This window comes from Talpa europaea, assembly GCF_964194135.1.
Source record: "Talpa europaea genome assembly, chromosome: 9".
NCBI classification, from domain to species: domain Eukaryota; kingdom Metazoa; phylum Chordata; class Mammalia; order Eulipotyphla; family Talpidae; genus Talpa; species Talpa europaea.
The window spans coordinates 34,430,924-34,701,839 of record NC_140076.1 but is presented as its reverse complement, the minus strand read 5'-3'; the positions used below and the strand labels follow the sequence as shown (position 1 = coordinate 34,701,839).

The 270,916-nt window shown below is 47.8% G+C and overlaps 5 protein-coding genes and 2 pseudogenes across 8 annotated transcripts; 3 read left to right on the top strand and 4 right to left on the bottom strand.

The window, feature by feature from the left end:
• Positions 1-27,377: 27,377 nt before the first annotated feature.
• Positions 27,378-134,907, bottom strand: SH3PXD2B (SH3 and PX domains 2B; the record flags this gene model as incomplete). Of its 2 annotated transcripts, XM_084244127.1 has the most annotated exons (14): positions 27,378-27,428; positions 31,550-33,070; positions 43,970-44,095; positions 45,184-45,233; positions 47,843-48,069; positions 50,839-50,956; positions 54,650-54,754; positions 58,647-58,781; positions 65,231-65,256; positions 75,598-75,689; positions 85,980-86,056; positions 92,438-92,513; positions 104,723-104,803; positions 134,833-134,907. In XM_084244127.1, the coding sequence occupies 14 exons, from the start codon at positions 134,905-134,907 to the stop codon at positions 27,378-27,380; spliced, it is 2,760 nt and encodes a 919-aa protein (XP_084100253.1). The 2 variants fall into 2 exon arrangements, with proteins under 2 accessions (XP_084100253.1, XP_084100252.1); XM_084244126.1 differs by lacking the exon at positions 27,378-27,428 and having other exon boundaries at positions 31,484-33,070.
• Positions 41,201-42,979, top strand: LOC311177738 (large ribosomal subunit protein uL4-like; annotated as a pseudogene). The gene is made up of 3 exons: positions 41,201-41,478; positions 41,518-42,459; positions 42,786-42,979. The product of its transcript is annotated as a large ribosomal subunit protein uL4-like (transcript).
• A 16,378-nt stretch (positions 134,908-151,285) lies between the features above and the next one.
• On the bottom strand, positions 151,286-163,104 carry PCSK9 (proprotein convertase subtilisin/kexin type 9; the record flags this gene model as incomplete). Its single annotated transcript, XM_084243749.1, is given in 12 exon segments — positions 151,286-151,581; positions 152,480-152,575; positions 152,578-152,656; positions 153,506-153,639; positions 153,885-154,058; positions 154,872-155,055; positions 156,251-156,447; positions 158,281-158,422; positions 158,617-158,750; positions 160,067-160,190; positions 160,928-161,119; positions 162,886-163,104. Coding segments are annotated over 12 exon segments (1,971 nt in total).
• Positions 163,105-179,437: 16,333 nt separating this feature from the next.
• On the bottom strand, positions 179,438-186,659 carry BSND (barttin CLCNK type accessory subunit beta; the record flags this gene model as incomplete). Its single annotated transcript, XM_084243922.1, has 4 exons — positions 179,438-179,846; positions 180,399-180,668; positions 181,954-182,048; positions 186,483-186,659. The coding sequence occupies 4 exons, from the start codon at positions 186,657-186,659 to the stop codon at positions 179,438-179,440; spliced, it is 951 nt and encodes a 316-aa protein (XP_084100048.1).
• A 7,526-nt stretch (positions 186,660-194,185) lies between these two features.
• TMEM61 (transmembrane protein 61) lies at positions 194,186-199,725 on the bottom strand (the record flags this gene model as incomplete). Its single annotated transcript, XM_084242315.1, has 2 exons — positions 194,186-194,480; positions 199,376-199,725. The coding sequence occupies 2 exons, from the start codon at positions 199,723-199,725 to the stop codon at positions 194,186-194,188; spliced, it is 645 nt and encodes a 214-aa protein (XP_084098441.1).
• Positions 199,726-228,894: 29,169 nt separating this feature from the next.
• Positions 228,895-229,710, top strand: LOC311176662 (proteasome subunit beta type-7-like; annotated as a pseudogene). Its single transcript has one exon. The product of its transcript is annotated as a proteasome subunit beta type-7-like (transcript).
• Positions 229,711-244,162: 14,452 nt separating this feature from the next.
• Positions 244,163-269,817, top strand: DHCR24 (24-dehydrocholesterol reductase; the record flags this gene model as incomplete). Its single annotated transcript, XM_084242625.1, has 9 exons — positions 244,163-244,431; positions 247,550-247,705; positions 251,873-251,978; positions 252,657-252,775; positions 254,404-254,667; positions 260,846-260,989; positions 267,952-268,149; positions 268,500-268,678; positions 269,664-269,817. The coding sequence occupies exons 1-9, from the start codon at positions 244,201-244,203 to the stop codon at positions 269,815-269,817; spliced, it is 1,551 nt and encodes a 516-aa protein (XP_084098751.1). The 5' UTR covers positions 244,163-244,200.
• Between the last annotated feature and the right edge of the window lie 1,099 nt (positions 269,818-270,916).

Genomic DNA, 270,916 nt, shown 5'->3' with positions numbered 1-270,916 from the left:
TATGGCACAGTAGACCTCTCCTGACTTGCCCACTGCTCCCCTCAGCAGTGTATTTCAGTCAATCCACCTGTTCTGCTCCCCATTCTGTCTCTGGTGAATCCTCTCACTCCGCCTTCTACATCTGGCCTGCACCCCAGCTCTTGTATGCATACATAAATAAAACATTAATAAGAAAAATAAAGTCAGAAAGGGTTTCTCCCATTTTCTTCTTGGTGCTTTATTGGGTTTTACATTTAGGTCAGTTATCCTTTTTGGATTAATTTTTATATGTGGTCAGAGGTATGGATAAAAGTTTCTTGTTTTGTTTTTCCTTTTGAATATAGAAATCCATCTATTCAGCAACATTTATTGAAAGACTATGCTTTTACGACTCAACTGCCTTTATGTCTTTGTAAAAAAAAATTGTATAGGTCTGAGTATATTTCTGGACTCTATCCTTTTTAATTGATCCATTTGTCTCCCTTGATGTCAATATCACATTTTCTGATGACCTTAGCTTTATGATAAATCTTGAAATCAGGTTATATTAATCCTCCAACCTTGTTCTTCCTTTTCAAAGTAGTTATAACTATTCTAGATTTTTTGCATTTCTTTATGCATTTGAGAATCACCTTTTCAACTTCTTCTTCTTCTTCTTCTTCTTTAAAGATTTATTTATTTATGCATACAAGAGTAAGGGCACAGGCCAGAGATGCTGGGTGGTGGTGGTGGTGAGAGGATTCACCAGACAGAGTGGGGAATAGAACAGGCAGACTGACTGAAGTACACTGCTGAGGGGAGCAGCAGGTGAGCCAGGAGAGGTCTGCTGCTCCATGTGGGTCACCTCCCTGGCTGGAGATTGAACTTGTGCTACAGTGGCTGTGGATAGCTTCATAGTGCTGTGTCTTAACCATATGCACCACCAGGGAGGCCCCCATTCTTCACTATCAAGTATGATGCTAGCAGTAGATTTGTTTGTTTTTAAACACTGCAGCAAAAAATGCATAACAAAATGTCATCATTTTAACTATTTTAAATATATTTCAGCAGCATTAAGTACTTTTATAATGTTTTGCAATCATCACTATATCTAGTTCCAGTAGTTTTATACCATCTCCAAAGAAAACTTGGTATCCATTATAGTCACTCCCCATTGCTCTTCTTTCAAGTCCCCAGCAATTTCTAATCTGCTTTCTGTCTCTAAGAATTTGCCTATTTTGGATATTTCATATACATCGAATCATACAATAGATGGCCTTTTGTCTAGTTTCTTTCACTTAGCATGTGTCAGTACTTCAATCCTTTTCAAGGCAGGCAATGTTTTATTGTGTAGATATAACACTTTTATTTATTTATTCATCTATTGATGCACATTCATGTACAAATTTGGTTTGTTTTCAATTTTGGGGGATATATACCTAACAATAGAATTGATCTTAAAGAATTCTAATTATCATATGATAATTTTATGTTTAATTTAGTGAGGAATCACCAAACTTTTTTCTATGGCGGCTGCGTCATTTTACCTTCCCACCAGCAATGTTTAAGTGTTCAAATTTCCTCAGTTCAGGGAAGGAGAGGAAGAGGGGCCTAAACAGGGGAGGGAAGAGCACAAGGGACCATGGTGATGGTTCACGTTGCTGTGATGGTCGGAGAATTATGGCGACTACACCTGAAAGGAGAAATCAAATATTGTACAAAAATGAACAATGATATAAGAAAATAAAGAAAAAGGGACTCCCTGGTGGCACAGAGGTTAAAGACAGGGCAATCAAGCTAATGCCAGCCACTGCAGCAGGAGTTTGATCCCAGGCTGGCCAGGAGCAAACCACATGGTGCAGCAGACCTCTCCTGTCTAGTCCATTGCTCCCCTCAGCAGTATATTTCAGTAGATCCTCCTGTTCTGTTTCCCCACTGTCTCTGGTGAATCCTCTCACCCCCTGCACCACTAGTCTACACCCCAGTTCTTGTATGCATAAATAAATAAATCTTAAAAAAAGAAAAGAAAGAAAAAAAACCCAAACAAATTTCCTCACTTCTTAAACAACATTTGCTCTTTTCTGAATAATTGTTACCATCATTGTCATCATCTGCCTTATGGGGTATGCAGTGGCATCTCACTGTGGTATTGATTTGTATTTCTCTTATGACCTTGAGCATCTTTTCATGTACTTGTTGGGCAATCTTCTTTGGAGAAATGTCTATTCAAGCCCCTTTGTCCATTTTTAATTGGCTTTCCTTTTTGTTGTTGTGTTGTTAAGAGTTAATTGTAGGTTTTTGGGCCTCCCTGGTGGCGCAGCAGTTGAGTGCTGGGTTGTGAAGCTGCCCACAGCCTCTGCAGCACGGTTCCATCCCTGGCTGCTACCTGGCCACCGGAGGAGGGTCCCACATGGCACGCAGTTCTGCCTGCTCTGCTCCCCTCTCTGGCTCTGGTGAATTCTCTCACCCTCCCGCACTTCTGACTGTACCCAGTGCTTGTATAAATAAATCTTTAAAAAAAAAAAAAAGAGTTAATTGTAGGTTTTTAATAGATAGCCGTTATTAGATTGAGGAAATTCTCTTCAATTCCTCATTTAGTGAAAGGCCTTTTTTTAAAAAAAAAAAATAAGGGATGTATTTGGATTTCACTAAGTGCTTTTTTTTTTTGCATTTATGGAGATAGTTATATGTTTTTTTAAGTTTGTGATTATGGTAAACTACACTGATTGGTTTTCAAATATTATCCAATTATGGATTCTTTAGAGAAATCTGATTTGATTGTGATATTAGTCCTTTTCATGTACTGATTTATCCAATTGGCTAAAATTTCATTCAGAATTTTTGCATCTATGGAGACTATTTATAGTTTTTTTTTTTAAGTTCTTTATCTTTGGTATCACATATCAGTTTTATGGAAGGGAAAAAGGAACTCTAAAGAACAGAGGAGTGATGGACATAAGAAATGGGAAAGCTCTTAGAGCTGAGTGTGCTAACAGAAGAGGTTGCTGTAAAGCCAAACCTTCTTTAGAGAGGCGATAACAATGGCTTGGTGAATGGAAGAGAGGTAACTATAATGCCACAACAGAGAAGTTGCTGGAAATCCACTTCCCAGTGCTGGCTGTAAATTTGCCTGGTAGGCTGCTGAAAAGATGCACATAGGAAGTATATCAACCTGAGCCATTTTGCTGCCTGAAGTGGAGTGGTGCCTAGATGAACTCCTGCTTGCTAGGTATTGTTGACACCTGTGTATTGCAGAAACTGTGCCTTGAAGAAGCTGTTGACACTGCAAGAGCTAATACTGGGGCAGCCATGTATCCTGAAAGAAATGCAAGGAAGAAGCTGTCTGTACTGAAAAAGCTAGGCTTTCGACAGGTTGCACATATAGCAGGAGCCTGGCCCAGCAGAAGAAGCCACCCATGCTGCTGGTGCCTACTGAGTGAACCAATGGGAATTCTTCCTGCAATGTCTCTCTAATGCCCTCTACTGTCAGAGCTAAACATTGTGCCAAATGGCAAAGGAACAATATTTAAATGGCTCTGTCCATTTTCACAGAGTATGCAATGAAGAGTGAATTTGCATCTGAGATGCCATAATCTGACAAGTGACATAATATTCCACCTGAAAACTTAAAAACCTTTATTTAATAATGCTTGAGAATAAGGGAATTACAGAAATTACACAATCACTATATATCAGAATCTATGATACATATACAAAGCACATATCCCAAGGGAAATGCATGACCCTGAAAGTTATATCAGTAGAAGTTTAACAATGAATTTAAATTAAAATTTGTTAAGTTTCAAATTAAGGTTAGAAAAACAACCAAAGAAACCACAAGGAAGAAAATTATAAAGACAAAAGCAGGAAGTAATGAAGTAGAAAACTGGAAAATACTAGATAACAGAAAATAAAAATTCTGGTTCATTGAAAAAAGTCAAAGAATAGACAAACCACTAGCTAATTTAATTGTAAAAGGGTGTGGGGACAAGAAGACAGAAATATGTAGCATAATAAATGACAAGGGGAAAGTATTAATACAGAGAAAACCAAAAAAATCATAAAAGAATCCATTACACACATAGCCCTATGCAAACAAACATGTAAAGGTAATGAAGTGAACAATATTTTGGGAAAATAAGTTGACCAAAATTGATTCCTCTAACAAATAACAAGTTAAAGAAATCAATTTATTTGTTTATTATTATTTTTAATTTTATATATATTTTTACATCATTTTTCATTTTTGCACAATGAAATCAATTTTAAGGAAGAACTATAGATGTTATCAAAGAGCTATTTCATATCAAAATACCAACCTCAATGTTTTCACAAGGGAATCCTACTTAATTTTTTTGAAAATTCCCATTGCTACAAAAATTGTTCCTTAATAAGGTAAATGAAGGTAAATTTCAATTTTTTGTGAAGCAGATTAACATTGGTACTTCAAGCTATAAAATTACTACATACAACAAGATAAAAGCATAAACCAATGTCATTTACAAATATAGTTTTAAAACCCAAAATAAAATATTAGTTAACGTGCAAATATCACATTAACAACATTATAAACCATGATCAAGTAGGATTTATAACAGGAAAGGATGGTTTGTATAAGGATGGTTCAGTATAAGGAAACCTATTAATATAATTCATGGGATTATCCCCATATGTGCTTTAAAAACTTAAGTTAAAAACTTAACCCCACTACTATTTAATACTGTCCTGGAAGTATAAGCCAATGTAATTAGACAAGAAGTCAAGATAGGCATAGGAATTGGGGAAAAAATAGATAGGTAGATAGATGTCAAGGACTGATAGTATTCCTGGTAAACCCTAGATTATCATAATAATTTTAACTCAAATAGTAAAAGAATTCTACAAGTCTTAGTATATAAATTAAGACAAGTAATTAATCACTTTCACACAGTAATCAGAGGAAGATGTAGGAAAATATTTTTACAATAGCAACATAAGTAAAACCCAGGAATAATTTTAACAAGAAGAAAAAAAGTCTTATAAGGAAAACTTTGACACATTCATGAAAAATATAAAGGTAAACTTAAACAGAAAAATATCCCTAATTCTTTGATAGAGTGATACAACTTTCTCCCTGAATTAGTTTACAAATTAAACCTAGTCCCAATAAAAACACTGACAAACTAGTTTAGCAAGTCAGACAAGTTGACATTAAGTTTCATGTGGAAAAGATAGAATTTTTAATAAATAGTGTTGGGGCCATTGGAAAACTATTTGCAAGAAAATGGTAACATTAGGTTAATTCCTAACCACACAAATAAGAAAAGCCCCAAACATATCAGAGCTTTAAACATAAACGATGAAACCAGATGACTAGATAGATATAGAATAGATGAAAACATGGGTGAATTTTTCTGTACTCTGGGAAAAGCTTTAAAACTATGTCTCAAAACGCAGCTGCAATATAAGATAATGTTTATTCATTTGATTATAAAGATAAAAACTTTTGCATAAACTAAAACTTCACAAGGAGGTTTAAATGACAAATCACCAATATGCCAAAAATATTTGTAATTGACATCACAGATGAAGGGTGGATATCTTTATTTATTATCTTTAATACGCAAAGAACTTCAAACAAACCTGAGGGAAAAAACACCAAAAAAACTTACTATGGAAAATTTGGCAAAAGACATGTCTAGGCAATTCACACAGAAGAAAAGATGTCAAAATAACTTAAATATATGAAAATATGTTTACAAACTCATAATAAAATAAATAAAAATAAAAATCACACTGAGAATTGAATGTCAAGAAATAACCCCTTTTTTTGAGGAATAAGCTCTGTAAGATCAGGAGAAACAGATATAAGTTAATTTACCTGCTCTTAAAGAGGGTTTCAGAAAAGGGGTTAAGTTTTTTTGAAAAGATTTATTTCTTTATGCATACAAGAGCTGGGGTGCAGGGCAGAGGTGTGGGGGGTGAGAGGATTCACCAGAGAGAGTAGCTGTGGATTGCTTCATAGTGCTGACGCTTAACCAACCCTTTGCCACCAGGAAGTCCCAAAGGGTTTCAGTTTTATTATTACCAGAATAGAGTGCCTGGGGCCCAATAAAAATTAGAGAAGAAGAGAGGTAAGATCTAGGTTGTCAAGAATAATCCCTGAGAAGGTGTTCAAAAAGAAAGAAAGAAAGGACCTATTTTTATGGTCAATTGCTTTTCCATAAAGTTACCAAGGTAGTTCTTGTTTCTCATCATATATAAAAATTAACTCAAAATGAATCAAACACCTAACCTAAACATAAAAGGCAAAACTATAATACTCTTAGAAGAAAATGTAGTGTTAAATCTTTATGACTTAGGGCTAGGCAACAATTTCTTAAATACAATACCTAATAAAAGAAAAAAAATAGATTGATTGGATTTCATTAAAACTTTTGTGCTGAAAAAGAACACAAAAATGGGAGAAAGCATTTCTAAATCATATAGCTGATAAATTTCATATCCAGAGTATGTAAAGAATGCCTATAACTCAAGAACAAAAAGACAACACAAATTGTCAACGGATTTAAAAGCCAAAATGATAAAATTAATTCCTAGTCCCAGGAACAAGAATTAACCCCAAATAGATGAGAGCTTTAAACATAAAAGATTGAAATCAGATGACTAGATAAAGATGAGATGAAAATATGGTTGAATATTTTTTTACAATCTAGGGAAAGACTAAAACTATCTAAAATCCAGATGCATTCTCTCGTCCTCAAGGCAGACAACAGCCTCCAGTTCCCCTGGAGCTACAGGAACAGCAGCTGGGAGGAGGACTAGTTGGTCAAGATGCTCCTGACCTAGCAAAGAATATGCAATGGAACACGAACAGTTTGTTCAATAAATGGTGCTGGGAAAACTGGATCATCACATGCAAAAAAATGAAACTAGACTACTACCTTTCACCGTGCACAAAAATCAACTCAAAATGGATAAAAGAACTGGACATAAGACCTGAAACCATAAAATATATAGAAGAAAATATAGGTAAAACACTACAAGACATACATTGCAATAACATCTTTAAATACTCATCACCCAAAGCATAGATAGTCAAGGAAAAGATAAACACCTGGGATTACATCAAACTGAAAAGCTTCTGCACAGTAAGAGAGACATTAACCAAAACAGGGACACACGCCACTGATTGGGAAAAAATCTTTGCACCTCAGTTAACTGATAAGGGACTGATCAAAAAGATATACAAAGAACTCACATGACTCAACAAAAACAAAATAAGCAATCCAGTCAAGAAATGGGCAGAAGAACTTAAAAGACATTTCTCCAAAGAGGAAATGCAAATGGTCAACAGGCATATGAAAAAATGTTCAACATCCCTTATCACCAGGGAAATGCAAATTAAAACCACATTGAGATACCACCTGACACAAGTAAGAATGGCACATATCAAAAAAACAAGCAACAACAAGTGTTGGCGAGGATGTGGTGAAAAAGGAACTCTCCTACATTGCTGGTGGGAGTGCAAACTGGTCCAACCACTGTGGAAAGCTGTCTGGAGTTTACTCAGTCTACTAAAAATGGAGCTACCATATAACCCAGCAATTCCACTCCTAGGGATCTACCCAAAGGACACAAAAACATTGATTCAAAAGAACACCTGCACCCGTATGTTTATTGCAGCACTATTTACAATAGGTAAAACCTGGAGAAAGCCCAAATGCCCAAAAATAGATGACTGGATCAAGAAGATGTGGTATATATACACAACGGAATATTATTCAGCAATCAAAAAAGATAAACTCATGCCATTTGCAGCAATGTGGATGGAGATAGAAGGAATTATGCTCAGTGAAATAAGCCAGAAGGAAAAAGAAAAATATCGGATGGTTTCACTTATAACAGGAAAATAGGGGAACCAAATAAGACATGAGTGTAAAAAAATAATAACAGTACAAAACACAACAAAGCAAAAATGGACAATTATAAATCAGAGATATACTGCAGGGGAGGAGGAGGGAGAGGGATTAGAGGGAGGGAGGGAGGAGCACAGTAGACTGAGGTGATGGTGCATGGGAGCATTGACGAAGGAAAGTGTGGGGACTACACCTGAGGGGGAGGCAAATATTGTTTAAAAATGAACAATGAGGGTCTCCCTGGTGGTGCAAGTGGTTAAGCACTGTACTATGAAGCAATCCAAAGCTTCTGCAGCAAGATTTCGATCCCCAGTCCACCAGGGAGTAACCCACATGGCGCAGCAGACCTCTCCTGTCTCTCCTGCTACTCCCCTCAGCAGTGTATTTCAGTCAGTCTGCCTGTTCTGCTCCCTGCTCTGTCTCTGGTGAATCCTCTCCCCCTCCACCACCACCACACACACCTCTGGCCTGTTCCCCAGCTCTTGTATGCATAAATAAATAAATCTTAATTAAAAAAAATTAGATTATGGTGATAGATATACAACTCTGAAGATACTCTAAAATGTCGAAGTTGGGCCTCCCTGATCGTGCAGGGGTTAAAGTCAGTGCTATCAAGCTATCAGCAGCCACTGCAGTATGAGTTCCATCCCTAGCCAAGGAGCTGACCCACATGGCACAGCAGACCTCTCCTGTCTTGGCCACTGCTCCCCTCAGCAGTGTATTTCAGTAGATCCTCTTGTTCTGCTCCCCACTCTGTCTCTGGTGAATCCTCTCAGCAGCCCATGCCCGCCTCCCCACAATTCTGGCCTACACCCCAATTTTTGTATGCATAAATAATAAAATGTCAAACTTCACATGAAAGTCAGTGATATAATTCAGTCTGAATTTAAAGGCATGAGAATCAGAAGAACTGATGGTGTAAATCCTGGTTCAAGGGCAGAAGAGGAGATAAGATGTACCAACTTAATCAATGAGAAAAATATAGAGGTGAGTTCCTCTTCCACCTTTTGTTCCATTAGGCCTTCAGTGGACTAGATGATGCTCACCCACATTCGGGAGGGTAAAAAAGAAAATCTACTGAGTCTGCTGATGCAAATACTAACTTCACAGAGACATCTAGAAATAATGTTTAATCTGAGCACTTCGTGACGAGTCAAAATGATGTAAAATTAACCATCATATGTACATTCACATGTGTGTGTTCACACACACATATATCTACTTATGTGTTTGTATCACTCCCCCCTCTCCCTTTCTCCTCCTCGCCCCTTCTCCCCCTCTAGCAAATAGATCTTGGTTTCCAATACCCCTCCACAAGAAACCAGGACTCCTTGTAAATATGACATGTTCCAGGGCTGAAGGAGGGAATGAGCTCAAAACATCTTGTTATGCCATAAAATAAAGAAGTACTAAAAAAAGAACGATGGGGACATGTTATAAGAACACAAGAGTCAGCCTGAAGGAACTTTCATTGGCCAAATCTAGGGCAATTTGAGCACCAAAAAAATTAGAGTGGTCAATTATAAATCATTGAAAATAATGGGACTCCATTAGTGTATACAAATCATAATTAGCTAAATAAATAGGACAGAAAAGAGGGTTTTTGCTTACAGAAAAATCTTGCGTGCTGACTGGTAAACATGAAGGAAGTGCTGGAGTTGGGAAATCATCATTTTTCAACTATAGTAGTTGCTATGGTCTGATTGTTGTGCCCCTCGCTTATATGTTGAAGTTCTAAATGTGATGGTATTGGGTTGGGTAATTAGGTCATGAGAGTAGAGCCCCCATGATAAGCTTAGTGGCCTCATAATAAGGAAGAGAGCTAGCTTCGGCCCTCACCCCTGCCCCCAACTTGCTCTGTCATCTGAGGTTGCAAAGAGAAGACAGCCAACTGAAAACCAGGAAGAGAACCTTTACCGGAACCTGGCCTTGCTGGCACCCTGATCTCAGACTTCCAGCCTCCAGAAGCAAATGTTTGTTGCTTAAGCCACCTACCTGGTCTTTGTTATTCTGACACAGTAGCCTGGTCTAAGACAGGAGTAAAGACTAGTTCAGGCAACCATCATCAAAGGATGTAAATACATTAAGGAAATTGTGGTGAGGAACTGGGTATTTGCATCATCTTAAAATACCTCCCAATGGATTGCTTATTTATTGCAAGGAGAAAAAAATAGTAATTCTACAGAAGAAAAAAATGCACAATACCTTGGCCAAATGGACATCATGTGCTTCCAGAGGGATTTCCTGAAATAACTGTTACTTCTATTCTGACTGGTATATAACCTGAAAAGAATCTTGGGGAATATTAAAAAAACCCATATGGAGGGCCTCCCTGGTGGCGCAGCGGTTGAGCGCTGGCTTGCGAAGCTGCCCGCGGCCTCTGTGGCGCTGGTTCGATCCCCGGCTGCTCCCCGGCCACCAGAGGAGGGTCCCACATGGCGCGCAGACCTCTCCTGCCGCCCGCTGCTCCCCTCAGCAGTGTACTTTGGTCCTTCTGCCTGCTCTGCTCCCCGCTCTGGCTCTGGTGAATTCTCTCGCCCTCCCGCGCTTCTGACTGTATCCAGTGCTTGTATAAATAAATAAACAAATAAATAAATAAAAAAAAAAAAAAAAAAAAACCCATATGGAGGACATTGTATTTAAAAAGGGGTAGGGGAGCCTCCCTGGTGGCACAGCTTGTTGAGTGCTGGTTCCATTCCCAGCTGGCCAGGGAGAAACCCACATGGCGCGGCAGACCTCTTCTGTCTCGCCCGCTGCTCCTCTCATCAGTGTCTTCCATCTGTCTGCCTGTTCTGCTCCCCACTCTGTCTCTGGTGAATCCTCTCAGTACCCCGCATCTCTGGCCTGTACCCCAGCCCTCATATGCATAAATAAATAAATCTTTAAAAACAAAAAACATGCCCCAAATAATTCAATCTACCATAGGTGCCAATAGGAATACATGATGATGCCATTTTAAAAAAATACTTGTGAAATTGCAACCAACCAGTAGCTAAGTTTGTAGGGATGAAAAGATTGTTTTTTCCTCTATTTTAGCCCCTGGAAGTATACTACTACAGCTAATAAGTAGCAAAGAGAGATTGCTTCTGTGGGCCTGTCTTATTTAGTAGAGCCTGTCTGTATCTACTTTCTTTTCTTTTCTTTTTTTTTTTTTGTCTCTACTTTCAGAGGCTTTCCAAGTTCAAGTACCTGATTATATCTTTTCATTCAGGGAAATTATACTCTGGGAAAGGACAAGGAGTACATGTATACAATGGACCACCACACTACTCATGGACGCCTGGGAGAGAGCTACCCAGTCCTGGTCATCTGTGCCTGTCTCGCTCCTAGAGGGGCAGGTGGGACCTGTCAAGAGACCATGTTCACAAAGTTGCCCGTTAAGCAAATAATTTGAGCAGATGGAGCTGGATATTCCTAAAGAATATTTTATTATGTTGTGACTACTTTTCTTTCTCTAGTCTGCATATAAAGAGATCAATTTTTTCTGGATAGCTGGAACCAATCCTGAAAATCCGAGTATTCTTTTCATTGGAAAATGTTCAAAAGACCCTAAAAAGTCTTGCCCTCCAGCACAATTTTTCGGATTCCATAAGGGCACACTGTATTATAGCTGGACAATGGATGTATTGCAACAGCAGAATGAAGGTTAGATTTCAGTCTGTGTAGTTTGTGCTTGTCCAGCATCCATTCCTCCTTCCTTTAGTAATAGTGCCCTGAATTCCCTTTGAAAGATCAATTCCTCTGTCCATATGGCTGTGATGGAGTCCACTCCATCCCCTACTCCGGTATGGCCCTGAGACTCACACTTTAGCTGATCGGTACAGTCCAAACCTATAACTGGTTTAGAGTAGGCATGCCACCCAAATTGGGCCAGTGAGAGTCAGATCCAGAACTTAAATTTTTTTTAAATTTATTTATGCATATAAGAGCTGGGGTGCAGGCCAGAGATGTGGGGGGCGGGGTGAGAGGATTCACCAGAAACAGAGTGGGGAGCAGACTAGGCAGACTGACTGAAATACACTGCTAAAGGGAGCAGCTGGTGACACAGGAGAGATCTGCTGCACCATGTGGGTCACTTCCCTGGCCTGGGATTGAACTTGTGCTGCAGTGGTTGCGGACAGCTTCATAGTGCTACATCTTAACTCCTTGTGCCACCAAGAAGCCCCTCCAGAACTTTTTTTTAAAAAAGGAATTATTTTAAAGAAAGAATTTCACTTTTTCTAAACATTTGGGAAGAAGTTGGAGCCATAAAGGGAAAAACCAGAACTGCTTTACAATTAGCAAGAGCCCATCCAAGAGGGATGCCAAAACAGTGGGATGTATTCCTGAGAAAAAGGGAAAAACCAAATCATCTGTGTTGGATCCAGTGATGCCTTCATCTACTTTCTGGAACTTTTAGTTTCGTATGTCCATCAATTTTATTTTATTTTACCTATCTATTTTTGGTGCTGAACCCTGGGGGTGAATTTTAATTTTATTCCATATCAGTTTTGTTCCTTGTAGCTTGTGAATGCAGTCTTCATGCTTGAGGGGATAGAACAGGTTTTACTTACCTTTGTCTCCCAAGTATCTAGAACAATGCCTGGCATACTGAAGAGCTTTCCCTCTGTGCCAAGGTGAAGGGCTCAGAGGTTATCTGGGGTAGGCGAGGAGGAATCCAAGGGCTTTAAGTAGCAGACACATGAGGTATCTTGGTTATTGGGGCTATAGGTAGGTAGCACTTGGTGCATTTACTGCTTTCAAAGCAAGCAAGGGTGCTGTGAGCACAGTGTCCTTACCTTATAGCCCACCTAGCTGAAATTACACATTTTCTGACACAGGCAATCAGAGCCATGACTGACAGTTCCCCCTTTAGGTATTTGAAGAATCAGGGGTTCTGTTTGGTAGTTGTCTCATTTCCTCCGGCTCAGTTTCTGGACTTCTCCTCTTAGGGCACTTCTAGGTGTGGGTGAGGCTGGCAGTCACACATTCAGAATAGTCAGTGAAGCACTTCGCTCTTCATGGAGACTGTAGGCATTAAAGGACTCCTCAGGCTGCAGGTGATTGAAATCCAACTGAAATAGGGAATTGTGTGTATGGCTTCCAGAATCCAGGCAAGACAATGCTGTTAATTGTCTCAAATTATCCCATGGTAAAGCATCTAGACTCCCTTCCTTCCTGGACAATTCTATAGCAAAAATAATCTTCCTGTGGCTCCTATTCCCTCAAACTCCTAGTCTCTCAGTTACAGCATGTGTTACCATGTGAGTGTAGAATTTGCACTGCCCTCTAGAAGTGAACCTTGAGGGCAGTGACAGTCTTTAACCCCTAGTGTCCTTAACACCCACTGTTGAATTGATTTGGTGAAACTGAAGCTCTCAATCAGCCCAATTGAAGATAAACAAACTCTTTGACTCCCTGTGTATATATTAAGGCTCTTCCGTGACCACTGACTCAACTCAAACTGAGTTAAGGAAAAACAGAAAGAAAAAAACAATCATTCACTCACCATCAGGCTTAGCACAATCCAAACAATGACATCAGACTTGACTTTGCTTTGGTTTCATTCTCAGGCAAGCTTTATAGTCAATCAGGCACAAATACCATCACCTACAGGCTAAATTCTGCCAGCTTAATAAGCTGAAGAAAAGAACTCTTCTTCCCCAAAATCGCTATCAAAAGTCCTGAGATCAAATCTCATTGGCTTGGCTGAGGTCATGTGTCTTTTCTGAACCAATTGTAGTCAGGAGACTTGGCTGCCACTGATGGACCATGTCTGGGGTTCGTTTCCATTCTTGGAATCAAGGAGTGACCCAAATCATATGGATTGAGACTAAGGGGGATATGGTTCCCCAAAGGAGAAAGAGGGCGATATTACTTGAAAAAAGGAATTAGATTATGGGTAACTAAAATTCAATTGCAACTCTAGACATTTGATAATTGGGGTGTGTGTGTGTGTGAGAGAGAGAGAGAGAGAGAGAGAGAGAGAGAGAATTAACAATAGTGATAGCTACCATCAATTGGGTGCTTACTCTGTGCTAGTATTTTTCTAACTGCTTTACATCTCCTCATTCATTTAATCCTTACATCAACCCTATGAGGTAGGTGCTATTGTTATTCCTCCTTTTAGAAACAAGGACTTGGGTCTGTCTAAATGGAAATGTATCACCATGTACCTCGGCTCACATTAAGGAAACATAGGTCAGCAGCAAGTAAGAGTATTGGTTTGATTTTTTTCTTCCCCTCCTATCACCTTACTGGAAGGGCCCAGTGACATAGCAAACACTAACATTGTAAGTTTGAGTCTCCTTCCAGATACTCAGGATACAGAAAAGTAACAGGAGGTCCTTGCCTGGAGGGGGCCATGTCTGATGGCAGAACAGGCACATAAGCACAGCATTATAGTGCAATGTGATGTTCATTATAGTGACATTCCCTCCAGAGTCCTCGCTTTTGTTCCCTTCTTCACAAAGTTTTTTTGGTAAAGATTTATTCATGCATACAAGAATTGGGTTATAGGCCAGGGGTTTGGGGGTGTGTGTGAGGATTCACCAGAGACAGAGTGGGGAATAGAACAGGCAGATTGACTGAAATACACTGCTGAGGAGAGCAGTGGGCGAGTGAGGAGAGGTCTGCTGCACCATGTGGGTCACCTCCCTGGCTGGCCAGACATGGAGCTCGTGCTGCAGAGGCTGCAGATAGCTTCATAGGTTGTGTCTTAACCCCTTGCATCACCAGGGAGGCCCCACAAAGAGTTTTTTTTTTTTTAATTTAGTGTAACTCAACAGTGTTATGAAAAGAGCATCAAAGAATTGCAATGAAAATCAAAATTATTTCTACCATGGACCTCACCAGACATTATGAGATCCAGAAAAGTGTGATCAAATGGGTAGTCCTGTTGCCTTCCAGAGTACTATGACCAATCTTTCACATTTCTCTTGTCATGTCTAGACTATGTTCCGGTAAGGTTGTTCCGTGCCCCCTTGACCTAATAAAAGTATTAAAATTAACCCAGTAATTTTTAAAGTATGGGAAGGGAGAATTTGGAGTGGTATTTTTGTATGTATGAAACGACATCGAATTCTACCAAGCTCATTTTTACCACTTTCTGTACTCTAGCAATTCTTCTGTTTTAATGAAGTCTCAAATCACAGTTTGGTGTTAGTTTGTCTTTAACACCTCCTTAACACTTGCTAATGGAGGGGGGGTGGAGAGAGAGAGAGAGAGAGAGAGAGAGAGAGAGAGAGAGAGAGAGAGAGAGAGAGAGAGAGAGAGAAAAGAGAGACACACAAGGGTGAGCAGAACTTTGAATAGATATCTGGACCCAACTGGAGCCCAAAGACCACTTTTCCTCTCACTGTGTTTATTTTTAGTTACCATCTATGTGTGGAAAATAATGACAGATTTTCCAATTATCGTCATGCAATAAAGAAACATTTTTGACTCTTGCCTACATCAACTGAAATTAAAACATTGAGCAAAGGCTAGTACAGGTGAGATGTGGACATAGCAACATTTGGGAAAGTGCCACTCAGTTTGATTTTGGGAGACACTGCTCTCGCCTGTAGGGTCCACTGATTTTGTCCTCTCAGACAGCTTTTCCTAATTCCCACATACAGCCAGGTTCATTCCCACTCCATGCCCCCAAAACAATTTGTGCAGTAACTTTCTCCTAATTGTTGCCAGCATTGCTGGAGTTGTCCGCCAGTCTCTCTGGCTAGAATCCACTTCTCTTATTCATCTCTTCATCCTCAGCTACCAACCAGCATGGAGTCTGGTGAGGTCCAGAACAGGGTCCAGGATTAGGTTGGTTATTGGTGAAGATGAAAGCTTCAGGATTGGCCACCCAGCCTCCCAGTCACCTGGTGCCCAGGTAGTGCTGCCTTGTGGAAATCTGCCTGTCATGGACCTGCTAGTGTCTGTGAGGATGTAGACTCAGTTCGGGCACCTTGGACCCCTAATTGATATTAGTGGCAAAGGGCCCGGGGTGTGTTCTTGGCTGCTGTGACTAGATGGTGAGGACAGACTATCCCTGAAGGGGACATATTGCCTTGAAAGGGGACGCAGGCTCCTTCTGCCACTTGCTAGTCCACTACTGGGCAACCATCTCTTCAGCCCATATAGAAGGGTCACTGCAGTTCATGCTGTAACATCCAGCTTCCAATGAGCGGTCAGCCCAGAAGTGGTCCCTGCACCTACTCCTTGAATTGGAGGGGAGGTAGGGAGGGTGAGAAGGTTTGGGTGGAAGCACCTGAACATTGAATCTTGCTTGGTTTCACCTGAGTCCCTGGTCCAGTTCTGAATACTTGAGGGGCACCAGGAGTTCCCTTTCCTCCCCACCTCAAACTTGCACTCCATAGCTGAAACACTACCGATTTTTTTAAAAAGGTAGTTAAATACAGGCAAAACTTAATAGAGGCATTCTGACATGTGGCCAGAAGAACGAAAAGAATTTGGAAAAGTAGGAGTTTGTCAGAAGAACTCGCTTTTATAAAGAAACCCTTTCTGCTTATACTTAAGGCATAAGCATGGGATGTATTTGGAGGGTTTTGCTCACTCTGAGAATCTCTACAACTCATCCCCCTTGGGGTATCTGGTTTTGATTGATAATAAACCCCAGGAGTAGAATATACCTGGAAGGAGCAAATCTCCTCTTTGGCTATGCCCTACTTACCAGTGGCAGGAATGAAGAATCACTTGCTTTCTTAGACTTTACTTACTCAAGTTTCCTTCAGGCACCTGGGGCCTGAGGCCTGGCCGGGAGCAGCCCATGGAAGCCAACATTTCTTTGAAGTCTGCAGTTTTATCTTAAAAGGTCAGGTGATTTTTCTATCTTACTATACATAACTTAACCCTGTTTGTTTCCACTTAAAAATGTGTATAGGGCCTCCCTGGTGGTGCAAAGGGTTAAGCACAGCACTATGAAGCTCTCCACAGCCTCTGCATCACAAGTTCAAATCCCCACCCACCACCGCCCAGGCCAGGGAGCAATCCACATGGCGCAGCAGACCTCTCCTTCCTCGCCTGCCTGAAATGTGTGTAAAAAAAAGAAAAGAACTTACTGGTTCAATTGCTTAAATCTCTACTCCCAACATTTTTTTCTCTTGCCAGTTTGTAGGTAAAAACAAATTTCCAGAAGCAGCTTTGGATGTCTCTTAACACGCTTCTGCTGTGTGCTCCTGGGGAGGCAGCCCAGTGTGAAAGCAAGTCCTTGGGTGATCCAGCAGTTTCTGAATGCCTTCTGGAGTAAACACAGAGTGTCTGCACACACCCCTCCGGGGTGCATTCAGAAGATGAGAGGCTGGTGGCAAAAAGACTTCCCAGTTGGAGAGCATCTGTCTACTCACCCCCAGGGCTTGGCACAGTTAATAGGAAGGATTAGGTTTAAGGAGACAGTGTTCTTAACTTAGGTATGAGACTTCTCTATAAAAACGCTTAAGTTTTACATTTTCACATTGAAGATTTTTTTAAAGATGGATACACATTAATTCAATGTGTAATCTGAATGTTGGCTTCAATAACTGAGTTCTGCTAGGAGATGAATTAGGACCCCAGGTGAGTACAGTAAGTCCTCGTTGTTGATAGGTTCTTGGGAAACGTGACTTTAAGTGAAATGACCTATAATGAAACCCAGAGAAAACTCATGCAGATGTGGAGAAAATGTGAAAACTCCACACAAAGAGTGGCCCTGGCTGGGGATTGATTTTTTTTTTATATTTATATTGTAACCGAAAAGCACTATTAGAGGGCCTGCTGTGCTTCCCATTTTACAGGTTAATGAGAAAAGAGCCAAGTTTGAGTTCACACATGTTATAGAATGAATGTTTGTGTCTCCCCTGTGGCCTCTCTTCCTCCTAAGGCCTCTGCACCTGTGTGCACATGGCCTCTCTGCACACTTTGTGTGTGTATGAAAGAATTGGGTAAGGCACTCCTGCGTGACTGCCTTGAGACAATACCCACATTACAGGTGGCTGGGGATGCCTAGGTAACTGTTAACTGATTGTGTGGTCAGGGTCCGAGACGGTCTGGGAGTAGCTCGGAAAGTACACCAAGTACCTGCAAGGGGAGTACTCCCTCCAATGTGACCAACGTGTCTCCTCATGTTCCCCATTAATGTTCATTACCCTTTGTCTCCCCTGGATACTGCTCCCACAAAGCTGACTATCCTTTGTGTTCTCCTGGGCCCCATTTCTCCTGCTGTTGTCACATAATCAATCATGCATGTACACTATTACTAAATAAATAGCAAGAGGGCTGTTAACTGGATAGCAGAGTCTTCCCTAGCAAACCTGCTCCCTGATTCCTCTCTTTGCGTGTCCCCGGGGATACACTGGCATTTTCTTGACCGCCAGACTCCCCCAAAAGTCATATGTTGAAATTTAATCCCAATGTGATGATTATCTGGAGGTGGGGCCTTGGGAATTTAGGTGAAGAGGGTGAGGTTCTTGTGAATGAGATTAGTGCCTTTATAAGGGACAAGATAGCTTGCTTGCTCTCCCTGCCCCCTGGCACCTACAATGGTGGAAGTTGGCGGTCTGCAACCCAGAGAGGTTCCAATCAGAGCCTGACCATGCAACCTGGTCTCAGACTTCCAGCCTCCAGAACAGTGAGAAATAAATTTCTGTCATTTATGAGTCTATGGTACTTTGTTATTACAGCATGAAGTGATTAAAACAACACTTAAGTGATGTATATGCATCAAATGAGGGCCACATGTACCACAAGATGCTACTTTAACAAACATTTCCCCGTTAACAGAGAAGGATGAGTCAGCACAAGGCACAGAATATACAGGCAGATCAACTCCAAAACACTGTTCCAATGTGGTTGATTCTGTCACTGAAGGTGGAGATATAGTTTTGGCAGAGCAACATCAGCTCTTATATACATTTTACCATTAAAAAATAGTTTTTTAAAAAGCTGCCTTCATTCTCCTGATAATGTTAAGATGAACTCTTTTGGTTTTGTGGTTGGGTGTTTAATCTCTAAAAGTGTTCATTTTTTATTTGTATAATAGCTACAAAGAGAACACGTTTATGCATGGTTTATGCTAGGTAATATAATAATAAAAGTCCTTTAAGTCTAAACACTGTGAGTCTGTAAAAATTTTATAGTCTTTTTAAAAAAAAAAGACTATTTTATTTATTTATGCATATAAAAACTGTGATACAGGCCAGAGGTGCAGGGGGTGAGAGGATTCACCAGAGACAGAATGGGGAGAACAGCTGATTGACTGAAATACACTGCTAAGGGGAGCAGCAGGCAAGACAGGAGAGGTCTGCTCCGCCACATGGGTTAGCTCCCTGGCCAGGGATCAAACTCCTACTGTAGTGCCTGGCAATTGCTTGATAGTGCTGAGACTTTAACCCCTGCACCACCAGGGAGGCCCCAAATTTTGTTGTCTTTAAGGTAAACAGGTAGAAATAGAAATTTGGAAAATCATTTTTTAAATATATGGAAAATTGTGATTTACATGGTTATTTGCTCTTCCTCCAGCTCCTGGCACAGAACCCCTAAAGTCCCTGGAAATTTATAAGTGTGAGAATAACAAAGGTATCTTTTCTTAAGTTAATGAGGATAGGAGATGGTTTTCTGGAGAATCAAACCTGTGATGAGAAGGTTGGAACTTTCAGTACACATGCTGACCTGGGAGAGTAAGGGCAGGAGGTTGAATCAATCCCAATGGCCAATGGTTTAATCCGTTATCTCTATGTCATGAAACCTCCATAAAGCCCCAAAGACAAGGGCCCGAAGAGCTTCTGGGTTGGTGAAGACAAGGCAGGGAAGCTGTGCACCGTTTCTTTACAGCTTGCCCGGTCATCTCCTCCCCTTGGCAGTTCCTGGACTAGCAATTGAGTAAGTAAAATATTTCTCTGAGTTCTGTGAGTCTCTCAAGCAAATCAGTTGAACCCAAGGAGGGAGTGGTTAGGATCTCCACTCTCTAGCATGTCGGGCAGAGGCTCAGGTGACAACCTGAACTGGCAACTGTTCCTGAAGTGGAGGGAGGGTCAGTCTTGCAGGACTGACTCCTTAACCTGTGGGGTCCTGACAATATCTCTGACAGTATCAAATTGAGTTGAATTATAGGACATCTACCTGGTATTAGAGACTTGCTGGGCGGTATGGGAAATACCACCTTTTTGCCCTCTCATCTCCATTCCTGCCAATGCATTGGAATTGGTAACAGAATATTTAAAGTTCCCCTCAAAAATGGGTCCAGGGCCTCCCCGGTGGCGCAGCGGTTGAGCGCTGGGTTGCAAAGCTGCCCGCAGCCTCTACAGCGCCGGTTTGATCCCCGGCTGCTCCCCGGCCACCGGAGGAGGGTCCCACATGGCGCGCAGACCTCTCCTGCCGCCCGCTGCTCCCCTCAGCAGTGTACTTCGGTCCTTCTGCCTGCTCTGCTCCCCGCTCTGGCTCTGGTGAATTCTCTCATCCTCCTGCACTTCTGACTGTACCCAGTGCTTGTATAAATAAAATGAATGAATGAATGAATAAATAAATAAATATAAATTTAAAAAAAATGGGTCCAGAAATTAACAACAGACACACAGTGTAAGTACCGTTACTATAGAAAATAATATGGTGATTTCTCAAGAAATTAAACCTATGGGCCTCCCCGGTGGCGCAGCGGTTGAGCGCTGGGTTGCGAAGCTGCCTGCGGCCTCTGCGGCGCCGGTTCGATCCCCGGCTGCTCCCCGGCCACCGGAGGAGGGTCCCACATGGCGCGCAGACCTCTCCTGCCGCCCGCTGCTCCCCTCAGCAGTGTACTTCGGTCCTTCTGCCTGCTCTGCTCCCTGCTCTGGCTCTGGTGAATTCTCTCACCCTCCCGTGCTTCTGACTGTACCCAGTGCATGTATAAACAAAACAAACAAACAAATAAATAAATAAAACATGCCTCTATTAAAAAAAAGAAAAGAAATTAAACCTAGAATGACATGTTGTAGAGTAAATGGTTTTCAGGCTTTTCTGCCCTCAGCCGTTAGGATTGCCCCTGCCTGATGGGGCACCTGCATTTTGTTACATTGTTATAAGTTATGTGTACTTCTGTGGGTCATGGCAGCAGTATTGAGATACTCACCAAGAGAAGCAGAGGCGGAAGAAAGATGCCCAGGGTGAAGACTTGCCAGGGGCTTGGAGGCCTACCGGCCTCCTGGTCCTCTCCCCTCCCCCCAGCACCCCTGCCAGCCATGTAACTGGTTCCTGCACCTCATGTAAAAGCTCAGTAAAAGCCCGAGAAAGCCACCGAGGGCTGAAGCACTCTCCCTTACCCATCTGGTCTGCTCAAATTATAGATCTCCTGCTCTGTGGCCTTCCTGCCACTACACATGTAATCCAGCAGTTCCACTTCTGGGTTTGTAAAGAATTGAAAGCAGCATCTCGAACAGATTGTTGTACATTCATGTTCATGGCAGCATTATTTACAACAGCTGAAAGGTGGCACAACTCAAGTGTCCATTGATGGATGGGTGGATGAATAAACAAAATGTAAAATATACGTACCATAGATTATTGTGTAGCCTTAAAAAGGAAGGAAATTCTGATGTGCTACATACAGTAAGATGAACCTCGAGGACAGTATGTTGTCATGAGTCAGTCACAGAAAGGCAAATGTCTATGATTCCACCTACATGAGAGCCTTAGAGCTGTCAAAATCATAGAGACAGGGCCTCCCCGGTGGCACAAGGGTTAAGCACCGCACTCCGAAGCAATCCACAGACTCTGCAGTACGAGTTTGATCCCTGGCCGGCCCAGGAGCAACCCACATATTGCAGCAGACCTCTCCTGATTCACCCGCTGCTCCCTCAGCAGTGTATTTTGGATCTTCCTGTTCTGTTCCCCACTCTGTCTCTGGTGAATCCTCTCACCCCCTGCATCTCTGGCCTGTACCCCAGATCTTGTATGCATAAATAAATAAATCTTTAAAAAAAAAATCATAGACAGAAAATGAATGGTGGTTGCCAGGACTGGGGAGGAGGGAGAGTTAGTATTTAATGGTAAAGCATTTCAGTTGGGGCAAAAAAGAGTTTCAGCTGGGGAACACAAAAAATTTCTGAAGATGAACAGTGATGATGATCGCATAACAATGTGAATATACTCAACACCCCTGAATTGTGCACCTAAAATTAGCTGAAATGGTAAATTTGCTGTTATGTATATTTTATCACAATGAAAATAATATCGTGGAAGTAGTTTGGCAAAACCATCTTCATTGTAACAAAGACGTGGGCTGCTTCTCAGGTCTCCTGAGTGCACAGTGCTGTTATCGGATCTCTTGAGCCTATGAAGAGGGAATTCCTTGCTCTCCAATTGACAGTTCTACGGTCCTGACATAAACACAGACAAACCCAGCAAATGCGCACTTCTTTCAAACTGAAGGCCAAAGTGGCCCGGTAACTCTGCTGAGGATGGTAACTAACACATAACATCCAAGTCATAGCCCTCAAATGTATGCATTGTAATTGAATACAGTGAAATTCATTCTAGAATCTACAGCAGCACTTTTCCAAAGTATATAGTGTGGGATGCTCATTAGGGTTACATGAAAAAGAATTTTGTTGTCAGATGCATTTGGGAACATTGCACTCAGCCGGGTTAAATAGCTTCTCCACCACAGGATTCTCAGACCCTCACTGTGCTAGCGTGTGACCTACATCTCTGAAGAGAGAGGCTGCGAGGCTACATAAAAATGACTGCCAAGTGGATTGAACCACACAGTGCTTTCTCATGATCATGTGAGGGACTGATGTCCCATAAACACACTTTGGAAAAACTTTGATTTAGAGAAAAGCAATAAAGTAGGAGGTGGGGGATGCACAAGGCCAGGGTTTCGTAAACTGTAGCCCTTGGGTCTAAATCCATCCAGCTGCCTGTTTTCTCACAGAGCTGAGCTTGGTTTTTTACATATTCAGATGATTACATTTTAACTACTTATGTAAGTCCTTGCGTAACACTTTGGATTCTACTCTTGGCTCCTCAAGTCCCACATATTAATGCCTGTTTAAGTAAAGTTAATGAATTTTTGTACTGAACCATGAAAATATTGGAAGACTTCATTCTTGGTACTCTTCATAGAAACAGAAATGACTAGGTTGTGCTATTAGAAGTGCCTACTGTAGGCAAGGCCTGCGTTGTTTCCATTAATCCCCACGACAACACTGTGAGAAAGGCAAGATAGCCCATTCTACAGATGAGGATGCTGAGGATCAGAGAGGTGAGGGTCTCAGAGCCAGTGGCAAACTCATGTCTGCCCAATCCCAAAGTTCCTCTGTCAGGGGTTTACAAGGTGAAGTCTATGCATCCCAGGAGGTGGGTAAGACCAACCATCGCAGTGCAGTGAAAAATGAGATCTTTCTCCCTTTCCTCCTCATCCCTTTCTCTCTATATGCATACGTAGGGAGAGAGTTAAGAGAGATAGGTCATCCTTCAGACACTTGGAATTTTGTATATTTGTTTGATTGTAAAATATAATTGTTACAGTAATAAACCAGCTCAAATTGGCCTAATCAGTAGCCAATAGATAATTTTTAAGGAGCCTCATATCTTGTTTTCTTTCCTCCTTTAATTTTTAATGATGCTACATACACCATGAAAACCACTGGAAGACTCCATTCCACACTAGGCTGTGCAAGTGTGTGGCCAAGTTGCAAGTAGTTGAAACAGAATCAGACAACAGAGTATATTGTAGGAGCTGGGACCTGTGGTTCTTAAGAGGATGTTAACCTGGGCTTTATTAACTTGACTTTGAATGCTCTGAACACTGCCATGAATGTACAGGCCTCTAAAGGAAAACTTGATTATAAGGTAGAAAACAAATTCCACTCCTGGCAACTATTTTCTGAAGTTTCCTATGTGCCTTGGTGACCTTACTATGGGGTAACCCATTCTGATAGCTCCAAGTTAGACCAGCAGCAAATAGGAAACCTTGAAGTTCATGAGCAGCTGTCCACTCAACGAAGTTCTTTTCACGATCCTGTGAATGTTAACCTAGAAGATGAAGTTGCAGTAAGGGATGGATTTCCTCCTGGAATTATAAGGCGGCAATCAGCAAAGGATGGGGGAACTGATAGAATTCAAAGTAGAGTTGAAACAAAAAAATTGACCTTTTCCAGAGTTTGTGACATGAAACACTGTTCCTTCTAGATACACTGTGAACTGTTTCAAGGTCAAGTACATTCGAGGAACCCACATGTATTCCTACTATCTGTTATCATAAAAGAAAACTTCAAGAAGAAAAAAATAGACCAAAAAAGTACAATCAAAAAGCTACTTAACTTTATTTCACTCAGCATTTCTCAGGCAGTGTCTGCAGAACACTTACTTCAGGCATTATGTATTGTTGTTTGTTCTGGAAAACACTTTGGAAAATGCTGAATGGAAAGATGAGAGATTTGGGATTTGTGCTGGCCCATGCTTATGAGGGACTTTGGAGTTAGATATCCAAGTTCCTCCTCACTCTGTCTGTGACCACAAGCATACCACCTCTCAGACTATTATTTCCTCATCCACAAAATGGGTATACTAATTCCTACCCAGAAGAATCTTCCAGTGGAGATCAAAGAGACACCATCTCGAAGGAACTCAGTCAATAGCAAGTACTCAACAGAAGTTAGACCTTTTCCCTTAGCTTTTTGAAAGAGGTAGTATTTCTTGAATGAGATCTTGAATCCAGGAAATAATTATATCAGGATGTGAAATGTGCTTTGGTTAGCATTTGGGAGGAGACCTGTGGGGTGAGAGCCAGCTTTGGGGCAAGACATATCATTGTACTGCCTTTGCTGTTCCTGAAACATAGTGCCTTCAGAGCTTCCTGAGGACCAAATAAAGTGTATGTGAAGTCTAGCCCACAGGCCTGGCACACAGTAAAGGTTCAGAAAAATAATGGTGATATTGAAAATATTGTATAAAGCACTGTGTTTGAACAGTTTAAACTATGCCACGCAGACAAGGTGCTGAGTCTGGCCTTTTCTCAAAAGTAGAACACACAGACCATTTCCTCACAGGGCATATGTGTGTGTGTCCTAAATTGTTTATTGGGTAAAAATTTCATAAACATAACTTATCAGTGGTAATAGTGGAGCTAGAGAGTATTGTGCCTTCTCTGAGACTTCCTTTGAAAACCACCAATTGTCTGGTGGAACTTGGGGCCTTTTCCGAGGCCTGTAGATGTCTACACTCCTGTGGCATGTAGATGTCAGTCCTTGCATCTCCCTGTGCTTGTGGACAGTTTGGTGGTCTGCTGGGTGTCAGGATTTCTATTGATAGCTTTGTGGAAGGATCCATGATGATAACCCCCAAGGATATCTATGTGGAATCCTCAGAAACCCAGTGAAAGTTCAGGATACTCAGAGCCACACTGTGGCATCTAGTATCTGGTGTCAGCAACAGAGTGAAGGCTTCCAGCAAACTTGAGCAGGCTAATACTATGATGGAAAGACTGTTGTAGGTTGCACCCTTAGGAGTGGGTGGGATGTTTGTGGTCACCACGGTGCATACAAACCTGATACATGACATGATGTTGCTTAGCTTTTTATCTCAATCTGCGTGATTTACTTATTTTTTTTAAAGATTTATTTTTGCATAGGAGAACTGGGGTGTAGGCCAGAGATGTGGGGGGTGAGAGGATTCAGAGTGGGGAGCAGAACAGGCAGATCTACTGAAATACAGTGCTGAGGGGAGCAGCAGGCGAGACAGGAGAGGTCTGCTGAGCCATATGGGTCAGCTCCCTGGTTGGGGATCAAACTCAAGCCACAGTGGCTGGTGACAGCTTGATAGTGCTGAGACTTTAATTCCTGCACCACCAGGGAGGCCCTCAGTCTGTGTGCTTTATGGGACCAGGTGGGTTGGGGGCGGGGCCCTGGGAGCACTGACAACTAGGGTACTGCCAGTAGCACAATCTGCGAAGAAAGCATATCACATGGGACCGTTTCTTCCTCTAGCGCTCCTGGGTGGACTTGCAAGCACCCATCTTGGCTTACCTGATGACTGCCACCAGATGGAAAGACCCCACATTGAGTTTTGTTTTGTTTTTTTATCTGAAAAAATTAGGTTTATTAGAAGAAAGGTTGCAGACACGGCACAGGTAGGCATTGAGTTTTTTCAGGAAGCAGATTCCTGCTGGTTGCAACTTTTAGGAGGTGAAGTCCAGGGAGGTGCACTTTGATAAGCTAATCTGTAGGGTCACTAAAATTTGGGAGCCATTAATTGGGCAGCGTGGTTTGCACAATGCCACGGAATTCTACCTGGACCGGAATGACATTGAATTGAACAAGGATGGACATTAGAGACCCTAGACTTTAAGTGACTCTATGATGTGAGTCTTAGATGGACAAGTTCACCTTAGGTGCAGGAAAAGCTTGCAGGTGCGAAGCCAGATGTGTCTGGTGTGATATTCTGGAACATAAAGGGAATGGCATATGTGCCAGTCCCAAATGAGACCTGAAGAAAGGTAATGGGTAAGAGGCCCTGAGTGACAAGTCAGGGTTGGCCCCTGACCATGGCCCTTCTCCCTTCCCACCCCATCCCATCAGGCCCGGATGCCCCTCCATGCCCACCCAGGCAAGCCCAGGCCATTGCCAGTTTTATTCTTGTGAAGCAACAGCACTCATGGTTTGGAAGATTTGGGAGGAAATGCTCCCAGGGGAGTCTGGAGACACCTAATCATTTTCCCTTGTTATGGGGACAGAAATTATTACATGAATGACCATTATTTCTAAGCAAGGTCAATGAAAGGTCATTGTATTCTTTAAAATGTTTCCTCCAAGAAAGGATGCCTTGTATGTCATCCTTTGAAGTTCCTATTCAGTGACTCTGCAGTTTCTGATCTTCCCTCTAGGAAGCTGGGGTGGTGGAGTCATTTTATTTAAAGACCTACCCGGGACCAAGGACATTCAACATTGGAGGCTGGTTCTGCCTCATCCCTGCCCTCTGGAAAGTAGTAAAAATGGCAGGCAATGGCCTCCACCTTCCAAGATGTCACCTTCCAACTATGGCCACACCCTTGCCCACTACCTTTTGCTGCCCATCAGGAAATGCCTCCAAGGGCTTCAAGTCTCCCTGGACAGTGGAGTTTTCCACCTTTAAGCTGAGAATGTGGGCGATACCCAAGAACACAATGAAGCATCCCTTGGTTTCTGGACACTGTAGTATAAGAAACAAGCTACGTGAGGCCCTGGTAGTGGAGTCACCCCTATTTCTGGGTAATTCCCAAATATAGTTCACACAGGCTTTCCTGTTCTTTGATCCCCAATCTCCCTCTCAAGAGGCACAAAGCTATGCACCCTTTCTTCAGTCAAATAAGATTCAACAAGACTGCATTTCACCATGAAGCTTGAAACCAGTCAAGCATTTTTTATTAAAAAAAAAAAAAGAAAAATTCTAACGGTATATAGTCGATACGTGCTACAGCTAATTGTCCATCACCCCCCCTCACATTATATATCCTCATGTATTTTTTCATATTAAAAGGAAACAAACACCACCACCAGAATGTGTCAGTTTGCTATGAGGGTATGAACAGTGATGAGAAATCCAGGGACATGTAGGTCATCCAACAGCAGAAATGAGGTGGGGCAATGCTGTCAGTGTCCACTGTTCCTGGAGGGATGCAAATGGACTAGTTAACTTGGTGGCTCCCTGAAGCAGGGAATGAGTTGTAGCTAAGGTGGCCATAGTTTATCATCACCCCTGTAAGAGGGAAAGGGGCACAGCCATCAATTACATGGCACCAAGGCATTGACAGGAGGACATTGGGATACACTGTGGACACCTTAGCTGTGTTAGGATTGCTTATTGCTGTAACAAGCCTGCTGGGGCAGCGCCTTCTGTCCGTTTATAGACCTCAACGTGAAGGCTACTGGCTGTGACACTGGGTTTGGCCTCTTCAAGGACAACAGAGGTTGGACCCCTTGTCCTGACTGGAGCTATGGGATAGATAATAAAAGGGAGAGGAACGTGGAATGCTTAGTAAGATGAGAGGCTCCACAACTTGGCAGGGTAGCCCCAGAAACCAGTCATTACCTCATGGAGCTGGACGTCAAATCTGTGGGGTCCTCAGAAGGTGAAGACTATGGCACCTCCTGGTTTGAACCCTGTGGTTCCACCACTCTGCTGGGGACCCTCAGGGCTATGGTCTGTCTAGACATTAGAACCTCAGCTGAGTTAGGAGCAAGCCTACATGGTGAGGGAGGGCATCCCACACTCTCAGGTGTCAATGCAGTCAATTTCCCATTCAAACAGGCCACACGCTTTGACATTAGGTAATCTTTGGTCTATGGTCTGGTATGGCTGTTTGCCTGGATAGCCAAGCAGGGAGCAAGACCTTCCAGAGGCAGCCTGATCCATCACTTAAGAGGCGAGGCCACAACGAAAGGAGAGAGGACAAGCCAATTATGTTCTTGTTCTCAACCATGTCTGCTGGCAATTATTTTGAGGGCGGGAGCAATTTCTTCTTTCCCCCACTCAGTGCTGGGTACTTGCTGCAGGCTCAATAAATATTTGACTGTCCACACCTCATTCTATTGTCCTGCCAAGACTTGGGGAGATTCAGCACCTGCTCTCCAAGGCGGCAGGTTTGTGTTGCTATGTTAAACCCGAAGAAATCCCCAGTGGGTTCAAAAGTGATTTAAGGCCAAAACTGCCAAAGAGATGGATGACACCGAGGGGCTCTGGAAGCCTGTTGTGGTTTCAGCAACTTTCAGTGGGTCAGGACTTTAAAAATGGCTGGAGCTAGTGCTCAGCTCTCCACAAGTCTCAGCCTGGGACAAGGACATAGACCCAAATGGCAAGGAGATACTGAATTGAACAATCTGAGCAAAGGCCTTTTTTTTTTTTTTTTATCAAGTGGTGCTCCTAAAACTTGGATTTTCCAATGACACAATGGCACATGCTGTAGTTTTGTCCCAGGATATTAGAGTCATCACAAGGAAGCAGGGCTGAGGAAAGGGGAAAAAAAAAATCTACCTTTGCCTGCCTTTAGGGTTGGCATGTGGCCTATGACCCACCAACATGCACGATCATGGGGTGGAGGGGGAGGGGAGCTGAAACCTAAATTCAGAGAGGTTAGCTGCCTCCTTGGAAGCTGCATGGTCATCTCACTGCTGATGGCAGAGGCAAAGTCAAGGGTATTGGGGAGAAAAAACCTGATTCCAATCTCAGCTCAGTCACTATTTAGACAAAGGGGGCATGTAACTTCATCCCCCCTCAATTTTCTCACCACAGATCGGGGCTGATCCTCTGCACCTCACAGCATTGTGAGGATACAGATATATAAAGGAGGGGGTGTATCCAGGCACCGCTGACCTTCCTGGAGCCTGGCAGGGAGTTCTAACATTGGCCTGGGACATTTCCCATGGCTGAAACTCCAAGGGTTTTGCAATATGTTCTGTCAGATTCTCACAGAATAGTGGCCACGGTCCCAGATGCCGTGAACCTGAGTGCCCAGGCAAAGACGGCTGGGGAGGGCCACTGGCCATCAAGACCTTCCAGCTGCCCAGGGATGTGCCCACCACTGTGGTAGGAGCTGGAGAGGTGTCCTCAAAGCCAGAGTGCCCTGAGGAAAGACAGTGAACAGGGAGGGATGTGGCCTCAGTACCTTCAGTTCACATCAGAATATGACAAGGACTACTACTACTACTACTACTACTACTGCTGCTGCTGCTGCTGCTGCTGCTGCTGCTGCTGCTACTACTACTACTACTAAAAAGGCAGTTCTTTCCTTTGCAGGAAAACTTTCTGTCCAGAGAGAGGTGGAAACAGTTCATTCCCACTCAGTCATCGCCCAGGAAGAGGGAATGAGGCCAGAGACAAGCCCATTCAGTGGAATCAGCAAATAAAACTCACAGTTCTCCACAGCCAGGCATGGAGTCCCATGCACCTTGGACTACCTAGCACCTAGCACCTAGTAGGTGCTCACAATGAAAAGGTCAACGAATGCAGAAAGGAAATCAGAAAAAAAGTAAGAATTTTACGTTTTGAAATATAGCAATTCCTGTGGCATAGCTTCACAAAGTCTATTTAAACCAAAGTGGATTAAAAACTCAGAGAAGTGTGTTAGAGGGCTCTCCCCCAGCCTGGCTGTCTTCTCCCTCCAAGGCTCCTGCAAAGGGCCTCGGCAAGTTGGGCGACAAGGGGCACCTGGTGGGTTCCCAAAGCAAAAGCAGCCTGCATACCTCAGCAAACCACATCTGCAAAATGGGTGGAAGGGCTACCCTGGCTTCCTCCTAGTGGCATAACAGAGAGGGAGAGTACATGAGGAAAAAAAAAAAAAGAAAAGAAAGCTACTCTACAGGTGCCATGGAGCAGGATGCCGCTGTGCAGAGGGACAGGTTTGTGTCTGTCCCTACCTCCTTTTGGGGCTACGGATTGCTGTGCTCAGCTTAGAGACGCAGCTGCTTGAGCCACCAGAGCCCCTTGAAGCTGGCACGTGAGGCCATCTTGTCTCTTTTTGCTCTGTGAACCACCCCCTAGGGGGAGCACCAGCTCAGGAGTAGGGAATAGGGCTCTGCACCAACCACCAGGGTCCAGGGCAGCTTTCTGTCTATACAGCAGCGGGTGGGAGAGGTGGTGGTTGTGGGAGTAGCCACAAATGCCACTCACCTGAATCACAAGGAAGCCACGTAGCCACCTGCTCTCATACCCAGCTTCTCAGTTTTCTCTCCCTGGTTCGCCTCTTCCAGGAGGAAGGGCACAAGCATTGATGTCAAAACCTCTTTCCTCCTCTTCTTAGCTAGCATGCCCTGGGCACACTGACCCCAAGTTTCTGCATCAATAAAATGGGTATATTACAAAAGGGTTGTGTAAAGGCCAAGGACAGCAATTGGCACCTACTAGCTACTCAGCAAGGGGAATCTCACAAGGCAAGAGTAGGCTGTGCGAGGCCCCCTTATTTAAGCCAACTTCAAGATTCTTGCTCTAGGTAGACAAAAGTGAAATGCCCCAAGAAGGGGCATGGGTTCTTGTTTCAAAGTCCTGGATGGACAGGAGCCTGCAGAGGAAAGTGACTCAAGCTTGTAGGACCGATCAGGGTCCCAAGACACCAGCTGGAAGGACGATGGCCCAGTGGCCCTCCATGCCCAACTCCCGGGGCAGCTGCATCTGGTCGACCCTGAGAGGCCTGTGAACCTGAGGCCTCATAAAGAGGACACCTCCCTGGATTGGCAAGGGAGCCGGCTTCTACAGGATGTTCTCTCTGGTACCAGGCATTTTGGATACTGAGTGAATAAAGTCACTGAGCTCTAAGAGACATGGGCAAGTGGAGCAGGCCATCGTGGACTGGGTCGGGTAGCAAGGAGAGTTGCTCCTCTTATGCCTGGTCCAAACAATCAGAGACCTCTCCTGTAGTTTGCCCAGATGGTGGCTCCTGTCCTAGAGAATCTGGAGCATCAGGGTCCCACTGCTAGGAGGGCAGGGACACTGATGGCAATGCCTTCGGCCTTAAGGCAGCGATGCTGATGTGGAGAGAGACAAGGGTGTGGCCTCCAGAGGATGATGTGATGGGGGATCACTCTCCACCCCCAGGAGGGAAGAAACCACAGTGCTCCAGAGTCTTCCTTCCTTTGGAGCTGTGTGGAGAATGATAAATTAAGAGGCATATTAAATATAGGGGTAAAGCCAGCAGGGGCGAGTGGGACCTCCAGGCAGGAGGGAGGAGGCTACGGCTTCTTTCTGAGATAGTTGGAAGGAATCCACCCTTCCCAGGAGGGTGCCCCGCTCAGGACCTGGCAGAACCACCAGCCGCTGCTGTTCTTTTCCCGGACCTCAAACACTGTCCCCTCCTGGAAGCTACTGGTATCTTCATCTCCTTCAAAGTTGGCCACTGCCACATACAAAGAGTCCTTTGGGCCATCGATCTGGGGGGAAGGGGCCGCGGTCATCACTTTTTCCCGGTTTTCCCCCATCTTGCTTGTCCCACGTGGCCCTGGCCCACCTCTGCCTCGCATGTCATCTTGGCCCCCAGAAGAGTTGGAGAGAAAAGGTTTGGCTTTTGGAGGGATAAGCAGTGCCCGGCCTGGGGCAGGAGCTGCCTTGCCTTCATGGGCCTCACGCTGAGGCCCTCTGACATCTGGGAGGGGCCCTCTGACATCTGGGAGGGGCCCTCTGACGTCTGGAAGCGGCCTGGATGATGAGGAGGTTTTCTTGGGGGGTGGTGGCCTCCGGGGTGGGACCACAGGCCGCTGCTGGAGAGCCTCTTGGAGAGGACTGGGAGCATTCTTAGGCACGAGGTCTGCAGTCTTGGCTGGCCTGGGTGGGGCTCTGCAGGCCACCTCCCTTGAGCCAAGCCCATCCTGCTTGCCTGTCCGGTCCTGGGCACGGCCAGGTCCCTCTGCAAGGAGGAGGTTGCGGCCGAAGGCCACATCTTGGCCCCCAACAGCCTGGTGGCTGCTCTCCCCATCCAAGAAGGGTTTCTCTTGGGACCTGGCAGGCCTGAGCTTGCTCCTGAGGTTACAGATGTCCACTTGGTCTTCACCCTGAGGTGGCTCTGTCCTGGGGGAAGGAGCTGGCTTGGGCCTAACCTGAGGTTTGGATTTCAAGAAGGGATTCTGTGTAATGGCTTCTGGCTTCTCCTCTGGGGGGTCAGCTTTGCATTTGGAGATAGGCCGGAGGTTGGGCTTCTTCACTTCTTTGACCAATACTTTGTGGCCACACTCCAGCCCCATCTCATTTTTTAGCTGGAACAACTTGCTTTTATCAGGTTTGGGCTCTGGTCTCCTGCTGTCCCGGGAGAGGGGGATGTGTTTAGCTGGAATCATTGGCAAAATCATGCCAGGAGGCTTAGGCGAAGAGCCCCTGAGCTGCTCCATCCTCTGCCGTTCCCGCTCCTGCAGCTCCCCCTCTGACTTGATGATGGATTCTTTCCGGGGAGGGAGGCTGGGTTTCTCCTCCAGGTCCGGGTCTGAGATCTCCTCATACCCTGCACACGAGGACATGTCCAAAGACACCTTCCTTAGGCTCTCCTTCCCACCCTTCCAGTCTTTGGACCATGACATCCCAGGGTCCACAGCACCATGGGGAGCATCAGGCAGGGGCCGGGAGGGGCCCATGGCTTCACTGCCTGTGTTGTCTATTGCTGCTGCATCCCCCAGCCGGAGCTGGGTCACCTCATTGGGCAACGGAGCCAGAAAGTTGGGTCTTGAGGCATTGCTGGTCTTCTTATATTTGTCAATGAAAGTTGCTGGGGCCCATCCTTCCTTATCTTCAATCTGAATGTACCACCAGCCACTCAAGTTCTTCTCGATTACCTGGAAGGACAGAGGATAGCACTTAGTAGGTCTGGCTCAAGGGTTGGCAGACCCAGGGTTGGCAGGATTCACCTCGATGAGAATTCTACAAGTGGGGTTTTACACTCAGCAGATTCCCAGAGAACATGAATGGCAGACCATCTGTGGAGACTTCACTGTGCTGCAGGAATCTCTTAGGTGGGGTAGATTCCTGTCTAACTTTGGATTTCCCAAAAGTACTCTGAGACTCGGACTTAGGTCCATCTAGTTAACTTGAGAGATGGTTTCCGGAAGCACAAGTGAGGAGGTTGGGAACTTGAGAGCCAAGGAGAGCAGGGGCCACTGGGGCTTACTCTACCAGGGTCCATGGACGGAACATGGAGAATAAGACTCGGTCCACTGCAGGTGGGGACCTTTGTCTCTCAACTCCTAGTCTCTCCCCTTAGGAAGGGGAAACTGTCAGCTTCAGAGACTTGTGTGTAGCTGCAGTCCACTCAGGTGGGTCTGGACGCAGGGTAGGGCTGTCAGCACCGTCTGCTATAACTAAAGAAGTTCAAGGCAAAACCCACATTCAGCTCTAATTAGCCTTGATCACTGCTGCTCTCACCAGAGCACCGGATAAAGGAGTTGGCTGGTGTCTAGGCCATGCTGAATGAGAAATACATATCCCTGAATGTGAGAATCACACTGGGCTCATGTTTAGATACAGTGGAACTGCTGCTGATGGAGGCAAGACAAACGCTCGCGTCATCTTCTCCCACTGGGAGACACACCCATTGAAAGGAATGGTGGGCAGACTCACCCAGGTTATTTAAGGTCTTATGTGTCCTGCCTCCTTTTTGTTCATAAGATATAGCTGAATTCACACAGGGGAACATACTTTGTGTTATGGGCTGAACAGCACCCCCCGCTCTGCCACCCATATACACATTTAAGTCCTAACCCCTATACTTTAGAATGTGACTATCTTGGAAAAGAGAGCACTTTAAAAGGTAATTAAGCTAAAATGCAGTTGTTAGGGTGGGCCCTAATTCAATATGACTGGTGTCCTTATAAGAAGAGGAGATTAGGATACATAGGACAGACAGAATGAGGGGTGACCACAATGGACATAGCGAGAAGGTGGCTGTCTGAATGCCCAGGTGAAATCAACTCTGCTGACACCCTGATCTCAGACCTCCGGCCTCCAGAACTGTGAGAACATAAATCTCTGTTGTTTTAAGCACCCAGTTTGTGGTATTTGCAGAGCTAATGAATACACTGCAATTCCCCAGCAGGCTCCGTGCATAGGGGATGCGATGCTTAAAACTGCCTATAAGGTGGGGCTTATCATGTTCTTTTACAGGTGTAGAGCTGAGCTTCAGCTGAGCTGAGGTAGTCACAGAGGGTCAAGCAGAAAGCCAATGGTGGAGGTAGGAATCAGAGGCAGGGTAGGGGGCTCTAGAGCGCCAGCCTTTACCACCACATCTTACCTCGGAAAGAGGACCAAGTATGGGGAGGAGCCATGCCTGAGGTGAGGAAGTACTGGGGGCAAAGGCTGCTGCCCAGCTTAGAGAGGAATGGCAGCCACAGACTCATTTCTGGGAGCAGGGGTTAGGCCCTGGGCTGAAATTCTGGGTTATAGTCCTGCCTTCACCACTTGCTGCCTGAATGGCTCTGCCCAAGCTCCATGCTCAGATTCCACACCATAGAATGTAGCGATAGCAAGAATAATAACTCCCACTTGCAGGATCTGTGGAATGCCGTGTAAGCTAATGCATGCCATAGCACTTGGCAAGTGCTGAAAGGTAAATGTTACTTATTAAATTATAAGGGTGGGCCTCCCCCGTGGCGCAGTGGTTGAGCGCTGGGTTGCGAAGCTGTCTGCAGCCTCTGCACAGCTGGTTCGATTCCCCGGCTGCTCCCTGGCCACCGGAGGAGGGTCCCACATGGCGCACAGACCTCTCCTGCCGCCCGCTCCCACATGGCGCACAGACCTCTCCTGCCGCCCGCTGCTCCCCTCAGCAGTGTACTTCGGTCCTTCTGCCTGCTCTGCTCCCTGCTCTGGCTCTGGTGAATTCTCTCACCCTCCCACGCTTCTGAATGTACCCAGTGCTTATATAAATAAATAAATAAATCTTTAATAAATAAATAAATAAGTAGATTATAAGGGTGATCACTGAGAAAGCAGGGTGCGTAAGACAGGCATACACATAACAATCTCACTGGATTCTCTCCAGGAAAGGGTACAGATAAATGCGAGTCCTTCACATTGAGGGTGACCAGCGTCTTATCAATCTGGCAGCTCTAATAACAATTAAAGGTAATTCTGAGCATGAGAGTCATGGTTGGCACATCCAGGTAGCACTAAGACAGTCTGTGAGCAAGTGAGTACAGGTCAATAATCAAAGTGAAATGTACCAATGAGGATTTGCTAAGCTTATATTCTATGCAAAGTACTATGGCAGAAATGCTAAACATGTATTCTCTCTCTCTCTCTCTCTCTTTTAACACTTATTTATTTATTTACCTATCTATCTATCTATTTATTTATTTATACAAGCACTGGGTACAGTCGGAAGCGTGGGAGGGTGAGAGAATTCACCAGAGCCAGAGCGGGGAGCAGAGCAGGCAGTAGGACTGAAGCACACTGCTGAGGGGAGCAGCAGGCGGCAGGAGAGGTCTGCATGCCATGTGGGACCCTCCTCCGGTGGCTGGGGAGGAGCCGGGGATCGAACCGGCGCTGTAGAGGCTGCGGGCAGCTTCGCAACCCGGTGCTCAACCGCTGTGCCACCGGGGAGGCCCTTTATTCTCTCTTTTGTTTTAAAAGATTTATTTATTTATGCATACAAGAGTTGGGGTACAGGCCAGAGATGCGGGGGTGAGAGGATTTACCAGATACAGAGTGGGGAACAGAATAGATGTACTGACTGCAATACAATGCTGAGGGGAGCAGCAGGCAAGTCAGGAGAGGTCTGCTGCACCATGTGGGTAGCTCCCTGGCCAGCCAGGGATTGAACTCACACTGCAGTGTCTGCGGACAGCTTCATAGGTTGTGTGTTAACCCCTTGCGCCACCGGGGAGGCCCTAAACATTGTGTTCTTTTTTTTTTTCCCTTAAACTTTCTTTCTTTCTTTTTTTTTTTTTTTTAAAGATTTGTTTATTTATACAAGCACTGGGTAAGGTCAGAAGCAGGCGAGGGTGAGAGAATTCACCAGAGTCACAGAGGGGAGCAGAACAGGCAAAAGGACTGAAGTACACTGCTGAGGGGAGCAGCGGGCGGCAGGAGAGGTCTGAGCGCCATGTGGGACCATCGCCAGTGGCTGGGGATCAAACCAGCACTGCAGAGGCTGTGGGCAGCTTGGCAGCCCAGTGCTCAACTGCTGCGCCACCAGGGGAGGCCCTAAACATTGTGTTCTTTTTTTTTTTTTAAAGAGGCATGTATTTTTATTTATTTATGATTTATTTGTTTGTTTTGTTTATACATGCACTGGGTACAGTCAGAAGCGCGGGAGGGTGAGAGAATTCACCAGAGCCAGAGCGGGGAGCAGAGCAGGCAGAAGGACCTAAGTACACTGCTGAGGGGAGCAGCGGGCGGCAGGAGAGGTCTGCGCGCCATGTGGGACCCTCCTCCGGTGGCCGGGGAGGTGCCGGGGATCGAATGGGCGCTGCAGAGGCTGCAGGCAGCTTCGCAACCCAGCGCTCAACCGCTGCGCCACCAGGGAAGCCCAACGTTGTGTTCTTAATCATGATTTTTGGAGTTTCCATTTATTAGAGAGAAGCTAAGAGCTACTATAAATAAAAGCAAATGCAAAATCACAAGAATGAGGGGGAAAGAAAAGAGAGGAAGGTTTAAGACCTGGGTTCAAGTCACTGTCCCACCACTTATTAGCTATGTAACATTGAGCAATTTACCTAACCTTTCTTTGTCTCCTGTAGATCTGTAAAATCTGAAGATATAGACCTCTTAGAATCCTAGTGAAGATTAGTATCAAGTACTTAAGATACCTGGCACAGAAGAAGTGCCTATATCATTATCATCGTCATCACCATCAAAACATGTGATGACATTCCAAGTAGCTGGAATGTTGATGTTCCACTAAGGAATTCTGAAGGCGAAGATGACATGGAACCAGGAAGCAAAATCAAAGGAAGATATATAATTTATCACAAGGAAAGACCAGTTGGTTAAACCAAAAGCTATTTCTCACTTGAATCTCTCAATGCCCTTAAAGAACCTATGTAGAGGGCCTCCCCAGTGGTGCAGTGGCTGAGCGTTGGGTTGCGAAGCTGCCCGCAGCTTCTGCAGCGCCGGTTCGATCCCCGGCTGCTCCTGGGCACGCAGACCTCTCCTGCCGCCTGATGCTCCCCTCAGCAGTGTACTTTGGTCCTTCTGCCTGCTCTGCTCCCCGCTCTGGCTCTGGCGAGTTCTCGCACCCTCCCGCGCTTCTGACTGTACCCAGTGCTTGTATAAATAAATAAATCTTAAAAAAAAAAAGAACCTATGTAGACACCATGGAATAAGAAAGCAGAGAAGTCTTAAGGGAAGGTGACAGTGTGCTTCCTGGAAAAGAATGCTGGACAGGTGGATAATTAGCAAAAATAGACAAGAAAAAGGCCAAAAAAAAAAAAAGGGGGGGGGGAGGTCACAGTTCTGGCTGAAATGGGGGTTGAAGTCTCTCTGGAGGAAGAATCCTTAAGACCTCCAGAAAACCCCAGAGATCCATTAACTGCCTATTACATGCTGGCCCGCCCTCAGCTTCAGTGCATTTCCCATGACATCCTGAGCTGCACTTGGCAGATTTTGGGATATTCTGAGCTGGGGAGTGGTGCTGCTTTATCAGCAAATGTTCAATGGTGTGTATTTGTACAAAATGCTAGAAACTCTTTGTCTTAAAGGAGAAGAAGTTTTAATTTTTTTTTTCAACTCTCTAGGGGATAAAAAAACCAACTGTATCTTGACTTAAATGATTAAGCCCGGTTTCTGGTTTCAAGGTGGAAGATGGAGTGAACAACAATTTCCCCTGTATGCAACAAATCTAGGGACTAAACAAAGGAATACAAAGGCCAGCTCAGAAGGAGAAGGGGGAAAAGTCAATAAAAATTGTGGGGAATCACACTGGTGGGTAGATGTTGTAGCCCAGGATGCCTCAGAGGTTTGGCTGCAAAACTTGGGGACAATGCTGACATTGCCAGACTTCAAGGTGGTAGAGTATGAGGACGGGGAGGCTCAGTGCAGTGATATGGCAGAAGCAGCCAGGCAGGCTAACTCCTCATTAAGCCCCTTACCCCATACTTGTAGGGCAGATGAAAAAAGATGGTGATTGACCACAGTGGGAACAATGAATGTGGGAGCTTTGGTCTGAAAGATCTAACATTGTTCAGTGTTTGGTTCAGAATCCCTGATATGGCACTGAAACCAGTGGAAGCTGATCAGTATCTTGAGTACACTCCTCAACTGGGCCATGTGACTGTCTGCATTCTTTTCTTAAGATAGTCCAAGAATTGCCCTAACACCATAAACAGAACTGAAATAAATACCATTGCCACTGCAAAGGATTTACAACTGTGGAAAGAAAATAAACAGTAATGATAGGACCTTAAATTAAATATTTAATAGCCTTCAGAGATACAGAGGGCATCAACTTTGGAAAAGAACAGGATATTATGAAACAAGAACAGGTAACTATGAAATAGAATCCAGAACAATTCTTAGAAATGAAAATTGTAGCTGTTAAAGTTATAGAAGCAACAGATTGAACTGTTAAAGATCAAATTAATAAGCTAAAAGATGGAGCAGAATGTGGCAGTGGGATGAAGGTGAAAAACAGGAAAGGAAACTTAATAGACATGAAAATAGGAGCAGAACTTCCCATGTCTATTTAATAATGGTATGAAAAGAAAAGAACAAAAGGAGAGAAAGAAGTCAATATTTAAAGAAGTAAATGTGGGGAATTTTCTAGGAAGACTTCCTGAGTTTTAGATTGAAAAGGCCTATAACATGCTAAGCAGGATAAAAATGAGAAAGCAAACAAACAAACAAAAAAAACAAAAAAACCCCCAAAACTCACACCTAAATACACTTTAATGAAAATGCCAGCATTTTGGGCCTCCCTGGTGGCACAAGGGAATAAGCACAGCACTGTGAAGCTATCCGCAGCCAGTGCAGCATGAGTTCGATCCCCGGCTGGCCAGGAAGCTACCCACATGGTGCATCAGACCTCTCCTGTCTTGCCTGCTGCTCCCCTCATCAGTGTATTTCAGTCGGTCTGCCTGTTCTGTTCCCCACTCTGTCTCTGGTGAATCCTCTCACTCCCTGCACCTCTGGCCTGTACCCTGGTTCTTATATGTATAAATAAATAAATCTAAAAAAAAAAGAAGAAAATTCCAGCATTTTAAAGATAACAAGGAACTCCTGATTCAGAGAAATGGCCAATAATGAACAAAAGAACAAGAACTGGCAGATAGTAGATGTTTACTAGCAACAATGAATGCACGAAGGGAACAGATGATGGACTCAAAGTGCTGAGGGAAGATGACTTTAAAACCGCAATTCAAGATACAATTACTGAAGAATGAGGGGAAAATACCACTGAACAGTAATATGTGAAGAAAGCATTAGGTACAGAGGTAAGGGGCTGCCTTAGCTAAGGGCTGTGATACAGGGCAAAGAAGCTGACACAGGGCAGGGAGGGAAACCTATGTGAACTTGAGAAGGCAGGATTATGGTGAATGAGTTGGATTTGATGTGGCAAGTTCAGTTTAAAAATGGCACTGAGTACCTTCTATGAAGGCAGGTAGAAGGCTAAGGAGCTGGGTTAAAGGAAGCTCATTGGGTAGGGGAGGTGGGGAAAGGTCAGCCTGAGCTGTGGGGTTCAGAGGAAAACAATGGAAATGAGCGTGTTCATATCAGAACAGGACATATATACTTCACAAGAGCAAAATGAGGGAATCACTCAGGGAATTATCCTGTAGTACAAGCAAGATGTCTTTTGAGTTCTCTCTGTAGATTTGAAGTTGGGAAGACCAGAATGGCAAAATCAAAAAACCAAAAACCAACCCTCCTGTCATAACCTTGGGGTATTTCTGTTTCTCCTTGATTTCTCTGTGTGGATTTAAAGTTATAAATGTTAGTTTGAGCAGCTTCAGCTCAGGTTCTTTAAATACTCCTGTGGACAGCCCTCCTGTAGTGGGTTGAAAAGTGTCTGGAGGCCTGGGCAGAATCAAGGGTGGTGAGGTCCAGGATGCCACCCTGCAGCTCCCTGGGCAGCTGTCCTGGGAATGGAGGCAAAGAGAAAGAGGCAGGAAGTATGACACTGGAGGGAAAACAGAGGGTGCTTTGGAGGCTGAGAGTAAGTAGAGACCCCAGGGAAATGTGCTGCACCTCTGTATTGACTCAACAACCATTCACTATGGTCCAGTCCCGATTTTAGGATTTTGGGTAGGAATGAAGAAAACACTCCCTGACCTTCTAAGTGTTAAGCAGGAAGTTAGTAGGGAGACAAATTTTTATTTTTTCAACATTTATTGGAAACTTACCATGTGCAAGCTATGGGGATATTGCGTGAAAACAGTTATGGTCGCTGTCCTCCTGAACTTTCTAATTGTCGGGCAGATAAAAAAGACCAGCTGTCCAACTGCCTGGTTTGGAGCATTTCTGCTTTTCCCTCAATTTCTGTGTGGATTCGGACTTGCACTTCAAATTGAGACAAGACACATGTTCAAATCCTGGCTCTGCCACCTGTGAACTGTGACTTTGGACAGCACCTTTTTTTTTTAATGATTTATTTATTTATTTATACAAGCACTGGGTACAGTCAGAAGAGCAGGAGGGTGAGAGAATTCACCAGAGCCAGAGCAGGGAACAGAACAGGCAGACTGACGAAACACACTGCTGGGGGGGCAGCAGGCGGCAGGAGAGGTCTGTGCGCCATGTGGGACCCTCACCTGCCAGCCAGGGATCAAACCAATGCTGCAGAGGCTGCTGGCAGCTTCGCAGCCCAGCGCTCAACCGCTGCGCCACCGGGGAGACCCTGGACAGTACCTTTTTAAGAGCCAAGACTTCTTCACCTGGGAAATAGGAATTGAATAGTCCTACTTCCTAAGAGAAAATGACACTAAACTGTCTGGCACCTTATTGCTATCTCCTAACTTAAAAATTTTCCTAAAAATATGGGAAAAAGTTTTTCCTGTGGTAGCTGCCAGGTCGAGGCCCGCCTGCTGATATCTGTGTACTCCAAAAAGTGAGGTCATCTGGCAAAAATGTCACTTTGCCTGCTGTGTTCAAGGCTCCCATTTTATCAGATTCATCAACACCAACTTTCGCAAAAGTAACAGACAGCCCTGTGCTGTCAGTGAAAGAGCAGGTCATCAAACTAGTGCTGAGTCTTGGGGTACTGGTGGAGCTGTCTCCCCACTAACCTCCTGCTTAACACTTAGAAGGTCAGGGAGTGTTTTCTCCAGGGAGTGTTGAATTCCTAAAGTCTGAGCCAGTGGGACTCGCTGTTCTGGCCAGCGTGCTTTTGGAAATATGTGCTGTGGGGGCCACACGTTTGCACCAACCAAAACCTGGCACTGTTGGCACCACAGAGTAAACATAACACAGAAGTGATATGCCATCCGCTCTGCCCTGGCTGCCTGGGCCTTACCAGCATTGACCATTTGTAAAGGTCAGCACATTGAGGAAGTTCCTGAATACTCTGGTGGTTAGAGATAAAGCTGAAGGTTACAAGGAGACCAAGGAGGCTGTTTTTGCTGCTTAAGAAACTTAAGGTCTAGAATGTTATCAAAAAGGCCTACACCACTCAGTGGACGAGCGCTGGCAACGGCAAAACGAGAAACTGTTGTTGCACCCAGTGCAGGGACCCTGTAGCACCTCTAGAGAGGAGAATGGGGTCACCAAGACCTTCAGAAACACCCCTGGAATTACTTTGCTTAATGTAAGCAAACTGAACATTCTGAAACTTGCTCCTGGTGGCCATGTGGGATGTTTCTGCATTTGGACTGAAAATATTTCCACAAGTTAGATGATCTGTATGGCACTTGGCAGAAAGCTGCCTCCCTCAACAGTAACTACCACCTGCCCATGCACAAGATGCTCAGTACAGATCTTAGCAGAATTTTGCAAACTCTAGAGATCCAAAGAGCCCTCTGAGCACCACATAAGATTCACTACAGAGTACTGAAGCAGAATCTACTGACGAACCTGAGAACCGTGTTGAAGTTTAACTCATGTGCAAAGACCATGTGACAGAACACCATTTTTTGTCACACTAAGAATCACAAACACCAGAGAGATAAAGCAGCAGCAGCAGCACGAGAAGTCAAATCAGAAGAGAAGGGGGTTCCAGGCAAGAAGCTTGTGGGGTAGAAGAAAGGAAAGAAGTCTGTTGGTGTGAAGAAACCAAAAAAGCCTTTGGTGGGACAAAAAGGTTGCAACCACCAGGGCCTACCCTGGTGGCGCAGGCAGTTGAGCGCCACCCTGTGAGGTTGTCCGCAGCCTCTGCAGCGCTGGTTCAATGCCAGCCAGCTGGCAAGGGTCCCACATGGCACAGCAGAACTCTCCTGTCTCGCCCGGTGATCCCCTCAGCAGTGTGTTTCGTCAGTCTGCCTGGTCTGTTCCCCACTCTGTCTCTGGTGAATCCTCTCACCCTCCCGCACATCTGGTCTGTGCCCCGGTTCTTGCATAAATAAATAAATAAATAAATAAATAAATAAATAAATAAATAAATAAATCTTTAAAAAAAAAAAAAAAAAGGTTGCAACTACCAAGAAACCAGCAGCTGAAAAGAAGCCCACAGGAAAGAAATCACCAGAGAAAAAGCCTGCTGCATGATATTAAATTTGTTTATTTTATAAAGGGCAAATCATTTTGGATAGTTAAATTTGAATAAAGACCTGATCAAAGAGGCAATGAGGCAAAACAAAACATGGGAAACACCTTTAAGCTCTAACTCCACAAAGAAAGAAAAGAGAAATGGAAGCAAGAAAATATTTACATTGGCTTTTATCCAGGGAACAGAATAAACTAAGGTGTGGAAAGAAAAGGAGAAAAACAAGAAGCAAAGTAGGGAACAGTAAAACCAGATCTGCCTCCTTAGCGCAGTAGGCAGCGCGTCAGTCTCATAATCTGAAGGTCCTGAGTTCGAACCTCAGAGGGGGCAGTTTGTGTTTTGCCCTCTTTATCCAATTAAAAAAAAAAGAAAAGGGAAAAAAGGACACAAGCCAGTAATGAAAGACCAGAGTGTATGACTCACTTTGTAAAATTTGGAAAGTAAGCACATCTACAGACAGTAAGTACATCAGCACTTGCCTTAGGCTGGGGCAGGGTTACTGAGAGGAACTGTGGGGAATGGGGGGGAAGGGACGGCTAATGTGTTCAGTTTCTTTTCTTTTTTTTTTTAAAGATTTATTTATTTATGCATACAAGAGCTGGTGTACAGGCCAGAGATGGGGAGTGTGAGAGGGTCCAGCAGAGACAGAGTGGGGAACAGAACAGGCAGACTGACCAAAATACACTGCTGAGGGGAGCAGCGGGCAAGACAGGTGAGGTCCGCCTCTCCATGTGGGTTTCTCCTTGGCCGGCAGGGGATCAAACTCGTGCTGCAGAGGCTGTGGATTGTCCCATAGTGCGGTGCAACCCCTTGCACCACTAGGGAAGCCCCAGTTTCTTTTTTGGGTAAGGAAAATATTTTAAGATTGATTAGATGATAGCTGCACAAATGTAAATAGACTACAAACCACTGGATTTTATACTTTAAATCAGTGACTTGTATCTCAACAAAGATACAAAATCAGTGAAGTGTATCTCAACAAAGCTGCTACTAATACATATACACAAAGAGTTGGGAGGTGAGAGAAAGAAGTGAGAGACAGAGGAGGCAATGCCTCAGATCAAGAATCACAAATAGGCAAAGAAGGGACACCGGGCCCCCCACTCACCTCAACCTTTAGGCCGGCCTGGAAGCTGATGCCATCAGGGATGGTGGTCTGGAACTCAGCAATGGTGTAATACTCCTCCTCCACTTGGGGTGGGATGGGCGGCTTGGGCAGGTTGAGACCTCGAGGCTGGTATGATTAAACATAGTGCTCACTCCCATGTGAGTTTGTTATTGCGGCGCTGAGGTGGGGGCCGGGGATGGGTGCGTGGCCCTAAGGGACTGGGACACACATTCACCCTCAAGGGTGCCCTCATGGACCCATTGGGATTCTTAGGGGCAAAACGAAGAGGCTCTCTCAAACCATTATCTTCTAGAAGGGTCCCTGGCCCTCTAGTCTTAGTGATGAGAAGAAACATGGGACACTTGCCTGCACCTGGGGCAAGACAGTGTTAACTGAACTTAAAGAGGCATCGAGGGCTGCAGACAGACAGGAGTCACCTAAAGACATTTTGGTCAATGACAAACTGCATCTATGATGGTTCCAATAGGTCAGAACACACAGCCTAGGTGTGCTGTAGGCGAGACCATCCAGGGTTGTGTGATTACACTCCATGACATCTGCACAATGCTGGAACTGCTTAAAGACACCTTTCTCAAAACGTGTCCCTGTCATTAAGCATCACATGACTGTACTATGTGTGTGATGCTGGGTGAACCATTCCCCTGTGGAGGCTCAGTTTCCTCTCCTGTATGTACAATAGGGATAGCTACAGAATCCACCTGGTGGGGTGCCTGTCAGCACTCATTAAGTTCCTGTAATGAACCACCCGGCGCACCTTGGTGTGACATTCAACAAATGCCCAATTACACAGCACGCATTAAAAAAAGGCTTGTTTTTCAAAAAACTGATTAGAAAGGTACCTAAAAGAATTGCAAATGGATCATGAAAGTAAAATATGAGAATGGCACTACAAATGATACTTGTGTCTCATTCCAGTTTTAGTTTCAAGTTACTTTATATGAAAAGACTGACCTAAGGCAAAGCTAAGTGGGCTCACGCAGCAGTGCGCACCTCCAGAGGGCACACTGTCGCAAAGCCATGGGCAAACGGCTTCACTTCTGGGCCCTCAGTCTTTCTACTTGTGAATGGGTACAGCCTGCTTCACAAGGCTGCTGAGTGGATCAGAAAGGCAGCATCTTCTGAAAGAGTGAGATGAGTGTGAGGGGCCAATCTTAGGTTAGAATTGCCTCCCCAGTAGCAAGGGGTCCACTTACTATTGTCAGATCGCGGCGAGGTGGGGGTCTCTGTCTCATCTTGGGTGATCCTATAGAGAAACAAGACTGTTTCACTCACATGCAGAATATGACAAATGAGATTCCTGAGACCACCAGGAAAGATCTAGTCTTTCCTGCAGCAAGTAGCCATAGCGTTCTACCAGGCATTAGTGTCTGGGACCTTCCCCTGAGAAGAGCAGCTGACAAGGCAGGAGCTGCTCAGACTTGGCTTGGGACTGTCAATATGCTAGTTCCTGGAGCAATGAAAAGCCGACTTCAGAGGTAATGCAAAGGTGGGATATAACAAGTTCAGTGACTCCTTGGGCACAAAGTCCTCATCTGTAGAAGGGAGATAAGCATTGCTTCCCAGGGGCAGTGGTGGAGATGAACTAAACAATACTTAAGTGAACTCTTGGCCTGTGGCAGGCACACAATGTTATCATTCCTGACTTTGTGCTCTAGAGCAAACCCAAATTAAACAATATAAAGTTGTTCTTTGAACAACACAGATTTGAACTGTTTGTGTTTGAAAAGTCACACTTATAGGTGGATTTTTCATTAAGTCAGTTGACCCTTGAACCCAGTGCAGTTGAAAATACTGCAAATGTATCTTCTCATGATTTTTCTTTTTTTAAAATTCATACAAGAACCTGGGTACAATTCATACAAGAACCAGATACGCGGGACGGTGAGAGGATTCACCAGAGACAGAGTGGGGAATAGAACAGGCAGACTGATGAAATACATTGCTGAGGGGAGCACCGGGCGAGACAGGAGAGCTCTGCTTGCCATGTGGGACCCTCACCAGCTGGCATCGAACTGGCGCTACAGAGGCTGCGGACAGCTTCACAGTGCTGTGCTCAACCACCTGCACCACCAGGGGAGGCCCTCTTATGATTTTTCTTAACATTTTCTTTTATTTTAGTGTAACAATATCGTATACAATACATACAACATACAAAATATGCATTAATTGCCTATGCTATTGGTAATGCTTCCAGTCAATAACAGGCTATAGTAAAGTTTTTGGGGCATCAATTGTTATAATGTAGATTTGCAACTGCATGGGGGATTGGTACCTCTAAGTCCCTTGTTCAAGGGTCAACTCTATAAACAAACAGAACCAAACCAACGTGGGCTGATGATCTCAGGGGCTTTAGCTCTGGAACTGGGTCTCCACATCAGGAGGGTGACAGCAATAGCCCAAGTTTCCTGGCTAAAAGTAGATCATTGAGGAAGTTACCCTAGGTGTTGCCAGAACTGATTCAGTATGTATCCACCGGGGTAGTTTGACAGTTGGGATGTGGAGAAGGTTGCTCATCTTTTAATTATCCTGTTTCCTCTATATTCTATTAGAATAAATAGCAAAGAATTTATCCACTTGGCTGCCTACATAAAGATTACATTTCCTAGAACCCCTTGCAGCTAGGTATGGCCATGTGAAAAAGTTCTGGCCAATGGGATATGAGAGATTGGAAAGAGTACTGCTTTTGAGTGGAGTCCTCCATTTCTCTCTGCCTCCTTTCACTGGCTTGAATACTGGAGAACAAAGCTGGACCATGTAGATGAGGACAAGACAGATGCAGAAAAACAAGACTCATGGTTGCATAGAGCTGCCACACCAGCCCTGAATATACACCTACTTTGTATGAAAGAAATGGATGTTTAAATTATTTGAGTCACTTTGTGTGGTGGGGAGTCTTTGCTTGAGAATCTGAACCTATATCCTAACAAAGACAGAGGGTCTCAAATTTTCATTTGCTTCTATAGTGTTAATGCAAATCCTGTGCTTTTGGCCATGATAGATTAGAATCACTAGGGATTGGCCAGAATCCCTGCCATTGGACATCGGAGAATTGAAAGCTCATTGACTCTGTTACTCTAAATAGCTGGGAGAAGCCCAGCCAGGGGTCAGTGACTTTATCTGGGTGGTGATTTGGAAGTTCTTTCCCAACAAATAAATTCCTTCTGCCCTATGTGAGCAGGACAGGGTGACAAGCCTGAGGCTGGAGTCCTGCATATGCAATAGACAACCATGAACCCTATTCTCAGGTGCCTTGGTATCATTAATAATAAAAGTAAATGGGGAAGCCTTGAAAAGCAAGATGGCTAAAGAACTGTCATTGGTGTAAACCTGCCAGAGGGGCAACTTTTTCTTCTTCTGGTTCAGAAATGAGGCCATGCAGAGAGTGTACAGGTGTGGGAGTCAGACAGCTTGGGTTCAGGTCCCCATCCCACCATTTATTATCTGGGTGCTCTTGGAAAAGTCACCCCATTTCTATTTCCTCATCTGTAAAACAAAAGCAGTTACTCCCTCCAAGTCTGTCACAAGGAGTCAGTGAGAATAATTATAAGATTCTTGGAACACAGTAGGGACTTGGGGAAAAGAAGCTGTCATGATCATTATGAAATAGAGGGAAAAACATGGTCTGTGGGAGGAAAGCAATGTCTCTGGACTCAGGTTTTGCTGGTTAAACGATCTGGAATAAGTTACCAGGGTTTTCTGAGCCTTTGCTTTCTTATCTACAGGATGGTGGGCAGCAGGGCTGTTGTGAGGAAGATGAACAATAGGGAAGGAACTCTGAGTGCACAGCGCTCACACAAAAGCTGGCCCACAGTAGGCCCTCAGCCGCTGGGAGTTTGGGTGGGTGTCACTCACTCTGCTTGATGTCACCATCGGGCAGTGGGCGGCCTTCAAAACGGCTGTCCCGCTGGTTGTTCAGCAGCTCCTTCTCCCTGCCCACGGAGTTCTGCTGGCGGGAAACTCCATCCAGGTCAAGGACGCCTGAGTGGGTGGGTGAGCCAGGGCCCAGCTTGGGGGGTAAGGGCTCCCCACTGCTCTTCTTTAAGTAGGAGGCTGGGGCCCAGCCCTCTTTGCCCTGGTATCTGGGAGGAGGAAAGATGCTGGTCATGTGGGTCCACGAGGCCACCCAGTTCTTACGGTAAATCACACTTTGGATCCCAGATGGCAGGAACACAACTGGCCAGGGCAGGGGCTGGCACACTATTCACTGCCCTGATGAAGCCCAGATACTCAGCTTGGCATTCAAGGCCTTTCCAGATTGGTCTCCATAGGCTCATTTCTCACAACACCCCCACATCCCACCCACCCCACTAGGCTGTCTCCAAATCTTTCCACCCACCTGGCCTTGCTCTAGGAAACCCTCTGTCCAGAAAGCCCCAACCCCCTCTCCATCCTGCTCCCTCTTTCCCGCCTCTGCTGAATACCACTTCCTCTCTTACATCTTTCCTGAGCCTTGCAGAGAACAAGTCCTCCCTCCACGGTGCACCATGTCTCCTGCACACCATACCCCCAGCACCTTTAACACACAGTGGCTGTGGCTGTTCTTTTTTTTTTTCTCAAAAAGATTTATTTTTATTTATTTATGCATACAAGGAATAGAGTATAGGAATGAAGTATAGGTGGTGGGTGTGAGAGGATTTACCAGAGACAGAGTGGGGAGCAGAACAGGTGGATCCACTGAAATACACTGCTAAGGGGAGCAGAGAGTGAGACAGGAGAGGTCTGCTGTGCCATATGTGGGTTAGGTCCTTGGCAGGGTATCAAACTAAGGCTGCAGCGGTGACGGCAGTGCTGACAGGCATGTGGCCAGCACCCACTGTGTGTGGGTCCCCTTCTAAGTGCTGGAGAGCAATGATGGATTTCAACCACTCAGTACTGGGAGGTGGCAGGTGTGGATTCAGACCATGGCAGCCGGCACCCATCTGTGTTCCTAACCTCTGTGCTTTGTGCCTCTTCCTGGACGCCCAGCTACTGGCACAAAGCCTGGTGTAGACAGGGAAGATTTTATTCATGCTGGTGAACGTGTAGATTAAACACGCATTCAGGTATGTACAAAGCAGGTTGGAGGTGGTTCCAGGGCTTAACGAGAGCTAACTAGGTGACACTGAACAGAGTGACCAAGATCCTGACACACAGTTCACTAAAGAGCAAAGGGAATTCTGGGAGTGCAAAGGTCACTTAATTCTCAGCACGAGAGAACCTGGTTGAGTAGCAAGGACTCGAGGTGTAGGCACCTCAAACCAGCTGAGCGCCCCCTCCTACAGCTTGCTCCAACTCCATGACCAGTGACAGCCTATTTGGAGCTGGCAATTGGCCACGTTGTGAGTATTTACATCATGACAGGCAGACATCCAACTCAAGGGTGTTTTTCCTTAGCTGATTCGTCTGCCAGCACCCCACTGATTTGGCCTGTAAAACAGGTGCCCCCACCACTGACTGACCTAGTTGACTGAATACAATACATGGAAGGACCACTTCTCTTGTCAAGAGTCACTTTAAGAACTAAAGAGCATATGTTTCAATAAAAAAAAAAAGTCTGTTAAACTGGAAATTTCTAAGGGGACAGAAATCTATAGTTTTGTGTCTATCGATTTTAAAATAACTTCTGAGGGAATAACTGTCTAAAATGGAAAATGTCAGGCTATGTACAATCCACACCCTCAACATGAGACATTTCTTCCTTTGGGGGCACAGAGCCATAAGCAAAGAGGCAGCACATGTGGTGGGAGGTGAGTGGGGTTTAGTGGCCTGGTTTGAATGCTGGTTGTCACCTACTAGCTCCGGTCAAACCTTCAGGTGACTGTAACCCTGGCTGAAACCCTGCTGTAATCCCAGGAAGAACCCGGAGCCCAGTGAAGCCACTCCTGAATTCCAGCATCACTAAATTTTGGGATAATTTGTTATTGAAGCAAGATAACACACTCAATGTATATTAGGTATTGACATTACTCATGCTTCAAATCTGTTCTGAAGCCTCTTTATAAGGAAGTTTCCTTGACTCCTGGGATAAGGGCCCCCTCCTGTGTTCCAAAGTCCCTTGTGCATATCCTCTAAGACACAGCTCACTGCCCTACCCTGTAATTGTGGGTGTCTGTCTTCTGTGCCTGTTGGTGTGAACTACTTTGTCTTTCTCACTGCTGACTCCCCAAATCCCAGAACAGGTTCATGCTGAGGGTTTATTGATTGACTGACTGACGAAATGAGTGAATACATGAATGAATGAACAGCCACATGTTTAGCCCCACATGAGTGAGGCTAACCCTGCCTGACATAACACAGACACCAGGTTGCAGGTATCTCAGGTTCCTCTTTTGTTCAAATTTCCTGTGGTCTGTCTTCCTTAGTCATGTGACTAAGGAAGGGGAATCCCAGGACCTTCTAAAAACTAGGTAAGTACCAGGATAACTGGGAAGAGCCAGCTACCTTACCTGAAGTCTGATTTCATCTAAGAGAGGGTGTATGAAAGGCAGGTCTCCTGCTTTTACTACTGGACTCTGAGGGATGAAGGCAAATTTCAGACCACCTGGTACTCATGCATGGTTGGTCACAGAGTGGGGCAGGAGAGGGAAGCACTCCCACAGGGCTGCTCAACCTCTAGATGCTTGACACAAGAAGCATCTGGAGGTTAAGAGAAACTCAGCTCAAAAAGTCACTGCTATCTGTGGTTCTGTGCATGTGAAGAGGTTTTACTTGTGATGGATAATTAGAAAGGGATCTGGGTAGGGAGGGGAAGCTGGACAGCACAGAGGAGAAGTCCTTCTATGGCTTAGGTAGAAACCTCACTCCATCTGCAACCACTTTGAGTAGCTAGAGCCCACATGACCTGCAACCTACCCAGTGGCAGCCAGTACCTGATTTTCCACCAGCCTTCCAGGTTTTTCTGGATGACCTCCACCATGGCCCCTCTCTCCAGGTTGATTTCATCCTGGTCACGAGCCGTATACGGGTAGATGACTGTGTACTTCTCCTCTGTGGGGATAAAAGGATGCTGGGATAAGTAGAGTACATTGACGGCCCCAGGAGGCTGACGGGCAAGGCTATAATCTTTGAGTTGCCCTTGCCCAATGGAGGGAAGGATTTCTCCAGAGATTTCTGTATACTCCCAGGCCCTCACAAAGTCCTGATGGCCCTGTGCAAGCAGCAACAAGGCACACGACAAAAGGCAGGACCGGCCCCTTGCTAGTCCCTCAGCGATACACATTTGTCCTCAGTCTCCTCAAATCTGTGTTTCAAGGTCTCCTTTCTTGACCTTGCCTTATGCAATACAGTGACCCATGGCTTCCTTATTCCCCTCATCTGGGTTTGTTTCCCTAAATCAAGAATTACATTCCAACATATATACACTTTAGTTATTTATGGGACTTCATGTCTGTTTGTGTCTGTCTCATTCTTTCCTCTATCGCCAGCACTGGGCATGGTGGTGGAAATATTTAGTAACTGTAAATTCAGTTTTTAGTAAATGAACAAGTTCTGAAAGCCTGGTGGAAGCCGCCTTGCTCATACCAGAGGGATAAAGCCCTCTGAGGCTCCTCTGTGGTTCTTGTTGGAGAAGGGGGATCAGGGATGAGGTAGTGATTTCATTATCTAGTTGGTAATGGATCTTCATTTTTTATTACTTATGTTGAAGTCCTTGGATCCAACCAGGCCTGATGCCTCACTCTTCATTAATGGGAGTTAAATTCACCAAATTTCATTATGTGATCTCTTACGCCCTCTCTGTGCTTCCTTGCTCCTTAACCCCAAAGCCATGGGACCATCCTTATAGCCACCCCTGCTGGGAGAGTTGCTCATTGTCGCACTCAGACACGGCTGTCCAGAGAGCAAGAGAATAGCTCCCCCTGCAACAGTGTCAGCTCTGGTCACTGAGACAGGGGAAAGCAGATGAGAATCCCAGGACAGGGCTTTCCTGTTTGGGTTACAGTCCAGCCCCAGGGAGTGACCGAGCCAGCTGTGGGCTGGTGTGATGGTTCATGTGGTGGGGCTGACTCTCTCTGTGGGAAAACACCATGGCCTTCTGTGGCTTGCCCAGCTGGCGCAGAGGCAGAAAACACACAGGGCATTTATTTATTGATTGATTTAGCCCACTGACCTGCTGAGAGGGCTGAGCCGACTCAGGTTGCACAAATACTGTGCACAGAAGAGTCGGTGGATCCCTAGCTCAGAGTGGGGTGTAGGTGTTGTGAGGGGTACAGGGTATTTCAACCTGGGGGATGCACAGAAGTTCTGTTTGGTCAGGTGAGGAGTGGGCTGGAGTCCAATACTTATGGAACCTGGATTCCTGGAGCCCACACCCTTTTGTTGATCACACAGGAAGATTTTCCGAGTACCTGGAGGCCCCCTCTGGGCTCTGTACGATGCCAGGTGTGCCCTAAGGAAGCTAAAGGTATGAGACCTTGCAGACTGTATGGCGGGAAACAGCTGACACTGCCTGATAAGGAGCTGTCTGCCCTTTGTCTGGTGGTACAACCAACCTCTGTTCATATGGTTTGGATAAAGTTGCTCTGACCACCACCTGAAGGGAGGAGGTGGGCTCGTGACCATGGCCTAGCCAAAGTGCCATTGTGGTTGGTTCAGGGATTGCATATATCCAAGCGGACCAGTTGGAGCTAATGCTGGGACTGCTACTGAAGGAGAAGCACATTCCTTCATGGATGCCCAAACTATTGTCACCACAAGGCAAGGTGCCAGCAAGGTAGGAAGCAGAGCAGCGAGGTGGCCACAGTGAGTCCCTGGTCCTAATGCTTTCCAGCCCCTGGATCCAGCCATACTTGAAGCCGATGCACTTTCCAGGCACTTTAACATGGTTTTTCTTTCCCTTGCAACTCAAATATGCCTGATGAAAGGAACAGTCATAGCTCAACATGACACAGGACTCCAGGCATCACTTTTTAACTGGGAAACTCTAGAGCCCCAGGCAAGAGACATCCCAGACTCCCTTCTCCCAAAACTACAAGCCAGAACACACGGGGACAGACATGACCACTGCTTCTCACATGCAACAGGCACGAGCAGTCCCACAGCAGGCAGGGCATGCAGATGCGGACACCAGGCCCCAAACACAGAACCAGGGAGAAAACTCTGAGATGGGCACCTTGACGCCAGCTGATGGCATACAAGTCGCCCAGAGTCCGGCGGCGGCTCGCGGGCCGGGGCAAAGACCAGTACCTCCATGAGACTGGACAGGCGGCATGTGGAGGCGAACAGCAGAAGACAGAGGTGAGAACGTGCTTTCTGTATCTCCAGGCAAAGGGGCAGCAAGTGTGTGTTCTCATTTAGAAGTCATTATTTCTGTGTCTATGTCAAACCCCAGGTACCTTAGAAGGACCAGCTTCCTGAGTATTAACCTTGAACTTGAGAGAAGAGGACTGTAGTAGACAAAATTCTATGCCTAGCACAATTATAAAGAGGCCCTTGTGGCTAAGGGGGAAGAAAAATGTACAAAGCCTCAGGAAAATGTGGCCCCATACACTGTGTGACCGGGGCAAGTGTCTACCTTTCTGAATTCAAAATGGGAAGAATAATCCGTCTCTCACAGAATGCCCATGTGGCCACCATTATAGTCCAAGGGAGCCACAGTTTCCACAAAGCACATCACTATCCCTTACACTGGGTTGATTCTTAAGCAGCCAGCCGCTAGTGCAGGAGCTGGGGGTGGGGGTGCGGGGAGGGGATTCCCAGACATTTTATGCTGAGGGGAGCTGGCTCTAAAAAAACTAGATGCAAAGCCACATATACTTTTTTTTTTTGCTAAGCTTTGAGCACAGAAATATCCCCCTTCTTTTCACCCACTTTTCTGATAGTCACTTTATGCTTTCTCAAAACAGTGAACTAAAAGCCCCAAATATTCAACCCTAGGTAAGGTATGGTTACATAGTAACTATCTCTGGTTATTGTTTTTATTGTTTACTTATTTATTATTTTGTCTTTGCTAAGTGCTTTGTTCTTAGCAATCTCATATAATTAAAAGAAAAAAGAAACTCCATGAGATAGATATCCTCTTTTCCATTTTTAAAGGCAGCGGCTGAGGTATAGAAAGGTTAAGTTACTGACCCAAGATCAGCAGTAAATGGTACAGCAGAAATTTAGATTTGAGTCTGACTCCAATTTATTAATTGAGGTGCATTTATACTCTAGTTTTGGGAATGCTTCTAGGAGGAAAGAGTTGGCTGGGCCTTAGTATTTTTGGCATGGCAGGAGTGTGTTGGGAAAGTTCCCTGGGAAATGGAAGTGTGTGGGTGATCCAGGGGTCAGCCCTGATCTTGATGCCTGGTCAGGGCCACTAAACTAACAGAGAAAGCAGAGATATTTCCAGATGGATACAGATGTCTCACACATGAGCTAGAAGCAGCCCCAGCATCCTGGGTATCAGATAATCAGGGCAGGGAGGAGCGAGGTGACAGCAATCAGGCTGGGTCTCTCCTGAGAGTCATGGAGGTCTCAGGACCCCAGCTCCAGCCAGGCTCTCCCAGTTGGTTCCCAAAGAAGGGTGGGGTTGCCATTAGCTCAACCCTGAGGCCAGGCTTCAGGTTCATGGGTTACAGAGCCTGAGGCATGATGTCACTGAATTTGGAGGCAGAGGCCAAAGGGAAGGGACTGGGTAGAAGACCCCAGGGGGAAATGACTGGCACAGGTCTCCCCAGTGAGCTGGAGGCCCTTGCCTACCTTCTTCAGGCTGTAGGGAAAACTCATCTTGCACACCATCCTGCCCTTCCAGGCAGGTGGCAGGGACCCAGCCTTGCTCTTCGGCGGTGCTAACGAACCACCAACCTGGGAAAAGGGGAGTGAAGGCATGTTAGTTGGATCACAATATAATGATATATTCAGTCACTACACCAGTCAAAGCTCAGGATAATGTTGAAAAATCACCATTTCATTGGTGGAACACAACTACCCAAGTTAGCTACCTGCAGGCTAGCAAGAACCCTGCTCCCAAGTGGGGGGTGAGGGGTGGGGACCAGGGAGAGAAGGTCCTGCTAAATGATGAGTAAAGGATGTAGCTGCCTTTACTAAGATGTGTGATGCATGAATCATTTTATTTTTTTCATCATTTCCTTGATTTTTTTTTTTTTGAATCTCAAGTTTTAAAATCTACTTTTCCTACCACGATCTTAAATCTGTATCTATTTCTCCTTCCCGTCCCTCTTAACCTCAGCACTCTCACTGCATTGATTAATATCCACTCATTTTTGTATTTTACTTTGCCAAACTGTCTGTTATGTCAATGTCTAGTATCGTTTATCATTATCACTTGCTCTATTCCATTTCTCTTGAACTCCCTCTGTTTTGCTGTAAATGACTGCATTTCATCTTTCCTTATGGCTGAACAGTACTCACTAATAATTTTATACTCATGCACCCCTTAATGACAGGGATATGTTCTGAGAAATTGTCACTGGATTGTTTCATTGTTGTGTGAATGTCGCAGGTTGTAATTACACATGTCCAGGTGGTTTTGCCTCCCACAGACCCAGGCTGTGTGGTCCAGCCTACCAGGACTGCTGTTGAAAGCATTGTTAAACAAGATATGGCTGTATTTGTATTATCTTATATAATCTTGTCCCGACTGCACAGATGAGGAAACTGGGCTCCCAGAGGCAGACTTGTCCAAGGTCAGCTTCAGCAGAGCTACGATTTGCACTCAGGCTGTCTGATACTGAAGCCACAGCCCTGATCACTTATCTGAGACCCACGATGCTATTGGATCTGTGCATCTCAGGTAAATCTGACTCAGGTTGAACAGCTTGAGAGGCCTCCCACCCAGATTCCGCACATTCCTCTTTGAGGAAAGCCTTGCATGGAGCTTATGGTAGAAAGGATAATGACCCACAAAGATGTCCACATCCCTACCTCTGGAATAGGGAATAGGTTAAACTACATGCAAAGAGGAACGGAGGGATTAAGGTTATGTATTAGCTGCCCCGACCTACAAATAGGGAGATTATCCTGGATCACCTGGGTGGGTGCAAAGTAAACACAAGGATCTGCAAATATGCAAGGGAGAGGCAGAAGAGCCAGGGGCTGTGGTTACAGAAGAAAGGCAGAGACAGATGGTGGTTTTGAAGAGGGAGGAAGAGGCCATGAGCCAAGGGAGGTGGGCGGGCACTACAGGCTGGAAAAGGCCAAAACACAGATGCTATCCCAAGCCTGCAGAAGGTAATGGGCTAACTGCCTGGATATTAGCCCATTTTAGGACTTCTGACCCATTGAACCGTGGGATAACAAATCTGTTTTGTTTAAAGCCACTGAGTTTGGGATAGTTCACTATAGCATCAAGAGGAAATTATCATAAGGGCCAAACAGCTTAGTTATTTGGATCTGCTCCCCAAGGTCACACACCTCCAAGACTTGGTGACCCCAAAGAAAAAAGAAGGGACAGACTCTTGAGCAAGCTTTCTGGTCTTACAGGGAGTCCTTTGCTCCTGACCTTCCTGAAGTGGAAGGAAGTTGCCTTCTGCTTTATTCAACTGGATGTGCCTTTTAAAGTACATGTTATGGTGCCTGGGAACTCTCTGTGAGAATGAATGGGGCAGATGAATCTGACAAGCCATAAATTAGAAGATACGTCATATGCCGTCTTAGAACTCATTATCTGTAGGTATGTATGGGCGGGGGTGGGGGGAGGGGAGGAAGGATAAGGAATCTGTCATAATAGCCCTGGCATGCAGTGACAGCAAAGATGCACCTGCTGTCTGAGAGCTTCACATCTACGCACTGCTGATCAGCTGGCTCCTCCTAACAGCCGTAGGGAGTATGTATTATTCCTGCCCCTATTTTACAGGTGAGACTTGGAGAAGGCCAGTGACGTGTCTGAGGTCATGAAGACAGAAAGTGATGGAGCCAGAACTTGAACCCAGGCTGTCCAGCTTCATAGTCTGATCTTGACCATCTGTTAACAACTTATGCATGGCCCGAGGGACAGTAAATCTATTATAGATGGTGACTATTTGCAAACAGGCGATTGGGCTGCATCTTAATGTTTGAAATGTGCTTATCTCATAGTCCAGCAGTTCTACCTCTCAGTATGTGGTTTGATGAAACACTTACCAGCGTGTGCACAGAAACGCTATTCATGTTAGAGAAAAACATGGCTTATTTGGGTCTAATAGTATACAGCTAAGAGAATAAGAGCTAAATGTTGACTGAAAGCAGCATGTCTCAGATCAAAATGAGTTGACACCAATGGGTTTAAAACTCCCCTGACCCAATTATATGCACATACACGCAAATAAGATCTACATATGTGTACGTGCATACATGTATAGACACAAATATAACATCCATACACACACAGATTACATATACATGAATAAATATCTCTGTGTAAATATGTGAGTAACTGATCTAGAAGGATTTGTACCAAACCATTAAAGGTAGTAGAAAAAAAAGATTTTAAATTTATCATTGAGTTTCAAGTTTTAAGTAGATTGCATTACTTGGATAAGTAAAATATAACTAACAATAAATGTTGCCTGCTTCTTAGCCCCTTGAAGATGTGACTATTTCTATCTGCCTTCCCACCTACTCCCTGACTTTGGACATTCTGGGTTGTCCCCAACACCGGCTCCCGGCTCCCCCTTCTTTTGTCCCCACAGTCATCTGAGCCATATTGCATAATCTGCATGTACTCATTTTCAGGAATCAGAAAGTCATGTGGTCTTGGGGCTGGCTGGCTGGGCTGGAATTTTAGCTCCACAACCTCTCATGAGATGCTGAGTGAGTGACTGAATGACGTGGAAGCTGGGTGTCCTTGCTGTGCAGCAGGGGTAACAATGGCTACAGTGAGAAATCAAGGGACCTGGGTTGGCTAATGTTAATCTTCTGACTAACTGGTGACATGATCTAGATGCTTCTAGAAATAGACTTTCCCCTAGTTGTTTAACTTTAGTCACGGGGGCATCACACAGATTGAGTTGCTAATAGTATTAGCATTTAGCCACAACAGAGGCAGTGGGTTTATGTCACCTTTCTCTGTAGAGGGGCCCGCCCACCCCTGCCTCTTGCTCTTTGCCTTCAATGGTTCTCAATGGCTACTATGTGGCAAAAAGGAAGGAAACCCACAATTTTGAGTACCTACTGTTTGCCAAATACAGGATTACATACTTTGTATGTATTAGCTCATTTAATCCTTGTAACAGCTCTATGGAGCACAACTTTTAAAAAAATTTTGCAGATAAGAAATTAAAGGTCAGAGGCTAAGTCTTTATCATACCACATTCTGTCAGCCACCTGCCAGTATACATGATTAGTGGTCCTTGGGATGGGCAGGTATGCTGAGGTAACAGGAGGTATGTCTGTCTCACCAGAGCCCACATCTGACTCAGCTGTTGTGGATTAGAGGCATGGTAATCAGAGGCAAATCAACAGAGACTTTCTGAGGAATGCTGGGCTTTGTGTCTCCACGTACTCTGAAACCAGAGGGAATGTTCATCATTTGGTTCAGAAATGAGTATTGGAACAAATTGGTAACATCTGAACCAGCAGGATGCTGGTGAGTTGTAACCAAGTTGGATGTTCAAGCACTGGGATCAAACGGGGACAGCTTTCTAGGAGGCAATCTGCTGGAGCTATAGGAACTGACCATGATTGCATTTTCTGTGTTTTCTGTTGTGGGGGCTTGGTGACAGTATAGGTGGGGAAGGAGATGATCTAGGTCCCCTACCTGACTCGTTCTTCTCGATGATGTCCACTACTTGCCCCACACTGAGGCTAATCTCCGAGCTCTCTTGCTTCTGGTAGTCTGCCACCACCACATACTGCTCCAGGACCATGGGGTCCACTGAGGTCAAGTCACCTCCTGTAGATACAAAACCCTATCAGTTGTCACATCTGGCCACCATTCATGCAGGATCCAGAAGCAGGACCCAGGGAAACAGACATTTCAGGTCAGGAGGACATTCCAAAAAGAAAAAGGAGTTGTTTAAGAATTGGTCTCAAGGGTGACACCATTGTTTCATTCATTTGCTCACTCAACTCTCAAAATTTACCAAGTGCCTAATCTGTGTAGGCATTGTTCTGGGAACTAGGGGTTCAGTTATTAAGATATGATACTTGCCCTGAGGAAGCTGACAGTCTAGTAGAAAAATTCATTCATTCATTCCCATCCATCCATCCATCCATCCATCCATCCATCCATCCATCCATCCATCCATCTCTTCATCAACCATTATTCATCTACTTGTCATCTATTTGAACAAACATCCATCCATCCAGATTTTATCACCCACCCAACTATATATACATCCATGATCATGATCCATCTAAACAAACATCATCCATCATCCATCCAACCAAGCATCCACTCATCTACCCAACTAAACATCTATCCATCATCCAATCAATTAAACATCCACCTATTCACCATTCATTCAACCATCTATCCATTTGTCATCCACCCAACTCAATATCCATCCATCCATTTATCCTATTAATTCATGAAGTCACCAATGATGTTCCAGACACTATTAGGTGCTGGAGTACTAAATTTAGTGAGACAGAAATATTTCTAGCCTCAAGTAACTCACTCTTGTTGGGGAGACAGACACATAAAGAAGTATATGTGTTCAATAACTGTATCAGATAATGTAAACATGAGTTATTGACAGATGCTGGAAACAGTCATAATGCTGGGCCAAGAAGGAATAGGAAAGGGGACGTTACATTAAATGGGGTGGTCAGCCAGCCCTCCCGAAGGAAGTGACATAAAGCAGAGACCTGAGGGAAAAGGAATCACAAGGAGATAGGAAAGAGTGGTGCCTGCAGTCTCTGGGATGGGAAAGGGCTTGGAACCTTCTAGGAACTGGAAGGAGGCCAGGGTGGCTGCAGTCCAGTGAGTGAGGGCAGGGTCCTAACTGAGGTCACCCCAGGAGGTGAGGTAAAGCAAGATGTTTGGATTCTTTTAAAAATCCTGAAGTAGAAAGCCACTTAAGGGAGAACAACAAGTTAAGATTCACATCTTTAAAAGAATTCTGACAGCATGCAGAGAGTGGATGAAAGGCAGGCAGGAACAAAAGCAGGAGGACAAATGTAGGTCACAGAGATGTTAGCCAAAAGATGACGGTGGCTGTGGACTGGGGCAGAGCAGCAGGGGGTAGGGGTTCTGGGAGAGGCTGTTCCACAGCTGGTGCTCTCTGCAATTGTGCAGCCCTGGTTAAGTACCAAGACCTAGCTGATAAAGAAATGACAAGCTGTTGCAGAATGAAGGTTATATAAGGGACATCTGAGTTCAGAGACTTGAAAGGGAAGGGGACAGCACTCCAGAGCAGCAGAATATATGTGGGGACCACAGGACGCTGGTTTTCTTAATATTCTGATTTAAAGAATTCGCTCCTGTTTCCATCAACATCTGAAACAGTCAGGCAATCCCTATTTCTAAATACACCCGGTGGTAGAGTGGCATGTGAGAGCTGACTTATACTGAGTTGATTTTGTACATCTCTTGCCAACTCTATTGCCTGATTTGTACTTCCTAGCACACCATGCTCTAGCCTCAGTCATGAGCAGCAGCACAAAGGCCCTTTGTGAGAACCATGCATGCTGACATTTGGTGAAAACCCCAACAGGGCACTGGAGCAAGGTGAAGGGTCACAGTTTCTTGGCTCTGTGGGCACATTCTGGTCATTCATGCTCTCAGTGACCTTGCCACTTGCACCATGGGTGGAGAAAGCAGGAGGAGAAAAGAGACACACACAAATAGAGAGAGAGAGAGAGAAAGAGAGAGAAGGAGACAGAAGATGGAGGATGTAGGTTCAGAAGGGAAGGGTTGGGAGGGAAGCAGCCTGTGAATGCCTACACACAGGCTACACACCTTACACAAATGATGCCAACACAACCACCCTGGATAGTGGGTACTGAACCCCCATCTTACAGACAAAAAGACAGGCTCACAGATATCAAGTGACTTGTCTTGGATCCCACAGCTAGTTGGTGACACCTGGGCCAGGTGGCAGTGGTTGTTAAGAGAGTATGATAGAGAAGGAAGGATGGCTTGCGGCCTGCTTCTCCATCGGTCCCCATGGCCGCCCTGGGGACCATTAGGCAGACTCTTATGTCTTTGTGTCTATTCAAGGCTTATCTTGCTGTTGGCAAATGGAATTCCTATGTAATCTCCTCGGAGGTCAGGCTGCAGGGCTGGCCTCTTCCCAGCCTCAGGCACAAGAGCCCACCCAAGCCAGCTGTCTTTCAGTGGCCTGAGAGCAGACTGGTCTGCCTCCTCTCTGCTGCCCACATTAGAGCATGAAATTGTAGGGCAGCGTTTTGGCTGTCTCAACACACTGGCACTGTGCTCCTAAAAGGAACCATCACATGAGCGAGTAAATAATACAGATGCTGGATTCCTGGGGGCCTTTGGCTCCCTGTCCTGGTCATTTCTAGGTGGGGCTCCCCAGGGAATGCAGTAAGTAGAGATCTGAGTCTACAGTGTATGGCTGAGATATAGCCTACCTGGGGCTCGGTTTTGGCCCTATTTGGGCTTCCTCCAGGTAACTACTGTGCTTCCCCGTGCCTGAACTGGAGAAGGAGCTGGAGAGGAGGAAAAGCACCCTCTTCCCAGCCTGGCTAGAGGCTGTGCCTGGGCCCACATTCATGCTCAGAGACAAATACAGGTCTTCCAGGCAGGCAGTCAGTGGGCTAGTGGGGACACAGCAGAGGCTGTGTGCAGGTGTGGGGGCTCTCTGCTGTCACCTGCAGTGGTTGCAGGACTTTCTCACAGTACAGGTTTTGTGTAGGCAGACTTCCTCCCTAGCACTCCATGACCCACTCATGCACAATCTCACTGAGTGACATCCTCTACACTAGAGTCTGAAGAGCTCTCTTGGATGCTGGGGAACGAAGAGGGGATTCCCGTCACTGGTGTCTATCATGCTTGGAACTTCCAGTCTGTCCTCCATACTGCAGCCATGGTGTTTACACTCAAATGCTATTCTGATCACGCCACTCACTGCTCAGAGCCTGATATGGCCCCCTGGTGCTCACAGGTACCCCACAATCTGGACTTTGCTTGTCCTTCTGGCTTTGCCTTTTAACGACCTCAACCCTGGTTCACCCATAAAACTGGAACTTACAACTGATGGTGACACAGCTGTAACTGTATACAATTTTCAGGACTCTGATTAATGGAATGATCTATTCAATTCTACACCAACTCTCCTATCCAGACTGCCCGGGGATTTGGGTTAACTATGAACAGTGACAGAGTCAGGGCATCATGAACTCACTGTGAACAAGACAGGAGACCAGAAAATTGGGAGGGAGCAGGGTTTCAGACTCTGGGCTGGCATGCGTGGATCAGCTACTAGCACAGGGCTTAGGTATTGCCTTCAAGGCTTGTTCAGGGACCAGGTCCTAGTCTTACATCTCCTTGTTTTACTATGACAGTAGCTTTGAGACTGATGTTAGTGTCTGAAGAGAGTACTTTAAGTTGCTTTTCCAGCACCAGTTCTTCCAGAGCAGGTTGACTTCCGGAGGATTCAACCTATCAAAATGTCATTTATTTGACCAACCAGAAGTCTCAAACTAGGCTTTAGGTCATTTAGGTGTTAGGTGGTGACACCTACTAGTGGACAGCGATATTGTGGCCAAGCTCTACAATGCACAGTAATTGCAGTACACAAAAGTTGCTGCAGGTGGCTAATTTTTAGGAGCTGCAATGTGCAATCAAAGAAATCCCAAGGAACACCCTTTGGGTGGGTTATTAGGAGATAAGAGAGAAGGAGGTCAGCAGAAGGGAGGAGACTGGGCAGTAGAAGGGTGTTTTTAACACTGAGGAAGTGTTGTAAAATAGTGGAATAGTGTCAAGAGGAATAGTGTCTAATCTACCAATGAGTTTTCTATTTAGGTATGTTTTTATTCATAGTGACATGTTTTTAATTTTTAAAATGATAAGTGCTGTGGATATACTTAACTGTGCCCCCCTCAATTCATATGTTAAAACACCTCATGATATACTTGAGGATAGGGCCTCTGGGAGCTTATTACGGTTAAATGAGGTGGGGGGGGGCCCACCATGAGGATTACTGTCCTTAAATGAAGAGGCACTGAGAGCTTGCTCTCTCTACCATATAAGTACACAGTGAGAAGACAGCCATGTGCAAACCCAGAGGATTTAATTTCAGACTTCTAGCCTCCATACCTGTGAGCAAAAAAGTTTCTTTTGTTTAGCTCACTCAGTGTATAGTACTTTGTTATGGCAGCCTGAGAACACATGCAATGAGGAATAATGGTAAAGTGGATTTTTTTCTAAATGTTCACTATACTGCCAGTTTTGGTGAAAAAGCCAGTAAATAAAAGACTACTTTAATAAGGGTAGAAAAATCAAGAAGCAAGATGCTCCTTAGACAACTAGACAGCCTGTAAAATCTGAGTGGGAGGATTTTTCCTGCAAAAGAATTTGAGAATACATTAACCGAAGGCTGCAGGAGCCGGCCAGCCAGCCAACCCTGACAGGGAAAGACTGCCTTCTCCAATTGAGTTTTCTGGCCCAGAAATCCAGCGCTTGGGCAGTCAGCCATAACTCCATTTCAAGTTCAATCAAGAAGGTAGGTTATAACATAAAGGAAGTGTTCAAAGGTCAGATGAAAAATAAGGCTAATTCCAGCATGGGTTCCTAGACTGAATGAGGAAAGACTTTATTTCTACCCAACTGAACTAGAAATAAATCTGTCCCCCATCATTGCAAGTGAATGATGTCACACTGGTCACCACAAAATTAGAGCTCTTCTGTCTTTTCCAGATCTGTCCCCTCATGAAGCCTGTTCTGACCGGACACTTCTGTTTTCACAAACCAGAGCTGTCTTTCCTCTCTCCTTCCCACCCACTCTCTCCAGGAAAGTCTCTGCACATGCAGAGCCAGAAATGCTATGACCAGCTGCTCCTCCTCTCCTTTCTGCTCTTTTCTAAGAAACATACTATTATCTTCAGGACTCAAAGACTATTTGCAGTTTTTGCAGGATACCACAGGTTGGCCAGTACCAATTTAACCAGAAAGCAGACTGGTCAGGAAGAGGCCAGAGTTCATTCCAGACGCCACACCCAGAGGCACAGAAATCCAGTTCATCTCCACAATTCTTTGCAAAAATGGCCTTGGAGTCTATAAAGCTGACCATAGGCCTTGTACCCAGGGACCCAAAGATGAATTTGGATTTTATTCTGACGCCTTAAAGGGAAACTGTAGCAAACATATATCACTTATAACATGCCAGGCACTGGTCTAGGTGTTCTATACATATTACTATAAATCCTCTAATAATCCTACAGGGTAGATCACTAATCCCATTTCAAAGATGAAACTGAAAGCATCTTCTTTTCCATACTTATCAACCCCCTCAAAATTCCTAGAGACCTAAATAAAGAACTCAGAATTCTGGAAGGGTTGAAGACCACACTAGCTCCAGGTATGGCTCTGGTTTTTGCAAATGTGGGACATGATCTTGGGTCACAGGAAGAAGAATTGGGCTGTTGTGAATGTAAATTTATCACCCCCTGGCCTGTGAGAAAGCAATCGATCCTCTCTGTACACCCAATTTCCCACCAACTCTTTTTCAATGAATGCTCTTGATAGGATAGTTGTGCCATCCAGGGAATGAAAGGCATTATGAAGGAGGAGAGTTGACTTTGAGGAGAGTGGAAGTGAGTATAGGAACTGTTTGAAATAGCAGTTGCCACTGTCCGGAAGAGTAGCTGGCAGAGGAAGTACAGAGGCTGGGCATGGGGTTCAGGATGTCAGTGGGATGAAACTTAAATCTGGGCACTGTCCTCTGTCCCAGCATGCCCTTCACTGTGTGGAAGTACTGGCTCCTCTTCAAGATCCCGGGTCTTCCTTTTTTACCCCTTTACAATACCCAAAAGGAATGCTCAGAGTTCCACATTCCTTTATCTAAAGTAGAACAAAGCATTAACATACTACAGCATAGTCAGAAGTCTGTCTGTTTCCCATTCCCCACTGAGGCAATCGGGAAAGATAGGATGATTCATCCACTTTGTAATTTCTAGGTATAGGATGAAACAATCTCTAATCCAATCAACAGGGTGGGGTATCAGTCAATTAACCATGCATGCAGGCATCCATCCATCCAACCACCCACCCACCCACCCACCCACCCAGCCTATACACCTTCCCTCCCCACCCATCCCTCTACCCATCTATCCATCCCATTCCCAATGTAGTGTCCAAGGCCTAGAGCATCATAGGTGCTCAGCAAGGATATGTTTAACATTGAACAAATAGTAGAAAATGAAAAATATTCTTACCAGATTTCTTTTTCCCAACATGTTCCCTGTATAAGAAAGAAAGGGGTTGGGGAAAAAGTAAAAAGTGAGTACATTTAGTGTATTGGCATGAGCTATTCCATTAGGAATTCTGAGTTTCTCCATCCCATAACATCTCTGTCAATCAATAAAATATAAGCCAGCCCCAGAGACCCAGACTATTTAAAAAAGAATTCCTTTTATTTTTCTGTTTGCCTGATAAGTGTCCTGGTGCCCTGGGTACCAGCATCTCTACTCTGTTTGTAAAGCAAGGGACCCTGTGTTGGAGTCGCCGGGTGGGGGGTACATAGTTTGAAAATAGGGCTAGGCCTCCACATTGCACTGAGCCTGATGCCCACCTGGCCAGGCACAGCAGAGTTCCTTCTTAAAGCTCCCAGATCTTTAGACATGGAGCAGAAAGGGTTTTGTGGTACGCAGAACACACTCAACTTGAGTAGAAATGTGAATAGCAGTGAACACAGCACATGTCCCCATGGTGACATGGGGAACATGGCTATAGGCTAGAATTCATATGGAATAATGAGTAACGATTCCTTTACATCTGTCAACCACATCAGGGTTTATATATACAACTGCACTGCAAATAAAATACTATAAATCAGTGTCTACAAAAGACTTTCCAGTAAGTATAATACAAGGTTTCCGTATTATAAAGGGAAAAGGGTGACAACAGGATGGTTGGTTGAAACGTTTGCTATAATTACTGAACATGCCAGAACCTGCTAGGTACTTTTAGCTCACTTGTTGAATATGCATACTAACTTTAGGAAAGAAGTATTCTTTTTTTGCCCATTTTACAAATGAAGAAAATGAGGCACAGAGAGGTTAAGTTACTTGTCCCAAGTCACACAGTTAGCAAGTGCTACAGGCAGGATCTGAACCCAGTTCTAGCTAATTTTTAAAAATTGAGATGCAATTTACATACCATAAAATTCATCCTTGTAAAAGTGTACAGTTCACTTTTTAGTACAGTCACAAGGTTGTATACCCATCACTACTATCTAATTCCGGAAAATTTTTATCACTCTAAAAAGAAACCCTATAGCCAACAGCAGTCACTTTTCATTACCAGCCCCTGGCAACCACTGATTGGCTTAATGTCTCTTGTTATTTTTCTACTGCGGACACTATATGAATAGAGTCATAGAAAAGGTGGCATCTTCTGCCTGGCTTCTTTCATATAATATCATGTTTTCAAGGTTCATCCATATTGTAGTATGTATTGTAGTAAGTATAGTGTTACTTTTGTAGTAAGTATAGCATTACTTTTCATGGCTGTATAATATCTCATTGTTTGGGTAAAGTACACTTTGACTATGTTCATCAGCTAATGGGCATCTGGGTTATTTCCACTCTAAGGCTATTATGAATATTGCTTCTATAAAAACATTTGTGCACATGTTTTTGTGAGGATACGTATTTTTCTTTTCTTGGTTATGTATTTTTCTTTTCTTGGTTACATACAAAGGAATGGAATTACTGGGTGATATGGTAACTCTAGGTTTAAGTTTTTGAGAAATTGCTAAGCTGTCTTCCAGCAGCTGCACACTTTTACATTCCCACTAGCAACATATGAAGGTTCCACTTTCTCCACATCCTTGCCAACACTTGTTGCTATCTGTCTTTTTGATTCTAGCCATCCTTGTGGGTGTGAAGTGGTATCTCACTGTGGTTTAGATTTGTATTTCCTGGTAGCCAATGATGCTGAACATCCCCATATGGATACTGGCCATCTGTGTCTCTTCTTCAGAGAAATATCAATTCCATGTCTGATCCTAAGTCTAGGTTTTTAACCACCACGTAATAGTGTTTTCAGTGTAGCCTCAGGAAAGTGGGGGGGGGTTGACCTGGGAGGAGCTTGGGCTACTTTCCCACGTGTCTGGGAAGAGCAGCAGGGCCTGGCCAAGCAACTGGCTAAGGACAGTGGGTCCCAGGCCTGGTGCTACCCAGTGAGGTTAAACTTTATCATCCCCTTCAGGGGAGCACGAGGATAACAGCACAATATCTGAGCTCACATATCCTGGTATGTGCTGTGTGCAGTGGTCAGAGAACCGTTCCTGGGCCAACCCACTGAATGCTCTCACCCAACTGTTCAGGTTTGTTTCACAGATGGAGACAAGGAGGACCAGAGAGGGGAAGCACCTCACCCAAGACTGGAGCCCAGGGAGACTGGCAGACTTTTCTTGGACAGCCCAGAAGGTCAAGTCCCCCCTTAGTTGCCAGCTATAAGACACACCAAAAGGCTTCCAAGGCTGCTTCCATGCAAAGCACCTTCTCCCCCAGGGGCCATCCAACCCTGCAACCTGAGGCATCTCTGGGTAACTTGAAGCCCAGGCTGCTGCCCTGCCACTTGACCAGTGTCCCAACCCAGCAGGGGGCTGGGGCAGTAGGGGTGGTTGGGAGGTAGCAGAAGTAGCCGGTGTGGGCTCAGCAGGTATGTTATTTCCTTTGTGTGACCAGTATGGGGTAGTGCCCAGTTTTCTTAAGCATGGCAGCAAAAGCTTCCTCTAAAAACTCCTGGGAAAGACCCCTAACTTGGGATTAGTTTTGTTAGGGGGAAAAGGATGTCCTAAAGCTAATTCCATACAGGTTTTGTGGACTCCACCCCCACCCCAGGCCAAAGCCAAAGACACTGGGAACTCCAAATCCCATCACCACCAAAGGGAAGGTGGCTGGGACCTTGAGGGTGGGGTTAAGCAGCCAGGCTGGTATAAAGCCAGACACGTGGGCTTTGGAGGGGAGCCCCCCATTTTTGGCTCTCCGCCAGCTTGCAGCGTCCGGCCAGCTCTGAGAGTGCTTTTTTGGGTTTCCAGGTTGTCGGATAGCATAGGACGCATTAAAGACTTTATTTCCCTATTTTCTCCCTGAGTTGTACATTTTCCTTATTTCCTTTTCCCTTGTAAATAAACCTTTTATTAACCTTTTGTGTGTGTCTGTAGTGGAGTATTAATAAGTCCCTTTTAAGCGCGCGGGTGAGGACCCACAGCCAGGCAACCCGTTCAATATTGGGGATGCCCTATACCAGTTTGAGGATTCTAATCTGGAAAAACTTCCCCTCACTGTGCATCACTCGCAAACCCAAGAACTAGGGTGCAGCATAGACTGCCTGTTACGGTTCCATAGACTGTCTGTTACGGTTCCTCTGGCCCTCAGCAACATCTCTCCTTCCTTCCCTCTTCCCCTTCCAAGTCTGGTTTAAAGACTTGAAGGCATCACTAGGACCTGTCTAGTACCAGACACTATCCTTCATGGGCAGGATGGTTGGTCTGTGTGAGTAGTAAGTCTCTGAAAGGACTGGGGACCACAAGAAGGTATACATTCTCATGGGAAGAGCAGTTTTCCCTCTCAGGCCTTCCAGATGGCTCTGCTTCCCCTGAGTCTCCCAGCAAAAACAGCAACCAAGATGTCAGCAAGGTTAGCCCTGTCCATTTCTACTGATGAGGAAATAGGAGCTCAGAGAAGTCAAGTCACTTGTCCAAGGATACACAGCAGGGAAGAGACAGAGATCAGAAACTTTTTTTTTCCTTCCAAGAAGCCTCTGAGAACCAGATACAAATACTGCAGCAGGATGCTGGTTAGCTTATCCCAGCTGTTATTTTGTGCTTTCTTTGGTACAGTCTAGGCTGTTAGTATTTCCAGTAGATGTTCTAATTGTGTGTCTGTCTCCACAAGTTTTCACAGCCTGAGGGCTGAGGGTGGGAGCTATTTTCCCCTTGTATTCTTCCTGAAGAAGAATGGCAAGTGCTCATTAACACTATAGGGAGTGGTCTTTTTTGTTTTGCTTTTTAAATGAATGGAGCAATTAGATTTCTTCTAGCTGTAGAAAGGTTCTTAAACATTTTTGAGATTCTTACCACATGCCATACAGGGAAATAAATTCTAACTAATTTAACGAGAAAAGGTTAGAAGAAAACCCAAACTACAAATCATCTAGAAAAAAATTATGGTGGATTTCTTCTATTCAATGTTGCCTGCCCCTCAGAGCCTGCAAGTAATGGGAGCAGTCAGCAGAAAAATGGTCACCAGGGCCTTCCCTGGTGGCACAGTGGTTGAGCGCTGGGCTGTGAGGCTGCCCGCAGCCTCTGCAGCGCCGGTTCATTCCCCGGCCGCCGGTGAGGGTCCCACAAAAAAAAAAAAAAAAGAAAAGAAAGAAAGAAAGAAAAATGGTCACCAGATTTGACTTCACAAAAACCTAAAATGTGCATACATCACCAAAATCACAAAGAAAATATAATGCACAATAAACGGGGCAAATATTTACAAGGATGGTGAAGACCAATATTAATATATGAAGAGCTTATAAAAATCAATAATCGAAACAGCAAAACCAACAGAAAAATGAACAAAGAAGATTTTCCTTTTCAACTTTGATTATTATAGAATCCAGATCCTCTGACTCTGTAATTTCAATGCCAACCTGGCTTGAAGTATTTTCTGGCTGAAGAAATTCTCACCAGCCCTCCAGCCACCTAAAGGCAGGATTTGGGTGTGTTTTTCTTACTTTCAGCTTGTGTGGTGGTTGTGGAAAATGTTTGGGGAATGGGGCCTCCCTGGTTGTGCAAGGGGTTAAGATGCAACCTATGAAGTTATCCGCAGCCACTGCAGCATGAGTTCGATCCCTCAGCTGACCAGGGAGCAACCCAGATGGCGCAGCACACCTCTCCTGACTTGCCTGCTGCTCCTCTCAGCAGTGTGTTTCAGTCAATCTGCCTGTTCTGTTCCCCACTCTGTCTCTGGTGAATCCTCTCACCATCCACACCTCTGGCCTGTACCCCAGTACTTGTATGCATGAATAAAAAAATCTTAAAAAAAGAAAATGTTTGTGGGTCGCTACATGCAAAAGAATGAAGCTTGACCACTACCTCACACCATACACAAAAATCAACTCAAAATGGATTAAAGAACTAGACATAAGACCTGAAACCATAAAATACATAGAAGGAAATATAGGCGAAACACTACGTGATTTGCATATCAAAGACATCTTTACAGACACATCACCCAAAGCAGTGATAGTGAAGGCAAAGATCAACAGCTGGGACTACATCAAATTAAAGAGCTTCTGCACAGCAAAAGAGACAATAACAAAAACAAAGAGAAACCCCACCAACTGGGAGAAAATTTTTGCACACAACACTAATGATAAAGGACTGATCACAAAAATCTGCAAAGAGCTGATGAGACTCAACAACAACAAAGAAAATAATCCAGTCAAAAAATGGGCAGAAGAGCTAAAAAGAAACTTCTCTGAAGAGGAAATGCGAATGGCCAACAGGCATATGAAAAAATGTTCAACATCACTTGCAATCAGGGAAATGCAAATCAAAACTACCATGAGATACCATCTTACACCAGTGAGAATGGCACATATTAAAAAAAATAGCAACAACAAATGTTGGCGAGGTTGTGGAGAAAAAGGAACTCTTCTGCACTGTTGGTGGGAGTGCAAACTGGTCCAACCACTATGGAGAGCTGTGTGGAGATTTCTGGACCTACTAAACATAGAGCTTCCACAGGATCCAGCAATTCCACTCCTAGGTATTTACCCAAAGAACACAGAAACATCAATTCCAAAGAACACCTGCACCCCTATGTTTATAGCAGCACTGTTTACAATAGCTAAGCTTTGGAAACAGCCCAAATGCCCAAAAATAGATGACTGGATCAAGAAGATGTGGTACATATACACCATGGAATATTACTCAGCATTCAAAAAAGATAAACACATGCAATTTGCAGCAACATGGATGACGCTGGAAGGGATCATGCTCAGTGAAATAAGCCAAAAAGAAAAAGAAAAATACCGGATGGTCTCACTCATAGCAGGGATCTAGAAAACTTAAATAAGGGACCAGGAAAATGAATAACTATAAGAAAGTGAAAATCAAAATCAACAAAAACTATGAACCAGAGACACTTTTTGGGGGGTGGGGGGCGGGAGGGGAGGGATTGGGGTCAGAATGGGGGGATTGCAATTGTATGAGGAATATAAAAATAAAATTTATTAATTTAAAAAAAAAAAAAGAAAATGTTTGGGGAATGAAGGCATTTATATGAGGTGCCCGTGTCTTGCTGTTTTTGCTGGGATACTCAGGGGAAGCAGAGCCATCTGGAAGGCCTGAGAGGGAAGACTGCTCTTCCCACGAGAATGTGTATCTCCTTGTGGTCCCCAGTCCTTTCAGAGACTTACTACTCACACAGACCAATTAACGTCTCTGTTACTATCTCACAAGAGAGAGCGAAATTCAAGCATCTTGGCCCTAAAATGCTACAGAGCTACAGAGCTGTGAAAACGGACTCTTCCTACTATGTGCTCGGCACTTCACACACATAGTATACCCAAGTCTCCCATCACTCGCAAAGTACTATTATTATTATTATTATTATTCCCATTTAAGAAGTCAGTGTAGGACTAGCCTCCCTAAAATGTTCAGAGGCTTTTTCCTAGAAGTGTCACCTTGATATATGGAGCTAAGGTCAAAAGAGGCCTATGGCAGAAACTACTATCAATAAATAATGTAGATCACTTACATTTAGGGGCATCTCCAGAAAACCTGTGTCAGAGAAAACTTTCTTACGGCAGGGAAAACTCCAGAAGCAAGGTCTAGTCCCATGAAGTTTATTTCCCTCCTTGACATGTGAGATCTGCTCCCCCTCTTCTTGATGCCCCAGGCCATTTAGCACAGAATATAAACCCTATTTACTCTAGAACACACAGCCATATATATAAAGCTTCTATACACGTTATTAAACTTTTCTCCTACTAATCTGTTGTTAATTTGTCCAGTCTCAGAAGAGCCCCCTGGTGGGTGGGGGATTTCCCCCTCCACGCTGACCTAATGGAATGGACTCCCCTTAAAAGTATCAGAGCAAAATTCTAACTACAGGAAACTGGGGAAAGGTTTATCCTTTGAATTATTACATTATTAATTAATACCCACAGGTCACCATGACTTCAGAGCCCCAAACTCAAAAAATTCATTGTTGACCAAGCCTTCATTTTCCTAATCCCCATTACATTTCAGCCTCTTAATAAACCTGTAATATAAGCAACTGAGGCAGAAAAGGGGGAGGGGTGATCTATTTGCCCAGGTAGAACAGCTGGCTGCCTGGCTGGCAGATGGTCTCTGTCATATCGGCCCTATCCACACACCCCTCCAGACCCTGCATCTGCCCTCTTGTGCCTAGGACTCTGGCCGGCCCTCAATACCCATAAGCTGATAAAAGAATGCCAGCACCCATAGCTGAGAATAGCATGGGTCTAGAATGTCCTTTCTAGCAAATGGGGAAATGTGCTGCCTCGACTACCAGAGAGTGACAACACCCCCATGTCCCAGCTCCCCTACAGCGCTGACTCTGCCCTGTACCCTATCCTGTGTCCTTCCTTTGTGAGCAAAGGTACCCAGACTCTTCTCAAGCACAGCAGGCTGCCCCTGGGCTGGCTTTCTCCTGTTTGTGTCCAAAAATTGGTCAGATGCCTGTTCAGAAGCTGGGGACCCACTTCTCCCACCCTCTCTAGGCGGGAGGCCAAGGACATCCTAGAATTAACATTCAGAAGTGGCACCAGGGCAGTGGTTCTTAACCAAAATGTGGGCTTTGGCATAATCAAGGGGCCTCCTAAAACTGAGAGAAACCACCTTTGGGGTGAAAGAAGAAAGCTTTTACTGGATTCTCCATGTGGTCTGTGATCTCCCCAAAAGTTAAATTTTCTGGAACTCTGAGATGAAGTAGGAGAGAACCTAGATATTGCTGAATCCTGCAACCCAAGGAACCCACATCCGGCCAATTTTCACCCTCAGGGGGCTGGTGTTCCTCCTTCTTGTTGCCCACAGGCACCAAGCCAGGTGTGTAGCACACCTGCCAAAAGCTTCCCAGCAGGTTCCCAAGCAACACTACAAGAGGTCTTGCAGTCCATCTCACAAAAAAGGAAAGTGAAGCACAGGGCTGGGAAGCAATCTGCCAAGCTCACCAGTCTGAAAGTGGTCAAGCAATTCTCCCTGTTGAGGGTCCATCAGCTGGACATCCTGATCAACTCCTGGAGTAAAAGCAGCTGTGGTTGGGTGTTCAGAGAAAAGATGTCATGGGCCACCACTTTTTGAGCACTTGGAAAGTCAGTGAAATTTTTACTTAACAGTCATTCAATTTCCACTGTATACCTAAGGTGGGCTGCTATTTCCATTTTGCAAGGGAGGCCCAGGGTTATGTACCTCAAGTCAGGTGGAGGTGGGATTTGAACTCGGGTGTCACCCACTGCAAATCCAGGCTCTTTCTCTTAAGCCTGGTGGCCCCTGGCATGGGAAGTGCATGTGCGCACACGCACATATACGTCGTGTACACACACATGTGCACATACACACACAAAGGCTGCACTGGGCTTAGGTTAAGATTCATGCAGAGCTGGGAAAAATTCACTTCCAACTCTTTCCAACTGTGTGAACTTGGGCAAGTGTCTTTTGTCATTCTGAGCCTCAGCTTTCTCATCCGTAAAATGGGAATAACAGCTCCTACCGTAGTTTGCTGAGAATGAGGTGGAAACTGAACACTTTAAGCTCCATTGTCTCTGATTCATCTCACTATAGAAATTAGAACTGAGGCTTGAGGTTGGCAACTTAACCGTGAAACCCTGGGAGGACTGCAGACAAAGTTTTGAGACTCTTTCACCATATCTTGTTATTTCAATAAAAATTATGCAAGGGGGGGCCTCCCCTGGTGGCGCAGGTGGTTGAGGACCACGCTGTGAAACTGTCCACAGCCTCTGCAGCGACAGTTTGATCCCGGCCAGCCGGTGACGGTCCCACATGGCGCAGCAGACCTCTCCTATCGCTTCTGCTGCTCCCCTCAGCAGTATATTTCGTCAGTCTGCCTGTTCTGTTCCCCGCTCTGTCTCTGGTGAATCCTCTCACCCTACCACGGATCTGGCCTGTACCCTGGTTCTTGTATAAATAAATAAATCTTTAAAAAAAAATTGTGCAAGGGGGTCTCCCGGCGGTGCAAGGGGTTAAGTCTCAGCACTGAAGCTATTAGCAGCCACTGCAGCGCAAGTTTGATCCCCAGCCAGGGAGCTGACCCACATGGCACAACAGACCTCTCCTGTCTCGTCTGCTGCTCCCCTTAGCAGTGTATTTCAGTCAGTCTGCCTGTTCTGCTCCCCACTGTCTCTGGTGAATCCTCTCACCTCTCTGGTACCGCTGGCCGACACACCAGCTCTTGTATGCATAAATAAATAAAATAAATCTTAAAAAAAAATTGTGCAAGGTTTACCAGACACAAATGCTAAAGGCACCAAGAGCAGAAACAGCCAGGATAGGCTGAAGGTTCATTATCGGACCTACATTAACTCTGTATCATTAAAAAAAATGCATGTGTTATTAAGACATTTCCATTGAAAGGTTCACTGTGGCCACTTATGAAGTGTTCCGCTTGCTTAATTTCAAAGCCTATGTGCTAGCTCTCATCAGCTGCATTCGCTCACTGTTCTTATCCTAAGAACTGGTATTTACTGGAATGTTTATTGCAGGGAGTTAAGTTTACTCATCTGTGTGGCCATTAAACCACTAGACCTGAGTGATCAACTCACTGTCTTTGACTTCTGAACTTGGTTCTGCAGTTGGGCATATAAATATAAATGGGCCTGGCTTCACTGTTAAAACTCTCTGCTGCTTTGTCTTTACAGGTCGATTTAAAAAATAAGCTTCATGGTTTCAACAGATTTATTTCCGAAAAGCCATGTAGCTCTTTCAACTTGACATACGCATAGCACTTAGCACATGGCAATGTTGACAAACACAAGCCTGGCTCATTACTGCTGTTGGAGCAAGAAATGCAGCTCAGAGCTGAGGGGTCATTCACACAGTCCACTGCAGGGAGAAGCTGGGGAGGCAGAGACTGCAGTGACATGGACTGCTCTGGTGCCTGGCTGATCACAGGTGCAAATCCTGGCCTCCCACTCGCTAGTGATGGGCACTTGAGCAGGTAGATCTCAGTCACTCACTCATTCATTCACATCCCAAATAGCCCTGAGTGCTTCTACATCCAAATCTATCTCAGTCCCTGTCTGGTGTGCTCATGGTCACTTCAGTTCCAGTGCTCTCTGATGAATGCTGTGGGCACACCTGGGGTGTTAGGGGACTACAGGAGGAAAGCTCAGCCAGCTCCTTCATCTGAAAGCACCACGGTCACTGCCCACTCTCAGCAACTCTGGAAGCATGTGAAGCCGGCTTGCAGGGGCTCAGCATTAGGACCCAGTTTAACTTGTGCTTGGCTTTCCTGCAGATGCTGTTGGGGCTGGCTGACCCAGTGGGAAGGAGGGCTGTGAGGGCATGCTCTGGGGAGGCCAAAAACCAACTTACTCTTTGGGGGGATTCAGGTCCTCAGGTCTCGTCTCAAAGAACTGCAGCACCTCATCACACTGAGAGATATAGGGCGGCAGCTGGATCAGGGCCTGGGAGAGACAGACACAAGTGAGCCAGAGGAAGGAAAGGAGCACCAGGGCTTCTCAAACTTGGGCCAGCATCAGTCACCTGGGGGACATGTGAAAACACAGGGTGTTGGCCTCCGAGTATGTCCTAACTCATGGATCTGAAATGTTGAAGGGACTTTTTTATGATCTGGGTAGAGGCTATAATACCCTGGGATCTCCCCACCCAATTCCAGGTTAATCTGCCACCCAGCTCATCAGCAGCGCTTCAACTGTCTGTGCCAATGGGCTGAGTAAGGAGGTGGGAAGAGGGCAGAGTGGCACTGGTATTTGTGGTGCTGCCTTATCTACCCACAGATTCATCCAGTGATCCAATGGACATTCTCTTTGTGCCGTCTCGTACTGTGCCAAATGAGAGAGAGGTATAGGGTGATCCTGTTCATGCCAGTGTCTGAAACCAAGACAAGGCTCTGTAATGAATACACAGCTAAGCTTAACAATACTTACACCCCGCTAGGGCCCAGACAGATACAGATGTGACTGTAACAGATTTCATGCACACATTTTATTAAGCCTGTGCTGTGCTGGGGTGTACAGGGCACTGCCTTTCTTTCCACCCTCGTGTGCCCTGAAAGGGGATGGACTCTGCTCCTCTGCCCAGGCCTCAGTGCCCCAGTGTGTCTCATGCTTTTTTGTCACACAGTGTGACTCTAGGTGGGAAAGACATGTCTTGTATTTTCCTACAAAATGTCTAAAAGTTTATCCCTTCTAAGTGATGTTCTATCCCTAATTCTGGGCTGTGAGGGATTAATGGGGAGATGAATGGGGGTCTTCAACATGGTATCTTCTCCAGGGTTTTCAGGGTATTTTAATCTTAGTGATTTATTTTTCAAAAGATTTAATTAATTGTGGTAAAAGACATAAAATTTGCCATCTTAACCATTGTTAAGTGTACATTTCAGTGGTTTTAAGCACATTCACATTGTTGTGTTACCGTCCTGACCATATATCTTCAGAACTCTTTTAATCTTGTAAAACTCTTTTAATCCTGTACCATTAAATAACAACTCCCTATCTCCCCAACCCCTGGCAACTACTATTCTACTTTCTGTCTTTAGAAATTTGACTGCTCTAGGTACCTCATGTAACTGGCATCATATAGTATTTGTTATTTTGTAACTATCTGATTTCATACTTATTATAATGTCCTCAAGGTTCATCCAGGTGGTAGCACATGTTGAAAATTCCCCTCCTTTTCATGGCTGAATAATATTCCATTGTATATACAAAACATTTTGTTTATCCATGTATCTATCAATGGACATTTGGGTTGCTGACCCTATGTAACCTTTGAGTTAGGATGTGACTTTAAGACAAAGCCTTCAGATATAAGCTACTCTAGACCTAAGGTGGAAACACGTGGGATGGATTAATCTGTTTTAGTAGGGTAACTTATCTGGTCACTGTCTAGTCTCTATTCTTTTGCAGGAAAGAATGCTTTAAAAGGGCTTGGCATTTGTGGTTCATTGATTTTTTTTTTTAACTAGCCTTGAAGTATTTCCTTCACTGCAGCAAATCCACAGGGGCTGACCTTTTTCTAGGTCAGGGACTGAGAGCCTGAGGGGAGAGAACAGGAACTTCCCAACTCCCATTCTGACCCCCTTTTCCTTCTGTTTTGGAGCAGCAAGCATTCATTCTTCTGCTGTCCTGGGGCTCCCTGTGGGTCTCTGTTTCCTCTGAAATCCTGCAGCTCTTGCAGTTGGAACCACATAATGAAGAGCTGATTATATGCTGGACTGTGGTGTGTCCTGGCTGCTTCATGTGCAGATATCTTGTGGCTGGCCCCAGACTGTAATAACAACATTCCCTATGTTGGCTCAGTGCTCAATGGCTCGCAAAATGCATCTGTCTGTGTCACATCATGTAATAATCCTGGGAGGTCTGGCCCATTTTAGAGATGGGGCAACAGAGGCTCTGCTGATTTGAGATCTAGCTCCTTTACCCCAAATCCAGAGAGCAGTGCAGGGGTATGGGCTGTTCCGACCCCACCTTCCTGTGTGCCTAGACAGTGTGGGGAAGATCTTGGTAACTGGTTGGAAGTATTCACTGGATAAATAACATGAGGAAGAGGCCTGAAGCTGATCATGCGGCCCTGTTTGGGGAGAGCTAGGTGGGCCTTGAGTGGCCACATTCTCTGCCTGGAAGGGGTCTCCCAAGGTTGCTCCTTGCTGAAATGGGCAGGCACCAAATGGACCAGTGAAGAAAGGACAAGGATACCTCCCGACAATGCCAAGTTCACTTTTGGTTTTGAACAATTCCTAGGAAGTAAAAGCCAAACCAAACCCCCAAACCATAAAATAAAGCTAAGTTACTAATAAAAGGGGACAGTGAATGCTTTGATACTTGCGCTTGCATTTTGAAAGGACAGGCTAACAGTAAAAAACAAAAACAAACAAACAAAAAAACCCACCACTATCAACAAAAACGACCTGGGGCTGAGAAATGATTTGGCTTCTGAAATACTCCAGGATTATGTTTGGTCAATAATGACAAAGAACCACAGTTCCAGGAAAACTCTGTTCCAGAAGGAATCCTGGCCCTTTGGACAGATGTGGGTGGTCTACCGAGGGCTGAAGAGAGAACAGAGGGGGTTCAGCTTGCTGAGGATAATGAGGAAAGGTCAGACATTTCCAACTCTCAGTTCTGCTTGGTTATTTCCTACTCATGTGATTCTGGCCAAATGTCATCCTCTCTCTGAATCTCAGTTTGCTGAGCTGTAAAATGGACATACCATCTCTCTTGGAGGGTTGTGCTGTAGAGCAAGTGAGGAAGAAGCGGTAAGGTTTCCATTGTATATTCGGTGCTTGAAAGACGTTAAGTGCACCCTTCACCTCTCTGTCCTGCACCAAGCACAACAGCATGATGGCGACCTTAGAGTCAGCAGATGATCATGTCAAACAACCACGCCTCGGTGAGGGGGAAAGGGTGTGTTGTCTCAGTTCTCTTGCAATTCTCTTTGGCTTCAAAAAGAATACCCCAGAGAGTGAACAATTCCCTCAACTTTTTTTACATTTCATTTTATTGTGGTAAGAACACTTAATAGCAATTCTCTGGAGTTTATTCTTCCTGTTTAACCAAAACTTTGTGCCTGTTGATTAGCAACCCCTTATTTCCCGTCTTCCTGACAACTACTGTTTCACTCTTTGATGCCAGAATTTGGTGGTGGCTTTCCATACCTTACATAAGTGGAATCAGGCACTATTTCTTTTCCTGTGACTGGCTTATTTCACTTAGTATAATGTATAATGTCCTCAAGGTTCACCTGTGCTATTTCATACAACAAAACTTCCTTCTTTTATAAGACTGAATAATATTCCATTGTGGGCACACAATTGTCACTTAATGGCTTTTTTTGGTCAATGGTGGTTCCAACAGGCTAGATCCCATGGCCTTGGGGTGCAGCAGGCCAGGCCACCTAGGTTTGTGCAATTACACTCTGTGATGTTGGCAGGATGACGAAATCACCCAACGACATGCTGTGCACCACAGTGAGGCTGTTTCCACATCTTAGCTATGAACCTGGCAGTGCTACTATTGCTTCAATGTCCTGATTTCATTTCTTTTGGATAAATACCAGATGTCGAATTTCTGGATTGTATGGTAGTTCTATTTTTAATTTTTTGCGGAGCCTTCATGCTGTTTTCCATAGCAGCTGTACCATTTTGCATTTCCATCAACAATGTGCATGGGTTCATGTCTCTGTAACCTCAACCACACGTGGAATTTTTTTTTTTATAACAGCCATCCACACAGGTGTGAGGTTATATCTCATTGAGGTTTCAATTTGTATTTCACCGATGACTAGTGACACTGAACATTTTTATGTTCAGGTATACATATCTGTTGGTTGTGTAACTTCTTTAGGGAAATGATATTCAACTCTTTAGTCCACTTTTAAATTGAGTTATTAGTTTTGGGCTGTTGAGATGTAGGAATTACTTATCTATTTTACAGAGATTAACCCCTCATCAGATACTTGGTTTGAAATATTTTTCTCCCATTTCTGTAGACTGCTTTTTCATCCTCTTGATTTTTCCCTTTGCTATGCAAAGCTTTTTCAGTTTGATGTAGCCCCACTTGTTTATTTTTATTTTTGTTGCCTGTGTTTTTGGTATTATATTCATGAAACCACTGCCAAGAGTCCTGAAACTCATGTATATGGTCAGCTGATCTTCAACAAAGGTGCCAAGAATACACAATGGGGAAAGGACTGTCTCTTCTACAAACAGTGCTGGGAAAAATTGGATATTCACATGCAAAGCAGCGAGACTGGGTTCTTATCTTGTACCATAAACAAAAATCAACTCAAAATACATTAAAGTTTTTTTTTTAAGATTTATTTATTTTTATACAAGAGCTGGGGTTCACCAGAGACAGAGTGGGGAACAGAACAGGCAGACGGACTGAAGTACACTGCTGAGGGGAGCAGGAGGTCTGTCCCACCATGTGGGTTTCTCCCTGGCCAGCCGGGAATTGAACTCATGATGCAGTGGTTGTGGATTGCTTCATAGGTTGTGTCTTAACCCCTGCACCACCAGGGAGGCCTACATTAAAGATTTAAACCTGAAACTAAAGAGCTAGAAGAAAATACTTCTCTAAATTGCTTCCTGAGAGCAGGACCAGGCTCTGCAGACCTCAGGTAGGCAGGCCATAGCAGAGGCAAGATTTAAAATCATGTTTTGTTGTCATTGCTTCAATTTTTACTTTGATGTCATGTGAAGCCAGTTTTATATCATGGTTATGATCTAAAATTTCTTATGAAATGTATCTTTTTAATAAGTGAATTTAGGGAAAAAAAATAATACAGATTATATAGTAAAAATCTTGAAGGGACCTTGGTCTCAAGTGACTGGAGTCTGGCAAACACTCCTATTATATTAAAATATTATATGTGGTGTATGTGTATGTGTGTGTTACACAGGCACACATGCTAAATTTAAGCTATACCCTAATGAAGTTAATATCCAAAGTACCTCACGGGGAACAAACTCTTTATCAAGCAAAAGACTAAGTACAAGCCCTCATTTCAGAAATGGTTATTGCAGGTAATCAGCTGACTTCACCTGTGATCAACATCACAGTCTTTATTCACTTGCATAACCATTGTACGAAATGATTTTCTTTACTGATGGAATGAAGAATGATCTAGAAATATTCTCAGATACTCTGGCCCTTGCCTGAACAGAACTTTCCAGCTGGGCCTCCCTGGTGGGACAAGGGATTCAGACGCAACATATGAAGCTATCCGCAGCCACTGCAGCATAAGTTCGATCCACACATGGCGCAGCAGACCTCTCCTGACTCACCCACTGCTCCCTTCAGCAGTGTATTTCAGTCGATCCGCCTGTTCTGTTTTCCCACTCTGTCTCTGGTGAATCCTCTCACTCCCCCCCACCCCCACCACGCCCAACACCTCTGGCCTTTACCGCAGTTCTTCTATGTATAAATAAATCTTAAAAAAAAAAAAAAAAAGAACTTGCCAAGCCCAGCAGTGTAAACCCTTCATAATGGTCAGAATCTCAAATTCTGACTCCTCTGAGTCCTGCCTTTTCTAAAGAGTTTTCCTGTTAGACCATTTTGAGGATTAGCTGATCTTGCCAATAGGATTATCATTGCATCTGTCCCAAGGAAAGTTTTATGCAAAGTGGTGTCAGGGAGACAGCTGGTATTTCAATAAGCTTACAAAACAACTTGAGAGGTTGTTTGGGAAGCTTATTGATAATAAATGCCTGTATGTGTGGCATGACTTGGCTGAGTCTTGCTTGAATTGTGCCTTTCAATGAGCAGAAGTTCTTAAATTAACATAGCCAAATAAATTAATCTTTTTGTGGTTGGTAACATGTATTTTTGGAAGTTCCTCTATACCTAAAGATTATGGAGATAGCTTTCTATTTTTAATTTTTAAGACCTCTTAAACCATTGCCTCTCACATTTAGGTCTTTAATTTCCTTGAAAATGATTACATATGCGGCATGAGGTAGGGATTAGTTCTTTGGTTATTTTTCCTCCACAAGGATACCCATGTAGTGAGGAATTCAACCTTTCCTCAATGACCTGCAAGACTTTGTCAGTATCAAAATACACATGGATTTCTTTCTGGTGTGTGTGTGTTGGGGGGGGCAGGGGGGGAGGTATCTCTGTTTTATTTCAATAGTTTATCTATTCTTGTGTCATAATAACCATAATATGTTAATTGTTTTAACTTTATAGCATATCTGGTAAAGCAAAAATGTTTCTTTTGTTGTTAATATACACCTGGTAGCTAGGTTTGGAGATATCTACAGTCTTCATCTATCTTAATTTATTGGCAACTACCAATTTCTACTAAAATAAAGCTAACTGTGATTGATCAAATTGGCTTAAAACAGCTTGCAATGATGACAATACAGATATCCAAATTTTATGTAAAAGCCTACCCAGTCTGGGAAAGACTTTATAGACCTTGTTGTAAAAGGGAGGTTCATCTCCTTCCAGGAGGGCAGGTCCCTTGAAACTAAGTATGAGGAAGTTGGCCAATGCCTTCCCCCGCCACTCCCCAATATCTACTCTACTTTTTATACTTCATAGCAAAGGGCTGTATCTTGCACAGGGTTCATATAACACAAGCAGATCTTTCCTGGTTAATGCAAGAAAATTCAAAACCTTTGTAACATTTCAAATATCAGTCAGACGTAGGTAGGATATCACTTCAGGATTTAAAATGTCCACTTCCTAATCAAGTGTCCAGGGGTTCATGAAGCCCTGGATGTAAGGAAAAGTTGGAAACTCTGGAAAGAAATTGGTGGGCTGGGAAGAAACTGGATGGCGTAATCTGGGCTGAGGGACAATAGCTTTTGGGGAAAGTACCAGTAGGAACCACTAACTCAGACAAAGTGGACCCAAAGCTCTTGCTAGTAAGGGCTGGACAATGGAAGGTCATCTCTACAATGGGAATTTCAGGCTCAAAGAGAAGGTCTAATTTTTCCTCTGAGAGCTATAGGTAACAGCGGTGTCTTTGTGTCTGTCTGACAGATGGTATCCTTAGGGCAGAGGGGAGTCTGAATGGTTGAGCTTTTTGAAATGTTACATTTTTAGAAAGCCCATAAGAGGTATGTGAGTGCAGAGGCCAAATTCCATATCCTCCGATACTGGTATTGTGAGTAACTGCTGGGTCTCTACAGCTTCATCTACACAATGGGGAAATAACAACCTACTTTTCAAATTTATTGGATGGATGAAACGAGGTCACACCTGGCAAAGTCAGGAGCTGATTTTCTGCCCTTCCACGGTGTCTTATGCCAAGAGGGGCCATCTATCCCTGTGCGTCCCCCCTTTAAAGGTTTTTACAGACTTAGTGAAGCATATACTTTACATACCATAAAATTCACCCATTATAAGTACACTGTACAGTGATGTTTAGTAAATTATAGTTTGTGCAATTACCACAATCTGGTCTTAGAACTTTCCCATCACCTCAAAAATTTCCCCCAACCTAATTTGCAGTTTGTCTCTATGTCCACCACCCCTGAGGCCCAGGAAACCACTATCTGCTTTCTGTTTCTATAAATCTGCCTTTTCCTCAAATTTCACAAAGATGGAATCATATAATATGTAATATGTAGTCTTCTGTATCTGGCTTCTTTCACTTAGTGTCCTGCTTTGGAGATTCAGCCCTATTAGCATCTACTAGTATTTCACTGCACTTTGTTATTAAATAATATTCAACTGGGTGGACACTGCACAATTTCTTTATTCACAAGATGACATATCTGGACTGCTTCCAATTTGGGACTATTATTTATTAATGCTACAGTGAACATTTTTATTCAAGTCTTGGTATAGACATAAATTTTCAATTTCATGAGTACATCCCTAAGGCTAATCACATGGTAAATTTAACTTCCAAAGTGTTTTCCAAAGTGGCTTCCCATCATATGGTGCCACCAGCACAAGGGCTTCAGTTTCTCCACATTCTCACCAACTCTTGGTCTTGCTGACTATAGCCATTCTCGTTGCTGCGGGAGTATCTCAGAGTTTTATTTTGTACTGCCCTAATGATTAAAGATAATTGAACACCATTTCATGTGTTTATTAGCTAGCATGTCTTCCTGGCTGAAAGTTCTATTTAAACCTTTTTCTATTTTAAACTAGGTTGACTTGTTATGATTGAGTTTTAAGAGTTCATAATATATTTTCAATGAAGTCCCTTATCAAATATATTAACAATTATCTCCTAATCTGCAGTGCATCTTTGCATTTTCTTCAAGTTATCTTTTGAAGTATAGAAATTTGTAAGTTTAATAAGGTCCAATTTATCAATTTTTCTCTTGGTGTTGGTATCTAAGAATTCTGACTAAACGAGTTCATGAAGATTTTCTGTTTTCTTTCAGAATTTTTGTAGTTTTTGCTCTTATATTTAGGTCTGTGATCCATGTTATGTTGATTTTTTGGGCATGGTGTGAAGTAAGGGTGCAAATACCAATAATTATTTTTTACATATGGATAGCCCTTGATCCCAGCTTGTTAAAGATGAGCATATTCCCATTGAATTTGGTGGCACCTTTGCTTAAAATGTCTAAGTTTACTTTTAGATCTCAATTCTGTTCACTGATCCATCTACACACCTATCCTGATGCTACTATTTTGATGACCATAACTTTGTAGAAAGTTTTGAAAATGGCAGTACAAGCTCTATCCTTTAAAAGCGTCTATCCTTTAAAAAAATTGTTTTGGCTATTCTATGTCCTTTGATTTTCTTTATATATTTTAGCACCAGCTTTTAATTTCTATAAGCCTATTAGGATTTTTTTACAAAAACTTTTTAAAGATTTATTTTACTTAGTTATGCATACAAGAACTGGGGTGCAGGCCAAGGGAACGGGGGTATAACAGGACTCACCAGAGACAGAGTGGGGAACAGAACAGGCAGACTGACTGAAATACACTGCTGAGGGGAGCAGTGGGCAAGACAGGAAAGGCCTGCTGTACCATGTGGGTTAGTTCCCTGGCTGGGGATTCAACTCATGCTGCAGTGGCTGCGGATAGCTTCATGGTGCTGGGACTCAACCCCTTGCGTCACCAGGGAGGCCCTCTACTAGGATTTTGATAGAGACTGTAGTGAATCTGTAGATTAACTGGGGGGGAGGGGGTAGAATGAGATGGGGGACTGCCATTTTAACACTTTTAATCCATGATTATGGAATGTCTTTCTATTAAATTAGTTTCTCAAATTTCTTTCAGCAATATTTTGCAGTTTCAGTACACACGTTGTGCTTCTTTTATTAAATTTATTCCCAAGTTTTCTTTTTGATGCCATTGTGAGAATTATTTTCTTAATTTCATTTTGGGGTTCACTGCTAGTGTACAGAAATAGAATTGATTTTGGTATACTGATCTTGTAACCTGTGATTTTTTTTTAACTGTTATTGAAATACCATTATTTTACATCCTTGCTAGTATTTTGACAGTACAGCATTTCCCCCTGCAGGTGTAGTCACTATAACATACTGCTATCACCAAAGAACCCATAGTCCTCCACCATAGTCCACTGTGGTCCCTGCCTCCATCCCCTTGTTTTTGCCTCTCTCCCTCTTTTTTCTCCTCCAAAAGTTGAAGGTCTATGGTCAGTTTTCAAAGGTTGGCCTTAAAGTTTATCTTCATCTGAACCTTTGGTTTTTCTATGTTCCACATGTATGTGATACCATTTGGCATTTATTTTTCTCTTTCTGGCTTATTTCACTTCACAAAAGCCCTTTCAGCTCCATCTATGTTGCTGTAAAAGGCATGAGTTAATCTTTTTTATTGCTGAGTAGTATTCCAGTGTGTGTGTGTGTGTGTGTGTGTGTGTGAGATACATCTTGATCCCCTCACCTGTTTTTAAGTACTTAGGTTGTTTTATATTCTGTGCTCTTACTAAACTTGCTTATTAGCTCTAGTTGTTTTTTTATGGCTTCCTTAGGATTTTCTATAATGGAATCATGTCACCTATGAATCAAGGCAGTTTTCTTGCTTTCCAATTGGTACAACTTTTATTTTTTTTTTTTCTTGCTCGTTCACCCAGCTAGAACTTCCAGTAAAATGTAGAACAGAAGTGGTGAAAGCAACTTGGTTCCGATCTTTTTGTGAGTTGAGGAGTTAAAAAAAGTGCTAATTTCTTTAACTACACAGATTTTTCACAATGAACACTTTGTAGCCAGAAAAGGAAAGGAAGGAAAACAAAACTACCCAGAGAGAAGATCTGAGTCACAGGGAGGTGTTGGCATTTCCTGGACTTACCTTACAGTATTCATCAATTGGTATCAGTCGTTTGACAGCCACATCCCGAATATGACTTCTTCGGAAGAGAATTTTGCCTGCAGAAGATGAGTGGGCACAGAGTTGGAAGGGAGCAGTGACAGGCTCTCAGCAACCTATGAAGGCGTGGATATGGCTGCCTCTTACAAGCCTGAGTGGTACCCGAACTCCTAGCTGCAGCAGTACCCAGGCTGGATGTTCTCACGGCTTGGGTGACCTCCAAAGTCTGGTTCATTGCTCCAGAGCAAATTTGAGTGAGTGGAACCCAGTGGGTAAACTTCGGTTAGTTAAGAGAGGCTGGAACCAACCCATGGAAAGATGGGACCCTTAGTGAAAAAGGATGCTGAGAAGACCTGCTACCTGAGGTTCCCTATCCAACTCTCAGCTTCTCAAACTAGTTTGAGTGGGACAGCAGACACTCAGATATGCCCTTACTTTATAGTTCATTCTCCTTTTCTCCTCCTACCTCATGCATCTTCTGTTTTAGTCTTATGTTCCTGAAATAGTCTTATACTCATGCTTCTGTGCCTTCCTGGCTGCCCGGAATACCGTCATCCACCATCTCTGCTGGGAAACTCCTCCCTACCTGAAATGGGTCAGGAGTTTCTGTCTCTTTCTGATAGCACACATCACTGTTGATTTATAGCAACAGTGCCATAGATCCTTCCTACCAGCCATGGGACTTATACAAAGATGGGCTGAGACTCAATCAACTCTGTGTCCTTGCCATGTGGCATTCACATTTGATGAATGCATAAAGGTGGATTCCACCTGCCAAGATGACACATTCCTCCCATTCCTTCCCCAGTTGGTGTTTGTCACAGAAGGGTTCCAAGTCTCCTGATTTGACCAAATACTAATGGGAGTCCATCCACTATTTGTTGGTGACATCCTGAGCACAGTGCTGAGGTACCAGAGCCTCCCATGCAACATATTGGCAATGGCACACAGATAAATGATACACCCTATCCAACTCTCAGGGTCTCTGGAACAGACACTGAAATGTCACGGGTAAGTTTGCTTAAAGCATATTAGTGGGTTCCCAAGATTTTGACATGTGATCCTAGCATGGGGAGATGGTGGCAAAGTCCATGCACTGAAGGGTAAGGCAGCCTGGGCTCACTGTCACTTAGACATGGGGTAGACAGCATCAGAAAGAGACATCAAGGAGTGTCAATGAGGTGGGGGATGAGAGGAGCACTCTTGTCAAGCATGGGCAGATCGCTGGGTTAAGGGAAGGTCAAAGAGGAAAGCCACGACCCCCATGCAGCAGAGCATGGAGCTCCAAAGAGCTTCATCTGCTTCTGGCCTAAGGAGGTGGATCATAGAGAGGAGTATGGACAACCAGCCTACCACGCTAAGGAGAGATTAATCACTGTTAGATGGTTCTGGACAAACTGCAGTCTCTACAGACCAAGTTTAGGTGAGTAGGAACAGGACAGTGGGAAAGGGTCAGTGAGAGTTTTTCTAATACAACAGATGGGATCCTGGGAAGTAACTCATTGATTTTAAAGATTTGCACTGTACGATGACAGGGAGATTTGCATCCAAAAATACTATTCAGTTAATCTGACATTGAAAATAATTGGATAACTTGCTCTTGGGCAAAAGAGCACTCTTAGGAAATTGGTAGACATGGTCAGTTTAATGGGGAGCTCTCTTTTTACTTAATTCCATCAATTAAAAAAAAAAAAAACCCAGTGAAATGAAGTACATATTCTTCATACTCCCTGAGCTGGGCTCTCCTTTATTGACAATGGTCATGGTTTTAATGCTGCCAGGAGTCAAACTTCTGAAATGACATGTTTGTTAGAAGAAAAATAACAAACAGGGCCTCCCTGGTGGTATAAGGGGTTAAGAGGTAACCTATGAAGCTATCCGCAGCCACTGCAGCACGAGTTCAATCCATACATGGCGCAGCAGACCTCTCCTGACTTGCCCGCTGCTCCTCTCAGCAGTGTATTTCAGTCTGCCTGTTCTGTTCCCCACTCCGTCTCTGGTGAATCCTCTCTCCACCCACACCTCTGGCCTGTACCCCACTTATTGTATGCATAAATAAATCTTTTTTTTTTTTTTTAAAAGTAACAAACAGAAGAAAATGCATCCCAGGATTCAAGGCGAGGAAATTTAGAGGCCTTTTGTTTTCCTTTTTATGCTTTCCCCAAAGTTCCTACCATAAATATTTATGGCTTCTGGAGTCAGGATAACTTCATGATATTTAGAATAAAAAAGCCAATGATGCAGCAAAACAGGAGGAGGTTCACAACCTGGCATCCCTGGAAGTGAGGATCCTGTTCCTTCATTCCCTGAAGTGTGCTGGCTCCGGGTGAGCCCTCACTGTTCCTGCGTTGGGGGCTGCCTCCTAGAGCTGACATTGTGGAGCAGGCCTTCCTTGGGTGGGGGTGTCCCCTGCCTTGCTGGGTGGCTACTGTCCCTGTTCCAAATCCTCAGAAAGCCCAGAGTTTTCTTCCCACTCGTCACTGTGAAACCAAGTTAGGATTTCACCAGCTCTGGTAGATGAAGGGACCCACATCTTAGAACTCTGAGGAGCATCCTAAGTCTTCTGGAAAAGTAAGGAATGCATACCTGTGAAGAGAAACCCCAAGCAGCAAATACTTCTTGCCCTCTAACCTATTTTTCAAAATGAGAGAAAAGTCCCTACCAAAGCATTTTGGTATAATTTCAGCAGAAAGGCGGTCAGTGGGGTGTAGAAATTTCTCACTGAGAAGGCAGGAAGGCAGCTTAAAGGACAAGAAAAGGGATGGTACTGGCACTGGCCCAGGGAGCAGACAGACCCAGGTTGGTCCTGGAGCACCACCACCCAAAGGCCTGAGAGTGACAGGTCACCGGAGGTCCCAGTGCCTCTGGGGGTTGTAACACAGGACAAAGTGTCACTCCTATTCCTCTGCAGCCTCAGTGGGACTGGAAGCCCCCTGTACAGTGGCTGTCTGTGGGCAAGACTACAGGTTGAACCCGCCTGAGGGTTGCCTCTGACCAACTGGGCTGCCTTGGGAAATTCACTTTCCTCTTATAGTCTGTCTCCTCACCTGCAAAATGGGAGAGCAGCCCCACCTCTTTGCAGGTAGAAAAACTCCATGACACTCCCAGCATAGGGCTCAGCGCCCTCCACAAAAAAAAACAGGAACTTTTTAAAAAAAAAACAAAAACTGTTAGAAGATACCACATTACATGCTGCGATAAGCGCAGGTTCTTCCCTATACTTCCCTATATATGTTCCTTAGATAATCATACAGTGTTGGAAACCCGCATCACCCTGATAAAAAAAAAAAGATACAATTAAAAAAATAACCAAGGACATGTTCTTTCCTTAATGACCAGCAGAGAGGGAGTCACAGGGCAGAACTGTGTGGCCAGCACCTCCTTGGGTGGCCAGTGCCTCCGGGGTGAAATGCTGATGGGACAGCCGCCCCCATCCCCACCTGGTGTGAACTGTTTCTGTGGCAGCCATGGGGAAGGAGGGCAAGCAAGCCTCCCCAGGCCTCACCTTCCTGTAGAGGAAAGAGGACTCAGTGGAGGGAACAGTCTGTGGAGGGAATCAGCAGGCTTTTGTTTTCCATAGTGGAGGAAAGCCAAACTGTAATTCTTATTTTTCAAGCAGCATCCTCTGCCAAGTTGCTCCCCCCCACCACCCCCAACACTGGGGTGGAAAATCACACAGGGCCCCTCCTGCTGCCTGCCTCTGTGCTCACATGAGACTTGCTTTTGTTCTGCTGATGAGGCAGTCTTGGCAGAAAACTGACCCCTAAGAGAGGGGACACTTCTCCCAGGCGCCCTGACCTTGGCCTCCAAGAAAAGCTAAGAGGTGGGTTGTGAAAGATGCCCCAAGCATCCTAGGGTGCAGCAGGACCTCACCAAGCTACAAGTGGGCGCCCCGACCAGGGCAAAGGGGCCAAGTTCTTGAGAAAAGCATTTTTATGAATTCTTGGGTGGAAAAGGATGATGTAACCACAAAGGCTTTCAGGGGCTTGGGAGAGGGTCGACTTAATCTTCCCTGTTTTGGGAAGTTTTTCCAAGAGCTGGAGAGCTGGTTTTTGTCTTTTCTCCAGAAGAGTTAGATCTTAAGTACTCTGCTTTCCTCCCTTGAAGAAACACCTACATTTAGAGCTCAGTTCAGCTTGAATATCCAGATTTTTTTTTTTTTTTTTTGCGTGGAGGAACTGGGTGTAGGCCAGAGGTGTGGGGGATGAGAAGATTCACCAGAGACAGAGTGGGGGGCAGATTTACTGAAATACACTGCTGAGCAGTGGGCAAGAGAGGAGAGGTCTGCTGTGCCACATGTGGGTTAGCTCTCTGGAGGAGATCAAACTCAGGCCGTAGCAGTACCAGCAGGTGAGACTTAACCCCTAGGCCACCAGGGAGGCCCTGAATACCAGATTGACTATTAAATGGGACCCCAAGATATGAACTGCCAAAAAACTTCAAAGGAAGGTCCCAGGACCTCTTTTCTGCCTTTACTGAGGACCTACTAGTGACAGGGAAAGAAGCTGGTGAAGCACAGGTGATTGTCCCATTCTGTAGATGTGGCTACTAAGGATTGGAGGGGGGAGGAGATGTTGTCTGCTTGAGATCTCAGGACTGGGTGTGTCTGACTCTAAAGCACATGCCTTGGAGCACTGACATCTGGCTGTCGTAGCTGGCACACTGGGTTTTCTCCAGTAGGAAAAAAAAAAAAGAAATTCCAGTGCAATTGCACACTTTTCCCGTGGAAGAACTAAAAAGTTTAGCTTGTTTAGGCAAATGGTTCTCCCAGTAAATGGGGGTCTGGCAAATACAACCACCCTGCTCTAAACTACTCAAGGGAACATCTAGAAGAATCCACTGATGGTAGAATCCTGGAGTGAGAGAGCGAAGACTGAGCTCTTACACGAGTCTCTCCTAGAGTCTCTCCTATCACCGAGCCCCGCTCCCGTGTCTGTTACATGAAAAAGATCTAAAGGGCCCTTCCAGCTTTATTTAGTTGTAATTTAGAGGGATTGTCAACTTGCTAATTATTCATACATGAAAATAATAGTAAGTACTTGATGCCTGCTAATTATGTGCTAGGAGCTTACCTAATCCTCACCCAATCCTATCATTTAAATACCAGGATTATCTCCAATTTGCAAGTGAAGAAAGGAAACCTGGTGTGCTTAGGTGATTTACCCAAGGCAATAGTGGATGATGGGGTGTCCTACAATGTGCACCTGGGGAATCTGGCATGGATTTTGCAGTCAGCCAGCCATACCTGTATTTGAATCCCAGCTTTGCCATGTGTGCAAGTGATTATAATTCCTTTGAGGCTCAATTTTCCCATCTGTGAAATGGGCACAGTCATGGAGAGTTGTTCTGAAGCCTGAATGAGGTTATGAATGTAAAGCACTTAGCCCAGCGTCTGGCCCACGGCAGATATCCCACACAAGTTAGCTAGTATTACTTGATGCAATAACACTGGTTTGAGTAAGCCAAATTTTCTTGAGCTGAAGCCTTGCTGCTGTTCTTTTAGTAAGGAATTTGGGGGGGGAAAGGAATACTAAATGCACTGAAAGCAAGGACTAGCTACTTTTGTATTAATTCTACTATATCCCGAGTGGAACCTGGCACTTAGAAAGTGCTTGGTAGCTGCAGGCAAGCAGGATTTCTAAAATGGCCCCCCAAAGATACCCCACCCCAAACCTCCTGTCAATATGGTGAGATCTCATTCCTGGAATTTTGTTACTTTATACTCCACAGTTGACTATAAAAGAGGGAGGCCATCCTGGATCAGGAGACCTAGCTGGGCATAATGTAATCACATGAACCCTGAAATGCAGATAATTTTCTCTTACTGGTGGCAGAGGGGATATCAGAGAGCCTAGAAGCACAAGAAAGATTCCACCGCCCACTCGAAGATGGATGTGACTGCAGCAACTGTGGGAGCCGAGGGACCTCCCGACTGACAGCCAGCAAGGAAACAGCACCTTGGTTCATAGCTGCAGGGAATCGAACTCTGCCAACAACCTGAGACCAAAAGTGGATCCTTCCCCCAATTCTCCAGGTAAGAGTCCAGTCCAGCCAAGACCCTGACTTCAGCCTCCACAGCCTGGACTTCTGACCAATGGAACTGTGAGATAACAAATGGGTATTGTTTTAAGCTGCTAAACAGGCGGTAGTTTGTTATATAGTGGTAGGATACTAATACAGCAGCCATGATAACAGATGGCACTCATGACAAAAGCTTTCTGAACTCTTATTATTATTTAGAGGTAAGAGACCCTGAGGACCCAGGGGTGAAGTGTGTTGCCTAAGGTCATACAGGACATCTGAGCCCAATGTTCACATTCTTAGCCTAAGCATGACTGAGACTCTGGTTGTTGGGGTAACCCCTGAAAGAAGATGAGCAGAGTGATCTGGGAGCTATATCAGATTCCCCAAGGCCCGATGGACAGCTGTGTCTCACTTACCTGGCAGAAAGGGAATGATCCGCTGTTTGGGGTCCTTCTGTCCTCCCTCCATGGGAAATTTGTCCAACATCTGCATCTAAAAGGGGGAGGGGCGATACCAATGACTATGATCAATGCATCTTTAACATTTAAAAGGACTCTGTGAAAAATGTGTTTTGATGTATAAAGGCTCACTTTGTTCAGCTTTTCACAAACCCCAAGTAGCAATGGGGAGGGCAATGCCAGTTAGGCCTAGGAGCTCCAATGAAGAGTTGTCTGTGTCCACGGCTGTCATACTGGTGAAGCCGAAGAGCTGGGTGGGACCATTCTCAGTTTTCTGGGGGTCACCAGCCACAAGACTTGAAATGTGAGTGACATTCCCAGGGTCTGTCTCCTAAGAATTACAGGTGATGGTGGTAGGTTAAGGGAGGCGTATATATATGTAGCATTGAAGATGTACCCTTGAAATTTATGTGGTATCATAGACTGATGGTAAATCAATAAAATTTTATTTTAAAAAAAGTAGCAAATTTCTAAGTAAAAGATTTGCAAGTTGATGCTAAGGAAAAAACCACTGAGGTTCCATTAATCTGGTTAGGTCTCTGTCTACCAGATCATTCTACTTCCCTGCCCACTGAGAATTGTCCAGGTTGGCTCCACAGTCAGCTCTGTGGATCTGGGCTAGGTACATGGGGTATAGCGACGAAGAGACTCCATCCACAGAGGAGAATGAAAAGTAAATCGATGATTTACAGGACAAGCTTAGGCTGCTGTGGGGGTAGAAGGAGGAACTGGGACAGACTAACCAAAATGAAAACCTTTAATAGTGCTATCAACGCCTTTCTGATATTTTAGGAAGTTAACGTGGAATATTTTTGATACACAGAATCACAAGGATTAGTAACTTGGGGGAAGCGACCATAAATGTGGGCCTCATCTTAAATTGGCCATACCCATGTTTTAGATTCAAGTTGGGTTGGGGTAGTCATTCACACTGTCTCCAAATATTCTGGTTCTTTGTTGAGCCCATAGTATGTGTGTGCTTCCCCACCCTCTTGAAATGAGATGTGGCCAATTACTTGTGAGCAGGAAAGACATATGTCACTTTTGGATGGAAGCATCAAATGTGATTCACTGCTCCCAATTTCCCTCTGCTATGGTGTCTGGCCACACTCCAGACAGTGCCTTCTCTGCTAGCCAGGGTCCTGGAGTGAGGGTGCATACCCCTCTCTTCTGATGGAGTGAGAAATTAACCCTTGCTGTCTAGTAAGGTTATCTGTCATAGCAGCACATTCTAACCCATCCTGACAAGGATTCCAGCAGAGGGGTAGGGAGCCCTGAGCTTCCTAAAGCCTCCCATCTCCTTTTACCTCAAGGAGAAAGTAAGCCTGGCACTGTAGATCTAAACTTCTGAGAAAAATGAAGAAAGCTTTGACTAGCTGGAGAGAAATAAGTAAAGCTATAGTATAGGCATTTGGGGAGGGCGGAGGGAGTCTGAAGGGAAGAAAAGAGGAACATGTAGAGACACCAAGCATGGACTTGATTCTTTGGAAATATTCTCACAAGAAATCTTCAGAAGACTTTTTCAGGATGGATATTATTATCCAGGAAATAGGCCCAGAGAAGTGGGGGACATCTGCCGTGGGTCTGCAGCCGGCAAGTGGTGGGGCAAGGGAATGAAGACCGTGTAATCTTTGCCCTCATAGCACCCCACTCTGAGATGCTAGAAGACAGTTTAAAAGGACTGCGACACAGTGCCACAGAACAGCATTCCCAGCCCCCTCTGTTGTTTTTGGTGACACCTCTGGGTAGGGAGGTTCACTTCAGCTTGGCTGGCACCCTGAAGGGCTGCTGAGATGCATGGGTGTGCTCCAGAAGCCTGGGCTTGAGATCGTATCTCTGTTCATGGAGGCTGTGGTTTCCAACCTGGCCCTGCTCTGTGCTGTATTCTGGTGGGGAAATGCTTGGTCCACCATCCTATAGCAATTGATGTGTTCACATTCGACCTTGCTGGAAAAGGCAGGCTTCCCTTTTTGAATCATGAGCGCTTCAATGCTGGCAATAGGCACTCAATGGAAATTGGCTAAACCAACGAATGCAACTGAGTGAAAATTTTGGGGGAGGAGGTGTTTGTCAAGTATGTTTGATTAATACTGTTCATATTATTAATATTAAAGAATAGTAACCACTATTAACATTTGTTTGGGAGTGCACAATGAACCAGTCTTGTCAGATACCTAATTTTAGCAGAGTTGCATAAATAGCCTGTGAGATGAATGCATAATCCCCATGTCACAGAGGAGGAAAGGAGGGAACAGAGAGAGATAGGGAACAGCCTGGGGTCACACAGTTAAGTGATGGTCCCACTAGGTTAAGTATCTTAATCTGAATCCCATTCTCTTTCCCATGAGATCACTTCTGAGGTGGCTTCATGAAAAATCAGGCTGAGCGGACGTAAGTTTAATATTTCATGCACAGGTGAACAGCTTTGCTTTCTTTTTTTATAACAGAGTAATTTAATCAGTCTCAACTTCAGAGTGTTTTAGAGATCTACAGGCTTTGCCTAATGCGATCTTCTTTTTCCTTTTTAATGTGTGTGTTATGCTGAAGCACCATCAAAGGAAACTTAAAAAAACGAGGAAAGTGCCACAAATACACCCACCTTACCGTGCCCACTTCTACTCTGATTCTGATGAATGCTGTCTGGATGTACACACTGTCTAGAGAGGTTCAACCCAGCACAGTCTATCAGTCCTCCCTGGGGTTGTCAAGGCTCCATCTTAGGAAGTTACTCTTTCACTCTTTGTCCTGACTTGCTTTTTTTCAGATAAGGGTGGTCCAAAGAGCACAGTGTCTCCCCTAGTGTTATTAAGCTGAGACAACAAACCTGGGTTTGAACACCACAAAGTCAAAACACATTCAGGCAGCCCCTGATTTTTTAAAGGTCATGTTATGCCACTTTGCTTTTAGGAAAGACCTACATTAGAACCCATTTGCATGAACTAAAGGAAATCCAAAGAGGATTTTCATTTTTATTACAAAAGACGAAAAGCAAAAAGTGTTCCATGTTGGTTTTGCTTTCCTAGAGGCACAGCACCCCAGCAGTGAGTGTGGACCCACCAAGCTCCTTCCCAGGGCTTTCTACAGGCTGTGTAATTATCATATCATTCCTTTTTTTTTTAAATTAACCATTAATGTTATTTTAGGTTTTATGTGTTATTTAGTATGATCTGGGAAGTTATTTTTCAAGTCTGGGAATGTTCAAAAATTTTCCATCTAAATTACTGGTAAGTGCTTCTTTGCTTTACACCACTTTAGCTTATGGGGAGGGCTTTGCGGAAATTCTCCACTACCAGATAGTGAGGGGCACTTGTATGCCCCTGCTGAGCAGACAAACTTGAGTTTTGAAATCTCATGCTCTCTCATGCCAGCTGTGTGTCCTTGGCCAGACACTTGCCCATCAGGTCTAATTTACCTGCAGAATGAGCACTGCCTGCTGGGGGACTGTGTAAAAAAGTGCTGAACATAAACTCTCCAGAGACATACTAGGTGATAAACAAGAAACCCCCCTCTTTGTACTCTGTCCTAAGGTATACATTATTCTGAGAGTTACTTGGGAGTAACTTTTAATAGTTTGTGAGACAGTTTATTTTTTTATTAAGTATATATAACATAAAATTTATCATTGTAACTATTATAAAGTGTACAAATAAGTGGCATTGAGTACATTCACACTGTTGTACAACTATTGCTTCTAACCATCTCCAGAACCTCTTTACCAAACTAAAACTCTATGTTCATTAAACACTTAACTCCATTTCCCTTCCTTAGTCCTTGACACCTACTATTCAACTTTCTAGCTGTAGAAATCTATACTAGGCACTGCCTATAAATGGAATCTTACAATCTTTGTTTCTCTGCGACTATGTTATTTCACTTAGCACAAGGTCCTCAGGATTCACTCCTTGTTGTATGTGTCAGAATTTTCTTCCTTTTCAGGGCCAAATAATATTCCACTGTGAGGCTGTATTTCAAGATTGACAAAACTCAAGCTATCCAAGTGTCCCCAGTGACCAGGGCTGAGGTGTCCAACAGAATTTTCTGCAAAGGTGGAAATCCATATTTCCATTGTTCCACATGGTAGTTAAAAGCTACTGGGCACTTAAAATGGGGCTCTGTGCCTGCAGAATGGAACTTTTAATTTTATTTAATTCTAATTAATTTAAATCTAAATTTAAGTAGTATCATGTGACTAATGACCACCATGTGGGACAAGGCAAGGCTGAATTAGAGAAATCACCCTCCTTTTTTCAGTCTCTTCCTGATCTTCCTATCAATGGTAACTGCGGTCCATAAGATCACTGTTTGCAAGGATTGGAGGAAAAAAGCCTTTTGATCTTAGTGTATCTGAGTTCATTGGCCACGACTACTTTTATGAGAGAACTATCATACTTGGCATCCACAGACAATAATCTGGACACCCCATAGGGACCCCTGACCCAGAGGCAGGCCGAGAAAGTCCAGTCTCTGGGAGATGTTATCTTTGGAAACTAGAAATCATCCACCACCCTTTCCCCCAGATAATAAAAGGAAGTGGAGCTGGGCTGAGGAGGACTGAAACCCAGGAAGCAAGTGAGTCAGCTGCGGAGTGGGCAGGAAGGGAGAGGGAGCCACGTCAAGCTGCCACATCACAAGCATGCAGGGGAAGGAGAGAACACTCCATCAGCAATTTTCAAGACATCAGCTTGTGGTCGAGGAAAAGCAGACACGCTGTCCAAGGAAAACACTGAGGAGAAGCACACGTGGTTCGTGTTAGTGGCAGACTAGACTTGGAGGGGTTTACTCTCTTAGTATCACACAAGTATCTAAGCCGCATCCGAGAAGAGCAGGAGCAGGAAGTAGAGAGGGCCATGGTGTATCGGTCATAGCAGCAGACCGACAGGAAGCCACACCATGCCTGGGCCACTCAGAGGCCACCATCTCTCTCCCATCTGCATCCTTCTGTCCATCCTTACTGCCACTCCCCAGTCCAGGTCTGCATCAGCTATCAGGCTGCACCCCTTTCCACTCCACCACCTCCTGAATGAATCAATGAACAAATGAATGAAAAAAAAAAAGTGGTGAACTGGCTGGGTCAGCCATTGTCTAGGAGAGAGGAAATTCTGTTCCAGGCAGCAGCACTGGACTTGGATTTGGTGCAACCGACCAACAAATCTTGCTGCTTTCTATTTTAGAAATAGAGACTTGTTATGTGGAAAATGGCAACTACCACCATGTATTTTCTCAGCTACACACCATTGACACGACTACAGCTACAGCATTTCAAAGCAAATGGGAAAAAATGTTGCATTAACCCTGGGGGAGGCTTGCCATAATTTCAGAAGATGTCTGGGGAAAATGGGGAAAAGAGAGTGTCTAAGGGACCCAGCAAAGGTGGTATTTGGATAAATAGGGTTGGTGGTACTCTGGGCTAGATGCTGGCTCCAGGATCTTGCTGGACAAGGCTGCCTTGGGAGTGAGAACTCATTAGTTCTGCCCCCCTCCACACACATAATTGTCCCCCAAAAAAGAGGGGAGAAGATACTCCCTTCCCTTGGGTATCTCGGGTAAAGTGTGGGGTCTTTTGGGCAGACTGTTGCTTATTAATGCACTCGGGGCTGTCAAACCCTCAGAAGGGGGACAGGTCAGTAGTGTCTCAATCGAAAAATGGAAATGGCTTTTTCCTGTACAACCTGGGATAGCCGCTCCTGACTCCAGATCTCAGTTCCCTTCCCCATGGAGAAACAAAGGCACAGAAAACTCCCAGCATTCCTTCAGCTCTGTGATTGTACCTCGGAAGCAACTCCAACTCAGCCACAACTCCATGAGAATCCCCATGCCTGCGAGCAGCCCAGGGTCCCTAGAGCACAGTGTCCCAGCCTACACAATAGCTTCTCCTGAGAGCTGCTTGCTGGGCGGACTGACCCCGTTGGCTTCATGCCCTGCACCATCAGAAATCTGCAAGACACTCAGCTAAATAAAGGTGCTACTCCTCAGGTCTCTGCACTTTTGCACCCATGGTTTCCCCTATGTGTTATGTTCTTCATCCAGTTGGTGGGTGAGCACCTTATTCATTGTGAACAAATGTCATAATGTCACCTCCTCAAAGTCACCTCCTCCAGGAAGCAAGCCCTGCCTGACTTGGATAAATATCTGCTGGCTTAACCATGCCTTCTGTGAGGGAAGCCTTGTGGCCTCCAGGACACAATGAACCAGTGGGGAAACTGAAGGGGCAGGTCACATGGCACAGCATAAAGGGGGCCCCTCCCACATCTGAGGACTGTAGATGAAGGGCTCCAGCCCTCTGCAGGAGAGACTGCCCACCTCTCATAGGGAGGAGCCAATGGGCTTTCGAAGCTTGGCTGCAGGCAGACCTCTGGGAGGCAAACCTCTCTTTGAAGAGACAGATGTGAAGGCAATCGGGTATCAAAGAGGCAGAGGTGGGGCACAGATTTCAGACTCAATTACAGGTGAGTGCGAATCCCAGTCACACTACTTTCTGGGCACATGACTGCCTCTCTGGGCCTCAGCCTCCCCCTCTGTGAAATGGAAACAATATTGACTTTGTGCTTGTGAGGACTAAATGAGAAGGCACATAAAACAGGCACCTGTTGCATTTCAATAAATGGCCACCGATATTGTTACTACATGGCTCAACCAAACCACATTTCCTCTGGGCTCTGCCCTCACTCTATGGCCAGTGTGGTCATCTCCATTGCCCGGTTCAGATGTCAGCTCCCTCTGCCAGTCTGATGAACTCTCAAGCCTAGATCCAGGCTATTGCAGAAAGGGAGGCTCAGAGAGGGTGAGTGGCCTGTCCAAGGTCACACAGCTGGTAAGGCAGGGGTCTGGGACCTGATAGCAGGCCTTCCCATGCTATTCCCAGGATCCTGTTGCCTATACCCGCATGTGAACAAGATAGTGGCCAGATGTCAACTAGTCTTGTCTGACATGACTTTTAGGGTCCATGTCTTAGTTTTGCAAAGACAAGAGTTAGGAAACTACACTAGAACCACATTGCAGGATGAACTGTCATAGAGAAGATCTTCTCTCTGGAGACATCAAATTTCTTCCCACAAAGGAGCCTGAGGGATGTGCCTTTCTTTTGTCCCAGGCAGCCTCTGACTATAGACTATTTCTCCTATTAGAATGTCCTGCCCCCACCAGAGTGGACACTTACTGTCTTCTGTCATCTGAAGCAGGTCCTGCCTCTTCTTTGGTAGCAGTTCTCTGATTTCTCTTGTTGATCCACATGTTGGATCCACATGCACTGGTGTGACAAGGATTCTACCCCATCCTTGGGCTGGCCCTTAACAGCCCGACCATTGACCCCCAAATAAACAAGAGACTTTTGGAGTGTCCTCTTTTCCCCTGAAATCACTGAGCTGACTTGTTGGCGACAGCTTGGAGATGTGGTCACCACTGTCGCAGACACCACCCTGCCTGGAAGTGGAGAAAGACAGGTCCTTGTAGACATGTTGGCCTCTTGATCCAGCCATACCTGAGCCAATGCCCTTAGTCTTCTCAGTAACATTTAGCTAATTTATGTTCTTTTTAAATAATTCATCTTGACTGGATTTCTGTCATCTGCAACTATAGCAGTTCTGACTAAAACAAGATCTCACAGCCAGTTAGTGGCAGGATTTGGATCAAAGCCCAGGATCTTAACCACTCTATTAAACTGGCATCATCCCCTGTTCTAGTCTTTATGCCAATTTCTAGCAGCAACCCACGCCCATCAATAATACCAACAGGTGGTATTTGCTCAGGGTTCGACAGCCCAGAAACTGCTCTCACACACATCGTCACTTAAAAGGAAATTGCGATACACATCACATAGCACAAAATACACCCCTTAAAAAGTATATGATTCAGCGGGGTTTTAAATATATGCAACCATGACCACTATGGAATTTCGAAACTTCATCTTCACCCCCAAGAGACACCTAGTAACCACGAGCAGTCTCTCTCACTTCCCCTGACCCCAGCTACTAGCAACAACTAATCTGTTTTTTATCTCTGTGGCTTTGCCTCTTCTGGTCAAATTATCACTTTTAACTCCATGGGAACCTATGAAGTAGCCACTAGAGGGAGGAGCTTTGGGCAGCGGAGTGGCCTAGGTCATAGAATCTGCGAAATGGCTTCAAATTAAAGTTTTGACACTTCCAAGCTGTGTAACTTTGGGTAAATGACTTCACTTTTCTGAGCCTGGGTTTCTACATCTGCATGATTTGATAAGCTTGATGAGGATTACATGAGTCACTGCAAAATGCTTAGCAGTCAGTGCTCCAGAAATGTCAGCTGTTCCTTGATCATCAGTTCATGGTACTGATGATGATGAGCAGGCACAGAGGGGTTAAGGCATGTGCCCAAGGCCACACAGCACAGATGGCTGGGCCCCAAGTCTCCTGACTGAGTCCTCTGCATTTTCCATTACGCCACACTGGCTGAGCTGTTTCTCCACGAAAGCTCGGCCCTCCCCATACTTTTTGAGCCAAGTTACTTCTGAAAACACACACACACACACACACACACACAAAAAAAAAAAACCCAAGGCTACTTGCCAGACAGGAGGGAGGGGAGGGTGGAACCATGAAATCATCTAACTTTAGGGTGTGCGGGCCCCACAGGGTTGGCCTCCTTGTTTGTTCCTTGGGAACAGCTGACTTTGGTGGGTGGGGGTCTAGCCCTAGTCTCTTCCAGCTTCCTCTGCTGAAGAATGGGGGTGGGGGTGGAGAAGGCTGTTTCCGGGATGAGAGGGACCCTCTGGAATTCCACGACTTTCCCACTCCAGCCGCCCATCTGGGACTCTTTAAAGTCGGCTGAAACCTTGCTTTCAGAAGATTTTGTTATGGACGGGCGTCTGAGGCAGCTCTTTATGTTATAGCAAACTCCCAATTATTACCAATTATGCTGAGCAGGAGGAAAAGCTCACTTTTAAGTTATGTTAGAAACACAAAAGTTAAATCAGAACTGGAGGATGAAGGGAGTATGGGTTTTGTCCAGGGAATCTTGTGATCCAAATCTGGTACAAGCACTCCAGATGATGTCACCTTGGCAAGTCCCATCTGAGAGTGGGGGAGCAGGTGACAGCTAATGTGTTGACTGACTGAGACACGTCTCATTGACCAGTCACAAGAGAGACAAAGGAAAAGTGCTTTTCTTTTTCGTAAGTGCACAAGGAAACTCAGGCTCAGAAACAGAGGGAACAGCAAGCTGAGTCCTGAAAAGACCAAGCTGAGATTTGAACCCAAGCCAATTCAACCTCAGAAGCCAAGGTCTTCAACTCTGAGTTCTGCTGAGATAGGGGATGCCATAACCTGGTCAAGCTGCTCACACACTACCTGGTCCATGTGCTTCAGAATGACAGCAAGTGACCTTTCCTTATGAGCTTCTAGGGCATCTTCCCCACGCCCCTTCTCAAGGAACCTAGTCCTCCACATGCTGCTGGCCTCTGGCTAAGGCAGACAGATTCTGACCCAGGGTCCTTGGATGATTCTCTCTCCTGGAATCTGGAGCCGGTGCTCAACCTCCAGCTTGTTGACTATGGTGAAAGACACTTTACCTTTGAGGGCTGAAGGTGCTGCTGGGGATCCTTTGGGAGACAAGGATGAATGACAAGCTTTCTCCAGGGCTGGTCAGGAGAGACCGGCAGAAAAAAGAGCAAGCGAGACAGGAGAGCCATGGGCACCATATCATATGCCAAGGGAGCTGCCAAGTCCCTGGAGGGTCATTCTGTTGCTGGGTCCAGCCACTGTGAGGCTGCCTGCATTTCCCTTCTCTAGTCCATGGTGCACACCATAAATGCATCCCCATTCCTCTCTGCCAGCCTCAGCTAGTTTAGTGGGTGTTTGCTCCATGGATGGTACTATCCCCAGGAAGCAACCATGTCTGGTTGCTCTCTGCTCTCCTGTGGATGTATCAGGCAGGCCAGAGGCCTCTGAAAGCAAAATGCAGGTAGTCTTCCCTACATAGACCCTAGACCCTTGGTGCTTGAAAAGTCAGTCTAGCAAGTTGCCAAATATTTGCAATGTTCATCCTCTGAACCGAAGTCCTGCCGTATGGATCTGTGTGAGTCGCCTGGGCATCTGGGTCTGTGGGTGAGGGTCTCGGGCATTCTCACACAGGGCTGTGCTCATGGCATTCAGAAGAGGTGGGCAGTATTACTGTCACCTCCCGTCTATCCCAGGCCTCAGCCTGCTCCTGGCCCTCCTGTTTGTTCCTGTTAAGTCCTTTCTGGATGGTATCTTAACTTCTTTAACATACAACCTCTTTGCGTACTTACTTTCAGGACATGTTTGCTGCACACCAGAAGAAAAATATAATGTTATGATATTGTTTGATTTTGTTGCATACTAGACACAAACCGCCACTAAGGGGTTCAGTACATTTGAAAAATTAGGTAACTCATGTCAACTTCTTTCCATTAGGCAATGATTCCTGGAAGTTTGTTATGTAGGCGTTAGAGATTATTTTAGTGATACTGGGGAAATGGGTTAAGCTCAAATCATTACCTCCCCCTACCCTTAAAATAAAGGAATACAGGCTCTGCAAATTCTGTTTGGCATTTTTAGGAACTGATTAGGTCTGTGTAAATCAAGGATGTCTGTGGCTAAAATCAGCCAATCTTCAGACAAAATCTGTGAGGCCAACAGATGAATGGTGTGGGAGGATGGAATGGTGCTGGATGGTATGGGGGACCAGATGGTGTGGAGGGCAGGGCTATCATCTGTCCCAGCAACGCCTACCACTTTACATCTGTCATAGCTGTTCTGACTGCAGGGGCAGAGCAGGGACCCAGATAAGCCCATCACATTCCACGATTCTATCGACTGGCGAGGGAGAAGTCTATGAAACACAACACTATGTTTGCTGGGACCTCTGGGAAGTGACAAGAAACTCTTGTTGAGAGTGAGCCCAGACAGGACCTAAGGATAAAGCCAACACCATGGGAACAGGAATGCAGAACAAGAAGCTAGGCAAGGTGACACTGTGAAAACTCTGGATCAAGCTGTGCCTGAAGCCCACAAGGTTCCTTTTCCTAGAATATTCAGTTACACCAGCCTTTCCCACCACCATACCCATTTACTTAAGTCAGTCTGAGTTGGTTTTCTATCACCTGTCACTGAAGTGTCCTAGCTGGTATGCAGAGGAAGGATGAAGCCTTGTATTGGCGTGAGAGGTGACATGAGTCCCTCACCACAAGGCAGGGAGGACTCACAGGTTCAGAAAACTCTCATCTCCTATTGAGAGCCATGTTTTCTAAAGAGTTTGGTCACATCATGAGGCACTGTGCCTTCTCATATGGACATACTTGCTTTGAGTTGTTTGCTTTTGGTGACATTGAGATGAAGCTGACCCATCTTTTACCCTAGTGGACATGGGCTTACACCGGGCTGTGCCTTCTCCCTGGTACTCATGGTGATCATTCATTCATGCATTCATTCATCAAACATTGACTGGTCACATGCCATGTGAGGGGGAAACAGACAGACAGACAATCTCAATACAGGGTCAGGACAGAGGGGTGAACTAACTATAAGGGTACAGAAAAGGAGGCCCTAACTGTCTGGGGAAAGAGTCAGGCTAGGTTTCCCAGAGGATAAGCATTCTAAAGGGTAGAGGAGTTACCTACGCCAACGAGTGTGTTAGGAGGGACAGAGTGTGTTCTAGGTGAGTCACAGCAAAGGCCCTAGCAGGAGGCAGCGTGGGGCCTTCAGGGCATGCCATGCACTTCAGGAGCCTGACAAGGAGAGGAGGCCAGGTGAGCAAGAGAGGTGAATGTGTCTGCAGAATAGAACATCCACTTGAGATCTGACCATACAAACTGAACTCACCAGCAAACACAATTATGGTTCACAACACAAGTTCAAATCTGTACTCCAAAGACAGAAACGATTTCCAGGTTACCCTCCAATCTGGAGCAGTCACAAGTAGCTTTTTTTAATTTGAAAAATCCCAAATACCGAAGCATAAAATCAACAAAGCACATTACATCTTTCCCCAAAGCAACAGACATATATATTTTTAAAATATGGAATGCTCCACAAATTTGCATGTCATCCATGTGCTCATCTTCTTTAACTTGTTCCAATTTTAGATTATGTGTTGCTCAAGTGAGCTCATGATGTCATTTTGAAGTCTAGGAAATAGAACACCAAGTGTCCACTGTGGGTGGGGTCTGGACTCTGAAGCAGGAATGGAGTGTAAGTCCAATTCACAGTCCTGCCCACCCTGCAGAGCTCACTGGAGACCCCAAGTCCTTACCTGGAGGTCAAAGAACTTGCTGTAGCGCCGGTAAATGGCCTCGGTGGCGCCGCTGGACCACGTGACTCGGATGATGTAGACCTGCAGGAGGGAAGAAGAAATGGGATTAACACCACAGGGGCCTTTCCAGGAGAGAGTGAGGATCCGGATGAGGCTAAAGACGACAGCTACTTTATTAACCACAGGGCCACCTTTGTAACCTTTGTCACAAGTCACAGTCCACACAGAAAATAATACATTGATGACAACTGGGCAAACCTCAGTGGCAGCAGGAGGGCAGAGGCCCCTGGCAGGGGACTCAGGTGGTCCTGGACTTGACCAAAGGCTAAGGGATCAGCATACTTATAACCCATTCTTGGCTTGCACAGTTTATCTGTTGTTAGAGGGTAGTATGACAGTTAAAAAATATACAGTTGACCTTTGAACAGCATAGGTTTGAGCTGTGGGATCCACTTCTATGCAGAGAGACACCACAGAGAGGAAAGAACAGAAGATGATGGAATGCAGATGGAAGGTGCCCTTGAACGCCAAGCTATGTAGTTAGAAATGGCATCTCCACATCCAAGGTGGGTTTTATGTCAAAGGAAAAAGGCAGAGAGGAAGGAAATTGGGTTCTAGTGCCAAGAAGCTCTAGACGTAAGCAATTTCTTACTTCTTGGGGCCTTGGTTTTCTTATCTGTAAAATGGGTCATCGAGCCTGCTGACCCCACTCCTTGTGGTAATTCACGAGGCTAAGTTCTGAGTTCCTTGCCTGGCTGGTTCAAGAAATCTTAGTGCCTTGTACTCTGATTCCTCCATGTGTATGCACCCCTCTCATAAGAACATGCTATTCTAACTCTGGGGATCTGGGCATCTGGGCCCACTCTTCTCCCTTGTCTACGTCTCAGAGCCAAGGCATCCTTTAGGACGGAGAATCAGCTATCATCCCAGAAAGATGATTTTTTTCCAACAAAGAGCTGGGTTGCCAAAGTCACCCAAAGACTTACTGATTTTATTTTATTTTTTTAAAGATTTATTTATTTATTTGTACAAGCACTGGGTACAGTCAGAAGTGCGGGAGGGTGAGAATTCACCAGAGCCAGAGTGGGGAACAGAACAGGCAGACTGATGAAATACACTGCTGAGGAGAGCAGTGGGCACGGCAGGCGAGGTCTGTCACGCCATGTGAGACCCTCGCTGGAGGCCAGGGATGGAACTGGTGCTGCAGAGGCTGCAGGCAGCTTCCCAGCACTCAACCGCTGCGCCACCAGGGGAGGCCCAAGACTCATTGATTATATTTTGAAAAAACTTCAATTCTGCTTCATCAAGACTCTAGCATGTTCTATGTGATCAAGTTATCCCACTTCTGGGTATCCACTGGAAGAATACAAAAACACTAATTCCAAGAGATATCTGCACCCCCATGTTCACTGCAGCATTATTCACAATAGCTGTTGTTTCCAACAAGCACTGGAAACAACCTTAGTGCTCACCAATGCATGCATGAATGGAGAGAGGTGTCGTACAGATATACAAGGGGGCGGTACTGGTATAAAAAAACAGATGAAATCCTAACATTTGCAACAACGTAGGGGGGACCTAGAGGTACTGTGCTATGTGAAATAAGTCAGGTGGAGAAAGACAAACACTGCATGTTTTCATTTAAATATGGTACATGAAGAAAGAAAACAATCAAACTAAATAAACCAAAAATAAGTGTTTAGATTATAAGACCAAATTAGTGGTCATCGGATGGGAAGGGGGCAGAGGGGTAGGTAAGTTGGGTAAAAGCGATGAGCTATATGAAGGACAGAACTGAATCTTTAGGGGTAAACTTATAGTAGTATAGACAGATGTTGATTTATAATGATGCACAACTGACACTTACTGTTATAATGCAATGTGGCTTCAATTAAAAAAAAAGATTCCAGAGTCTCCCTGGTGGTGCAAGGGGTTAAAACACAACCTATGAAGCCATCCGCAGCCACTGCAGCACGAGTTCGATCTCTGGCCAGGGAGCAACCTACATGGCGCAGCAGACCTCTCCTGACTTGCCCACTGCTCCTCTCAGCAGTGTATTTCAGTCAGTCTGCCTGTTCTGTTCCCCACTCTGTCTCCGGTGAATCCTCTCACCCCCCACTCCTCTGGCCTGTACCACAGTTCTTGTATGCATAAATAAATACATCCTTTAAAAAAGAAAAGATTCCAAAGTGGAGATTTTGAATAGCTCCCATTCATTTTCATTTGGTCTATAGCACTTAGTAAGTACAAATGTGCCAGGCCCTCTGCCTGGTACTGGGGTACACTGGGGAGCAACACAGATGCAGACTCTCCATTTGGAGAGCAAGAAGACAGGCCACAAACCAGCAAATAGGTATATAATTATCAAATGACAGTGAAAGCTAATAGTCCCGAAGTCTGCTATGATAGTGCTTGCGGTGGGGAGCTGTTGGACACTTTACGGTGGCCTTGGAAGGGGAGGCATATCTGAGAAAGCAACTTTTGAACTGAGACCTAAAGACTGAAGAGTTGGCCATGAGAAGAGCTGAGGAAAGGGGCCCAGGCAGAGCAGAACAAGGAAGGGCAATGCTCACGTCTGAGGAACAGGAGAGCATTTTGACAGGACAGAGCTGGGGGAGGAAGGGATAAGGCCATGAGAGACCAGCAAATGCATGACAAAGGCCGCAGGCCACAAAGAGGAATGTTCTACTCTATTACAGAGCTTTAAGGGCAATACGGCGTGCCATGTGCTCCAACCTATGATTTTAAAAATATCCACATGTATTCCTCTGGCTGTTGTGTAGAAGACAGTTTGAAGATGGACAGAACACCAGTAAGGGGCCTTTCTGTCACTGAAAGCATTAGACAACTCAGCCAATCCAATGGCCATACCTCCCAGATCTGTAAACCTTGACCCAGAACCTACCAGATCCCGGTCACCGAAGGAGGGGTGTTATATAAGCAAAGTTTGAATGACTATCTGTCAATGACAATGCCAAAATGGATGAAAACACAAAGGGGGGGGGGAAGAAGAAAAATCACCAAGATTTTATTTTATCCTAAAACCAACAAAAAGCATATTTCCATAAATGGAAACAAAATTCTGCTTACCCAATTCATTCTTGAGCTCTTGTTTATAGTTTTTAAAGTTCTGTATGTACGGTACAAAGGACTCCATAGCCGGCCTAATTGGTTTATTGGAATCAACCTCTGAACACAATTTGATGTCTGCATTTTTAGGCACAGATTTAACTTTTTAATGAGAATTGTCCCAAGGCAGGGCTTTGGCATTGCCCAGGGTTTGAGGCTGGCGCACTGGGTTCTAATGCCAGCTCAGCTGCTGGGTGAGACTCATGAGGCACCAATCTCTCTGGCAGCGGTGCTTTCTCTCTAAAACAGGGGCATGCCCAATGCCTGGCACTCATGGGCAGGACAAAGTTTCACTTTCCTCTTAGAGTAGCTGTCCCCATAGTCCTGTCTGGTTCCACCTCCTTTCCCCTTATTTTGGTAGCAACACTCAATTCCCTTGGAAGATCATCCCACTTGCCCTTTGTGATAGGGAGTGGCATGTGTCCCATGCCTGGCTGACCAGCAAAGTGTCTGTCCCTGGACATAAGGAGGGGTCAGCAACAGGCACATGACCCCAAGCCAGGCCCATGAGACTCAATTCTGGGACTTCCACTGTGAAGGCTAGCAGGGAGAACTCTCCACCAAGAGTTATGATGTGGTATGCCCTGTCCCACAAAGGCAAGCAGAGATAAGAGGGACAGAGGAGCTGAGTCCTGCGGCATCACTGCCACACCTGGACATTTCAGTGACACAAGCCCAAAGCTCCCCTTTGATGTTTAAGTTGGTGTGAGTTAGTTTCTGTGGCAAGCACATCAGACCATAAACATCATCAGACCTGGACTTTAGGTCACATCCCCCACTCACATAATACCCAGTAGCTTGGCGTCAAGGAAGTCAAAACAGACTTCTTCACAGCAGCATTATTCACAAGAGCCAAGAAATGAAAATAGCCCTCATGTCCACAGATGGACAGAGGGCTAAGTGACATGTGGCATATCCATGCATGGAACATTATTCAGCCCATACAACAATTAATCTGGAGGACATGATACTAAGGGAAAGAAGCCGATCCAAGAGGACAAAATCTCTGTAATCCCACCTCTGTGACGTGCGTAGAGCAGTCAGAATCAGAGACAGAAAGAAGGATGTTAGTTGCCATGATCTGGGGGAAGGGTGAGATGGGGGCTTATTATTTAATGGGTACAGAATTTCAGTTTTAGAAGGTGAAAAGGGTCCCAGAGAGGAATGGTGGTGGTGGGCGCCCACAGACTGAGTGGGAAGCTGCTGAGGGGCACACTGCGAAATAGTCAAAATTTTATGTATATTTTACCCCAATTAAAAAAAATAAATTTTGGGAATGAAAATTTTTCCTGTAAAGATTTATATACTTCATGTCATGTTCCCTGGAAATGACACTCCCTCCATAGTACAGCCCTCAAACCATGTGCTACATGAGAAAAAAATTCTCAAACTCAACAGTAAGAAAATAAGCAACCCCAACACAAGAGGGACAAAAGACTTGCACAGACACCTCATCTGAGAGGACATACATGTGAGCAAACAAGTGAGGAGATATCCCACCAACTAGCCAATTAGGGAAAGGCAAATTAAAACCACCATGAGATAGGACCACACATCCATTAGAATGGTAAGATAAAACATGCTGACAATAACAAGTGCTGACAAAAATGTGGGGCCACCGACTGGTGGCAGCAAGATGGCAGGTCACCCTGGAAAGATCCTTGAAGTATGCTAGACTAGAGTGTAGAAGTTATAACTGAAACCAGGTGATCAAACTTAGTAACAGAGATAATTACTGCATGGCCCCGAAGTGAATTAATATGAGGCATATAAATTCTTTTATCAAATATCATCACCAAAATGTTTATTAACTTGAATCTCAAGTCTCTTACCCAAGTTCCAATTTATAGCAGGTAAGAAGAAGTAGGGGAATAAGCTAACTGATAGCATAAGGAAACAATCAGACAAATGTGGGTTCTTCTACAAGTCTAATAGGGCATAATTCAAATGCAGCTTCCTACGGGAAGCCCTCCCTGACTTCTCCCTCTCTACTAGCATTAACTTGGGTCTTCCAAATATATTTATCTGTCCTTGGCACCAACCACAAAGTCAGTTACACTTTGCTGCATTGCCTAAGTGTCTGCTTTCCACAAGGTTCTAAGTTTTGTGAGCACAGGAACCATGTTCATCTTTCTCAGCACCTAGAATAATGGTTTATGCTTCCAAATAAACAAGGAAGAACTCAAAGATAGGGAAGCCTGTCCTAGGCAGGCCTGAGGTTTGTGGGAAGGGACCCTGGCTGTGCCTGATATCTGCTCCTGTCCTGCTTCACCACAATCCCGCCCCTCAACCCCCTAGCAGGGAGTCTCTGAGAGCAGCTGGGACGCCTTCCTCTGGGAATGAGGAATCACACACACCACACTGATGTTTGAGGGCTGAGGAGGGTTTCCTCCTGCTCCCCAACATGAATGGGAATTAGCCACCATCAAAGTCCCTTCTTGCACAACCTCAGCAGCAGGGCCTGTGTGATTTATAAGTTCCAGATTCCCCAAGCCCAGGTTTCCCACTGGGGCTCAGGGTCATCAGGGCCTGAAGTCCCGTGTTTCTTCACTTCCCCTAAGTCACGAGGAGATGAGCTGCTAGAGGGGAGGGTTGTGGTAGGGCTGAGCCATGCCAGGGTGCTCGGGGTAGCAGGGATAGGCAGTTGGGCCTTGTTCTCTCCCAAATCCCCATGAGCATGGAGGGCCTGAGTGCAGTAACAGACATCACACAGTTTCCCAGTGCAGAGCGAGGACTCTGACCCAGTTACCTCTAATCCAGATGGTGTTTCTGCATCAGGATATCATGCCCCCACCCAGCAGCTGGGCCACAGCTGGATATGGCCTAGTAGGGAGATGCCTGTTCCTTTTTTCTAAATGTTCCTGAGTGCCTGCCAGGAGGATGCAGAGTTCAGGGATTCAGAAGCCTTGGGTTCACCCTCTGTGTCCTCTCAATTAGCTCTGTGTCTTGGGAAGTAGCTTAACACATCTCTGACTCAGTTTCCTCTTCCATGAAAAATGGGGATAGTGATGTATCCATTCACTTCAGCATTGGGGTGAGAATTAAAAAGAGCAGGCACACAGCGTGCCCAGCACGGCATGTGGCTGGGGCTAAGTGTTCCGTGAAGTCAGTATGATCACTGCCATCATTGCATGCTGAGGAAGGCCTCATCCCTGCTCGCTGCCACTGCATGACTCCCTCCCTCCACAGCCTACCTATCCGCCTACAGGGGGCCTGTGCCCCCATGGTCCTGAGACACAGGTTTCCAAGTTACTGGATGAGTCCAGACTCCGTTCCCTTCCCAGGGGTGTCTGTGGAGAAGCCCTGACACCACCCCCCCCCACACACTCCCGGGCCTCAGTCTGAACTGACGGGAGCCAGGTGTCAGGCCCAAATGCCAAATGCTACACACCATAAGCCTGCCTTGGCTATTTTCTTTTCTGCTTAGGGTTGAGGACAGTCCCAGGGAGGCCAGGTTGGTCCCAGTTGGCTAGGAGCTGTCACAGAGAGGACGAAGAACCCTATCTGCTCAGGGTGGCATTTAATGTCTTTCAGTCTGGCCCACAGGGGCCCCTATCCCCTGACGACCACCCTGTCCTAGGGTCTGCAGAAACAACTTTTCTTAAATTCAGACTGTTTTCAGAAGGTAGAAAAGAAATTAAAAACCCTCCAGCAGATGCGGAGAGTCTATCTATGGATCCCCGCTTGAAAAGTACCACCTGACCTTCCTGTCCATGTCCATGGATGAACTGGTCCTGGGTCAATTCTGACCCAGGCCCAGCCTATCATGTTCTCACAGGAATTTGTAACCAGGCTTGAGCACATGGACTCCACCCCAGCCACCTCCACATACTGGTACAGACACTGGTCTGCAGAGAGGGATAAATGAAGGAGAGACAGGGAGCTCTCAGTTCCTATTTCCAGGACTGTTAGCCCACCCAAGGCACCTGGGACACATGACTGGGGCCTGGGCTTTTCAGTTAATTCCCTTTTGGTATGAAAGCAATGCAAAGGTGTTTACGCAATGCAAAGAATTCTATGATCTACAGGGGAAAGTTCAGGCATTCACTTATATTAAAAGTATAGGCTAAAACAATGTTATCTCAAGCTCAAAAAAAGCTCCACCTGCTGCATATAAATGTACGTGTGCATGTAAATATGATGCATGGCAGTTACATTCTACAAAGTCACCTTGAGCACTAATTAAGAGTTTTGTTTTGTTTTTAAGATTTATTTATGCAGAGAAGAACTGGGGTGTTCTCTTGTGGGGCGGGGGGAGGAGGGTAAAAGGATTCATCAGAGACAGAGTAGGAAGCAGAACAGGTGGATCTACTGAAAAACACTGCTAAGGGGAGCAGTAGGTGAGTCAGGAGAGGTCTGCTGCGCTACGTGGGTAGCTCCCTGGCCGGGGATCAAACTCAGGCTGCAGTGGTGATAGCTTGATAGCACTGAGACTTTAACTCCTGTGCCATTAGGGAGGCCCTGATGAAGTGAGTTAACCATGGCTCCTTGGGGAAGCAGGAGGGCAGGGTCCTGACAGCCTCTGGTTGCCTGGTTGTGTTTGTTTAAAGATGCTTTACTGAATATACACTGTTGATTCATGGCCATGGTGCTGTAACTTGGGCCTCAGTGAAGCTTAGCTAACACATGTATTTTCTCAGTAAGGACATCCCAACCCTTCCTGTGCTTGGGAATGCTGGGCAGTGCTTCAGCACTATGCTAGGGGTCCACTTTCAACAGCAAAATTACCAACAAAAAAGGGGGGAAAGTGACACTAAACAGACCATGAAAAAGACACTTGTTTAGTGAACCAATGTGTTGGGAGTGATAAAATTTTTTTGCGATTATGCACATACCCATGTCTGCAAATGAGCATGAAAGCACTGTGGGTATTGATTTATTGGGTTACAAGTAAGTTTTTGTAAGCTGGAAAACCTGCAAATACAGAATAGCAAATACAGAACCACAAACGATGAGGAATGACTGTTCTGTACATACATATGTGCCTATTGTATATAAACCACTAACACACACACAGGGGTTGCTCTAGGTTTGAAGAAATATATAGCACTTAAATAATTCTGTTCTTGAAGTTTCCTGGTATTTTCCAGATTTTCTACAGTGTGTTTTCTTTTATGATCAGAAAAAAAAAAATGCCACTTTCCCAGAAAAGGCAAAAAAGGTGTCTGTGGAGCATGTTTTTGTCTTGAACCCGCAGCCAGCACCTTCTCTGGATACTCTGGCTCCATCCTAGCCACTCCTCTGGAACATCCTTCGAAATCATGGAGCCCCTACTCCGTATGGGTGGAGCACACAGCCCAGCACTCCGGCCCTGGGGGTGTGAGGGAGCCTGGGCCTTAGCCCTGATCTAGTGAGGCCTATCTTTGTCTCTTTGAACCTCTGTATTCTCTGAAAATTGAGGATAAGAATGTTTATACTTCCTACCTCTTGGGCTATCATAAAGATCTTATCATATATTTTTAAAGCCCCAGAAACGGAATTTACTTTGATTAGAGTCTCTGGTTATGACTGCGAGTTGAGGGAGAACGTTCACTGAATGCTCCCTTCCCCCTCACCTCCCTTGGCAGGTCCGACCCAGACCAGTGGGGCAGCCTTATCCCTGCAGCCCCACTGGCCCAGACTTCTGCCCTTGGAAAGGCCCCAAAACTCCATCGATACCCCTCCCCAGGGCAGGATGATATGAAACAGCTGCCGCGCTGCCTCGGGAGCCCTGTGATCACATATGCTTTCATCATATGAACTTGAAAATATGAGAAGGTGTTTTTGTCCCGTGAATAAAGTCTCTGAGGCACAGGGGAATGTCCTCCAATCCCACTTTGCTTTGCAAATCTATTTAGTGGGATTTTAGGGTTGACAAAGAACCTGACTAGAATCCCCACTGGTATTAATTAGAAGGGGTGGGGCTGATGGCACTGGTCACGTGAGACAAAGTGCTTACAGTCTGCTCCGGGTTGCAGGGGCCAGGTTTGATTTTGGGGGAGGGATGGGTGAGGTGGGGGTGGGGGTAGGGTCTGGTCCCAGGGCTTTTCAAAGTGATCATCTTTCTTGGATTGCCATTTCTCAAGGCATGCAGGAGCTGAGGTACAGATATGGGTTTAGGTGATTTGGGGACTCAGCACAAACTGCAGGGACTCCCACTGCCAGTAGCTAGTCTCTGCTATTCTCTTCCCATGTTGACTGGCTGAAAAAGGAGGCAGGAAGGGTCCATAACACCCCTCCAAGGCTGCGAGTCTCCCTTCTAAAAGGGACCCAGGACCTCACAGCAGGCCGCACTAGCCAAGAACTTAACACATTGATTTTCTTTTTCCTTTGTGTTTAATTTCTTTCTGTTTTTAGTAAGTGCTACTGGTTTTCTATTTATGGCAGACAACTAAAGTTTCCCTTTAAAAATTAATTTAAGCAAAAGAGTAAATTTAAAGAATAACCCTGAATTAAGAAAAAAAACATATATGTAGTGGGCATAAGTATGTATCTCTCCAGCACAAATAGAAAATACATAGTATGGGGACTGTGTATTATCACAAACATGGTGGTGTGCAGAGGACGATTGGCAATGAGGGCAAGTACTGTTTTAGTGGAACTCCTAGCAGTGGGGTGGAAGAGCCTGAGCTGTTTCCCTTTAGAGATTGTGAAAAAGGGGCATCAGCAGGCCAGAGCTCCAAGATCCATTAGCCATGTCTGCCAGGGCACTGGGCCTGGGAGCCTGTGTGCCACTGACTTGGCACGCTGGATCTTGATTACCCCTCCACTTTACAAATGGGGATGTGGAGGGGTCCAGAGGTGTAGGATTTGCTTAGTGTCACACTCCTATTTACACTCTGAGCTGTTAACTCTGCCAATTCCATGACAGTGTCCAAATTTCCTTGTAAGTTTCATATCCCTCTGGGCCTCTTGCACAATGACTTATCCAGAGAACTATAATTCTGGGTCTCTTAGAAGTGATTAAGCCAGCAGTGAACTTGGCTTGCAAGAAGCGCCAGGCTCCTGATGAGGTGGGTGGGTCTCTGGGCTCTCCACCCAGGTTTCTGCAGCCACTTTTAGCTTTTCTATATATGGTAGAGGGTGTAATCAAATCATCAGACCATATGGGTCCGCTCTGCCACAAGGCAACTGTCAGTGGAGACATTAGATGGGGCCTGGGCTCCGCCACGCCCTACAGTCCTCCTTCACCTGCTTCAGGCAGCAGCAGGGGGTTCCAAGACTTTAAAATATCCCCAGACCATTATAGTTGGGGTTTAAGGTCAGAGAGGCGAAGGGACTTGCCAAAGTCACATAGTGAGTAGGGAGGAGAGCTGGAACCAAACCCAGGGCTCCTCTTGGGAGGTGATGAGGATGGATGCAGGGGTTCCAGGTATGAGAAACAGCAGAGCCCATTTTATTTTATTTATTTTTAATTTTTTTAAAGAATTATTCCTTGATTGGGGCCTCCCTGGTGGCGCAAGGAGCTAAGCACTGTACTATGAAGCAATCTGAAGCCTCTGCAGCACGAGTTCGATTCCTGGCCCACCAGGAAGCAACCCACATGGCGCAGCAGACCTCTCCTGTCTCGTCCGCTGCTCCCCTCAGCAGTGTATTTCAGTCAGTCTGCCTGTTCTGTTCCCCACTCTGTCTCTGGTGAATCCTCTCATCCCCAGCATCTTTGGCCTGTGCCCCAGCTCTTGTATGCATAAATAAATAAATCTTTAAAAAAATAAGAATTATTCCTTTATTGTAAGATTTTTATTTATTTATGCATACAAGAACTGGGGTGTAGGCCAGAGGTGTGTGTGTGGGGGGTAAGGGGATTCACCAGAGACAGAGTAGGGAGCAGAACAGGCAGATCTACTGAAATACACTACCGAGGTGGGCAGCAGGAGAGACAGGAGAGGTCTGCTGTACCATGTGGGTTACCTCCCTGGCCGGGGATCGAACTCACGCTGATTTGCTTTTGCCGTGGGAAGGCTTTCATACAGATGGGCCTTCACGGTGGTAGAGCTGAGACTTAACCCTTAGGCCACCAGAGAGGCCCAGCAGAGCCTATTTTGGAAAGAGGGAAGACAAACTGTCTTATAGGTAGCATACTGAGGGGGCTAAAGCTTTTGTTCACAGGCCACACAGATAGTGCAGGGTAACTAAAGCTGTTCTGCTCTGTAGCCAAGGTAAACTTAAATGCAAATGTGGGGCCTCCCAGATGGTGCAAGGGGTTAAGATGCAACCTATGAAGCTGTTCGCAGCCACTGCAGCAGGAGTTCTATCCCGGCCAGGGAGCAACCCACGTGGTGGCCAGGGAGCAACCTACATGGCGCAGCAAACCTCTCCTGACTTGCCCGCTGCTCCCCTCAGCAGTGTACTTCAGTCAGTCTGCCTGTTCTGTTCCCCACTCTGTCTCTGGTGAATCCTGTCACCCTCCACACCACTGGCCTGTACCCCAGCTCTTATATGCATAGATAAATCATTTTAAAAAATTAAATAAATGCAAATGTGCCTTCAGGCCCGAAATCAAGCACAGCGTTAGGCTCAAGGTCCAGATGAACCCATTTTCTGTAGGGAAGGCTCCCAGGAATATGTCTCAGGGTGCCCAAGGAGTCTATGGACCCTGGGTGAAGAAATCAACTTTAAAAGGGGCGTAGTTCCCCTTCTGCATCTGGGTTGGGGTTCCAGGCTGGAGGATCCTGGGAATAGCCTGGTTATGGCCAGCTACGTTCCAGATCCACTCCTCTGGCAATATAATGCCCCACAATAAGGCCCAAGGTGGATGAGCACAGCCTGCAGGGGGACAGAATTGGGAGGGAGGGAAAGAGAGAAGGAAGGAGGGGAGAGGGAGAGAGCGAGGAGAGCAGAGGCAGCTGGACAGGCTCCAGGGCTTAACTAATGGCAAACATGATTCTGCTGCTCCCCATGGAGACCACGAGTTCCCTTTGGTTCCAATCTGTCGGCTCTAACCAGCTGTCTGCCCAACATCTGGTCTATGTAGGTCAGCGCTCCCAACCTCTTTTTGGAATTGCAACACCCCACAGTTTGATTTCCCCAAACCTCCAAACATTGCAAGTGCTGAAGAGCGCAAATTTGGCTTTTTCAGGAAAATACATGAAGCTTATTCCTAGAGAAAGGCTGTCAGGTGTTCCACTGCCTGGCAGAAGTATGAGGGACTCTTGGGACCTCACATTGAGGCAGGACCAAAGTGAGGTGAGGGAGCAGGATAAAACCAGTGGCCATGGTGGGGACCAGTAGGTGCTGGCCCCGCGCCAGGCACTTTAGGACCATTGTGTGCCATCCTCACTAAACTCCACCAGGGAGGGGGGTGCCAACCCTGAGGTCATGCAGCTGTGAAGTGGGCAAGGTCGGTCAATCCCAACCCTTTCTGCTGGCTCCTCAAGGCCAGACTCGGCTCTCTTGGCTCCAGGCCAGAGCTTTCCTGTCCCAAGTCAGCGTCAGGAATCACTAAGTTCAGGCGCCAGAGCAAGTGACACACACTGTGGGGTGGCAGGCTGCCAATTCTTTTTTTCCCTTCAATCTTTTCAATTAAGTGAATGCTTGGAATGAGGCCCAAACACAAGTGCTTGTGGTGTTAGTGGCAGATAAGATGCTCTGGTTTAGGGCTGTGTTCTGACCACTCCTTGTCCACAGGGGCACGAAGTGAATGCTGGGGGAGGGATGGTGTGGGGGGATGGGTGAGGGTCTCTGCCTGTATTTGTGTGCTGGTGGGAGGGGGAGGTGAGGGGGGCTTGACTGTGGGTGAGAGGAGAGGCCTCCCAAAGTGAAAATTGGATCATGTCTTACTTCTCTGCTTTAAACACTTCATGCATTCATTCATTCATTCATTCATTCGTTCGTTCGTTCGTTCAGCAAATACAGACAGAAGCCTACTGTGTAACAGGCTGCCTTCCAAGAGCTAGGGAAGTCCATGACTGAGAAAGACAGAAGCCTCTGACAATAAAGACACATCATGGGGTTTAGGTCTTCAATCTCTCTCCTCCTTCAGCTCCCACCTGGTCAGGCTCCCTCCTGCCTCCTAGCCCCTGCACATGCCATTGCCTCTGATGGGAATGTCTTCTCTCCCTTAGCCTGATAAGCAACTCTTCATTTCTCAGGTGTCAGCTTAGAGGCTGCCTCCTCTCAGAAGTCTTTCTGGGGACCTCAGATTTGGGTCTGGTCCCCATTCTCTGGTTCCCACAGCTCTTAGGGCCACCCTCTCTTCTCAGCATCTGTTACGGTGGGTATGTTGGTCTGTCTGAGTGACTGAGTGACTGTCAACCCCACACCCTTGGAAGTCCTTCAAGGGGCAAGGCCAGGACTACCTGGTTTACTACAGGCCTTCCAGTACTGGGGGACAGTGTCTTGGTTCTCAGGGAAAGTCTGGTCGAAGACAAGCAGGCAGAAAGATAGGCAAACAAAAAGACAGGACCACACGAAGATCAAGGTGTCCTCACCCGAGGCTCTCTGTGAGTAACAAAGCTCTTGAAAGGGGTTGAATGAATAGCTCAGCTACCAAGGGGTTCAGAAATAGAGCTGCCTTTGTTACACAGAACACAGGTGCGCCCCACCCAGAAGAGAGGTCCACGTGTCCCCCCAAAGCTTCTCTGAACAGGCCGAATAGAAAATGAGCATACCACAGGAGCCAGCCAACTCCGTCCCACTGCACTGAAGAGACAGGCCTGCCCCAGGGGATTCTTGGCAGTGATGGAATTGCTGTGCCCTGTCTTTGACAGTGGCTACAGGAACCCACAGGATGTGAAAACTCATATGATGCAATACCAAAAAAGGGAATTTTTCTGCATACATGTAAATGAAAAATAACAATCACTCTTTAGTGCCATTAAAACAACAACAACAAAATACCACCAGGCACTGGCTTAGGAGACCTGGGCATGGCTCCAAGTGTAAAGCAGCTGCGTGACTTTGCCAGCCACCTCACAGCCCCACCTGCATCTCCTCATCTGTAAAATGGAGAGAATAATACTCTACTTGATAAGGTGGGCTGAGCTAGCCATGAGAGGCACTTGGCACACAGACTAACTAGAGCTAGCCTGCAGCCCAATCCCCAGAGAGTGCGCTACAGAGAGCATTGTTACAGGAATGGATGGCTGGTTACAAAAAGCAGGAATGTGAGCTTTCTGGAGTTTTTCCATTGTCCTGGATTTCTCTTTACAAACCTCTAAAACCTTAGGCCCTGGTCATCTGTGTTAAATCCATTATGCGAATGGTATTTCAGGTTGTGTTATAATTGCAACCTCCACTGATTATTCAATACTGTAACCAGCAAAGAATTTGCTTATTTTTATACTTACATCCTCTAAAATCTGGTGCTCTAGTCAGTAAAATGATACAATAAGAAAATGAAACACGGCTGCCATTACAGAGATGATACCCAGGGGGTCACACCAAGCCTGTCTCCCAGGCCTGCTCACATCTTTCGAGGTTAAGTTGTGTTCAAAGCTGGGGCGCTGACTCTTGGGCACCATCTTTGCCTCAATGTGGAGTCTGATCCAGTTAGGATAGCAGAGCCATTGCAGGCTAGCTAGAAAACCCCCTCTGTCCCTGCCTGAGACAGGGAGCTGGTAGACATGCCCACTGGTCTGGGGATGCAGCTCCAACCTGGGCTACTGGCTGCCAACACCATCCTCATGCACATCTGGCGCGTAGCGGCACAGGGAACTTTCCAATGGCAAGCGGAGGTGCTGGCAGCTGGAGTCCAGACTTAAGCTGAAACCAACCTGAAGGCTGGCTTTCTAGGAAAACCTCCAGGGCAGGCACTTAGGTGGAGATTTCCAAGGCTTCCAGACCTGAAAGGAGTCCAGACAATGCAAGAAGAGGAGCTGGGCAAAAAGATTTCAAGTCAGGGGTCTCTCCTGTGCTGACAGGGCTGCCAACAAGCACATCTACTATGTGCAAGGTGTACAGGCAGGAGGGGGAAAACTAAAAAGAACCAAAATGGGTACATGTATTGGGCTGATAACGCACCATGACAACACAGTCATGCACTGCTTTATGACATTATGGTCAGTGATGAAGCACATGGTCCCAACAGGCTGTGCTGTCTAGGCCCGGTATGTGGGAGGCTATCCTATCGAGGTTTGTTCAATTACACTCTGTGAGGTTTGCATTATGACAAAATGGCCTAATGACACATTTCTCAGAACGTATCCCTGTTGTAAAGTGACACACAGTTGTACTTCATTTATGTTGTGTCATGGGATCTGGAGATGCAGAAGGGTAACTGGCTTACCAAAGGTCACAGAGCCAGCATGTGACACAGCAGAATCTGAACTGAGGTTCTATGACATGGCAGGAAAAGTCCAGGATATGTGGGTCTGATGGGTCTTGGGTCACATCTCAAGTACCTGGCACACAGTGGGTGCTCACGAGCCATCTAAGAAGCACTTAATAGCTGCTGGGGGAGCACTGAGAGGATGATGACTGATTCTGCCAGTGGAGCTTGGAGAAGCTTTCAAATGGAAACCACACTGTTCCTGATCTTGAGGGACGAGGAAGAGTTCTCCAGCTGGGGGCCAGCACCTGATGGGCACTTGCTAAATCTTAGCAATCCATTACACAGCAGAGAAAAGTGATTTTCAGAGGTCAGGACACTTGTCCAAAGCCACACAGCTGGTTAGGGAGGTGTCAGGGTCTGGTGGGAGAGGGGAGAGTCAAGGGGCGACTAAACCAGGGCCTCCCTGGTGGCGCAGGGGGTTGAGAGCCACGCTATATGGCAGTCTGAAGCCTCTGCAGCATGAGTTCGGTCCCCGGCCTGCCAGAGAGCAACCCACATGGCGTGGTGAAACTCTTCTGTCTCATCTGCTGTTCCCCTCAGTGTATTTCAGTCAGTCTGTCTGTTCTGCTCCTCACTCTGTCTCTGGTGAATCCTCTCACCCCCTGCATCTCTGGCCTTGTATGCATAAATAAATAAATCTTTAAAAAAAAAAAGAAAGAGACCACTAAACCAATATGTGTGTGCCATGGTGGGGAGGATCAGCTTCAAAGCTGGGTGCCCTGGTGAGGTGACAGGCAGGACTACCCAGAAAGAGATTAATGAAATTGGACTAAGATACTCCCTAGCCCACATGCTCCTCCTAATCCAGCCTCATCTCTGTGTGGCACTGGGCTTGAGGACATGAAAGAGGGAAAAAGAACCAGACAAGAACTGGAGAGAGAAAGCTCTCAGGTCATGGGCACCTATTCAGGGTGTCATGAGTGGGGCACAGATTCCTGCAGCTAAAGGAGGGGGTTCTGTGGGTTCCAAACTTTGTACAACCAAGGAGTCCCTGTTCCTGCATGAAATCATCCATTTTTTTTGTTTGTTTGTTTTTTTAAAAGTCACTATTTATTTATTTATTTATTTTATTTATAGAAGAACCGGGATACAGTCAGAAGCGTGGGAGGATGAGAGAATTCACCAGAGCCAGAGTGGGGAACAGAACAGGCAGACTGACAAAATACACTGCTGAGGGGAGCAGTGGGCACAGCAGGAGAGGTCTGTGAGCCATGTGGGACCCTCGCCGGCGGCCGGGGATCGAACCAGCGCTGCAGAGGCTGTGGACAGCTTCGCAGCCCAGCACTCAACCACTGCGCCACCAGGGGAGGCCCCATCCATGGTTTTTAATGGTCAGGCTGTTGGGTCCTCCTAGCCACCCCTGATCTACCCTTCTGGGCCACTCATCTGGCAAAGACTACTCCCCTCAGCCCCACATCAAACCCTATGTAGTCTTTTCTGCCAGGTTCTCGGGCTTCGTACGTGAGCATGTGAAAAGCAAATAGGAGAAACAGGGGCCCCTCTTTCTCCCTCCCTCCAGGATGCTTTCCTGACTCCGCCGTCCTACACTGTCCACCCATTTCCAAAGAAACCCGGGATACATAAAAACATAACATGATATACAATAGAATGTAATTGCTCACAATAACCAAGGTCCAGCGTGTGTTTCCTATAATGCTGCACCCTGTTTCCATTCTGCAGTGGAGGAAAGTAACGCCCAGGGAGGTCAAGTAACTTGTTCAATCCAACTGGCAATCAGCAGCTGGCAGCTGAGTCCAAGTTCTTAACAATAGACCCCACCAGAGACCACACAGTAGGCATATTTCTTCCCAGACACTCTCCTCGGCGTAGTAAGATCACATTGTTTATATGATTTGTCTTTTTTACTTGTGTTATAGGATGAGATTTCCCCCATTTCATCAAAAATCCTTTGAACACACCATTTTTAAAGGTCCTTACTAGTCACTGTATGATGATATATCATTATTTAATCATGCCTCCCCTATTAAGCATTTAGGCTATTTTCAACATTGTTTTAATTATCACACTGCTGAATATCCAAATATGTCAATCTTTGGGAAAACTGCTTTATATCTTTTGGGGGGGTATGGACAGGGATATCCTGGGTAGTTCATTGAGAGCCTATTTTTCAATATGTGGTCATTCCAGATTGCCTATGTCATATTATTTGGGGGCTGAGGGGATGGGGGCTTATTATCATGGGCCTCCCCGGTGGCGCAGTGGTTGAGCGCTGGGTTGCGAAACTGCCCGCAGCCTCTGCAGTGTCGGTTCTATCCCCGGCTGCCGGCGAGGGTCCCATAGGGTGCGCAGACCTCTCCTGCCGCCCGCTGCTCCCCTCAGCAGTGTACTCCTCAGTCTGCCTGCTCTGCTCTCCCCTCTGGCTCTGGTGAATTCTCTCACCCTCCCGTGCTTCTGACTGTACCCAGTGCTTCTATAAATAAATAAATAAATCTTTAAAAAAATTAAAAAATGTACATCATGCAATAATGAGAATGGTGATAATGCCTAATGATAGGCTCTAAGCCTTTTATGTACCCCCAGCAGGTACTATCCTTACCCTCACTTTACAGATGAAGAAACTGAGGTACAGAGAAGTTAAGGGACTTGTCCAAGGTCGCACAGCGGGCGTGAGAGCCAGGTCAAACCCATGCCATCTGGTCTCCAAGCCCAAATTCTGAAACTTCTACCAAGAAGTCTTTCATCTTTATTGTGGTATGGACCTCTTTGAAGCCTGTGGACTCCTTCTCAGAGTTATTTAAAATCAATAAAATGAAACATGGAGAACATCAAATGAAAGTAATTACACTGGATTGTAATTAAAAATGTTTCAAAAGGCAAAATTGTGAATAAAGGTACCCCTCTATGAATGCAATAAACACAAAATCGAGTGGGGGGTTGAATACTACCACAATGCTGAAGGAGCACTCAGTGCAAATAAATTCTTCGATTCAAGCAACAACTGAAAGTAACAGGAACCGACCAGTGAACTTCTACTGGTGACTACCATGGGTACCCCTAATATCACTCAGGGTCACTGCCTGCATTCATAATGGAAGGCAATGCTCAATTACTACTAAACGTTAGCGGAACTAAAGATGTACTTTCCTCCCCTCCAAGTTCAAGGACCTCTTGAATTCTAGCACATTAAGAACCTCTCTGCTAATTGGCCTTTCCTGCCTCAGAACACCCATCTCCTTTAACCCCGCTCAGAGGCACCTCTCTGTCCCAGCAGGGAATGGACAGCCCAAACGTCAGAACCCTTCTCTGTCCACAAAGTCCCAAGTCAGGATCCAGTCACAGCCCTTATGACGTGGAGAAGCCTTTCAAGCAGATGGTGACCTCTGTGAGGACACAGGCTGCATGGTCATCCCAGCCTCTCTGCGGCTCGGGGCCAGCCTTGGCCCAGGATAGACAATAAACCCACATCTGTGCAACTGACTGGCAGCCAAGGGTGGCCCAAAGCCACAGGCTGCTGATTCACACCTTGGCTGGGGAGGAGGAAATGGTGACGCCACCACACGGGTTTCTAGCTTTCTTTGCCAGTACAGTGGGCAGGGGGGGAGTCCAAGCAATTCTGCTTAATTAAGCAAAATAGAAAATATTATCCTTATGTGCTTAAAGGCACCATTTCCCTTCTAGTCTGGGGTGGGGTGTGGGTGAGTTGACTGAAGCCTATTTATAGTCAACATTAGGCAGGAGAGACATCTGTGATCCTGGGCAAAGTACATCTTTCCAAGCCTCAGTTTCCATATTAGTGAACTGGGCTAATACCTAGGAACAGACATTGATGGTCCTCACTGCCCAGGCTCTGTGCCCTTTTCTCTCAGCAAGAGCACCCTGAGCATCCGAGAACAAAGGTCTCTCCCACTACTTGCAATTCCAGTTGGACTGTCCAGGCCTGGTCAAAGGATGGTCAGGTGACCTGGATGGGGAACTGGGCTCTTGAGGGGCCCAAAGGACCAAGGGATGGGCAGCTGCTTGCCTCTGGCTGTGCCCTGATGCCCTCCTGCTGTATGGTTCCAGCTGTCCAGGTCCTTTCCATGACTGAGTGTGGCACTTTCCCCTTTGTTCTGCTAGAGCCATCTTTCTGATCCATTCTTGGGGGCTTAATTTAGCCAGGGTGGTTTCTCTCACTTGCAACCCAAGAATCCTGACCAACACTCCTCAGCTCACAAAGCTGCTGAATCTCTCCCAAATTTTAGAAATACTACTGGCTTACGGTCCCTCGAATACTACCCCCCTCCCTAACTTCATCTTCCCTGGTCCCACAGAACCCTTCTTGTGGACAGGGGTCTCCCCCAGTCTCTCACGTTAGTCTATGTTCTGTGCACTCCATTTGCCTGGAAAGGCCTTCCTACCACCACCATGCCAGGGGCGTGCCCTTGAATACAGGCTCCTCCTAACTGCAATGGTGACTGCCACCCTGGACACCCCTGCCCCAGAAGCCTGGGGCTTTGACCTTCCTGAGTATGGGATACATGACTTTTTTTTTTAATAGTTAAGTTCTTTTTTTTTTTTTTTTAAGATTTATTTATTTATACAAGCACTGGGTACAGTCAGAAGCGCGGGAGGGTGAGAGAATTCACCAGAGCCGGAGCCGGGAGCAGAGCAGGCAGAAGGACCGAAGTACACTGCTGAGGGGAGCAGCGGGCGGCAGGAAAGGTCTGCGCGCCACGTGGGACCCTCCTCCGGTGGCCGGGGAGCAGCCGGGGATGGAACCGGCGCTGCAGACACTGCGGGCAGTTTCGCAACCCAGCGCTCAACCGCTGCATCACCAGGGAGGCCCGGGACACATGACTTCTATTCACTTGTGGTTCCTGGCCCAGGCAGGAGCCCCCAAATCATCTGGGCCCTACCTATCTGCCAAGCTTCATCTCCATCACTCAAATCTTTCCTGCTTTTTTCAGATAAGCCACATGCCAGAGTTTCCACTTCCCTGCCCTCCTGTTCCCTTTGCCTAAAATCCCTTTACCCATCTCCACTTGGCAATATCCCTCCCATGCTTTGTGATCGGCCTGGGGGTCACCTCCACTGTGCTATCTTCTCTAAGTCCAACTTCCCCAGAACCTAAGGGCACAGCCTCTGGCCACCTCTCAACTTCCAGACTAGTCCAAAATGGCCCTGTCTACCTGTCTCTCTTGGGACACCGAGCTCTCTGAGGTCTGAAATCCTGGTGTGCTGTATATTATCCCTGCCCTTAAAAGTGCCTGGCCTCTGGAAGGACCTAGATTTGTTCATTGAATTCTCAAGAAACACTGTCAATATTACAAAGTAGGAAGGCTCTGTGGTTGTCACTTTTTTTGAAAGCGGTGGTTCTGGCATTTTCTCCAGACATAACCAGTAAAATTTGAATTTCAAATAAACAATGAGTAACTTCTTAGTCTAGGTAGGCCCCAAATATTACGTGTTTATCTGAAATTCAGACTTAACTGGGTACCCTATATTTTCAGTTGCTAACTCTGGCAACCAACCCAGCCCTGGGATGGTCTGCAGATGGGCCTACAAAACGGGCGGTAGTGTCCTGCCTGCTCACTTACCCATGACAGAAGTACCCCTAGTCCCTTCTCTCTTTGCCACTTGGAGAAGGTCTAGGGCTTGCATAGGGGCCAGCAAGTACAGGGAGAGAAAGCCCTATAGTCTGAAGAACTGGGTGGCAGAATGATGGCAAAGCTGGGCTCCTGGGAGGACAGTGTTTCCGAGGAGTGAGCCACACCAGTCCCTGACTCCTGGTCCACTGTGGGAGATGCCGAGCCTCCTGAGTCTATCTTATTGGCTAGTCAGCAGGGACGCCTGCTCCACCTGGAGTCCAGCTGACCCCACTGACAAGGAATCTGGGAAAGAGACCACGAGGCCCAGTGTGTGGGCAGCACCCCAGGCCAGGAAGCTCCCAGGACAAATGTCCCAGCAGCCACCCTTCTCTGGCTTTCTGCACAAAAGCTCATTTATTCTCTTCTCCAAAGTCACCTACTTTCCAGTAGGGGAAGGCTCATGGCCAACAACGAGCGAATGGAAGAACCAGACCGGAACCCATCTCTGACTGCAGAAGCCATGTGCTCACCCCTCTAGTGACGCCAGCTCCTTAATAAGCGCTGTCCTTTCCTTTAGCCAAGGGTGGGGGCCTGCAACTTGCTATGTGCACCCACTGAGCTGATAAAACGCTCACACATGGACTCCCTTCCCATGGCTGCAGCGACCCACAGCTGGCCTTCAGCTCCAATGGGGAGAAGATAACTGAGTCATGCGCACCAAGCCCATTCTCCCTCTTGCAGATGCTTCTCCAAGGAGAGAGCATGCACCCTAGCAATCAGGCAGAGCATGCTAGAAGAGGAGCGTGAGGAATGCTGTGGTCCCACTTGTCCTTCCTTGGCAGTGCCTTCCCAGGTACCTCTGAGTGGGTGCCAAGCAGATACATAAGATAAGCAGGGAAGGGAGGGGGTACATCTCTGACCTGAACAACCTTTCTGGTGCCCCTGTGACCTTGGGCCAGACCATCAAACTCTGGCCCACAATTCTTTCCACCCTGCCTGGCTGCCAGCACTCTGGGAAGGCCTGGCCCTGCTGAGTGAGGAGCATTTTAAATAGAAAAGCATCTGCTCAGGCCTCCCCACACAGTATTTTAAACTCATCTTTTTCCACTGCTTGGGCTTGCAGACTGCAAAGCCACATCTAGAGACCTCCTGCTGGGATGTGAGCCTGGAAAGCGTCCTGGAGGTTGGCGTCCACCTGGGGTGGGGAGGACAGGCCCTCAGAGAGGGTGAGGAATCTCAGGGTGGCAGGATGTGGGGACCTAGCTGGAGCTGCCACAGCTTGGCACTGCTTCTTTATAAAAATGAGCATTTGCTGTTTTTTATTTTTACTAAAAATAGGAATGTGTGTTCGCTGCAGAATATTTGGAAAACAGAAAAAAGCACACATGAGCAAAAAGAAAAAAGTGGCATCTATTTGCTCAGCTACATTTCTGTGCTTACATACACATTTTCACCCTTCATTTGTAATCAGGTGGGAATCAGCCTGAGCACGTTGTTTTGCAATCAGCATTACTAATTAATATTCCCAGGACAGAAGACCCTCTTGATTTGAGCTGTCTTGATGATGTTCTATCCTGTGGATGTAGGACGATTTAGTCTCACAACTGGTGGGTGTTAAGCCTGACCAACTTTTTACAGTTGTAAATGATATCACAAGGCAGGCAGTAGCGTCCTGCCTGTTTGCTTCCCCATGGTGAAAGCACACCTAGTCCCTTCTCCTTTCACCACTTGGAGAAGGCCAAGGACTTCTCCAGAACCACTCCATGTAGGAGCACATGTGCACTCCTACTATAACTCACAGTGCCAAGACCTTAGGACAGGGGAGGCCCACTGACTCTTCACTTTACCGTGTGAAGGTGGATCTCTCATTATCCCCATTTGACAGATGAGTAAACTGAGGAGCAGAGAGGGTAAGTAATTTGTCTAAGTCTCATAGCTGGTAGAATGCAGGGCAGGGATTTGAACCCAGGTTGTCTGTTTTTCTTTCTCTGCTTCCTAGAAGCACAGAAGGGTATACAGATTCAATGACTGAGATAAAGTGACATTTCAATAATCTGAAGATAAGGCAGTCTGCCTCTGTGCTGTCCAGACAACTGCAGCAGCCCATGTGTAAGGGAAGCAGACAATGATTTCTCTGAGTGTGGATGTGCCAGCAGGTGAGGCTCCTGGCATCGTGGGCCATAGGGAACAGGGGGCCCATCACTGCTGGTGAGGTCCAATGTTCTTCAATCAGAAGAAAGCAACAGTCTTTTTCTAAAAATCCGCCTAAGGGGCCTATGTGGTGGGGGGCAGGCCGCTACCTCTGTGTGACACAGATAGGGTGCAGGCCAAGAACCTATGTGGATCCCAGCAACATGGTTCCAGTTGGGGCAGGCACCCCATTAAAAGCTGGAGTGACACGAACGGAAAACACATCGCCTGACCTCAGGGTGGCAGGAAAGAGCCAGAAATTTGGCTGTTATCACTGTTCATGTTGCTTTTCATGACTCCCGTAGAGTGGGACTGCCTTTTACCAGGAACACCAGGCTAGGTCTTATGGGACACAAATCTACCTTCACAATCACCCTCTACTTATAGGTAGGAATGGTAACAATCCCAGTTTACTCAGACCCTCAGCAAGCTTGTCTACCAGGCCAGGAGTGAGGGAAGAGGAGAGGGCTCAAACCCAGTCTCTTCATTCTGAAGGCAACAGTGGGTCTGCAAGGACTGCCCTAGATGCTGGATTTATCCCCCTAGCAGGAAGGAGGAAGTGAGGGGAGAGTAAATTTTATTAAAAGGCACAAGAAGGAAGACATTTTGGGTAAGTTCTCACTTAACATCTTGGGCAGGATTTTGGGAACCTCAACTTATAAGTGAAACATCCTGTGATGAAGCAGATCCTTCAACAACAACATTTCCTTCAAGGTTTTTCTCATCCAAGCTATAAGGAAAGTATGTTACTAGGGGACTGGTGTGCTCATTTTGTAGATGTAGAAACGAAGACTGGGACTGAGAAAGTCACCCAAGGCCACGCAGGACTTGACCCTACATATGTTTGTCTCTGACACACCAAGTTCTTTCCACGAATTCAAGTTCGCGGTTTGCTCCAGAGCACTGAGCTCACCAGCCAGAAGCCTCCTAGAGACTGAAACAAGACAGCAGTAACACCAAATCTGCTCTGCAAAACTCAGCTGCTCGGAACAGTGATGCCTGGGCTCTTGAGTATGGCAGAAGGAGGAACACAGGGTGTGTGGCTCATCACTCCAGGGTTTTCCTGCAACAGATGACTAAAGGGTTGGGGGTGGGCTGTGTGTCATCCATCTAGGCTGAGTAAAGGTAAGATAAAGGATAGAGAAACAGGCACCCAGAAACCTAAGTGAACCCACCTGAGGTCACTTGGCTCATGGGTGGGAATCCCAAGGCTGCCACCTCTCCCAGATACACAAACATCTAGCTCAATTCCCAGGCCACCACTCCTGCTGTGTGACGTCAGGCACATGTCTCCACCTCTCTGAGCCTCCAGTTTCAAGGGTAAAATGGGAATGCTAATGTAACCACCTGAAGGATTAGGATCCTGAGTATAATTAAATCATTCACATTAGAAGACAGCTCAATCCCGAAAAGAGGGCAAAGGATAAAACAGGCAATTCACAGAAGAGGAAACTCAAATGACTGGTAAGATGTAAAAAGATGCTCCACCTCAGTAGTGAGCAGGGAAATGCAAATACACACCACCATGAGATACTATCTTACACCCACTTGACTGGGAAAAACTAAAAAGTCTGACAATTCAGAGTATGAGCAAGAACATGGAGCAAAGGGACCCTCAGACATGGCTCTCGGGAATGTAAATAACAAGGTGTGTTACACAAATCCCCAGAACCAGCAGTCCTACCTCTGGAATATGTGCAAGGAGCAGCTATGCAGTTGTCTTGCTGGCAACATCCTAAAGGCCCTTCTAGGAGCTCAATTCAACAGGGGTATATTCATAAATGGAATATAAAACAGCAGTTAAAATGAATTGGAGTTTTATCAGCAGAGATCTCACATGAGTGATGTTTTTATATAGTTTTAAAACATTCCATACAAGATTTTGGGGGACTGTTAAAAAGTTAAAACATTAAAAGGCGTTTGGGGCTGGGGTGGGAAGGAAACTAATTGTAAACAGGGGCAAGGGGTCTTTGGCGGGGATTAAAGGACATGTTATAAAACTGTATTGTGGGGCCTCCCCGGTGGCACAGCGGTTGAGTGCTGGGTTGTGAAACTGCCGGCAGCCTCTGCAGCGACAGTTCGATCCCCGGCTGTTCCCCGGCCACCGGAGGAGGGTCCCACATGGCGCGCAGACCTCTCCTGCCGCCCGCTGCTCCCCTCAGCAGTGTGCTTCGGTCCTTCTGCCTGCTCTGCTCCCTGCTCTGGCTCTGGTGAATTCTCTCACCCTCCGGCGCTTCTGACTGTACCCAGTGCTTGTATAAACAAACAAATAAATCTTAAAAAAAAACAAAAACCAAAAAAAAAAAAACCAAAAAAAAAACCAAAAAAAAAATGTATTGTGGGCCTCCCCGGTGGCGCAGCGGTTGAGCGCTGGGTTGCGAAGCTGCCCGCGGCCTCTGCAGCGCCGGTTCGATTCCCGGCTGCTCCCCGGCCAGGCTGCTCCCCGGCCACGGGAGGAGGGTCCCACATGGTGCGCAGACCTCTCCTGCCGCCCGCTGCTCCCCTCAGCAGTGTACTTCGGTCCTTCTGCCTGCTCTGCTCCCCGCTCTGGCTCTGGTGAATTCTCTCACCCTCCCGCGCTTCTGACTGTACCCAGTGCATGTATAAACAAAACAAACAAATAAATAAATAAAAACATGCCTCTATTTAAAAAAAAAAAAAAATTGCAAGAAAAAAAAAAAAGTATTGTGATGATGGTTACACAACTGAATACATTTACTAAAATGGTCAGCAAATCATATACTTAACAAGGGGTGAACTTTACGGCACATGTATTACATTTCAATAAAGCTGTTAAAGAAGAAAACATCTACTAGTGTGTTTTTAAAATGTGCATGGGAGGGCCTCTCTGGTGGCACAAAGGGTTAAGACGCAACCTATGAAGCAATCTGCTGCCTCTGCAGCACAAGTTTGATCCCTGGCCATGCAGGGAGCAACCTACATGGTGCAGCAGACCTCTCCTGACTCGTTCACTGCTCCCTTCAGCAGTGTACTTTGGTCAATCTGCCTGTTCTGTTCCCCCACTCTATCTCGGGTGAATCCTCTCACCCCCCACACTTCTGGCCTGTACCCCAGCTCTGGTATACATAAATAAATAAATCTTAAAAAAAAAAAAGTGCATGGGAATGATAAATATCAAATGCATGCTGTTTCTTTGAAGGGTACGTATTAGGAGGGCATAGAAGAGGCTTTGCATATGCGATATCTTATTTCTAAAAAAAAAAGATTTAAATGAATGTGGTAAAATGGAAACATCTGGCAGAGCTGGGTGGTAGATAGGTTTTTTATTATAATACATATCTGTATAATGATTTTATACAGGGTTATTTTTAGGGTTGCTGTGATGACTAATACAAAGGCCTTAATCAGTGCCTGGCCCACAACTGATCAAATATCAGCTATTAGGATTACTGCTGCTCTAACTATTACCACCACCATTTTGTTCCCTTAGTATCCAAAGATCTCAAGAGCAAGCCAGTATCTCCTGGATCCTGCTAACAGAATCGCAGTCCCAAGCCCAAAGCGTTTGCACATCTCTGTCCAGTGCAGGAAATGGAATAATCCAAATAAAACCCCCAGAATCTATAGAGAGCACTTCTTCCTCTCTTCAGCTCTGAGGATAACATAGCTGGAAAGGGTCTCCCCGGGGGTGGGGGAGTCACACATGAGTTCTAACCTTGCTATTCATCCAGAAAGCCCTGGCATAGGCAGAGAAAGGTTGCAGCCTCCGAAGACTTCACTTTCCTACCTCTAACAGAAGGTGGTGGGTCCCTCTCCAAGTTATAATATGGTTGATATTATCACCAATGATAATCTCAATCCACCTTGGGGATTTCAGAAGCTCTGGGGGCTTTTGCCCCTGCATTCTCCAGACTGGCCTGTGGCTCTGTCCCTGGGCCCACAGAGGATATCTGCCCACAGGTGAAGGAGGCTGGGGTAGTACCTGAAAGGCTGCTTCCCTGATCATGGAAAAGATGCCACTGCAGGTAGAACAGGTGGCCCAGCCCTAAAGTTCCAGATGCAATTCTCCAATGACATCTGAAGTACTTGTGACCTGTTCCCTCCAAGGCAACTGAGAGATGAGCTGGTGGTGGTCCAGGTGGGGAGCAGGGTGGGGAGGGTGGTGGAGAATGAGGGGCATGGTGACCAGAACACCCCATAACATGTGCACATTCTAATATACTGGGTGGGCTCAGGGTTTGGGGAAAGAGCCATTTTGCCCCTCCATGGTTGGTTGTCATAATTGGGGATTCCACTAGCATCTAGTGGACAGAGGCCAGAGATGCTGCTAAACATTCTATAATGTGCAGGACAACCCCTCCGCCCAATAAAGAATGATCTGCCCAAATGTCAACAGTTAAATTCTACTTTAGAGGGAAGCAGCAGGGTTTAAAATGTACAGATTATAGATGGTGGAGCTCAGAGTTCAGAGAGGTAAATCAACTGGTCCAAGGTCACACAGCAGATCGTGGCAGAACCAGGAACCGTACAACTCTGTTCATGTTATCCTCCCAGGGTGGCTGGATTTGGTTCAGAAAGGATGATGCCCAATGAGATGAAATCCAGGCCCATGCTAACAGCTGTTTCCATGCCCATTCCTTCCAGAGTGGCAAGGGTGAGTATGGCTTATGAACAGGAATGGGGTGTGGGTGGCTGCCATTCTGGCACTAACTTTACTCGGTACCTATAGATTTCAGTTCAACAGGCTTCAGTTCAAACCACAGTCTTTCTTCATCTGATAAAACCACGTGGCTGGTTACAGGGAGGGGGGCCCCTTGAATCATAAAAGTGACTAAATTATAAAGTACAAAAACAAGTTGTTGGTGAAATCCCTCCTCATGTTCCCAATCAGAGTGACGTGGACACCACGGGGCAGGGAGGCAGGCATGGAAGGTTATGGAACACCAAGTCTCCTCCAGGAAGTGGGAACCTCTATTCTCACATTACAGAAGAGAAAATGCAGGTTCGGAAGGTGACACATGCAGCAAGTGGGAAGCTCAAGATCTGCATCCAAACCAGTGTTGTAACATTTAGAATCAAGTCAAGGGGCTCCCAAATTGGGGGTGGAAAGAGTAACATGCCCCTCAAAGATGCAGAATCACTAGAGTTGGCAGGGAGGCATCTAAGTGAGCAAAGAATGAAAAGTCTCAGATCACAAATGGCAGATTTCTCATTTTTTTAAAGGGACCCTTGCTTAGGAAAAATGAAGGGTGTGGCCTTTGGGAAGGTGTTTGGTTTGGGATACACCACTTCCTGGGCTCCAACAGACTTGGATTTATATCCCTGCTCTGCCCTTGACTGTGACCTCAGGTGCACCGCCTCACCTTCCTGAGCTTTAGTTTTCTCATCTGTCAAATGGATTTAAGAACTTCTTCCTGAAATGCTGTGATGGGAGAGAAAGGAGAGAGCACTTGGACGATGATGCCCAGGTTAGACAGCGGTGTCCAGCCTGGTTCTGCCAGCTCACAGGTCTGGTAGGAGAGAGCCTGGGGAATTTCACACTTCCTCCCATTGCCATGTTGATGAAAACTGTCTTCATAGCAAAGAGGCTACTCAGGTTCACCCTCAACAGGCTCAAACAAGAAGCCAAGATTTGGCAGCATTTGAAACAGTTGGCAGAAAAAAGGGGGGGAAGAAAAAAAGACAATTTAGCTCAGCCCTGGAATCAAGGGAAACTTCACTCTATTTAAAGATGCCACAGGTCCAGGAAATAGCTTCCCACCTCCTGGCAAAGGGCTGAATAACTGGCTGCCCAGCCAATAACAATACAGACTCACACAGCACACCCTTTTTCTCTGAGTGCAGACTGGATGCCCAGCTATCTCCTTTCAGAATTTTAGAGGTTACTCATGGAGGGCATAGAGATCTGCTTTAGAAGAATGTGGCTCTTGTGAAAAAAGATCCAAAGATGACTTTTGCAGGGAGGCCAAGGAGCCGAATTTAGCCAGCCAACGCCCTTTGCTATTCATTGTTCTGCACTTCTTTGTTAGGATTTTCTCCCTCCCTCTTGCTCTTTTTTCCCTTCCTGGTTAACTTCTCCCGCAGCAGCTCACAGCTGCCACTGCCCCCTTCTCACCACCAGAGACACCATAGCCCCTTCCCTGGTAGCCAGGCCTCCCCAAGGCCTCACCTGGGCCCAGCCTCCCACCGCCCCAATATCTCTCCACCAGAACCTCTGAGGTGGTCCTAGGGCCCCTGGAACCTGCAGATTTGGCGCCCAAGCTGCTGCGGAAACCACTCCCCACCGACGGGTCCCTTGGCGCCCCAACACCTTCCAGAGGCCCGAAAGCCTGAAAGCGCCTCCCCATTCTATAGCTTGCAGCCTTGCTGAGCCTCAGCCTTCCCATCTTTGACGCTACTGGCCCATTTCTCAAGTCCTCGCCAACTGGAAACCAGATCACTAGTTTACAGAGAGAGACACCTGGAGAAAACTTCGGTACATTCTGACGCAGAAGTTACTGGGGTGAGGGGGAGCAGGGGCTATTTTAACCCTTTTAAGGGGCAGGGGCGATTTTTAACCCTTTCAAGGCACAGGTATACTCAAAGCATCGGTGCTGGGAGAGCTCCCCTAACGCTCAGGCCGGTTTCTCCAGGAGGACGAGGCGGAGCTCGGCGATCCCTCCAGGGGGCTACCTGTGGCTGGGCACCGAGGCCGAGCGCCCTGGACGGCAGGGCAGGACCGGACGGGGCGGGCGGCCTGCGGGCGCTGCTTTCCCTCCCTCCTCCTGTCCCTGTCACCCACACCGGCTGGGGACAGGCTTGTCCACGGATGGGCAGGACGAGAGTGGGGGGCAGCAGCGGCCGCGAGGACTGGAGGAGGAGCAGAGGGGGCCGGGAGGGGGGAGGGGAGAGGGGAGGAGCCGGGAGACCCGCGCCGCGCAGCAGCCAGGCCGAGGGCCGAGAGGAGGGGGTGGGGGCAGCGAGCGCCGAGGGCAGAAGTTTTCCGAGCCTGGGGGCTGCGGGTCGCCCCCGGCCGGGCCCGGCGCGAGGGGGCGTGGGCCGCGCGCACTCACATAATGCTTGTTGGGCACCCGCCGCTTCTGCACGTCCAGCACCTTCACCTCCACGATGCTGCGCCGCGGCGGCATGGCCGCTCCTCCGCGGGGCCGAGCGCGGGTCCGGGGGGCGCGCCGCGCGGGCCGGCAGCCGGGGACACAGCGGATCCGGAGCCCGGGCCGAGCACGAGCCGTCAGCGCCGCCGCCCTTCGCTCCGCGCGCCCTCCAGCCCGGCCCGCGCCGCCGCCCGCCCCCGGCCCGCCCCCCGCGCCGCCGCCCCGCCCCGGCCCGCCCCTGGCCCGCCCCCCGCGTCTCCGCCCCGCCCCCGGCCCGCCCCCCGCCCCGCCGCCCCGCCCCCGCCCCGCCCGCCGCCGCCCCGCTCCCGCCCCCGCGCGGAACCCGCTGGCCACGTCCGGCCTCCGCCGCCGAGGGCCTTTGTCCCCGCGCGCAGCCGTCGCGGCCCAGGCAACGGTGGGCGCTGATTGACCCGCTGCTTCGTTCCCGCTCCCACTCGCTCAGTGAGCGGCGGTTTGAGGCCCACGTTTGAGGTCTGGGCTCCAGAGTTGCAAAGCTGGCTTTGTGGCTTGTCCACTGTAGGGGCAGGAATGGACACAGTGCAGGTTTTCTAATATCCAGCAGGCCGGGTAAAGGAGGAGGAATCGGAGTCCTCAGTGGCTTTTGCAAGTTTTTTTATTTTGATTACCAGGTACACGGCAGGCAGGGGTGCTGGGGGGCCGGGAGGCTGGCAGGCCTCCCAGCCCCCAGCAGGGCTTCACTCTGGGCTCTCCGGCCTTCTCTCAGATTCTGCTTCTACTGCTACTGCTTCTCGTCTCTGCTTCTGCTGGCGTCCCCGGGACACTGCCCTTAAAAGTTCAGTTTCAGACCAGGTGAATCCCATCTACCTATGCCCACACCCTACTCCAGGTGCCCGCCATCAGGCATGCATTCAGAACCGCAAGGATCCATCATCTGTCCTGATGGCAGGAGGGCAGAAAAGCCTGACATTTTCCTTACCCTACATCCACTCTGTGACCTTGGGCGAGTTGCTCAACCTCTCTGGGCTTGCTTGCTTATAAGGTGGACCGAATGCTGCTGTTGCCCAACCAGAGTTGTCTGTCCTCAAAAGTCAGTGCATGTGAAGCCGTTGGCAACGTCTGGTCACAACAGAAATGTTGGCCTTGTAAACCCAGCCCCAAGATATGGGGACTCAGTGGTCAGTGGTTTCTTCTCTTGGACTTGCAGTCTGACTTGGAGAAGGGGAGCCAACCGCAACTACACCCTAAGTGCAATGCTAGCAGTAACATAGGATGATAGGGAGGTGGTGGCTGAGAGGGGAGGCAGGTGTTTGTTGTCAATGTAATTGATTTACTCCTTGCCAGCACAGTGTCTTCTGCTTTTTGAAAATGTTCTCTTTATATCTTTGTGGCAACTCTGGAGGAAAAATTGGTTGATCCATTTTACATAGGCAGTGACTGAGAGCAATCTCCAGAACTGGTGGAGGAAAAGCATCACTATCTCAGCATATTTTGCTGGGCTGGCCGAATCCACTCCGTAATTCCTCGTGTGCCTCCTAGGCCTGGCTTGGCAACAAATATCTGAATGAATGTATCTGTCAATGCCTGCATAGGAGGCTTAGGCCCCTGGCCAGCTTCCCACATTAGCAAGTAGGGCTCTTCCAACAAACCATACAGCTTCCCTCCAGGCCTGAAAGAGCCCAAGGCTCTTGGGTCCAAGGTCAGCTTGTGTGGGGGTGGAGGTGGTGGTGGGGGCGGGGGTCATCCATCCAGGGAAGCACAATTCTCAGCAGCCCTGCACTGGAGGCCACTGTGTATAGTAGGTTGCTGATTCACTTTGGATCTGCCCCCCTGATTTCCTTGCTGGGTTTTAGTACCCTGCTTGGACCTGGAGACTGACCCGTATAGATTTCGCTACTGGGCAACCTGTCCCCTGGTTTCCTGTTGAATGGCCAGAGGGAGCCCTGGCAGGAAACTGAAGGTAGGAGGAGAGAGTGCTCCCTTCCTGCAGAGTCGTTCTTACCCAGGGCACTGTCGCCGGACTGTTTCAGGGTTCCAGAACCACTTTGCATGAAGGGTGAAAAGAGTCCTCCCATCACACATTGGAGGACTTCACCAGCCTATCTGGTTACCTAAGCCCTGCCTACACCTTTGTAGAAGAACTGTTTGGTAAACTTTCCTGTAGACCCCATTTGGTCACCAGGACCCTCGTGATACAGCACCTATAATAAGGCACATTCTTCTCAAGCACAACTGCAAGTCAAAGGACTTGGAATTGTCCAGGATGGTGAAGGTCTGGCTTGCTGTGCCTCTTACCTCATCCTCTGCAGTAGCCAGGCCTTCCTAATAAGGCAGAACCACAGAACAGATTAGATAGAGGAAATCTGTGATTCAGCCAGCTTACTGGATTTTCCCAGAAAGGCGATGAGAACCGACCCTGTCGCACCACACGCTGCGTGCAAAGCTGAGTCCTTCCTCTTCTGGGTGCTCACTTCCCCTTTGGGGCATGTCTGGCCTTGGAAGGCGAACTTTCTTCCCCGCCTGTTCTTAGCAGAGGTGGAATACCTGTTTCCATGCCCATCCTTTGCCTGCCTGCCTTTCTTTCCCTCATCCTTTCCCTTCCCTCCCTCCGTCCCTCCCTTGTAGCAAAATACATATGATATAACTTGTACCATTTATAAATGTTCAGTTCTGGGCCTCCCTGGTGGCCGAAGGGGTTAAGACGCAACCTATGAAGCTATCAGCAGCCTCTGCAGCACGAGTTCGATCCCCAGTCAGGGAGCTACCCACACGGTGCAGCAGACCTCTCCTGACTCGCCCGCTGTTCCCCTCAGCAGTGTATTTCAGTCAATCTGCCTGTTCTGCTCCCCACTCTGTCTCTGGTAAATCCTCTCATCCCCCACACCTCTGGCCTGTACCCCAGCTCTTGTATGCATAAATAAATAAATCTTTTTAAAAAATGTTCAGTGCTGTGGCATTAATCAATCTCACTTAATTGTACTATCATCCCTACCATCCATCTCCAGGACTTTTTTGATCTTCCCAAACCAAAACTCTGTCCCCATTAAACCAGGCTTCCCTCATTGTTCATGCCTCAGCCTCCGCATCCACCACATACCAAGTGTGTGACCTTGTGCAATCCACCGACCCTTGTACCTCTGTCTTCCTGTCTGTAAGATGAAGTATGAAGAGCCACTCACAGGCTTGTTCCAAGGTCTGAGTGAGACAGTACATGTAAAGCATATGCATTTTTAGCCAATCAGATACGGCTAACTATCTCTATTTAGCTGCATCCAAATACCAAACTTATTTATTTATTTATTTATTTTAAATAATAAATTTTATTTTTATATTCCCCATACAATTGCAGCCCTCCCATTCTGGCCCCAATCCCTCCCCTCCCGCCCCCGCCCCCCTAAAAGTGTCTCTGGTTCATAGTTTTTTGTTGATTTTGATTTTCACTTTCTTATAGTTATTCATTTTCCTGGTCCCTTATTTAAGTTTTCTAGATTCCTGCTATGAGTGAGACCATCCGGTATTTTTCTTTTTCTTTTTGGCTTATTTCGCTGAGCATGATCCCTTCCAGCGCCATCCATGTTGCTGCAAATTGCATGTGTTTATCTTTTTTGAATGCTGAGTAATATTCCATGGTATATATGTACCACATCTTCTTGATCCAGTCATCTATTTTTGGGCATTTGGGTTGTTTCCAAAGCTTAGCTATTGTAAACAGTGCTGCTATAAACATAGGGGTGCAGGTGTTCTTTGGAATTGATGTTTCTGTGTCCTTTGGGTAAATACCTAGGAGTGGAATTGCTGGATCATATGGAAGCTCTATGTTTAGTAGGTCCAGTAAATCTCCACACAGCTCTCCACAGTGGTTGGACCAGTTTGCACTCCCACCAACAGTGCAGAAGAGTTCCTTTTTCTCCACACCCTCGCCAACATTTGTTGTTGCTAGTTTTTTTAATATGTGCCATTCTCACTGGTGTAAGATGCTATCTCATGGTAGTTTTGATTTGCATTTCCCTGATGACAAGTGATGTTGAACATTTTTTCATATGCCTGTTGGCCATTTGCATTTCCTCTTCAGAGAAGTTTCTTTTTAGCTCTTCTGCCCATTTTTTGACCAGATAATTTTCTTTGTTGTTGTTGAGTCTCATCAGCTCTTTGCAGATTTTTGTGATCAGTCCTTTATCATTAGTGTTGGGTGCAAAAATGTTCTCCCAGTTGGTGGGGTTTCTCTTTGTTTTTGTTATTGTCTCTTTTGCTGTGCAGAAGCTCTTTAATTTGATGTAGTCCCAGCTGTTTATCTTTGCCTTCACTATCACTGCTTTGGGTGATGTGTCTGTAAAGATGTCTTTGATGTGCAAATCACGTAGTGTTTCGCCTATATTTCCTTCTATGTATTTTATGGTTTCAGGTCTTATGTCTAGTTCTTTAATCCATTTTGAGTTGATTTTTGTGTATGGTGTGAGGTAGTGGTCAAGCTTCATTCTTTTGCATGTAGCGACCCAGTTTTCCCAGCACCATTTATTGAACAAACTTTCTTTGCTCCAATGCATAGTCTTTGCTCCTTTGTCAAAGATTAGTTGACCATAAATCTGTGGGTTTATTTCTGGATTTTCTATTCGATTCCATTGGTCTGTATGTCTGTTCTTGTTCCAATACCATGCAGTTTTGATGATTATGGCTTTGTAGTATAGTTTGAAGTCTGGGAGTGTGATGCCTCCATTCCCTTCTTTTTTTTTCAGGAGAGCTTTGGCTATTCGGGGTTTTTTGTGATTCCATATGAATTTCATCAATAATTGTTCTATTTCTTTGAAGAATGACATTGAAATTTTGATTGGAATAGCATTGAATCTGTATATTGCTTTTGGAAGGATGGCCATTTTAATAATGTTTATTCTTCCAATCCATGAGCAGGGGATGTCTTTCCATTTCTTTGTGTCTTCTTCTATTTCTTTTAACAGTGATTTATAGTTTTCTTTGTATAGGTCCTTTACCTCTTTTGTTAGATTTATTCCCAAATATTTGATTTTTTTTGTTTCAATAAAAAAAGGGATGGTTTTTTTGATTTCTTCTTCTTCAGATTTATTGTTTGTCAAATACCAAACTTATTTAATGCCAACTCTACCATGAATGGCAATTACTCTTTCCTAGTCCTGATCCTCTTTTTAGCTCCCGATTACATGTCCAATCTCATCTCCGACCAATTGCCTCCCTTTCCCTCTTGTCCTAACCATCAAGATGATTTATCGTTTCCAGAAGAAAATAAATTCTGTTTTTCCCCCACTGACTTGCCTTGATGTGAGCTAGTCATTTCCTCACCTTGTCTGCTGTGACCTCTTATTTAGTCTTCAAAGCCCAGTGGGGATGTCACTTCCTCCAGGAAGCCCTGCTTCCCTGATATATAATTGTTTCCTCCCCTGGCTGCCATGGTGCCTGGGCACAGCCATCATTCTGGGCTATAATTGCCCTCATTCTTAGATCTGACTCCTGGCTCCAAGGTGCTGGGATAAAGCTTATTCCTCTGAAATTCCCCAGCATGCGGCACGACTCGCACAGAGGGGTTCACACAGAGGGGTTCCGCCAAAATGCTCTGAAATGAATGACCCAGCTCCGTTTCCTTAACTCTAAGCTAAGTCCTCACATATATTGATGTTCTCTCCCCTGTCCTCACTGCTCCTAGAACACTGGCCATTTCCCCAATTAGGGTGTGGAGATGATAGGTTAGAAAAGGGGAATCTTTGCTGAATTTATTTATTCTTCTTAAGTTCTGTTCTAGAGGTTTGTTTTGCAGGCTTGAAAACTGTAGACCGTAGAAAATCAATATGGGAGCTAACGGACCACAGAATTCCATATGGTAGGCTCACTGGGGACAAGTTTGACATGTTCAGAGAGGCCTTGAGTCCATCAAGTTGATTGAGGTTCCGGTCTTTGAATTTAGACTGGCAAGCTGCACTTCTCTCAAATCACAAGGCCCCTGGATGGACAGCCAGGTCAAGAAGTGAGGCCTGCTTTTTTTTTGTTTTTTTCCTAGCCACTGCTTCTGAGAAACAATCAGACCTCTTTTCAGAGCAAACTCAGGCACTTGAAAAGAGATTCAGTCCCTTCAAGACTGCTATCTGGTTAGCTGGTACAGCAAGATGCTTATAATGACCACAGGCTGACCTAAAATAGTAGCCAGGCATAAATGGGCCTGTGAACTAAACCATGGATTGGAAGAAGCAGGCCTTAAAGCAAAGTTCCAGATGCCCAGGCTGCTGGGCTAAGCCCCAGGGGGTGAGTTGGATGGTGAGTGAAGATATCTCTCAGGGGCAGGAAGGAGACCTCCATTTCCTTCCTTCCATCTTTTTTTTTTTTTTTTAAAGATTTATTTTTATACAAGAGCTGGGGTACAGGCCAGAGGCGCGGGAGGGTGAGAGGATTCACCAGAGACAGAGCGGGGAGTAGAATAGGCAGACTGACGAAATACACTGCTGAGGGGATGTAGAGGCAGGACTGGAGCACAGTGCAGGTTTTCTGACCCCATGCAGATCAGGTAAAGGAGGAGTCAGAGTCCTCAGTAGTTTTGCAGGTTTTTTATTGGGGTTCACCAGGCATATGGCAGGCAGGGGTGCTGGCTGGGAGGCTGGCAGGCCTCCCAGCCCCCAGCAAGTCTTCACTCTATCTGGGCTCTCTAGCGTTCGTTCTGCTGCTTCTCGGCTTCTCTTTCGCCTTCGGCTTCTACTGCTGCTACTGGTGCTGCTGGCGTCCCCCCGTGACGCCGCCCTTAAAAAGCACAGTCTTAGCTCAGCTGAATCCCATCTACCTATGCCCACACCCTATTCCAGGTGCCCGCCATCAGGCATGCATTCAGGACAAGGATCCATCATCTATCCTGATGGCGGAAGGGCAGAAAAGCCTGACATTTTCTTTACCCTACAGGGGAGCAGTGGGCTCAAGAGCAGAGGTCTGCCACGCCACGTGGGAATCTCCCTGGCTGGCCGGGAATTGAACCCGTGCTGCAGAGGCTGCGGATATTCACAGTGCTGTGCTCAACCTGCTGTGCCACCGGGGAAGCCCCATCCTTCCATCTTCTCTCTCTTTTCTGGCTGCCAAAATTATCTTCCTGCTGAAAGAAAACTGTTCATGATCTTCCCTTGCTCAGTAACCCTCACTGGTTCCCCTTGTTCACAGGTGTTCATCAGCTCTGGATTGGCGTTTGAAGCCTCCTTGATCTGGTTCCTTCTGTACTGCTTTCATCTCTGCCTACTTTGTATTCATACATTGTGTATTTGTCTGTCTTTCTCCTACTTTCTAGATGGATGTGTGTGTGTTAATGTAACTTTTGGGATAAGTACAGCAGCAGACATTTTGTATTAACTTCTCTATCTAATTCTTCTAATGCATATGCAGTATGAGTGTTCATTTTCCCCCTTTTCAAGTGAGAAAACCAAAGCTTGGAGTAGTTGTCCAGAATCATAGCTCGGGAAAGTGGTGAAACTAGAATTTGAACTCAGATCTCCTGGGTTGCTCGACCCATGTTCTTTCCTTTGAAGTTACAGCCCCCTTGTGCACTGGTCTTCTTAATATTTTTATCTACTCCCTTCCATTAAGTAGATCCCCCTCTGCTATAGACTGAATGTTGGTGCTCCTCCCCAAATTTCATGTCAAAATTCTTTGGCAATTTGGTGGCATTTGGAGGAAGGAGTCTTTGGGAGGGGATGAAGTCATGAGGGTGGAGTCCTAAGGAATGGGATTTAGTGCCCTTATAAGGGAGGTCCTCACCCTTCTGCCATGTGAGCACACAATGAAAAGACAGTTGTTTATGAACCAAGAAGTGGGCTCTCTCTCCTACCAGACTCCAGGCATACCAGTGCCTTGATCTTGGATTTCTTAGCCTCCAAGTGTAAGAAATCAGTTTTGACCATCTATAAGCTATCAATCTATAACATTCTGCCATAGCAGCCCAAATGGACTAAAACACCCTATAAAGTCATTCTCTAGTTCTAGCACTGTGCCAGCAGACTCTGAGTAAGCAGTTGTTGGTTATATGAATAAGTCTCCTCTTCCCCACAGTGTCTTACCCCTGATAACTATACAGCAGATGTTTGTTGAATGAATGGATGAGCTAATGGATGTTTTAATATGTAAAAAAGCATGTGGATCACAAAAAAAAATTGGGTTACCTTTCAGACAAGTGGGCACATGCTTCACAGGACTCTGAGAGAGCCACGTCTGTGGCTCCCATCTTTGTCAAAGAAACCTGGAGGGACTTGCGGAGACACCAAGAGTGTTAAAAGGTGGAAGTCAGTATGGGTGCGATTCAGTTTTAATCCACAAGGTGGCAGCCTATCAAGGCCTCCAATGCCGTCATATCTCCATTCTCCCAACCCCAGCAACAATTACTGCTTAATTATCCCTAGGACTTTTTACTTCCCACAGGCTACTAACTGCTTTGCTACCCTATAAGTCTGTTCTATTGGTTGTGAAGTTTATGGTTCAGCCATGCCTACTGAGATAAAGTGTAATGGAACATGATTCCCAAATTCAGGTAGCTCGGGGAACCCCTTTATGCACTCACTAGTATGTATTTCTATGAGTACTATTACTTGTACAAATAGGTATTTAAAGAAAGCCTAATATGTGTCAGGCGCTGTCCGGGCTGCCTGAGATACACCAGTGAACCAAAAAGGTAAAGATCCGTTTGTTTGTGGTTCTCACTTCCTACCAGGGAAGACAGGCAGTAAGCAACAAACGTGCAAAGTAAGGACAAAAGCATCTCAGGCTAATGGGGACTGGAAGACTCCGGGTGGAGGGAGCTGAAGGTAATTTGAAACAGGGTGGCCTGCCCATAACCTGCTTTTCAGCTAATGAAATCTAACTCCTTGGGCCTCCCCGGTGGCGCAGCGGTTGAGCGCTGGGTTGCGAAGCTGCCTGCGGCCTCTGCGGCGCCGGTTCGATCCCCGGCTGCTCCCCGGCCACCGGAGGAGGGTCCCACATGGCGCGCAGACCTCTCCTGCCGCCCGCTGCTCCCCTCAGCAGTGTACTTCGGTCCTTCTGCCTGCTCTGCTCCCCGCTCTGGCTCTGGTGAATTCTCTCACCCTCCCGCGCTTCTGACTGTACCCAGTGCATGTATAAACAAAACAAACAAACAAACCAGCAAACAAATAAATAAAAGCATGCCGCTATCAAAAAATAAATAAATAAATAAAAATAAAATCTAACTCCTTTATTCTCAACCCCAGTACTCAAAACTTTTCTTTCTTTTTTTTTTTTTTTATAGAGGCATTTTTTTTTTTATTTGTTTTGTTTATACATGCACTGGGTACAGTCAGAAGCTTGGGAGGGTGAGAGAATTCACCAGAGCCAGAGTGGGGAGCAGAGCAGGCAGAAGGACCGAAGTACACTGCTGAGGGGAGCAGCGGGCGGCAGGAGAGGTCTGCGCGCCATGTGGGACCCTCCTCCGGTGGCCGGGGAGCAGCCGGGGATCGAACCGGCGCTGCAGAGGCTGCGGGCAGCTTCGCAACCCAGCGCTCAACCGCTGAGCCACCGGGGAGGCCCTCAAAACTTTTCTTAATTGAAAGACAGGTTTAAATTTTATCTCCAGTTTCTTAGCCAATTGACTCCCAATAAAACTTTTTTCTTTTCTCAAAATTTGGTGTTACAGTATATTGGCTTCTAAGCACACTGGGTAGAGAGCCCATTGGTTGGTAACACTATTAGATACCTTTGGGAAAGATTTTAAAATATTTCCCAGCTTTAAGCTTTTTTTTTTACAATATAATCCACCATTAATGTCACTTCTGTATTTTTCTTTCTTTACACAAATATTAGATTGCCCTTTACCTGGACATTTTTTGCAGGATCCCGTAGGATTAAATGAGAAAATTCTTGAACAGGGCTCAGCCCACGGTGGTACATGGCAAGTAAGTCCTCCAACATGGTGGCCCTCAGTATGGTCCCCACTAACACTGCAGGGTAGAGTTCTTGGACACACTCTGGACATGAACTTTGAAAAAAAGAATGTGCCTTCTTTATGGTGCCTGTGGACCAAATACAAAAATGGGCCTACCCAAAGCCACTGAAAACAGTTAAATAGAAAAGACAGAGAATGTGCTGGCATATTCTTGAACCACAATGCAATAAAACCAAGACCCGAAGGACACAAGTTTAAACTAAAAGAAAATCCCAAACTACTTAGAAATGGAAAAGAACATCAACAACAAAAAACCAATTCATTCCCCTAAGTAGATCCTGGACGCAGGAGGAAATCAATAAATGTGCTCTTATGTAATTAAGAAACTGTTGGCAGTTCTGTCTGTGTCCTGAGAGCTGGGGCTCCTTTGCTTCCTGGTGTCTGGCCCCCAGGACAATCTTCCTTTCTCAGCAGAGTTGGGGGCAGTTTCCTGCAGGCATTGGGAGGTGTGGGGTGTGGGGGAAGGAAGGTCAGGAGAGAAGGGCCACATGGGAGCGGAACAAAGACCATGGTGACCTTGACTGTGGCCACAGGCCCTGGTGGTAAGAAAAAGGCTTCACAAATGGATGCATTAAGAGGAAAGTGGGACAACTGGGAAGTACTAAACAGAAACAGAGATCAATATTTTGTTGCTTTGAATTGAACAGGTCAGGAAGCCAGACAGTAGGATGGAGCCTAGAACATCAAGATTCTGAATGAAAAGCAAGTTGAAATAAAATGGGGAATTGGGGGGAAACAATGTTATGGCGTAATAAGGGGAGAAAAATCAATTCAATCAGAGGGAGATGAATAGTGGTGCTGTATTCCCCAGTCAGTTAACGTGGGAAGGGCCTGGAATAAGAGGAAGGAAGAGTGGAGGGATGGAGGGCTACGCCTTGAGAGGCCACAGGTGATGAGGGAGGCAGGTCTGCCCACATTCCTCAGATTTTTGCTCTGACAGAAATGAACAATGGAAGAAAGCTTTTGTAAATGTCCATCGTGAATTATTTGCCTGGATGTGAAGTGAAGGGAAGTAATGGAGGCAATGGTGACAGGAAGCTGAGATGCATTTGTAAATTTGCAGGGAGGGCCCTGGAGCCTGGGCAAGGTCGCTTGCTGTGATCACTGGCAAAGAAGAGTGGAGTTTAGCAAACTGCTGAGATGGGCAGAGGGGGTTGCATTTCATGCTTCCTGAAAGAACAGTGAGATCAAGTTGGGAGCCAGTCAGTGCAGTGCAGGGAGATGCAGTGGGTGCATTGCCTCGTGCAGAGAATGATGGATTCTCCCAGCATGCAGGTTGTAAGAGGTGCAGGATTCAAGATGGCATTGCCATGGCCATCACACTGTTCATTTATTAACCACCATGGGGACCAGGTGCTTGCTCCCCCTATACTCTCCATGTACCTAGCTGATAGTGAACACTCCCCTAACACTTGCTGATCTGAAGTTCTGTGCATACATTAGCTTCTTTAGTCCTCACCCAGCACTGGGTGGGAGGTGCTATATGGTTTCCTATTTTGCAAGTGAGGAAACTGCAGTACAAAGGATTCAATAATTGCACAAAACTGAGGGAGGCAGTTGCTTCAGATGCAAAGTTTAAAGGGAGTGCCCAAAACCCTGCCCTTAGTAATGAAGATAAATACTATGTTAAAGCAATATGTGAAAAATCCAAATTTTCAGCAAAAGAAATCTATGATGACAAAGCACCAGAATTTAAAATAAAGATGGAATCAGCAAGGTCGCATGGCTCATAAGTGGAGGGAAAGGATCCAAACCCAGGCAGCTGCCTGCCAAATCCATGCTGTTAGCCACGACTTACACTGAATTCAAAACTGACCCGTGGGCCACATCTGCCTTTTGCCTCCACCCTATGTCCAGTGCCCAGTCCAGGTCCAGTATGCAGTAGGCATGTAGTTAATGTTTGTTGAAAGAATGTTGAATGAAGACATGGGCTTGCTCTCAGGAGCTGTCAGATTCACCTAGTGTATACCTGCCCAGGATCCAGTTAAGGACTTGACATGCGTCATTTTATTCCTAGGACACATTTTTGTACATCTTAATCAACCAATCATCAATTAATTAATACAGCAGGAGAAAGGCTACAGAGGAGGCAAAGGGAGTACAGGAGTAGAAAGGATAACTTTGGTTTGCGATGCTGTGGCCAACTTCAAGAGGATGGGTGAATTTGAGATGGGCCCTCGGGAGGTAGACAATTTCTTCAGGTAGGAAAGAGGGCGCCACCTAGCGACAAGGTTTATTCTGCGCACATTGACTAAAGAAAGCTGGTTTTTTAGAAAGATGCTTAAAAGATGACACCATCAGTGTTAAGAAACCTTTTCCAAGTATGTGGATACATACATGCATGGGAAGAGGTCTGGGGGGATGAACTTCATGAGGATGTGGAAGACCAGAGCGGACCAATCCTTAATGCAAGGTTCAGCTTTTAAAAAACAGGGAGCAGACTATGCATTGCTTGTGTCATGAAAATGAAATTTTTCTTTTAACAGAATACGGGAGAGTAGATCCACTGTTATCTACAGGGTTTTCGATAGGTTTAAATCCTTGAAGGTACAGCATCACATAGTTTCGGTGTCCTACCACCTTAGCCTTAGATGGTGTCAGCATTTGGTGTGAACCATGGGACTGGGTCACCTTTCTTTCCCCAGATGCCCTGGTTTTATTTAGTGTGCCTCCAGGAGCCGCTGTGTTGTTCTTTGCTTTGTATGTATAAACACATCTCTTGCCTTGATAGAATTTTGTTTCATCTCAAACATATACACCTCCAATTGTAAGAAGAGCTGTGTGCTCCCTCCCTCTGGTTCCAGAGACCCTGCTTGTAGCTAGCAAGGATGGCCTTGCCTGCGGCCCTCCAGCATTCATGTGGAAGTCCTGCTCCCAGGAGGCCTCCACCGGCTCCAAGATGGAGAACAGAAAAAGGAGGAAATTTAATTTTTCAAACTGATTGAGGAGGAACACCGGGAACTGGTATGGAGTAGTTTCCAAGGTGTACTTTTAAGTGGAAAAAAAAAAAAAAAGCAAACTAGTACTTAGAGTTTGTGATCTTTTTTGGAAGGAAGAAAGAGAAATAAGAATACATGGCCATGGGGCCTCCCCGGTGGCGCAGCGGTTGAGTGCTGGGTTGCGAAGCTGCCCGCGGCCTCTGCAGCGCCGGTTCTAATCCCCGGCTGCTCCCCGGCCACCGGAGGAGGGTCCCACATGGCGCGCAGACCTCTCCTGCCGCCCGCTGCTCCCCTCAGCAGTGTACTTTGGTCCTTCTGCCTGCTCTGCTCCCCGCTCTGGCTCTGGTGAATTCTCTCACCCTCCCGTGCTTCTGACTGTACCCAGTGCATGTATAAACAAAACAAACAAACAAGCAAATAAATAAATAAATAAAATATGCCTCTATAGGAAAAAAAAAAAAAAAACAGTGTTAAAAAAAAAAAAGAATACGTGACCATGGCTATGTATTCTTCTTAAAAAAAAAAAAAAGGAAGCTGGGAAGAATAAAGCAGAGCAATGACAATTCTTACCAAATGGAGCAGTAAATGCAGCAGGAAGGGTACGTGAGGGGAAGAATCACTCTTTCAGTTTTTGACTTTTGAGACATGTAGTTTGCCTCATCAAAAAAACATTAAACAAAAATGATGGGAGGAGAAACCCTAAAATTCAATACAGAGGGAAACAAATGAAAATGTCACATTGGTAACAACCACACATTTGGAAGAACTTTTCAAACACAGTATTTTTTCTTACATTGTTGTTGATTTTGGGGCAATATATTGGAAATCATGTATTGATTTCTCCCCTCAGGTGTGATCACTGTAGCTCTCCCACCATTAATCCTACGACATAGTAGGATTTTGCTGTTGCTGGAGGATTTGGTGCTGTGATCTGTGCATACTGTGCAATGGAGTTAATATATATATTGATGTTATTTTGAGCCAGACTTCTCTGTGGAAGAAGGGAGATGAATTATGCGATGGGAGAAAGGAAGGAAGAAAATTGGTGTGAAGATAGAATGAGAACAATCATTATAAGTGTAATAACCCAAACCAAGTTAAAATAGCAGTGAGTACGTCCTGCTTGGTTTCTAAATGCCATTTAGCTCTTGGTTTCAAAATACCATTCCCTACCAAAAGGAACTCTTTGATCAAATGGCTGATTCTAGGCTTGGGACTTGTATCAGGGGAGTCTGGAGCTTACAGACCCATGAGGACAAGATGAAAGGACAGAAAGGACACAGGTATCTGCATGAAGGATCCCCCTTCTGGCCCACTTGGGGGTGGTTTAAATAGCAAAAGCAGTGCTGGGTCACCTCCAATATGTTGAATTTCAACATTCATGAATTTACAATGATACCAAAGAGGCTCTCATTTACAGTAGCGTGCAAACTGCTACATTTAGAGGAGGTGAAAGAAGTAGAACATCGCCATTTAATGTAGGACATCATTATTTTGCAACCAGTAATTGACTCAGGCAAAGATCATGAGGAAATGCTAAAAGCAACAGGTGAAAGGTCGTTGGAAAACAGAGTACCTACACCATCTTAAAGAACTGCTTCCCCCTGCCTCCCACCCTGCCCCACGTATCAATTACAGCAGGAGCAGGGAACAATGGAGCAGTCCAGCAGGTACCCCCTCCCCCAGTGTGACCATCACCACACATCCACTCAGGCCACACTTAGCCCTGGTCAGGAGTGGAACACAGACAGTGCTCAGTGAATGTTATTTTCTGGGCACAAGATCTAGACAGGCATGTTTCATCAAAGAAGACATACTGATGGGCAACTCTGACAAATGGCCATCATCGCTTATCATTAGGGACATGCAAATCAAAACCACGGTGAGGGATCACCTCCCTCCTGTGAGAATGGTGATGATCATAAAGCCAAGACAGGAGAAGTCTGGTGAGGGTGTGGAGGAAAAGGAACCTTCATACCCTGTTGGTGGGAATGTGAACCAGTGTAGGCACTGTGGAAAACAGGATGGAGGTTCCTCAAACAATTGAAAATTGAAATAGCATGTGATCCAACCATCCTATTTCTGGGTATTTACCCAAGAATATGAAAATGCTAATTTGAAAAGGTAGATGTGTCTCTGTTCATTGCAGCACTGTTCACAGTAGCCAAGCTGGAAATAGCCCAAGTGGCAGATGATGGATGAGCGGGTAAGGAAGACATGGTGTAGACACAAAGAGAACACTATTTGGCCATGGTGACAATGAGGGTGGGGCTTGGAGGGGTTATGCTATATGAAATAAATCAGAAGGAGAAAGATAAATACCAAGTGATTTCACCTATTGGTGGAAGATAAAGAAAAAACCAACAACCAAAAAATGCAAGCAAACAAACAAAACCCACAAACTCTGACAACTGAGTGGTAGTTACCAGAGGGGAGAGTAGAGAGGGAAAACAGGTAGAGGGGTTGATTAGAGGGTGGTGATTGAATCTCGTGGTGGTGTGGTGTGATATATACAGTAGCTGAAGTGAGAAATTGTGAAATCTACAATGTTGCAAACTAAACTGATCTAAAAACTGTTATTTTCATCTTTTCTCCTCTCCTTTCCTCTATGGTTTAAAGACTGGCCTCTGGGACTCTTGGGGTTGGGTTTGACCCTGACTGTCTACTGAATAACTGAGTGACCTTGACCAGAGCAGCAAACCATTTTGGAGCCTCAGTTTTCTCTTCTGTAGAGTGGGACCTCACAAAGTTATTATGAGGATTAAATGAGATGGCTTATGAAAAATGCTTGGCATACAATAGGTGCTCATTAAAAAGTAGCTTCTAAAAAAAGGTAGATTTTACTGGCTGCTGTGCCGGAGGTCTGGGGCCTTCCCAGCTACTGGCTGTTGAGTCAAGTGCTTTCCGGCGTTTGTCAGATGGGGGCAGTCTCCACTTTCTTATTCCCCAAGTATTCTGAGAGGCCAGTGATGGCGCATCTGTCCAGGTGCTCAGCAAACACCTGGAGTCGCCCTCCACTCTGCCCACCCACATTCCAGTCTGTCAGATCTGCGGGCCTCCCTTCTGTGACCAGGGCCCTCCACGCCCCCAGCTGGCTGAGTCCCCACCATCCAGGCCTGGACAGTCACAGCAAATGTCCATCTAGTCTCCCTATCTCTGCAGTCTCTCCTCAGCACAAGGGCTGGGACGAACCTCATCAAACCCAGGTCAGACACCTGCTTCCCCCATCCCCCACCCCCACCCCCAGCTCAGAACCCTGCTTGGCTCCAAGTTAACTGGAGCATAAGTCCTTCCGGTGGCACTCAGACCCCACCTGACCTGGCCCGGCCCCTCTCGGCCCCCAGCCCTGGCTCACTGTCCCCTCCTTACTGGCCTCCTGTCTGTTTGAGTGCTCTCCAGGCATGTTCTGCCCACCTCAGGGTCTTCATCCTGACTGTTCCCTCTGCCCAAAACACCCACCACCCTCCAATATTGTGGGTAAGCAGATAGCAAACTCACAAATCTGAACACACACACATTTGCACAGTTGCAAATGCTGCCAACAGCATCTACTTCACAAACCACCTCCCAGACACAGAAGAGTAAGCACAAACACCAGACAGAAAAGCTGCAAGGACAGACACAAGCCACCCAAGGCTGCCAGGCTCCCATCTGCCCCAACATGCCTCTTCACCTTCTGGGTGGGGCCCATGACCCCATGTTCCCTGACTTTGCACTCCAGACCCGGGGCTTGGCAGTAGGAAGCGTGGACACTGGCCTCCTGGTGGCCCTCACATTGGTCAGGCTGTGGCCTCGGCCCAGGCAGCCTGGGGGTGCCAAGGTCATCCACCTCCCAGTGGGAGCTGCAGCCTAGAGGAGAGGAGAGTCGCCTGAGATGCAGCTTCAGGGAAATGCTTGGGCTCAACTCCCACCCCGACCAGATAGGGTCTGAAGCAGAAGATAGGGGCCCAGAAACAAGCTAAGGTGGGAAAGAGACACTAGCCTGGATCCTGGGTGCTCAACTCTGCCTTGAACCTGCTGTGTGACCCTGGGAAAGCCAGTTAGCCTCTGTGAGCCTTGGTTTCTCACAGGGGACATCATTTCTCCATCCAGAGATGGGGAGCAAGAGGGAAGGGTGGCTAGAACAGAACAGACTTCCCACCAAGCCAGTGCTTGATGTGGCACCATTCCTGGATCCCCCACAGGTTTCTCTCTGTGACTTCCTGCTTTCGACCTATATCAAGGAATAGATTTCAAAGGATTGGGTGATAATGATTATGACGATAATGGTAACAATAACTAGTATTAATATTGTACCAGCACCAAGTGAAGTGCTTAACATCCGTCACCTCCATTTTCAGATGAAGAAAATAAGGCACAGAGAGGTTAAGTAACTTGCCTGGGTCACACAGCTGTTGACTGGCACAAAGCCAGGATTAAACCATGGTCAGCTCCACTTTCAAAGCCTGTCTCCGAGCTACTCCCCAAGCTGCCACTCACACACTGCACTGCCGTTCAGAGCGTGCCCTGGAGCACACTCCCAGGTCTGGAGCTCTGAACATGACTCATTCCCTGAATCCAAGGAGGCAGGCACTAGGGTCTCTCTTAGCAGGGAGGAAGCTGAGGCTGAGAGAAGCACAGTCACTGCCCAGGGTCATGGGGGTGGAACTGCACGGGGCAGTAGGGCTACAGCAGAGGACCAGCCAGGTTGGGGGTACATAGAAAGATGGGAATGCCACCTCACCCCAGGGTGGGCCCAGCCTCCTACCTGTGAGGACGTGGCCCTGCTGGAGGCAGTGGACATGTGTCTCCGTGCCAGTCCCCGTGGGTGGAGCTGTGTGGACACTGCAGCTGGCCTGGGGAGCAGGCAGCACCTCGCAACGGCGAAGACATCCTCACCCCCAAATGCACCATGGGCCAGGCAGACCCACTTGCCCCCTTGTGACTGAGAGCCAAAGATAGAAACAAAAATGTGCTTTAGAAAGGGCTTCACCACACGGGGTGAGGGGGTGGAGAGCTCAGGTGCCTGATCCAAGCCTCAGACTCTTCGATGTCCCTGCCAGGGGCCAGCCCGTGCCTTCCCGGGACAAGGAGTGCACTTCTGTCCCAGGCCAACCTCTGCAGATGGGCAGCTCTGTGTATCATATAATGTTCTCCTGGGCACTGAGAACAGAGAATTCTAAGATGGCAGAGCAGGAACTCAGAGCAGGAACTCAGCCTGCTCAGTCCAACCAGCTCTTGGCCCCTCTCAAGCAGGCTCATTTGCACAGCCATGGTGGAGTGCACTCGCAGGCCCCAGCCCCAGGTCCCAGCCCCAGGCAGAGTGCCTGCCTGCCTCACCCTCCCAGCTTGGGCACTGTCTTCCCACCAAGATACCATGACGACACAGCATACAGGCACCGCCCTGTGACCTTAACATTAATTCCTGCTTTTGCTGGTTTGAGAAGATTTCTCAACCATGGGAACTATGAACCAGCTGAGTGAAAAGGGCTGTGGAGACCACTGAGTCCAGAGACAGTAAGGCTGTACTCCCTGCCCCCACTCTCTGTCCCACTTGGACGGGCCCTGGACTCCATCCAGCAGTACTGCCCACACTTCCTGGAAACCCTCAGCCTGGACCATCTCAGCACCCAACCCCATGTCACGCGAGGTGCCCAGCCCATCTCTGAGCTCACAGAGAGGCACTGGGCTCCCAATGGAAGATGGGCTTGTGAGGGGTCACTGAGGAGACAGGGGTGCTCTGGGCCTTGCAGCAGGATGGACACACACAGATGACTGGCGGGGAGCAGCTCACCTTCATGCACTTCCCCCGCCGCCGGCCACTCCTGGAGAAACTGGAGCAGCCCAGCAGCTCCTCATCTGCAGAGCAGTGGGCGAGGGCAGCAGATGAGCGCGCCGACCACACAGTCCTGCAGAGCAGCTGCCCACCTGCAAGGAGACACTGGGCTTGAGGAGCGGACATGTGTGGGCAGGACATCTCCATCAGGGACTGCAGAGCAGGCATTGGTTTGTCATAGAGGAGGAGCCATTTGTTCTTTGAAACCTGTTTTCAGACCTTTCCCATTCTCTCCACCCCACCGTCGTCTCAGAAGAGGGAGGTGCTAAGAGTGCCAAGGTCACACAGGCCTCCCAAGTCCCAATCTGGACACTGCCCACCCTGCCATCCTGCTGACCTGCTCTGTGGGTGCTGGGGGGCAGAGTGACCACCAGGTTGGGGGTCAGCCTCCGCTGGTCCTCAGGGAACCAGGCCTCATTGATGACACCTTTGGCAGAGAAGAGGATCAGTCTCTGCCTCAGATCCATTAGGGTGAGCTCTGGCTCAGCAGTCAGCATCCTGGTCACAATGCCTAGTGGTGGATGGGCGGTGAGATGGTGGTAGCCATGCATTCCTCCCTGCATTGGGTCTCCCTTCCTAGCACACACGCGCCACCCACAGGTACACAAACATGCATGCACCCAGGCACTCCAAGCTGTTTTTCCAGAAATGAAATCACCTACAAGCCCATGCTAAGTGAAAACTAAATGGTAAGACCACATTACAGGGCCTCCCTGGTGGTGCAAGGGGTGAAGATGCAACCTATGAAGTTATCTGCAGACTCTGCAGCATGAGTTCGATCCCCAGCCAGGGAGAACCCACATGGTGCAGCAGACCTCTCCTGACTCGCCTGCTGCTCCCCTCAGCAGTGTACTTCAGTCAGTCTGCCTGTTCTTTTCCCCGCTCTGTCTCTGGTGAATCCTCTCACCCTCCCGCACATTTGGCCTGTACCCCACCTCTTGTATGTATAAATAAATAAATCTTAAAAAAAAAAAAAGACCACCTTACAATATTCTCTCATGCCTCTGAACTATGGCTATTGCTCTTACCAGGTAAACTCCTATTCATCCACCAAACCCTAGATCAAATGCCCCTCCTCCAGAAAACCCTCCCTGACCATCAGGCTGGGCAAGTGCCATCTCTGGGCTCCTTTGTACAAAATCCTGACTACTCTGTGTAGCTGTCACCCCATCAAACTGGGTGTCCTTGGGGTCATCATCTGTCTCATTCATTTTGGTCCCACATACCCAGCACTGAGCCTGGCACATGGGGTCCTGGGACACACCCTGTCTGCCAAAGAAGCTGTTAGAATCATGGTGACTGAGGTCCCGGGGTGGTGACTCACCAGCCACATGGGCAGCAGCCTGGGACGTCCCGCTCTGGGATGTGAAGCAGGTGCTGCAGTCACTGGAGGCACCTATGATGTCATCCCCTGGAGCAAAGAGGTCCACACAGCGGCCAAAGTTGGTCCCCAGAACTCCCAGGGTCACCGGCTGGTCCCGGGCATTTGTGGCTCCAACTGTAATGACCTGGAGATATGAGGGGGTAGATGATAGGTAGTTAGATAGGTAGATAGGTAAATAAATAGATAGAACCAAGAGCAGGGGCAGCAGGGACAGAATGGGACTTGCTGGCTGACTGGCCAACTTCTACATGTATGTTTGGGTCCCATTCAAATGTCCCCTTCTGAGGGAAATCTGATTCCCCAGGCAGAACCTGGTGCCCTACCCCACCCAGGCTAGGTGCTGCCCTCTGTCCCTACCATGTGTCAGACACATTCCCCATGTCCCTCTAGTGGGGAGACAGGCAATAAACAAATACAGGGACCTATTCAGTGTCTTGGGCAGTGATAGGGGCAATGGAGAAGAAATGAGCTGGCAAGGCAGAGCAGATGTGGTGAGTTTTCTTTGCTTTCTATTATAGTAAACTCAGCATCCAGGAAAGCTTATCACAGTCAGACTCACACCCCCACTGCCCCAACACACACACATACCCAGACTGTGAAGCCCTTGAAGCAGAATGAGATTCCTTCCTCTTGCAACCCTCATGCCCAAACTGCCCAACACACATTGGCCAGAGGAATGGGCCACCATGGGCCCTGCCAATCTGTCGGCCCCTCCAGGCCTGTCTATATGTTGGCGCAGCCCAACTACCTGGGCCACACCTGGACAGTGCCAGGCACACACCTGAGGGACTCTGGGCCCTCAGGGGCTCCCGATCTCATTAGCCTCGCTCAGGTGGGGCCTGCTGGCTGAGGCTGGTCATGTGGATCCCGGGGTGACCTGAGTGGGTAGTTGTGCTATAGGAAGACCCCGGGGGTCCTAGGTAGGAGTAATATGGACAGGTTTGTGTTATGGGGGCCAAGGAGAGAGAAATGGGGTGGCAGAGAAACTGCTGAGGATACCATGGTGTCAGCCCAGGGGAGAGTAAATGGAGTTCAGACATGGGCCAAGGTCATGGGGATAGAAGGGTTGGGGGCGCTGAGGAGACTTTCTGAGGGAGAGTGGCTGTGTGGCAGGGGGACTAGAGCTGCGCACAGTGCTGGTCACAGGCTACGCTGTGGAGCTTCAAGCCTCCTATCCAGGCTCCTGCACTGAGGGTCTCTGACAACTCCTTCCAGAGCGAGGCTCCTTCAGCCTCCAGGAACTCACCACATGAAGCAGATATGAAGGCCCCCCTGCCTGCCTTCCCTCCATGCTGGAGGGTGTCAGCCTCCGCACTCACCTCGGGAGCCGAGGCTGGGGAGTAGAGGCAGGCGTCATCCCAGAAGTTGCCAGCAGCGGCCACAAGCACTGCCCCAGTCCTCGCCAGACGCTGGCAGGCGGCATTGAGGGCTGGGCTGTACCCGCCTGCCAGGGGCAGCAGCACCACCAAGCGCCCCGAGGGCTGGGCCAGCTGGCTTTTCTGAATAAACTCCAGACCTAAGAGGACAAAGCCAAGGTCACCCCAGGGACATGTGCTCCCCCTCTCCCAGTCCATTCCTTGAGGGAGAACGTGGGCACTAATTTTATGTGTCACTTGGCTAGGCTAGACTATGGTGCCCAGATGTTTGGTCCAACAACAATTTCAAACTGCATGGTTAACATTGAAGTCAGTAGACTCTGCATAAAGCAGATGACCCTCCATAATGGGTGAGGGCTTCATCCTATCAGTTGAAAACCTTAAAAGAAGGGCCTCCCCTGGTGGCGCAGGCGGTTGAGTGCAGTGCTGTGAAGTGGTCTGCAGCCTCTGCAGCGTGGGTGTGATCCCGGCCGGCAAGAATTCCACATGGTGCGGCAGACCTCTCCTATCTCCCCTGCTGCTCCCCTCAGCAGTATATTTCAGTCAGTCTGCCTGCTCTGCTTCCCACTCTGTCTCTGGTGAATCCTCTCACCCTCCCGTACATCTGGCCTGTACTCCGGTTCTTGTATGCATGAATAAATAAATCTTTAAAAAAAAAAAGAAAAAGAAAACCTTAAAAGAAAACTGAGGTCTCCCCAAGGAAGAAGGAATTCTGTGTCCAGACTGCCTTCAGACTCAAGACTGCAACATCAACTCCTACCAGAATTTCCATACTGCTAGGCTCCCCTGCAGGTATGCCAACCCCACAATCATACGAGCCAGTTCCTTGAAATAAATCTATATAGAAATATATATGGTTGACCCTCAAACAACAGGGGTGGAGCTGCATGGGTCCACTTACATGCAGATTTTTCAATTAATACAGTTAGCCCTCCACATTTGAGGGTTCCATATTCAACACACCTCAGTAAGTTGGTCCATGGGTTCAACAAGCCATAGATCAGTTAGTTGAATCTGGAGATATAAAAACCTGCAGATATGGAGGCTTGAGCATTCACAGATTTTGGTATCCTTGGGAGTGGGGGTTAAGGGGGATGAAATCAATCACCCTGGGTTACCAAGGGACACAGTTAAGTTTTAGAACAGTCAAAAGTTATCTGAAAATCCATAGGAGAGCTGCCCCCCCAACCCCCATGTTATTCAAGGGTCAACTGTATGCACACACATCCTATTGGCTCTGCTTCTCTGGGGAACCGTGACACACACTCAGGAACGTGGGAAGCATGTTAACCACAGCCAAGGCAATAAAGCCAGCAGACTTCCAGCACTCCATGTGCCAGGCTTTCTATGTGCCTGGATATAGGTGCCCACAAGACCTCACAATCAACCTGCAGGACTGAGCACAAGAGGAAAGTGGTGTGAGCTCCAGTCCCTTCTCTGTCCACAGCCCTCCACCCCAGGGTCCCAGCCCTCAGCTCAACCTCACCTGAGGCTCACCAAGTAAACTAGGTGGAGAAACCTTCAAGAGTCTAGAAAAAATCCTGCCAGTTCCTCCACCCAGTCCACCTAGCTGGGGTGACCTACTGAGCCTGGTCAGCCATGCAAACAAGTACGTGCCCCAGTGTTAGAGGTCAGCCAGCAGAAATAAAGCATCAGAATCTAAAATAACGTGGCAACAGATATAAGTACTTGAAAGATTGGAAAAGAGAGCAACGTGAGATTGCAAAGAGCCCACTGACCCGGGTCAGAGCTGCATGACCGTCCTGGACTGAGCACCTGCCCCAGTCTGAACCTCAGTTTCCCCATCTGCACTGTGCCCTCTGTGGGCCCTGCCAGCTCTGGCTCTCTGGGACTCTCACTCTGGGGCCGAGGCTGCCTGGGCCTCTTGGTCAGGGTGAGTTCTCTCTGGGCTGAAGCCCCTCCCACACCAGGTCCCCACTCCAATGCCAGTGCCACCCAGAGCCGCCACTCACCTCTGAGGGTGCCGCTCACCGTGCCCTTCCCTTGGCAGTTGAGAACACGCAGGCTGTGCAGGCTGGCGCCCTTGGCCACACCAGCATCTCGGCCGCTGACCACCCCAGCCACATGGGTGCCGTGGCTGTCACACTTGTTCGCCTGATTGATCAACACAAAGCCGGTGTGAGACAGTTAGTCCACCCCACAGTATATGGGCAAGTGGCTGGACGGGCCCCACCCACAACTGATGGCAGAGAGGATAGTAATGGCTAGGGGGCGGGGCCAACCCTGTAGCTACCACCCTCCTAGGCGGTCCTATCAGCCACCTGGAAGCAGGTGAGGAGCGTGCTTACCTGTCTGTGGACGCTTGTCCTGTCTTCCTCAGGCACGTTCGCAAAGTCAGTGACTCTCACCCTGCCCTCAATTTCCCGGTGACCACTTTGGATACTGGTATCTAAGAGATACACCTTTACCTGGCTGCCTGCACCTGTGTAAGATGAGGCTTGTAGAGAGGAAAGAAAAGACCTAAGCTTAATGCAACAGTTAACACATAAATGATTTACTCTGCTCCCAACACTTTAAACATATTGACTTAATAATTTTCAAAACATCCACATGCAGTACATACTATAGTATCTTTCTTTTACAGGCAAGAAAAGTGAGGCACAGAGAGGGTAAGTAACTCTCCCAGGTCACACAGCAGGCAATGGCAGAACCAGGGAGAAAAACAAATTGTCTGGGGGCCTCCCTGGTGGCACAAGGTGTTAAGCACTGCACTGTGAAGCAATCCGCAGCCTCTGCAGCACGAGTTCGATCCCTGGCTGGCCAGGGAGCAACCCACATGGCGAGGCAGACCTCTCCTGACTCGCCCGCTGCTCCCCTCAGCAGTGTATTTCAGTCAGTCTGCCCGTTCTGCTCCACACTCTGTCTCTGGTGAGTCCTCTCACCGCCTGCATCTCTGGCCTGTACCCCTGCTCTTGTATGCATAAATAAATAAATCTCAAAAAAATAAACAAATTGGCTCCATAATATTAATATTAATATGAAATAACATATGAACATTCAAAACCAAAATAGACCTATTTATAATTTATAAAATTATAAATAGCTCACAGTTCACCCAACCTGAGAGGGAGACAATAGGATTTGAAGAACAAACTGAGAAGCTGTAACTGAGAAGCTCAGACTCAACATGGTCCCCTAAAACCCCTGATCTTCTCTCAAACCAGGTGGCTTTCCAACCTTCCCCTACTCAATAAGTGGCACTGGCACCCACCTATTGGACCTGCTAGAACCCAGGCCATTTTCCTAGGCCTCTCCCCATCTTCCTGTCCTTAGCCTGGCCACACAGGCAATGAAGCCTGCTGGTGCTGGAGCACGGTGCAGCAGGGCAAGGCAGGAAGCCAGGATCGAGGCTGGGTGGAAGCAGGGCCTTGCCTCTCCCATTAAAGGGTCCTTTGGGAGGGCCCTACAGGGGCTTTGGGAGATCAGGGGACCTAGAGGGGAGTCAAGGTCAGATTTACTCTCTCCTCACAGTAAGTGCAGCCTGCTGGGCCTTCCGAAAGGAGAGACGAGGCAAACAAGAACCTATAGAAGGTAGAAGAGAAGTTCATTTCAAGAGAGACTGCTGCATTTTATCTAAGCAGTAGGAAGGCAAGGGTGGGGGCTTAATGAGACAGAAAAGGGGGCTCAGTGGGATACACTGAGTTCCAAAGCCAATGAGAGGTGAGGACCTTGTCAGGGAGGAGGTAGGGTCGGTGGGTTCAGTGGGCTGGAGACAGCAGCACATGGCTGGGGCCTTACAGGAAGGTCGAGGTTCAGCTGTCTGGCTCCAGGCAGGGATGATCCGCTGCAGGTTCCACGGGACACTCTGGGCAAAGACAGTGGCATCCTCCTCAATGCACCTCACGCGGGGCAACCTCAGGGCCTGCAGAAAGCGGGGAGGCCAGTGCTTCTGCTTCAAAAGTCACTTCACCAAAGAACAACACAACCACAGCCTTGTGCCAGCTCATCCAACGTGAGTTCAAGTAACACCCCAGTACCCTCTCACCTGGTCCTGGTAGACTCCCTCCTGGTGCAGGCTTTCCTCACTCCTTCATAAGCCCCAACATCTTGGCAACTGAGCTTAATACCATGTGGCCCAGAGGGTTCATTTTAGGGAGGATTCTGAATTTGGTGTGTCATCTGGGGAGCCAGGCAGTTTCCAGATGCTGGGCAGGCTGACCTGACCTCCATGCCCACATCATGGTGATGGCACTGGCCATTCTGTTCCCTGCCCTTCTCCACCCTGTCTGGTGCCCAGGAAGCTGCCCCTGTGCCAGGCCCCCTTGCAGCAGCTTCCCACTGTGCTCAGCACTTCCCCATCTATGTGGTCCCTTCTGAACCTCAGTCTCATCTTTCAAATGAAGATGTACATTTGATGTACAAATGTTCATCTTTCAAATGAAGATGTGCAAATGAAGATGTACACTGGAGAATGGTCAGACTTAAAGGGCATCTATACATAAAACCAGGAGCCTCCATGCTTGGTACCCAGTAAGTGCTCAATAAAAGCATGCTGTCTCCTGATTTTCAGCGAGGGCACACCAAGCACTGCCCCTACCCCTTCTGTGTTGGGTGGTCTCTCCCCGTTGGGGAGTGCAGTGCCCAGAGAGGGTGGCTCACCAGATCCAGCAGGTCTCCGCTCATCTTCACCAGGAAGCCAGGAAAAAGGTTGTGGAAGATGTGCAGGATCTCGGCGGGGTAGCCCCGGCTGGCAGCTCGGGCTTGCAGGATGTGGGCAGCACGCTCTGTCTGCAGGCGGTGGGTGTTCTCCATCAGCACCACCATGTAGGTGCCTGGTAACCTCCAGGCTTCCTGGCCCCAAGAAACAAGGAGTGACACATGGCATTAAAAATAATAATGAATCTAGTTCTCTATGGGCCCAACGTTTAAGGCCCTGTCCCAGACCACCCCCTAGCTACACCTACCTTCTCGATCCCCCAGTCAGAATAAACCACTTCCCCCATAGTCTAGTACCTCTAGGCCCTTTCTGAGGGCAGCAAAAATGTGGATCCCAGTTCCTATATTGTCTGTGTGTCCATGGGCAAATTATTCAACCTCTCTGAGCCTCAGCTGTCTCCTCTGTATTGTAGGGATCATAATACCATAAGACCTGCTGGGAAGGCCAAGAGAGTGAGCTGTGTAGAGCTCATAGTCTGGGGTTCTGTAACTGCAGATGAAGGGATGATTAAGTAAGCAAAGGCAACACTTCTCAAGTGCAGAGGAAAAGACCCAGCATGGTCTATAGTAGCAGATTTTTTGGTCTTAGTTAGCTCTTACCTATTCCTCAAACTTACCTATTTCTCAAATAGATGCACCTGCTCAAGAAACTTCCTTCTTAGTCCTTACCTGAACCCACCTCTGCAGCCTCATCTTTCACTTCTGCATATTGCACCTTAGAGTCCCCGCTCCATGAGATGGAGTAGAATGGAGTCCATCCTCCTTTATCCAAAGTCTTAGGGCCACATAGCCTTCCAGACTCATAATTTATTTGGATTTTAGAAAGGCACTGATGGGCAATCAGGGTGCTCAGAGGTGGCTGAAACAGCAAACTGTGCTATATACAGTACAACAGAGGAAATACTCCCTCTTCCAGTATCTTCTTCCCCGGCTTACATCATGAGGTCCCTCAATGTCAACAGAACTCCTTTCCCTTTTTCTTGAGTCTGCAGCACTGAATCTTCACAAAACCCCCCTGTCCTCAAGAATTGTCACCTTTCTTTAAAGAAAAGGAAATGGAGGCTCAGAGATTAGATGGCTTGGCAAGCACCAGTCCAGCTAACGAGTGATGGAGCCAGGATTCAACACCCAGGTCTGACTCTAAGCCTGTGCAATAGACTTCAGACCAGCCCCTGGGACATTTATAATTGGAGGGAACCAAAGATCCCCAACCTGGATGGAGTCCCCACAGACCTAGCTGCAGGTGCTGGCATTTATCTCAGGTGACATGATCCAGCCTGGGCTATGACCTCCCAGTGGGCCTCCAGGCACACTAGCCAGGTAAGCATGGAGAATAACTCAGTCCCTTCCCCTTCAATTCTGTTCTTTCCTTCAGTTGAAAAGGATACAATGCAGAATAAGAGACTTGTGGCATGAAGAAATTGCCTCCCACCCGTCATTTGCCATCTCTGTCCCGCGGCACCCTGTCAAGGCAGTGCCATCACTCTCCAAGACCCCATCCCACCCCCACCCCACCCGCACCACACATCCTCCTCTGCCCAGATTTCCCCTGACCAAGTTGGGACGCATATTAACAGCAGATCTATTTCCTCTATGCCCAGTTCGATTCTAAGTGCTTTCCAATCTTTTAACTCCCTTGCACATCCCAGCCACGCAAACGCAGCTCATCTGGAATCTAGACAGGAGATCCTGGACTGCTCGCCCTACCTGCTTATTGCCATGAGCAGCCCCAAGAGCAGTCCTTTCATTTCCCCTGCTCCCCCCAGTTCTGGAGATCTGCAGCCCGCCTGTCGCCCCTCGGAGACCTTCCTGCTCCCTCCCTTACACAGCAGAAACATACATTTATGAGCCAGGAAGGGACGCGTTTTGTTAGTCCCTGCCTTCCACCTGGGTGCTCGCACCTTGGCACAGCGGTGGAAGGTGGCTGTGGCTAAATGCTCGACCGTGTTAGCCCGGCCATCCTCCTCCGACGACGACGCGAGGGCGAACACCGACTTCTTGTAGTGGCCGACCTCGTCTACTTGCGGGCCAGCGCCCGCGAGGCCCAAGAGCAGCAGCAGCAGTAGCAGCAGCAGCCGCGACAGCGCCCACGACGACCTCCTGTAACTGCCGGTGCCCATTACCGAGAGAAGAGAGCTTTGCTCCCTATCGGGGAGACCCCGGGTTTGTTGAGAGGTCCAAGCTAGCCTCGTCTGGTACCTTTCGATGGGTGCCCAGAGCATTCGCGGGAGCTCTGGACCTCCGCGGGGAAACGCGCGCCACCGTGCTCTGTGCCTCAGGTGTGGCCACCGTGCGCTGACAGGGCGCTCGCCGCCGGTGGCCTTCTCTGCCCGGCTAGCTCCTCCTGGCTGGTGCCGGGACCTGAACTTAGAGCACTCTCCTCCAGCCGCGCGCCCTTCGCCGACTCCGTGGCTGAAGTCTTCTGGGGTTGTGGAGGGTGCGCGGCTCCCAGAGTTGGGCAGATCACACCACCTGAGTCCCATCGGAGGATCCTGCCTGATTAAACATTAAGGAAATCCGAAACCTGCTGCTCCTGCTGCGACCACCACCACCACCACCACCAGCTGAACTGCAGGATCAGATTTCAGCCTAGCCCACCCCAAATAATGTGCTCAAATAGAGGGAAAGAATCTCAAATCCTAACAGGGCAGGAAGGCAAAGCCCACCCTCCGGAGGCACCTTTTATCCACTGCTTTCTTTGAGCCTTGCGTGAAGCTCTTGATACTGGGGTCAGCCCACCTTGCCAGTAATCTGGGGTTTGCCACACCCCTAGCCTCCTGCCCAAAGGATGTCAAACCACCCCCTCTGGGATACCACTGACTCCTCACTGCCTCCAGCCCTCACCCCGAATTCTTTCCAGGGTCTTAGGTTGGCATCCTTCTAAAATCAGCAGGCCCCCTTTGGCCTCTGCCCCTTATGCACCTGGCATAACGACTTCACCAACTAGCCACTGAAGAGGCTGCTTGCTTTTGATTTCCAGCCAGCATTAATCTCCTACATGTGCTTCAAAGAATCTATTCTATAAAGATTATGTTTTAAATCTATGAGGATACCAGTAGGAACATGGAAAAATTCCACTGTAAAGATTTATTTATTTACTTATTTGTACAAGCACTGGGTACAGTCAGAAGCGCGGGAGGGTGAGAGAATTCACCAGAGCCAGAGCGGGGAGCAGAGCAGGCAGAAGGACCGAAGTACACTGCTGAGGGGAGCAGCGGGCGGCAGGAGAGGTCTGCGCGCCATGCGGGAACCTCCTTCCGTGGCCGGGGAGCAGCCGGGGATCAAACCGGCACTGCAGAGGCTGCGGGCAGCTTCGCAACCCAGCGCTCAACCGCTGCGCCACCGGGGAGGCCTGAAAAATTCCATTGTAGGTACAAACTTGGTGTTCCAATCAATTTGTTTTTCAGCTCCTTTTGCACACACGTCCAAGAACATAAATGGATCTGTGCTGGGTAAACAGACCTGCTGTGTGCCAGGCAGGAGGGTGCTTCCGGAATGGGCAGCCTGAGGGTGCAGACTGTATGTGCACATTAAGTCCGGGTGCTCTTCCCAGAAAGGCCAAAGTGGGAAGAAACATAGGCGAGCTTGTGACCCCCCACTTTGCCTGTGAGCAGTGGCTTCTGGTGAAATGACTGGCTCTGAACCTGGCCTCCATGATGGGTGCCTCTCCCACAATGTTTGCAAACACCTCCTTCCAGAGGCTGATTTAACAAAGATTTGCAGCCAGTGCATTGACAGTGACCTCTGCAGGATCGGCCTAGCCACCCTGCTCTCCCACAGAATACCCCACCATCCCTCGTGCAAACAAGGAGGTAACTGATGTTCTGCTGCTCATGGCTTTCCACAGGCAGTGTGGGCTCTCCTTCCTGTCTCCTGTAAAGGGAATTGCATTTCAGACAAGTTTTGGCAGCTTGCTGGTCAAAGGCTTTCAAAGAATAGCCCTTGGGAGGTGAGAGTAAATTTGTCCTGACGTTTCTCTTCTGTACGCTGGACTTCTCACTTACCAGGGGTTCTTAAAGTGGACCCAGAGGCTGAGTAAGCATGTGCAGAGAGGAGCACGTGATCCCAGACTGTGCAGTGGGGAGCTTGGATAAGACGGTAGGGGGGCAAGGTTGTCCTGCAGGCGCCTTGAGCTCTGCAACAGATGGAACCAGACGGACAGTCACTTCTCATCCCACATCCTCCACTGGGCTCTTCAAGGGGCCGACCCCAGCTGGGCCTCCTACCTCTTGGCAGGGCTTCTGTCTCTCCATAATTACAGCCACCACCAGCAAACACACACACAGGCAACTGGCCAGACGTAGTGCTGTCAACTGCTTCCTCTTCTCAGAATTGTCCCCCACGCCCTGGCCAGCTGATTACTAGCCTGCTCCCCAGAGTTCAGCGGTCAGGGTAAAACAGAAGATCTATCTATCTAGAGATAGATCCTCCCCTCCCCACAAGTGCTTTCTGAGCCAATATCATCCTTCTTCCTTCTCTCCTCTTTCAGGGCGGAGAACACCACCCTCTGCCTCTCGTCCATGCCTGACCCGCCTCTGCCCAGCCTGACCTTCTCGGGGACCTCCTCCATCTGCTCCGAAGTCCTCATCTCCTATTATTCTTCCCTTCACTCCAAAGCACCCAGTCTGCCCCCATGTAAAAATGCCCTACCTCAAAACAGCCTCCCGCCTCGACTTTCACTCAGAGCCTGAACCAGTAGACAAAACTCACTATCTACACTCCACATTCCCTAGCCTCAGAAACCTGAACTGCTGCAGTCACCCCTGCATGTAAATTAAGGTAATTTAGGAATGTCGGTATTTTGAGCATGCGCTCTTTTTTAGGGAGAGAGCCGCCCATTGTGTATGTGAGTTCAATTTTTAAAAATTACAGAAAAATTTCTGTATATTCAAAAGAATATACAGTGAGAAGTTCATATCTCTTCCACTCCTGATCCCCCACCTTCCCGCAGGTCCCCCCTACTCTCCCCTATTACAGTGGGATGAATAGCATTCCTTCAGAAGATGCATCCTAACCCGTGGTACCTGGGACTGTGACCTTATTTGGAGGTAGGGTCTCTGTAGATGTAATTAAGAATCTTGTGATGAATTCCTCATAACTTTAAGATGACGTCAGTCCAGGGACTTGTATAAGAGAAAGGAGTGGGGGGGCCTCCCTGGTGGTGCAAGGAGTTAAGCGTCAGAACTATGAAGCAGTCTGCAGCTACTGCAGCATGAGTTCGATCCCTAGCCAGGGAGGTGACTCACATGGCGCAACAGACCTCTACTGTCTTGCCCCGCTGCACCCCACTGGACCCCAGAACTGTAAGAGAATAGGTTCAGTTGTTTCAAGTCACCAAATGGTGGTAATTTGTTACAGTAACTAGGCAACAGTTACTGTACTGGATAACAGTAACTGGGTTATCAGCCTGGGTAACTGATATACCCATTTACTGGTTATCTTTAAAGATAGTATATTTTTATAAAAATAGTTTAATAGACTTAAGCATTTGTTTTATGATTGATTGTAACTTTTTGTTTATATTGGGTGAGGAGGGACAGCTTTATTTTTTCCTCCCGTGGCTCTAGCCTCTTTCTCTAGTAAGAGGTTCAGACTACAATGCACTCTTGGGGTTCAGTCTATATGCGTGAGTTGGCTTCATTATCTTTCTGGTTATAACTTATTCTATTCTGTGATGTTCCAACCTCCTCTTGCTGGATGTGTGGGTTGTTTTGTCTTTGATTATTATAAACAGAACTGCAGTGCCCATCCTTGTCTGCCTCTGCACATGTGCATGTCTGTCTCTTAAGTGCTTAGAAAGGGCATTTCCCCACAAAAGGTTTGCCAATATCTTCTGTTGATACAAATGCTTGCAATGCTTAGGGAGTCCGTCAGAAAAGACTACACGCTGTTTCAGTCACAAACAACCCCCAAATCTCAGGGGCTTAAAATGACAAAGGCTTATTTCTCTTTCACATGTGTCCATTGAGGCTTCGCTCCTCCCTGGCACTGCCTCACCCCTAACCAGAGTGAAGAAGCCAGCTCCATTTGGAACGTTGCCCGATACCCAGGAGAAGGAAAGTGAAAGTGGTGACTCAAAAACAGCCTATGTGCAGAAATGCCGCGTGCCTTCCTCTCCCATTTCCTCCTCCAAAGTCACACAGTCACACCTAAGCCCGACAGTGGGAGTGCACACTCTCACCAAGTACCCAGAAGGAGGAACCGGGAATTTTTGCAAATACCACTCCCAACTACCACTCACAGTCACACAGAGATTTGTCAAACATTGTGTCTGTTCTGTGTGTAAGAAATGGTGTCCAGGGCCTCCTTGGTGGCGCCGGGGGTTGAACAGCACTGTGAAGCTATCAGCAGCCTCTGCATCGTGCGTTACATCCCAGCCAGCCAGGGAGATAAATACATGGCGCAGCAGACCTCTCCTGCTCGCCCGCTGCTCCCCTCAGCAGTGTATTTCAGTCAGTCTGCCTGTTCTGTTCCCCGCTCTGTCTCTGGTGAATCCGCTCAACCCCATGCCTCTGGCCTGTACCCCAGTTTTGTATACATAAATGAATCTTAAAAAAAAATAGTTTGAGAAACCTTCACAATATTAAAAAAAAAAAGAAATGGTCTCCATTGTCTTTGAACTGGACCTTCCTGTCCTTTGCCCATGCTTTCAATTTGGCTGTTGGTCTTTTGTTTCATGATTTGTGATCACTTTCTCTATGCACAACATAGCATAGAGGGGTGCAGGGAAAGGAGCTGACACCCAGTGCCGCGGAGCAGTGCTCTTATAAAATTAAAATAAGTTGATGATAGCTCAGAAAATGCATGGGTTTGTAGGATGATTGATATTTAAGTGGAATCAGAAAGCAGCAGAGCTGGTGGAAGGTGGGTTTAAGCAGGGCTGGCTTCTCGCCAGGTGAACACAATAGGGTGGGACAAGGGAGGGGAGGGAGTGAGCACGGAGTACAATAAGAGGGGGCCTGGGAAGTCTCAGCTGTGCAGAGGTGAGATGAGGAGGTGAGACCCTGAGGGGAAAAGTCAAGGGGTAGAGGATGTGGTGGAAGTCGATGAAGAAAGTAGGTACTGGGAGTGGGCGGGACAAGGGCTGAACAGAGGGCGAGGTGTTTGGAATTGAGATCGGGAGACAGGAGATTTCACTGGGAGATCTAAGCACAGATAGCAACAGGTGGCTGAGAAAAAGTGGAGGCAAGGTTTTTTTGCGCGTGGCTGAGAAAAAGTGGAGGCAAGGTCTTTGGAGGCAGAGGAACTGAGAATCAGCAGGAGAAGAAAACAATAGGAGAGGGTGTTTAGGGAGAGCAGGGAAGGGAAGGAATGATCTAAGAGGTGTTGGAGAGCTAGAGAGTTGCTGGTGGTGATGCACCAGTTTTCAGGAAGGGAGAAAGGAAGGAACTAGAGAGGGAAGAGCGGCGCTGTAGGGTAAGGCTTTTCTGCCCTCCCGCCATCAGGATAGATGATGGATCCTTGTCCTGAATGCATGCCTGATGGCGGGCACCTGGAGTAGGGTGTGGGCATAGGTAGATGGGATTCACCTGGGCTAAGACTGGGCTTTTAAGGGCGGCGTCACGGGGATGCCAGCAGGAGCCAAGAGAGAAGTAAGAGCAGCAGAAGCTGAGAAGGCCGGAGAGCCCAGAGTGAAGACCCGCTGGGGGCTGGGAGGCCTGCCAGCCTCCCAGCCCCCCAGCACCCCTGCCTGCCATGTACCTGGTAATCCCAATAAAAACCTGCAAAACCACTGGGCTCCAGAACTCCTCCTTTACCCCGGCTGCTGAATTAGATAACCTGCTCAGTGGTCAGTCCTGCCCCCCTACATGGAGTCTTTCTGGTCAAGAGCTCACCAGTAATTCTGCTTCAAGAAAACCCATTACCCAAAAAGAGATTGTACAAATGCTTGCTACTTTTTCCTTTTTTTTTTTTTTTTTCTTAATTGTAGGGTAAGGTAAAAAGTATCAGGCTTTCCTGCCCTCCCGCCGTTAGGATAGATGACGGAACCCTGCGGTCCTGAATGCATGCCTGATGGCGGGCACCTGGAATAGGGTTTGGGCATAGGTAGATGGGATTCACCTGGGCTAAGACTGGGCTTTTAAGGGCGGCGTCACGGGGACACCAGCAGAAGCCGGAAGAGAAGCAGAGAGAACTCCAGAGAGCCCAGATAGTGAAGATTTGCTGGGGTCTGGGAGGCCTGCCAGCCTCCCGGCCCCCCAGCACCCCTGCCTGCCGTGTACCTGGTAATTCCAATAAAGACCTGCAAAAAAAGCCACTAAGGACTCTGACTCCTCCTTCACCCGGTCTGCACGGGATCAGAAAACCTGCTCAGTGTCACTTCCTGCCTCTACAGGCGCCCAGGGAACAAATCATCTCCCAGAAGTTTCTGGCTGCTGAGGAGCAGAGGCCATGCCCAGTTTTTCCAGCAGAGGGCACCCAGCACCCAGTTTAAGAACACACAGCCTATCCGCCCAGGTCAGCAAAGCCCAAGGATGACCCTAGCCCCTGAGAAGAATCAGATCCTGCCCTACCCTGCCCTCCCAAAGCCCACAGGAAGGCAGGTGGGAACACAGGTTGCTGTGTGTAGGGTAAGGAAAAAGTATCAGGCTTTTCTGCCCTCCCCCATTAGGATAGATGAGGAAACCCTGTGGTCCTGAATGCATGCCTGATGGCGGGCACCTGAAGTGGGTACATCTGGGCTGAAGGACTGAGTTTATAAGGGTGACGTCATGGGGACGCCAGCAGAAGCAGAACGAGAAGCAGAGGAGAAGCTAAGAGAAGAGAAGCAGGGAGAATGCCAGAGAGCCCAGATAGAGTGAGGATTTGCTGGGGGCTGGGAGGACTGCCAGCCTCAGGGCCCCCCAGCACCCCTGCCTGCCATGTGCCTGATAAATCTAAATAAAAGACCTGCAAAAGCCACTGAGGACTCTGACTCCTCCTTTACCCGGTCTGCTGGATCAGAAAAGCTGCTCGGTGGTCCTTCCTGCCCCTACAGTGTGATTAGAGGCAGGAGGAGACAAGTTGCCAGGAAGAGACAGTAGCGAGGTACTAGATCTGAGCAGGCTTCCTGGAGGAGGCACTTGGGGATTTGTCCAGTTGTAATGGGGTGCTATATCCAGCAAGTAGTATTAGGCCCATTTGGGAATCCTGGGGCAGGAGCCTGGTTTTTAATGTCTCTTGAGGCTGTGGAAAGGCAGGGGTGGGATGGGTGTTCAGGGAAGTTTTAAACAAGAGGGTCGTGACCAGTGCTGGCTCAACAATGCTTTCACCTGCTCCCATAGGCACTCCTCAGGAACGACTCCAGGTTCACCATGCTCCACGAGCCTCACCCACCCTCCCTCCTCTCTTCCGCTCTGAACCTTTGCCTGCCACTTGATGGAGAAAATGGAAGCCAAGGACATCTGTGCCACACACTGATTCCACCAGACACTCGTTCTTTTAAAGGAGATTTAGGGCTGAACGGAATGACGGGTCTGAAAATGGTTTGTGTTCTTAGAACACAATCAAAGGGGAGAAACTCATCACATTAGACAGCCCAGAGGGAGGGGGCAGCAGCTGGAAATGGTCAGAGGGCAGCCCTGACCCTCCACACAAGCACCCAATTGAATCAGGACTGGAAATTTGGATCCCAAGGGCAGACACCTGATTTCTCTCAAGTCCCGAGGTTAAGGATGAAAAGAAAGAATTCCCAACAGCCCCAGGGTGAGTGGGAGTGGGACTTGGAGGAATGTACCTTTGGCAATTTCTGGGCCACTGGTCCTTACCCCCAGGCCAAAATATTTGCATCACCTCCCAGTAAGGGCGTTAATGACATGGAAAGGCAGCCATCTGAGCCTGGTATGAGGGCCAGAGCCCAAAGCCCAGAACTGCAGTAACCACATTACACCCCCACCCCTCCCCAGGCCTGGCTTCACCCCCGTGAGGCAGGTAGAGGTCCCATTACAGGGGTGAGGAAACCTAGACCCAGAAAGATCCCACAGGGTTAAGGAGCATGGGCATCTGGATCCCCCAGCCAAGGTGAGAAGATCAAAGATGCTCCCTGGAGAGAGGTAGGGCAGCATTGACTGGCACCACATTATTCCAGCAGGAAAACTGAGGCTCAGGCAGATGGTGTGAGCATCATAATTTAGAGGGTGAAGGAAACAGAAGAAAGAAGGAAGTAGTAGGAAAGGTAGAGAAATAAGAAAGCCGGTGTTGGAGAGAGAAAGCTGGTCTACCCCGATCTAAAGAACAGGAAAAAGGTCCAGATTCCTCGCAGGTGTGAACAAGTATCAGCCATTCTAGTGGTCCCCACCCAACCCACCCCAGAAACAAATCCCTCTGACCTCAGTGGTCCTTGGCCCAGACACTCTCTCCTGCTCCCCCAGGACACTTTTCTCTGAGCCACCTGACTGCACTACCTCTGAGATGAAGATCAAAGCAGCCAGCAGGGGTTCTGGGCTGAGAACAGCACCACTGGGCACACAGAAGAATGCTCTGTCATTATGAGGGCCTGTGTCCCCCAGGGGCACAGCAGTTACCTAGGAGAGGTTAGCAAAATAGAGAATTGTGGATTTTTCCTTTCGCTCTCTCCTGGCCTGGCATTCTTCTTTCCTCTGCTTTTCTCCAGGGTCACTTTCACAGAGATAATCCCAGGTTTGTTGAGGGAAGAGATGACAAAGCTGATTGATGCAAACCTGTGTTTGTAGCCAATACAGGTGCTGCCTGCCTGTCAGCCCCACCTGCAGACCCGCAGCTGCCTCTCTCCTGGGCTCACTCCTCCTAGTCATGCCGTCATCTGCCCTGGAGCTGGTTGACAATCCATGTGGCAGGCCTGGGGCCTAGTCTCCAGGAAGTATGGACATGTCCTGAGGGAGCTAAGGGAATATCAGGTCTGGCCTCAGAGTCCAGAGGGAGAGGTGGGGACCTCAGGGCTGCAGGAGGGGTAGGAATGGAGGCCAGAAGGGCCCTGAAGAGTGAGAACCAGCTCCTCAAGGCCAAGCTGGAGACCTTGCTGCACTCACCTCTCCTCTTCACAGGCCTCAGTTTTCAGGTTTCCCTTCACACCATCTGCCCCACCCCTCTTAGGAAAGGCTGGACTCACACTATTTGGAGGGAGCTTTTCTAGGTCAAGTCCAACCTCCCACTCTGTGCTTGAATGTATTCTCCAGGTGATCGTCCAACTCCCCTCAAATTCATTGGTCAGATGGGAGGGAACTCCTTCCTGGAAGCCCAATATTTTGTTTGTTTTTTAAAAAATAGAACTAGTGTCACTATTTCCTGAATGCAAAAATGTTCTTTTCTGATCCATATTTACAATCTCATGATAAAAATTTCACAGAGAATCCCTTCGCCCAGAGATAATGACTTGAGTAACTTACTAATTGTGTTTGCACATAACTACACGTGGAATCAGGTTCTTTTTCTGTTGGGAATGAGTTCAGCTGCAAGTAGAGTAGTGTAAACAAACAAGGGTTTTCTCATGTAGCTAGAAGACCTGTGGCCACGGGGTTGATTCACCGGTTCATAGGGCCGAGGTCTCTGATCCCCCAGCACTGCCTCTGGATTACTAGACGGCCACTGCGGCTCTAGTCACCGCCTCTGTATTCAAGACCAGCAAGGTTGATCACATCTGCCTTTTTCTTTTTCTTTTTGTTTTCTTCTTTTCTTTATGTGTTTGTTTCATACCTGCTTTTTCAGTCAAGAAAGCAAAAAGTTTTTCAAAAAGTAACCCCAAAAGGGCCTCCCTTAGTGGCGCAGCGGGTGAGCGCTGGCCTGCAAAGCTGCCCTCAGCCTCTGCAGTGCTGGTTTGGTCCCCGGCCACTGGTGAGGGTCCCACATGGCGCGCAGACCTCTCCTGCCGCCCGCTGCTCCCTTCAGCAGTGTACTTCGTCAGTCTGTCTGTTCTGTTCCCCGCTCTGGCTCTGGTGAATTCTCTCACCCTCCCATGCTTCTGACTGTGCCCAGTGCTTGTATAAATAAATAAATAAATCTTAAAAAAAAAAAAAAAGTAACCCCAACAAATTTTTTTCTAGGTCTCTGGGACCAGATGATGTGGTGGTCATAATCAATCATAATTGATTACCTGGGAGTGCGCATGGATCCCGCCAAAGAAAATCAAGGAAGGGAGAATTAACAGTGCTCAGTACATTCTACTTTATAATGTCCCTTTTTATTTATCACTTAATGTGAACGTCTTTCCACGTCAAGGACTATAGACTCAGGAGCACGGGGTGGGGAGGGTGAGCAGGGTGGTGTGGATTTAAAAAAGCAGGTACAGTGCTGGTTGCCAGGACAGGGGGCAAGGTGACTTTGGGCTACTGTTTAGTGAGTACCAAGGTTCAGGCCAGGAATATGGGCAGCGGTGGTGGCTACACAATGTGAATGAACTTAGGATCCCTGAACTGGTCTTTTTTTTTTTTTTAAAAAAAAAAAGGTTTATTTATTTATTTATGCATATAAGAACTGGGGTACAGGCCAAAGATTTGGGGGGTGGCGGGGAGGGGGTGGTGGGCAAGGCGGTTGAGAGAATTCACCAGAGACAGAGTGGGGAACAGGGGGAACAGAACAGGCAGACTGACAGAAATACACTGCTGAGGGGAGCAGCGAGCAAGACAGGAGAGGTCTGCCGCGCCATGTGGGTTGCTCCCTGGCCAGCTGGGGATTGAACTCATGCTGCAGAGGCTGCAGATTGCTTCATAGTGTGGTGCTTAAGCCCTTGCACCACCAGGGAGGCCCTGAACTGGACTCTTAAAAAAATCATTAAGAGACTACAGTTTGTTACGTATATTTGACCACCATAAAATGCATATAGAGAGACACAGTCATTCACTTAACAACTCTTTGTTGAGGGTCTCCTGTGTTGTAGGAACATAGTTAGGTGCTGAGAATGTAATGAACTCTCGTAGACAGAGTTCTTGCCATCACAGTCCTTTGTGCGTGGTGCGGAACACAAAGTCCTCAGGGAAACTTGGAAGTTGGTGTGGCTCCAGAGGAGAGCTGGGGGCCCAGGAACCCGGGTCCACCAGGGGAGCAGCCTCCACAGCTGACACGTTACTTCTCCAGATCTCCTGCCGCTGGAGGTTTAGCTCTTTGAACATCTGAGCTCTGGGAAACAGTGCCCCCCCGACTTCCTGGTCTAGCTGCATCTTGGTGGTCCTGAGTATTTCCCTGGGATAAGTTCCAGACCTGAAAGTAGGGCTCTAAGGGCAGCCTGATGCAGGCACATGATACAAAACCCCCTCAGAAAATAAAAAAGCTTGTCTTATTTCCATTCCCACCAGCAATGTAAGAAACACCCCTGTTCTTCCATATTCTGCTAACACCACCTGCTGTGATCCTCTTTACCAAATATCAGCGGTGTTATGGGTGAAACAGAGGTTCTTGTTTTAATTTGCGTTCCTTTCATTATTCCTGAGGTTGAATATGTTTTCGTTTTTTCTTTACGTGGTCACAGATTCTCTGTAGGTGAACTTCTCTTTTCCTGTCTTCTCTTTCTCTCTCTATCCAGCACTGACCACGCCCTCCTGTCACTGATTATCTTGCAGTTACCCCAGGGGGCTCGGGGAGACCTGACCTCAGACAGACATGGGTCACTCAGATCTCTGTCCCCAGTGCCTGGCACAGAGGTTGGCATCAAGCTAGTGCTTGGAGAGTATTTGTAGCCAGAATAAATAAATGAATGTGTGAAGAAATGAATAAACGAATGAAATCTACCCTTCCTGACCCCAGGCTGGCTGATCGGGCATCCAAAGCCTGCTACTGCTCACCTCCCAGCCTCCCCAGGTTTGCTCTTGGCTGGGTCAAAAGAGGAGAATGCACAGGTGACTCAGCGAATTACCACACCTGCAGGACCACTGTGGGGTTGTTATCTGAACTGGGCACGTCCTGGGTCTCTTGGGCCCTCTCTGGCCCTGCCCTGGGCAATCTGTGAACCAGGTATGGACTTGACCAGGGCTCTGGTGAAAGGCCGAACCTCTGCCCCAGGTGCCCTGTTCTGCTGGGCTGGGCTTGTGGTCAGCGATGAGGAGTCTGGGGCTCTAGCTCCAGCAGGGCTCAGCTCTGACACCTACCTTCGTGGGTGGACAAACCTTCTACAGATCAGGGTGGAAAATGGAACCCTGCCATAGGCCATGAGCCACATTTCTTGCCACTGACTTGTTCCCCACATTCTCTTTGCACCTACTAACCAAAAAATGTCCTCGCAAGTCCTTTCTTCATGTCACTCCTCTGCTCAGGAATCATCATCTTGCCCATGCGATCAAGTTTGTGTTTCATGGTAGGAATTCAAGAAGCCCTGTGGCTAAGCACTAGCCTCACTCTCTGACTTCGTCCACCCACTCCAGTCAGGCTGGTGTCCTCTAGCTGGTTAGCAACACCTTGCCCCGTGCTGCCTCTGGGCTTTGCTGATATAGTGTTCTCAACCTGAGATGCTCTGGCCCCTTCATTCTACCTGTTTAGATCCTGGCTTGCAAGCCCCACTTTTCTAGGTCATCTTCCAGTCACTGAAGCCCCATTCAAAAACAGAAGATGGTTTGCTCTAGACCATTCCAGGCTCTTGGGGGTTGTGCTAGGACTCTGGACTTTTAAAGCTTCATGGAAGAGTCCAATCCTATCAGCCTAGCCAGGTCCATCAGGCTGCATTTGGCAAGTGTTGGTCATACCGTGCGGGATAGGCTACTAACCCCACATCTACGCTGGCCCCTGACGTCTACACACAGTGCCCTTGACATGCATGATCCACGTCTTCTCATGTAATCTTCACAACATGCTAGTAGGTAGATAATATTAACCTCCTTTTATTAAGAAAGAAATTGAGGACAAAGTCCAGTCTCAAGCCCAGGGATGATCACTACAAAGCTGGAGCTTCTCACCCTGTGGGTTCCTGAGTCAGTGAGCCTTCACCGTGCTACCTGGTTCGGTTCAATCCGGGTCATTTTTATCCAGTTGCACCAGCACTGCTGATACTTGTTTTTGCTAAGTCCTGGGGATAGAAATGGGGGCAGGCATCCAGAGGGGAGCCTGGCACACGCACACAGGGAGCGCTGGGAGCAGAGCAGTGCACAAGAGGGAAGAGCAGGGTCAAGCTCCAGAGAACAGGTGAAATTTGAGCTAGGCCCTGAGGGACAACGGACACATCCAAGGTCATAACAATTGTCACAGAGCCCAAACTCACTGCCCCCAGGGTACTCCCTACCCCAGTGAAGGGCAGGGGCATTCCTACAGAGCCTTTTCCTCCCCAGAGAGTGGAAACTTCCAAAGTCTCTCTGACCTGGCAGGAGGGTGAAAAGAGCAGAAATTTCTGCCCTGGCACACAAACCTGGAGCCTGGGGCTGAAAGCTGGAATCCCAGCAGTGCCTCCAGGGCCTACAGCACCTCTCTGGCTCTGGGGACTGGCATGTAGACTGAGCCCATTCCAGCCCACTGGGTGGATCATCCCAGAGGCCCAATGGTGAGCTTCAGAGGAGATTGCAGCTTGGCAAGGCCAAGGGAACAGAGCCCAATGGTGAGCTTCAGATAGGTCTGAAGTTGGTGAAGCAGATGGGTGGTCAGAACATTCCCCCCCCCCACCCCAATGCTGCACCCTACTCTTCAAACTTTTAAAAACCTGCAGATCCTTTTGTTCAAACAAAATATAAGTATATTCTGCTCCTCACCCTCTACCGCCCACAGTCACCAGTTGGCTGCAGAGGAGGAGCCTCTAAGCAGTGAGATCTGGGAAGGAACAGCAGCTGGGAGCAGGCCTGGCCCCCACGGGGCCCTGGTGTGCCACGGACAGACGTGAACAGCTCTCAGAACCTGGCATCAAGCGAGGCGCTCTGTGACCATGTGGGTTAACATCAGTCAGAGCGCACGGGAGCCAAGGCTGAGCCCCTCCAGGGTGCACTAGTCCAGCAGCTAAAGTGAACCAGGGGACCTCTCTCCTGGCTGGAGGACAACTGCTGCCTCTTTGTCAAGAACCGCTTTAGCTTGGGTCTATCCCTTTCTCACTTCTAGAAAAGAGTGATTGAGGGGCCAGTGGCCAATCACAGACTTAGCTCCACTTTCCAACAGGAACCACTGTATAGCAGCACCCCTCCTCAAGGCCTCCCCCAAGACACTGGCCCAAACCCAAATCCCCAAACCCAAATCCCCTCAGTCCTCTCACATCCTTTTACAGACTCCACTGCTCTCTCACCTCAGTAAGTGATAAAACCAACTGTGAACTCCCGGTGAACACTGAGTGGTCTTACCTGCAGGGCATTGGCAGATGGAGTCCATCAAATCCCTACCACCCACCCGCTGCAAATGTCAAAGACAAAGGCCTATCATCTCCCTTTTGCACAGGAGGAGACTGAGTCACACAGGCCATCGGGCTTGCCCGAGACCACAGAGTAAAGTGAATATGTAATTCATCATCCAAATGGGATACTTTTGAGAGTGAAGGGGCACACTCCGGACCCCTGAAGCAGGGTTAGCTCTTCTCCCCTGGAGGCCTGGCACCCTGGGTTCTCTGGTGAGGCCTGGGGAATGCGTGAGTTAGGAGTCAGGGATGTGGGGCTGCACATCACACAGCTGCCCCCAAGGTCACGCCTGCTGTGTCTGGTGTTCACTTTCCAGAGAGTGCCTGCAGGCCGGCCAGGCAGGATGCCTCATTTATCCTGCCCAGAGGCGGAATGAGTGGTTTTGCATAGAAGAATTTGCAAGTGAATGAAAGTGACCCCTTCAAACTTTGCAAATTCTTTTTTTTTTTTTTTTTTTAGAGGCATGCTTTATTTATTTGTTTGCTGGTTTGTTGTTTGTTTGTTTTTTTTTTTTTGTTTATACATGCACTGGGTACAGTCAGAAGCGCGTTAGGGTGAGAGAATTCACCAGAGCCAGAGCGGGGAGCAGAGCAGGCAGAAGGACCTACGAAGTACACTGCTGAGGGGAGCAGCGGGCGGCAGGAGAGGTCTGCGCACCATGTGGGACCCTCCTCCGGTGGCCTGGGAGCAGCTGGGGATCGAACCGGCGCCGCAGAGGCCGCGGGCAGCTTCGCAACCCAGCGCTCAACCGCTGCGCCACCGGGGAGGCCCGCAAATTCTTTTTTTATTTTAGCCTTTTCATACTGGTGCTCTCTCTGACCGCAAGTCATCTTCTCCCCCCCCCCACCCCCCCCCGCCTTAGTAAACAGAGCACAGGGCACACTGCCCCTCACCCCATGACACTTGGGGCCACGTACAGGGGCACCTGTACACAGAGGGATCTGCCCATGGTCCAGAAAGTGGGAGTATGTCCCAGTGCATGCCCTTGCCTCAGCCAGGAACCCCAACTCCAGTTGAGAGGCCCAGCCCAGGGGAAGGTCTCCCTCATCCAGGGGGCCGAGGGTATAAGCTCTCAGTAGTCACTAGATGATGATCCCTTTGAGGACAAGAACTTGTATCCATTCAAGTCTGTTTGTCCCTAAAGATCCTGGCTGAGTGTCTAGCACATAATAGATGCTCAGTGAATCAGTGGATGCCACCTGAATCAAAGTGAGTAAAGGCAGGAAGGTTAATTTCACCTATAATCCTAAGTCAATAGAGATCTGCAGGGATGGGGGCGGGTGTTGTTCTGGGGACATTTTGCCTCACTTTCCATCTCCTACACAGGCCTTGTGGAGGTTTAAATGCTGAGAGACTAGGAGCTAGGGAAGTGGGGAGGGGAATATTAGCTGGCCAGTTGTGTAAACCCTCAGTGACCACCAACTCCAGGCCAAGTCCCAGGCTGGGAACAGATGATACCCAGTGAGCCAGCAGTGATAAAGTCCATGGCCGAGAGGGGGCACAGAGGAGCAGGACTAGCTCATTCCGGGAGGCAGCCACAGGAGGACAAGCTTTCAGAGGACATCTGAGCAGGGGCTTGAAGGAGGGACAGGCAAGGGAGCAGAGGGCATGCTGGCAGAAGGGACCGCCTGGGAAGGGCATGGAGCAGCGGGTGAGTGTGTGGTGGGGCATGGCTTTGAGGTTGGAGGAGAAGAGAGCATGGTGCGGGGCTGACCAGGGAGACAGTCTGGAGGCCAGCAGAGGTCAGTCACGGCAGGTGTGGGTCAAGGCAGTGGGATGGGGTGGGGAGACATGGTTAGTTCTGAGGGAAGACCGATCACACCGTTCTCCAGGGGTTTGAACAGACTTAGCAGGAACAGGAAGCCTGAATGCCCTTCACAGAGAATCAGGGACCTGCGGGTAGCACCAAGGAGGGAGCCATTCAGGGGCCAGCTTCATAAGGAGGCAGAAAGGGCTCTGGAGGGCCCTGGCTGTTGTAATTCTTCTCAGTAAATCATTTTGCCTTCAGAGCTTCACCAAAGAGGATGACCAGTTGGAATGGCCATGACCCCTCGACAGCAGTCAGCCCCTCCCTGTGCATTTCTTTGCAGTTCTCAAAATGTTCTGGGGTTCATTTGAACGCCATATAGCTCCCTTTCCCAGAAAGGGCTACGAGGTCACATGGGTGTCAGCAATAGGGCCGGACTAGAACCCAGGAGGCAGAGCTGTCTCAGCCCTGGGCATCAGGCTCAAATTCCAGTTCCTTGTCCGGGAGGGGGTCCCCGGGGCCATCCGGAAGCCCATAGTACAAGTCTTCCTCTTCCTGCTCTGGCTCTCCCTCGCCTGAGTCTGAAGCCTCCTCTTCCTGCTTCTCCTTTGTCCTCGGGGACCGCTGCCAGTAGCTGGGCAGGGCTGCCTCCTGCCGCTGCCCCTCTAAAGGCTCATTCTCCAACACAGGGGCATCAATCAGGGCAAAGTCCTGGTAGCGGTCCAGCCGGCACCTGCAGACCCAGGATTCCCCAGGTTGGGGGTGGGATTCAGGTGGAGATGTGTTGGGGCTGCTGCTCTCACTGGAGTCCATGTCCAGGTCATCTTGGAAGGAAGCCAAGGGTGCAAGATCCTGGGGACAGGCCAGAGAGCTGCAGGGGTAAAGACAGAAAGAATGAGGTGAGCACTGAGTCAGACTGCCTGGCTCCAAATCCCGACCACTGGCCACAAGGCCTGAGGCAGGTGAGTTAATGTGTCTGAGCCTCAGTTCCCCATCTGGGAACACTCCTCCCTCAGGGACTATCATGAGCACCGAGAGAGCTCAATGCTCCTAAGTGGCAGATACGATGAGGCCTGGACTCTCTGAAAGCATTTTGTGAATCTCTGGGGCCTGGATTCAAATCCAGGCTCTGCTGATGTGCTCTGTGGCCTCGGGCAGGTCACTCCCACCCTGTGCCATTCCCAGCTGTCCCATGTGTTCACTCATTCTGCCAATAGCACAGGGGACCCACTTCCTGCCAGCACCTGACTTGCCCAGGTTACACGGCAAAGGAGCTGGGTCAGGAACCAAGCACATGTGTCTGCTACACCTGCTTCCCCTCCAGCCCCTCTCATTACCAAATGTCCCCAGCCACCCCACAGTGGCTCACACCCCGTCCCCCTGGAAGTGAGCAGCACCCCCTCTCCTGTGCTCTGTGCCTTACCTGGGCCTGTTCTGAGTTGGGTTTCTTTCTCTCGCGTCTTCATCCAAGCCCCTGTGGACCACCACTGCAGCCTCCACGCAGGCCTGAGCGTCTGGAGGGCCACCTTCCCCTTCCTCACTGACTCCTGGCTGCAAGCTCCCGGGTTCGGGGGCCAGCAGGGGGTGGGGGTCCTCACTGTAGGCCATGACCTTCATCCGGATGTGGCTGAAGTCGGGCAGGCTCTGATCATAGGCAGCGTCCTCCCAGAGCCTGACGTAGGGGGGCTGGGGGCTGGGGGGGCACAGCACAGCGGGAGAAAGAACAGGCAGGTGGGCAAAGATTCACTCAACAGATATCAATGTGGTCCTCCGCCCTGCCTGCTCTGGGCCTCTGGGTCCCTGATCTCCAAGAAGCCTTTGGGGCCATTACTGTACCCTAGTCATGGATGAGGAGGCTGGGGCTCAGCGAGGTGAGCTAAGTGGTACCAGTCACTCTCAGTCCAGTGTTCCTGTCATTCTGTCTCTCCAAAGTGAACCCCTAGGGTGCAATCATGCAAGGAAGCCCAGTTCACATGCTGAGTTTGTTGGGTTCTAAATTCTATGTCCTTGGGGACCAGTAGGTTAATATTTGTAATCCTGTTTATTTTTAATAAGTCCTTGAAGCAGAGTGAGGGTCCCTATTTTGCAGGGAGACACATCAGCAGGGAAAGCCCAGCTACTGAGCGCTCCCTGCGGTCCAGGCTGTCAGTAAGCTCCTCTAGACCTCTCCATAACTCTGGGAGATATTGGGAGGAAACTGAGGCATGGAGACTTTGCTGGCTGTCCAGGGTGTGGTGATGCTAGGACCCCAGCCAACGGGTTCTCTCTTGCTCCCACAGTCCCTCTGTAAAGTGGCTTCCCTGCCTGGGACAGAGGAACAACAGGGAGGAGTCCAGGTGAGGGGCAGCCTGAGCCCCAACTCTGTCATGGGGCTCTCTCCATGTGACCAGTCCTGACACCCACTCAGGGTCTATCTGTCATTCGCCCCTCAGACATCTGGTCACCCATATCCCAGGAACAGAAATACCATCACCACCTCCTCCCCCAAGCAAAGTAGAGCGAACCTCAGAGCCCCTGCCAGACTCTGGACCTGCAGCCCAGCCTTCTGACCATAGAGTCCCAACCTGAGAGACAACAGTCCCATGGCCTCTCCAGGACTCGAGTCCTCGGCCCTGTTCTGCTGAGTAGGGCTTGGCACCTCCAGGGAGAAAGGCAGATCTGCTCTGATGCATCATTGATTCCTATAAGGTTTGGAGCTTATGAATGCACTTCTGGACACTCAGTTTCCATGTCTGCATCAGGGTCTGACATGCCCCCCTACCCCAACACACATGCAAGGTTCCTATGAGGACTAATGGAGAAAATGGGTGCAAAACTCCTGAGATGATCTCTGGTGCATCTCACGCTCTTAGTGATGACGATGCACACCTGCAGAAGGCCCGCTGTGCACTAGGCTCTGTTCTTGGCACTTGGCTTCTATTACCTGACTCAATGCTCCCTGAAGCCCTCCCTCCTGCCCCACTGGGCCTGGCACCTACCTCTTCATCTCTGCAGCAAGCCCGTTCTCCAGCAGGCCCATCGCCTTCGGGGACAGGATGCCTTGGAAGTCGGAATCAGCAGGTATGAAGGTGATCTGCAGGACGAAGGGGAAGCTGTTCTGTGGCTGCTGGCACACGCCCTTGGCCGCTCTTCCCACCTCCTTTCCTGAGCATCGGCTGAACCCTGGGAGAGAACCAACCAGAGGGGGTCTCCAACAGGAGGGGACTGCTGGGGGCCCAGTGACAGAGGATGGTTGGATCTCAGGGGTCCTGCTCTCCTGACTCTTCATTCACCCATCTTCACTGAGCATCTGCTATACACCTGGCACTCTTCTAGGCACTAGGGGGCAACAGTGAGTGGAAGAGTCAAACCTTCCCTGAAGGTGCTGACATTTTGTTAATTCCCTTCCTCACCCAGAGTCCAACCATGCCGGGTGCAGAGCAGGAACTTAATCACGTCTAGAGAATGAGTGGAAAGTAGCTCCTTGTCATGTGCTTCTTGGCATGGAGGCTGCAATGCAGGATAGAGAATTGCATGTCTGGGTTGCCCCAGGCTCTCTGGGGTCAAGAGGTCCCTGAAAGTGCAACACTATGGGGTGGGCACCTGGTGTGTGTGTGTGTGGGGGAATCATAAAGGAGACAGTGGGGTGAGGTAGGAACCCTGCACTGGGGTCCCGGAGACTGGGTGGGAATCCCTCCTTCGGCAAATCATCTCTCTTCCCAGATCCTCTGTGCTCTGTACAAAGGGGTTAGCCTTAAAGAGATATTTGCAGCACTGGTCACGATGGACAAGTAGAAGCAACCCAAGTGTGTGCATTTTATCACATTTTTTAAAAAATTGGGTTAGTGATGCCTGGGGTTGATATGAGGTGATATATAAGGAGTCCCCAGTACAGTAGCTGCTGGCACATAGTAGCTGCTCAGTAAGTTACAACTCGATACTATTGAGAATGAAGTTACCTGACATCTCTGAGTCATCTCTCCACTGCAAATTTATTCAACAAATATTGTACTATGCCACTTTCAAAGAGAAAATCCTCCTTTTAGCCTTCCGATAGAGTACAGAGAGTAAAAGACACTTGTTCCTCCAGAAAAGCTGCCATGCTTACAAGAAGGGGATGATGGATGGAGACATTCTTAGAACTCATGTGGGGGGCAAGCTTCCCCCAAATATCTGTAAATAAGGCAGGGCCTGGACATCTTCTACGGTCATTAAGGATGTTTTGCAATTGTTTGCTGGAACTCTGGGCTTCCTGAAAGCTGTCTCTTCCTCTGCTCATTATCTCATGGTCCAGTCACCATCCACCTTCTCCCCCTCATCATGATCATTATTACCGTCACCACCACCACCTATATCACTATCACCACTATCACCACCAATATCGCTGTATCACTATCACCATGTTCACTGTATCACCACTGTATTCACTGTGTCATTACCACCATCATCATCATTACCACCATCATCATCGTCATCACCATTAACATCATCATTCCATCACCATCACCATCGTCACCATCGTTATAGGCAATGTGAAAAGTCAGGAGGAGAGCCTGGGGTATCTTAGAACAAGTCCTTCAAAGAGAGAAGGACAGGAAGAATTGAAGGGAGGGAGGGGAGAGCAAACCATAAAGATGCCAGAATGCTGGACTCAGGAGTTCAAACTTCATCCAGAAGCAATGGAAGCCCTAGGAGAATTAGCAGGCCCAGGTGGCCACTAAATCTGATCAAGTCTACTTCAAAGATTCAATGAGATAGGCTGGGAGGACGTGCCAGGGCCATGTCCAGCACAGCACAGGTCATCATATGTCTGATGAACTGGAAATGTCTTCTCAGTTCCTACAGTCTTGGGTTCAAATTGTGCCTTAGCCCAGGAGACCACCTTCTTTCACCTGGACCAGGGAAGGGCTTCCCCTGCCAGGCTGGCACTTCCCTCCTCCCTGATGTCAGCTTTCTTGAACTTTCCTGAATAGTAAAGACAGTCACATCCCCCTCTGGTCCCATCAACTAAAGGATAAGGCCCAAATTCCTCAGCCTGGTATCCCAGGCCCCCAGAGCTGAGTCCCGCTCCCTCTCCACTCTCTTCCTCCCCCACCTTCCAGCTACCATCTGACCCACCTGCCTTGCTCCTGCACCTCAGGCCTTTGGTCATGCTATTCCTCCTGTCTGGAATGTCTTCCCATTCTTCTCTGTCTGGTGAACTTCTACTTAGCCTACACATCCCAGCTCATCTCCTCTGTGATGCCTACTCCCTCCCTGTCAAGCAGAAAATTGTTTCCCCCATGAGACACCAGCCCCTCAAAAACAGGCAGGATGTGACTCATGTTGGTATTGCTACCAGGGCTGGCTGGTATCCGTTAGCCCCACATCTTAATGGCTAATTCCATTCCCTTCTATTTCTTTTCTTTTTTGGTGCAGGTGCTAGAGAATGAACCTGGGGGCTTATATTTATATTTCTTTCCATCCAGATAACTCCCATTTGTCAGGCACCGGGAGGCGCTAAGAGCCAGGGGAGGACCCAGAGAGGGGAGAGGGGGACTTACCCTGTAGCGCACTCCTGGCCTATGACACACTTTCCTCAGTATACCCATTCATGAAGCCCCTGACCCTGAAACACTCTCGCCTGCACAGACCCGCACAAACCCCCCATGCCACAGCCACCAACCCCTGAGCAGTGCCCTCCAGCGGGCTCCTTGTCAGACACCACACCAGGTCCCCACAAACAGACCCTACTGGCCCCTCCTACTCAGCCATGAGTCTCCCTCTGAGAGGCAGGGGGCTCCCTCAGCCAAGGTCACAGAAGTGGGGCATGAGGGAGAAGGGATAGAGATCTGGGTCTGGTGGACATTAAAGTGTATGTGGTTTCCACCCTGCCGTGCCGCCACAGCACTGAACACGTGGATCTATCAACAGTTACTCATTAATGCCCAGCAGTACCCCTGTGCACGCTCTCCCTCATCTCCCTGCCACCCAGTCATTCTGCCCACCACCCCAGAGCCACTGCTGGGAAAGAGGGAGGGGCAGCAAGGACACTCCCTCACGTCCTCCCTGCTGTGGCCCCCTTGCTGGCCCCCAGGGCCCAGCCAGCTCCTGCAAAGAGGATGTCAATGGTGTTTGTGATGGGTGACTCGGCCCCTCTTCACCCAGTGACCTCCACTCAGGGCACTGTACAGACAGAAGCAAGTTGACTGTAAACTGCTCAGTAAATGGCCACAAACCAGCCTAGACCGCCTCAGCACCGAAAGCGCCCAGAGCCTGGAGCTGCCCACTGAGGGGGCAGGGCTGGGAAGGCAGGCCCAGGCCCCAGGAACCTCCTCCCTCCTCCCTGAACCCCCAACACAGCTACTCAGGCTAGAGGTGAAGAGGGGTCTGCAGACCACTAGACGTCAGGACCAGCAGGCCCTTATAGTACCCCCTCTGCCACCCCCGTTTCTGACTCACACTGTACAAATGTAGAAATTAGTGCTCAGAGAAGGAAGTAGTTTGACCAAAGTCTCCCAGGCAGAGGCAGAGCCCAACCTAGAACCCACACCTCTCTCCTTGTCTCCCTGGTTCAGCCTCTCACCTGCTGCGTGACCATGAAAAAGTCACTCAACCTCTCTGGGCATAGAAGGATTACAACTCCTGACATGCCCATCCCACAGAGTAGTTCAGAGGATCAATCTAGGTAAGGGCGCAACCCCTCACCTAAATAGAGCCCTCTACAGTTTACAAAGCATGCCAATATCCATTTCTTCTCTAACTTCACAATAACTACGTGAGGCTGGGAGAAACAGGGGCTTGGAGCGCCGTTTTGCAGATGAAAGAAACTGAGACTCAGAAAGACAAGGACCACACAGGGAGTTTAAGAGAGAACCAACACTAGAACTCCGGGCTCCCAAACTAGTGCTCTTCCCATCACTAGCAAGGCTGGGAGGCATCAACACTACGACAGACAGAGCCCAGGCAGGCCAACAAGCTTACAGCCAGCCCCGGCCCTCCCACATGCTCCTCAGCAGCCCTTCCGAGGAGGGTTGTGAGCTCCGGCCCAGCGCTGGCACATTAGAGCTGGGAGACCTCAGCTTCCCGAGCCTCCAGCTTCCCCACCACAAAATGGACCTCCAGGAGGTACCAAAAGGTTCAGGCAGGGGCTGGGCTGCGCCAGGAGTTGCAGGCTCCAAACACTCAGGAACTTGGCATGTGGACTATGGGTTGGGTTTCACCATGCCTTCCCCATGGTGCCCAGTTCAGGGCTTCAACTCCTTCAGGGGCTTCAGATCAATCCTTATGATAAGGGAGAGAGGGAAGGAGGGAGGGAAGGAAGGAGGAGGGAGCGAAGGATGGAGAGGTGGAGGGTGGAGGGGTGGAGGGTGGAGGTTGGAGGGGTGGACAATCAGGAGACAGAAGAAACATGGGCATGAGAAGGCAAGGACGAGAAGGAGAGGATGAAAAGCTGAATGATTGGGTGAGGGCACTGATGTCTGGAACGGGGGCACGGCCCCAGGTGCTTCTGAAGCCGGGCCCCCCAGCGACCCCCACCACTACCTACCTTGGGGTAGCACTGGCACATGCTCCAGATGATGCCCCCGATCACCATGACACTGCCCATGGCGTAGAAGGTGCCGTAGACCTGGGGCCGGTCGTGGCTCATGAGGAAGGTGCCCAGGGCCAGCAGGAAGAGTCCCAGCACGATGAAGCCGATGCGGAAGGTCTTCTCGTCAGCCATGGCTGCCGGGCCAGGTCCCCTGTGTGCACTGCCCGCAGAGGGGGCGCCAGCGAACCAGGCAGATACCTGCACACACTCACAGCTGTCCGGGTGATGCTCAGAGTCACAGCTGAGCAGGGCTTAGGGTCCAAGGGGGGCAGGCTGCCCCGAGCCCTGGCTGCAGTCCCTGGGTGCACCAGCTCACCAGTGCTGGAGGAGTTCCGCTCGGATGGCCAGTGCCCCCGTCCACTCACTTTCACTCCCTCTCACCTTCCCTCTGGGCCCTCCGGGAGTGTGTATGTGTGTGTGTGTGTGGGTGTGTGTGTGAATCTGAGGGAGGGAGCAAGAGGGAGGGAGAGGGGGCGGTTACGGGGCTGGGCCCCAGCCAGGGCTTTGACATCATTCACTGCCTGTGTGGGGCTGAGCTGAATGGACAGGCGGGTCAACACCTTCCGGCCACGAGAAGCAGCGTGCAAGGCTGCAGCCCAGGACATCAGAGGAGGAGTCCAGATCCCTTAGGCTGGCACTTTAGAATCCCAAAGAATTCTAGACTCTTTAAGGCCAAGTGCCCACCTGGGTTCAGGAATGATGTGTACTGGACAGTGGCTGCACTCACGGCAGTGTTCGAAACATGCTGTGGGGGTTGACTCATTAAAGAGAACCCCACGAGGCAGGCCGTTCAACCCCCACTTTACAGGTGAGAAGGCCGGCAAGCAGCATGATGGGTCCCACAGCTAGAAACGGGAGAGCAGCTGGGATTGGGCCCCGGTGCCCGGCGGCCCGAGCGTCCCACGAGGGTTAAAAGCGCAGGCTCTGGGGGCCACAGGCGGCCTGGGCTTGGGTTCTGGCTCCCCTCCTGGGGGGCAGTGTGGTCTCAATCAAGTTCTCTTCTGTGATGCGGTTTTCCCCCTCTGTGCAATGGGAATCCTAGAAGCAACTCCCAGAACCAGAGCTGCCCCCAGGCCTGGCCCCCCGAGTTTCTCAGTCCCCTTCGCCCTCCGCTGCATGCAGGCAGCTGACCCTGCGCCAAGGTGTCCCTGTAGGGTGGGACGCTTTCCTGGCCTCCCGACCTTTGAATGACAGGCTAATGGTGGGATTTCAGTCCTGGGCAGAGGGAAAGAATCAGATTCCCTTACAGGATTATAAAGATACGAGGGCCATCTCTAAAAGAAAACGTGAGCTTGTGGTTGGCAAAGTTTTCATCTGGCACACTGACTTTGTAGGCTCGGAGAGTCACCGTCTCCCTGTCCCCCAACACAAGCTGTGCTTGTTGGGGATACCATACCTCTGCTCACACCACCCCTTCTGCCTGGCGTTCCCGCCCACCACACGGCGTTTAGCAGATGGGTCCGGTCTGTACCTTACGGTTTGCAGGGGAGGCTCCCTGAGCAGATCTCAGTGGCCCCTTATAGCGAGAGGTTGCTGAGCATCTGAGAAGGGCTGGGGGTGGCCAGGGGGAGTCAGACCCAGGGCATCATGGGCTGGTGGTTCCACTCTGGACTTGAGGGAGGTATCAGGCCACCTCCAGGGGTTATAGGAGAAAGTGATTTTATAGAGGTGGAAATGCTTTGAATCTATGTCTATTAACAGGGCAGGACCCTCCAGGGACACACGACATTATCATCTGATAGAGGCTGAGAGCAGGGAAGCAATGAGTGCCCCTCCCAGAAAAGGAGACCCGGGGGCCTCCCTGGTGGCGCAAGGGGTTAAGTACAGCACTATGAAGCAATCTGCAGCCTCTGCAGCATGAGTTCGATCCCCAGCCGCCAGGGAGCTACCCACATGGCGTGGCAGACCTCTCCTAACTTGCCTGCTGCTCCCCTCAGCCTTGTGTTTCAGTCAATCTGCCTTTTCTGTTCCCCGCTCTGTCTCTGGTGAGACCTCCCACCCCCCGCATCTCTGGCCTGTGCCCCAGCTCTTGTATGCATAAATATATATATATATATTTTAAAAAAAAAAAGGAAACCCAGGCCCACAGGGGCCCCAGCCTGCCGCAGCTGGCCCCTGGGTCCACTCTGGTCTAGTCCAACAAGAGCCTCTGGCGCCCTCTGGTGGCTCCACAGGCACCTTCAGGCCCTTTAGCGATCGTACCCATTTTCTAGGTGAGGAAACTGAGCCCGGGCAGGACTTCCCCAAACTGAGGTTGATGGTTGGGCGGGGCCCAGGACCCACGCAAGCCCAGCCCCAGTGAAGACGAATTTGATCCTTATCCTGCCTGGGAGACCTCGGCATCTCCCAAGCACTCTCCGCTTCCTCTTTTCTTTCCTCTTCACGACCCCAACACTCCAGCCCCCTCACCGTCCTTTTCTCCTCCCGCAGGTCCACAGCGAAGGTTGCGTGGGAACAAGTGTGTTGGGTGCATCGCCAAGTGCCGGGTCATCCGCCTTCCTGCTCCCCTGCCTCAGACTTTCTTTCCTCTCTTGCCAAGAGGGAGCCCGCCAAGGAGCGCGTCAGGAATCTATCGTCTTCCAGCAGAGGGCGCGCCAACCACCGTTTCTTCTCCTCGGAAGGCATTTGGGATCCTGGCAAGATGCTCCAGAGGTCCAGTGGGGAAGGGTCACACCCAACTGATAGATGCAGAAAAGGAGGTTCATGGGGGCAAGGTGAGCGGCCCAAGGTCACAGAATCTGTAAATAGCAGAGCTGAATCCAGACCAGATCCCCAGGGAGTCTCTTGTTGAGCACCTACTATGTGCAGGGCACTGAGCGCTCTGATAAACACAGGATTGCAGAGTGATGGTGTTACAGGGCAGGGAGAGGGGCACCCCAGACCCCGCAAACCTGCGCGCTCTAAATAGGTTCTGCCATCTGCCGCATCAACACAAAACATATGAGACTTTAATGGGAAGGAACTTTTAATACAATTAGGAAACAATACAGGAAAGGCAAAGAATAGTTTCTAAATCAAGCACCCAAAGTTACCCGTCCCCTCGTGGGTAAAAGTCCATCCAAATGGGATTGGCCCAGAGCAAGGCCCCAAAGCCTGCCACAAGTCTAAAGCGTCTTCCAGTGGGGACCCACAGCAAAGGATCAGAAACCACCAGACAAGTCTGGAAGGAAAAGAGCAAAATCAAAATCAAGACAAAAACCGCCATTGTCACCTCCTCACAGGTCTCTCACCCACATCTGTATCAACCAGTCCACGACCAAAAGGCAAGCGCAGTTTCTTCACATGTCTCTCCATTCCATGTGCCTCCTCCAGGTCTCCTCCTGGCTCTCCATCCTGCTTCCTTCCTTCCTCAGTCTCCTCTGCAGCTTCTTCTCTCCCTGCTCAGCTCCACCCTCCCTTGAGTGGGGCAGAAAACCTGGAACCTTCCCCTTTCCTGGGGACCACCCTGTTATAATAGCAGTTGGTTCTACCTTCTGGGGCACAATTTGGTAAAGGCTCTGAGCTATGCCTGAGTTTCAGCATGTGCACAAGCAGGAGAGGGCTCGCCTGGCATGGGGGAATGGGTGAAGGAACAGAGGGACAGATTCACGGAAGGGATTCTTGAGAAGTCAGGTGGACTTCTGTCAGGGCAGGAAAAGCAGTTCAGGCAGAGACCATCATATGCAAAGGCCCAGGGGCAAGTAAATACTGACATATGACTGGAGATAAAATTCTAAATGCTGTGCATGTGCATGTCACTCTTCTGGAGTAAAAGTCAAAGACCTTAAAATGACCTACAAGGCCTTCAATAATTTACTCATCCCATCAACCCCACCCCAATCTCATCTCCTGCCCTGCCTCCCCTAACTCACACCACACCAGCCCCCATAGCTCCATGTTCTTCTTGGAACATATTGGTACCCCAGGGCCTTTGCACCAGCGCTTCCTTCTGCCTGGAAAAGTCTTCCTTCAGATATCTGTTTGTCTCCATCCCTTACCTCTTTCAAGTATTTGTCTAAATGTCAAATTCAGTGAAGCCTTCCCTGGTGTGATACCTAAAATTGCAGAACCCTCTCCCTGCCCCCCAAGGTAGTCACTGTCCTTCTTTCCTGGTTTATTTTTCTCCATAGTTCTCATCACTATCTATCAAACAATATGCATTGGTAATTTATCTCCTTTCTTGTCTGTCTCCTCCCCTTGGAACTCAAGCAGCCGTAGGGCAGGGACTTTGTTTTGTTCCCTGTTGTATCCCTAGGGGCTAGAACCAGGTAGGCTTCCATTCCTATTTGGGAATGAGGGTGAGTGTAAGTTCCAGAGGAAAGGGAGGCAAGAGAGGGGAAGGCAGGAAGCGTGGAGCCCCTTAGTGTGGGGCCGTGTTAAGGTAACCAGCCCCTTTTGGGTCAGAGGCCAGCAGGGAGCCTCTCAGGGGCACATGCAGGAGTGACACGTCAGATTTTAATTTTACAACAATCCCCTGGTTCCAAGATCAGACTGGAAGCAGCAGCAGGAGATAGCGGAGGGGAGGAGAAAGGTCTAGCAGAAGCCTAAGGAGAAAAAGATTTATGTGAACACTTTAGGAGTAATTCATTGCAGGGAGGGAATTTCCAGTTGGGAAATTTCCAGCTGACTTAAGGTGGGAAACTCTAGGGGGTGGAGTCTCCAGCCTGCCCAGAGGGTAACAGGAGGGCGCAGGGAAAGCACTGGAGAGGACTGGCCTCCTGAGCCTGAGCCCCTGACATCCCACACCTGGTGGTAGGCCCAAGATACCGCTCTGATGGTGGGTGAAGAAACCAGACAGCCCAGACAGGAGGAAAGAGAGCAGGAAGCAAGCCAGTGGCTGTGGGAGGCTTCTGAGCAGCAGCCCAGCCTCTGCTGTCGGGCTCCTGTGTCCCCAGTTCACAGCGAGGCCATTGCAGCTCAGAAGGGGTCTGTGGCTTGCCAAGCAGGAGATTGCTGGCTCCGCCTCTTGTGATGGTGACCTTGAGCAATTTACTGCCCCTCCCAGGGCTTTCAGTGGGGACTGGAGGAGCTGGCTTGGAGAGAAAAACAAAAGTTTCTCCAGTCCGCCTGCCCTCCCCACTGTACACCCCTCCAGGCGACTGCCTGGCAAAAATGGTAACTTCAAGTCGCACCTGCCACTCATTAACTCACCTTCCTGGGGCAACTTGAGGTGGGAGTGGGGGGCTGGGCTCTGCTTCCAGTCTGGGGCCAAGTTAACCCTTTTGGAATTGCAGAGGAAACTTGATAAATCCTGGGCCCCTCCCCTAACCAAATAAATCCCTGTGACACATATAGGAAACTTGTGTCAGGTGGGGGTGGGGGGGGCAACTCAAGGTCACACTGGGAGGTCAGGGCTAAGGCAGGATTCAGACCTCCATCCCCAGAATATAGGAAGAGCTAGGAACAGGAGGGGAGAGAGGGAAGGAAGCAAGGCATGGAGGAACCAGGGTTTGGATGGGGGACCCAGGGTTGGTGATGAGGGAAAGGCTGGGGTTTACAGAAGATCCACACAGTCTGGCTTGGTGGCTAAAGGCGGGATTGACATTTATTGATTCACTCAGTTGGTCAACAAATATCTACAGAGATCTTCCTGATGCCCAGTATCTTTTCTAGGCTTTCCTGAAGCTTGCTGGTGGGATTGTTAGGGGGAAAAGGATGTCCCAAGGCTATTTCCATATAGGCTTTGTGGACTCCACCCCCACCCCAGGTCAAAGCCAAAGACACTGGGAACTCCAAATCCCATCACCACCAAAGGGAAGGTGGCTGGGACCTGAGGGTGGGGTTAAGCAGCCAGGTGGATAGAAAAGGCAGACACGTGGGCTTTGGGGGACCCCATTTTGGCTCTCTGCCAGCTCGCAGCGTCCATCCGGCCAGCTCTGAGAGTGACTTTGGGTTTCCAGGTCATCGGATCGGGTAGGACGCATTAAAGACTTTATTTCCCTATTTTCTCCCTGAGTTGTACATTTTCCTTATTTCCTTTCCTCTTGTAAATAAACCTTTTATTAACCTTTTTGTGTGTGTCTGTAGTAGAGTATTCGTAAGTCCCTTTAAAGCGCGCGGGTGAGGACCCACAGCCAGGAACCCGTTTAATTTCAGGGTTGCTCTATAATAGGATGAAACATACAACAAACAAGCAAAGGACAAATTTTTAAAAGTAAAATGTTAAATGGTGACAGGTGTTAAAAAAACAAATGAGCAGGAAAGAGGCTGGCGTGCAGGAGGCCAGGTGGGATTCAGTTTTTTAACAGGGTCAAGGACGGCCTCGTGGAGAGAAGGTGAGGAGGTGACCCTGGGGGGAGTGTCTGGGAAGACAGTACCAGTGCCCAGGCCCACAGAAGGGTGTGGGTGGCAGAGAGTAAGTGGGGAGGGTAGACCCACTTACTTATTACAGGGCACTGGCCCTGTCTGCACACTGAATTAACGGTTTTGGGGCTCAAGTGAGCAGGGAGCCACTCAAGGTTCTGTGCTCCTGCTAGATCTGGGTTTGATCAGGCTGAGAGACACCACAGTGGAGACCACACTGAGAACAGACTACAGGAGCATTGGCAGGACTGGGATATTGGATGCGATTACAGGCCTGGAGCCCACCAGGCCTGAATGAAATATTGGCTCTGCTTTTCTGCTCTCTGATTTTACCTCTCTGAAACTCAGTTTCCACACGTGTTACATGGACATACCACCTTTAGCAGCCTTGATGGTGTGAAACAATGGCAGAGAGCCTGGCCCAATATGCCGGAAGCCCTCAGGGAATGCCACTTTTAGCCAGCTAACTAAACCTAGGACTTTGAGTCCTTGCTTGCTGTGTGACTGTGGAAAGGTTACTTCTCTGAGCTGGTTTTCTCATCTGTGAAATGGGGTGGAGATGTAGGGATGCAGAATGTGGCTGGACAGAAAGCAGACATTTCTGCCATTACCTGCAAACTAGAAGTAGTGAGCTCCCTGTTCTAGGAGGTATGGGAGCAGGAGCCAAATTTGACTTGATGGAGAAAGTGTTACCTCTATTAACAAAATCTGGCAATCTATCTACTTAATAGACAGCTGCCTCTGGGCTAAGAAACCTGTATGTATTATCTGATACACTTGCGTGAGCTGGCAAGTCAAGGTGCGCTCACAGTGTCAGCTGCTGTCATCTCATTTAATCCCCACAATTTAGTTCTCTGAGGCAGGAGCTGGTGCTACTGCTGTTCCCAATTCCCATTTTACAGATGAGGAAATGGAGGCAGAGAGAGGTCAAGTCACTTGTCCAAGGTCACTCAGCTGGGATGTGGTAGAACCTATGCACAGGGTGATTTGAATTCGGAGTCCATGTTCTTTTGGCTATAAACATGATACGACTTTAGGCCAGTCTTGGCTCTGTTTCTGGGCCCCGGTTTTGTCACTGCACAACAAAATCTCCCAGCTGACAGCCAGCACTAACTGCCAGCCACGAGCATGCTATGTTGGACATTCTGATGCAGCAGGGACCCTGATAGTTGCAGCCCCCAGCCCCCAACATCATGTGTGGTAAAAGAACTATCCAGCTGGGCCCAGGCTGCCCACAGAATCATGAGAGATAATAAAATGCATTTATTTGAAGCCATTTGTTAACAGCAATAGATAACTAAACCAGCACTCCACAACAAACACTGGTTGGGCACCTACTGTGTGCCAGGCATTGTGCTAGACACTAGAAGAGCTTGTCACTTATACTGACTTTGAATCACACTGGGCTCCTCCCCTGCAGTCTGAACCGGGCCTGGGTAGTAGTAGCATGCAGCTCCAGGTGTTGTCTCTCCAGAGGTGCCATCAACACCAAGGATGATGCTCTCATAGCTAGGGGGAGGCAGGGGGTGCTGGGTCCCAAGAAGGGGGTCTCCATAGATGTTGCATTTTAGGCCTTCCTCCATCGGGTATGCAGGTGGTGGCGGGGAAACCTCAGTCAGGGGATAGTGCACAGCTTCCTCATAGGTGGGGATGACACCCAGCTCTGGGGTCCTGTAGGAACAGGGGAAGAGACTGTTAGCAGGGGCTAGGGCAAACCCACATGCATACTAGAGAGTGAGGAAGGCTGGGTGCAGGGAAGGCTTCATGCCCCAGTCCAAACTTTTTGTGGGGTCCTGTATACCCTGTATACACAGTTAAAGCTTAGCATGAGCTGGCACCTGCCAGCCTCAGCTCTCCCACTCCACTCTCCCTACCCTGGAGATTGAGTGCCCCACGTGAGCTACCCAGCTTCAGTTCTATGCCTCTTCAGTTCTCTCTGCAGGGAAAGTCCTCACTTCTCTCACCTCCTGGCTGCTGGTGAGTCCCCACTTGTGCTTTGAGAGTCTTCTGGGAAGCTTTCCTGATTAGATCCCCCTCACCCAATAAAGCCCCACTACCTATTCTGGGCTCCCAGAGTATTCTCCTCTCTGTCACTGCATTGACCCCAATGGGTTGTGCCCCAGGGAAGGGACTGACTTTCAAGTGTCCAGGAGTTAAAGGCAGATATTTGAGGATGTTTGTTGAAAGACTGAGTAATGGTCCATGGGGAGAAAGACTTCCAACTTATTGTAATATCCATTACAAGATCGGGAGTTGTAGACATTCAGGACAGGATGAGAGACCTCAATTTTCCTGCCCATCTGAATGCTTGAGGCCCTGCTTCTCACACGCCTCAGAGAGGGAGGGCTCACCACCTACCAAGTTAACCACTTCTATCTTTGGACAGCTCAGCTGACTTGTGACTTGCCCCAACTTCACCGAAGTGAACCGCCCTGCAGGGACTTAAGGAAGAGACCTGGTCCTCCGAGGCAGCTCTGACCAGGCTCCCCAGGCTGGATTCCAAGTCCAGGTTACCAGAATCCAAGCCACACCAGTGCCTGGGAACAAGGCTGTCCCTCAGTCTTCTCAGTGTCCTGGTGGGTCACCTGTGGGGACCCACAGTCATTGCCCCATCTCCTCCCAGGACACTGGGGGTGGGAGTGTCACTGGCCCTAGGCCTGGGCTGCTCTACTGCAGGGGTGATATTGCCAGATAGGAGGTTCAGGGTAGGTAGGGGAAGTGACCATGAAGATCCCATCCCACACCAAGTGACCCAAGGGCCAGGTATGAGTCAACCCTGGCTGGTTCAACTCTCTGCTCTACCATGCCTCTTGATCTCTTGGTGGAAGATCATTGACCAGTAAGTCCATTGACCTGGGCCTCAATTTCCCTACCTGTAAAATGTGGACAATAACCAAGCAGCACCTACCTCACAGGACAGTGTGAAGATTAAGTGAGATGATGCAGGGGGCACTCAGTACACTTAGTAAATAGGAGTGGAAACAAAATCTCAAAGGTCTCCGTGAGAAAGGGTTGTAGGGACAGACTCTTGACAGGTCTCCTGCATGGCAAGCCCCACACAGGCTCTGGGAAGCTGTTACCTCCCCAAGGCCATCAGTTTGGAGCCTATGAGGGAACAATTGCATCCGTACCAGTGGGCCTGATTTTCTAGGTCAGTGCAGGAGGCTGGCTGGAAAGACAGAGGCTCTGGCAGGGGTGGGAACTTCACTCCAGAGGCCAGGGGAGGGAGCCCCTTCCTCTCCCCACTTCTCCAAGTCCTGGAGACGGGAGCCAGGCTTTGGGTATGCCTGGGGCCACCCAGCAGGTGACAGCTGGCAGGGCAGGGCACTGGTGCCAGGTGAGCTCAGCCTGCAGCAGGAAGTTTGCTTAGAGGGCAGATGTGGAATGGCCCTCCCACTGCTGTTACCTTAGTAGCCAGGAGGCCCACCCAGCCCTAAGTCTCCACAGTCACGGCCAGATGGCTGGGAACTTGGGAACACGAAGCCCTAGGCAGGGTGGCTATATTGCACACTCTAGGGAGGGGACCCACTTGTGTTGTTTTCTGGATGTGGCCTGCAGTGTGGCACCAGCTGCCACCATGGTCTCAGGTATAGGATGCTCAATGGAGGTTGGGAGCTCCCCTACTCTCGGGAACCTGGTGGGGACAGGAGACCTGGGCCTGGCACTAGCTCCTCTGCCCTTCAGCTGAGTCAAGTAAACACAGTAGGAAAAAGGGAAAGAGAGAAGGGATGAAATACTTTTCATGTTCCTGGCACCCTGGGGCTAGCAACTCTCCGTCATCTTATACATGCATGAAAGTGACCATCAGCTAAGGGACAAAGGCCCCGCTGTCTGATTGCAAAGCTCAAGATACTCCACCTGTCATACTCCTCATCCCCAATCACCTAAATCCCTCTACATCTCAGCTTTCTCTTCTGTAAAATGGGTCTAACCCTTGCACTTAGACCAGTCTCTGAGCAGTTAGTTACTAGAGCGTGTTGCAAACTGTAAAATACAGTAAGAGCAGTGGAAGTTAAAGTGTACATGAACTTCGCAGTGTATGTACTTCCCAATCTAGCACTCTTCTGTGCCCACCTGCTGTTCTAAGGGGGAAATTATGTCCCCGATGGCTCACAGATGAGGACTTAATGAGACATGGCTCAGATAATCTAAGTAACATTGTCAAGGACACACAGCTTATAAAAGAAAGAGCAGAGACTGATGCTGGTGTCTGAATAAATCCAGGCTCTCTCTGCTATACTCTCCGAGGGTGGGGGCCCAGGGACATCTCCCATCCAGCCACCTTATTTTAGGGCTCATACTTAAGATAGGAGCTCTCTGAGGCAAGGATTTTTTGTCCACTACTGCATTGTCAGTGCCCTACATAGGATTTAGTGCATAGTAGGTGCTCAGTAAACAGTGGTTAAATGCATGAAAGAATAAGTTGATGAATAAATGGGGAAACAGAGGTCCCATGAGGGGACTGGACAACCTCAAGCCATCGGCCTAGAAGGAAGGCCTTTGTCTCTCATCTAAATTCACCCCCAGAGGGCAGGACACCTACAGGTGGGAACAGCAAACAGCAGAGTGGCCTCCCCATGGGGGCCGGCTGCTGGATTCACAAATAGCAGGTTAGGTTGGGGACAAGAAACAGCCATTAGCAGAAACAACCTCCCTGACATCCAGGTCTGAATCTAAGACTCCAGCCTCTGAAACCACTGGACCATGAGCACCCTGCAGCATCCTGGGTAGGCTTCCTCCCTGGCCTGACTGGGCATGGTGACCACACCCCACTGCCACCATCATGGCCTGGATCCTGTTGGGTCAACATGGCTGTTTATACAGACAATAACCACCCTTGGATGAAGACCCAGCTGGGCAGGGAAGGCACAAGCTCTAGTCCAGAGAACCCTGAGGCCTGGCCTGGTTCCAAATGACCATTAACATACCATGTGACCAGAAAGGTCATTGGTCTCCCTGAGAACTAGGCTTCCCATCTGGGAAGTGAAGGATTTGACTGCAGAGTCCCCCAGGTCCTGCTCTTCTCTCTAACACTAGGTCAGACCAAGGCCTGACCATTTAGATGAAGCAGCCTCTGTTGAATGCTCTATTGTCTCTGGTCCTGGGAGTTATAGGCCAGAAGCAGCTACATTCTGGAACTCTGAATGCATTTCCCTCTAACTTGGGGAAGACAGGTGCCCAGGTCCCAACTCAGCTCAGGGATAGCTGGCTCAGCCCCCAACCCACCTAAATCCAGGGCCTACAGATAGGGTTGGGAGAAGGCCAGTTTTGCAGCCCTCAGACCCTGCCATTTTCTAGCTGCGTGACCCTCACCTTCTTCCACAAATGACAACAGTCTTACTTTACTTGCAGACAGTGTCGCCTTACATGGGTGGACAGAGGGGCTGGAGGAGAGGCATGCAGGCCTCTGATAGGTAAGCACCCCTGACACGCGTGAGTGAATATATTTTACATGGGCCATGCATGCAGTCTCAGCAGGGTAAAAACTGGTTCTTGGAATCTTGGTGATACTCTGTCTATAAAGCACAGGTATACATACAGGCCATGAACAAATATACAGTGTATCTGTGGTATTAAAGTTCCAAGGGGGGCGGGGAGGTTAAGGGGAGAAATGCCTTAAAAGGTCTCTTAGAAGTAGCCATGATACAAATAAGTTGAGAAATACTATCTCAACACAAACTTTTGCCTCCACCCCCACCTCACCCCTGAGCCTTAGCACGTGCTCTTCCGCCTGCCTAAACAGCCTCTCTCCGCCTGTCCACTTGAGAAAATGTTGACATTTACTGTGCACCTACCCGGTGCCAGGCACTGGGCTAAGTCTTACATGCACAGAGTCTCATTCCATTCTCCCCATGGCTCCTCAGGTAGGAAGTGGGTGAGAGCACAGACTCTGGGACACACCTGCTGGGTGATCTTGGGCAAGTTGTTTAACATCATGGTGCCTCAGTTGCCCATCTATAAGTGGAGTTAATAACTCCGTTTATACCTACTTCATGGGCTGCTGTAAAGACTGAGTGAATAAATGAAAAACAAATAGAACAGAGTCAGGTACATGGTATTAGCAAGTATCACCCAAGTGTTTACTATTATGGTGGCTTTTATCCCCATTTTATTCAAATGAGAAAGCTGAGGCTCAGTGGGGTTGCACAAACTACTTGAAGTCCTACAGCTAGTTAGTGATAGAACCAGGGGAAAACCCCAGTAGTCTAACTTCTGTGCCTGGGCTCTCAATCTCTCTACTACTCTTAGTACTACTATGTTTAGTTCATTTGTGACCTCTTCCAAGAAGCCTTCCTATATTTCTCCATATCTCCACAGGACCGTGTCTACCCCTCTCTCACAATTCTACTACTGTTTTGTCCACATCTGCCTCTGTGATGGGGCTTTAAACTCTTCCTCAACTGTATTGATCAGACTTCAAGTCCCCAGGGCCATAGGTTAGGTCTGGTCCAGAAGAGGACTCCCAAGAGAGTTTGCTTAGCAAATGCCTGATGGCATGATGATGCCCCAGCTATGCTCTCCTCCCTGCCACCCCCCACCATACACACACACCCTGCCCTGCTGACCTGCAGCTCTCCTTCTCCAAGGGCTCCACAGTGAGGTAGTACAGGTCTCTGGAAAGGTAGTATGGGTCCCATCCAGGTGGACCCCAGGTGCTGACTTTGACAGACCATAGCAGGCCCAAGAGCAACAGCAGGCCACCTGCGCCACAGCAGAAGAAGCTAACCGACCTGAGCAGAGTACTGGGTGCCTTGGGAGTGAGGTGCCCAGTGGGTGGGGTTGACTGGTTTGGCTGGGCACCCATATCCCCCTCACTCCACCAAGCGAAGCACAGCGTCCCGGCCACCAGAACCACCATGCCGCTGACCGTCAGGCAGTAGCGCAGGGTGGAGGCCATGCGGCCCCTGTCACACATCTGGACATGAAGGAAAGAGAAAAGGAAATGGGTCATGTGAGCAACCGGCTGGGTTCAGGAGATCTGGGTGGTAATCTTCTGCCTAAGCTTCATGGTACAATCTAAGAGAGCTCATTTTTCTCCACCTCTGTGCCTCAGTTTCCCCATCTGTGAGATGGAGACGAGGCTCCCAACTTTGAAGGGCATTTTTGAAGGTGACAGATAATGTCTCTCAAATTTCTAGTACCATATTTGGGAACCATTAAGGCTGGCCAGCTTCACATCTGGCCTCTTTCCAGGCTCAGAGACCTCATCTGCCTGGTGGGTAGAAGATACCCCCGATCCACAGTGTCTCCCACCAGCTGAGAGGGAAGAGAGTGAACATTTGAGGGGTCCAGGATCAGGGCTTGCTGGTTGCCACTGCCTCATTCCCCTGTCACAACCCCATGACGTCAACACTGTCATCGCCATTTGACAGAGGAAGACACCGAAACCCAGGACCAGAAAAGGAGCAAGTGTGAGAGAGGGCATTGAGAAGCCTGAAGCTGCAATTCATGTCAGAAGCAAAACTTTGTGCAAAAAGATGTTCTCAGTGGCCTCCTTTTATAATGGTACTAATATGGAAAAAGACTAAATGGCCAGTTATAGGGACATGGTGAGTAAACCAGGGCATAGTTTTTAGGTGGAATATTAAAGATCATTTGTAAAAAGCAAGTTCATCACAAATGCGTTACAACACAGAGGAAATACTGCCATTTTACTTTTTTCAGTGTAGTGTACGGAACCATGCAGACAGTGTTATCTCAGTTAGATAAAGAAAAAACCACAGGAAAAGGAAAGAACCTGGGAATAGACTAGCCCCACATCTTACAGGCAGGAAGGACTGAGACCACAAGCACATCACCCCCAAAGCCAGCCTCTGGTCCATCCACCTGGGATCTTGCCATTATCTTCCCGTAAGACTCAGCTTGGCTCTCACCCAAGGAGGCTTTGCTGGTGACACTTCAAATACCCAAGTGCCCTGGGCCTTCTTGGACCACAGCCCTTATCAACCTGTGTCTCATTTCTGTTTTGCTCTTCCCACCAGTGTGCTCGCTCAGGCCAGGCTCCATATTGGCCCTGTCCAGTGCTATCTTCCCCATGCCAGGCACAGTAGTAACTGCTCAATAAACGCCTCTTAAGGAAACTTTCTTAAATGAGACTTCTTGTACAAAAAAGCCTCCCCGCAGCCAGGAAGGACCTGGAGAGGAGATTAACTTCTCAACTGCCTGGGCTGCTTACTTAGCCCTATAAAGGGCAGGCTCCCTAGCAGGCTGCTATGAGGATTAATGGGGGCCAGCCTGCTCTTCTAAAAGCTGAGCCAGTGGAGCGGGGGCTGGGGAATTCCAGGCCTGGGAGAGAGTCCATGCCTCAGTACCCTCCTCTGTAAAATGGATGCAACACCACCTATTGTCCATACTACCACGGAAAGAACTCAGGGGCCACTTTTCTGTAAAGAACTAAACCATCTCAACAAGAAGGGGTTCAAACCATCCCATGTAAAAACACTGGGTAAACTGAAACCCAGGGCCAGCCAACCAGTCAGAGCATTTAGGAGGATACCTGGGTGTCCCCGCTCTGCCTGTTGTAGAGCAACCCCGATACAAAACGGGGTGCCTGACTGTGGGTCCTCACCCGCGCGTTTAAAAGGACTTATCAGTGCTCTACTGCAGGCACACGCGAAAGGTTAATAAAAGGTTTATTTACAAGGGAAGGGGAAATGAGGAAATGTACAGCTCAGGGAGAAAAGTGGGAGACAAAGTTTTAAATGAGTCTTACCCTATCTGCTGATTAGGAATTCCAAATGGCTCTGAGAGCTGGCAGCCAGCCAGGAGCCCTGAAGTCAGGAGGGGAGCGACAGAGCGAGAGACCCCAAGGCCCACGTGTTTGGTTTTTATATCCACCTGGCTGCTTAACCCCACCCTCAGGTCCCAGCCACCTTCCCTTTGGTGGTGATGGGATTTGTCTTTCCCAATGTCTTGATGGCTTTAGTCTGGAGTGGGGGTGGGGTCCACAAAGCCTGTATGGGATTAGCTCAGGACATCATTTCCCCCTCACATGCCCACCAAGTCACTGGTTAAGCTGAAGGAAAAGATTCCAGGTGGGACGGGCGTTAGCAGAAACCAAGACGCTCCCGAAGGCGGGAGAAAAGGAAGCTTACCCCTACCTCGGGCGCAGTCATCACCCGGCCAGCTGTCAGACGTGGTGCAGGCGCGCAAGCATGGTGACAGTCAGACGGGAGCCTGGAGCGAGCCTGGACACCCCGGCTGGGTCTGCAGGCCACCGCCCCAGGGGCAGCCCCTAACCCTCCTCTCTGCGCGCGGCAAAAATGCTAAAGTCCTGCTCCAGGTCTCGTCCAGGGGTCTCGCTCTACGCCGACCCCCAGCCCGGGTCTGTTCTTACTCCAGCCGCCCCTCACTGGGTACTGAGACTGGCTTCACCCGAAGGGCATCCGCCGAGGGGCTGCGCGCTGCCCCACTAGGCTTGGCAAGCCCGGGGTGGCACTACGCCCCTCCACCCCCACGCTGCCGCCCCGAGATCGCGCGGGGCCGGGCCTCGCCCTGGACTGCGGAGGTGACCAGCCCCCGTCCCGCCCCGCCCCGCCCCGCCCCGCCCCGCCCCGCCCCGCCCCGCCGGAGCTCCGACGCCTGCGGCCAGGCCCCCGGGCGCGCGCTGGGGCTCCGGGCGCCGCCCGCCCCACCTTTCTGGGATCCGCGTGCTGGCAGCTCCCGGGCGGGCGGGCGGAGCCTCCAGGTGGCCGCCGCCCTCCGCCTCCCCGCCCGGCCTTAAAGCGGCCGCGCCACCGGGGCTGGGGGGGTTGGGGTTTTCTAGCGCGGGGGGCGGCCCCACCCGGGAACTGGCGGGATCGTCTGACCTCGGGGCTGTCCCGCCCCCACTAGCCCAGCCGGGGCGCTAGAAGTCCTGAACCCACACCGCCCCACTCCATCTTGAGCCAGGGAAACTGAGGCCAACGGAGGGACGGGCTCTTTCCTAAATGTCCAGCGAATGCCCGCTTGACATAACTGTCTTTTTCTTCTCTTAGTGGCCAAGCCGTGCAAGCCCTCCTGGGGCCTCCAGGTCCTCACATCCTGAGGAGGAAGACATTCTCAGAAATAATGGGCGGCTGTGCTTCCCCCAGCCTGACAGGAGGTCACTGCCCCAGGAGCAGGCTGCCGGCCTGCTGGGTGACCTGCCTGGCCTGCACCCTCTTACTGCATGGCTCAACCCACCTGAGGAGTGTTGGGCATGGCCCCTGAACAAGTGTCACTTTGTGGACATTGGATTTGGGAGCCTGGAGTGTTGTTTGGGCATGGGGGGGGGGGTATGAGGGGTGATTCCTGGAGAATTCCTCACCTTTCTTAAGTTGCTAGGGAGTCCTCCTAGGAAGGTGGGAGCCGGCAGCAGGGTGGGTGGTACCCTGGCAGAAGGAACAGCATGTACTAAGGCTAGGCAGGTCACAGACTGCTGAAACCTCCACAGACTCATGTGGGTCAAAGGAAACTGACTCTGAATCAGTCTGGGCCTGGGTTTTGTTTTTGTCTTTTCCTGCTGCTCCAACCAGCCAAAGGATAGGGCCAGATTCCCCTCAGCGGTAGTCGGTAGTCGGGATGCCCCACCCAGCTGGTGGTGACTAACTGCTCCCAGCCCAGCAATGCAGAAGGTCTGAGCTGTGTGAGTCCAGTGGAAGTTGAAGCTCAGAGAGGGGAAGCCTCAGAGTCATGGAGCAGGTGGCAGGCCCCAGGCCCCAAGTCCTAAATTCATTTCCCAGGAGAGATGCCATCCAAGAGCATTAGCTTTCTCTGAGCAGTCTGCTTCTGACCTGAGGCCTTTCACATGGTCTCTCTTTCCACCTTCACTGTGTGTGGTCTGTATAAATGCTCCCATTTTACAGACAGGAAGCTGAGCATCAGAGAGGAGCAAAAGCTTGCCAAGTCTACAGAGATCAGGAGCCACTGAGCTGAGACAGGAACCAGGCAGACTTCAAAACAGGACATCCTTCAGCTTGCTCTTCTCAATGTGGAACTGGGGACCAGCTGCCCAGAGACCCATCACCCCAGCTCTTGGAGCCCTTGGGGCTTGCTCAAGGGCGATGTGAGGATGCCATGAAGCTATCAGCCCTACTCTTTTTTTTGCTGGGGCAGGCAGCTTTTGGGGTGGTTATACCCCTCACTGATTAATACTTACCTTCCCCTCCTGCCTGTAGGTCCAGGACTGGGTCACAGGTTGGGGACGTTGAGGTCCAGCCTAGGCACACCCCTGACCCTGCTTAAACTTGTGTCCCCTGACTCAGAATGGATCCTCAGGCCCAGAATGGGAGAGGTCATTACTTCTGTTCTTCGTCACTTCCAGGTTAGGAGAAGCTTATCATATCCTTCTCTTTGAACCTCTGTGTCCTTTATATGTGGAGACAATGGTACCTCCTTCCCAGGGTAGTAAGTGTGTTAAAGATCTCATCCATGAGGAGTGGGCAGGGAGCATTATCATGTGATAGAGTGACTCTATTGGTGACTCTCCCCCAATCACTGGTGACCTCCCTGAGTCAGGGATCCGATATGTAGTGGCTCAGGGCCCAGCAGAGCCAGCAGGGCTGGGACTAGAGGAGGCTGGGACTGGGTGCTGATCAGAATCAGGGGTCTGGGTTCCTCAGGGTTCTGCCTCTGTATTCCTCTTCCCCACCTTTTGGAGTTCTGGTCCCAGCGCCCAGGTCCACCATAATGTCCAGTACCGTGTAAGTACATCCCACAGCTTGGATGTACTTACAAACCTTTTCAGAACCTGCAGCTTCAGGTTCTCCCTGGCACCTGCTGGGTGACTCCTAAGAGAAAGTCAGTCACCGACTTCTGCCTCAAGGACATGGAAGAAGGGGCAACTTCTTGTACCCAGTTACTCTATGTCACATTTCTTGTTTGTTACCCGTCATCCAGACTGAGAGAAGGGTCTTGCCCAGGTCACATAGCGATTTGGAGGGGGAGAGGGTGGAAGGTGCTAAAATCTCCATGATTCTCAATCTTTCAGTCCATCTGCATTTTCCCATATTGTTTGCTACCATATTGTTTGCTACCACCTCTCAAAGGCTTCTCTGCCAGCTCAAGTTTCCAATCAGCACCCCAATCAGTCCCTCGCCTGCCTAAACCTGTCAGTGCTCCTCCTGTCCCCATCCTCAGATAAGGACGCCAGCTCCCAAGTATCCATGCTCTGTCTCTTTTTTGAGCTCCCCCCACTGACTCCTGAACTCATCAGCCCTCTGTCCCCATACCACACCATTGCCCAGAAGGCCCTCCCTCCCCACCAGCTTCACCTGGTGAGCTCATATACGTCCCCCAAGGCTGGGTCACAGGTCTCCTCTGGGTGACTTCTCAGAGTCCCAAAGCAGCACTGTCTGGTCCTGTTCTCCCCGGTGCCCACAGTGCCCACAGCTTTATCCCTCATGTCACAGCCCCAAGCATACCAGAAAAATAAAGCCATGGGCCCTCCTTTCTTTCCCAATAAGAAGAAATCACTGGACGTGGCAGAAAATTTAGAACATATCAGTGTTAAAAGAAATCAGAATATCTCCCTTCACAGATAAAGAACAGCCTCCCACCCTGTAAGGGAAGACAAACATTTCTCTAAATGCAGCCTTCTCGGCGCAGGTCCCACTTACCCTCTCACCCCTACCTTCTTGGGCAGGTGATCCTGGGGTCCGTGGGCTCAGGCCACATTTAGAAAAGCAGCAAGAAATAAGCACTGGAACCAGATAGAACTCTCAGCTTTGTTACGAGAATTGAATGAGTTATTATATAATGTGCATTATTATATAATGTGACTCATACTAAGTGCTTAATAAATTGGCTGCTATTATTATTATATCTGTAAAGAAGCAATGAGAGAATACATGCTCTTAGAAAAGCATCCTCCCTCTCTCCCTTACTCCTGCCTCCAGGACTGGAGTCAGTGTCCTTTGCAGAGCCATTACCGAGAGACAACCCACCATTGTAACATTTTGATCTAATTATTTCCAAATGTGCACATTTTCAAAAATCTGATCACGCATTGTGTGCCATTTTAATGGGCTTTCATTTTCCTTCAGCACAATCCATCTGAACATCTTTCCATACCCCGCCCATTCTAAGTAGAGTTTAGCTATCTGCTCTTCTACTGATAGCATCCTCAGGCAGGTACAGCCAGCTCATGCCCTGGCCCCACCCCACACCCTTGTGCCACCTCAAAGCCTGTACACAGTAAGCCCACCACGGATATGTGCTGACAGTAGCAGAGCATGTGCAGTGGAGGGTTGCACGGCCCGCCACGTAGGAGCACAGAGCGTTTCTATAGAGAGGGAGGACAGCTCAAGGGTGAGGGGCAGCCCAGGGACCTCAAGCCATGCAGCCAAGGCCAGTCAGGCCCGGGAGAGGGAATATCATAAAGAATCTCTGCATATTCTCACAAGCCCAATAGCAGTAGGTTCTGACCTTCGAGGTCATGAAAGAGGGGTTTTAGATCCGTGTTCTCAATCAGGGGTGATTTTCTCACCCCCACCAACCCCAGAGGACATTTGGTAATGTATGGAGATATTTTGTTGTCACCTGGGGGCTGGGGGCTGGGTGAAGAAAAGGTTTGAAAACTACTGATCTGTTTTGATCTCTGTTTTATGGGCTCAGAAAAGGAATATGAGTTGCCTGAGGACACACAGTGAATTGAAGTATGGCAGGGACCCAGATGGGCTCCTAAGGCCCTGAGCCCTTTTCTGGTTTCTCAGTCACTGTTTAGAATCCCTGATGCCTTGGGCTAGCAGTCAGGCCCCTGGAGGGCAGAGGGGAGAGAAGGAGGGAAAGCGGAGTTGGCAGGACCAACTGTGCCCAGGACCCAATCTGGCCCACTGCCTGTTTTTATATAAAGTCAACAAACTGACAATGGTTTTTACATCTTTTAATGAATAAAGAAAATCAAAGGAAGAATATTTCATGATACATGAAAATTTTATGAAATTCAAATTTTAATGCCCGTAAATAAAGTTTTGTTGGAACATAACCATGATCAATCTTCACCTATTACTTGTGTGCTATAATACTAGAATGAAGTAGATGTGACAGAAACCATCTGGCCCCTAAAACCTAAAATACATACTGTCTGGGCCTTTACAGAAAACGTTTGCCAGCCCTTGCCCTAGTTGCTCTGGCTCAGCCCTGCCTCTAATATGCTCTGCCATCCTAGGCAAGTAACCACACCTCTCTGGGCCTCCTCACTTAAGGATAAACCATCTCTGCACAGATCGGGTTCTGTATTAGTTTTCTATTGTTACATAACAAATTACATGAACTTAGAGATTTAATATGACACCTACTATCTCAGTTCTGTAGGTCAGAAGTCCACATGGGTTCTGGAACTCACCTAAGTTCTCTGTTCATGGTTTCTCACATGGTAAAAGGTCAAGGTGGGAGCTGGACTTGTTAGGGGGAAAAGGATGTCCCAAAGCTATTTCCATATAGGCTTTGTGGACTCCACCCCCACCCCAGGTCAAAGCCAAAGACACTGGGAACTCCAAATCCCATCACCACCAAAGGGAACGTGGCTGGGACCTGAAGGTGGGGTTAATCAGGTGGATAGAAAAGGCAGACACGTGGGCTTTGGGGGACCCCATTTTGGCTCTCCACCAGCTCGCAGCGTCCGGCCAGCTCTGAGAGTGACTTTGGGTTTCCAGGTCGTCGGATCGGGTAGGACGCATTAAAGACTTTATTTCCCTATTTTCTCCCTGAGTTGTACATTTTCCTTATTTCCTTTCCTCTTGTAAATAAACCTTTTATTAACCTTTTTGTGTGTGTCTGTAGTAGAGTATTCGTAAGTCCCTTTAAAGCGCACGGGTAAGGACCCACAGCCAGGAACCCGTTTAATATCGGGGTTGCTCTATAACAGACTGAGATTTGTCTGGAGGCTCTGGGGAAGAATCCTGCTACCAGTCTCATGTAGGTTATTGGCAGAATCCTGTTCCTTGTGACTATAGGACAGAGGCTCTGTTTTCTCTCTGTTCTCTCCAGTTGTCAGCTAGGACCTGCTCTCATCACCCAGGGGCCATGCTCAACCCCTGCCCCATGGACCCTCCTTCTCAGCAATGGAGAAACCCTCCACCCCATCATATCTGCCTCCTGCTCTGTGGTGTTTTGCCACATACCCAGAAAGCAAAGGTCACCAGAGCCATCTGAAAATGCTGTCCATAGCTGGTGCTGTGTGTGTCCAGGGAGTATGTGTGTTGTAACACTTTTGCTATAGGATCATGTCCCCTGGGCAGGGTGGTGGGCCCAGAGAACAGTGTTCAGAAAGAATTTGGGAATCAACCAGATGGTGACAAGAGCTTGCCTCTGAATACTCCCTGATGGGGACACTATAGTGAGTGCCCCAGGATTTCTAGGTGAGTTAACAGGGAGGCTTCCCAGAGGTGACATCTGAACTGGTTGTGATATATATAGGTCGAACTTAACAGGCAAAGAAAGGACTGGATTGGAACAGCTCAAGACACAACACTCATTACCAAGGTTACACCATTCTTGTGTTGTCAATGAACATATGGTTAGGTTTTTGTATAAACGAGCTATTAAGATTTCTCAACAAAACAAAAGTTAGCCTCAGCTGACGATCTTCCTAATGTCAGACACTATGCTAGGTACACTGTATTCTTAGGTGATTTAATCCTCAAAGGCATGTAGGCATGGTAGTATTATAGACATACCTCCATGAAAGAGAGGTCCCATCTCCCCGACCCCTACCTACATGCAGTGCCTTGGATTTCAGATCCCGGTGCACCATGAACTGAACTTCTTCAGCAGGGGGAGCTACTGGGAACTAAGGGCAGAACTGAATGGCCAAATGAAGCTATGAGACACAGAAGGCAGGTGGGTTCTTGGGCTCTTGCTTCTCTGGCTTTGACTTGCATGCTGGGAAGAACACTTAGAGGAAACAGGTGGAAGAGACACGTGGAGAAACTTGGAAGAGACACACAGAGAGATACTTGAGGAGGTTGACAATGGCAGCTATTATCTTGAGTTGTATTTTTGCATCTTTCTTTCTGTCCCAAACTTCAGCCTGGTCCCTTTTGCCTCTTTCCTGTGGTTCCCTGCCAAAAGATACATTAGACTTGTGGCAAGGTTTTGGCCCTGCTTTAGGCTAACCTGTTAGGCCATGAGGGGATGGATAATTTGGGAAGTTTTTTTGGGAAACGATTATTTATTAGGACTATTCTTTCATCTCTCTCTATGCACACTAATTCTATTAAAGGCCTTTCACAAGAAGAGTTTATTTCTTTTACCTTTGTGTGCATGGCTCACTGGATCCCTTTAGAGCATGCACCCCTTACCATTTGGTATTCTTCAGTTGCACACTAACAGTAATATTTTGTTTTGTTACAGTTTTATTAAGATATAATTGACTTAACATAAACCTCACCCATCTAAAGTATACTACTCAGTGGCTTTTAGTGTGTTTGTCTTCAGCCTGATAACAATAAGTTCTTCATGCATGCCCTATTCATTATTGCTCTGCTCCTATTTTTTATTGCAGACAAACCATAAAACCAGGCAAAACTGTCTAAAACCAAGATGGCGGTAGAAGCAAGACAAAGCAAGCGGTAGAAGCAAGCAAGGGCTAAACCACAGCCTCACTACTATGGCAAAAATCATGCCCACCAGCGCCATGACATACCCGGCCAAGACCAAACTTGGGGAGAAAAAGGAGCTTGAATATAATTCCTGGAAAACCCTACCGATTTCTCCGAAAACCTTCTGTCAAAGACCCATTAACCTCTCCCCTTCCTTAGCACTCTCCCATCAAGTCCCTGCTTCTACCCAGTTTTGGGGAGATGACCTTTGAGACAGTAAAAGACCATTTCCTCAGGATGCTGGCTCCTGATTAAACCTGATTTCCTTCCATCAACGCTTGCCTCTCGAGCTTTGGCTCATAAGAGGGAAGTAGCCAGACCCCAAATTCCTGTAACGTATTCACTGAGTTGGGCACATATCCCCACAATCAAGTTGAGAACATTTTCATTGCACCAAAAAGAAGCCCCCCCCAATTAAACATCATACTCTAATTGCTCCATTCCGCTCAGCTGTAGGCAGCTCCACTAATCTACTTGCCATCTGCAGGGATTTGCTTACCCTGGACATTTCATGTAGATGGAAACACATATGATCTTTCATGTCTGGTTCTTTACTTGCATAATGTCTTCAAGGTTCGCCATGTGTAACATATGACAGTACTTCACTCCTCTTTATTGCCAAATAACAGCCCATTTTGTGAACAGATCACATTTTGTTTACCCTAAGTTAATTTTGAGTTGTTTCTACCTTTGGACTGTTGTGAACACTGCTTCTGTGAACATTCAGGTAAACGTTGTTATGTGGACATATGTTTTTATTTCCCTCGGTTGTACAACCTAGGAGTAGGTTTGCAAGATCATATGGTAACTAGGGCCTCCCCTGGTGGCGCAGCGGTTGAGCACTGGGCTGCGAGGCTGCCCGCAGCCTCTGCAGCGCTGGTTCGTTCCCCAGCCGCTGGTGAGGGTCCCACAAAAAAAAAAAAAAAAAAAAAAAGATCATATAGTAACTATATTTAACTGATTGAGGATAAGGTAGGAATTTTTATCTCCACTTTAGTACTGAGGAAACTAAGGCTCAGAGAAGTTAAAACCACCAATCCCCCAAATCAAAGAGCAGAGCAAGTTTAAAATGAGGTCAAGATTATGCTAAGTGAAATAAGGCAGAAGGAGAAAGGCAAATATCAGATGGCTTCACTCACATGGGGAATATAAAGAAACAAAGGACAGACAAAACTAAACCAAAATAATAAACCCCAGAAATCTGACTATAGAGTTGAGGTTACTACAGGGGAAGTGTGGAGGGTGGGGAGTAAAGTGAGGCAGGAACCCAATAGTCTATGGTGAAGGAACTTGGGTGCTTTCGTGGAGGGACGGGTGCTGACACATATCTGAGAAGGTGTGACCTATGCCTCTAAATCATTCATACTTTTGTAAGCCAACATTACTGCAATCAAAAATAGTGCAATTAAAAATTAATAAACACACAAAAATAAAATGAGTTCCATCCAACATTGAAGCCCTCTACCTCCTACCTCTTGGTATAAAATAATACAAGGTCTCTTATAACCATCTCCCTCTTAAAATATTAATTTCTTAAGAGCGAGGGTCTTTGTTTTAGCTGATATAGTCAAAAAGTCTAGTGCCAGAAGAGGCTTGGCACATAGTAGGCACTCAATAAATACTCATTAAATGAAGGAGAGATTGAGTCAATATGGTTGATATGCATGTGGGTGAATGAGGTTGTGGGAAATCTCCCAAATTCCTTTTGGATCCAAAGCTGCAGTTTTGGTGCCGGGGTGAATTTCTCAGGCCTTGCAGCTGGCTCCAGCAGCCCTGCCAGGGACCCACCCTGCAAGGGACGTGCTCTTCCCTGTAGTCAGCCTTGAAAGACCTGTGACCCGTGGTCTCTAGCGGCCCGCGGGTTCCTGGAATTCTGTGCCTGGGGGACAGTCTATTCATGGACAGGCAAGGAACTGTGTGCTCTGAGCTCATGTTCTAAAAAGGGAAACTGCCGTCTGTGGTAAGAAAAGGTTTAGAACCTCAGGGCCTCGGCTTCCTTGGAAGGCATTTTCTGCCCAAGTGAGCTGTGCCTGGGCTATTCTGGGGCTTCTCCTGGGGGAGCCTGGGCTGCCAGAGTAGGGGGATGGGGGAGATGCATGCCAGTCCAGCCAGAGGAAATCTGGGAGCCAAAACAAAGGCTGTGAGCCAAGAGGGTCTGTGCATGGAGGGCTGACGGCAGCCTTGACTCCAAGGGTGACCTCCAGGAGTGGAACAGACCCATAAAAAGTCTCAGATCCTGGGAAAGAGCCAGCTGCTCCCTCAAAATCTAGAGTCTGAGAGGGGTGCAGCCAGCCTGCCTGTCAGTCTGGAGAGCTGTTCTCTCAACAGGCGAGAAGAGGAGGGGAGAGAAGAGAGCCTCTAGCAGGCAGGGGATGCTGGTTAGGTCCTGACTGGGACTTGAGCCTTGGTCAAGTCTCTGCCTCCTCTCAGCCTCAGTTTCCCTATCTGTAAAAAGTGTGTGTGTGGTGGTGGGTGGAAGGGGAGGAGGGGCTTTCAAGTTCCAGACTCTATTTTGGGCCTTAATTTTTCTCTCCATCCCCCTCTTCTGAATGTGACTCCCTAGTGTACAAGTTCCCAATCAAGTCTCAGGAATCCTGGACTCTGAGGGGTCCCAGGGTGGACACACTAAAGGTATATGGAGTTGTTTCTGGAATGACCTACCTCTACTCTAGGACTTTTGAGGACCCCTATTGCCTGCCTCAGCTCCTGCCTCCAATGCCCATCCACTCCCAACCCCGGTCCTACTCACTCAATGACTGATGTCCCATAAGAACCTCCGATGTACCTAAATTTCATTTAATCTAATAATGCAAGGGTCAATTGTGAAAAAAATGACAGCAATTTTAATAAAACATACCTACTAATGGCCCATTCAAACCAAATAACTATTCCCCAACCCACCTCCCATGCCCCCACACCCAAGATGTTCTGTTTCCCATGGTCAATACAAAGGGCACCTACACTTACCCAGGAGAGCACACGAGCAGCAGCAAAGGCAGATTCTGGGAGAAATTCAATCACATGCTCCCCTTCTTGGCCATGGTTCCTTCACGTTAAATGAGGGGTTGGACTGGATGGTCTCTGAGGCTGCTGACAGGTCTGGGTGCTATAATTTTTCTCCCAATGTTGCCATTAGGCTACATAGTGACCCTGGTCAAGTCATTCTCTGCGGCCTCAGTTTCCCTACCAGTAATTGAGATGGTTGGACCAGATGAGTTTTGAACCAGAAGTAGGAAAAACACTAACATTGGAGGTAGGACACCTGGACACACTTAATTATCTACTCACTTGGGGCTCTGGATCATTTCCTTCCCAGGTCAAGACACAGATCCCCCGGTCCTCATATCAGATGGGAAGGCTGGTCTCCCAGTCCCCAAGGACCGCCTTTTCACTGCCCTGACATTCTGGGACTCAGTCCCTTATGCCATTTATCTAATAACACCAGGATATATTACCTCCTCTCATCGTTCTGGAAGCTTGGGGACTGTTCTTCAGAACAATCGAAGATCCCTTAATCGCTGTGGCTCCCCAGGCAGAGAGAAAAGTTGGCCACCAGGTATTTATATTCCATTATTTGAATAGAGAATTCATATATTGTTCATAGCTTACCTAAAAATACTGACCAATTAAGACCTCATGAAAACACTCGTAAACATCTATTTAATAAATCAGTAAGAACTGCTACAAATATGAAGTAGATAACCTTTCCGTAAGATGAAGGATTGACTAGCTGTTATTAACACAAAATGATACTATATGTGATCAGATACACGTATTTTATCTTTCAATGAACTATATTGAAAGATAAACTATATTGAAAGATAAATAGTATTGTAAACTACAATGAAATGCTATATTAAATATGTATCAAATACAAGAACCCCTTAGTATCATAAAATACATAAGTTAATTTGAATAATAGGGGGGTTGCCTGAGTATGACGGCTTCAAGGAGGCAACATCAGCTGCAGATGGTGGGTGCAGCCACTTGAGGCTGCTCTGTGCCCACATCCCAGGAACCAGAGGATGATACCCTTCTCCTCTTGACACTTGAGGCCCAGGGAGTATCTGGTTGCCATCCAGCACCTGAAGCTGTAGATGAGTCATTGGGATGGAGTCATCCAAGTAGGTATCTGTTTCCTTTTCCTTTGTTTACAAGCAGCTCTGGGGGCCCCTGTTACCCTCCTGCATTTTTAAATGTGCTCCATCTGGCCAGGTTGTGACCACATTCTCTAGTGATCACAGTCAGTTTTCTTCTCCAGTGCAGGCTTAAGTGATAGGCTTAAGGCCACAGCCAAGCTCATCCTGTTTGTGTCCCTACTCAACACTTTGTCTCTGCTAATGAGGGGCCTTTAGGCCTATCTGCCTTCATCACAGGTTTTTCCATCTCCTGGCAGGAATTTTCACTTAATGTGAGGATGATGCCAGCAATAATGCCCAACACATTTGAACAATGCAACAGAAGGATGTGACTGGTGGAGAAAAGACCAAAACTGACTTTCAGTGCACACCACATACTTTCTCTGGGGCTCTCCTGTAACTGAAATGTTTTATTGGCACACAGGTGAACACACTAGGCAGGTGTTCAATTAGGGCAGTGGCTCTTGGATAATAGTTTTACAAGTTAGCATGATGAGTACTCAGATAACAAGAGTTCAGCCTATTAGCCAGGGGTATCTGCATTTTGTTTGTAATTCCTACAACTGTTCTGCAAAGAAAGGAATTGCTGGGCCTGTTCCATAGGTGGGAGACAAAGGGCTGTATGAACCAGAAGGCAATCAGGACCTTGATCCAACCAGCCCCTGATCTTTCCATCCCCAGCATGGCCCCAGGCATTCCCATGACCACATAAAACGTCAAGGTAAATCACCTGACCAAGCGAGCAAGAGGCAGAGCTGGGATTTGAACCCATACAGTGCAGCTCCAGGGTCTGTGCTCATATCCACTATGCTCTGCTTCCAAGTGAGCATAGCCTGTTGAAAGGGGCAGAAAGAGCTGCTGATGGCAGGTACCTGCTGAGAGTTGGTGACATCCATTCATTCCCTGACTAAGCAGACATCAAGGAAGTGCCAGGTTTACTTGTTCTCTCTCCCTTAAGAAAGAAAACAGGTCAAACCATCTGCACACAGGGGAACATTTCCTGGAAACTTTATTCCAGGAGAAGTGTGTCCTGTGGCCCACTGCCCATAAAGCCAAGTCACCCTGTAGACAATGGCTCTTATTATGGCTTAGCAAAGGCCCAGACCTGCAAGAAATCCTGTCATTTCTGGAAGCAATCTGACTCTATGTCCTTGTAAATCCCTCCATGTGAGTGCAGACTGGAGCCTCACTCATCAGAACCAGCCAACCTAATGCCAAGGTGTTAACAGACCTTGAGCAGGTATAAGAGGGAATCTTGTTCTAGCCAGAGAGCTGAAGTCACTTTTCTGAATTCCTGTCACCTTGGGCAGGCGATGAGGACACTCAGGGTCCAGCACCCAATGGGTGACATAGGAGCTATGACACTTCAGTCATATCATTCACAATCCTGGGCCCCAGAGGACCCAACTTCATGGGAGACTCTCCCAGGCTGAGGGGGCCAGAAGGCAGCTGCTCCCCTGCATTCGTCTTTGGCCCCCAGCACCCTGCATAGGGCCAGGTTAGGAATGGGGGGGGGGGCTGTAAATTTTGGTTGGAAGAGCCCGGCTGAGGTGGTAGTGCAGGGCAGACTGAGAGGCTCTGATTAAATATACGTGTTCATGCATATCAGCCACCACTGATTCCACACACCTTACAGAGGCAGTGTCAGACCCAGACTCTGTGCCAAGCACAGGCTTCTTGTCCCCAAAGCCTGACATACATATACATATATATTTAATCAGCATTGCTTCCATATGTCCTTACTTCCCCAATAACTGTATGAGAAAGGAATGATTCTTGTCCCCATGCTTCATTTTATGAAGGTCTCGAGGAGTTCAGCGACATGCCCCCGATCACACAGTTGGCTGCATGCCGAGCCACTGGTGACCATCACCCACCTGAGCTGTTGAATGAGGACCTTCACTTTGGCCTTGGACCCCTAGCCTGTATTTCCCAGGCTGGGGATAGCTGCAACATGTTGAGTAGGAAATTCTACAGCACTCAAAGTCAGCCTCTTGACTGTGAAGATTAAGTCGGGGTTCTGTCTCTTGGACAACAAAGAGTCCCACATTTGTCAAGAAGGGAAATTAAAAATAAAGAAAACCAGTGAGCGCCACCTTGTGATGAGCTCTGCCCTCACACGTCAAAGGAGTGAAGGTGTTTTGACAATTAAGATCACACTGGTGGGCCACCAGTGGTTCGATCCCCGGCTGCTCCCGGTTCGATCCCCGGCTGCTCCCGGTTCGATCCCCGGCTGCTCCCCGGCCACCGGAGGAGGGTCCCACATGGCGCTCGGGCCTCTCCTGCTGCCCGGAGGGTCCCACATGGCGCGCGGGCCTCTCCTGCTGCCCGCTGCTCCCCTCAGCAGTGTGCGAGCAGCGTGCTTCGGTCCTTCTGCCTGCTCTGCTCCCTGCTCTGGCTCTGGTGAGTTCTCTCACCCTCCCGCGCTTCTGACTGTGCCCAGTGCATGTATAAAACAAAACAAAACAAACAAACAAATAAATAAAACATGCCTCTATTAAAAAAAAAAAAAAAAGATCACACTGGTTCCCTGGCGGTGGGCCTTAGGGAAAGTAAGACTTACAGTGCCCTCCACACAGCCATCCACCCAGGACCAGAAGCCTGGTTTTCAAGGCCCAGAGGGTTCACAAATAGTCATTAATGACCCGGAGTCGAGACCCCAGTCACTAGTGCTCAGGCACAGTGGGGTCCATTGCCCACCTAGTGGTCCCTGTGTGGTCCCTGCTACACCATCTCGGACCCAGAGCTTCAGCCACCACTAAGTCCACACACATTTACAGAGATGCAGTGTCAGACCCACACTTTTGGACACTTCTTGTGCCCAAAGCCTGATCCCCCACAGGGCGTACCTGTGTCTTGTCCTGCCAGAGCCACTTCTCCCCTCTCTGCCCCAATACCCACCTTCCAGTGCCACACACCCATTAGTGGCACCTACTTCCACACTTGGGGTCCTCCCAGTATCCCCTCCTTTCCAGTGCTACCCCCAATCACCACACAAAATATCATGGTCACCCCTCCATTTCTTTCCCTTCCGACTACTATCCAAATCATCACCATCTCTGCTTGGACAATTGCTAAGGCCTGTGATTGGAGCCCCTGCCTCTATTCTTGACCCCTGAACTTTCCTCTCTGCACTATAACCTTTAATGACCTTCCAGAAGGGAAATCTGACCAATGAGAATTTCTCTGTAGAAACCCTCCTGGACAAGTTCCCTCTAATTCCTAAAAGCATTAGAGAGCTGGGGGATGAGAGTGATGGGGAGCAACCAAAGTAGGGGGAAATGTATAAAATTGATCTATAAAGGCAATGCAAAAATTAATATGCAAAGAGGTTATTTTTTAAGTGCCCAGAGCTTGGCACCAACCTTTTTGGTACATACGCACTCAATCCTTGGCCCTCAGAGTGTGTCCAGGGCCAGCAGTGACCTATCCCTGGGAGCTTGTTAGAAACGTGGTTTCTTGGCCCCACTCAGACCCTGAGTCAGGATGGGCATTTGAACCCCTTCCAGGCACTTCCTGTGCAGTGGCCATCTCAGATGCCCACAGCAGAAGGCGAGCCTGAGTGAAGCCCCTGCTTTAGACACCCTGTCTCCCCATTGCCAACATTCAGCCACGTGGCGGAGGCCCAGCCCAGCGCGATGCTAGGAAGACCCCCTGCTGCTCTCAATGTCGCAGGACCTGCCTGGTGATGAGGGTCAGCTGTTGGATGTGATCATCTTGACAGCCCCAGCGTGTGGGGCCAAAGGGCAGGTGGCGGCAGCTGCAGACACACCGAGAAACCGCCAGTTTGTTTAGAACGCTTTCTCATCAGGAAGGCAAGAATAAAGAGCACCATCATGTCTTCTTTCCAGAAACCAGGGAAATGGTCACCCCCCTATCCCCACAGATCCCTACCAAGACCTCCAAGTCCCCCTCTTTGCCCTCCAGGGTCTTCTCTCTGCTTTATTGTGGCTGGGATGGGGGGCAGGCTCTTTCCACACCTAACTGCACAGAAAGTTCTTAATGGTGACTGCCTTTAAAACTAGGAGATTGTGGCATTTGAATCAGGGGCATGTGGAGATCAGGATGAGAAACTGGACTTAGCTTGCTAAGACTACTTGCCCTCTCTGAGCATTGGGGAACTTTATGATAAAACAAGGCAGGTCACAAGGGGTGTGGACTCCTCTGGCTCTTAGGGGTCCTGAGGCTGAGCAGCCAGGCCCTGTGTTCTGTTCTGTGGCTATGGGATGGGGGGGGGGGGGCGGAGCACGGAAGAAGCAGAGGCGCAGGGTCAGACAGACAGGTGTATGTTTCCACGGTGACCCCACCACTCACCAGTGGGCCCCCTTGCCAGCCACGTGCCTTCACCTCTCTGCACCTTGATTTCCTCTTCTAATTGGGCTTTTAACAGGGCCCCTTTCTTAGGGCTGTGAGAGGGCCGTACGGGTCCAGTTACTGCAGTGCCTGCCTCACAGGAACCTGGAGTCTGTCTCTTTTCCTCTTCTTTTTCCTAAAATGAACACAGAGATAGCTTTGAAAATAACCCCCCTTGGGGTTTGTGGTTGGGGTACAGAGTCCAGTCCCAGGCAGATGGGAGGTCAGATTTCCAAGGAACATCACAGAACTCCAAACCCATCACAGCCCAGTGAGGGGTGGGGCGGTGTGCCAACCGACTGGTATACAAGGAGATGTGGGTCCTTTTGGATATCACCCCTCTAAGCCGCTTGTACTTCACCTGCAGACTCCCTGAATCCCCACTTCTTTGGCTGCCTGCAGCACTGCCATGATGGGGGTGAGGCTGAATAAAGCAGTGAAAGGGACAGGGAAGGACCCTTATTTAGGTATCTACTGACACACATCATCCCTGTGTTTTGCAGAAGAGGAAACTGAAGCTCAGAGATTCCTAATTTGTTCAAGATGGAGTTGGGATCAGACTCAGGTCTGACCCCAAGGCTTGGCTTCTTTGCTATCTTAGCACAGTGGCCTATCTCCCAGGATTCCAGGCTGTGAACCTCATTCACCCCATTTTTCAAGTCTGGGGCAGCTCGGATGAGCAACAGAGGAAGTGTTTTGCTCTGCTCTGCCATTCTCTAGGTAGGACTGGGGCCGTGCAATGGCTGCTAGAAGAAGAATGGAGTCACCCCAAAATTCATGCCCACAAGTGAATGCACACACACAGCAGTCACCATTTGAGGCTGCCCAGGTAGCCTCTATGCTGAAGGGACCTCCCAGGAGGGTTCTAGATTCTAAAACTTTTGCTTGTCCTGCACCTAGCTTCTTAGCCTGCAATCAACAGCATAGTGATTTCATTGCCTTCTCGCTGGTCTCCCTGCTGATATTGGAGGCTATGACCCCCCCCCCCCTGCTATGAGCCCCCTCCTGCTATTTCCCCTCACAAAGTCCTCCTTATCGCTCAGAATCCTGCCACAGGAAACACTCCAGGAGCCGGCCCCTGCCCCTCTCCAGCACCTCCCATCACCCTCTCACCTAGAGTTGCAACCACCAGGAACCCCCAGGCCTCTCTCCCTCTTGCCTGCTTGCACAGACCATCTCTACCCCACCTGGCCTCTGTGGCACCCCAGATTGCACCCATCCCCCTCCACACACACCCAGGCACACTGTCTTCCCTGCTGTGTGCCCTGGGGAAGGTATTATCCAAGCTCCCTCACCCTGCGTGAGGGCAGGCTTGGGGTCCAGGTTGGGGTCCCCGGAATTGACTCCAAGAATGAAAGACAAAGTAATAGATTGAATCCCACTTTCAAGGAGGTTAAATGAGGACCCAAGGCAGCTAAGTGTCTGTCTCCTGGCATCCTGGCTAAAGCCAGAGGTGGTAGAGCCCAGACTTTCCAGTTTAAGGTCCCCCGCTGTGACTCAGGCCACTTGTCGGGCTCCTCTCCAGGGAAGAGGGAGGAAACCTTGGCCCCTGCTTGGACTGCTGCCTCGTGCTGCCACCTTGTGGCCTCAGCGAGAGTTTTTATTATTTTTCACCCCAAGAGCTTAGTGACATAAAAAAAAAAGCCCAAACTGATTTGATCATCGTGTTCTTTCTCCTTCCTGCCCCACTAATAAAAGAGGCTCAAGCACTAAATAGCAGGACACCATGAGTATGTCCAGGCCAAGCTGGAACCCCCACCAGTGTCACAGTTTGTGATGCTTTCCAGAGTTTATGATCCCTCCTGTGGGTCCGTTATGATTTATATTCGATCTTTTACAATGTTGAGAATTATCCACTGGGGTGGGGGAGAGTGGCTTGACTAGCCCAGGAGCTCCAGACTACTGGCTCCGTGCCAGGCACAGTCCTTGGACAGGGCCCCTGGAACGGAGAGCACAGAGCCGGTCCTCACCCTCACGGAGCTTAGAGGGAGCAGAAACAGGTTTTAATCAGAGAATCATATAAATATATCATATTTCTTTTGTTTCTATAGAGGAGGAGTGACTTCTGAGCTGGGGAGGACTTAGAGAAGGAAATGCATACAGGGTTCTCTATTTTTTCTGAATGACCTGTCCTTGGCATATTCATGTTGTCCTGGAGTGACATTATTGAAGACAGGGGCTCAGGTCTCCAGGAAGCATCCAGGCAGTGATGCCAGGATCGTCCCTCCTAAGCAGACACTTCAGCAGCAGCAACTTGGAGGTATAGGTCTCCCCCATTTCCTTTCAAAATCATGCTCTCAAGCCATTCCATCAAGCTGGGGCTGTCCTGACACACAATAGATTTCTTCTTAGATTAGCTAGACCTGTTTCTGAGTTTGGGGGAAAAAAGATCTGACTGACAAGGCTGAATTTAACTTGCTGTTGAATGCCTATTGTTAAAATCTCAAGCCAGCAATATGGTTAAATGTTTGCAGGGTTGCAATCTCTCTCTCTCTCTCTCTCTCTCTCTCCCCTCCCACCTTTCTTTTCCCCTATCCCTCCTCTCCCTTCCCCTCCCAGTCCCAAAGTGGAGATAAACCACAGAACCAGCCTTGGGAACATCCTGGTCTCTAGCCAACAACTTTCTAGAATGCCCAAATATGTCATCTGATAGTGGGTGGCATTTTCTCTATTTTCAGTAGCAAACTATATTTATGGCTGCAGGACATCAAGACTCCACTGGCCCACATTAATACCATCATCCACAGTTGCCCAGGGAAGAGCGCTGAAACCTATTATTTGGGTCAAGATCTTCAGTGCCCTCTCTTCATCAATCTGGAGAGCTCACCAACACTCAGTTCTATAACTGCTGCACCTCTGCTTAGGTGGGGCTGTCTGAGAGCCTCTCCCTCTCTGCCTATATGGAATTATGCCCACCTACAAGGTCAAGATAACTCTGAAACATCACCCACTCCCAACTCCAGAATTAACATTTATCCCTTAGTCTTTCTGAATTGTATCTCAGTGCTTTCAACCTAGGTATGCATAAAACTAATTCTACACTTCCTGATAACTTTGTTCAACTAAAGTTTACTGAATCCTTAGCTACTACACCCTGCCAGTCAGCTAATGTTTTTCCGTAAATGTTGGATGATTAAATAAATGAGTGGATTCAGTTTGGCCTTCCCATTAGACAGATAACGAAATTGGGACTCAAAGAAAAAAAGTAATTATTTGCTCCAGTAGTAAAGCAAGTGAGTGGTGGAGCTGGGATCTGTTTCTTTTTTTAATTTAAATTTTATTTTTATATTCCCCGTACAATTACAACCCCCTTATTTTTTTTTTTTTAATTTTAGTATGGTATACTTTTTTTTTTTTTAAGATTTATTTTTATTTATTTATTTATTTATTTATTTTTTAATAGAGGCATGTTTTTTTTTTCTTTATTTGTTTGCTTGTTTTGTTTGTTTTTTGTTTGAACATGCACTGGGTACAGTCAGAAGCGCGGGAGGGTGAGAGAATTCACCAGAGCCAGAGCAGGGAGCAGAGCAGGCAGAAGGACCGAAGTACACTGCTGAGGGGAGCAGCGGGCGGCAGGAGAGGTCTGCGTGCCATGTGGGACCCTCCTCCGGTGGCCGGGGAGCAGCCGGGGATTGAACCGGCGCCGCAGAGGCCGCGGGCAGCTTCGCAACCCAGCGCTCTACCGCTGCGCACCGGGGAGGCCCTATTTATTTATTTATACAAGCACTGGGCACAGTCAGAAGCACGGGAGGGCGAGAGAATCCACCAGAGCCAGAGCGGGGAGCAGAGCAGGCAGAAGGACTGAAGTACACTGCTGAGGGGAGCAGCGGGCGGCAGGAGAGGTCTGCGCGCCATGTGGGACCCTCCTCCGGTGGCCGGGGAGCAGCCGGGGATCGAACCGGCGCTGCGGAGGCTGCAGGCAGCTTCGCAACCCAGCGCTCAACCGCTGCGCCACCGGGGAGGCCCTACAACCCCCTTATTTTGACCCCAATCCCTCCTTTCCCCGCCCCCCACCCCCCATAGAGTGTCTCTGGTTCATAGTTTTTTGTTGATTTTGATTTTCACTTTCTTATAGTTATTCTTTTTCCTGGTCCCTTATTTAAGTTTTCTAGATTCCTGCTATGAGTGAGACCATCCGGTATTTTTCTTTTTCTTTCTGGCTTATTTCACTGAGCATGATCCCTTCCAGTGGAGCTGGGATCTGAACTCAGTCTGAATCCTGAGTTCTGAGATCCTTCCATGTCTATGCTGTCACCATGGTCATTGTCATCATGACGGTCACTGTGGACATTATCAGCACCTCTGCTACCACCACCACACTACAGTCATACAGCCATCATAACTACTATCATCACCACCACGGCCAGAACCACCATCACAATCACCACCACCACCACAACTACTGCCATTAGCACCATCACCACCCCTGTCACCACCACCGTCACTGCCACTGCTGCCAATACCAACACTACTAGCTGCACCACCACCACCATCACCGCTGCCGTTAGTCCTACTGTTAGGGGGAAGTGATGTCCTGAGTTAATCCTATACAGGCTTTGTGGACTCCACCCCCACTCCAGACTAAAGCCATCAAGACTCTGGGAAAGACAAATCCCATCACCACCAAGGGAGGGTGGAGCTGAGCAGGAACAGGAGAAGCTGAAGAAGAGACTAATGCTCAGCTCCACCCTCCCTTGGTGGTGATGGGATTTGTCTTTCCCAGAGTCTTGATGGCTTTAGTCTGGAGTGGGGGTGGAGTCCACAAAGCCTGTATAGGATTAACTCAGGACATCACTTCCCCCTAACACTACCATCACTTCCCCCACCCCATTAATGTCATTCTATTTCAAGTTCATTCAAAGACTTAGAAAGTCCTTAATGTTCTAGACTTTCGTTCAATTGTTAAAGAAACCAGCTTTCCAGTGCAGTGAGTCCCCAGATGTGTCCATGTCAATCTTTCCCCAGTGGGCATTCCTGCAGTGTTGGTGGGTTTTAGAGGGACTTTATAGTTGTAGCAGTAAGACAGCACACAGCGACATGGATGATAAACGGGGGGCTTTGAATCTATGAAGAGCATTTGAACAGCCGGGAACATCACAAGCATCACATGCAGAGTAAACAGCTAACGTGACTCTTCAACTTTTTGTGTGATGCAGTGGGTTCCAAAGTCAGAGTGACCTGGTCTCAAATTTTGACTCTGCCTTTAAATGGCTCATCTATAAAATTAGATTAACAGCACCTATTCATAGAATTGTTGAGCAAAGAACTGAGATCACGGCTGTGACGTGGCTGACTCATCACTGGCATGAATCGAGCATTTGCCGTTATTTCTGTCCACGCAGAGTGCAGCTTGGCCCATCAGTCCTCTCCATGACTGTTCCCTAGACCCATCCACCAGGACGCATGATAAATTTCTTACAAACACATAAAAACAAGCAGGGTTTAAGAGAGAGAGCGACAAAATTCAGCTGGAGGTGGGCTGGGAGACTGATCACCAATAATTGAGCTCACTTTGAGGAAATGGCAGGGTTTCCTTTGACCCAGTGAATGGCACAAAAAGTGTCCCTTCTCCGCCTGATTTTTAACCTCAGCCTTTGTACAGTTTATGCTACTGGGTGCCGAGCACAGAAGTGACTTGCAAAAATTGAGTTGAATGAAAATATAAGGTGACTCTGTTTACATGTTGCCCCCCACCACCACTAACTGGGTGTCCCCAAGAGCAAAAACCCAGCTTTCCCACGTCTCCATCCCCAGCACCCCACACTACACCATCACTTTGGCAGGCAGCTTAGTGTATAGGCAGGGCAACTCAACTCTAAATATTTGAACAGAAAGGGGATGCCTTGACAGGTGTTGGGTCTCTCAGTGTATCTCCAGGACAGGAGAACTGGCCTAGGAGATGCCACAGCCTCCTACAGGCCACTGGAAGCCCCTGCAGCTGCCACTGGGCCGTGACACTGCAGTTTGCGTGGTCAATGCCATGTTCCTGGCCCCCATGCTGTGATGAGGGCCCCGGAGCTGCCTCAGGAAACCAGAGGGAGTTGCTGGCACTGCTGCCACCGCGCTAACCACGCCAGGGTCCACATGACCCTGCTGCTTCTGTGTCTCGCTGCTGAGTCACACTGGGCCAGAGACCTCAATTGCAAAGCCCCAGCTGCAAGGGAAGTGGAAAAGGCAAGAAAGTGGCCCTCTTTTGCTTCTATTCACCGCACTTGCCTCCCTCCAAGACTCAGCGGTTGGGGGTTTCCCCAGAGGTGGGAAATGATTCAGCAGTGGGGGCTCAGGAAATTTTTGTTTTAAGGAAACAGGCCGTGTACCATCACAGTAGGAAAGGGGTCAGAAAACATGTCACCCCCACACTGGCCCTGGGCTCCTGGGGAGTGTTGTGGAGCAAATGTGAAGGCCAGAAAAGTAGACTCAGCCCCCTAGGAGTCTTTGAATGCCAGAATGAGGGGTGGCTACTTTATTCTGTGGGCCACAGGGCTTGAAGGTCTTTGAGGGCAGTGTGACATGAGCGGCAGCCTGGAGTAGTGACAGCGGTGCAGTGTTGGGGGATGGAGAGAACTGAGATTTGAGTGGACAGCCTGGATGTGCCGAGGACAGGTCTTTCCAGGAAAAAGAGAGGACCCTGCATGCACTTCCTTCTAAGTCCTCCCCAGCCGAGGAGTCACTCCTCCTTGATAGAAATGAGAGATCATCACCCTTCCCAAAAGGGTAGAATTCCCACCTGGCAGGATCACCTGAATGTTAAATGACTCTCTGATCAATGAGGTAAAGCAGGGCCTCCCCGGTGGCGCAGCGGTTGAGCGCTGGGTTGCGAAGCTGCCCTCAGCCTCTGCAGCGCTGGTTCGATCCCCGGCTGCTCCCCGGCCACCTGAGGAGGGTCCCACATGGCGCGCAGACCTCTCCTGCCGCCCGCTGCTCCCCTCAGCAGTGTACTTCGGTCCTTCTGCCTGCTCTGCTCCCTGCTCGGGCTCTGGTGAGTTCTCTCACCCTCCCGCGCTTCTGTACCCAGCGCTTGTATAAATAAATAAAAAAGTCTTTAAAAAAAAAAAATGAGGTAAAGCACCTAAAGCACTCATCAGCGACTGCCAGGAGTCAAAGGTACCTGGTCAAACCTAGCATTAATTGAGCATGTGTTATGTGTGGGCAGCGCGCCGAGCAATTCCCATGCATTGTGTTTTCACCCTCGCTGGTTCCCTGTGGGGTCATGAATTGCCCCATTTTACACATGGGATAGACTCACCATGGGCATGTAGTTAGCAAGTAGAGGAACTGGGATTTGAACCCAGCCTTCCCAGCTGATATACTCTTATTCAGGGCAGAGCTGAGCTTCGGGGATATGAATGCAATGGCAATGAGTTAGCAGGATGGGTGCAGAGGAAGAGAGGGGGCGGGAGCAGCAATACCATTTAAATACCAAGATGTCCTCTAAGCTTTAAGTAGCTGTTATCCCTATGGTCACGCTCCTGCCTTACTAAATTCCAAATTCTTGAGGTCAAAGCCTACTTTATTTACCGTTGCAGACCCAGTGTCTGGCCCAGGGCCAGGCACCCAGTAGTCCCTCAGTGATGCCAGCTGAGTGACTTGATTGCATGCCTGTGTGCTTCCAGGACAACCACCCCAGCCCATCTGTCTCTACACCCTAGTACCCGCCTGGGCCTAGTACCTGGAGGGTCCTGTGTTTGTGGTCGCCAGGCTCCACATCAGTCCAAAAACTGCTCATAACCCCAAAAAATTCCACTGAAGCCTTTAGACTTCAACTCCCTCTCTATCTTTACTCCATCAGAAAATTACCTCCCATTTAGCTCATCTTCATGGACAATTTAACTTTCCTAGTTCACCATGTGCTTCCTGTCCTTCTCTGCTGGAACCTGATTAAAACAGCACTTAATCCCCTTTGAACATGGTGTGCCCTGGCAGCTCTCCAAGTGTGCTCCAACCACAGCGGCGGCCCTCACCTCCTTACTTCTGATGCCAGCAGCCCACAGGCAGGCCTGTGATCTCCATCTTCCAGAGGAGGAAGTGGGAGGAGTGTCAGCAATTTGCCTACAAAGTGAAAGAACCACGATTAGAAGCTCAAGTCCTGTTGATTCTTAAATCTGGACTTTTTCTCATTCCTCACCACCTCTAGGGAGCCAAAATTTAATTTTCAATTCAACCAATGTGTATTTAATAACAAGGCCCTCCATGGTCTAACATTTAAGAGAAACACTTGTAACAGCACCATCCAGGGTCTGTGTGCACCCGGGCATGGGTGCTCCTGCTACTATGCACAGCACTCACTCCCATGGGTGCTGCTGGTCACCATGACCCAGGGGCTGCTCTCCAGGAATTCAGTCTGGTGGGGATGTTTTGTTTAATTTTAAAAGAATATGTCATAGAGTATGTGAGTCAAGGTACAGTTATTTTAACAGAAAGCAGTTATTTTGCAGAAATGTAAACAAGATTAAAGTTGTTGGCTCAGTAACTGGAAAGTCAGGAAAACATTTGGCTGTTGTGGAGGAGCGAGAGCAAGAAGCTGCCCCCACTCCTGGAGTGAAGGCGGGGTGGGTGGGCAGAGGGAAGAGGATGGAATCATTCAATGTAAACACTCGCAGGAGGGCCCGGGGACCTGAGCCCCAATACCAGGGAAGGGATGCTTATCGCTGGTGCTGGTGTCTATGAAGCATATGAGGGTGTGCTGTCAGTCCCGGGGAAACTGCAAACTGGACCCCACTGCCTCTACTCACTACTGAAAGGAACTGCTGCTGCCGTGGGAGAATGGGGGTGGGAGTACTCACAGGAAGAGGAGAACGGACAGAAGTCCTCAGGAAGGAATAAGCCCACTCCCTCCAGTTGGTGGCTAAGTCTCTGGCTCTTGCTCTCTCTGCTTCTTGCTCAGATATATAGATCCTAACATGGGGGCAGTGGACAAAGCAGAATAATGGGCTTTGTTAAGTTCTGGTTCCAGCATTCAAAACCCAGTGCAGAAAGGTAGTGTTGGCACTGAAAGGCCTGAACTAATCTCTTCCTTTTCTGAGCCTCAGTTTCCTCTTCTGCAGAAAGAGGGGTGACCTAAGCTCGTGCTTCTCAAACTGGGCTGCTCAGACAGAAACCTGCCTATCACTGGGGAGCTCTTTAAAAGGCAGAGTCCCAGGCCCCACTCTGACACCCAGAATCAGACTCTGCATGCAACAAGATTTACAGGGCACACAGTTGAGAAGCACAGCTCTGGGCGCCCGTGGTGATCTGGCCCAGGGAGGCCAGTTTAGCAAACTCCGTGAAACTCACAGAATCCTGACAAGGATGAAACGAAGTGAAGTAGACAAATGCCCCCAATGCCAGCAGGGGTCAAGAAGATTTTACAGGACCTGTTACAGCATCTGTGTGGATCAGGACTCAGGGCAATATGCCTGGAAGCCAGACTGAAACTGGACCCAATGAATTCACAGGATGTGAACAGACAAACCACCCCTCAGAGAGATTAAAATCTGGAGACATTTGTAAGGACCCAGAAATGCCAGACAGGGGTTCTCTTCTCTGGAACTGAGAGTAGGAAGGGGGTGAACATCAGAAGCTCTGTATTGGCCATGTGACTTGGAGGTCATCATGACTTTTGGTGGCTTCAGTCCCCACATCTGTAAAATGGGATTGTTTTGTAATTCTCCCACAGTGGGCATTACTTATACAGTGAAAAAATACATGGGTAGTGGTTTGGTTTGGGTAGTGTTTTTCTAAAGAATGATTTCAGTGCTTCCAGCTGGGTGACAGTATGGGTTGTGCGGTCATCCAGGTTATGGGCGGCCTGTGGGAAGAAGAATTTGCCTGGAGACAGAGTTCGCGCCATGCTGAGCTGAGTGTCCCATTGGCTTCCAAGAGGAGGTGCCCGCTAGCATTGGCCACACCAGGACGGGAGCAGGCGTGTTTGTTTACGTGTGTCCTTTTAGGCTCTGTCACCGGCTCAGTGTACCAATGTGGTGACACCTTTGTTTTTCAAATTAACTGCTCAAAACTTCACCTGTCCTTCTCAACAGAAAGTCCAATATTTCTCTTTTAAGAATCCTGCCTCTTCCCCAGCTGAGAACTGGCTCAGAGGAGGGAAGCCATCTTCGCTGTTGCGATGACTCCCTGCTGTCAGAAGGTGTCACTGTTCAACACCACTCCATAAAGGCCGCCCCTTTCCTTCATTTCTCAGAACAGAACTGCAGAGCTGGGCTCTGCCTAAGAACCAACACTCCAGTCTCCACCAAACCCCTGTGGTGTACTGTCCTTCGAGGCTTTTGATGCCCATTCTACCAGCTCCAGAGACAGGGACAAGATTATGGGGTCCACCTGCTGGGTGTCTCTACCTTCAGATCTCAGGGAGAAGAGGTTGGGGGAGGGGGTGGTGTCTCTTGCCCTTCTCTCCCTGGGGGTGTAAACTGGCCCATGCTCTCCTCAGATTCTCTACTTATCAAGGGGGCAGCAGCTTTGCCTAATATCCTCTTCTTCCAAAACAATGTGACCATGGCTGAGTCCAAGTCCAGAGACCCTGCAGAGAACCAAGAAATTTGGCACCAAGCATCTCCACTTGCCAGACTTGTGCTGTCTAGAATGGTTTGGAAGCCTCCGCATGTGATGAGGAGTGAGGTCACACTGGGGTGGGGCTGGGGGGTGTTGAGCACTAGAAGGGCAGTGGACCGAGGAGGAGGTTCTGAGCCTCAGTAAGGCTGGGAGGGAGAGGTAGGGGGCAGAGCCAGGCATGAGGCTGCGCAGTCAGACTGATGGAAGGAGAGCACCGGGGTGCCAAGTTACACAGGCCAGGGAGGACCAAGGAGGAGAGGAGGCCTCAAGAGCCAGAGAAGGGCTGAATGGGCAACCAGGTGAGGCAGTTCCAAAGTCCTTAGTAGCCTCGGCAGGAGCCCAGGTGAGGCTCCAATGGGAGTCTAGTTGGAAGTGGGGGCAGAAGCATGGGAACTCATCCTAGGCGTACATCTGGAAAGAAAAGTAAGAGTTGGGATGGGAAGGGAGGCAGGATCAAGGGAAGGCTAGTACTTTCTTGGGGAGATGATGGCTGTTTCACCATCCGAGAAAGCAGCTGGAGGTTTCTCTTTGATAACTCACAGAAATGCCATCTTGGAAGCTGATTTCGCAAAGAAAGGTTACAAGCTCCCAACGGTCTAGAAAACTTGGACAACCACGAGCGGGTGGTCTATAAGGATGGCATAGTCCTTGAGAAGATACAAAGGCAGCTGAAGGGATGGTTATTGCTGATGAGAATTGTTCAAAAATGCATTTCAGATCTCCTAACATTTATCGATGTGGTACTGGGACAGCTGCAAATGCAGACATGACAACCCAGCTCACTCCTTCTAACTTGGAACTCCATTCCCTCTCCACTGGCTGCCTTCCCAGAGCGGGGATGGCCAATCGCATGTGGAAACAGATGCTTTTCAGGTATCAAGCTTACATTGGTGGAGTCCTAGTTTTAGGGGGAGTAGATGTCACCAGGCCTCACCTCTGCAGCACCTACCCTCAAGGACCACATATATATTGCCTTATGTCACCAGGGGTTCTGGCTCCTTTGCAGCACAGGCTATGTTTGAAGAGAACCTTAGGCCAGATATGGTGGAGGAGAAAGCCAAAAAACTGGTGAGTGAAGCCATTGCAATTGCATCTTTAATGACCCTGGGGAGGGAAGTAACAGTGATCTCTGTGTCATCAGCAAGACTGAGCTGGACTCTCTCCATCCATACTCAGTCCCCAACAAGAAGGGGAACAGGTTTGGTTGGTACATGTTTGATAAAGGGACCACCAGCCTCCTCACCGAGAAACCACTACCCTGAGGTGCTGGAAGAGACAGTCCAAGCCATGGATGCCTCCTGAGCGGTGGAGTGAGGACAGCTGCTGCTGTAGGCGCCGGCAGGCACTGGAGGCTTCCCTGTCAGACATTCATTTGGCCAGTGTTTGCTAAATGAAACTCAATAAAAAATGAGAGGAGAGAGAGAGAGAGAGAGAGAGAGAGAGAGAGAGAGAGAGAGAGAGAATTTGCTATTACAAGAGCCCCTTTGAAGACAGGACTAAGAAGGGGTCATGCCTTGAATGGGGAGAAGAGTAGGCCTGGGTATACTCGGGGGCATGATGGGAGGAGAGGGGGATAAACAGGAAGGGCAGGTCGGGCCCACCTTAGGTCATCTTGTGAATGTGACTGTGTGTTGTGCTTACTCAGAGGGCAGGGAGCCCAGAGCTGGTGAGCAGGGGGCTGCCGGGGATCCAGCCACACTTGTAGAAGAGCATGTACCCGAGCTGGGGTTCTCTGGGGTTAACAATATGTCTTAGCTCAATTTACCAAATGACAATCCATGATCTAATTAAGATATACTTCCACGCTGATTTCTGAGCCCTGTCCTCTCCCCAACCATCTAGCAATATCACCGTGCTGATAAAGAAAGCCTGGCCTACCTTATGAAGATAAACACGCCAGTTTGGGTAATCACACTATTCTAAATTATCTGTGGGATGGTTGCACAACTCTGTAAATATACTAAAAGAAGTTGAATGGTGACACTTTAACCAGGAGACTTTTATGATACGTAAATTTGATCTCAATAAAGCTATTAAGAAATATTAATCTGACACTCAACTAAGCGTGCTATGGGACACCAAGTCAAGGGAGGAAATTGATTTTCCTACCTCTGATGAAAGAGGCTCTGACTCTGCCAAGCTGCCCACATACCCTGTCCTCTAACAACAGCAGCTGCAGAAGGGCCTGCTGACCCATACCCCAGGCCAGGCCTGGGCGGGGCTGTCACTGCTGTAGAGCAAGCTTCCACTTCTAGAACAACTGACACCGTGGCCTCCGCACCACCCAGCAGATCATCTAACAGATGGTTGGTGCTCAGTGGATATTTGTTGAACGGATAAAAGAATGACCTAGCTGAAGGAACAGAGATTTATTTTTAATATCACTAACTTTAAGAACAAGGATACTGGTGCTCAGAAAGGTTAAATGAACTGAGACCCTTTAGCAATTGTATTTCAATTCAACATGAGCACATTAACATGGTGAGTGATACCAACATGATGGAGATGAGGTGCTATAAATAGGTGCTATAAATCATGTGATATGTGTCGCAGACAAGGGAACAGACCACAGAAACTTAGTTGAGTGGACCGAGGCCTTACATTTCCGAATCCCCTTCTGTCTTCAGAGACACTTCCATAAGATAGAGGTGTTTATTATCCCCAGTTTAAAGATAAGGAAATTTAATCTCAGGAACATGATACACTAATCAAAGGAAGAGTCAGTCTTTGTACTCGAAGTTCTTTTCCTAAAGCTACTATAATTCAAGAAAGCAAGGCCAAATGAGTTCAAAGAAATAATTATTCAAGAAATAAAAGCCAAGTGCGTTCTAAGGAAGAAGTTGTCCAAATCTCTTTGGGAGTGGTAGAAAAAAATGTGAAGAGACAAGTAGAACTGGATCATTGAAGGCCATAAACAAGGGGTAAGGTGGAAGTGAATGGCCATGGGATAGAGAAAATGTGGGAGGAAGTTTGAGTGTGTAGAAAGGGCCATAATTCAGTTCAGCTGGAACCAGAGTCCATGGAGTCAAAGGTGAGGACATAGTGCGGGAGTAGGGACTGAGGGCCTTGTCATATACAGACTCTTGAGAATCAGGACCCGAAATCTGAACTTAATCCGAAGAAGATATTTCAGCAGGGAGATAATACATATAATCAGACTTGCGCTTTGAGAACATTAACTCGTCAGCATGTGTAGACTGACTTGCAAAAGAAACTGGAAGCAGGGAATCAGTTAGGAAGTTGCTGAAGAGTGCAGAGCCAGAAATAAATGGGTGTTTAGTGGAGTTAGAAAGGAAGCAGCCATTTATATTGCTATACTATACCTGTGTCTGGATAAGACCCATCTATTATAATTACATAATTGTTGAGTGCATCTATTCAGTAATAATAACAGAGATATTGCTGAATAGTATGAACCGGGCACTTTGCTAAGTGCTTTGTAAGCACTAATTCATTTACTACTCAGAGCAGTCTTATGAGGTAAATGCTATTATTATCCCCATTGTGCAGGTGAGAAAATTGAGGCTTAGAATAGGAAACACACCCCAGGTCATATAATTAGTAGCTGCAGAGACAGGAACTCAACCCAGATTTGTTTGACTCCAGAGAGTATGCTGTTAAGCACATTACATACTCAGCGCTCATGGCCATCTCTTCCTGGCTCAGCTCCCCCTAAATCACAAGATTTTAATGGGAATGGAAGGGCAGCCTGATGTGGAAATGGCATGAGGCCTGGAATGCCATAGACCTGAGCATGGAGTCCTGGCACAGCCCCTTACCGGCTGAGAGGGGTTGGGAATGTTCCTTGACCTCTCAGCTTATTTCCCCCCAGTCAAAGGGAGACAGCAGAGCAACCTCTCTGGGCTGTTGAGATTAAAAATGGGAAGGTACGGAATGCCCCAAGGCAGTGTGTGACACACAATAATAAGCTTCAATAAATGACAGTTGTTGATAATAAAAATGAAAGGATTTTCAGATGAGGGTGACCAGGCTGACTAGAGGACTGGAGATCAAATCACATGAGGACCAGGTGAGAGCAGGGTTGTGCTTCCCTGGAGACCAGAGCTGTAAGTCACCTTGAAATGTATAGAGTTGTCAAGTGGGAGGAGACAGGGAAGACGGTTCCGTGTGGCTCAAGAGGGCAGAACTGGATGGTCTAGGAATTTCGCATCAACTGGTGACTCACATTAGAATAGACTTCTTTGTGAGGTGGTAGTGTTATAGGACAGGGAGAGGGGCAGCCCAAACCCCCGCAAACCTGCCTATTCTAAATGGGTTCTGCCATCCGCCGCATCAACACAAAACATAGGAAACTTTAATGGGAAGGAACATTAATAAAACTAGGAAACAATACAGGTAAGGCAAAGAGTCTAGTTTCTAAATGAAGCATCCAGAGTTACCCGTCCCCTCGTGGGTAAAAGTCCATCCAAATGGGATTGGCCCAGAACAAGGCCCCAAAGCCTGCTACAAGTCTAAAGCATCTTCCAGTGGGGACCCACAGAAAAGGGTCACAAACAACCGGACAAGCCCGGAAGGAAAAGAGCAAAATCAACATCAAGATAAAAGCTGCCATTGTTACCTCCCCACGGATCTCACCCACATCTGTGTTACCCAGTCCACGACCAAAAGACAAGCACAGTTTCTTCACGTGTCTCTAGGCTCCATGCGCCTCCTCCAGGTCTCCTTGCCCCATCCTGCTTCCTTCCTCAGTCTCTTCTGCAGCTTCTCCTCTCCCTGCTCAGCTCCACCCTCCCTTGGGTGGGGCAGGGAACCTGGAACCTCCCCCTTTCCTGGGGACCACCCTGTTACAGTAGGATCCAGTTACTGGAGATTGTCCAGGAAAGGCCTGAGCAATCTAACAGAAGGGATGATTTACAGCTGTGGTTCTCAAACCTGGGTGTGTCAGAATCTCTCTGTGTCTTGTTAAAACATACATTGCTGGGCCCACTTCCAGATTTTTTGCTTCATTAGGGCTAGGGTGTGGCCTGAGAATTTGTGTGTCTAACCAGTTCCCAGGTGATGCCCATTCTGCCTCTCTGGCCTGCACATTGAGAACCACTGCTGTGGAGAGCAGCAGTCTCCGAATTCAAGGCCCATTTGTTTGGTCCATAGCAGTATTTCTAGAAGTTACAACAAAGTCCAAAACAATTATGAAATGCATCAAAGGTTTCACAATGTTAAATGTGGTCAGTTTGAAGGACTATGCTTTATTCTGATGCTATGACCTTCGAAGTTTTTCTGACATTAACATTCCCTTTCTTTGTAGAAAGTAGGCTGTGGGGCATTCCTCTGATTCGTGGTTTCTTAACATGGCAAAACAAGGTAGCAACCCTGTAACGGTCCTCAATTAAAAAAAAATCCCTTTGGCCCATGTACTTCAAAAATCCAGGACACACAACTCATGGGCATGTAAGTGTTTAGACTAAATGATTTCTCTTAGAGATCCTTCCAAAGTTAAGCTCAGGTGTCTGTTAAAAAGTCATTATGAGGGCCTCCCTGGGCAGCGGTTGAGCGCTGGGCTGCAAAGCTGCCCGCAAACTCTGCAGCACCGGTTTGTTCCCCAGCTACCGGCGAGGGTCCCACATAGTGTGCAGTCCTCTCCTGCCGCCCGCTGCTCCCCTCAGCAGTGTGCCTCCATCCTTTTGCCTGTTCTGCTCCCCACTTTGGCTCTGGTGAATTCTCTCACCCTCCCGTGCTTCTGACTGTACCCAGTGCTTGTATAAACAAATAAATAAATAAATAGATAGATAAATAAATAAATAAATATTTAAAAAAAAAAGTCATTATGAACCTCTTTGCCTGTCTGAACAGCTTACTGGGAACATGTCTGACCTTTTGTTGATGCTTCAAGTTATCATCATGCAGATCAATTACTGCAAAGACCCGTCAAATTCACACACATACCCTCAGGGAGGCCACTAGAAATCACGATTTGTCCCTTATTAGGCCATGCAAGCTGTTTTTCTGTTTTTGAGTAGCAATCCTTCTGCCTCTGCCCTATACCCTCACCCCAATCAGCTAATCCTTCTTAGGTTATCTTATTCGTCCACAAAATGCGAGGCCATCAAGATATTAAATCAGAGGTTTCATTTTACACGTCACTTTAAGTCAATAGACTGTGACTTCCAGACCGTTTATCTCTGCCAGGGAACAAGGACATAGGCTCAGTAAATGATAAGAGATTTGCCCCTTTCATCTGAGCAATGATAATGACATATAATATTCAGGGAACTTAACACATGCAAGAACTTATCTAGAGCAGTTAAATGACTCTTCCAAGGTTAATATGTGCATGAGTCATGGTTCAAACCAAGACTATCAGAATGAAATTGGCACCGCTAACCTTTCCCTGGCTTTGCTAGTGTTCTCAATGGTGAGCCACTGCAAGTTTGACCACTAAATAAATGAAGATATATAGTTGTTATTGGCTATCTGTAATGCTTATTTGCTAATAGCCTACTTTTAAGGGATCGTCTGACTTTGTTAGAAGAAACTGAAATTATTCTGATTCAAGAAACCATTGGGGACCAGTTGACTTTGGGATACATGGAGATAGAAGACACCCCCTCACCCCTACACACATATCCAGGAGCTCACACCCAGGGAAACCAGCTGCAAGAGAGAAAAGCATGGTGGGGACTGGGAAAGGAGAAGCAAGAGACGTTGTTTCTGTTAAGAAACACCTGACTGTACCCAGCCTGTTGAATTATGTGCTGTATCCTTTGCCAAAGCTGAACAAAGCCCAGACCCATATTCTGTGCCTGTTTCATGATATTTTTCTAAAGGTGTCAAATGTCCCTCACCTCATTCTCTTGTCCAGCTGTCTAACCTGTCCAAACACTGACACATCAAGTGCATGCCAGGTCCACTTTATAGAGTTGTTTTTAATTGTTTTTAGGATAGTGGGTGTGATGTGCCTAGTACAACAGGTACTTATTATTATTATTAAGCCAGGAGATTGTCCCCTCCTTCTTGAGTATGCTGCTTTGTTGTTGTTTTTTTAAAAGATTTATTTATTTATGCATACAAGAACTGGGGTACAGGCCAGAGGTGTGGAGGGGTGAGAGGATTCACTAGAGACAGAATGGGAAACAGAACAGACAGATCTACTGAAATACACTGCTGAGAGGAGCAGCGGGCGAGTCAGGAGAGGTCTGCTGTGCCATGTGGGTAGCTCCCTGGCCGGGGATAGAACTCATGCTACAGTGGTGGCAGATTGCTTCATAGGTTGTGTCTTAACCCCTTGCGCCACCAGGGAGGACCAAGTATGCTGCCTTTGGACCGTTTCTGAGGCATTTACCATATCCTCCTCGGTACAGGTATATTGAATCTAATTGTATTGTATTTAGAAGTAAAGCATGAAGACTTATGCTTAACAAATAATACATGTTCAAAAAATATTAACTGTGACCATAATTATGATTGACATTGCTTCCTCACCCACATATCTTACCCACTAAACCATGACCCACAGCATAGATAGATGGACAGATCCATAATTCCTCTCCCAACCTGTGCCCAGCACATTCAGTATTTATGGAATGGGTGATTCCTGTCTTAAGAATTATTAATATGCATATGATATCCCCAGCATTTTAAATAACAATTCTGTCTGTCTTTCAAGTTTATAGTACATTCTTCCCTGCTTTGTAGTTATTGTTATTTCACATCTCCCCCACTGGCCCATGACCTTCCTATGGGAAAGGACTGTGTCTCTATCACTTAAGACCCAGTTTGGTTTCTTTTATGGAGCTGAAACTGGATATACCCGAGAAAAGTATGTACGTGAAGTTAATGAAGCTTAAGCATCAAGACCCCTCGCTTAAAGAAGTGCTTTCCAAAGTCCTGGTTAATGAATGTCCTCAATTCAGAAAGGGGAGATTATTCACTACATGAAAAAAAATTGAAATGCTGTGAAGCTGAAACATTTCAGCTCATGACTGAAAAAATTTAATAGGAGATTTCCCAAATTTATAACAATTTTACAAAATTTCCATGATGTAAACAACTATTTTTATACCTAAAACTTTTCCAAACTATTGATAATAACAAAACATTTTGATCAGCCATATTGGAAGGACTGAATTATCATTTTATTCTCTCCGTATACAATGACATAAAATTGCTGTCACATATAGATTCTGACTCTGTAGATCTGGGGTGGGGCCTGTTGTGCAGAATGGACAGAAGATTCTGCATTTCAACTAGATTCCCAGATGATTCAAGTGTTTCCTGAATCACATTTTGAGTAAGAGGCTCTGGGCCTTCTGAAGGTTTAATCCTTTATGTGCCTCTACTGTGCAACTGTGAGAAGAGTTATGTCTGCTTTCCCCTTTCACCTGTCATTCTCATGCAGGAAAAAGTTTATGTCACAGAAGGACATTTCCCAAACCCTGGAGACCGGTCGTCAAAACTGGATAGAGGATGCTATTCACATCTGCAGCACTGAAACAGAGGCCATCCCAAAGTGCCCAAATAGCAAGGTTGAGAAAGGCTACTCCATACCAGTTTCTAGTAAGAACTAGATCATCTTGTTTTACTCCCAGAACCTGGTAGAGTGAGTGACGTGTAGTAAAGAATATCCACAAAGCCCCAAACAGGCTCTCCTGCATTCTCCAGTCCAATTCTAAACGGGATTCTATACAGTCCCTTCTGTGATGATGGCTGGCAGGTTTGAAAAGAACGCCTAATATAAAGTTCTACACAGAAAAAGTTAAATAAAGAACAGGGGACACAAGTTAAGGAATGGGGATTTTATGACTACTTAGTCAATGTTGAAACAATAGTGATCACAATGGTTTATTAACTGATTACTTAAGTGAATGAGAGTTGCGCTTAGCACTGATCATAAAGTTTGTGACTGACCTGTTGCACAAGGAAGGCTGTCGTCACAAAGGAGTTGCAAGAACTGCCTTGGGATGACAGTAAAGTGGGAATTCGGTGGGTCTGCAAAGCACCAGAGGCAGAAATGGAAACATCCCCATTACTGCTGCCCTCCCCCGCTCCATTGCCAAGACCAGTCAGCCTGAGACATTTTGCTTCAATTTTTCCTCTGTAGAAAGCACTGAGAAGTGGGCACTATGGAAGATTAGGAAAGGAGATTGGTAACTGCAAGTCCTCGCTGGTGGCTGTCCTTACATAAACTGCGCACACATGTGCTGTGAGAACTGCTGATGGACCAATCATCTGAGCAGCCATGAGGTACCAAGTTAGCAAGGGCGTGGGGACACTATTCTCATATCTCGTGGGTAGCACTTTGGAGAGCAATTTTGGCAATGGGTTTTACAACATATGAAGTTTTGAAATATAAAAAGAAGTTTAAGAAAATTTCATAAGTGGATAACTAAAATTCACTAGGATTTTGCTCATCATGAGAAAAACTTTGGAAATGGGGGCCTCCCTGGTGGTGCAGCAGGTTGAGTGCAGTTCTGTGAAGCTGTCCGAAGCCTTTGCACGTGGGTTCAATTCCTGGCCGGCCAGGGAGAAACCCACATGGCTTAGCAGACCTCTCTTGCCACGCCCACTGCTTCCCTCAGCAGTGTCTTTGGTCTGTCTGCCTGTTCTGCTCCCCACTCTGTCTCTGGTGAATTCTCTCACCCTCCCGTGCCTCTGGCTTGTACCCCAGTTCTTGTATAAATAAATAAATCTTAAAAAAAAAAAAAGAAAAACTTTGGAAACAAATGCCCTTTCAATAGAGGACTGAATCAAATAAATCAAGCTACACACACACACACCCTACATATATTCATACAGTGAGGGTCAGCCCATGTGTATCCTGCATACACACTGGAATACAAAAAAACCATAAAAATGTCTATAGCATATGGTTATGTTTATAAAAGGCAAATAGAAAATTCGTGTTGAGCTTTACAATAGTACCAACAATGGCCTATTGTATTGTCAAATGATACATGTACGTGGGCCTAGAGAAAGATCTGGAAGAATGGTCATGAATGTGTAAGCTTTATCTCTGGATGATGAAGTTTGAGGTCATTTTTTACTGTCTTCTCAGGTCTTGCTGTATCATTTGAATTGTTTAGAAGAGTATATCCCACGCTTACAAAAGCAATAAAGTTAATTTTACATAAAATATAATTAGCGAGAGCTGTTAATAATCCCCTTTTAAAAAACATTGCTCCTGGGCCTCCCCGGTGGCGCAGTGGTTGAGCACTGGGCTGCGAAGCTGCCCGCAGCCTCTGCAGCGCCGGTTCGATCCCTGGCTGCTCCCCGGCCACCGGAGGAGAGTCCCACATGGCGCACAGACCTCTCCTGCCGCCCGCTGCTCCCCTCAGCAGTGTACTTAGGTCCTTCTGCCTCCTCTGCTCCCTGCTCTGGCTCTGGTGAATTCTCTCACCCTCCTGCGCCTCTGACTGTACCCAGTGCTTGTATAAATAAATAAATAAATCTTAAAAAAATAAATAAATAAAATAAAAAACATTGCTCCTTCTAAGACAGCCATGCTTTCCAAAGGGCTAATTTGCCAGATCAGTTCATTAACATCTTGGGAAGAAGATGACAGCCCTCTGAAGAAAAGGGTACAGGAGACGGCCTGAGCTTCCCTGGCTTGTTTGCTACTCAGCTCTAACAACATCCAGTTGTGACTTCTTGCCCCAGACCCAGTGACCTCTGACTCATTGTCTCAGTCATTTTGGGCTGCCTGTGAGAATACCATAGATTTGGTGCCTCAGACGACAGACATTTATTTCCCATGATTCCAGAGGCTGGAAGTCTAACATCAGGGCAGCAACACGGTCAGCTTCTTGGCAAGGACCCTTCTCTTGGTTTGCAGATGACTGTGAACCTTCTCACTGTGTCCTCACATGGTGGAGAGAAAGACCTCCTGTCCCTTGGCTCATTATAAGGGCGTTAATCCCACCAAGGGGAATCTGCCCTCATGACCTCATCTAACCATAATTATCCCCCAAGGGCCCCACCACCCAATATCATCACACTGGGGGTAACCACTTCAACACATGAATGGTGGGGAGGGGACACAAACATTCATTCCATGGCAAACATTCACCCACTTTTTGTCCTATTCTCAACTTCTATTCTCTCTGCCTTGGTAGTAAAAATTCTTACCCCATTGTCACCCAGAATGCCCAGAAATCATCTTGAACTCTTCTGCTATTTCCTACCTTCTCTCTCACTATTTCTTAAATCCTTCATCGACTTCCACCTCCACTGTTACTATCTGAGTTTTGTAGCATCATAACTTCTCACCTGGGTTTTTGGCACGGTTTCCTACTTGGTCTTGTTCCTGCTCACTGATTCATTTCCCGTTCTGCAACCAGAGTGATCACTCCAAATGGAGGGATGATCATGGCACTCTTGATCATGGCACTCCTTTCAGTTGCTGAAATGCCACATTCCCTTGCCCTCTTCTAGGCTTTCAAATATGGCATCCCTCTCTTGGAAAGCTCTTATTCCTTTAAAACCAATACTTTACCTAGTTAACTCCTATTCATTCCATGGCGTCTCTGCACTTCCTCCTAGAAGCCCTCCTGGAGTGTTTGTGTGTGTTTGTGTGTGTGTGTAGGGGGAGCAGAATAACTACTTGGAAACCTTTTTAAAAAGTCAATTTCTGTGCCTCATCTCTGGAGATTTAGATTTAGTGGGTGGTGGTGGAGGCCAGGGATTTGCATTTTAGTCAACATTCTGATGTGGATGGCCTGTAGACCACCCTTCAAGAAGCCCTATTTTAAAATTTCCATTTTATATCTGTGGAACTGAATCACAAGAAATGGTGTTTCACACAGTAATCAAGGGAGCAGGTTCAAATCATAGAAACATCCAGATGATAAGAGTCTTATTTTGGCTTCTCTATTAACCAGAATAAGACACTGATAGGGCAAATCACTTAATCTCTCTAAGTCTGAATGTCTCCATTTATTTAAAAAAACAGATTAATAGTTCTCTGTATTGCCATCCCTCAGACTGACTGTAAAGACCAAATGATCTCAGTAGATATACTATACAAATGTAAGAAAATGTTCTCTTTAGGACTCTGTTTATTGAGCTCCTTAATAAAAGGAATTATTTGTAGTCACTAGACTGTATTCATTAAGATAGAAAGGAGACTCACACTTTAGAAAGATAGCTACATGGTCAAATAGAAAATAAGTTTTTGCTTAATTTCTAATTAAAACAAAGACTTGTTAACCAGAATATCCTACTCCTGAACATTTTTTTTTTTAAGATTTTATTTTATTTATTTACTGGGGAACAGGTCAGAGGCATGGGAGGGTGAGAGAACTCACCAGAGACAGAGTGGGGAGCAGAACAAGCAGACGGACCAAAGACATGGCTGAGGGGAGCAGCAGGCGAGGCAGGAGAGGTCTGACGTGCCATGTGGGTTTCTCCCTGGCCGGCCGGGAATCCAACCTGCACTGCAGAGGCTGCAGACAGCTTCACAGCGTGGTGCGCAACCCCCTGAGCCACTGGGGAGGCCCCCTACTCCTGAACATTCTGATTTTCATATAAATAGTATAAATTTTTTAACAATGACACATTTTTGTGAGTTCTAGGGGAGAAAATATTTACAAGTCATATAGCCAATAAGGGATTAATATCCAGATTAGTAAGGGATTAATATCCAGAATATAGAGACCCTTAACACTGAATAACAACAAGAACAACAAAACCCATTCCAAAATGGGCAAAGGATTTCAATAGACAATTTTTCAAAAATAAACAGGCAACAAGTAAACAGGCAATATCACTCAAAACTACAACGAGATACCACCCTGAACCCGCTGTGATGGCCATTATAAAACAATCAAACCAGAATCGTTGACAAGGATGTGAAGAAATTGGACCCCTTGCACACAGTCGGTGGGAATGTAAAATGGTGCAGTCACTGTGGGAAACACTATGGCAGTTCCTCAAAAATTGACATAGAATTTCCGTAGGACCCAGAAATTCTACTTCTAGATATAGACCCAAAAGAATTGAAAGCAGAGTCTCAAAACTGTATTTGTTTCCCCAGGTTCATAGAAGCATTTTCGCAATACTTGAAACGTGTCCATTGATCAACAACTGGATAAGCAAAATGTGGCATGTGCATACTATGGAATACTGTCTAGCCATAAAAAAGGAAGAAAATTCTCTAATATACTACAACATGGATGAAACTTGAGAATAGTATACTAAATGAAATAAGCCAATCACAAGAAGACAAATGCTATATGATTTCACTTATGTCAGGTACTTAGCCAACATCAGAGAGATAGAAAACAGAATAAATGACCTTTAGGAAATGACAAAGCTATGGTTCTAAGAACCACTGTTGCCAGGAGCTAGGAAGGAGGGAGGGCCGTGATTACAAAGGGAGTCCTGGAGGGAGTTTGTTTGAGAGGAGCAGAATTATTCTGTACCCTCGTTGTGGTGATAGTTACAAGGAGTCTTTCTTGTGCTAAAATTCATAACCTGTACACAGAAATAAGCACTTGTAGCATATGTTAATTAAAAGTAAAATTAATGAATTGGCCCAATTCAAGGTAGCTGTTTTTCTTGCCAAGAAAATAGCAACCCAAAGGGTTGGAGTTTGCAGAAAGAGCAAAAAAATATCAAAGATACAGGAGAGTAGGCAGGAAGGGGGAATGAGAACATGCACGCTGGGTGAACAACTGTGAGGACTTTTTCATTCCTTTTCCCTTTTGAGAGTCATGCCCTAAAGATCAGTCTGTCAGCTTCCTGGGGCTGCCTCTTCCTTTCCTCAGCCTAAAACTATTCTGGTTACCTTTCATTTCCATTGTTTCTCCTAAAAGGCACAGAACACCTGAGTTCAGCGCTCACTTTGAAGTTGAGCTTTACTCCCAGATTGCCTCATGCTCCCAAAATACTCAGAATGGTTGGTTAAGCCTTAAAGCAAATCAAATTTTGTGACAGTTCTAACATTAGAATTCAGAAGGAAACAGGGGAAAGGAATTTTCCATAGCAGCTCTCTTCTTTACCTTCAATTGCCCCCTCTTGCTTGAAGTTTCTAGAGATAAAAGGCAAGACAAATGTGTCATTTTCAATTTTCAGTAGCCATCTTAAACACAGCAAGTGAAATCAATTTTAATACTATATTTTGCTTAACCCAATATATCAAAATGTTATTTCAACATATAATCAATATAAAAATTATTAATAAGATGTTTTGCACTAAGATATTATATTAATGAAATATTTTTGCACTAAGTCTTTGAAGTCCAACATTTTACATTTAAAGTACATCTCAATTTGACCTAACCAACAGCTAGTAGGCGCTGTATAAGACAATATAGGTCTGGAATGTTCACTTTGGAAGCCGATACAGTCTCTATTTGTACTTTGAAACTATTCTTCATTCACTCATTGGTCAACAAACACTGGAATGTCTACTGCACCAAGCATTAGGCTAGAAACTGGAAATGCAAACATAAAGGAGACATCATTTGCCCTAAAGCTCAGACTGTGGGGGTGAGAGAAACAAAGAGACAATTACAAAATACCATGAATGATTCATGACATACATGCACTCTATTTTATAAGCACCTGAAAGGGAAGGGAGATTCCATAAACGTAATCTCAGAGTTGGCCCTGAGCTGGCTTCAAGGTGTGTAACAGCTCTGTGAAGGGCATTCCAGAGGTACCAGCAGGAGCAAAAGCATTGAAATAAGAGGAGTGGGCCCCAGGAACCTCCTAAGAGTGCATATTAGGGCTAAGAGGAAAGAGAAGAAAGGGGATAGGTAAGCAAAGCCAGGGAAGACCCTGGTTTAGCTTCTAAAATAATCTCCTTCGCTTCCTACAATTTCGGAAGAGGTGAAACCGAGGTGCAATGCACATGACAATGGATTTTAGCTTTTTGCTGGAAAGAGTCGCTGCTCCTCTGCACCAGCTGCTCCATGAGGGCAGGGCCGTCTGCTTGGCTCATCTGGCCTTACCCCAGGGCCTGCAGCTCCCCTGGCTGGCGGTGTGGGCGCTGCAAGGCTCGCGAGATGGCTGGGGTTCCTTCACTGTTTCCCTTACAGACCTCCCCACCACCCGCAGCTGACAGGAAAGCGGGTGCCTCACAGCCTCACTTCAAAAGTCCTTTGAAGTTCAGGGTCAGGTGTCCACTATGGCCTCCACCACAACCCACCACCCAGGACTGCGCATAATTCAGATGAATTTACAGAACGCACACCGACAAATAAAAAGGTGACTTGAGGCCACGGGGTGACCCGACCTGCCAAGGGCAAGGCCAGGTTTCCCCCCTTGGTGACCAGAGCCCTCAGCCTTGCTGCAGGAAGCCTGGCCCCGAGTCCCAGGGCCCCCCCACCCTTGGAGAGGTAGCCAAGGCGCGACCGCTTAACGCGCCTCTCCGGGAGGCGCCACCTCGGGAGGAGCGGGGGAGGGACCAGCCGCGCCCTCGCGCGACGGGCGGTCCCCGCAGCCCCCAGCGCCGGAAGACCCGAGTCCCGCCGCCCCCGCACGGGCAGCCCCCGGGGCGCTGCAGCGCGGAGCTGACCCCGCCGGCAGCCGAGCGGCGGCCACCCCGCCCCGCGCGCGGAGAGAGAGGGTGGAGCGGCTTGATCGCCGCAGCCAATAAAACCAGCGGGTTCCTGGTCCGATCTCCGGTGAGGCTCTCTATTGGTCTCCACCCGGGTCTCGGCCCACCGAACCTTCGCGACCCGAGCCAATCGCGAGGCAGCAGGACGGCCCGGGTTCCCCCGGCGGGCGCGGGCTGCGGGCGGCGACCGGCGCGGGGTGGCTCGGAGCGGGCGTCCGTGACAGGCGGCGGGAGCCGGCACCCCCTCCCCAGCGCGGCGCGCCGCCGGCTCCACCATGGAGCCCGCCGTGTCGCTGGCGGTGTGCGCGCTGCTCTTCTTGCTCTGGGTGCGCGTGAAGGGGCTGGAGTTCGTGCTCATCCACCAGCGCTGGGTGTTCGTGTGCCTCTTCCTCCTGCCGCTCTCGCTCATCTTCGACATCTACTACTACGTGCGCGCCTGGGTGGTGTTCAAGCTGAGCAGCGCGCCGCGGCTGCACGAGCAGCGCGTACGGGACATCCAGAAGCAGGTGAGCGCGCCCGCGTGGGGCGCCGCGCGCGGGGCTCCGTGCGTTCTCGGCGGGGCGCGCGGCGCTGGGAGGTGCGCGGTGCGGGGGCAGCCGAGACCACGGAGGAGGTGGCGCTGGGGCGCATTGGAACTAAACGGAAAAGGAATGGGGAGAAGGCTTCCCGGGGAGGAAACCGAGTGAGCAAAAGCGTTGGGGGAACAGATCATTGCTCGGATGTTTGTGGAGTGCCGGCTGTGCAGCGCGCGTGCGGTGGCTGGCTGGGTGGAAAGGATCGTAGCTAGGGAAAGGTGAGCGGTAGCTACGGCCTGGCCCTGGAGATTTCAGGGGAGGGAAGGCTTCTGGGAGGTGGAGCTGGCCCTGGAGACTGGAAAGTGGAGGAAATGAGCGGGGGAGGTTTGCGTCCGGTGCAGACTCTCGTGTGAGGTCCAGCGTGGGAGAAGGTTGGAAAGTCAGTTTAGCGCTGGGTTGTGGGAGAGACTGAGTTTGGAGTTTACTCTGTAGCTGCAGGGAGCTGTTTAGAAAAGTGAAAAGGTAGCACCCACCCTCTGCACCAGGCTGGGTGCTCACTCTGGGCGAGGCAAGGAGCCACCTCCCAGTAACTCCATCCTCCCAGTGTCAGCCCTGCAGAAGCTGTGCCCCTGCCGCTGCTCAGAGTAGAGCCCTCTTCTCGAGTCCAGGGCTAGCATGGGCATCGAGCTTAGGTATTTTCTTGACTCCCTCTGCCCCTCCTAGTTCTCCTCACTGATGGGCATCAGGTTGCAAAGAGATTCTGTTTCCTGCGGCCACCCTCATGGCAGGTGTAGCAGCCTCCATGTTCTGTTTGTGCTGTGGTGGGTCCTCGGAAAAGGAGCATGAAGATGGATGCTGAGAGTCTGGGGGGTGGGGGGTAGTAGCCCTTGGTGGGTGGGAGAGGGCAGCGTCTGGGAGTGCCTTGCTCTGACAGCTCTGGGTTTTGCTGGTCGCAGTTACAGCTCTAGACCCTGGCTTCCCAACTGTACCCTCCAGCTCTTTCCATGGTTTCAGATTCTCCCTGTACATGCTTCACTCCCCCATCAGAGTGTGGGTGCCTTGAAGGCACCTGACTCACCTCTGACCCGTTGAACCAGTGAGTAATTAATTGCCTAAACTGCACCAAAGGACTCACTGTGGACAAGAGGACAAGAGCCTCTGCCAGACCAGCCCACAGCCCTGGACCTGCCATGTGTCACACACAACCCGTGCTGCTAATGTCCTATTTCTAATCCTCACAGCAACCCTGCTAGGTCTTGTGTCTGTTGTAAATCATGTGCCCAATGTGATAGAGCTAGTAAATAGGTAGAAACCCAGGTCAGCCTGATTTCATAGTCTGAATGCCGACATTTCTTCTCCAACACTTTCCATCTCCCTGTTGGTTTGGTTCTGTTGCCTCATCATGGTTGCAATAGCTACCTGATGAGTTGCCCTATTTCCGGGTCCTCCCCTCCCTTTTTGGCTGACACAAAGTCACAAAGGTGACTTTCCAATGTATTTACTCCCTAACAAAAATCGTGGTTAGCTCCAACCAGTATGACTTCCACATAACCTTCTGGGATGCACCATTCAGCTTGAATTCGAGACCCCCAATCCATACCCTCCACACCTCTGAGCTTATGTCATATCTGGGACGGCAGGGTCGGGCTGGCAGGGCGTGCTTGGAAGAATCATTTCTCTTGGCCCTTCAGCCCCCACTCACAGGAATGCCTTCCTCAATAATGCCCTCAAAACCCTCCACTTCACATGGCACCTGGCCCTCCGAAGGTAGGAAAATTCTTCTCCATGTTGACCTGTTTGCCTCATCAACTCAACACAGTCTTCTCCAAGACTCCTGGTTGCAAGTGATAGAAATTCAACTCAGACTCAACTTGAGCAAAAACGGACTTTATTGACTGAGGTCCTGAAAAGTCCAGGAGTAAAGTGGTTCAGGCACGACTGATCAGGATCCCACTCCCTGTCTCCGTCTCCATCCATCTTCCATCTCTGGCTCTGCTTTCTTCTGAGTTGACTTCATTCTCAGGAAAGCCATCTCCTTGGGGAGGAGCCAACAGTTTGCTCCCCAGCCAATAGGGGTGGTGGGGAGCAACAGTTTCTGGCTTAACATTCAACCAGTTTAGCAGCCCAGGTAAAGCCAGAGTGCCTCTCCTAGAACTGGTCTTATTGGCTAGATGTGGCTTCCAGGTCCATCCCTGAACAGGTCGCTGTGTCCGGGAGGATAGAGACTGAGCTCAGTCATGTGCCCACCTCCTGGGGTAGAGGGTGTAGAATGAACATCACCTGGACCAAAGGAAGAAGGGAATGTTAGAAGCAGATGAAGAAGAACTGGGTTTTTGCACATCACAGCAACAGATATCCACCTTCCTGCTCTCGTGTGTCTCAGCGGGAAGGGAACATTTGCTCTGGTGTTCCTGCTGGGCTTGTCATCTACGTCATTTGTTCCCTGTGGTTTGTCCTTTGGTCAGTTACAGGAGAGACTTCGCAAAAGTACTCCCCCTCCAAGTGATAGCTCAGTCAATACACACCAGTGCTTAAAATGGGGCTTGGCACATGATAAGCCTCAGGAAGCATTAGTCTTATCCCATTCACTATTCATACAAGCCCATTTCTCCTTCCAGGCTGACAGTGGATCGTCCTGTCTGTGATCTGGGCTGTGCCCTTCAGTGGTTGTGTGACCTTGAGCAGTTATCTTGCCTCTCAGGTTTCTTATCGGCCAAGGGAACTGGTGATCCCAACCTCCTAGGATTGTTGTGAGAGTTTAATAAGACAGTGTGTACAACATGTGCCTGGAACAGTGGGCACACCCGGTGGTTGGTTATCATTTATATAATTGCTATTCTCACTGTTACAAACCGTATCCTGAAGATCCCAGTTAGGGTTAATGTTTCCCAAGCACTTTGATCCTGTGTTCTAGCTCTTTATTCTACTTTATACTGTTGCGACAGCTCAACTTTTCTGTCAGCCTCATAGCCTGGGAGATATCAGAGGGGAAGGCCAGTGCCTATAAGAAGGCAGAGCTCAGTAAATGTTTGTGATGGGCAAAGGCTTGGGTTTTAGCCCCCTCTCCTGAAAGCAGGGCTCTGAGCTCAGCCTCTGTCTGTGGTCACAGGTTCGGGAATGGAAGGAGCAGGGCAGCAAGACCTTCATGTGCACAGGGCGCCCCGGCTGGCTCACCGTCTCACTGCGCGTCGGGAAGTACAAGAAGACACACAAAAACATCATGATCAACCTGATGGACATTCTGGAGGTGGACACCAAGAAGCAGGTGAGAGCATGTGCTCCTGGCTCTGGGAGTGAGCAGGGTACTGCCCGTGGTGTAGGAGACTCGTGGAGAGCTTAGCTCACCATTGCCATCCTCCAGAGCCTCATGACCGTGAAAGAGATTGGTTGAGTCTCTTCATGTGCATCGTTGCCATTTGTGTGTCATCTTAGGTGGCGTGCCTGTACAAACCTTCTGCCAAGATTTTTTATTGGGTTGTTTGTTTCCTTCTTATATATTTCAGAAACAAATCTTTCATCAGTTGTTTGCAAATATTTCCTCCCAGGCTTTGGCTTGTCTTTTGAAATCCAGAACTTTTTAATTTTGATGACGTCCAGTTTATTAATTTCTTCTTTTGTAAGTAGTGCTTTCGATGTCTTTTGTAAGACATCTTGCCCTAATCTATGTTACAAAAGTTCTTTCCTATGTTTTCTTCTAGAATTATTATAGGTTTAGATTTTACATTTAGGATTGTGGTTCATTTAATTTTTGCATGTGGTAGGTATGAGCTAGGGGTCCCAAAAATTATGTTGGCATGTGGATCTCTGTTTCAGCACTCTTTTATTGAAAGGATGATTCCCCCCCCACCCCGAATTGCCTTTCCATCTTTGTTGAAAGCATCTGTCCATACACATGGGTCTGTTTCTGGACTCTTCTGTCCTGTTGAGCTGTTTGCCCATCCATATGCCAATACCACATTGTCTTGATTACTGTGACTTTATAAATTGTAAGTTCTTAAGAATGAGTTGGCAAGTATTCCTTCCTTTTCATCTTCCTCAATAAATTTGTGTAGAATTAGTATAATTTCTTTGTTCAGTAATTAGTGGAATTAACCAATGAAATAATGTAGGCCTGGGGTTTTTCTTTGAGAGCAAGTTTTTAACCACAAATTAAAATTTAAAAAATAGATGTAGGGCACTTTAGGGTTTTTGTTTCTTCTTGTTGAGTTTTGGTAATTTACATATAAAAATATTTATCCATTTCCCTAAGTTGTGTAACTTATTGACATAAAGTTATTCATCATATTTCCATAATGTTCTTTGAACATCTTTAGCAGCTGTAGCAATGTCATATCTTTCACTGATGTTGGTAAAGTGTACCTGGTTTTATTCTGAGCCATCTATCCATCTGGCTACATGGTAATCAGTTACATTGATTTCAAAGAACTAACTTTGGTTTCATTGATTTTCTTCCCCCTATTTTTTGTTTTCTATTTCATCGATTTCTTCTTTGATCTTTGTAATTTCCTTTTATTATTTTGGGTTTAATTTTACTCTTCACTTTCTAGTATTTTAAAGAAGAAACTGAGGTAGTTGACTTAGAACTTTGTTCTAATACAGATATTTAGTACTAAAGGTTTGCCCATAAGCAATGTTCTAAAGCCTTCCCACACATTTTGATGTGTAAACTTTTATTTTTATCAGCTCAAAATACTTTCTGGTTTCCCTTTCTGCTTTGACTCATGGGTTATTTAGAAATACCTTAACTTCCAAATTTTTGACAGATCTTTCTGGAAAATTCACTTGTAGTCAGAAAACATACTTTGTATGATTAGACCATTTTTCTATGTATTGAGATTTACTTTATGACCCAGAATATGGTCTGTCTTGCTAGATGTTACAAGTATTTTTTTTTTTTTAAGATTTATTTATTTATTTATGCATACAAGAACTGGGGCACAGCCAGCGGTGCAGGAAGTGAGAGGATTCACCAGAGACAGAGTGGGAAGAGAACAGACAGACTGACTGAAATACACTGCTGAGGGGAGCAGCAGGCAACACAGGAGAGGTCTGCTGCACCATGTGGGTAGCTCCCTGGCCGGTGATTGAACTCGTGCTGCAGAGGCTATGGATAGCTTCATAGTGTTGCATCTTAACCCCTTGCACCACAGGGAGTCCCCACAAGTATTTTTAAAAACATGTATTGTTTTGCTTGAGAGTGGTGTGTGCTATAATTGTCAATTAAGTCAAGTTGGTTGATAATGTTGTTCAAGGCTTCTATTTCCTTATGAACTTTCTATTCTCTTATTATTGAAAGAGGGATATTGAAATCTCTGCCTGTGACTGTGGATTTATTCTTTTCTGTTTTTTTTGATAGTAGCCACCCTAAAGGTTGTGTACATATTTGAAAGATATTCGGTATGGAATTGCAGGCTGATATTTTTTTTTCAGTAATTGAAAGATGCTGAACTGTCTTCTTCTTTGCATGGTTTCCAAAAAGCTTACCTTTGTTCCTCTGCGTGTACTGTGTCTTTTTTGTCCTCTGACTGCATTTAAGATTTCTTCTTTATTGCTAGTTTTGAGCAATTTTATTGTGAAGTGCCTTGGTATTGCTTTCTTCATAATCCAGGTGCTTGGCATTCATTGTAAATTTTGATGAAATTTGGAAAATTCAGGGCCTTTATTTATTCAGCTATTTTTTTCTGTCCCCTCCTCTCTCTCCTTTGAGAATATCCAGATGGAAGAGATGTGTAGGGCAAGGTATGAGGAAGAATATGGAGCTTCTATGTTCTATCCAGTTCCACCATGCTCCATGTGTTCACCAGCCTTGCCATCAGGCCACTGAAGTTGTTCCACAGCTCAGCTCTCTGATAAGCTGTTCATTTTTAATTTACTGTTCTTTTCTTCTGCAGTGTCTAATTTGCCATCAATCCCAGCCAGTATATTTTTCATCTCAGATGTTGTAGTCTTCATTTCTAAAAGTTTGATATCGGTCTTTTTACTATCTATTTAATCTCTACTTAATTCTCTGAACAAAAGGAAAATAGTACTAATAACTATTTTAATGTCCTTGTTTGCTAATTTTAATACCTGTGATAATTTTGGGTGTGTTTTCTGAAAACATTTTACTTTTCATTATGGATCAAATTTTCCGCCTCTTTGCGTGCCTGGTAAACCGTGATTGGATTTTAAACTTCATGAACTTTACTTTATTGGGTATTGTAGTCCCAGAAATCTCTTTATGCTTGTCCTGTGAGACAACCAAGTTACTGGGAAGTAATTTGGTCCTGTTAGGTCTTGAGATTTCAGGTGGGATCAGAACAGCATTTAGATCTGGGGGTAATTTCTCCCCACTGCTGACACAAGACCATTCTAATGACTCTACCCAGTGCCCTGTGAATCATGAGGTTTTTCAGTCCAGCTTGTGAGAATAGGCCACAATATTTCCTGCCATCTGAGCCCTGACACTATTGCACATTAACCTTTCCAGTGGTTCTTTCCCTGGCCTTAGCCTCAGGTAATAGCCTTGTGTGGGTATAATTTTCTCCTCTCCGGTACTCTGTCCTGCGATTTTATTCACCTTGGTCTTTGTCTTGCAATTCTTTCACCTTGGTCTTCTGGGCTCACAACCCGGAGTCCCCTGGGCTGTACCTGGCCTCCCTTTCCTGCATGCCTTAACTCCAGGCAGCTAGCTGGCACATTCCCAGAACTCACCTGGTTTGTTGCCTGTCTCTCTCTCTCAGTGATCATTTACTTCACTGCCCGATGTCCTCTCTGTTGAAAACTTCTATTTCATGTATTTTGCCTGCTTTGTGGTTTTTTATGTGGTTTTTTTTTTTTTTTTTTTGTGTGTGTGTGTGTGTGTGTGTTTAAGGCAGCAGGGTACATCTGTTCCCTGTTGCTCTATCTTGGCTAGAAGCAGAAGTTCACATGATGGTATGTTAATGTGTTTATTAAAAATTGTGTTTCCCAACATTTAATGATAAGAGGTGATAATCATAGTAAGTTTTAAATTTTAAAAAGCAAGAAAAGTATGTGTATGTGTTTGTGTATAAAACATAAAAAACAGTTATGCAGATATGCATGGAAAAAGACTGAGAGTAAATTCTCTGGTATTAGCATTGATAATTCTGAAAAACTGTAGAAGGATGGATGATTATATGCTGTTTCTTCCAAATAAATGAGTATTTTTCCCCCTATAATCTAGAGGAAAAAGAAAGTAAGTGTAAAGATATGTGAAAGGATAAGATTATACACTAGGGAACCCCAGAGCCAGAAGCCCCATTTGCTGTAATAAAAGGCATGGAATGCTCTAGAAAAGGGCTGTAGCAGCCGTGGAGGGTTGCCTGCCCTCTTTGTCGTGAAGGTTTGTCACAGTGCCATCTGTGTGCAGAAGCCTCCGTCGGACCTGGAAGCCTGCTTATGACTCAGTTGTCTCTTTTTGTGTCAACAGATTGTCCGCGTGGAGCCCTTGGTGACCATGGGTCAGGTAACTGCCCTCCTGACTTCCATTGGCTGGACTCTGCCTGTGCTGCCGGAGCTGGATGACCTCACAGTGGGTGAGGACTTAGTCAACCCTAGATCAGGCCTGAGGCGCCTTGGCCCTCTTCCTGCCCAGTTCAGGAGTCGCCCCATCCCATCTATGACAGAAGTCATCCTGTCTCTACTTGCCCAACTTCAAAGAGAGGGTGTCCACTGCCGCCATCTACCTCTGAATTGCTCAAATTATGAGATAGCACTTTCTCATCTCTAACTCCAATCTGTTTCCTTGTGACCTATATCCTTTGCTCCAGTTCTAGCCTCTGGGCACTCAGAATAAACCTAGTCTGTCATTCCTTCTATGGAATTCATGGTCCACAAAGCCTTGTCTTCTTTGGGGGAAATACTTTCTGTTCCTTTAACTGTTCCCATAGAACACATTTCCCACCACAGATCTAACCCTCCTTTTCATTAAAGTCCCTCCAAATGTGCTCACAAGTTTGTAAGTTGGGTCTGGCCAGAGGTAAGGGTGTGATGTCCTGATGGGGTTCTCCTACCACCTCCCCCACCCCCCGAGCAAACCCTCACACTCCCAGCTTAGCCCTTCCTCTCTCCTCTCTAGATCCACAGAGACAGGATAGCCCATATAACCTTCCTTCATGCTTTAGCTTCCCTAGCTCCACTGAAGTTCCCTTTACCCTATTCTCCCCAAACTTGCCCCCTGCAATTCCACCTGGCTAACATGTGTGTCTCTGCAGGGGGTTTGATCATGGGCACAGGCATCGAATCATCATCCCACAAGTATGGCCTGTTCCAGCATATCTGCACAGCCTACGAACTGGTCCTGGCCGATGGCAGCTTTGTACGGTGCACACTGGTGAGCTCAGAGACAGGGAACAGTCCCACCAGCCAACCCTGGGCATCTAGAACCCTGGCGTTGGGGAGCTGGCTCCCCAGGGGTGCTTCATTTCAAATACAGTTGTTCAGCCTGTGTCTATATCCAGACTATGTGCTCAGACACTGTTGTTAATGCTTCATGTATATTAAGGCATTTAATTAATTCAACAACTTTAGAGATAGGTACTATTATTAGCCACAATATACAGATAGGAAACTAAGAAGAAGTGACTGTACTTCCCCAAGGTTTTCACGCCCAGATTATGGGTTCCCAGGTCAGTGTCCTTCGCCATTCACTGCACCACATTGGAGCCTCTGCTTCTGAGCTCTATATCACATACTGTGAGGAACTTTTTTGGACAAATGGAAGACACTTCTACTGGGCATTTTTTGCTAAGGTGTGGGATGGGATTGAAACTAAAATAAGCTCAGCTCTCTCCCAGCGTATCTAAGAGACACCCGGAATGAGGGGGACAGGCCTCTACATTAGTAGTAGATGTTCAAAGAGGTCCCCAGAGATGCTGGCCTCTTGGAAGAGTCCAGGGCGGGACTCTGGCTTGAGATCTCTGGACTTGGACAAGAGAAACCCCTTTCCGGAGTCATGTCAATTCATCACATTTCCCTAGATGACTGGCTGGGCCCTGCCTTCTGACCTATTTATTGCCAACAGAGAAAGGAGACAAATATTTGTGAAGTACTTCCCTTCTCTGACAAATGTTTTCAGGAGGAAAACTAAATGCTTGGGTGAAGCTCCTAACATAAATCTGAGCACAGGGCAGGCACCTGGTTATTACTGCTGCCATCTGTACCCCATATGGTAGGAACCAGAGATACTAGCTTGGCCCACTTCTGCTGTTCTGGAGGCTTCTGTCCTGCAGAGCTTCCCTGTTCCACCCCCTAGTCCAACTGTACCCCACTCCTTTTCACAAGGAGCTTTATTATAATAAAAGAATCTGAATTTGAATTGGCCATATGGAAAGTCAGCTCTCTATTTCCAAGACAAATACCAGAACAAGAAAATGATCATTTGAAGCAGGTTTGTGAAGCCAGGTGAGGTGTTGCAGTTAAACACTGGATGGGAATAAGTCACTGCACTGACTTCTGGGGAGCCTTGGCTGAGCCATGTCACCTCTGAGCACCTTGCTTTCCTTATCTGTTCAGGTGGGAGTGCTAGTGCTTCCTGAGGCTCTGTGTTGGGGGTGGAGTGTCCATCCGCAGCTAATGGATGGGAAAGGCTTTGTGAATGTAGGTAATGACCCAAAAGGAGGCATTTTAATGTCCCCTTCAACCCTGACCTTTAGTGCCCCATTTTGGGTCTGTGGGCAGTGGGGTTGCGGCCTCCCCCTGAATAGGCCAGGGGCCGCCCAGTGGAGAAGGGAGGAGGCGTTCTCTGGGCATCCCTAATAGAGGGCGATGGAAGGTCAAATGTCGTGCAGAAGTTGCCGAGGGAAAACTGAGGTCCAGAAAGTTTACGAAGTTCCTTGTTGGAGTTTACACAAGATGGTGATAGAAGAGGAATTTAGCCTGGTTCCTCATGCCCCTGTTGACCATGTGCAGTAACTTGGAGTCCAGAGTTCAAGTTCTTGCCATGTGTTCACTCCCTCACAGTCGGAAAACTCAGACCTGTTCTATGCTGTGCCCTGGTCCTGTGGAACCCTGGGCTTCCTGGTAGCTGCCGAGATTCGCATCATCCCTGCCAAGAAGTACGTCAAGCTGAGGTTTGAGCCCGTGAGAGGCCTGGAGGCTATCTGCGACAAGTTCACCCGTGAGTCCCAGCGGCTAGAGAACCACTTCGTGGAAGGCCTGCTCTACTCCCTGGATGAGGCTGTCATCATGACCGGGGTCCTGACGGACGAGGCAGAGCCCAGCAAGGTAGGCGGGGCAGCAGCTGCCCTGGAAAAGGTCCAGGGTGTGTCGAGTGGAGCCACGGCCCCACCCCTATCTTGGCAGCTACCCTGTTAATGCGTGTCCTGGACCAGCTCACCTGGGACTCGGGCCAGAGGATCTTCTCATCAGAGCTCACCCCTTTACTCTGCCTCCACTTGCGTGTCTTGCTAGGTGTGATCTTTGAGCCTCACAGCAACCCCATTTTATAGATGAGGAAACCGAGTCCAAGAGATCATGTGAGCGTCCACAGAATGATACAGCCAATATTTGAGGAATTAATTTGATGCTTCAGAATCCAGATTGCCACTCCTACAGCTCACATTATGCAATTTTTTAATTAAAGATTTATTTTTTATTTATTTATGCATACAAGTGCTGGGGTGTAGGCCAGAGGTGCGGGAATTGAGAAGAGATTCACCAGAGACAGAGTAGGGAGCAGAACAGGTAGGCTGACTGAAATACATTGCAGAGGGGAGCAGCAGGCAAGACAGGAGACTGTGTCATGCTGGTTGGCTCCCTGGCTGGGGATTGAACTCTTGCTGCAGTGGCTGCATTGCTTTATAGTGCTGACGCTTAACCCCTTGCGCCACCAGGGAGGCCCCTATTTTTTATTTATTTTTTAAATTTATTTATTTATGCACACAAGAACTGGGGTACAGGCCAGAGGTGTGGGGGTGAGAGGATTCACTAGAGACAGTGGGGAACAGAACAGGCAGATTGACTGAAATACATTGCTGAGGGGAGCAGCAGGCGAAACAGGAGATGTCTGCTGTGCCATGTGGGTTAACTCACTGGCCAGGGATTGAACCCATGCTGCAGTGGCTGCTGAGAGCTTCACAGTGCTGAGACTCAACCCCTTGCGCCACCAGGGAGGCCCACAATTTTTTTTTTTTTTTTCCTGTGGGACCCTCGCCGGTGGCCAGGGATCGAACTGGCACTGCAGAGGCTGTGGGCAGCTTCCCAACCCAGCACTCAACAGCTGTGCCACCAGGGGAGTCCCAGGCCCACAATTTTTAATAGCAATTTTTAATAGCGGTTTTTCCTCCATTTAGAAAGGATTTGTCCTTATTATGAGAGTCTTAGAGAGTTGTAGACAAGTAAAAAGAAAGAAAAGACTGCCTATAACCACGAAGCAAAGCCAGCTGTGTTTGGTAACCAGTCTATTTATTTCCCTTCCTTTGGTGCAGTGCATAGATTTTTCTTTTAAGTTTCCAAATCACAAAAGTAGCATCGCAGTGTTGAAATATAGACAGAAAAAGCTGAAGTATATTCCCCAGCCCACCCCAACCCCTCCCTGGCACCCTCCTGGAGTAACCAAAACCACTTAGAATGGTGTGCATTCTTCAAGGCCTCTTTCTGTGAGTGTGAGTGTGGGTGTGTGGCCATGCCCTCATTTCATTCCATAGAACACCACCATTTTGCATGTAAATAATTAACCTCATTGCTTACTGAGGAGCAATTATATTGCTTAAAATATTTTGCTCTTACAAGCAAGATTACATTGAAGATTCTTTTACATCTATCCTTGGCTCTTGTATGAGCATTTCTATAGGTTTGAGTCCAAAGAAATGGGATTCCCACCCCAAAGGCTAGAGCACATTAAATACAGGTGTAGCTCCTTTTAGTTTCTTTTAAGTTTCTTTTTCTCTTCATTGCACTCTGCAGATACTGCCTTTTTCTTTACAAATTGAAGATTTTGGCAACCCTGCATTGAACAAGTCTATTGGTGCCACCTTTCTAACAGCAAATGCTCACTTTTATCTCTGTGTCCCATTTACACACTTAATGGATTGCAGTAAAGTGTAAACATATGCACTGAGAAACCAAAACATTCATTTGACTCACTTCATTGTGACACTTTATTGGAGCGGCCGCAAGATCTGGGAGGTGCCTGTGCTGACAGCTGTCACCAAGGGGCCCTCTGAGAAAGTTGTGCTGCAGGCCACTCAGGGATGGTGTGTGAGGATGCCCTTCCTTGCGTCCTTGCCAACCCAGATAGTATTGCTCTTTCATTTTTGCCAATCTGAAAGGGTTAAAAATAGTGTCTCATGTTATTTTGCAATTTTCAGGTTAATTACAAGGTTGAACATCTCCTTGTGCAGTTTTTTGGTTTCTTGGTCTTCAGTTGTGATCACCTGTTCAAATTTGTGTTTTCATCTTTGTATCATGATGAGCATTTCTCCATGTTGTGTCTTCCAAACTGTCACAACTGTGAAACATGGGCATTAAGTGAAAGTCCATCACTGACTAAATCGCTGCCCCATAATTGAAATTTCAAGTTACTTCCACTTTTTCATGATTCTAATTAGTGTAGCAATGAGTATGTTTTGTCTATAATTTGACTAATATCTTAAAGTAGAATTAGCAGATCAGAGGATAGGTACTCTTTTTTTTTTTTTTTTTTTAAAGATTTATTTATTTATTTATACAAGCACTGGGTACAGTCAGAAGCGCGGGAGGGTGAGAGAATTCACCAGAGCCAGAGCGGGGAGCAGAGCAGGCAGAAGAACTGAAATACACTGCTGAGGGGAGCAGCGGGCGGCAGGAGGGGTCTGCGTGCCATGTGGGACCCCCCCTCCGGTGGCCGGCCAGGGAGCAGCCGGGAATCGAACCAGCGCTGCAGAGGCTGTGGGCAGCTTCGCAATCCAGTGCTCAACCGCTGCGCCACCGGGGAGGCCCCAGGATAGGTACTCTTTAGAAGCTTCGATACCCACATACCTAAAATGTTTTAAAATTGGAAAGGACTTGAAAATCATGTGGTGCAGTTCCTTCTCCAAAGGAAATGAATAAGAAAGGGACTGCTCTGAAGACACAGCTAGCTTGGGGCAGTTTTGTGGGTTTTTTTTTTAAAGATTGATTGATTTATTTATGCATATAAGAACTGGGGTACAGGCCAGAGGTGCAGGTGTGGGAGTGAGAGGATTCACCAGAGACAGAGTGGGGAGCAGAACAGGCAGATCTACTAAAATACACTGCTGAGGGGAGAGGCGGGCGAGGCAGGAGAGGTCTGCTGTGCCATGTGGGATGCTCCCTGGCTGGTTGACAGGGGATCCAATTCGTGCTGCAGTGGCTGGCAATAGCTTGATAGCGCTGTCTTTAATCCCTGCACTGCCAGGGAAGCCCTTGGGGCAGTTTTAAACTTGGATCTGTGACTCCTCCTTTAGTATTTGGTGTCCTCCTTTCAACCTGTAGAACATGGCATCATCCACAAACATTGATGGAGCCCCCATTCCCTGTGGGGCACTGTATGGCGTGGAGGATGGGATATTAGAGCAGGAGCAGGAAAGCTGCACATGGAGTCCAAGGGCCCTGGCTCTGCCGTATCCTGGCCCCAGCCTGGTCGGCATTGGTCGCCCAGCCCCTCTGACCTGACAAGGATGTCTAGGCCAGAGACGGTCCAGCTTCTCTGAGACATTGCCCTAGAGGCTGCCAGTAGCGATAAACTGAGAAGGGGGTCAACAGCAACACCACCCTCACTGTACCCATACTTCTGACATATGTCTGATGTACTAGAGCCCTTTTCAGGTTACAAATAGGCAGCAGGAGTCATACCGCTTTTGAAATATTTGAATGTGCTGCTCTTATTCCCCAAGAAGATCAGACTTCTTTTTTGAGGAGCACTGCTTCTAGTTTGGCAGGCTGCTCAGGAATCAGTGAAGCAGCACTTAAGGCAGGCCCAATGTGGCCCTGCAAGAGGCAGCCCACCCCCATTTTACAGGGGAGCCCAGAGAGAGAAAGTAGCTGACTAGCTAAGTGCTGAACTGGAGCTTGGGTAGCAGCTGTGGAGAGATGGACTCTCCGGGTTCTCACTCATATCCTGGGCTTCCCTGGCATCAAGGTTCCTGATGAGGCCTGGAACATCAGGTACCCCAAGTCTTGATTTCGTTATGCAGCTGGTGCCACTCAGGTGTGTGGCCAGGCCCCACCTGGGCTTAGATCAGGTTGCTATGTTCCTGTTTAGCAGGCCGAGCCAGCCTATAGTGTCTTTTGCCCTGTCCCATGCTATCTACGCTGAAACCGGCTTGGACAGACAGGTTCTTTAGCTCCAGTTCCTGCCACATTGTGGCCCCTGGTCCTCCGTGCAGAGTGACCTGAGGCACAGTGGGCCTGTACCCAGCTAGGCAGCAAGGGTTGGAAGCCAGAGATGGAGTTTGCCTGGCTCCAGGGTAGGGGATGGGGAGGGGGTGAATGGCCAGTGGGGGGGCCAATAAAAGCGTGTTCCCACTACGGGTAGCACTTTTTTTTTTTAGTCTTCCCAACCAGTCCAGTAGGTCAGCAATGTGTCCACACTGCCTGTACAGAAATGAGGCTCAGAGAGGCTAAGTAACCTGACAAAGATCAGCCCAGTGTGTTTTAAGTGGGAAAAGCAAATTGGCAAATAGCATAGGATGGTCCTAATTTTCTAAATCAGCGTGTGTCTGTAGATAGAAAATAAAACCTACTGTTTTGATTTTTTTTTAAAGATCTATTCATTTATGCACACAAGAGCTGGGGTACAGGCCAGCGGTGCAGGGGGGTGAGAGGATTCACCAGAGACAGAGTGAGGAACAGAAGAGGCAGATGGACCGGAGTACACAGCTGAGGGTTGTAGCGGGGGAGCGAGGAGAGGTCTGCCGTGCCATGTGGGCTGCTCCCTGGCATGGCTGCTCCCTGGCGGGGGATCGAACTCGTGCTGCAGAGGCTGCTGGCAGCCTCACAGGCTGCATCTTAACCCTCCCGCCACCAGGGAGGCCCCAAAACCTACTGAATTTAAGCCAGCTTTTGTACCGCTCAAGGGTGGGTATTCTCTTTTCCAAATTACATATTTCTACAGTGTTTTAAGTATCATCAAGAATTTATGTTGCTTTTGGAATCAGAAAAACATTTTATGTTTGTTTTTGATAATGCCCACACGCCAGAGCCCACCATTCAGGTCTCTGCCATCTGACCTTAGCCTTGTTTTGCAACGTGGGATGGTTTAAGTCTTTGTCCTGCCCCTTGCCAGCCCTGTGGCCTCGGGTCATCTATCTGACCTTGATGATTCTTGGTTTCCTTATCAGTGAGACAGGGCCGGCCCAGCCGTGCAAGGTGGCGCAGAGGATGGAGAGCTGATGGGTGGGTGGGCCTGCCCTGAGCACAGGCACTGAGCATGTGGTGGTGATTATTCTCCACACCCCTCCCCGGGCTCACTCAGCTTCTGTTCCTGCCTTCTTTCCCGATGATCTCCAGCCACATTACCCCTCTCCTCCAGGACTTCCACTTGACTGTTGCCTAATCCTTTCCAGGGCCGGTTGGTATGATCTTACCTGCCCCATAAAATGTGCTGCCTCTCCCACCCCCTCAAGGAGCTGGTCTGACATGGGGCCTGTGCGTGGGTGTGTGTGTAATTTCTAATAGGCACAACAAAACTTATACAAAGTGTATAATTTTATTACCATTGTGCAGGTAAAGAAACATTTCTAGAGAGACCTGCCCCTGGCAGCAACTAGTGGGTGAGTGAACCAGGGTCTCCTGGTTGGCCCCCTGCCGCCCAACCTGGAGCCTCTGCTCCTTCCAGGCAGCCTCTGTGCTTTTCCCTGAAAGCACCTGCCCAGCATCCATTTCACAGATGAGGAAGCTGAGACCCAGAGAGGCTAAATCACCCTGGGACACGTAGCAGGTGGTGCTGGAGAGGCACAGGAGCTTCCTCCCGTGGTGGTGGCCGGGGGCAGTGCTGCGCCCAGACGGTTGTGGGCTTAGCCTGGGGCGGCAGGAAGAGTGCCGGGTTAATTAGTGCTGTCAGCCAGGATTCAGTGAGGAGGAGATGATCATGCTCTGTGGGGGCAGCTCCCCTGCCTGGAGCCCTGCATTGTGGAGATGCCCTTCCACATGCGCCCTTGGGGTGTCTCTCCCCGGGAAGGAGGCACAGACTAAAATGAGGTCACTGAGCTCTCTAGACAGCGGTCAGGAATGAGCTGTTGGGCCCTGGGCATACCACTTAACCTCTTTGAGCTTCTGCTCTCTCTGCTAGTGAATCCCTGCTGTGCTTAACCTCACCGGGCTTTCAGAGTCTCAAACGCGATAATAGACAGGGAAGAGCTTTGAAAAGGCCAGGAGTGCTGAACAGAAGCCGGGTATCGCCCTTACACCCTGACGTCATTCGGTGCTTGTCTGCGGGCTGACACAGTGCCCTCTGTCATTTCAGCTGAATAGCATTGGCAATTACTACAAGCCGTGGTTCTTCAAGCACGTGGAGAACTACCTGAAGACAAATCGACAGGGCCTGGAATACATTCCCCTGAGACACTACTACCACCGGCACACGCGCAGCATCTTCTGGGAACTCCAGGTGAAGCTCGGGTTTCCCAACAGCCCTGGCTCCTCCAAGCCGGGCGGGCAGGGAACCAGGACGGGTAACATTGCAGCCACACTCTCTCGGGGGGAAAAAAGTGGCTTCGGCCTGAGGTATTGGAACACCCTCGCAGGGATGCTGTCCTTTCCTTTTAAGGGAACCGACCATCTTCACTTAACAGCAGGCTCTCACTGAGCATCTGAGCCAGATACTTTGGGGAAAACTGACCCCGTCCATCCTGGAGGAACTGAAGCTTAGCCAAGCAGACAGACAGGCTCTGTGCAGGGCCCAGGAACAGGAAGTAACTAGTTCTGCCTAGGGCCAAAGGTCACTGGCAAATTGGGTCTTGAGCAGTGAGCAAGAATTTGCTGTGGTGCGGGGAGAGCTGGGGAGCAGTGATGTCTCAAGTGTGCAGGGGGTAGGTCAGGGACGGCCTCTCGGGAGATGTGTTGTTAGCAGAGACCTGAACTTCTGGAGGACAAGTCACACAGAACTCCAGGGAAGGATGCCCCAGGCACAGGCGGCCCCAGAGCACCAGGCCTCAAATTTATTGCCAGGGTTATTTTTTCTTTTTTCTAAAGATTGACATGAAGTCACATAACATAAAATCAACCATTTCAAGGTATACATGTCAGTAGTATTTAGTATCTTTGCGTCTGTCTAGTTCCAAACACTGTTATCACTCCAGAAGGAAACTCCTTCCCCATTAAGCAGTTACTCCCCCTTCCGCCCCATCCCCTTCCCCAACCCTATCTCTATGGATTCGCCTGTTCTGGATAGGTCATATCAGTGGGTACATACAACATGTGGCCTTTATATCTGGTTTCTTTCATGGAGCATCATATTTTCAAGGTCCACCCCCATGGAAGACTGTGTCAGTACAGGCATGCATCACACAATAACATTTAGTCAACGAAGGACCAGAGGATGGTCCCAGGAGGCTATCCCATTAGCCTAGTGTTTATTTGGCTATACTATCTAGTTTATAAGGTAGGACTATGATATTCATACAGTGATGAAGTCACGTTTCTCAGACTGTATCCCTGTTGCTAAGCAACACATGGCTGTCCATCATTTCCTTTTTAACAGCTGGCTAATACTCCACTGTATGGAAACACCACATTTTGTTTTTCCATTCCTCTGTGGACAGACATTTGAGTGGATTCCACCTGTTGGTATTTTGAGTCACACTGCTATGAACACTCACGTACAAGTATTTGTTTGAGTACTAGCTTTCTGTTCTTTTGGTATATGCTTAGCAATGGAATTTCTGGGTCATAGGGTCACTCAATGTCTAACTTACTGAGAAATGGTCAAGCTGTTTTCCACCATGGCACAACCATTTTACCTTGCTACCAATTGCATAAGGTTCTAGTTTCTCAACTTTCTCACCAACACTTGCTAGTTTTATTATTTTTTTAATTATAGCTGTCCTAATGGGTGTGAAGTAGAATTTCATCATGATTTTGCATTTCCCCTAATGACTAATGATGTTGAGCATCCTTTTATGCGCATGTTGGCCATTTGTGTGGTTTTTGAAGTAGTACCTGTCTACTCCTTGCACAGTTGTAATTGGATTATTTGTGTGTTGTTGAGTTATAAGTTTTCTAGACTCTTACCAGATACATGATTTGCAGATATTTTATCCCATTCTGTACACTGTCTTTTCACTCCCCCGGGAAGGCCTCAGTGTGCATACATGTTTAGTTTTGATGAAGTATGGCTTATCTATGTTTTTCTTTTGTTACTTATGCCTTTAGTGTCATTTCTAACAATCCATTAGCGAAGTTTTAAGGTCATGAAGATTTAGTCCTATGTTTTCTTCTAAGAACTTTATGGTTTTAGCTCCTATATTTAGGTTGTTGATCCATTTTTCATTAAGTTTTATATATTGTGTGAGCTGGGGTCTAACATTCTGGGCATGATAAATGTCAGGAGAGGGCTTTGCACAAAAAAAGTTAATGACCTGATTTTTGTTTTAAAAGAATAGCACTGAACTCTGGAGAATAGATGGTGGGTATGGGTATGGAGGGTGGACAAGATTGGAAGAATAGAAGAAAGATTTTATTGTCCAGGGAGGTAGCAGTGGAGGTAGAAAGAAGTGTCAGATCTGGGAGGTAAGTGTGAAGATTGAACCAAACAATAGAATTTCCAGACAGATTAGCCATGGTGTGATTTCAAGTTTTGGGGCCCAAGCAACAGGGTGATTGGATGATGTGGAAGAGGGATGGGTGATGTGGAAGAGGGATCTTGGAAGGGAGATTGGAAGTTTGGTCCAGGACACATCGTCTGAGAGGGCTTTCAGACATTGGGTGGGATGCTGAGCAGGCAGCCCTTCTCCAGGGCTGAGCAGTGTCAGCACACATCATGTGGACATCAGCAGCCGTGGGAGTAGGTGAGTGAGACAGCATGGGAAGAAAAGTCCCTGAACCAAGCCCTGGGCCACCCTGCAAATTAGGAGAGGAGGGTCAGAGGGCAGGAGAGAACCTGGGAGAACTGGCACCCCAGAAACCCAGGGAAGACACTGTCAGGAAGGAAGATGAACAGTTGTGTCAAGTGCTACTGAGTGACTTCTGTGTGCTGAGTGACCAGAGTGGACCTCTGGTCTTAGCTGCAAGAGGGTCACTGTGACTTAGAGCAGTAGGAGTTCAAGAGAAAAAAGAGTAGGAAAGACTGAACAGATTTTAAATCACAGCTTTAGGAATCAAGTGAGGTTTGTCTTATGGTCTTATGCTTTCAACACTGACCTGTAATTTTTGAAATTAAAAGAAGAATCTTCAAGGATGGATATTTTAAGGCTAAGATTTGCACATAGGAAGTTTATTCTGGAGAACTCTCTGAAGCCTCAGCTGTGAGGGACAGAGGAAGCAGGGTAGATAAAGGGAGCAGTTGAGCTTTTACACAGTCACAGCAAAAGCTGCCTTCAGCCCAGGGCAGCTCCCTGGAGAGGTATTAGCTGGATGGTCTGCAACCAGCACCCCCACAAGGAGGGGTTGTGTGCCTTCCTGGAGGCGGCATCTGAGTGGAGGAGCGCCAAGGTGTCCATTGCAGTAGAAGTACAGAAGCCAGGATACTTCTAGAAAGAAAGTGATAAGCAGTTTCAAGTGTATGTCTTTTCCCCTCTCTCCCAGGTTAACTCCTTATCTTCCTGTTGGCAGCCCTCCCCCAGATTCCTCCCTGCCCAGCTGGGCCCTTCAGCAAGCCAAATGTGCCAGGCCTTGGGGCTTAACCCTTAGGAAGTTGCTGTCTAGAGGATCAGTCCGTTCCTACCACAACTGGGCCAGGTCTGGCTGGTTCAGGTCTTTCCCCCTCTCAATCAACAATATTTGGGGTCAGGACCAGATAATTCGCAGGGTCCAGTGCAAAAAGCAGGAGAAAAACTTGAAGGTCCTAAATTGTAAAATTTTTCCTTCCTTCCATGGTCTCTCCTTTATAAGAAATATTTGCTATTTAATATTGTTCTAAGTAAAGAAAAATAAAAAAATTAAATGACTATCATGAATGTTCCTGCTTTTAAATACAAATATGGGAGCATTTGAACTTTTCACGCATATGTAGTTCATTCTTAAAGGACCCTTGGAAACACTGCAGTAAACTCATTCACCTGTTTAGGTTTCATTTCTTGCTGACTCGCACATTCTGCCAGCACTCCATGGGGCTTACAGGTGAATAAGGAAGGGCAGAAAAGAATGGGGACTCTGGACAGCCCTGTCTTCCCTTCCCCTGTCCGTCATCACTTTCAGCCAGCCTAAGAAGTTGGCCGATACAGTGACATCACATCAATAAGAGGACCGGCAGGCCCTGGTTGGGCATGCTGTGTGGGATGCTGTTGTCACGGGGCCTGCCTCTGGGGCCGGGGGTCCTGGCTCAGGCTGGGTTGCTCTGACCTGTCACGAAGCCCAGCAGAGCAGACGAGCCGGTCACAGACTAGGCGCAAGTAAAGCACAAGAGCAGCTTAGGGGAAAGAGCCAGGAGGGAAGCCAGGGACACAGGACCCTGGGTCACTCAGAGGCAGCAGAATGACTTGTGGGGTAGGTCAGGTGGGAAGGCAGATGAGCAGGACACAAACTTGAACTTTCTGAGGTTGAGACTTTGGGAATATGTGGGTCTGGTTGGCATTTTTGACTAGCAAAGGACTGTTTTGTTCAGGGGAGGGCATGCAGATGGCTTTTAAATGTGAGAAAAAAGATGCAGTCTCACTCAGAATTAAAGAGCAGGGAAAGGAAACTGGAGGAGCCTCACTTCTCACCTATCAGAATGACAGAGATCCAGAAGTCTGATCACATGCAGTGCTGGCAAGGCCAGGGGATACTGCGCCCTGCTCCCTTGTCTGGGCAAGTATAACATAGTACAAGCTCCTGAAGGCATGGCCATTAGAATTGCACACACTGAGTTTCCACTTTAGAAATTTATAGTTAGATGTACATATAAATGAATGAAGACATATCAAGGATATTCAATGAAATATCTAAATAATCTAAATTTATTAATACAGAACTTGTAAAATGAATTATGGTGCATCCTTTCAATAGAGCAGAAGTCAGCAAACCTTCTCTGCAAAGGACCAAGTAGGAATGGAGGTTGTGTGGACCTTGAGGTCTCTCTAGGAGCTGCTCTTTCTTCCCAACCTGAAAGTAGCCACAGACAATAAGTATGTGAATGAGTGGGTATGGCTGTGCTAATAAAACTTTATTGAGAGATCTAGAGTGTGGGCTGGATTTGTCCTGGGGCCATAGTTCATGGATCCCTGCAGGACATTGTTAGGCTCAGGGTTCTGTGTGCTGATGCACTGAGTGCTGTGATATGCAGGAGGCCACAAGATGCTACTAAAGTTCATCTGCTTGTTATGCATCACGTAACAAGAAGTGTCCAGAAATGTCTCCAGAAGTGTCCACAAATCATTTACAACAGTCGTGCCTTTCGGAGGGGAAAGAGGTCAGATTGGGGAAGGAATGGAGTGGGGTCAGGGCTGAGAAAGAGGAGGCTTAACCTTTGTACTGTTGAGATTTCTGCTGTGCACATGTGTGACTTCCAAAAACAGTCAAAGAAACAATAAAAGCCATGCTGTGTGCTGGGCCCTTACAGAGAGGTCCCTCCCTCCTGAGGAGGGGATTCCAGGCGAGTAAAGGGGAAGAGTCACCTGCCTTCAATGTTAAGATAGTGGTTTCTCTGGGAAGCCACCCAGCCCTGGTCTGATGGGCTGCCTCTGCATCTCTTTGTCCCCACTTCCTCACACTTGTCCTGTAGCTGCCTCGGTTATCTTGGTATCCCCAGTGCCCAGCAAAGAACCTGGTACTTGACTTGGTAGGCCCCTGGTCATTGATGGATGGAGTGTCCTTGGCCTCAAGGGCCCAGGAGCTGTGAGACTGGGCTATCAGGTGAGCATTGGCAATGGCCAGGAAGATGGTGAGCAGGGAGCTGAGTCTTCACTGTCAGGGGTGAACAGGGTTGCCAGCTAGTGGGAGCCATGGAGGAACTGGTGGGGCGCAGAGGGTATCATCAGAAAGCAGCAGTGCTAAATGAGGTGGCACCCGGGGACCCCCAAACTTGCACGCTCTGAAGAGGTCTGGCTATCCATGCGCACAAAGGCAAATCAGACATTAAGTGTGAAAGAACTTAAATAGAATTAGCGAGCATAGAGCAAGAAAACAAGAAAGGATAATAGCTTCGCAATAAAACTGTATGCACTCTAATTCCAAATTACCCATCCCCTCATGGATAAATACCTAGCCAAACAGGGTGGGCTTGAAGCGAGGACCAAAAGCTTGCCACAAGTCTAAGACACCTTGTAGGGAGCCATCAGAAAGATGTTCTGAAGCAAGTTCCAGAAAGCTGGGACTTAAGTAATTATGGCATAAAGATAATGGCTGCCACTGTCAAGCTCCCCACGTGTCTCCGCCCATGTCTTTCTGAAGTGTCTGCCTGTCTCTCTTCCGTGTGTCTCCTTCCATGTCACCTTCCCAGCAGTACCAGGGTGCAAGTGAGACAGAAGCAAGAGCTCTCCTTTACCCACCTGCCTTCACCTGGCCTCTTAGCCGGCTCTCGTTCCCAGTAGCTAGTCTAAGGGGACTGCATGTAAGAGGAGGCAGGGTATGTGGTATCAACCAGACAGCTTGCTCTTTTGTGGCTGGAGGCATGGAAGAGAAAAGACAGCTCTGCAGGGGAGGATTGCCAGAGCCGGGGTTGGGAGAGGCAGGAGGGCTGGCATTGTTCAGGGCATGGGAACAGGAAGTGGCCAGTCTGCCTAGACTTAGGCATTGTCATCAAGCTTGGCCTTTAGAGGTGGACAAGAATTTGCTGTTGTGTGTGAGGGGATGGGGAGCAGTGATATTTTATTTTATTTTTTAAATTTATCCAGTCATGCATACAGGCCAGAGATGCGGGGGGTGAGAGGACTCAGCAGAGACAGAGTGGGAAACAGAACAGGCAACCAACCAAAACACAAGCAGTGACATTTTAAATAAGGGGTTCCAGGAATGGAGGCAGACCTCACCCATCCCAGTAAGACCTGTCCCTGGTGTGTGACCTTATGGAACTTGCTCAGCCTCTCTGGGTATCCTTCTCCTTCAACAGCATTTGTTTCTCAGATATTTTGGAATGCCTTCTGTGTGCCAGCACAGACCTCAGCAACCAGAACTGCAATTACATCTCCCTTCTCGTTTTGCTCCAGGCACTGCGCTGAGTGCCTTCCATCTGGTATCTTGTCATTTTATAGATAAGGAAACTGAGCTCAGAGAAGTGAAGTAACTAGCCCAGGGTCATCAAAGTGGCTAAATGCCAGAGCTGACACCCAAGCCCAGATCCAACTGGGTAAAGTCCTGGGTACTACTACACCCCTCCAAATAGGTGTGTGCCTGTTGTTCTTAGGCGGGGCACTGGGCGAGGACCTGGCTCCTGGCACGTGGATACGCTCAGCACTTGTCGGTCCCTTCTCTCCATTGCCACCTTTCATCTTGCAGGATATCATCCCCTTCGGCAACAATCCCATCTTCCGCTACCTCTTCGGTTGGATGGTGCCCCCCAAGATCTCCCTCCTGAAGCTGACCCAAGGAGAGACACTGCGCAAGCTGTATGAGCAGCACCATGTGGTCCAGGACATGCTGGTGCCCATGAAGTGCCTGCCACAGGCCCTGCACACCTTCCAAAACGACATCCACGTGAGTGGGGCTGGCCAGGGCGCCTCCTAGTGTCCATGGGGTTCCTCCCAAGCCACGTGGCTGACCTTGGGCTCTCCTGCCCTCTGGACTGCTGCTTTCCCAACTATAAACTGCCCCTCCCTTAGCCATGGCCCTGGTACTGAGCACACTGAGCTGCTTGGGCTGTATTCTTCTCTAGATTGGGGTACTCTCAGCCAGGGCTTGGGGGGATGAGGGTGAAGGTATGAGCAGCTAGAAAGAGGGGTCCCTGGAAGAAGTTGTAGAACCTCCCTTTGTGGGGGGCAAAGGGTGCATATGCCTGTCACATATTGGAGACAAAGCGCCAACATTCTCCTTACTGGTCCCCCCAGGTCTACCCCATCTGGTTGTGCCCATTCATCCTGCCCAGCCAGCCGGGCCTGGTGCACCCGAAGGGGGATGAGGCGGAGCTCTATGTGGACATCGGGGCCTATGGGGAGCCGCGTGTCAAACACTTTGAGGCCAGATCCTGCATGAGGCAGTTGGAGAAGTTCGTCCGGAGTGTGCATGGGTGAGTGGGGTTGCTGCTGCGGGCAGAGGGTGGTAGTGCAGGGAAGGGCCCTGTATGGCTTATACCAAGCAGCCAGCTATGGGCTGAGAGCAAGACTGGTCATGCAGGGACTCTGGCCGTACTATAATTCAGAAAGCTCAAGGTAAAGGGTAAGGACCTAGACTTAAAGGACTTCTTGCCCCCTTCCTGCATCCCTGTGAACCCCCCACAGCCCCCTGTCAGGGCACACACTAGGCAAGGCTTTGGTCACTTCAGGGGCCACTGCGCTAGGTTGGAAGAGCAAAGCTGAGGGGGGCAGGGATTCACAGCTACAAAAGCCACACAGAGGCCCAGGACAGAGCACTGCGCAGAAAACACCACTGACGTCAGCAACATGGACAAAATCCCAAAAGGATTATGCTGATTAAAAGAATACCATATGATTCCATTTCTATAAATTTTCCAGATAATGCCGGGGAATCCATGGTGATTAAAAGCAGATCTACTTTGGCCGGCCGAGGGTGGTGATAACAGGGGCAAGAGGGAACGTGGGGGTGGAGGTGGCTGTCGTGTTTGTGGTCAGGGGGATGGTTTCGAGGTTGTATGCACATGTCAAAATTACCAAGATGCATACTTTAAATATATGCCGTTTATGCAGGAGGAAATAAGGAGAGAGCAGCAGGGCCCCTGACAGGGAGGTGACCTAGGGGTACTCCAAGCACTGGGGAGAAACCCAGCAGTGTGAGTGCTATTGCTCTGCTCCACTGCTATGCCACTTAGTGCCCTGAGCCTCAGTTTTCCCTCTGCAAAATGGGGATAACAGTTCCTGCACGCCCACAGCCTCTAGATCATCAGGGGCTTTTAAACAAGAGAAACCCTCCAAAAGTTCTTCCTGAACTACAAAGCAGCTGCGCATTCAGGACAACAGGGCTTATGTCACTCCATCACCCTCCCTGCCCCACTGATGCCACCTCCCCACAGTCTCACGCCTGTCTCTGCCCCACAGTTTCCAGATGCTGTATGCTGACTGCTACATGAACCGGGAGGAGTTCTGGGAGATGTTTGACGGCTCCCTGTACCACAAGCTGCGCAAGCAGCTCGGCTGCCAGGACGCCTTCCCCGAGGTGTACGACAAGATCTGCAAGGCCGCCAGGCACTGAGCTGGAGCCGCCCGCAAAGAGACAGATGAGTGGACGGACAGACGCTGACCCTGGAGGCCTCTTCCTGCCACTCAAGCTTGGCTGCTCTCCCAGATCCACACTTTCTAAAAGAAGCCCCTCCAGACATCCCACCCAGACAGCCCCAACAGCTTGCCCCTGGCATCCTGAGGCAGCCCAGTGGAGTGGAGAGGACGTGGGATTTGGCGTTCCATTTCCTAATTCAGCCACTCATAAGCTGTGTGACCCTGGGCAAATCACTCAACCCCTCTGAGCCCGGCTCTTCATCTGTTGAAAGGGGGCAACAGTACCTGCCTACAGGTTGCCCTTATCTGAATTAAGCACCTGCCACCTTAGAGGTGGTGAGTGAATGACAGTAATGACGAGTGCTTCCGCTCAGCCTTGCATCTGACCCAAGTGCTTGCATTCAGCCACTGAGCCAGAAAGGCTCCATGTCAGGTTCTTGGCACTCAGGTTGGGCCGGAATGATGAAGGGGATGCCCTGGAGTTGCACTGCCATCACTTCAGTCCACCAGAGGAGCTCCTCGCAGGAAGGAGGAATGAGGTCTGGGGTCTCAGGAGGGCAGCAGCTGGGCAGAGGGGCCAAGAAGTGCTATGCCAAAGCCGGGTCTGATTCCAAAGTACACTCTGCCACCCCTGGGGACGTCCTGCCCCTTCCTCCTTTGCGCTCAGGCTTGTAGGTCCACCTCCCATGCCCAGACATCACCCAGGTCCCCTCAGAGGGGGCTGTGGCCCTGAAAAAGACTTTGAATCCTGCCCCACCCCCACTCTCCGGGCCCTCTACCCAGGTGGGGTGCGTCGTTTCTGCTCTGATTTGGGTCTGGAAGACCTGCGCTCCTTCTTGGTTCTCCAACCCTCTTGTCCTCAGAGCCCACTTAAGTCATGGTGGGGGTGCTACTCTGCTGCGGGGAGCGGGGGCCAGTGCACACCAAGCAGAAAATGGAGGCCACCATTGTTATGTTTCGTGAGGATTCTCACTGTGGGGCTGGAAGAGCTTCAGCTTGATTTTGTCCAACCACTCACCCCCCCACACACTTTTTTCTTTCTTCCTCCCCCACCCCCAGCTGTAGTTAATTTCAGT